General features: G+C 47.7%; 1 protein-coding gene across 2 annotated transcripts; it reads right to left on the bottom strand.

Annotated features, from left to right (window-relative positions):
• Positions 1-29,034: 29,034 nt before the first annotated feature.
• On the bottom strand, positions 29,035-228,529 carry FRMD4B (FERM domain containing 4B). 2 transcript variants are annotated; one of them, XM_081106188.1, is made up of 23 exons: positions 228,374-228,529; positions 144,821-144,886; positions 142,531-142,625; positions 134,939-135,031; positions 125,009-125,093; positions 92,191-92,247; positions 91,175-91,197; positions 70,229-70,312; positions 68,732-68,797; positions 65,453-65,510; positions 64,009-64,095; positions 50,848-50,924; positions 49,397-49,535; positions 48,320-48,461; positions 47,437-47,570; positions 47,228-47,347; positions 45,928-46,156; positions 43,037-43,093; positions 41,752-41,899; positions 39,898-40,017; positions 38,319-39,121; positions 34,594-34,726; positions 29,035-30,592 (listed from the first exon to the last, which is right to left on the bottom strand). In XM_081106188.1, the coding sequence occupies exons 2-23, from the start codon at positions 144,884-144,886 to the stop codon at positions 30,472-30,474; spliced, it is 2,937 nt and encodes a 978-aa protein (XP_080962314.1). In that variant the 5' UTR covers positions 228,374-228,529; the 3' UTR covers positions 29,035-30,471. The 2 variants fall into 2 exon arrangements, with proteins under 2 accessions (XP_080962314.1, XP_080962313.1); XM_081106187.1 differs by lacking the exon at positions 228,374-228,529 and adding an exon at positions 199,608-199,862.
• Positions 228,530-242,635: the final 14,106 nt, after the last annotated feature.

The raw sequence follows: 242,635 nt of genomic DNA, 5'->3' as shown, positions 1-242,635 counted from the left end.
AATCGTCATGTAAATATCTGATATGCAGGATGGTCTTAGGCGACCCCTGTGAAAGGGTCGTTCGACCGCCAAAGGGGTCGCGACCCACAGGTTGAGAACCGCTGAATTGTAAAGGGATCGAAACTGAAGTGTCAAAACCAAAACCAAAAGCCGGAACATGGAAGCGTTTTCCTGACTGCAGAGGATGGCCGTACGTTCCTCAGGGCAGTATGTATCCAAACGGCACAGGGGTGTTTTTGAACTAGCCATTCAAGAATTTTTTATACATGTTTTCATCTTACAGGTAAAGCCCGGCACGGATGAAATGACAGGTGTACAAGGTTATTTAACACAGCACTGAAACACTGTGGGTTGTGTGTGTGATGAAAGATAAAAAGAATACATGTAACTGAACACATTTTATCAACATAACGCATCCTTTGCACAAGACACCAATACCCTTGGATAATTGTGAGGCAGTGGGTTGTCTGGGAAAGGACTTTGTTACTGAATGCCCTTTTATAATTGCCAAAACTGGAACTCTGAATGTCATACTTATTAGAAATATACATCTATTGTACCAAAATGAGGACAACACAAGGAAGCACAAAGAAAATGGAAATTTCCCCCTTTCCCACTACTAAAGGCCATCACTAATAACATTTTTGTTTATCATTGTAGTCCTTTCTGCTAGGCATAAAAACTCAACATCTTTTGTACTTTTTTATTTATTTTTTACTTACAGGGCTTTTCTCTAGGCCAGTGGTTGGCAAACTCATTAGTCAACAGAGGCAAATATCAACAGTACGATTGAAATTTCTTTTGAGAGCCAAATTTTTTAAACTTAAACTATATAGGTAGGTACATTGTTATTAACTTAATTAGGGTACTCCTATGGCTTAGGAAGAGCCACACTCACGGGGCCAAAGAGCCGCATGTGGCTTGTGAGCCACAGTTTGCCAATCACAGCCTAGGCTATTGTATATTTTGCTATTACAATATTATTGCAACCCATCATATATAAATGTATATGTATACAAAATTATTTGCAAAGTATATAAATTTTCCTATTCTAATATCATAATTTATAAATATTTATAGTATATATTATTTAATATAATACATAATAAAATCATATATATATATTTTTTAAATATGTTTTTTATTGATTTTTGAGAGAGAGGGAGAGAGAGAAACATCAGTGAGAGAGATATGTTGATTGTCCGCTTCCTTCCTGCTGGGGATAGAGCCTGTAACCTGGGCTTGTGCCCCAACCAGGAATAGAATCTGTGACCTCTTGGTGCATGGGATGATGCTCAGCCAACTGAACCAGACTGGCCAGGGCTCAAACAATATATTCTTAAATATTATAGTTATAGTAGTAATAAACAATTATAAATAAAATTTATAATTTTGACACGTTTTATACACACACATATCTAGCAAAACATATTTAAAAAAATTCAAAAGTGAGTTTTAAATTGATGTTTTAATATTTTCTTCCTACCCCAGTGGCTGACCTTGAACTTCCCAAGGTTGAGAGGCTTTGCATTTATACAGGTAAAAGATTCCCCAGGGAGTATTACCCATTTACCTGCCTAATCATTTTTAAAGTAAAGAGCACAGGTACCTAATGGCAACTTGCCGTTGCCCACCGGGCGGGCCTTCCTCTGCCCCTGAGAAAGGGGCGTAAAGGCGTGGCCTGGCAGGGAGATTTGTAAACCGCTTTGCCGATCACCGATTTGCAGGTGATTATTTCATAGACTCAGTCTGCAGGCCGGTGGTCTGAAAAGACTCGACCAAGAAGAGTTGTATTCAAGGAGGACCGGGGAATGTTACATTCTGCATTTGACTTTTAGACTCTAAAATTTAGAGATTTGCAAAGTTTATGACCTTTTAGGGCAGGGGTCCTCAAACTACGGCCCACGGGCCACATGCAAATACAAATATTGTATTTGTTCCCGTTTTGTTTTTTTACTTCAAAATAAGATATGTGCAGTGTACATAGGAATTTGTTCATAGTTTTTTTTTTTTAAAACTATAGTCCGGCCCTCCAACGGTCTGAGGGACAGTGAACTGGCCCCCTGTTTAAAAAGTTTGAGGATCCCTGTTTTAGATACTCTTGTTACAGAAGACCAGAGAAAAAACAAGCAATGCTCAGAGAAATGGAGCTACACTTTATTCTTATTATGTGCAGGCCCAGAGAAAAATGTCTTTCAAATTTCTGGGCAAAAACATGGAGTAAGATTTCCCTATTTATACTTTTTCCAGTTCTTTGTCTCCCAAACAAGAGTTTTTCCAGTCCCCTTTGCAAGTTCTTAAAGAGCCCCATGTGCTGTGGCCTTGAGACCACAACTAAAGGCCTGGCCTGGCGCCAGCACTGGTAACTCCGTCTGGGGACAGTTTATGGCCTCTCTAAAATGGGAGTAAACAGGTCTTGCAGGACCAGTCAATTAAAGGGGCAGAGACTAGACCAGCCGTGGGCAAACTACGGCCCGCGGGCCGGATCCGGCCCGTTTGAAATGAATAAAACTAAAAAAATAAAAGACCGTACCCTTTTATGTAATGATGTTTACTTTGAATGTATATTAGTTCACACAAACACTCCATCCATGCTTTTGTTCCGGCCCTCCAGTCCAGTTTAAGAACCCATTGTGGCCCTCGAGTCAGAAAGTTTGCCCACCCCTGGACTAGACTATAGGCTAATGAGAATGTGTATTAGGTTAATGACACAGGTTCAGATTGCTAGACCCCCAAAATGGCTCCATCACTCTGAAAAATCATACAGGAAAGGAACTCATTTGTTTAGCCCAAATTCCCAAACCTTATTTAGTTAATCCACACTTTTTTTCTTCCAAAAATCCCTTAATAATATCTTGTGCAATTCACTTCCCAAAATTCATACTTTGGAAAATACTGACCTAAATATGAGAGAGGAAGGTCTGGAATCAGTCTGAGGGATTCAAGCCCCAGCTCCACCTGAGTGACCTTGGGCGACCTATCCCAGTTTTCTCATCATATAAAAGGGGAGGAGAATAAAACTTAATATAAGCAGCTATTGGGAGAACTAAGTGAGGTTATAGAGAGATATATATGTAAATTAAGTGGGATGGTGCATAACAGAGTAAACCCTCAATAAATGTTAAGTATTACTATTCTCGTATTTCATGGATAACCACAGAAACACCTAAAGAAAAACAAAGTCAATTGTAAAATGTAACACATTTTATAAATCATTTCCACAATTGAAACCCTTATATTAATGACAATAAACAAAAGAACTTAAAAAAAAATCTTGCTTTTACAGAAAGTAACTCTGAGACTTCTAGATGAAATTGTTTATAAAGAAAATAGAAAAACAACTTATGTATAAATATGAAGCTCTCTCCAGAAAATGATCTGAACTGTTGCTAGTGAGCTTTCTGATTCAAATTCTATTCCGATGAATTCCCCTTGATTTGATGCAACCAAATGTTTTGGATGATCAAGCAGATTTTGGAATATCTGTAAGAGACTCGCCTTCAGTGAATGCCCGCCCACCTTCTGACTGCGTTTGTGGAGTGGGCACATTCTCCCAGCTGCTCGCACGGTGCATCCGCCCGCGTGCTGACAGGGAGGGTTTCGTGGTGTAATTAGCCTCACTTGGCACACAGATGATCTAGCTGCGCTTTCTCATAATGAGTTTCTGCAGCTGCCACCTCAGCAGCTTCTCTCATCAGAAGGCTGCTCTGATGTAGACGTAGCTAACTGCGGGGTAATTGACTACATTTAGGGCCCGATGGGCATCACAGGTCAGAGTCCCCAGCAGAGGTTATGAAGTGCACAGACACCCCGGGCCCCACCAGAGACCCCTGAGTCAGAATCCTCAGGTTTGGGTCCAGGAATCTGTAGTTTTCGAAAGCGCTTCAGGTGGGTCTGAGGTGTAAATGGGTGTGAAAGTCACTTATTTTACAGTCCAGCTTAGAGAGCTTAGGAGACTCTGCCCCCAGCATGGCACCTGGCAACTGGATATTCCAGGCCGAGGCATCTGAGAAACAGCAGGTGCAGGAAGGACTCTGACCTCTCCTGTCTCACACCCTCTGTCCTGTCACATTTCCCGTAACTTGCTCTTCGCGTGACCCAGTATAAACACACTGTTTAACCTTCCTGGGCGTCTCGGGTCCCTCACGAAGGCTCCATGTGTGAGACACTTACATGAAGTGAATGTGCACGCTTTCTGCTCACCGATCTGTCTTCAGTGAGTCCACTCTATGGGCCAGCTGGACAAGGGAGGAGAGTAGTATGAACAAGAACAAGCACTTTTCCTTCTCTGCATTGAGCAAGCCAGCCTCTAGCTGCATTACTTCGTATGTAAAGATGGGATAGTAAACGGACCTACTTCATAGGACTTTTGAAAAAATCCAAATGGCATAATCCATGGTAAACTCCTAGTTATTATTATAACAGCACACATAATTTGTGTGACTCTTCTGCCTGGAAAGTGTCTGCTACTAACAAATATTGTTCAAGACTGAGAAAACAAATGGCTTTTCGTTCTTTCCAAAGAGCACGTGGAATCCATGTGAAAGAAGCGTGTGCAGCTCGGATGCATGTGTGAGAAGTCCTGCTGGTGAGAGGAGTGCTGCCTCCATGGTCCGCGGATCCCCCCCAGTCACGGGTGGGCAAGCCCAGCGCTGCCATCTTTCTCCCGCCCGAGCCCAGGCTGGCCCTGGGCTGCGTTTCTATGAATGCTTCCCAAATGCTCCCAAAGAAACCAGTTCTGCGTCCTATTCGCTTAGCCATTCCACTTGGGTCACCAAGACTCTGCTCACTGGCTCCAAGTTTCCAGATGATTTTGTGAGTTTGAAACAAATGCCTGGTGCTCTCCTCCAACCCCCTGGCCCATGGCGGCGTAGCCTCCGGATTTATGAGGCAAGCACTCCCCTGGAGCCCGATAGGATATACCAATTTCTTCACATAGCAACCTTGCAATGCCTCATCACCTTTATTGACCTCCTTTTGCAGATATTAAAGCTGAGATAGGCCTTTGAGCTCAAGGCTGGTGGCCTGAGTGTCGGGCTCTCCCTTGGTGTCCCCGCCCCACCCGCCAGGCCCACAGAGAGCAGCTCCCAGGCCTGCTTGCTGGTGCGAGTGAAACACGGTGAAAAAACTAGCAGGTTGCAAAGGCTGGAATCAGCAACAGCAGTACGATCATCTTCAAACACCTAGTGAGAACAGTAAGACGTTGAGAGAAAGATTCTGGAATCAAAATTTGTCTGGAGAATGCTAGGTTAAAGAAAGTTAGGGAAAGCTCTTAACCCAAGAGCTGTGAACATGCCAATGAGAATTGTGAATGTCTAAATTGAGAAAATATTTTTTCTGAACTGGTGAGCACAGAAAACTTTTTACATTAGTACATACTATAAGATTGATATTCCTCTGAACACATTTTGTGAAATGTTGAGCTAAGCAAGTCAAATAAAATAAAGAAAACAAACTATATATTATATGTTAACATAGAAAAAAAGAATGGAAGAAAATACTCTAAACTGGTACAACTCCAAGTGGAGGGATTACCAATGATTTTTATTTTGTTTCATGATCCAGGGTTTTTTTTTTTTTTGGTTCCAGAAAAACAAGTAAGTGCTGCTTTCTTTTTAAAACAGAGACAATAACTCCGGATGATTTGTAAGTCAGTTTTAGAATAGCTGCTTTAATCTCCTCACGAGCATGGGCTCTGATCCCTAAAACAGGTGAAAGTAAATGCAGGCCTGGTCAGCTTTCAGGACAAGACACGTTACCCTTCAATGTCCAGCATCAACAGCAACCCATTTATCATTTTCCATGACACTTGTAAATGTAACAGGCAAATGCCAAGTCTTTCTTTTTGGATACCTCACAGCGAGGACATTTCCCAGCTACTTTGACAAAAGTCCACGTTCTCAAAGGCAGAGATATGAAAATGCTTAAAAACTATGCCGAAACCGGTTTGGCTCAGTGGATAGAGCGTCGGCCTGCGGACTGAAAGGTCCCAGGTTCGATTCTGGTCAAGGGCATATACCTGGGTTGCAGGCATATCCCCAGTGGGAGATGTGCAGGAGGCAGCTGATCGATGTTTCTCTCTCATCGATGTTTCTAACTCTCTATCCCTCTCCCTTCCTCTCTGTAAAAAATCAATAAAATATATTTTAAAAAAAACAAAAAAAAAACTAACAGCGAGCCTCAGGTTTCTTGAGAGTTGTCAGTGGCGCGTTTTGTCGCAGAGATTCCTTTAATCAACCTGTGAATTCACAATTAAAAGCAAGGGTGGGTGCACAACTGTGTGAATGTACTTAATGCCACCGAGCTGCACATTTAAAATGGTTCATCTGGTAAATTTTATGTTATGTATATTTTACTACATAACAAAAAGCAAGGATAATGAAATAGATTTAGGTGTACATTTTATTTTGAAATTTCCTCACAACTTTAGATATTTAAAAGTGTGTTTATAGCATTGTTTATTACAGAGACCTGGAAACAACCCAAATGTTCAACAATGGGGGATTAATAAAATAAACTATATTCTATTCCTACTATCTAATACCACAAACCTGCTTATTATTAAATAGCACATTTTGTTAAAAAATTTTAAAACATGTGTTTCCTTTGTATATAAGTACAGAAAAAGTCTAATAACATCTATATCAACATGAAACAGATCCTCTTTTCTTCTTTAAGTATTTCCAGGTTATTTGAATATTTCACTAGTATATGTAATTTTATAAGCAGAAGAGCCTGAATCCATATTCTTTTAAAAATATATTTTTATTGGTTTCAGAGAGAGGCAGAGAGAGAAACATCACTGAAGAGAAAATTGATTGACTGCCTCCTACTGCCCCTTACTGGGGGTTGAGCCCACAATCCAGGCATGTGCCCTGACCAAGAATTGAACCGTGACCTCCTGGTTCATGGGTCAATGTTCAACCACTGAGCAACACTGGCTGGGCTGAAACCATATTCTAAGTGTGTGTTAATATATAGGGAATATCCTTGTGCGTACTACTTATACAGCATTATCAGGGGAGGCTAGCATCTCCCTCTGTTTTACTATTATTAAATAAAAGACTAAGAATTAAGACAATATATTTTTTAAAGGAGAAGACAATAAGTAAATAAGTCAGGGAGACAAATTATGTGGGAAAATAATAACCAGCAGAATCAGTATTTTGAATATTTGTTCATCATAGAATAAATTAGCTTATAGATTTTGATAGACTTTAACATAATAATATTTAAAGGTGTTCAGAGAAATTAAAAATAACTTCCCTTTAAGAAGTAATAATATGCTATACACCTGAAACTAATATCGTATCAACGGTAATAAAATTTTTAAAAAGAAATAATTCTAAATCATTAAACAGGAAAATGTAAATTAAAAATGTTGAAAGAAATAATGTAGTTATGGAAATAGTGACGCGCGAGTGGGATGAAGTCTAGCTGGATGCAGTGTGCATTTGCTCTGGACTCGGCACTGAGGCGACCGGCAGGTGGAGGGAGCCAAAGGCTGAGAAAGCCATGGAGGGCGGAGAGCGATTCCAAGGCCCCCAGCTTTGCTGGATAGAAATTCCAGAATAAGGGAGTGGAGAGAATGGTGAAGAAGCAATACTTGAGGAGAAATTATTGCTGATTTTCCAGAACTGAAGAAAGACCCAGGTCCTCAGAACGGAAGTGTTTTCTGACACTGAGCAACGGAAGCTTAATGAATTTAAAACCATTCGTAATACCTGGCACCCTTAGAGGACCTGCAGTAACAGGACGTCAAGCAGCTCCCAGAGCGAGGAAAGGCATTAGAGAGAATGACCAAAGTCAGAGCGGCAGACGTCTCGTCTCCTCTGTAGGAGCAGATGCAAGCAGTCGGTAGCAGAGCATAAAAACACGACGGGAAGCAGAGACCACACGCAGGACAGCGGCTCTCTGGGCAGAGAAAGAGGAGGGAAAGGAGAAGGTGGCCCAGGGCCTCAAAGGTGACTCTGATACTCGGCTCCTTCAGAAAACATTTGAAGCACCGTTGGCGGGAAAGTAAAATGGCACAAGCGACTGTGCAAAACCTGCCGGTTTCTCCAAACATGAAAAATGTACCTGCCGTCAGATGCAGCAATCCCACTTCGGGGTTTACATCCGAAATAATTAAAAGTAGGGTCTCAAAGAAATATGTGTACATCCATGTTCATGGCAGCATTATTCACAGTAGCCAAGAGGTGAAAGCAGCACAAATATCCGTCTTCAAACAAATAGATCAGCACAACATGGTGCACACACCCGGTGGAATCTTACTCAACCTTAAAATAGAAGGCAATTCTGTCACGCGCACAACAGGAACGAAACTGGAGGACGTTCTGTGCGGTAAAGTAAGCCAGTCGCAAAAAGACAAACACTGCGATCCCACTTGTGTGAGGCACCTGCCGTGGTCAGATTCAGCGTCAGGATGCGGAATGGTGGCTGCCAGGGGCGAGGGGCGGGCGGAATGGGGTGTTGTTTGGGGGTGCAGCCTTCCAGCTTTGCAAGGTGAGGAAGTCCTGGAGACCCATGCACAGCAATGTGAATATATTCAACTTTACTGAATTGCACACTTTAAAATGGTCAACGTGATGAATTCTATGTTACATGCTTTTTACCACAATTTAAAAATACTCAAAAAATGTTGAGTAAAAGATATCAGCAGCAAATAATTAGATGACAAAGTTGTTCCCACTAGTATTTACTATACGAGATTCTACTAATTTCTCTGAATTGTCTCACAAAATAAAAAGCCGCTTTTAAAAGAAGCGGATGGTTAAGTCCCTCAGCAGAGGCGGGGTAGAAGAACTGTGGGAGCGGCTCGGAGGGGAGGCTGCTCGGCAGTGGCTGAACCACCGGGAGGCACAGCAGCTGGGCTGAATTTCAAGGACCTTAGGTTGGATGAAAGAAGCCAGACACAAAAGAACACACGAAGCAAGATTCTGTTTAAATGAGGATCGAGAACAGGCACAGAAAACCCCGCAGATAGAAATCAAAGAGCACTTGCTTCTCGGGTGGGGATTGACTGGAAAGTTGGCGCTGGCAGGCTTCTGGGGTGACAGCGGTATCTTGATTGGAGTGTGGGTTACATGGGTGAGTGCCTGTGCACAAGTCATCTGTTGGTTGCCTCAGATGCCGGCCTTTCCCTCAATGCACATTTCGCCTCAATGTATGGACAGATTGAAAACAAAAGGTAAAGCTAGGAGGGAATGTGGGGCTTTCCCGAGTGGCAAAAAGAAGGCCGCGCTGGTGGCACCGCTGCCTGGGATACGAGGCAAAGGGCGCTTCAGCTGATTGAAACGCAAGGAGAAATTTAGATATCACATTCTGTTATTCAAGAAGCATCAGGACATCAGAGACAAGGCCAGAGCTTCAAGAAACGTTAGGAGCAGAACCCGAAACCATGTTTGGTGTCTCAAGAATTTTATCAAATCTCACTAAGGTATGAGCAAGCCTCTTCTTTGGTGCCTTTCCAAAGAAAGGGCTGGAAAATATGGCCACTGGAGATAAGTTAATTCTTTTTTCTCTCTTTAAAATGACTTGATTTTAATTTATATAAATCATAAATGTTTATTATAGAAAAAATAGAAACTATAGCTAAGCAGAAAGAACAAATTGAAATCAGTTAAACTATAACCACTCTTAACATGAGGTGTTTGTTTAAGGCTGTAATTTTTTCTTTTAAGGCTGTTTCTGTCTTTTCTACTATGTAAATGCGATTCTGCAAATCTCCCTTTGCAGAATCCCTGGCTGTCTCCGCTGGGGAGGCTTCCACAGTTAGGTCATGTCATTAATCATATTTGACCCAGACTCATAGGCTGATCTTCAAATGTTTTCCCCAGTTTCTCTTCTTCTAAAGATGAGAGAAATTAAATTTCTCTTTTTTCTTTTTGTGGTGAAGATAAGACCTTTAATACACTTTACAGAGCGGCGTCTGTCTCATTGTACAGGCACCTAAATTTGTCTTTTTGAAAAACATGTTTTTATTGATTTTAGAGAGAGGAAGGAGAGATATATATAGAGAAACATCGATGGGAGAAACACCGATCAGCTGCCTCCGGCACACCCTCTACTGGGGATCCTGGCTGCAACCCAGGCATGTGCCCTGACAGGGAATTGGACCATGACCTCTTGGTTCAGGGGTCGATGCTCAACCACTGAGCCACACAGGCCAGACTTAAATATGTTGTTGTTTTTTTAAATCTTCCCCCGAGGATATTTTTCCATTGATTTTTAGAGAGAGTGGAAGAGAGAGGGAAAGACAGAGAAATATCGGCATGAGGGAAACACATCAACTGGTTGCCTCCTGCAGGTGCCCTGACCAGGGCCCAGGCTGGGGAGGAGCCTGCAACCGAGGTTCGTGCCTTTGTCCGGAACCGAACCTGAGACCCTTCGGTCTGCAGGTGGACACTCTATCCACTGAGCTAAATTTGTCTCTTGAATGTTAGCATTTATGGAATTTGTTCTGTAACTTCAAGGTAGTAATATTTCTCCATGAATGATCTCTTCCTACTAACATAGCAACACTATTACCTAAACCTGTGTAGGAAACATGGCTGCAAATGGCTGTAAACATGACTTTTATAAACGAATACACCGGAGTTTACAAATCCAGTGAGCCTGTTCCCCTCTGTGGTGTCTGGTTCTGCCATTCACGGAAGCACCTCAGTGAGGCCGCTGAGCGGGTTCTGTAGATGCTCTCAGGGGCACTATTCTCCTTTGGAACACGAGCAAAGCACGTCAGAGCCTGTGTGGGTCTGTGTGCTTTGTTATCCCAGCGCCCAGAGGAGATGAAGCGGGGCTGGGGCTGATGTGCGGAATGAACGATAATACATTTTCACGTATTGAGGGTCAGTTGATTGCTGAAATACTTAGTTTCCCAGGATGACTATCTCCTGGCACCCCCCCCCTCCCCTCTCTTTCCAGCGTGGTTGGGGGTTAATGAGTGAGGCTGAGAGTGACAGGAAGTTAGGTCTGAGAGGGAGGCATGGGTCAGATAATGTACAGATGGTAAGGGGCCCATATCTTATTCTAAATTTAAAGGCAATTGGGAGCCACTGCAGAAGAATTGCAAGGGACTAAGATGATTTGTGGCTTTGAAAGATCCCTCTGACTGCACGAGGAGAGCGGATTTGGGGGGTGGGGGGTGGGGACGACAGCGGTGGAAGCGGGGGACTCTTAGGAAGCTGCTGCAAGAAGCGTGGAGAGAGGATGGCAGCGCGAGTGATCAAACGGCAATGGTGACAAGTGGCTGGTTTCTTTTTTCTCGTGTTAAACGCCATTTTTCAATTAGAGTGAAAGTGATTGTTTCTGAATGGATTTGGGTGGTGGAACAGCAGGAGCTAAGGGAGGCGTCCTGTGAGGCCTCAGAGCCAGACACACACCCGCCATTTCAGCCTCCACGTTGCGGTTAAGATTCAGACTCCGGAGAACAGCTGGTCCTCAGCGTGGGTGGCCTGGGCAGGGCGGCACCAGGACCGCCGCCCCACAAACCTCCTGCGGCGGGAAGAGTTGTTGGGCTGCTGCTCTCAGGAAAAGAAGAAATGGTTGCTGCGTTAGTAAAGATACAATACATATCCCCTACCTACATGCCAAGTTTATATCACATCATTGATTTTTGTAGGAAAAAAAATCATAGCGTGTCATTTTATTGAACATGTTAATACTAGTTAATAAAGATTAAATTTACACATAAGTAAAATAGCAGCATAAAAATTTAAGATATTTATCCCTAATATTTTCTCCATACCTAAGCTGCCTCAAAATCAGGTTCAACCTGGCAAAACTTTGCTATATTAATTTATAAAATTTAAGCCGCTTCCATTGCATTTTTCCCCCATTGCGCTTAAAAAATATTTTTATTGATTTCCGAGAGGAAGGGGAGGGAGAGAGAGATTGAAACAGACAGTAGGGTGGTGAAGGTCAGGGGTGGGGGCGGTGGGCTGGAGGGGAGCCAGTGAGGGAAAAGGGGGACAAATGTAACGCTTTCAACCATAAAGATTGAAAAAAAGGAAAAAGCTGAGAGAGAATCATTGATCAGCTGCCTCCTGCACACCCCCTAACTGGGGATCAAGCCCGCAACCCAGGCCTGTGCCCTTGACAGGAATCAAACCCTACTGCACTTCTGATTCTAATACGCTTTCCAGAACTCAGGTGAACACTCCAGGATCAGCACACACTCCCCTTTGCGTAGGAGTCGTGTCCCAGCTCGCTCTCTGCTTGCTGCTCGGCTGTGAGGCAGTGCAGGGCTGAGGCAGGCAGTGCAGGGCTGAGGCAGGCAGTGCAGGGCTGAGGCAGGCAGTGCAGGGCTGTGAGGCAGTGCAGGGCTGAGGCAGGCAGTGCAGGGCTGAGGCAGGCAGTGCAGGGCTGTGAGGCAGTGCAGGGCTGTGAGGCAGTGCAGGGCTGAGGCAGGCAGTGCAGGGCTGAGGCAGGCAGTGCAGGGCACTGTAGTTCCCCCTGAATCGGAGCCCAGGCAGCTGGCAGGAAGGAGAAAACCAGAGCTGGAGTCAGAAGCTGTGGCCGGTCTCATCAGCTCTTTCCTGCGGGCGAATAATTCACCCCTTCTAGTGAGGTTTACAGCCTATGAGACGTTACAAAACATGCACCGGACAGGCTGCTGGGACGACCTGAGGATGCCTGTGAAGGTGCGTAGACAGTCGTGAGGGGTGGTACAAACGCAGGCCGTGTCCTCCTGGGAATCCTGAGCTTGTATTTCCTACCAAGTTCTCTGTCTTGGCCTCCCTTGTTTATACATTTGACTTGGAAGATCACCTGTGCCCTATTTTCCTAGCTGACCTCACCCTAAATTTCCAAAACAGCTTAAATATCACCTCTTCCAACAGCCCTCATCCATTCCGCCCCTGGCCGTGGAGGAGGCTTCCTCTTGGAAAAACACCAGCCCCCATCTCCAGTCACACGGTCATTCTGTGGATGTGAGGTGCCCTCTTACTACCTCTGCCTCCTGGTGCTCCTCCATGGCACAGCCTGGTTGTCTTCCGCTGGTGGTAGATTTTTCATCTGCTTGATGATGATGATGATGATGTGTGTGTATACACACACACACACACACACACACACACACACACACGTGCAGGCACTCACCTTGAATTTGAGATGAATCGTTAGCCTGTCCTGAATGCTAATATCTGCTCCCTGCAGCCAGACTACAGCCTGCTGCTGAACAGGATGTGCCAGTAGCTAGTTCTTCAAATGGAAGTGTTTTCAATTAACATATTTTCCCCTTTCTTCACTGTATAAAAGGGAGAAGACATTCTAACATATAAAAGATAACTGTTACCTAAATGATCTCAAGGTTACTTGGCTATTCCTTGCATTCTTTACAGCAAAAGATTTGCCAATGTCTCAGACATCAGAAAGCTTTACTAGTGTAAGGACAGGGAGTACATCTGTTTCTATGTCTTCATGTGGTTCAGTGCATGAAGTTATCTAGTATTTCGGTTGAATGAATGAATGGTTGGGGAGAAAAGTATCAAAAATACTTGTCAAAAATAATGTGATGAATTTATGAAGTCAATAGGAACACAGAGGAAGCCATAACTCATGTGTGGCCTCCTCTGCCCTGATGTTTAGAACCTGGTCTTCCCATCAGGGTTCCTACTGTGCGAGAGAGCGCCCCTGGCACCTGACCTCCTCCATCAGAGCACAGACAGCGCCACCTTGCAATTGTATGCAGCCTGGAGAGCAGCCAGAGTGTTGGCTCACTTAGTGAGGTGTTGGAGGTTGTGTGACAACTTTTACAGCAACTTGAACCAAAAATAACCAAGAATAGTTCAAAATAGTCAACCATACTGTAGCTGGTCTTCAACTTGCAGTTGGAAGTCACAATCTATTCACCGGGTGAGCTCTTGTTGTTTTAGATAGAAACGTGGTATTAGAGGCGAGAAAGTGCCGTAGACGACCAGAGGTGAGACCGAGTCATTGTCTGAGTGTGCACCCCTTAGTTCATATATTTGAGAGAGAAAGAGGGAGGGAGAGAGAGGGGAGAGGAAGAGAGATTTGTTGCTCCACTTATTGATTCATTCATTGGTTGATTATTACATGTGCCTGACAGGGAATCAAATCTGCAACCTTGGCATATCAGGATGACCTCCTAACCAACTGAGCACCTGGCCAGGACACCACCATTTTTTTAGTCACAGTGAGGTTGTCTCCCTAATCCTGTGACCACCGTCATTCTTTACCCATTTCACATGCCTCATGCGTCCTGTTGTAAAAGTAATGGACGTATCATGTGCTAAACGCTCCAGAACAGACTGCATGTGGGCTCCAAGCTTTCACCCTGATAACTCCCACCAAGTGCTAGACATGCCCTGACTTTGCTCAGCAAATGTTTGCATGTAACACAAACTCACATCACTTTTAAAAATACCTGGAGGTATGATGGAGGCTTCTAAAGTTGAAAAAAATATTTATCTGCCTCTGTCCAACTGAAATCCACTGAAATGCAATCTGGGGATTAGAGAGGGTCAGATGGCGCCTTTAAAATAACAACCTCCCGTAACTGAGGAATGAGTGCAGGGCTCGGAGGCAGAGGCAAGGCCGTGGAGATGTGGGATTGGCATGTCTAACAGTTAGTGTAGGCACTAATTTTAGGGAAGAAATGATTTTGTTTTTACTAAAATAATTATGAGGCTTTTTATATGTCATGGCATGTATAAATCCTATTAACACATCTTCTCCTTTCTTAAATGAAGAGAAATAACATTCCAAAGTTTCATGAAGAAATAAAAATAAGGTGACCACTAGCATATTTTGATTTAAAGCCAATTAATTTTTGCATTCATCCTAATAGATGTTCCATCTTTTTGAGCATTTTGAAAGCTTAACACCTCTTGAGAGTGTAAATATGTGTGTATAATATGTTCGTTAATCAGCCATTTAAATGAAAATACAGTTTTAATCAGTGCAAAATTGGTTCTTGTACATTAGACAAGATAAGTAAACAGCAAAACGACCCAATTGCTACCAAGGCACCTGACCAGCTTGTATGCAGCCTGGAGAGCAACCAGAATGTCAGCTCAGGGCATGACCTAGCAGAGAATTACGACTATTCCCACAGGCTCAGGCTTATGTTAGAGGCCAGGGATGGCCGGTTCATGGCCCTTGTAGTGCCGTTCCCCTGTGTCATGTCCATGGCAGACATTGCTAATTGATCATGGCATTCTCTCTTGTGGGGAAGCACGGGACTTGGTTGGAGTGTCTGTAAGGGAGGATTCTCCGAAAGGTCTGGGGCCTCTGGGGGGACCTTGCCGAAGGCGGCAGCCCCTGCTCTGACTTTTCTAAACAAGTCCGATCCCCCGGGGTGTTTTGCTAGAATCTCAATGTTTAGTCTTTAAAGACCCAACTTGCAGAAGCACATACTTGCTCAAGGATGCTTACCTTGCTGATTGTATCTAGAGGTTAATTTTAGTTCAAGCTGTTATGACGATAAAAGCCAAAGGAGGCAGGCGAACAGGGCTTCTTGGCAGCGATAGCCAGGTAGTGCCTTAGCCTCTCTTTCACAGAGAAGAGTGTTAGAGTCATCACTCATCCGTCGCTCAGGGCCTGCTGGTCCGCCCCCAGCACTCTCTAAGCCCAGGAAGCCTCAGATGTCCCTCACTGGAATCCCCCTCAACAACCATAATTTGGCATCCATCCATGGACAGAAGTCCTGTGGTTGGAGCTTTGGGATTGAGGTCGGAGATTGTGAAGCCCGCAGTTTGAGACTGAGGAGAGCTCGTGGAAAGGCAAGCTCACCCTGAGGTGGCCAACCACGGTCTCAGCTGCAGACCCAGAAATTGCTCAATATCCCTGAGAACTTAGCTACAACCGCTTAGCTATCTTGTTCTGTTGCCGGCACCATATGCTAAGGGACCCATATGTCAGGTGATAGTCATACAGACTTTGATCCCAGCTGTGGACCTTGAAGTAGACCATTAACTGGCTCCACCCTTTCTTGGCTGCAGTCTTTGAGCCTCTGGAAGTGACCCTGACAAACTCTGTGAGACCTCGGGGGTATAGAGAACATTTCATCCCACAGTGCCAGAATACACATGGTTCTCGAGCACACAGGGAGCACTCCTCAGGGCAGAACATATGTGAGGCCGTAAAGCAAATCTTAACACATTTAAGAATACTGAAATCACATCAGAGACCTTTTCTAACCAGAATGGCATGAAAGTAGAAATCAATAACAAAGAGAAAACTGAAAAAAATCACAAATACATGTAAATTAAACAACACACACCTCACCAACAGATGGGTCAAAGAATAAATGAAAAAGGAAATCAGAAAGTATCTTGAGGCAAATGAAAATGAAAATGCAGCATATCAGAACTTATGGGGGGCAGTAAAAACAGTTTTAAGAGGGAAGTTGCTAGTGAAAAAAGCCTACATTAAGAAAAAAGGAAGATCTCAAGTAAACATTCTAACTTTATACCTAAAGGATCTAGAAAAATAAGAACAAACAAAGCCCAGAGTAAGCAAAATTGTACATGAGGACTCAAACAAATAACATGATAAATGAAAGAGGACGGATACATTATGTGATACCACAGAAATACAAACCAGCGTATGAGACTACTATAAATAATTATTCACCAAAAAATTGGGCAACCTAAAAGAAATGGAGGCATACAACCTGCTAAGACAGAATCATAAAGAAATAAAAAACCTGAACAAGCCCTAACTGGTTTGGCTCAGTGGATAGAGCGTCGGCCTGTGGATTCAAAGGTCCCAGGTTCGATTCCGGTCAAGGGCATGTACCTTGGTTGCGGGCACATCCCCAGTAGGGAGTGTGCAGGAGGCAGCTGATCGATGTTTCTAACTCTCTATCCCTCTCCCTTCCTCTCTGTAAAAAATCAATAAAATATATTTAAAAACAAAACAAAACAAAACAAAAAAAAACCTGAACAAATTAACAACTAGCAAGGAGACTGAATAAGTAATCAAAAGCCTCCTAACAAAGAAAGGCCTGGTGAATTCCATTAAACTTTTAAAGAGGAATTAATACCAATCCTTCTTAAACTCTTCCATAAAACTGGAGAAGGAGCTGCTCTCAAATCCATTTCACAAGGCCTGCATTACCCTGATACCCAAGCCAGACTAGGACACTACAGGAAAAGAAAACTATAGATGATCATCCCTGAAGAATAAAAACGTAAAATTCCTCAACAAAATGTTAGAAAACCCAACAAGAGCACATTAAAAGGGTCGTATACCATGATCAAATGGGATTTATCCCTGGGATCCCAGGATGGTTCAACATATACAAATCAATAAGTGTGATATACCACATAGGATAATGGATAAAAGTTTTATGATCCTCTCAATAGATACGGAAACAGCATCTGAAAAAATTCAACACCCTTTTATGATAAAAGCTCTAAACAAATGGGGTACATACCTCAACATAATAAAGTCCATATATGACAAAACCACTTCTAACATCATACTCAGTGGTAAAAAGCTGAAAGTTTTTCCTCCCAAATTAGGAACAAGGCAAGTATGCCCACTCTCACCACTCCTATTCAACATGGAACTGGAAGTTTTAACCAGAGCAATTGGATAAGAAAAAGAAATAAAAGGTATTCAAATTGGGAAGTAAGAAGTAAAGTTGTCTCTGTTTGCAGATGATATATACTTATACATAGAAAATCATAAAAAACTCCACAAAAAACTGTTGCAAAATACAAAATCAACATACAGAAATCAGTTGTGTCTCTATACACTTAAAAAAAATCTTTAAAAAAATCCCATAAAAACAATAAAATTTTTAAGAATAAATCTAACCAAGGTAATAAAAAGTCTATACACTGAAAACTATAAGATACTGACAAAATAAATGGAAAGATATCTCATGTTTGTAGATCAGAAGAATAAATATTGTTAAAATGTTTGTATTATCCGAATCCTTCTATAGACTCAATGCAATCCCTACTAAAATTCCAATGGCACTTCTTACACAAATTGAAAAAACAATCCTAAAATCTGTATAGAACTACAAAAGACCTTGATTAGAAATAGCCATCTTGAGAAAGAAGAACAAAGCTCAAGGTATCATACTGTCTGATTTCAAACTATATGATAAATCTATAGTAATCAAAACAATATGGAACCTATAGTAATCAAAACAATATGGTACTGGCATAAAAATAGACACACAGACCCATGAACAAAATTGAGAGCTCAGAAATAAATATATATATTGTTAACTAATATTTGGCAGGGGCTTCAATAATATGCAATGGGGAATAATGGGTTCAATAATATGCTTCAATACATGGTTCTGGCAAAACTGAATATTCACATACAAAAGAATGAAATTGGAGCCCTATCTGACACCACTCACAAAAAGTCACTCGAAATGTATTCAAGACTTAGTGTATGACCCGAAACTGTAAAACTCCAGGAAGAAAACATAGGGAAGAGCTCCTTGACTTTGGCCTTGGCAACAATTTTTGGGATATGACACCAAAATCACAAGTAATAAACATAAAAAAAATAAACAAGTGGAACTACATCAAACTAAACATGTCATGCACAGGAAAAGAAACAAGCAACAAATAAAGAGGCAACCTATGAAATGGGAAAAGATATTTTCCAAATCTTATATCATAGAAGAAATTAATATTAGACTTCCAGACACGATGGCAGAGTAGGTCAGCGCTGTGCTTGCCTCCGCTCATGATCGGATCAAAGTTACAACTAAACTATGGAACAGCCATCATGGAGAGCCACCTGAGGTCTAGCTGAACAGAATCCTACCACTAAGGGTACAAAGAAGAAGCCACATCCTCGAGACTGGTAGGAGGGGCAGAGACACGGAATGGGCTGGTCCCACACTCACGAGTGTTGGATAGAAATTGGGAGGGATATCCTGGCTGTGGATGTCCCCTCTGAGGAGCAAGGGGTCCCAGCCCCACACCAGGCCCCAGCCCAGCGTTCTTTTCCCACGCTGGGAAAAGAAGTCCCCATAACTTCTGACTGTGAAAACCAGCTGGGATTGTGGCTGAGGGAGATGGAGCTGCTGGGGTCCAGGCCTTCCTGTTGAAGGGCCCGCGCATGGATTTACTCACTGACGGACCCAGCGGCTCTGAGCTCCAGTGCTGGGGCGTTGGTCCACTTGTTAAAAATACTTGTTGATCGGAATCTAGGGGCCCTGAGTTTGGAACTATTTTCTTTCCCCTCCAGGGTTTATCTGATTACCTCGCTAGCCTCAGGGCATAGTAACTCTTGATACTGCCCCAACACAGACACTGGGCTCAAGATGTCTGCATCCCTTGAGATTATTGGTAGATCTCCAGCCCCAACCTTGCTTTGTTGAGACTGTGCCTGGTCTACAGTATATGTCAAGCCAACAGCTTTAGAAGGATAGATTGGACCGTCGTTGCTAGTCTAGCATTATTTATGCATCAAACGTGTACCTCACCACTTGATTATTGAGAGGCTTGTGTTAGCTGAAACCAGAATTTTAAACGTATTAAGACATGAATTCCATGAGGCTTTTCCAAAAGGCCCTGCAGCCAAAAGGTATTGGTTACTTGAATAAGCAAAGGGGATCTTTACAGAGAGAGAGCTCAAATATCTAAAGTGGTCAAACCCCAGGGAGAGGTACTGTTAGGTGCTGTACATGTGTGTTTCCTATCCACATCTCAACAATGAATCAGCGTCCTCATTCCCTTTTGAGGGATGAGGAAAAGGACCTTGGGCATATAACCTAATAAAGCATCAACTTGTTTAACTATAAAATGGGAGTGATGATCCTACCTACTTCATGCGTATGTTGTGAGGGTTCAATTGGATAACATGTGGAACCCAACTACATGACAAGAGCTTAACTCCTGTGAGGTCTTATTGTAATTATTTCTACTAATATGACCACAGTGTACGAAAGTGGCCCTGAAGTCTGTTCTTTCCACATGACCTCCAAATCACAGGAGCCACATTTTTTTCAGTTGTTTACATGTAATCTTAGAGATGGCTCAAAGGGACCTTTTTCTGTCTCAGAACCCCCCCTCCCACCATAACCTCCCCCAAAGAAGGAAAAAAACCCATAGACCAAGCAACTTGTGAGTGCTTTCCCCTCGTCTTAAGGTAGCCTTTCCTTCCATTTGGAGAAAACCATGATTACGTTAGCCTGGTGTGCGTGGATTACAGGAAGATAATGCATCCATTACAGTCAGGATGGTTCTTAGCTACGGTTCCTGGACAGAAACCCATTAGTGGGCTGGTTAATACCACAAATTGCTCCCTGCTGACTCTGCTCTTGGACAGCGACTTCTCAGTATCCTCTGATCCTTGATGGCTACAAAAATAATACATCTCTTCCTCCCTGCCCCCTTCTTCTTCTTTTAGTTTCATAAGATAATAGCAATCTTGAACACGCGCGCGCGCGTGTACACACACACACACACACACACGAGTCAGAGGTCACGTCCTTGACTCCATCCTGCTCCCAGCTAGACTGCCTGCCCTCACCTAGTTCCTTTGGGTCCCTGATCACACCACTTTGCACGATATTACAATTATCTATGAATTTGACTGACTTCGTAATTAGCAAACTTCTAAGGGATGGAGCCCCTGTCTGAGACCATGGTATTCCCATTGCCTAGCATATTATCTATAATAATAAAAGCATAATTTGCAAATCAACCGAACGGTCGAACAGCGGAACAACCATCTGGATGAAGCCGGGGCTGCGATGGCCTACTCTTGCATGAATTTTGTGCATTGGGCCTCTAGTAGGTAATAATTCATAAACAAGTTATTTAATAATAAATGAAGAGCATGTCGAAAACAAGGAACTAGGAATGAATACATATGTGTTTTCACATGCTTGCATGGTGGCATTGGAGAGAATGAGGAAAGAATGGGGAGTCCACTTTGAATAGAGTGGACAATGGTCCTTGGAGATGAACTATACAGTGAGGTGAGCTACAATATGGTAGATCTTAAGTATTCAGACCTGGCTGGTCACCTGAACAGTAGAGAACCATTTCCCCCCACGTTTTTTATTGTAGCAAAAGATGTATTACATACAATTTGCCATAAGGCATTCGTCGAGGTAATTTCCTAAGAATCTGCATTTGTATCTGCAGATATGAAGACGGCTAGGGTGCCTTCTAAGAAGACAGCAGCGTTTTCTCTAACGTGTCTCAAGCAGTAATGTGCCCCTTGTCAAAAACGCATCCTTATTCAGGAGGTGTGGGATAAAGCCTAAGATTGTCTCGTGTAACAAGCTCCCAGGTCACGCTGACGCTGCTGGTCCCCTGACAGCTACGCTGCCATGTGGGCACTGCGGGTCTCTGAAGCGCTCCCTTCCCAATTCCAGAGTCTTCAGAGCCAACGCGATTGCCCTCGCTTGGGTCAGACGCACACTCCTGGGTTCAGCTCTACCTAACGGGTCAGGTCATGAAAGTGCAAAGCCACCCCTGGCGTTTAGCAAATGTTTTCTCCGAGCCTGTCACTGTGCTATGCATTTTAGACACGCATGGCCGCTGACCCGCAAGCCAGCCCTTTGCGGTGAGAGGAGAAAAGGAAGGCTTGGAAGCGCGCAGTGACCTTCCCCAGGCCGCACGGCTCGCAGGTGTCCTAGCCCCGATGTGAGCCCACACGGACAGACGCCAGAGCTTCTGTGTTTCATCAGCTTTGAGATTTGACCGTGGAGACTGGGGCCCTTGTCACTGTGAGGGAGAAGTTTCTAGAAGAGTCGCTGTCACCTGGGCGGCCGTGCCCTGGAAGATTTACCATGCGGCGCTGCATTGGTATTTGTGTGTCAGCATAGAGGTGGTGACCAGTTTGTGTGCTGGAATTTTATCGTTTCTCCAATAAATAATATGCCTCTTTTCACACGTTCAGAAAAGGACACAGATGTCGCATGAAGACCAAGCGCATAGCATGTATAGTGAAAGAGCTGGGTCGGAGGGATGGTTTAGATGCCAGCTCCTTGCTACTTAAAGTGGGAGCCACCGACAAGATCATAGGCAGGCCCTGGGATCTGTTCCACAGGCAGCCCCCCTCCTGAATCAGAACCCCATGTCATCGAGGGCGAAGGCCCCGCACTGCGGGAACTCCTCAGGCAGCTCTGCACGGGCGCAGGGCGCTCTGCATTTTGCTCATAGAAACGACCCCGCTGTTTACCCCAGGCTGGGAGCTGACCTCCCCCCCTCCTGCCCCCCATAGGCTGGTCTCCTGCAAAAGGAGGGGAGGCTCCCTGATAAGGAAGGGGAGAGCGGAGCGGGAAGAGGCCTGGCTGGTTCAGCGGTTCCCACTCCCCGTGCTGAGGACTGAACACAATCAATGGGTCTAGCCGTGATATCCGGCTCTAGTTGGTCCATGAGGCCTGAGGCGTCAGTGTGTCTTAAAACTCCCGGGGTGGACACGGCGGACTCGGGGCTAGCTCAGCTCTCTCTGGGAACATCGGGCGTGGGAATGAGGTGCCTTCTTCACAAGTACTGTCTGTTTCGGGTGAAACAAGGTGTAACAGCAGAGCAGGGCTCCCCCCACTCCTAGGTGCCTAGCAGCAGCTGAGGCTCCGGCACTCAGTGAGTGTTAAATATTATCATTATTACTATTTTACTGTTATCAGTATTGAGTAATGATGTTAAGTACTATTCATAAAAACTCTCTTGTATCCCACATTTTCACTGTCCCATTAGAAACAATAATGACAACAAACATTTAAAGGGCTTACTGTGTCCCATGCATTGTACTAGCTCCTTAAGTGTGTAGTTGAACTTTATGATTCTGTGAGATCGTTATAATTAATATTTCTATTTTATAGAAAAGTGATATTTAAAAAAAATTTAAACAACTTCCCCAAGAAGACACAGATCATCAATCAAGATATCCGGCATTCAAAATTAATTTTTTTTCTTGCGGGTTTGTGAAACTGTACACCAAGCGTGTGAAGCTCACAGCCCGCGGGCTGCGTGTGGCCCACAACAAATATTTTTGCAGTCCAGCCAATATAATGGTATGTAAGAAACGTTTCAATAAAAATTTCATAACTTAATTTTTAAAATATCCTGTTATACACATTTATTAATAATGAACTACAACATTCACTAATGACTGATTACTATAATCGTGTTGCGTTCATTTCCCTACGTGCCTTATGCGCAGGCCCACCATTTCTCTCCACTAATACCAGCTGCGAATATTTTAACAGCCGAATGCATGTCATTAGTCTGGGACTGACTTGTTTGGTGCACGCAACAGGAAATATTTTGCTTTCGGAGAACAAGAAAAATAGGTTTATTTGTGTTACACTTATTAATTTGTGCAGTTATTCAATGTCTGGTAAGTTAATGTTCAAGAAAAAATATTAATTTTTAATAAAATGTTCTGTTATTTTATGTGAACGATGACTCATTTATTTCAGCCCTTTGTATTCAGCATGTCTCTATCGAAATAAACCTACGTTTCTATGAAAATTGGAGCTTTTGTTTTTTTGCAGCCCACAGAAGCCTTTGAGTTTGACATGCCTTTGAGTTTGACATGCCTTTGAGTTTGACATGCCTTTGAGTTTGACATGCCTTTGAGTTTGACATGCCTTTGAGTTGTTAGCCTTTGAGTTTGACATGCTTGCTGTACACAGTGTTTGAACTCAGTATCAGAAACCTCCCTCCTGCAATAACACAACTAGGCCTCTAGGTGACCTCGTTGACCAATTTCGTAAAGACCGGATTCCAGGCCAGAGAAAACCACGTTTTAGGACAGAAAGCTTTGGCAGGCACGCTCTTCCAGCTCTCCTGCACGTCTGCGCGTGCTTACAGCCCAAACGGCCCAACCTACAGGTTCCTGGTCTGAAGGCTCTGGATTGAGCAGGGCCAGTCTCTCCTTGGACGCAGAGGGGTGACCCCGCCCTCCCTAATGCCGTGACTAGACTTGCTCAAGCATCTATATTGTCCCACGCGGCCCTGGACAGAGGTCTAGCAAATAGGATTGCCAGGTGCCCTGCGTCTATAGGACAGGTCTTGAATTCATGGATTGTGTTTGGTGTTCTTCTGATTTTTTTGGGGGGGGTGCCCTAAGTGTTCTGTATTCAGCTTTAAAGAAATTACAAAAATTTAACATTTCAGCTATTTTACAAATGTAATTGGACATCCTGAATTTTAATTTGCTAAATCTGGCCACCTACTGGCTGGCTGGCTTGTATTTTTAGGCACACAAGGCAGATACCAGTCTTTGGGCCATCATCAGGGCCAAGTTCCGGGTGGAGCAAGTGGGGTGCTCACTCTCAGGCTCTGGGGGTGCACCTCGCCCTGAGTTGCAGGAGAGCTCAGGAACACACCTCGCTGGCTTGACTCCTCGGGTTGAACCTCGGTGCAAGGGACCCCAGAGTGGCCAAATTCATACTCTATGGAGCTTCTGCTTTATGCATTTGCGAATTGCACTCCAGACCCGGGTCCCTTCCAGATATGTAACTTGGGCAAACTGCTGCCCCTCCCTGAGCTCTCCTCTGGGAATGACTGCCAAGTTGCTGTAAGGATTAAATAAAAACAAATTCCAAGTGCCCACAACAGGGCCGGAGACATAATCAGCCCTTGACAATGACGAGCTGTTTCAATAGTGTTGCCATTTCAGTGGCTAAACGAAGGCAGTGCCGATCGCAGAAGCCCAGCTTTCTAGGTCTCCATCGCTTTTCAACGTCCCTTACCAGCTTTCCTCCCAGGAAATGGAAAGAAACGATGAAGTACGGGCTGGGCACCAGATGCTGAGCTGAGCTGTGTGTGTGCACTATCTTGTTTGTTGGGTGACGTGCACCGGAGACGACACTGAGACCCAGGAGGTGAGAACGTGGACCGAGTCTATGCCACCAGCCACAGGGCGGCGGCTGGGAGGGATCCCAGCCTGGCAGCCTGTCTCCAGGTGGACCTGACTTCAAAGCCCACACACTAACCACTGCGTTATGAGGCCTGGTGTCCGCCCAGACACCACTTCAGCCCCACAAGGGCTCCTTCCTGGTAATTAAAGGGCGGGAATGCCCTTCCCAGGCTTGGCCTGTCCCTATCCTTAATGAGATCTTTCTCACTCTGGCTTCCCATTCTTTGATCTCCTTTCCTATGGAGCCATTTTCTTCTGAACATGAAGAGAGGACACTGTAAAGAAGGGTTTTCTGGGAAAGCGATGTGTTTGTGGGGGAGGGAGGGGTGAGGAGCTGCCCTGCCCTCTGGGCCTCATCAGCAGCCTTGGAGAGCACGTTCCTCAGATGCCTTTGCTCTTCCTCCGCCCTCTGTGCGGAGGTCACGCCAGCCTGGCCGGCTGCTAACGGCCCTTCATTAGATGTACCTTCAGGCCACGCCCGGGTCAGAAGAGGCTGAAGTGCTCAGCCTGGAACCTCGCCTTTCCCTGGTTGTTTTCACCAGGCCAATCTGGTTTCCCACCCGCCCTCGCCTCTCCCTCTTCCTTCCTCCCCAGGCCAACCCTTTTGTTTGCTTCTTCCCTTTTCATTTTCCCTGGTTTCCAAGAGGTGCTTGGTGAGCAATTGCTTTTTATAATGTCACGGTTAATAAGAAGCCCGAGATTTGGAGTCAGGCGGACATAGGCGTGAGTATTAGCTTTACACCTTACTGCAAGGCCATGTAACTGAGGTCAAGGGGCCTTTGACCCTCTCTCCCTAGATTCTTTTCTGGGACAAGGGCCACCTCTGGCACACAGTTGTGGGGAGGATGAAGTGAAGTGATGGGGGACAGCACATGCTCCCATTGTTGGGATACAGTGAGAGCTCACAGATGACGCCCACCCTTCTTTCTTTTTTAAAAAAATATATTTTATTGATTTTTTTTTACAGAGAGGAAGGGAGAGGGATAGAGAGCTAGAAACATCGATGAGAGAGAAACATCAACCAGCTGCTTCCCGCACACCCCCCACTGGGGATGTGCCCGCAACTAAGGTACATGCCCTTGACCGGAATCGAACCCAGGATCCTTCAGTCCGCAGGCCGACGCTCTATCCTCTGAGCCAAACCAGTCAGAACCCACCCTTCTTTCTTATTCCCTGTGTTTCTTCACTCCTGGCGTCATCAATCCCTTTTTTTTTTTTAGTTTCTGAAACTGGCTAAGTGTCTCCCAGCTTCAGGGCACGGGGAAGAGCCCACGGACTTCCTGTCGCCACACCGCCCTGAGCAATCAGAAACGGGGCTGCACCACAGCCGGTGTCAGTGCTGCAGCCCAATCTTCGGTTCACTCTGGCTGCGCTCGTGGCAGGTATGGTCATTGGTGTGAGACATTTTATTGACGAGAAAATAGTTAAGAAATGGTCTTGGTCCACGGATGAGCTCCCGTAGCAATAAATAATGTGGCCTCATGGGCAGCCACCCGACTCGGCAGTGTCCTAAATAAGGGTTATTGACCTGTGTTTGGACCGAGGCCTTTCTGCCTCTGGTAATGGGAGCAAATAGGTCCATTACCTTTAAAGTAATGAGCAAGGAAAGCTGAACTTGGCATGTATTCGCTCAAATTTTCATTAATATCTTTTAAAAGTACCCTTACTGCAGAAAAATTGTTACGGAGCAGGGTAGTTTAGAATTTGGAGTTAGGACCTATTTCCTGCTTTTCTCCTAATAGCCCTATGATGTTTGGCTAATTACTTGACCTGCCTAATTCTCAGATTCTTTATCTGAAAAATGGAGATAATCCTACATAATAAAAGCTAATATACAAATCAACTGAATGGTGGAATGACCGGTTGCTATGACAGGCAATGACCACCAGGGGGCAGATGCTCAATGCAGGAGCTGCCCGCTGGTGGTCAGTGCGCTCCCACAGGGAGTGTGCCATTCAGCCAGAAGCCAGGCTCACGGCTGACGAGTGCAACGGTGCTAAGGACCCCTCATGGGAAGTCCCCTGGGGAACAGGCCTAAGCTGGCAGGTGGACATCTCCCAAGGGGTCCCAGACTGTGAGGGTACAGGCCGGGCTGAGGGACCCCCCCACCAGTGCACAAATGTTGTGCACTGGGCCTCTAGTAGCACTATATTCCTCATGGCACTGTTGCGGGGATTAAATGAACATAACGTGTGCAGCCCTTCAGCAGTGGCCTGTCCCACACCGGACATAATGCAACAAGTGCTGGCTCACTTCCACAGGGCATGCTCTTCTCTTCTCCTCCGGGTGGCCCAGGGTGGGGTGGGGAGAAGGCGGAGTCCCCGGAAAGGCCATGGGACTCAGGGGCAGGGATGGAGTGACACACATGAGATAGGGACTCACAAACGTGGAGTTGGAAGATGGCAGTTTTGCATTGTTTTCTAAGAGTTTTCTCTTTGGAAATGACTAGCTCCATGCCCTGTGAGATCACAGGGACGACGAGGGACTTGCCTGGTCCCCAACATGGGTAACAGCACCTCCTCCGTTCTAACTCGGGCCAGGGCTGCTCAACTGGCATCGAGCAAGTTCCTTACGGACGTGGGACAAGGTAGGCATAGACACTGCGAGTCAGCGGTTAGGAACTGACTGAAACCTGACTGAGTACTTTTATGTCAAATAAATCTAACAATAAGCAGAAATGCACATTTTTGTATGTTTGTTATTTCCCCTATTTAGCAATGCATTTTTCAAAAAATTAACCTTTGACCTTAGTGACTCACTTGTATTTTGCTTTCAAAAACTACGTACCACATGGTTGAAAATTAAAACAGTGGTCATTCACCTCTGAGCTGAGAACAGCACCGCCTAGAACGACCCAGACTTTTCTCCGGGCGAAGCCATTGTGCTAAGTCTCACAGTCCTTCAAGACAGACATTTGAGGAAAGACTTTAGTTTGAGTCTAAACTACTCATTTGAAAAAATTCTGGAATTATTATTGTGCACAGTATTAAGCTTTTATAAATATAAGGAAGAATTTTGAAGAATTTTCTCACATATAGGGAAAAATTAAACATCAAGAACAGTAAGTTAATTTTTAAATCCACCTTGTGAAACACGGCACAAACCTTTGTGAGGAAGATGGATATATATTGACACAGAGTGAGGCCCATGATGTGTGAGGTGAAAAAGCAGTTGTAAAACTGTACTTGGAAAATGATGCTGTATTTTAAACAAAAAACTATGTGCATGAAAAAAATTTGAATTAAAATACAATAAATAATTGTTATATCTGGTAATGTTTGGCTTATAGGGCACGATTGTTTTTATGTTACATATCTGCTTTGTGTGTGCATTTAACATTTTTACCATGAGTACATTTTGTAGTAGAAAAAGAAGTTTCATGTTGAAAAACTTACCTGCCACTTTTTCACTTTTTGGTTACTAATAAATCTAACAATGAAGTGATTTAGACATGTTTTTCAAAAAAGACGGGGGCAGAGAGAGTCATCAGATAGCGGACCCACTCTAATTCCATTTCCACACCATTTTTTTCCATCTGGGAGCCAAGTTCTACTTGTGCTTGCAAGGTCTGCTGGCAATTCTGAGTATACCATGTCTTGAATAGGAAAAGGTCATTTCCATGAAAGGTACTTGCTTGGAAATATGAAGATCTCCCTGTATTTCATTTTCCACTCCCTCTTCTCATTGTGCAGGATAAAAAATGTCAGGTGAAATGTTTTCTTGAGTTTAAAAGACCTGTTTGCTAGTCAGCAAGACTAGGATGAATTACATGTTAGAAGAAAACGTCCTCAAGATTAGAAAATCCTAAAGATTCCTTTAGTCTGGCATAGTGGCCTTCCCACACTTTTGGTATTAAAATGTGCTGTGACCACACACAAAAAAAGATTAGAAAACCTAAGCATTCACATCAGTGAGGCAGTACACCACTGCATTTCATCAATTCTAAAACTAGTTCTTGTAAGACACAGCGTTATTTTATGCATCACTAAGAAAGAAGACTATCAATTCAGCTAGAACATGCCATCAATCAAGACGCACCTTGCTTTCAGGGATGTGAACATAAAAAACTTGCATCTTGAAATCAATAAAATACGGCAACACTTATGTAACTGAGAATCTTTAATCCTGTCCAAGATGATTACTGGAAGGAGAACACCTTAAACTGCTGTGTGTGATATGAACTTAAATGGAAGAACACGGAAACATTTTCAGTAGCACACTTCAGTTTATTGACCTATGTAAAAATAATAGGTCTTAAAAGGTCAGAACAGTAAAAGAATTTGCAAAAGGTATTTCTGTTTCTAGAAGGCTATACAAGTATGCAAAAGGAATGTTATTTTTTTGCATGTCTTTTTTTGTTCCAATTCCCCTCCTCCCAAACTTCATTTTTAATGGTACAAATGACTAAGGACCAGTTTAACAAACCCACTTTGTGTAAATGCTACGTGCTCTGGAATACAGATAGAAAATGTTCCAAAAAGTTGTTCAGAAACTGCTCTAGTCACAATATGAACAAGAAACCTGTAGAAAAGGGGGAAGGAGCACCTGTTATGGAATTCTGAAGCAGAGTAAAGAAGATCTGGAATATGGAAATATTTGTTTAAAAAAACTCAACCATACCCACAGCTAATTAGTTCTTCCACGGAAAGTATGAGGTAGTTTTAGCCTCATAATTAAATCTACCGCAGCTTGGAGTTTTTGTACTTTTAATGACTAATCTGGTTTGTGTCACTTGGTGACTTAGCACTACCTGTGGAATTCAGACAATAGCTTACTTACTTTTCTAACAAGTCACCATTTTAAGGCACACAATTCATCTAAAATGATGTGCTTTTTTCCCCTTTATTTTGTTTTGGGCTCTTTCCGTATCACCTCAAAATACATTTTCAAAATCTTGATTATACACTTTCCATATCAAGTCTGCCATTTCAAATGACAGCCACGCTGGAGCGTTAACAGCCTGAATAACAGCTCCTCGTGCCACTGGAGCAGGAAGGAGGAGCGCGGGGACGGGGCCTGGATGCCCCCCAGCAGGTGGCCAGCTCCGGGGCCGCTGCGGGCGGCCGCCGGGGGTCATCGCAGGGTGCCAGGCGGCAAGTCTGTCTGGAACCCACTTTCTGGAGCTTATGAAACCATCACTCTTTATAAAACCTAAAAACATTTACACTCGTCAGAACTTCATGAAGACCCAGCTTCTCTTCAAGTAATTCTCCAATACTGTCCCATGTTCCTGTCCGGGGGGAGCAGCGCCCGCCCCTGGCTCACCCACCGCTTCCTGAGGGCGAGCGTGGCCAGCGCTGGCTCCGGGCACCATTCTGACTTGTGCTCTGACATCCCCGCCCTCGTTGCTCTTGGCGATCCGGGCAGCACTTTGCACAGTTTGGGTTTGCCTTCAACAACTTCACTCCCTGACAAAGTGCTCGCTGTTGAGGAAGGCCGAGCCCTCCCTGGGCCATGGTGGGCCTGGTGGCCCCCGCTGCCGGGAGGCAGGTGTCCGCGGGGCTTTGTGCGGCTGAGGGTGGGGTTCACTGCGGGGCAAGGGGAGTCCTCTTTTCATCCTCTGATGCCAAACAGCCTTCTGGGAAGATGAACACATTTCCAAGGCACACGGTGTGAGAACGCAGGGCAGGGGGAGGCCGGCTCCGCTCAGACTAAGGTCCCGGGCTTGGAGTCTTCATGCCAGAGGAGCCCCTGCTCGGCCGCCTCCAGGCCGCCCGCCAGCCGGCCCCCGTCCGCGCTGTCCAGGCCCCCGGGCTCTGCGTACTGTCTAGGAAGGAAACCAGAACAGTCACTACCTGGGCCATTTTTGTTCCCACAGTACAACCACCACCACTCAGAGGAGTTAGTAGAAAGCGCTGTTAAGAAAAGTATCCAAAACTTGGAAATAAGGAAGGATGGCTGTCGTCCTGCATTCCATGCTGGAGTGTTAGTTCTCTAGAGGCATACACGTCTGTCTAACTCACACTGACCATCGACTAAGACCCAGGTTGTTCTAAGTCAGACGGTAACTTAGAGTTATTTGTGTGGAGGAAAGAGAAGTGACCCCTGTCTAGTAGGAGGGATTATGGTAATGGTCGTACCGTCTGTGGGACGCCCACTGGTCTTGTACCTGGTGATTTCTCTGTGTGTGTGGAATACAGTCTCTGATTTCTCCTGGAACCAGCTTTACCGTTACGTTAGTTCTCTCATAATGAGTTAAATAAGTCTGTGACACATGCCCATTTTCCATTTATGTGAGAGTCATATTTTAAACTTTTTAAAAGGTATTTTTGACAGCCACATTTGAAGTGCTCTTGCAATTAAGGAACTACCCCAGATGCTTTCCTCCAGGGTAAAGGAATATATTTGAGGGAGGCAGCAGCATCTTGGGACATATTTTAGATCCCTAGGGTTAATGGGTCAAGTGTAAATTGGAAACATCATCATATATACAAATTATAGGCATGTTTGGATGGTATATCCCAGTGAGAGCATCCTATTACACAAACCATTCCAACAAGCAGAACATCATTCTGTAGTAGGTTAGAAGAGGTTAGGTAGTTAGTAGATTTCCTTTTATCCGAAATCGCAATGCCTTCTAGTAAAGGGAATAAACAGCCTTTGGAGAAAGAGCTTTGGATATAAATACCAAGTGAATCCAGGCATTTAGTGGTTTCATATAATGAAGGAACAGTCGGATTTCCTTAACTCCACACATCAGCCAGAGCAAGCAGGGCGCCTGCGATGCGAGAGGCACACGCAGACGAGGGCTGTACTTACAGCTGGCTACCCCTAGCAAGAGAGAATTGACCACTGCTCTCACTTCTGGAGACACAGCTGCTCTCTGGGACAGAAGCCCTTGGTTTTGCCTAGTGATAGGCAGAGTGAGACAGGGAAGAGGAAGGGAATGGAAAACGGGGAGTGAACGAAAAGTTATTTAAAAACACAATTTGCAGCAGCAGAACCACGCTCTGACTATGCTGTATATCAGGTGTAACAAGAGACTTGAACCTTTCTGACTGTGGAAAGTTTATGCCACTGACAATTCTACCACACCCTGGGGGGAAAGATCATTAAATAACATGCATTTTATTCATATTGATCTAATCACTGATTTATTGCTAAGCATTTCAAATCTTTAACTGAAGAGAAGATCTAAAGTGTTTCATCTTTACCTTGAAACCCAATTTCTCTTGTTTTAAAAATTATCTTTTCATCAATAATAACATGCAATTTTAGGGCAAAATTTCTAAAGCTTTATGAATGGTTGCTATTATACTTGCCTACTGAATTGAGGAAACTATGTGATAATTTAAAAAAAATCCTAAATATACATATGAGTGAAAATAAGCACTCCTATAACTGTGGCTGGGAGGATAAACTGGCAAATTTTTCTGAAAAGCAAGAGCTTTAAAAATATACTTTTCAATTTAACCCTTTATTCCTACTAATTGGAATAAATCCTAGGGAAATAATCTGGAATTTGGACAAATGTTTTGTACAAAGATATCAATAACAGCATTACTTAAAATAAAAAGAAAAGAAAATCCAAAACCATGCAAATTCGAAAAATGGTAATTTTTAAATAAAGTATGATGTATTTATTAGTGGAATATCATATTGGTCACATAAAATAAAGATTAAAGAGCTTTTAAAAATATGGAAATGTATTTATGTTATATTAAGTGAATAATTGGAATGTAGAATTTCATATATGACTAAAGATGTAAAACTGTATATATGGTACTATTACAACCATGTTAAAAATGGATACAGAAAAATGGGGGAAATGTGCCAAAATGTTAAAAGCTGCTATCTCTAGAGGGTGGAGTTATGGGTAAACTATTTTCTACTTATTTATCTCTTTATTATTTTCTTAATTTTCCACCATGAGCTCACATTAAGTGCATATGCACACACACAATAAGGATCTTTAAATAGTTCTAATTTCCTGCCCATTGTGCCCCTTGGACCTCAGACTGCCCTGTCCAGCCACCGAGGCTGGCTGAAGTACATGGCCAACTAGCTAAAAGCAGAGGTTCCCTCAAGACGCAGCACTTCCTGAGTCCAGTGAGAGCTGTGTTAGGGACACTATTACAACTGCTTGTACAGTGAGTGTTTTATATCATTTCTAACTGGGTCAACAAAAGGGGAAAGTAGAAGTATATAGCCCTGGCCAAGTGGCTCAGTGGGTTAGAACATTGTCCCAATAAGCCAAGATTGTGGGTTCGATCCCTGGTCAGGGCACATACAAGAATAAAGCAATGAATGCACAAAGAAGTAGAACAACAAATCGATGTTTCTCTCTCTCTCTCCCTTCCTCTCTCTGTCTAAAAATCAATCAATACAAAAATTTAAAAAGTATATAAACGTGTATTATACAAGATGATCAGAACTGACTTGAAAAAAATCAACACAAATTCTGGGCCAAAATCATCTTAGTTCTTGCTCCTAACTCATTCCCAAGCATTATTTACAGAAATCTAAGCTATGTCATATCCTCTGAAGTATATTTTCATTAAAATTCTATTTTGAGCACAGCCTTTGTTGAGTTGAGACAATTGGACTAATATTTCAAGCCAAGAAAAACTCCTGCTGAATATGAAGGAGAAAAATAAGGCTTTTGGGGATGAATGTGTCCATTTGCTTGTAACACTAAGAGCTTTAATGAGAAACTATCCTCTGGAAGGCAGGGAAAGGTGGGTGGGAAGAGATCAACCAATGCATATATGCATAACCCACGGGGACAGGAACAATGGGGTGTTGAAGGCCTGGGGGGTGGGGGGGTGGTGTAGGGGGGGCGGGGAGCAGTCAGAAGAGGTTAACGGGAGAAAAAGGAGTACCTATGTAATACTTTCAACAATAAAAATTAAAAAAAAGAAATTAACCTATCAAATTCACCAGTATAAAGCCCCTTATAATATTGCCTGTGTAAATCTCCCATGCCTGAAGCATCTGATTAAAAGAAAGCAAAATCGAATTTTCTAAAAATCCCAGAAAATGTTCTACTTCTGGGCACCGTGGGTGTGAATGATACTCTATCAGAAATTGACAGGGAGAAATGACCTCTTCAACCTTGACTTCTCTGTCACACGAATAATTGAAAAATGTGTCATTCAGAATTTGCAATCATTTTAACAATCACATTTTGACAAACCGTTCTTATATATTTCTTTAAATGTTTATAAAGAATTACTTTTTACAAACAGGACAGCTGGCTGTGTCTGTTGCTTCTTAATAAACATAGGGTCAGACACAGAAAGGCAGCAAGTGTTTGGAATGAAGCCGCCAACTGTTCATGAGGAATCCTGGCATGCACAGATTTTTCTGCAGTGGAGGTATTTCTCCTGCAAGGTTCCAGAAGAGTCTAAATCGATAAACCAATTACACAGTTTCAAGTACTGCAACTAAAATCAAAACCTTCAGACACAGAATTTAATGTTCGGAACTCTAAGAACAGGGTCACATTTGAAGGAGATAGATTAGGGTGTCAACAAACTTTTCCTTAAAGGGCCAGGTATTTTGGGCTTTGTTGGCCATACGGTCTGTCACAACTACTCAACTCTACCCTCATAGTGCAAAACCAGCCATCCATAATAGGAAACGAATGAGAATGGCTGTTTTCCAATAAAACTTTATTTATAAAAACAGGTGGCAGCTGGTTTTGACCCAGAGGCTATCCTTTGCCACCCTGGAGCTAGATATTTCAGCCTTCATAAGGTAAGTCAGGGTTCCTGGGTTCCTGTGACCTGGAGCAGCGACTAGAGTGTCTGAGCGTTACTTCCTCACCTGCCTGGAGAGGGCAAAGGACTGTAGAAGTTGCCGTAGCAGCTGGTGTAGGAAGGATGTGCTGGGGCCTCGTACTCAGAAAGCCCTACTGTCATCTGGGTCCTCCAGCTCCCGGAAACGTTTGTAGAAGACACTAGAAATAAAAATGGAAAAATAGACAAAATTACCGGTAATATTTAAAGTGAAAATTGTTTAAGCCATTTACACGTACTTTATCATCAGCTGTGTGCAAAACAGAGCTTAAGAACCAATGTCTGGAAACCACAGAGCTCCTATTCCCGTTTGGCCACTTACTGGCCGCGTGGCTGTGGGCACATAGCTCACCCTCCTTAAGCTCAGGTTCTTCTTCTGAAAAGTGGGGATAATGACACAGACACGTTCTCATACAGGGAGCATCAGGATTAGGTACGGCAACGTATGAAAACACTCAGCACTGTTCCGGGCACGGAGGAGGCCCTCAATAAATGATAACTGTTAATGTTATTAATGGGGATGAGGTAAATGAAAGACATTCTATTTTACAAAAATACCAAACGACGAGCCAGCTCTATTGAGACTCTCCCCGGGCTCTGGTGGCTGGCACGGGGCTTCGTCGGGGTAAGTGGCAGCCGAGTTCCTTTGCCTTTGGAGGAAGCGTTCCCCAGGTGAGCTGGGGCTTGACTGTTCCTCAGCCAAGAGCAGCCAGGTCACTAGGAGGATCCAGGCCTATTTCTTGCCTCTATGAGAAGGTGGACGGGTGGGGAAGGTAACTAGCATAGAAAGGATTTCAGGAAGAATAGGTTTAGTTCTATTGAGGGGCTGGCCTGGAACAAGGCAAGGACATTACTGGGGAGCCAAGCCCAGTGAATGCCTCCCCACTGGGCATTTGCTGTCCTCCCTAAAGCCAGCCCTGCTCCACACCTAGGTGCCCAGGCGACCACAGTGCCAGGCTAGTCACCCAGGACTCAGATACCCAGCACTGCTCAGGGGTCCTTGCAGCTGTCCTTGTTTCCATTCCTGGCAGCCAACTCCTCCTCCTCTCTCTCACCCGCACAGCACTGCGACCCGTGTGAGACCAACATCCCCAAAGCCCGATGCCACAGGTTTTGACCCAAAGATGTCACACTCTTGCCGTGAGCTTCGGGAACGTTTCACCGGTCTCCGTGGTTAGGTCCACGCTGGGATGGAACTCCCACTCGTCACCTACTACCATGGGGCTTGGCAGGGCCATTTGCACTCTTTAAGCCAGATGTACCTCAGCTGTACACCAGGATGATAAAAATAAACACAACAACATCCATGAAATGGGATCATGCACACAGAGTGCTGCTGCATGCACAGGGTAAGATGACAATACACGAGGCTGCCCTTACTACTCAAAGAGTCACCGAGAGCTTTTAGGGGGCTGGAGGGAACTACAAACTCCTGATAAGCTGGCAAAAAATCGGAAACCTATCTGTGCATGAGAGTGATACATGCCTGTTGTAATACATTCCTTTAGCTGTAAAATATAAGCAGGAATGAGGAAAATTCCAAAAGGAGTTCTGGGAGCACTGGTTTCCATCTCTCTCATTGCAGAGAGGTCCTCTCTCTCAGTCCTTAGAAAGTGGCGCCTTTGGCCGGTGGGGCTAATCCAGTCGGTGTCAGCAAGGCGCGCACCGGGTTCAAATCAGGACGGGGTAACGCCATCTCCCTGGCCCCCAACAGAGCCAGCTGCTGGGGGTGTTGCCGGTGCTGAGTCCCACCTGCCGGCCGGCCTCCCCGTCCAGGGGGCACTGCCCAGCCCTGCGCCCACCCGCGCCGCCCGCGCTGCCCACGCCCGCCCACGCCCGCCGTGCTTGTGTTTCCTTGAAGCACTCTGCCCAGGTTTGGTTTCTGAGTTTCTCACCACGCCCTGAACTTTAGGGGAAGAAAGGCGTTTTCTAGATCAGAGCCATAAATAACAAGCAGTTACTACCGGAGCCTTTTCACTTGTTAGATGTGGTGGCAGACGGGAGAGCACTAGCGGAAGTCCAAAGTCTACGCAAATAAAAGAACTCAAACCCCAACAGAAATCTCCATAGCAACGCCTCTTGTCAACAAGCTGAGGAAACCTTTTTTAACCCTCACCCAAGGATATTTTTCCATTGATTTTTAGGGAGAGTGGAAGAGAGAGGGAAAGACAGAGAGAAACACTGAAGTGAGAGAAAACACATCGATTGGCTGCCTCCTGCACCAAGGTACCTGCCCTTAATCAGAATCAAACCCAGGACCCTTTGGTCCGCAGGCTGGCGCTCTATCCACTGGGCCACAGTGGCCAGGGCAACAAGCTGAGGAAACTTTTAAAGGAACAGTCTTCACTGGCTATTACTCCACGGTTGGGATCCCTGTGCACACCTCACTAGTCATGCTTGAAGGAGGGGGCAAGACTCATGCCCTTAGGGGTTCACACTGTTCAAAAATTCATTCATTTCTTAGAAGCTTTAAAATTACTCAATTTTGCCCTGACCAGTTTGGCTCAGTGGATAGAGCGTCGGCCTGCGGACTGAAGGGTCCCAGGTTCGATTCCAGTCAAGGGCATGTACCTTGGTTGCGGGCACATTCCCAGTAGGAGGTTGTGCAGGAAGCAGCTGATCGATGTTTCTCTCGCTCTATCCCTCTCCCTTCGTCTCTGTAAAAAATCAATAAAATATATTTTTTTAAAAATTACTCAATTTTCACATATTCCTCTGGCTGCTAACCGAAGTGTGAGCTCACAGAGGCCAGGAGGTGCTCCGGCCTGGCTCCCCACCTCCGGGATGTGCCTGCGGGTTTGCTGAAGTTAAACCACACAGACACTCCTCGTATCCACCCATTTCTCTACTTAAAGTGTTTGGCTCAGCTGGGGTTGGGCAGTGAGTCCACCACGCGTGTCAGCAGTGTTAGGGGCCCGAGTCAATGCATGAAGGGAACTCCGAACAAAACCTATCTTTGGAAATCCCTTAAATCAACCATGAAGTGGACTATATATGATTACTGAATTGAGTCAAGACATGCGAAGTTCTTCGCACAGTGCCAGGAGCACTGCTTAGTAAATTCCAGCTTCTATCACCATTACGAGAAGCCGTACACAGGCACCAGAGCAGCCAAACAGACGGATCACACTCCTGGTGGAGGACAGGAAAGGAGGCGTAATTGCTTTCTTGCACCTGCAGGCTTTAGCCTGCTCTTTCAACACATCAAACCTCAATGACCCGAACACAGTTAAGAGATGTGACTGTCACTATTAGGCCCAGGAAAGGTACAGTATGTGAGGCCCCTAACGGAGGGCGTTCAATCTACAACTTCCTTCAACAGATCCATGCGGACTGTGTTCGTCGCAAGGCTGGAGGGCACTGCTTTTCTGTTGGCCATTCTTGCCCCGGGCCCGCCCAGGCTGCCACCCTCCTGACCTTGGAGCTGGTCTCCTGATCCTCGCGGGGTGTGGTTTCGGGTGGGCGGGAACAAGGGACAAGTTAAATCCGCATCAAGTGCCTCCTCTATCCTTTGTTCTTATTTAAAAAATATATTTTTATTGATTTCAGAGAGGAATGGAGCAGGAGAGAGAGATGGAAACATCAATGATGAGAGAGAATCACTGATCAGCTGCCTCCTGCAGACCCCACACTGGGGTTCGAGCCCACAACCCGGCATATGTCTGATCGGGAATCGAACTTGACCTCCTGGTTCAGAGGTCAATGCTAACCACGGAGCCCCACTGGCTGGGCACGGGCCTCCTCTGTTCTTACCTGAGGAGTAGGACGACGCGCGGCTGCCCGGAGAGCAGGGCACCTGCAGCGCTGCCCAGCCCAGGCACCGCTGGGAGCCCCTGTCCGAGTCCACGCTGCTCTGCGGGCTGTGGCCCTGCTCCTTCTGCCCCGAGGCCCGCTGGTACCAGCCGCGCAGGTGCTCCGCCACCAGGGCCTTGTGGATGTGCTTGGTGACGCGCTCCGAGCCCGCGGCCCTCCTGGGCAGCCGGAGGGTGGCGTAGGGGTTATGGGGCGCCCGGTCCACCTCGTCCTCATGGAAGGACCTGCTGTAGTCCCGCTGGCGGTCGTATGCATAGTGGGCGGAGGAGCGGTAGGAAGGGTTGACACTGTACTGTCCCTCCGTGTCGTTCTCGTAGACGTAGCCGCCGCCGTAGTAAAGGTCACACTCCGCGAAGGGCGTGCACCCGATGTAGTAGGAGGAGGGCTGCTCGTGGCCCTGGGCGTGGACGCCGTTCCTCAGGCTGTCCCTCGGCGCCAGGTTGGGCATGCTCCCCGAACTCGACGGGGCGGCGCTCTGCTTCCTGGACCTCCTCCGGCCCCGGGCGCGGGCGTCCAGGGTGTGGGCGCCGTGGCGGGGGCCGGCCGCGGGCGCCACGCAGTAGTACTCGGCGCTGGACTGGCTGGTGCAGGAGGAGCCGTCGTCCAGGACTTCGGTGCTGCTGCTCCGCTGGGACTTGCAGAGGGAGAAGAACGGCCGGTCGTGGTCCAGCTCGGACAGCAGGCGCGACTGGGACTCCAGGCTGCCACTCCGCTGGCGGCAGTGCTGAGCGGGGGGCTCGGGCCTGCGAGCGAGAAAGGCAAACTTGTCAAACGAGAGGAGGGCAGGGACCATACCAAGGAAAAGCCACAGGAAGGATTTCAGAGCTACGACTGCGACAGGACTTCCCCGGTTTCCCAAGCCGACCGTGCCCCAGAACCCAGCGCTCATCTCCATTCACGGCCATGGTCACGGTGAGAAAAGAACCAGGTCCTGTCAATTGTGTCATCCACAGCCTTTCCTGAGAAGCAGGAAGATAAACTGATGACACAAACCTGCATCAAAGCCGAAGCCCCAGTCTCTGACAGGCCGGTCTTCCACAGGACGGGACACACAGGCTCCGGGCCTGGCGTCGGGCTCCGCCACCCCCCGGCTGGGCAGCACGGCCGGTAGTCCACCTCTCTGACCCTCACGCCCTCCTCTAAAATGAGGACAGAAGCAGCACCCGGTATCTACCATCAGGCTTGCTGTGGGGACTAAGTAATACGGCGCATATAAAGTAGCGCGGCCTTCAGCGAACACTTCAACATGTCGCTACTGTCATGATCTCCACCCTCACCATTGCAGAGCAAATGGTAGTATCTGGTTGGAAAGATTAAGGGGCAAAACATTACAATATTGACTTGGACATGATACATGTTCTTTGCCGACAAAAGTGAAACTGTGAGTAGAAATGTAGATCCATAAACTAGAGACCTGCTGCCCAAAGTGCCTTAAAATGATTACAAAACACAACAAAGTAAAACAAAACCTGAAGGCAAAGCTTAACAGAGCCCACGAGGCCGAGGGGGCCGCTCTTACTCTAAGTGGCTGCTGCTGTAGGCGTTGCGGGTGAGCACGGGGGTCGTGGGCATGCTCCGCCCTCCGGGGGGCCGCCGCTCCGGGGTTTTGTAAGGGCTGCTGTGTGTTGACAGCATTTCTCTGCGATGGAAACAGAATTCAGGAAATGATGAGTCTCCAACGTCTGGCAAACGTGCCATAAGCTGAAGGAAAGGGCGCCTGAACCTTACTGTATATTCTTCTTCAAAACCTACTTTAAAACACTAAATTATATCTAAAGTTCCATGTTGCTTAATATTTGTTTATAATGTTATTTTAATGACTATGTAAGCTCCACTGCAAGGATTTACTATAATTCATTTAAACAATACATTTGGGCTGCTTTCAATTGGTCACTAATATAAACAATGCTGCAATGAGCATCCGATATTTAATTAGTTCAACAGGAAAATTCCCAGTCAGTGAAATGACTGGGTCAAAGAGCAAACTCATTTTAAGCTACTGGGGATGTGGGCATAATTTGTAAGATAATGACTGTTAGTTATAACTCTTCCTTGTGCTGAAATAGCTTTGTTTCCCGCGATGTGAGAAATGCATATGCCTGTTCAGAGCTCCCGGGACTTTCTTCAGTGAGAGAGATGTGTGTATCTGTGCTGTCCTAGCCTACAACACTAGCCACATGGGGCTGTTGGCACTTGACAGGGCTGGTGTAACCGAGGAACTGAATTTAAAATTTTATTTACTCTAATTATGTTGGCTAGCCGAGCTTTAGGCACTTGGATCTCTACTGTGTAAGGTGGTTTTTAAATGCCAATCCACAAACTGGGACTCATGTGACAAAGGTTTTCACAGAACTTTGACAATTCAGAAACATAACCTCATATTGGTTTTACTTTCATGAGTGAAAAATTATTTAATCCAAATAATCTCTTTATTTGGAGACTCGTTTCCATCTTCCCTGGGATGAGGTATAGCACACTGATTAAAATCACATCACAAGTTTTAGAGCCGGCTGCCTAGGATCAAACCCTCATTCTGACACCTACTAGTTGATGAACCCAACAAGTTATTCATGCTTTCTGTCCTCGGTGTACTCATCTTTAAATGGCAATATAGTAGCAATACTGTCAGAATTGTCATGAGGATTAAATTCATTAACATACAGTAAAGCACTTTGAACAGTGTCTGAACAGCATATAGTAAGTCCTCAATAAATGTTAACTTCATCTCATTACTATTGTAATGATGATGATGAAGATGGATGTATTTTTGATATTTATGTGGTTTTCTTCCCCCATGAAATCACGGTGTTGTCTGTTTGACCATTCTGATTAGGCAACGCAAACAGCTGGCATCCTATCTTGGGTCCCATTTAAAAAATTAGTATTAACCCATGTAGCCAGATTTAGGGAATCCCTGATCTGTCGTCTTTTAAAAATCTGGTGTTATTACCTGATGATTTTTACCTGAGACACTGGAGAAAAATCTGTATTACCTATTTTATAGATTCTAACGAACTGAAGTCCCGTTTTCATCAGAAAGGTCATGTTGGTCTCACTACTTGGTTGGGTGAAATGATATTTCATGACAGTTTCCTGACAGCATGGCTACAAAACTGGACTTTACCCAAATCCAGATTATAATCAATGTCCTTATAATTAAATGTAAACCTTTAAATACAAGAAGTAGCCAAACGTTTCTTAAAAGCACTCTTCTACTTGTGTCGCCACAAATAACTGGGCTAGATTCTATGTTTCGGCCTTACAAAATAGACCTTCTGAAAGGATGGAGAGGACGAGACAAAAGTGGGCTGGCCTATTTGGAGAAAAGACCCGAGGCCACGAGCCTCTGCCCTCCTGCTGGTGTGGCGCTCACCTGGGCTGCCTGGCGTCCACCAGCTGGTCACCGATGGACGGCTTTCTGAAGTGGACTCGCTCGATGCCCAGAGACTTGGGGGGGAGAATTCTTGGAGAATGAGGTACTGAACTCGATCGCTGCCCAGCAAGAGTGAAGGTGTCACTAGCTGTAAGAAGTAAATGAATGAATGAATAAGTAGGTAAGTAAATAAGTGAATAAATACTGGGCAAACACCCCAGGAAAGAAATGAGAAGATCTGGTGAGAAAGTGTTCCTCCAATGATGATGATTTCAGAAGCACATGGCTTTCAGGAGATTTATTCTTATATTTCATACACTGCAGAAAAGAAATGACTGAACACTCTGAGGAGCCTGATCCAACGTCGCCAATTCAATAAATGACTTAGGTGGGAGTTGTTTAACTTTCCTTTTGAAGTTCTTAGGCCTCTTTGGCTGCTGAAGGCTCACCTGTCATTGGAGGTGATGCAACTGATCTACGCTGAGAGCCTGAAGACTGGTCTCCCACTAAGATCTGTATTTTGAAAGAGGAATGGCAAGTCTGACCAAAGCTCAGCTCAAAGGAAGAGTCTGGAATGGTGCCACTTCACACACCATAAACCTGGGGGGAGGTAGAGCAGTGGGGGTCAAGGGCTCCCCCAAATTACTTAAATCCCATCAGATAGAGTGCCACTCCTCGGCTGAAGCACAAGGGATTACAAGGAAACATGGTGTCACCTCACATGAAACCCACTCCGTCATGAAATGTGTTGAACAAACACAACATTGTGCTGTGATACAACCCAACACATAGATACAACTTTGTTTCTATGAAACCGACATAGTGACATGTAACCCAATTTCTAAAATGTGTATTTCTTCCTAAGGAAAGTAATAGATTGCCTGTTATCCATAATACAGTGATAATCGCAGTCTACACTATAATTTCCTGGTTTGATTTTGGACTCCAAATGTATAAAATGTCACCACCGGGAAAATCTGGCTGAAAGTCTGCATATTATTTATGCAGATGTATAGTTACTTCAGGAAGAAGTTAAAAAGTCTACAGAGCCTTACAAATCCTTAGCGAGAGACTCACTCACTCATGCCATTTGCAGCCCTGTGATGTGATGCCAGCCTGTGTAGAAGGTCATTGTAATCCCCCTCCCAACCTCTCTGCACAAATGCAGGTGAGTTCATTCTACTGCTCGCTAAAGAATAATAAGTAGGCTGCAGTTAACTAAAAAAAATTATCTTCTTACTTCAGAATAGCTAATATTTTAAACCACAAAAGGGGAGCTACTTACGATCATCACAGGTGGTAGTGTCGGACAAGGAGCTGCTTTCTGAGGGGATTATGTCTTCTGTGAATAACAATGACTGCCGTTAGTATAACTGCACATTTACACACCGACCGTGAGCTTAATAAAGCAATTCCTGGGGAGTGCATCTTCGTTAGATAAGCATAACAGTACGTTAAGAATAAGTACTATAAGAATGGACCCATTTACTACGGAAGATGTGAGCATCTCACATGCTGTATACATATGACATTGGACTATTTCTTAGAATGAAACAGACCTCAAGGGAGTTTTGTTTTTCAACTAGTTTTCATCTAGCTTCTACAAGGGCGAGAACTTTACCCTACACACTGAATGCTTACAGCCCACACACTGGACAGAAAAATCATGCCGTTCATGTCATAAATGCTAAATGCTATGGAACATACACCTGAACGCTCATCTGAGAACCTGCTGTTCGTGTAACGTGTTTCTAGACCCCTCTCCTGAAGAAAGGGGCCTCTTCTTAATTGAGCTGGACTCTCGGTGGTGCATTCGCTTTTCAAGTAGACCAGGGTCTCTCTGAGTGTGGCTCCGCTGACCTGTGGACTGGGGAATTCTTGTTGGGGGAGTTGTCCTTTGCTTCAGGATCTCCAGTCTCCACCCACTGGACATCCACACACCCCACCCTCCGTGCTGACAATAAAAAAATTGCTTTGGACATGGCCAAATGTTCCCTGGGGGCCAACACTGTCCCTGGTTGAGAATCGCTGAATTAGGCAGACCTGTGTTCAAATCTTGGTAATTAATCTCTCTGAGCATCATTTGCCTCAATTTAAAAATGGGATAAGAACAGCGCCTCATGAACATTGAATGAAGTAATGGATGGAAAGCCTTCAGCCCAGCCCTTGGCACAGGACGAACGCTCACTACCCATTAGCAAACTTACCACTGTTGTTACTTAGAGGCAGGGTCCTGGTGAAAGAACTCTGGTGGCTGGAAAGGCCCTAGTGCCCTCAGTGTTAGTGGTGCCCACCAGTGCTAAGAAATGTATGAGCAAAAAGAGGTACCTCTGAGGAGCTGGTCTGCGTTGGCAAACCATTCCCGCTCAGCGTCAGGCACTGGTAAGATTACAGGCAAATGCGACACCTCGGTGTCAGCCCCAGAGCCTTACGTAGTGGGCCTCCCCATCCAATCTCAAATGTTCATCTCTTTCAGAGCCAGGCGGGCTCTCTCTTAATTGGACACACGGTAGAGCCAGAAGGCAAGGTGCCAGCAGAGTCAGCTGTCAGACACACGTAAAAAAAAATCTACCCAGTGTCAGTGCTCAACCACTGGCATCAGCTGCTGCCCAAGTGTCCGCTGCTGTTGAGAACACTTGAACCCTGCACGATCTGGGAGGAGCAGTCACAGCAAATGCGATGAGAGTCAAGTGCACTGACCAGCCTTCTCTGTGAGCACGGAACACAGCCCCCACCAGGGCCAGCTGGTGTGCGCACAGCCACCCTCAGTTCTCCAGCTGGAGCTGGCTGACACGTGGTGCTGAAGTCTGTGCGCTCACTTTCCAAAACGACTGGCCCTGAGCCCGAGGATCCTTTCAACCCAGTGACCATATTTTGTCAAATCTAAGCTGTATAATTATTTCATATCCCAGTAAAATAAGAAAAAGTTACTACCGATCATAACTGTAGTACTGTCTAGGATAAGAATTATCCCAATTTCACAGATGTTTAAATGTGAAAAATAATTTTTAGAATCAAAGAAATATAATCAGGTTTCAACCAATGGTCAAGACTAAAAACCATGCTAATAAACATGTAGGGCTGACTGGAATTGAAATCTACTTAAATGAGATTTTTCAATTTACTTTTTTTTTCTGAACATGAAAGTTTTAGATACATAATATTGAGAATTTTGAAAGTACAGAAGAGTGCTAAACAGAAAATTAAGTTACTTAAAATTCCACAACTATTAGTACTTTAAAATATTTCACAAGTCTTTCTGTGAACATCTATATATATATAAAAAGCCAGCGACCGGAACACTGTAACAACCAGAACGACTGGTCGCTATGACACCCACTGTGGCCAGCAAACCTGCCTGATGGGGAGTGGGACTGGCTGGCCAACCTCCCAGGACCCCTTCCCTGGCCGCTGACCCCCAATTGGTCCCCCCACCCCAATCGGGGGCAGGGCCCGCCAGACAATTGCCAGCGGCCCCTCACCCCAGCCTGCCAGGCCCTGATTGGGCCCCAACTGGGGTAGACCGGCCAGCCAATCTCCCGCTGTGTCTTCCTCCCGACAGGCCTGGCCCCGATCCACCAATTGGGGCAGGGCCAGCCAGACCCCACCCGTGCATGAATTCGTGCACTGGGCCTCTAGTAATTATATAATGTTGGGAGTATGCTGCAGTGACAATTTTGTAGCTTGCCTTTCTGCATTTCCTGTTATAGTATGAACATTTACCCATATCTTTAAGTAGCCTCCATAATGACAGTAATTGTGAGAACTCTCTCCTACCCACGTAAGTTGGATAAACCCTTAAAAAACTGTACAGTCTGCAGCATTAGAACCTTCAGGAAACTACAGCTCTCTTCTCCTCTGATTTGGCAAATGTGTTTCTTGCAATGACATCAGCTAAAGGTGAATCTATCTTATTGCGAACTAATATCGTAGTGAAAGCTCTTTTATCCCGAAAATTAAAGCAATGTAATAATATAGTATTGTTACAGCAGTGATAATGTCACTGAAAACCAAGTTTACGTACTTGTAAGACTGAAATTCCAAACCATTTTTATCCCAAGAAAGTTACTTTTATTCCTGTTTTTCCTTTTCTCTCACCAAATGAACTGAGTTGGAAATGCTATATACCATCAAGGGTCTTGGCAACGGGACAAAAAAACTTGACTTGTTACTAACCTGGTAAGGGACCTGCCCCTTTCTGGGTTGGCTTCTTCCCACACCGAATTCGGTATTCATTTATTGCATTTTCAATCTCCTGCAGCTTTCTCACTGCATCCGTGAAATCTTGCTTTCGTTTTTTCTTCACGGTTTTACACAGGTCTGGCTCATTGGCAAGTTTCTTTGCAGCTTCCACCAGCTTTTGCTGTATTAGGAAATTGCTCTCCAGCTCTTGCAAAGCAGGGTCCTGCATTTATACAACGATGCTGTTTTAGTTCTGTGGACACTCGTTCACTCTCACACGTACTGGCACTGAGTCAGACTTCTCGTGCATTCTCAAACCAGATGCTCTCTGGGAATAAAATCTCCCGGTTTCACTGCAAAGGTAGCCTCAAAACATTCCTCATCTGTTTACATCGACTCCTCACCCTCTTTCCCTTTCAAAGAAGGGAATGGCCTTTCATTTATTTAGTTGGTGGGTAAAGGTCCTATTTTTCAAGAAGGGATTCTTAAGCCAAGAGTCAGAGATGCAGAATGTTGTTTTCACAGGCATAGCTTTACAGACGTAAATTTGGGGTTGATTCCTTTCTCTGGGGGTTCCTGATTTTATGACCCCAGGCACACTGCTTAATTTTTTAATGATTCAGTTTCTTTTTATTGTAAAATGAAAGTAACATCTACCTCACACAAGTATATGTGCATTCTTAGTGCAGAGCTGGGTATACAGTGAGCACTCAATAAATAGCAAAGCTCACTCTATTATTGATGGAAACTGCTATCATTTTCTAAAGTCAAGATGGGTAAATTTCTATAAGAAACAAGGAAGGCCACATGAAAACATGCAATGAGGAAGCACATTCTATGTGGGCTAACAAATCTGCGGCCTTTGCTCTACCTGCGTGCCGGACATGTATGACCTCACTGAATGCTCCTCGCCTCCCTTGGTGGGAAAACAATCACTGCACCCCCATTTTGTAGATGAGAAAACGGAGACCTGAGAATTAAGACTTCAACGAGGGAAAAGTATTTGCCAAGGGCTGCTGCCTAGTTTGAAGTGGAAGAGTCTAATGCCAGCGTTCTTAATTCTTATGTTTCTCAGTTTATGAACATTTGGGGTTTGATGAGTGCTCTCTGTGTTTGGAAGAGTAATGACAAGTTTAACTGAGCTGTGCATAAAAGAAGGAATTCAGTTTGGTCTCTATTATCACTTTCAACTGGTGAGATAAAAACGCACCAGCTCAAAACCAACGGCCCGAGTGGCCCACACTCAGCAGACAGCTCTGTCTCTGTTCACAGAAACGGCGGCTGGTGCTCATACCTCTTCACTGGGGAGCAGGTTGTCATCTAACTTGAATGCGGTGCCCACACGCCTCCTGACCTGCGGAGGCTTCTCACCGATGCCCAGCGGGTACTCCTTTGGCATTCTGCCTGTGAGCTCCTGCGGAACAGAACAGACAGGATGATGATGGACGCCGGCCGGAGCTGCCAAGTGCCATTTGAAGAGCCCCCCAAAGAGAAGAGACTCACAGCCTCCCGCAAACAGATCTTCTTAAGCTCCTCGACTTTTTTCAGGAGCTTTTCTTGCAACAGCTTTTCCTTCTTCTTCAGTTCCAGGATTTTCTCTCGCTTTTGCTCCTCACTCACTTCCGAGTCTTGAGAACCTGGGGGATTGGAAGTGGGGGCAGGGAAGGTTTACCCACGGGATGTTTCCTTCCTTTCCAAAGGACAAAGGATTTTTAAGCCAAACCTGCTATTAAATAGTTTATTTCTTTTCTCCTTGTTCGTGAACATAATAAAAGGAAACGGGAGAACATTTTCTCATGCTCCTGGGCATCCAGCGGAGCCTGGTAATGAAATGTGCCTTCTGCGCGTTGGCTCAGTCATTTTTGGAGCAGTAATAAAATGCTTAATGTCTTAGACACACTCGAGGACAAAATTAACTTTTCTGAGCAGGTGAGATGTTCCTTGAGACAGCTGCTTAGAATGTTCTTTTAGAAAGCAAGCGAGCAAGGCAAAGGAATATTCTGTGCTTCAGATGCACAAGCTGACAGTGGGATTTTAATGGGAAAATGCATTTTAGCGAATATTTAGTGACAAAAGGTTCCAGGACTTCTTGGGAGGAATAAGAAGCTGATGGAATTTATCAGGAGAAAATGTCCTTTTAAGCTGCCCCCAGGCACTCACTGTCTCTGCATCTGGTGTTACTTATGCAACCTGACTATAACTTAACTTTATACTTTTTGAAACCAGTTTAAAATTTTTATTTAAAACTTCTGCATACTGTAATTTGGATATGCTTACTTATTCCCAAAATAATGGGTTAAAGATGCATTTAGAAGTGGTTTAAACAACAACAATAAAAGTGAAATAAACTAAAGATTGCTGCGCTCTCTCTAACCCCGCCGGTTACCTGAGGAGATCAAGCTGCCATTGCTGGCCATAATGAACTGGCTTTTTGCCTCCAGAGTGACCAGTTTGGAGGTCCTCGGGGTTCCCATCTCCGTCAAATCCATTGCGATGTCGTCTAAACTTCTGGCTGAAGGAATTTTTGCCTAAAAGGTATACAACATTGTGATGGAATTCACTCAATTAAGCCTCTGTCAAATTAATGAGTAAGTTACTATAGAATAAAAATGTCAACATGGAGGACAATTTAGAATTTTTATACATATACTAAAATGACACTCTTCAGAAGAGACAAGACTTAGGCTTTGTAGCTAAACGTATTAATAACGATGCATGATTGTTATGGTGTAGTTCAATCATTAACTTTAAAACATTACCAATCTACATATACACACAATTTTTTTTAATCCTCACCCAAAGATATATCTTTATTGATTTTTAAAAAAATATTTTTATTTATTTCAGAGAGGAAGGAAGAGGGAGAGAGAGAGATAGAAACATCAATGATGAGAGAGAATCAGTGATCGGCTGCCTCCTGCATGCCCCCCATGGGGATCGAGCCCACAAACCCGGGCATGTGCCCTTGACTGGAATTAAACCTGGGACCCTTTATTCCATAGGCTGATGCTCTATCCACTGAGCCAAACCAGCTAGGGCTATTTTTATTGACTTTTAGGAGGGGAAAGGAGAGAGAGAGAGAGAGAGAGAGAGAGAGAGAGAGAGAGAGAGAGAAACATTGATCGGTTGCCTTCCATACAAGGCACAACTGGGGATGGAATCTGCAAACTAGGTATGTGCCCTGCCTGAGAATCAAACCCATGACTTTTTGGTGTATGGGATGATGCTCCAACCAACTGAGCCACCCAACCAGGGGAAATCTGACAACTTTTGAATCAGGTTCTATATTGCTCTTTTTTTAAATATAAGAAAAATTAAAACAGTTGGTAGTAAAGTTTAAAAAAAAAACCCTAAAAGAACAAAAACCGATGTGCTTTCATCTTTTCTGAGAATGCTTATCTTTTAAACAGAAAGGAAATGAGGGCAGGAGCTTATTCCTACAGAACCTCGTCTAGCCGCTTACTTTGCTTTGCTTCCGGTCCAGGTAAAACTGGTGCTGACTGATGGCCATCACCCAGATGGACTTGATGAGCGCGGCGTGTGCATACCAGGTTTGCACAGAGAGGCCGCTTTGCCCGAAGGTCCTTCTCGATACCGAAATCCTGAAGATGAAGAAAAGCACTCAAATCACTGGCTCCTGGCCCAGCACGGCATGAAATGTTCCCAGCGAGTAATGTAGTAACATCTCCTTCCCTGTGTTCCTGCCGCCACCCGCATGCTGACAGAGCTCTGCGCTTCTCCTTTTGTGACAAAGCCCATCACCCTCGGTAATAACTCTCTGTAAAACTAGTGTGTTAAAAAATGCATGCACACACTCAAAGGCAGATAAGGTTAGTCAAATCAGAAGCTTTGCTAAAAACACGTAGCTAAAACCACCACAAGCAGCCGGGAGTGAATGGGATACTATTTGAAAGACAGGCCTGGGGGTCAGCGCCTTCCTCAGGGAAAGAACATCAAGGCTCTAGATCAGCGGTTCTCAACCTGTGGGCTGCGACCCCTCTGGGGGTCGAACGACCCTTTCACAGGGGTCGCCTAAGACCTTGGAAAACACATATATAACTACAAACTGTTTTTGTGATGAATCACTATGCTTTAATTATGTTCAATTTGTAACAATGAAATTGGGGGTCACCACAACATGAGGAGCTGTATTAAAGGGCCGCAGCGTTAGGAAGGTTAAGAACCACGGGTCTAGATGGACTTGTCTGACTCGGGCACCATCAGAGGATGGACATAACGATGTTGCCTGAGAGTACCCAAGTCCAAACCTGGTCCAGAGGCTGCCTGTGCACAAACCAGGTGAATCGGAGGACAGGGTGGAAGAAGGATGGGGGAGGGGAGAGAGGGACCAACGTTCATTTGTAGGAATTCAGGTCATCAATTTGTGAAGGGCTGTTTCCCCCATCCCCGTGTCCTCCGAATAGCCATAAATGTATCAGCTTGGAGAAACGACAGTCCTGACTTTCATTAATGGTGATCACTTGGCAGCTGTTTTTTAAAGTGATCAGGAATACTCAATTTCAAAATGAGCAAGGGATCTGAACTGAGATATGCAAATGGCCAATGAGCACATGAAAAGATGCTCAGCCATCATCAGTCATGAGGAAAATGCCGCTTCCCACCACGAGGATGGCTGTTAAAGAACAACTCAACTAAAAATAACAAGTGTTAGGGAGGATGTGGCGAAAATGAGCCCATATGCACTGCCGGTGCGAATGGAAAACGGTGTCGCCGCCTCGGTAAGCCTCCGCGGTCCCTCCAAAGGTTAAAGAGTCAGCCCTCACTCAGCAGCTCCAGCCCCAGGCACAGGCCCAGGAGAAATGCACACACATCCGCGCCAAAGCTGCACGTGAACGTTCGGAGCATCCCTCAGAGACCCCCGGGACCAGGCAGAGGGAAAGCTGGGACCCTCACCTCCGTGGGTCGTGAACTTCAACAGCAAATTTTTTCTCACGGAAATATAAGTTCTCCAGCTGTTTCCACTGGAACAGCTAATAAATTAAGAAAACACAAAAACACACATGGCTTAAATTTATGTTAAACTTTACTGCATCTAGAAATCAGCTCAATGAAAAAAATAATCAAGAAGGCACACTGACAGTAAGCACGAACATGTGGTGCGGTCTTTTTACAAACCAACGACAACCTGAAACCATTTTATCCCTCCTTCTGACAGTAATTTCCACCAACTCTTCCTTGAACAATAAAACTATGCACCGTGGGGAACATGCATGCTATTTCCCCTGTGACTCAACGCGATGATGAGAGTTGGTAAGGAAATCCTCCTAGGTTCCGGTAAGCACATGCCTCCTGATCAAAGATGCTGATTCACATTTAAATGGAAAGATATTCAAAGGGACTGAAGGGTTCAGTAAGACCACGGATTACATTTCAAAGGAAAGCAAAGCGAAAGTAAGCCAGAACCCCAAGCAGGGGCGATTCTCCACCACCAGTTTCCTTGCCCACGAGTGTTCCCCTAAATGGGGCAGAAACCAGGAATTGGAGGCGGGGGTGGGTGGGGGTGAAGGCGCAGAGCCCTTTGGTGTCAGAGCCGGAGCCTCCGGGGTTTGTAACTTCCACATCCCCACTGCTGACGCTCTAATGCGGCCCCAGAGCTGTTTGCCAGTTGATGGCGAAGAGACCCTCCTAGCAATGTGCTTTTGAAAGCCACACAACTTGTAAAAGGCAGCTCGTCACAGAACTCAGTGCGCCTGCTGCATTTCCCGGCCTGTGACTCATGTCAGACCGTGTGTTAGCCGGAGCCCCGTCTTGTCTCTTGGACTTCATAGAATTCCTCTACTCCGACCCTAGTCTTGATTATTAGGGAAATAATAGCACAGTGGTTTCATTCCATTACTAGACTTTGGCTGGGTTTTTAACATACGTTCAAAGAACCTTCATAGAGCATTTTAATGATCCAAATAACTTCTCTGCAACGCACTATCAGTAGAACCATTTCCTGAAGCACAGGAACCCAGGTATTCACAGACATGTCAGCTCATGCGAGAACAGCATGACCTAAGGGTCCTGCCCACATGCAGCCAAAAGTGTTCAAAAAGGAGATAGAAGTGTTCCAGCGAGACCCGCCATCCCAGCCATGAAGCCAGCCAGCCCCTGGGGCACAGCGGCCAGCTCCAGCCCTCGCCCAGGCGGAAGGACTAGTGAAAGCTGAAGCTACGTACCGGTTTCCTAAAATGTCCATGGACGTGAGGCTTTCATTTCTTTTAATCCAGAAGTTCCAAAAATGGGACAGAAATGTGAGGGAACCCCTCGGGCTCTTTCCACCTCCCTCCCGGACGGCCGCCGGGTGAGTCTGAGCGAGTTTCCTAAGACTTAGGCGTGACTCAGTTTCACACAGTGAGCCTCCCACGGCCGCCTCGCCGGCAGGCAGCAGCCGCTCTTATCTGGGGACACCTCCCCGTCCCCCTCCTTCTTCCCACCGACCGCTGGGAGAGAGCAAAGTTCTCCCCGGCAGGCTTTCCCCGGAGAGAGACTCGGCTTTAAGGGGGTACAGTGTCCATGCAGATGATCTTCCCGGGGAGTAAGTGGCTCTGGGCGCAGGTAGATTTCAGCCGAGCGGCCCGGGAGCCATTTCTACCTGGTTACTCACCCGGGGCACCAACAGGTTCTACAGGAAGAGCCACAGCGCAGCGCACCTGGGTTTCCCTTCGCGTCCATTCCCACACACATGAGAACCAGGCCGGGCTGGAAACCCGATCTGCCAGCACCTCCCCCAGCACTCACCCGCTGAAATCCTAGCGCCTGGCCTCCACTCAGCCCGTCCCTGCATCGGGCCAACAGGCCACTTCCCTACCTGAAACCTTAAAGTTTATGCAAAAAGTGATTTCACGGCTGTGCCTGTGAGAGCGACTTGGGAGGACAAACTCGATTTGTGACAGTGGGTGCCCCTAGAGTGGAGATGGCAGCATGTACAGGGGTAAGTGGTACAGAAAACTACATTACAGTAATATTTCACTTCTTTTATTAATAAAAACAAGATGAAGTGAATATGATAAAATATTAGGAATCGACCATTTAAGTGGTTATGTAGGTGTTGGCATTTTCTTAGCACTGTATTTTTTTTAAAAATTAAAAGAAATGAACATTTCTCAAATTAAAGCAATATGCTTACATAAAACGAACACAGCCAGTATACTTTATGCAAGAGCGCATGTCCACCTCCTTAGCATTCAGAGGCCTCTATTTTAGACACTATTATCATTATGATTATCAATGATGGGGGCGTGAGGAAAATACTTCTGGTTGTAGCCGCCCTAGAGCTAGCTGGCAGCTGGAGACAGGCTAGCTGTTCTTTGGAAATTTCTGAAATCATTCTTCCTTGTGCCTTTATATGACATTTGTGCTCCTGATCTCAGAAAGGCAGATGGAGTGGCAAACAGCAATGGAGCTGAGGCGGAGGGTTCATTTACTGGACGGTCGATCACCCAGTCAGCACTCCCCGGGCAGCGCCGGCACACAGCAGGCAGCTAACTCATTTTCATTCCCTTGCTTTCTGCCACTGTTTCCCTTAAAGGATAAATCAGAGCCCCTCCACAGCCCCTGTCAAAATCATAAGGAGATTTCAGACCAATGGAAGGAAAAGGGGAAACTGGACAAATAAACACCCCCCAGCTGACCTGACGGTGTGGCCGCCCCACTGAGAAACGCTCATGCAGTAGGCAGCACTCTCAATCACCGGGAGTGTGAGGGCCCAAAGAGACTGTCCTGCACTCGAGGAAAGAGGCGAGAGCTCGAAGGCGAAGGAACCGACCTTCTATCATGTGTAACAGTTGGTGCCCATATAGGGTAGGACTATTACCAGGTATAATGTCTTAGGGTAGGACAAGATTATTATATATATTATTTATGCACATGTGTGTATACACACACACACATTCGAAATTTTCATATTAAAATTGAAGACAATATTTAGTCCAAGCCAAAATTACCATTCTCAGAGATCTAAAAGAAAAAAATGAGTTTTGTTTGCCTTGCAACACAAAGGTAAGAGTATGAAACTAGACTGCTTTATAAAGTGATCATTCAACAAGCATAATAACAACCATTTGTTAGTATTTATTATTGTTTCTTTGACACTCTCTAGTAGCTATAAGTTAGAAATTATGCTTTTTTGGGAATCTATGGTGGAAATATTATATGACAGAAATAAAGCTACATGCTAGGTCGTCCAACTTTCTTTCTAACCTACACCCATCTAGAATGATCCACCGTGCCCTTCAGCCTCCAAGGAAGGAAGTAGATGACAACAGAGGAAATAATAGCTGGGATTAACTTTGAGACTGCAAAATAAATAGACAGGAAAGGTAGGAAAAGGAAAAGAGGAGCAATAAGAACAATGACATTAACAAAGAGATCATCAAAAAGCTACAACAGGAAGAGAACACATCCTAAGGTCAGTAAGCATCCTGCCTTACAAAAGAAAGTAACAAAAAATTTAAAAACTGATACAAAACCAAAGCAGAGTCAAACCCTATTTGAGAGCTACATTACCAGTCATATTTTACTTCTTTTATTAAGTATGCAACATGTAATCACAATAATCCTCAGGTGTAAAGGAAGTTGATGGTTCCAGAAAAACTTGCCACCCATTATTACACTTTATTTAATGAAATGCATGGGTTGGATATTTAAGCCATTTTCTTGAAATCTACCCTCAATTACTGTAAACTTAAAGAACCAGAAGAAATCACCTCTTCCCCATTCCCACCCCACGATCTCAGTGGTTCCCTAAACCTGAAATTACTGTCCAGCTGGGAAGAAAGGCTGCAGGAAAGCACGGGGACTTTCAGGAGCCTCAGTGGCGCACGCGATAGTGGCTTGTGGAACCATTTACTCATTCTTCTCGAATCGACCCATGTTTCTGTCTGCCTTCTATGTGAGCGGTTCCGTTCTTGTTGGCGAATCATGGCCAGGTCCCCTCTCTCGTGGGGCTTACCTGAACCAATGGGACCCAGTCAGACTGCCTTGGTTTGCATTCCGGTTCCACCACTCGTGTTTTTTAAAAAAATAAATATATTTTTTGTTGATTTCAGAGAGGAAGGGAGAGGGAGAGCGCGATAGAAACATCAATGATGAGAGAGCACCATTGATTGGCTGCCTCCTACACGTCCCCACACTGGCGATTGAGCTGCAACCGGGGCATAAGCCCTGACGGGGATCGAACTGTGACCTCCTGGTTCATAGGTCAACACTCAACCCCTGAGCCACGCTGGCCGGCCCACCAGTTGTATTTATTTGGCAAGTGCTTAAGTTTCCTGAGTCTCAGTTTCCTTATCTGTAAAGTGGGACCAACAGCGCCTGCCTCAGAGGGTTGCTGGAAGGTCCAGGGAGCTCATGCTTATGAGACACTTAGCCCAGTGCTTGGCTCGGAATAGATGTTTGGTAGGTGACAAAGCTACTTGTACTGTCCGAAGGCCCTCAGCCAGGCCCCGAATTTGATCATGCCCTTCTGCAGATGGAGGCAGCCACTCAGTAGCAGGCAGAGAACGAGAAGCAGCTTCTGGATCCCAAAGCTGCCTTTCCGCTGGTGAGCAACAGCCAAGGTATTTGTTGACACACCTGTGTCACTCAGGCTTCCAATTCTGTGAGTTTCTGTAAAAACTGCGGTATTTCTGTTGATTTTATCAGTGGTTTCTGAACACACCCTCTAGGTAGGAAATGTGTTCACTGATCCCGCACCATGGAGGTCACAGAGGAGGGGGGAGTGGTCAAGGCACGCCTCCGCCCCAGGGGGACGCCACCTCCCTCTGGTCGGGTGCTCGGTCGGGTGCTCAGTGCAGGACGTGCCCCGGCAGGTGCAGCAATGCTGAGTGCACCTGCCGCCGGCCACAGGGACCTCCTGGGTTTTGAAAGACTGAGAAAAAGCCTTTGGACAGAACGGATCAGAGTGTCTTTTTGAACCTTGACAAACTGAAAGTAGACACCACCCAAAGGGTTAACACTAGGCAAGGACAGGAGAGATGTCACTGAGGCCTTTACAAAATACATATACAATGGAACCTCATTTCTCAGAGTTAATTCATTCTAGAAAGCTTTTGCAAAACCAAATTGTTTTTTTCCCATTAGAAATAAAGTAAATTGAATTAATCCGTTCCAGACCCTCAAAAGATTTAACCTTTCTTATATACCGTACATGTCTAATGTACTGTTTAATCTATAAACACTTTAAAAACAAAAAGGACATGAAATTTCAATGAAAATTTAACAAACAGGAAAGGAAATGTACAGTAAAAAATGAAAATTTATCATTGTAAGCAGCAACAAAAGCAAAAAATACCACGAAAATGTTCACAGCACACTCTCCTGAGACTGTAACAGCAGTGAACTGACTGATTCTCGCCTTCTCTCCTTTGTCTGTCACCGAGAGGTGAGTCACTGATCGTACAGGGATCAGCATGGAAGGCTTGTCAGGTTGAGAAGCGGATCGTTGGAGACGGGAGGCGTTCCGAGAACTGAGGTTCCCCTGCAATAGCACTTGTAACACAGGCTAATCGTTTAACTGCCAATCCACCTAGAAGTGACTAGATCTGGGCTGGTTACAGCTGGACTGTGTGACTGACATCAATGACTCACACGGCCACCCTCTGCAGGGACCCGAAGAAACAAATCATGGTATCATTGATTTATTCTTTTTTCATTAAAAAAAAGGTTACATTTGATGAATATGCTGCTCATGAGCCAGCTAGTGGACCTGGCTTGCCTCCTGAAGTACCACAAAAATAGAATTCTGCCAGATTATAGGCGTTGAGAAAACCAAATTGACCTCCCTCTACCCACCCAGCCATCTTTCTGTCCATCAGTGTTTATGTGACTGAGATGGCATCGTCCCAGCAGCTGGACGGGGAGGTACTACTTTTAGTTCCATTTTACAAGAGAAACCTGAGGCTCACACAGGCTTCAGCAAACTGGCCAAGTCACATCCCTAAACAGGGGCAGATCCGGGATTCCCAGCCAGGCAACCAGGCTCCAAACCGCCAGTGCCTCACCACAGCCGCCAGCCGACCTTTCTCACCGGGAAGAGCGCTCTATGGACATTTGTGTGTCAACAAAAAAAGAAAGAAAGAAAAAAGCAGTAACTCCCAGTTCTACCTCACAGGAAGGAAAATGGACTCTGAGTCCCTCGCATTTCACTTAGACCAGCAGTTCTCCACCAATAATGACTTTGCATCCCTCGCCATCCCTCCACCCCAGGACGTCTGGAGTGGTCTGGGACATCTTGGTTATGACGCTGGAGGCAGGTGCCATGAGCATCTTGTGGGGACGCCGGGGGTGCTGTGGAGCATCACCCGCCCGGGACAGAACCCTGGCCCCACATGTCCCAAGAGCAGAGATGAGAAAGCCGCCGCAGAGGGTAAGTTGGTGATGTGCCTGTGCGCTGGTCAGGGGAGTGTATTGCTGAGGGAGATAAGCTTTTTGCTCTAAAAACAACACCTCATCAGACCAGAAGAGGCCCTGCTGGAAGTGCCAGGGATGCCAAACTCGAGTTCCCTAAACACCCAAATGGTACACACTCCAGGGGTGAAAATTACTTCTTCACAGGTGATGTCATTCATTCCTTACACAAAACTTCCCATCTTACATGCAAGGAGTAAAGTTCTGTAATTTTGAAGATGAAGTTCTGGTATCAGGAAATGTATCACATTAAACCCTGACCGTCTAGGAGGATGCTCTCCCCCCCCCCCAGGTTTCCGGTGGCTGAACCTCTCGCCTGGGGCTGAGGTCAGGGCTTCCTGTGCAGAGGCGCCTCGGAGCGCTCCTCATGGGCACCTGATGCAGCCAGAGTGGACCGGCTGCTCCGAGCACCAGCATGGCATCCCCTCTCACGGGTTGGTACCTAGTCTGGTTATTATATTTTCAACTATATCCCTAGTTTTGAACATAATTCTGTCTTTCCAGATAGACTGTCAGGTCCTTGATGACAGGAACTTGGCTTTTTCCTTAAATAAGATAAAGATTATAAAGTACTAGCTTGGGGCCCTTGCAAACAGAATGGCCCCAATAATTTTTTTTTTTGAAAAAAATAAAATTGGTACATTGCACTGTCTTGCTAGAAATTTGTTCCAGAAGGTGGAATGATTTAAAATGAAAGCAATCTTGCCCGGCCGGTGTGGCTCAGTGGTTGGTTGAGCATCGACCTATGGACCAGGAGGTCACGGTTCAATTCCCCATCAGGGCACATGCCCGGGTTGTGGTGCATGCCGATCAATGATTCTCTCTCATCATTGATGTTTCTATCTCTTCATCTCCCTTCCTCTCTGAAATCAATAAAAATATATTTTAAAAAAATGAAACCAATCTTTAGTCATAAGCACACACGGAGAAACCTTACTGTGTGTGCCCCTTCACAGAACAAGTCTTCACAATGCCGTGGGCACTGTTTGGTTTCTCTGCCTTTGGACGAGTCAGCCCTATCAAAGAGCTTTCTCTATGTGCCAACAATTCAGCCATTTGGTAAATGCTGGGAGCTACAAGGGAAAAGACAGAATGAAACCTAACGGCTTTGTCCAGCAGGCGCTGTTCTTCCTCAAACACCCTCTCAGCTCTGAGGGGAACACTTCCCCGCTGAGCTCTGGCTGCACTGGCCTCCCTCCTGCCCCTCCGTGTACACTATTCTCTGACGGGGACACACAAACCCACTCCCCACAAGCCCGGCTCCTCACCCTTCAGGTCTCAATTGGAACGTCACCTTTCTCAGAGCGGCCTTCCCCAACACACCCTGTCCTCCACTCATCTCATTAATTTCCACCAGAAACTACTCAAAATGCATACTTGTCTTTATTTCTTGTTACTTCAAAGGAACCAATACAGTGGGACAAAAACTAGTTATCTCCCTCAGAATTGATTTTTCTGCCTTCTTCTCTAATCCTTACTTGAGAGTATGTCTTTTTAGTTGATGAGAGAAAGAGAAACTCATTTGTAACCCAAGTATAAATCTGACCAGAAATCAAACCCATGACCCTTCTGTGTGTGGGACGACACTCTAACCACTGACCCACACCAGCCAGGATGTTCTTCCTTCCTCCTAGTAACAGAACACCTTGAGTCAGGCCTTGCCATGGTCACCTGGAGCCTGCACTCTCCAGCCCCCTTGCAATTCGACTTGGTGACTTTATGAAAAATATGGCTGCTTGCCTTGGATTCTTCCAATTTGCCTGCTGGTTTTGAAATGGAATGGATACTTGCCAATGTCTGACCCATTCTCTGAGAGTTCCTTGTCTTAGGAGAGCTGCTTAAAATCCTACCTGTGATTAACTGCTGCCCAGTAAAGTTTCTATAGAGCATGTGTGAACGGACAATGTCTGCTGAGTGAAGGAATTCACTGGCTCGCTGGGTCCTCGGAATGATCTTTGGGGTACATGCAGTAGACAGAATGATCTGAACTGGACAGTGGAGAAAATAAAAGCCCAGAAAGGTTGAGTAACAGCTCCAGGTCAGCCAGCCTGTAAGCAGGAGTGCAGGGCTGGCTGGCACTTCAAATCCAAGCTTCAGGATTTGAGTTCTCCACCCACTGAGTCTGCAGAAAGTTGTAACCATCAGATTGACTATTGGTGTGGCTGAAGCTTAATTGCACACTTTACAAACAGGATGGACAGGTCTCCGTGGCCATGTGGTGGCTCGGTTTCCCCTCCGCACTGCACTGGATTTTGTGTTGATGCAGAAAGTGAGCCGGACAGCACGCCTCCCCTCCGATGGGGAGCCTCACCGAGCATTTGAGCAGCGTTAGAAGCGTCTCCTAGCGGAGGCCCCGGTGAGGCGGTAGTTGTAGAAAGTCAAGGGGAGGCTAGAAAGGATCGAGATGGCTCTGCTTAGAAAAACAAGCAAGTCACGCTGAGTTTAAGTGAAACGAACTCTATACTTTTGCGGTAAAGAAACAGAAAGGCATTTGTAACTTAACATAACTGGTCTAGGCATTTGGGAATACCAATGGTTTTTATTTTTATTTTACTTACTTATTTTTTTATATACCAATAGGTGTTTTTTTTGTGGTTTTTTTTTTTTATACCAACAGTTTTTTTAAAAACCAGTTAACTAAAGGCTGAGAACCTTTTCTCTTCACCCTGCGATGCCCGGGGCGATTGTAAGACTTTCTCAACCTGACATAATGCAGAAAGATACTAATCTGAAAAAGCATACTCCTCATCGCTGACTGGTCCCAGGTGGGACTCCTCGCGGGGGTATAAGGCAGTCAAGGCGTGACTTTGATCAGCCACTGACCCCCCGGTCTGCATCTTGTGAAAAACAGACATTTTCCTTGAAGTACTGAATGAACCATAAAAGCCGAGAAGAAATACAAGTCTGCGTGTTTTCTTTTTAAAGTAAAACTTCAGCCGAAACCGGTTTGGCTCAGTGGATAGAGCCTCGGCTTGCGGACTGAAGGGTCCCAGGTTCGATTCCGGTCAAGGGCATGGACCTGGGTTGCTGGCACATCCCCAGTAGGAGATGTGCAGGAGGCAGCTGATCGATGTTTCTCTCTCATCGATGTTTCTAACTCTCTATCTCTCTCCCTTCCTCTCTGTAAAAAATCAATAAAATATATTAAAAAAATAAAAAAAAAACTTCATCATTTTTAAGTTCAAATGTTCTGCGTTTGAAATGCCGTTGAGTTCTGGTGTGCTTCCACATTCCCTAAGAGTTCGCAGTGACACATTTTGTGCCCAAAGGGAGGATTAAAAAGAAAAACTGCTTATGCCCTGGATTTTTAATGCCCTGAATTTTTGTGGTTTGTAGTTTAAAATTTTTAAATTTTCTCTTAATTTGCATCATGCAGTAGGGCATTGTTGCTAATGAACTGGGAGAGGCGGAGTGCTTACCAGGCTCTGAAAACAAAAACTTTGAGGGTGGCCCAGTGGTGGAGCTTAAGGGCTGTGGGTCTGTAGCAATGCTGGGTCATCGTCTATCCAAACAGTGATCCAAGAATGTTCCTCCTTCCTTCTCTGTGTCTCTCTCCCTCGCTAACAACTACTGGTTACTGAGTGATGGCTGAGTAATCTCACCTCATTCTTATAACCACCCTGGGCGTTTGGTGGCATTACCATTGTGCAGATGAGGAAACTGCATTTAAAGAGAGAGTCAGCAACGTGTCCAAGGTTACCCAGCAAATAGACATCAGAGACAGGCTTTGGGCTGCTCCCCAAACTCTTCCCTTCACCAGCCTACTACAGAACTGAAGGCAGCTTGGCCCATGACTGGCAAAGGCCTGACAGTCAAAATACATGAAGGGCACCTGCTGGCGTTCTCGGAGGGAAGACAAACACAGGCCCCCACACTCCGGCTAGAACGGACAGACATTATGTGGAAAGGACACAGGACTCAGCCTGTGGATTTGGACCAACCCTTTTTCAAAACAGCCTTTTGGCATCTCTTGTTATTGGTAAATCTCCCTCCTTCTGGCCTGTTTTCACCCCATATAATTATGGCAGGCATGTGGTTCAAGAGGCTGAGCATGTCCAAGGCCTCCCATTCCAGCCTTTGTTTCATTCGAGTTGGCCAATTTGACCTTCATTCACGCTGGGCCATTGGTAACTGCTGCGCACAGGTCCATGCAAACAGCTGGAGCGCGACCTTTTTTTATGAGTCTGCTCTCACACTCTTTAAGGGATGCATTTTTCATCTGTGCCAACTGGGCCAGGACAGGGACTCGTAAAACAGCCTCCCTTCAATAAGCCCTTAAATTGCTGGGCTGTGGAGAAATAAAGATACGAAAGCCAAGCCCACTGTCAGGTTTAACAGGAAGAAAGGAGGCAAACAATGTCAGAGTGGACATGGTTTAAGTAACCGAGAAGGGGAAGGCAAGACAATGATGAACACAAGATGGCCCGTTTAGGGTGGAGCTCCATGGTTTGTCTTGTAAGTGAAACAGGAAAACTCCGCAAACCGAAAAGAGGAAGTGGCTTCTGACCCCCGTCTAGACTCTGGAATGGATAAGCTCACCTGATTATGATCAGTGTCACACAGTATTGACCCATTTCTATGAAACTGTGAAGGGCAAGAAAGGCCTGTGGCTCATGAGCAGACCAACTGCACTGTTCACTGTGCACATTCCGGTCCCGTTATTGGGGGGAAGGCTGGCTGTGTTCAGGGGAAGCATGTGCAGGTGGTGGGAGGCTCAACTTCATCAGCCACATTAGCTAAGAAATGACTTGGGAGCCAACTGAAGTTATATTTTACATGCAAGTTTTGAAAACCAGCAAGACTCCTGCATGCTATTTCTTTCTTTTTTCTTTTTTTGGATATATTTTTATTGATTTCAGAGAGGGAGGGAGAGGGAGAGAGAGGTAGAAACATCAATGATGAGAGAGAATCATTGATCGGCGGCCTCCTGCACGCCCCCTACTGGGGACCGAGCCCACAAATGAGGCATGTGCCCTTAACTGGAATCGAAACTGCGACCCTTCAGTCCGTAGGCTGATGCTCTATCCACTGAGCCAAGCCGGCTGGGGCCGCATGTTATTTCTTAAAGTAAAATTAAAGGGAGAAATAAGTTAACAAAAAATATATTAGCACAACTGAGGCCTACCTTAAGAAGACATGATTGGTCATCATTTGATCTTACAAAATAGATAAACTAGGGGTTGGTTGTTTCCTTGGCTGGGATTCAGCTCCAGCCCGCCCTCCCGCAATGGGAACACCGTAACAGGCATCGAGAGGGAGTTGGTGAAATACATTTTGCTTCCTCATAATGGAACGCTTGGTGCGGTACAAAGAGGGAAAGAGGCCTGAAGAAACAAGACGGAGCATGTCTGTGCGCAGCCAGCTTTCTTTTCCGCTGCAAAAGCGCAGCACACACACTGAGAAAGTGCACACGGACCATCTACACACGCCTTTGACACTGGCCATCACGGGGGTCCCGGGGACCGAGAAGGACTTCCTGCCCTCACTGGCCTGTTTCTGTAGTGTTTGCTTTTTCTGGTTCTTCTACAATGAATATTTATAACTTTGGGGAAAAATTAAAATATATAAGTGTACATAAAAATGATTTTGAAAAAAGTATATGGCCCCCTCTTTTCTAATTTGGACTTAGAAGCAAACTTTCAAGTAGTCCTTACTTCCCTTGATCTTGGCCACAGGGCTTAAAGAGACAAAGTCCTGTTTGTATGATTACACACATGCCCTCTTACTGCCCCTCCCTCGGACGGATCTCGGGTGTAAAATAATGCCCTAATACTTGTACTGATACTTTTGGATAAGCCTCAATGCCCAACAGGTCTGATCGGCGAGCTGGCCAGGCATGGGAGGGCTGTGGTGGCCCCGCCCACCCTTTTGCATTGTCTGTGTCAGTTTCACCACCATAAAATGGGGAGAAAATAAGTTTTACTTATTCTCTCAACTGCAAGGAAGATTGTGAGCAGGGGTGGAAGCTGAAAGGACACTTGCATAAAGGCACAAGCCTTTGAGTCCTTAGGATACCGACAGGCCGGGCAGCTGACGTTACCCATACACACTCACCAGCTCTCACCCAGGCAAGCACGTACTGTCTGCTTGTGCTTGGGCCGAGAGAAACAGCTTCATCATCCAATTTCAAACTGAAAATAATGTCACTTATTAGCTCTGAAAAACCCACACCAGACAGAATGTGGCCCTTTACGAAACAGCGCATAACTTACTTTTCTTCACAAAAAACATACATGGAAAATTGGGAGACAAAGATGAGCAAAAATAGCAAGAGCATTAAAAAGATCACTCATAACCACATTACTTCGAGGTAATGGCACCAGAAATTTTGGCTTCATATGTCTTTACAATTAATCCGTCTGTTTAGCCACCCAATTAAATATGTATCTGTATCTATGTGCATATATAAATTAATAAAAGAAATGGCATCATCCTGTTCACCCTAACTTCAGACAGAAACCTCCTTGCATGCACTTGTGAACTAGGTTGTGATCAGAGTTCACCTCTGTACACACACTTCACGCGTAACCGGAGCCTTCCCGGAACCCAACGCTTCACTAACCAATGATTTTGCCCAAGACTGTTCTGTGTCCCTTAAAGCCACGCTCCCAGCCCTAGAACAGCTCAAGGTGCTCCGAGGAGTCGGAAGCGATTCACACTTACTTTCCGAGGTTTCACTTTATCTTGTAAGTCATACTGGCCAATTCCTTTATAGCTGATTCCAAGCCACCAAGGAAGTCCTTGTTTATCCTGGAAGATGGGAAAGCATGAGAACCAAGACCTAATTGTTAAGTCGTCTGGCTGTGGCCTAGCGCTCACCAGGCCCATCCTTTAACAAGTATCCGCAAGTCAAAGTCAAGCTGTCTTGGTAAACAAAACAGTACTTAAGAACCTAGCTTGTTATTAAAATGCCTTCTTAGAGTTTCTTCAAATAAGACCTTTAAGTCAAAACAGACCAATATTATTAATACCATCAAACAGACCAAAGCATTACTGCTTGGATTACACATTTGGAGAAGAAATGAAATGTAAGTAATTCAACTAAGAATTAATCCAAAGTACAAACCCAGTTATACATTTAAAAAAGAAAGAAAGAAAGCTCTTTGTTCTCTTGATTAGTAACCAGCTACAAAGGTCAGGGAAGTTTCCAAAGATGTAGAAAGTGGTTCTAAGTCCTGATGTTTGTAATACACTTAATAGTGAACATGGGAATACTGAAAAACAGGATGTTTGAATAATGCCTGTGAGGTATACACATGGGGAGGGGAGGAATTTTTTTTTCATAAATTTATCTTTTAGGTCTTGAAAGCATAGGGTGTATTGACATAAGGAAAGAAAACTTAGGCTGGAACATATATCTATATGAAAACAAACCAGGAATCAGTAGAAATTGAAGTTGCATTAGTACACGTATTTAGTACAGGGTATCCCATTATGCAGGTATTTATTACCCAATTCCCCACCATTTTGAATTGTAAACATTGTTGGAATTTAAAGAGTTACTCAAGATTGATCAATTATAAAATTATTCTGCTTTCATACAACACTCCCTTCTTAACCCACTTTATCTCTTCTCACCTCACCATGCTCCTTAGTCACTCTCTCCTGCTTATAAACATCTGAAAACACTACAGAAACACAAAGCGTACTGATGGAAAATTGCATTGCAAATCCTACAAAAAATGCGAGGATTTTATGAAGCTACTGAAAAGACATTGGAGAGTGCATGGTTCTCACACAAAGGCACTATCTAATGAATTTCTGGTATCATTAGAAAGGTAAACCATTGGAAAAGAGAAAAATTAAGTAGGAATAGCTAATAAAACAGATGTGTCAAGAGAATGATCTGAATATCTTAGGACTAACAGAGGCTTTGGGAAAACATTTGAACACAGCAAGTATTTGACAAAAATATGATTTATAATTTGCTAAAAATTACAAGATATCGAGCTTTTTTTCCTTAAGAAAATCAATTTATTCTCAATGCTCAAATTTCTAGATAATTTACATATATATGCATATGATTTATACAATTTTATAAAGCTGGTGTTCCTAACTCACAGAATGACATGGGCATCACGAAAGCCTTGCATGTAGAAACATTTACCTTTACTGCGTAATAATGGACTCCGTAGGTCGGTAGAGCTTCTACTATTTTCATATACCTGTGGAAAATGAATATATTATAACCTCTTATTAAAATAGAGGGCCCTTCTGGGGAAAGTGATTGAAAGAAATACAATTTATATCTACTTTTCCATTATAAATGTCTTTGACTAAAGTAGAAATAAAATAAAGCATTCCAAGTAGTAATATATTTTACTTCATCCAAATATTAGGAAGTTACTAAGAAAACTTCAATTTCAAAAAGTTATAGGAAATATTATTTTCTGGATATTAAGATTTCTATGGCTTAGAAGCATATTGTACTGTATTATACATTCAAATTGCAAGTATTTCTTACACTAAGCACCTAATAATGCAAAGCAATGAGTGTCAACTTTTGGGTCATTCTCATAAGAAGTAAAAAATAAAGCTATTCCATGTATTATTAATTGTGGTAAACTCTTAGAAATATATACTCAACTCTTAAGTTGAAAATCTCAGAAATATACACTTAAAAAGGACAAAGTTTATTGTATGAAAACCTGATTTTTAAAAATATGCCCACTCCCCCCACCCCAAGTAAAAATTAGAGCAACAGTGCTACCATTGCTGTTTTTAATTCAACAAGTATTTATTGTGTACCTCGAAGGCTTTATGGAGTGGACTAAATTGTGTAAGACTGCCTCTCAGCCTACAAAGAATTGAGGTTCCAGTTTGATGGAACTTGTTAATGGCATTTGAAGATTAATTGCTCTGGACTTTGTAACCAATAATTTGGTGATTTTTAAAAAAATATATTTTATTGATTTTTTACAGAGAGGAAGGGAGAGAGATAGAGAGTTAGAAACATCGATGAGAGAGAAACATCAATCAGCTGCCTCCTGCACACCCCCCACTGGGGATGTGCCTGCAACCAAGGTACATGCCCTTGACTGGAATCGAAACTGGACCCTTCAGTCCGCAGGCCAACGCTCTATCCATTGAGCCAAACTGGTCAGGGCAATTTGGTGATTTTTAAAAGCAAATAGCCGACATGTAAATGAACATAGCGGTTAGGTAAATGTGCCAAGGTCATGCAGCAATTACACTGCACAGCCAGGATTCTAGCAACCAAGCCGAATTTTATAGTCTAGAGCAGGGGTGGGGAACCTTTTTTCTGCCAAGGGCCACTTGCATATTTATAACATCATTCACCAGCCATACAAAATTATCAACTTAGAAATTCGCCTGCTAGCCCTAGCCAGTTTGGCTCAGTAGATAGAGTGTCAGCCCTGGGACTGAGGGGTCCCGGGTTCAATTATGGTCAAGGGCACATACCTTGGTTGCAGGCTCAATCCCCAGCCCCCAACATGTGGGAGGCAACCAATCAATGTGTCTCTCTCACATTGATGTTTCTCTCTCTGTCTCTCCCTCTCCCTTCCACTCGCTCTAAAAAACCAATGGAATAATATCCTTGGGTGAGGATTAACAACAACAACAACAACAAAAAGAAAATTAGCCTGCTAAATCTGGTCAAACAATTAACTCAGCCCTAAGGCCTTGGTGGGGCCAGACCAAATGATTCTGCGGGCCTCACACGGTCCACAGGCCGGACGTTCCCCACCTCTGGTCCAGAGCCTTAAGAACCAAGTTAGACAGTCTCTTATTTGGAGCCACAGTGATAATGACCACGGGAAATAAAATGACTCTGCATTTAAACAAGGAGACTTCATAATATTCTAACCTAAAATCCCTCAGGGACACTTACTCCTGTATTTCTTTCTTTCTTTATTTCATTTCAGAAAATTGGCATAATGACGTAAGATGTCAAGGATTCAACTTCAGAACCACTAACTTCTGACTTTCACCTTGAAGATCACAGAAAGTGTGTTATGATAAAAAGGAGACTAGCATGGCCCTGGCCAGGGAGCTCAGTTGGTTAGTGTCGTCCTGATACACCAACGTTGCTAGTTTAATACCCAGGCAGGGTACATACAAGAATGAACCAATGAAAGCATAAAAACGTGGAACAACAAATTAATGTTTCTCTCTGTCACTCTCAAATCAATTAAAACAAAACAAAACAAAACAACAGAGATTACTGTAAGATATAAGGATACAGGGGAAATTTCAGTTCTCACATGACCTGACCTATATTCAGTAGATTCAGTAGTGCTTTGTTTTTTAAACTTCTATGGCCATAAAAGTTATTGCAATTACTATACCAAAAATGCAACATTAGTTTTTATAATTATAAATTTAGCTTTTATAATTCTAAAATTTTAATGTAGCTTGTGAACGATTTTTTTTTTTGAGAGAGGGAAAAACAATGTTGATTTGTTGTTCCATCTATCTTTACATTCATTGGTTGATTCTTTTTTTTTTTTTAATTAATCCTCACCTGAGGATATTTTTTCTATTGCCTTTTTTAGAGAAAGTGGAAAGGAAGGAGGGAAGGGAGAGAGAGGGAGAGAGGAAGAAAGAGAAACATCAATGTGAAAGAGACACATCCATTGGTTGCCTCCGCCCTGACTGGGGCCAGGGATGGAACCCACACCCAGGAGAGCCTTTGGTCCACAAGCTCTAATCACTGAGCAGCTGGCCAGGGCCACTGGTTGGCTCTTGTACGTGCCCTGACTGGGGATTGAACCTTGCAACCGTGGCCTATCGGGATGACACTCTTACCAACGGAGCTACCCAGCCAGGGCCCCTGGTGAACTATTCTTAATAAATGGATGGTAACTCTAAGAGTGGAAAGTGCAGAAATATATCAACATGGCCTTTCTCAGTAGCATGAAGAAACAGATTATCTAACACCAACGTTGTGTGTTCCACTGGAAGTAGGGTCACAAACCTGGCAACCAAACATGGCCTCCAGACAGGCTCATGTTGCATTAAAATTTTCTTAAAATTACTTTGCAATGTTTAAAATGGGATTTAAAAACCAGAAGCTCCAGCTTTTCTTGGAAAATATCAGCAGACCTGGTAACACTATGCATGAGTTCTGAAGCTGAGTAGCTTTGCCCAGGGCGAAAGCTCCCCGGTTCACAGTCCCCACCGTTCCTGATCGCCCCACACTTGGCCTATATTCCTCAGCTTTGTTACCTGCCTGACACTGATAGCATCTGAACTGATGACACAAATGTGGAACGAGCCAAGACATTTTATAATTCATGGTAAGGTATTTGTAATCAGATGAGGACAATAGACACACAAACTACACAACAGAAATCGTGCCAGAGGCTTCTGTAAACAGAAGACATTCATTGATATCTCAGCCAGAGGAAAGATGGATACTTACTGAACCACAGCTTGACCCCGGGTCAGACCTCTGGTTTTCAAATAATGCTCAATGACCCTGTCCTCACTGCAAAACAAGGAGACGGCGACGTGTGACTATGTGAGACACAGACTCGTTACAAACCCCCCGGGTGGCTGCTTGAGGAACTCCAGAGGGAAGGCCTTCCCGACTGGCTGGGAGAGAAGCTGGGGGGTGTTTCTGTAGACGTAGGTTCCTGGAGGATTCAAACCTCAGGCATTTGACTACCTTGTCACGATTTTTTAAGTTATATTTTATACAATGTATTCATATAATTTAATAACATTAATATTAATATATAATATATTCATATAATTTATTATGTTTTTAAAACTTAATTTATTAGAAAAAGAAACATAATATCAATTTATCAAATGAAAAAACTAATATCTGTTGCTCAATGGGTATTAGGTATTCAAGACAGTTTCCTTACATTATTCAGAGAGATTTACAAAGAATTAAAACTGCTTCTGAGTCCGTGTTCAATCTAAAATGCTCTATTGTCACTACTTGGGGACACAGTGTTTTGGGAGAAAATCCTTCATTATTGTCTTGGATGAAACGTTGGCCTAACTGGGGAGAAACAGGCTGAAGCCCAGCAGCCTTGGACGTCATTCAGCTGCTGTGTCCTACTTTCGGGCAGGTAGCTTCTCAGCCAGACTGCAAGTGGAAGCTAGGAGAGTACATGTTTTCGTCTCTCTACATCTGGTCATCAATAGCCATTGGTCTTTTTTCTTTCTTTCCTAAAAAACTATTACTTAATGATGATTCGTTTAGAAGGTTCCAGACTGAGGGTGCGATGCAGCCTCAGTACTCACGTTCACTGCTTATTTGGGAACTGTGTTCCAGCTTTCCTCCTAACACTATCGGTGGTGAGTATTTATCTTGTAATCAGTTTTTAGTGGAAAAGAAAACCATCTTTAGGATTTGGAGCCTTCAACCAAGAAAAATAAAGTTACAGGTAATGGATGTAAGTAATTCAAAGGGGGGGAAAAAGTACTTTTATAGAAGAAATGTTATGTGAAAAATGGATTCATTAAAATACAACCAAATAAAGTAATTCAAAATATACATCGGTTTCTGGCCACAGAGGAAACTATTTCTGGTTATTAAGAAAACCTCTGTCCAGGGCACCCTGCATTTTATAGCGCTTCCCCTGCACCCGCCAGACGCAGGCCAGGCCGTGTTACCCACCCACCGGCACTGTGCTCACCAACGCTCCCTAAGGCCCTCCTCACTCAGCACGATGGCACGCAGCCGGCGGCTCTTGACAAGTGACTCCCATCTTGGAACAAGGATTTCCAGGGACTGTGCAAAGATCCTTTCACTGAAAGGATCACCGTCTACTTACGGCGACTCTGACACATTGATGGGCAATTTGATATTGTCTTCACTTATATTTCTTTTACTCCCCGGAAGAGCCTGCTGTTCTCGTGGAGCTGTGAGAGGCGGGCCGCCTGCTGCCTTGCTCGGGCTTACCAGTAAGCAAGGGACGGGTGCTCCTGAAGAGTTCTGGTTGGAAAGGCGGAGAGTGTCCTTAAATCTTTCCTGGCATTTTCATCACTAAAAAGAAGAGTAATACAGTAATGTCAGTCATGGCTCCCGACAATATTATCCAAACTAGTCACCAGATGAAACCTGACAAACAGCTACAGCACATTGGGCTCCAGTAAATGTTGTCCACACACACAAGGCGCTGGTCTCCAACCAGAGCTAGCTCTTAACTTGACAACCCCCATCGCATTTGATATTATAAAGTTTAAAAAGATGAAAAAACTTAAATAATCATATTACGTTACCTTGACCCCATCTTCCTTATTCTCCCCATAAACTTGTAGCTGTTTTCACTATATATTTCCTGTATGCATCTCTATTATTACATAATTATTATTATTATACTAGAGGCCTGATGCACGAAATTTGTGCAAGGGGCTCGGCCTTCGAAGCCCCGGCTGCTTCAGCCCTGCCCCGAGGCCCCGCCTCCCGCCCCGAGGCCACGCCCACTGGTCAACTGGAAGGTCATTCTGGAAGGTCGGCCGTTCGGTCTAATTAGCATATTAGCTCCTTATTATATAGGATTGTGCACATTTCATATTCTATTTTTATACAGAATTTTTCCAATTTTGTTAAATACGTTCTCCACCTTTCTATAGTAGCCTCATAATTATCTTTAGTGGATACATAATATTCACCATGTTGGAATACTGGTTATCATAAAACCATTCACATAGTATCGCTCATTTTTCATGTTACCGGTAGATATTGCAATAAAAAGGTTTATGTAGACTTTACATTAGATACCATTGCAATAAAAAGATTTAGGTAGACCTTCTGTTATTTTTTTATAACTCTAAAATTTACCTTCACACCCGCACCTGCACAACGAGGGTAATAATAGCACGTACTGCATGGGAAGAGCTGCGAGGAGAAATCCCTGGAATAGGTGACTTGAACGTGTGTTTCCACGGAAACCCAGGGCATCGCTGACATTGCACCAAGTGAACTGAAAGGCACCCCATGCAAGGTCAGCTGTTATCTAATGATTTAAAATGGCAAAATTCTGCTTATCCAGAGAGAAGGGTGTGGTGTCATGGGATTTCACTGAAGGGAGAGCAGGGAGAGCTGGTTGGGCCTGCACCGTATGAGGGCAAGTGCTCTCTCCTGCCCCAGCCACTCAAGGAGGTAGTCTAGGAGGAGCGGGCATGGCTCTCCAGGGCCTGTCAGAGCCCAGGACAAGTCCCTAAGCAGCTACTCAAAATCCTGAGCAAACTAGTGCTCCCCAGCTGAGGATGAGGAACTCCCTCCTTCCCATCGCGACGTACCTTTGTCCTCTGTGGAGAGTTACAGAGCGGGGCACCATGCGATGCACTCGGGGACGGCGGGGGTGGGGGGGGCGGGAGGGGATGGGGGTGGGGGTGGGGGGGGAGGTTCCTACCTCACATGCATCTCATCACAGCTCTTCCCAAGCTGTAGGGACTATTGTTACCTCGCTGGACAGGTGCGAGTGTGAGCGTCAGAGAGGTAAGCCCCTTGCTCAGTGTCTCACAGCGGCTACGTGCGTGAAGAGGCCAGGAGGCAAAGCCAGCCTGTTTGGCTCTGAAGGCCAAGACCAGAACCAATCTATTCTAATCCCCGATTCCCTGACAGACCCCAGAGCGGGTCCTAGAGCGCCGGCCGCCATAAACATCCTCCCCTCCTGCAAGGCATAGTCACCCTCACTCCTAATTACAAATGAAAACGCAGAACCCATTATCTTTACATTCCATCACTGAGGCATCTACATTAGCTCCACTGGGGTTTGCCCCAACGTGAATCATGATAGTGAAAGAGATGAACCCCCAACTGGAGGAGCACACACTGAACCCCTCTCCGCCCCAAGCACTCCCTGCCCTGGAAGCACTCATTCAACACTCATATACCCACTGCTACAGGGGACAGGAGACGGAAACAAGCGCGGCCTGCGGACAGGCCTGCCTGGCCCACACTGTGCTGAGCTGAAGTAGGAAGTCACGTGGTCACTCTCGTCACGTGGTCAGGTTTGGGGTAAGTGATTCTCCTTCTCTGTCTACAGAAGCTAGTTTTCTGATTCTGGTTTCCAAGCTTCTTGACCCACTGAGCAAACTGTCCCCAGACTCCCCGTCTTTCAGTGGGAACACAGCCGAGTGTCACCTGGCCGGGAGACACCATGCTCTGCACCTGCCAACATTTCCTTTCAAAACCAGGTTCGTGGCCCTTCCTACAGGTGAGAGATCCGGCTTCACAAATTGCTGCAGGAAATGAAGTCCCTTGGCTCCTGTTTTTACAGAAGATCAATCTCTCCATTCACTGAAATCTGAGCAGTATGGCCGACCCACAATGACAATCTTGGGAAACTGGTTTGGGCTTCCTGAAAACCAAAATATATCACAATCCAATGTATTCATATTAAAGGTCACCTGTCAACTCCCAGTAATGATATTTATTTTTCTCAATCATTTCTTTTATGCTCTGTACTTCAAAGAAGTTGGCTTGTCAGTTTTTTATGGGGGGTAAATCCCTGAATATGTTCTAAAATGGTAACGGAAGGACAACTCTTTTCTGTTAATCATCACCACAAGTCACATGTGTGTTTTCATCTGGGTCCGCGGGAACTTTATCAGCCCAGCACTCACTCATTCTTTGTATTTTTAGATACAAAGGTTGTATTAGAAAAAGGTTCCTATTATTCCTCCGAACCTGGCTATTTGTGCTATTACAAGACAGACTTTCCCTATGAATATAAAACATTACTTTCCTATAAGAACCCATTCAGTACCCCATTTCAAACAAGCCCCCACGGATATCGAAGAACTGAGCTGTGGACACAGCTGCACCCTAAAAGGGAGAGCTCCAACAGGATCCAGAGAAGGGTGAAATAAGCAGCCTGCCAGGAAAACCGGTTAGCCCTCCCAACAAGCAGTGTACAGAAGGAAAATCCAAACGGCCGACAGACAGAAGCCGGTCTTCCGCCTCATGAGAACACAGGAAAACGCACACAAACCCTCCGTGGTCACCATTACACACCCGACCATCAAACGTGCAAAGCTCTGCCGATACCCAGTTCACATGAAGATGGGCAAGAGGAACTCGCACCCATTGCTGGTGGGTAGGGCAACGGGTGCGGTCATGTGGGAACCTGCATTCCCTGGGACCAGGGATCCTTCCCTAGGGATAGTCCTCTGAGAAACTTACACAAAAGAGCAAGGTTTATAGCAGCTTTGTCCACCATGAGACACATCAAAGAAACAACCCAAATATCCCCTAACAGTGGGAATGGTAGCATTGCAGTGTGACCGCAACACGGAGGAGCTTCACACAGCAAAGACGCAAGAGCCAAAATACCACAGACACCACAGTGCCATGCACACGAAGTTCCCAAACAAGCAGAAGGGACCTGCAGAGGAGGCATAGGTGACACACGTAGAAAGCAAAACCAGAAATACGTGCCATAGAGTCAGCACCTCTGGGGGAGCGGGGAGGGGAGGGTGCAGTACGCAATGAAGTGAATGGGGTCTTGGCAACGTGGACAAAAAGGGGCCACGGCTCACTTGACAGGCTCAGGGGAGGCCTGTGTAGTGGCTGCACAAACCCAGAGACCTAAAGTAACCTCAAAGGATGGTCGGAAATGAAAACTTTTCAACTAAAAGCAGTTTATGGTGGGTAGTCATGTCCTAGGCAGGCATCTTCCCTGACAAAGGTCAATCTTTAGCTTAACTGAGCCTGTCCATTGTCTTTCTGAATCTACGATAACATGTCTGAAATGTCAAAGTAATTTTCCTTTCCCCCTCCCGACCCTCAAAGCACAGGCACCCCTGTGGAGACCACAAATCCCCTCCTTGCTATTGAGTTAATTGTTGACTGTGAACTATCCTGTACCCACCTGTGTAAAAGAAGTATGTGTCTATCATTTTACTTTTTATCCAATTCCCAGAGGTTACCCCCCTCTGCTTTCTCCCACCTCACTCATCTATCACCAGTGGATTTCACGTAACCCACTTATGCCTCCTTTTTTTTTTTATCCTCACCCGAGGATATTTTTTCCATAGATTTTCAGAGAGAGTGGAAGGGAGGGGGAGAGACAGAGAGAGAGAAATACCGATGTGAGAGAGACACATCAATTAGTTGCCTCCAGCACGTGCCCTAGACTGGGGCTAGGGACTGAGCCTGCAACTGAGGTATGTGCCCTTGACCAGAATCGAACCTGGGACCCTCAGTCCCATACTAACCACTGAGCTAAACCAGCTAGGGCAATGTCTCCTCTTTTGATTGTAATGTATAAAATAAGGCGCAAAACTGCCATTCTCCAGAGCATTATCTCAATCTGTGGAGATTTTGCTTCCTGGCAACTGTCAATGGTTTAGCTCAAATAAACTCATAAAAATTCTTTATAGGTCTGAACGTTTCTGACGTTGACAGCAACGTTCCTCACTGGGTGTACTTATGTGCCCGTGCATTATCCAATTTGTCCCTTACACTCTATATACAAGTTTTATGCATTCTTCTGTGTGACATAATTCACACAGAAACCCTGATCGCATCTGGCTGTGGGTGCAGTGAGGTGCTGGAAACACTGCACATTATTCTAAAGTTAATCCCGGCATTTGCACTGTTTAGGACCAAGCAGGATTCCACATTTGAGTGACAGACAGTAGCTGAGTGTTCATTTGTTCGCCCTGGGAAGAACCTGGCTGGGGAATTTGCCTGGAGCCTGAGGCCACGTGGATCCACTGAGCCCCCAAGGGCAGAAAGGGGGCTGGGCTTCCATGACTCAGATGCATCTGGAACCCAGAGGGAGGGCCTGACAGTGGCCAGGAGGTGAGCAGGCCCTGGTGGGGGAGGTGAGCAGGCCCTGGTGGGGATGTCTCCGCCTTTCCCCAGCAGTAAACGCACTCGCCCTGTCTGAACATTCTTGACTCTAATGGCAGTGGAAGTGCTATTTTAAAGATGCACTTGACCAGAATTGCCAAGAGGGACTGATTGCTCCAGGTCCTCACCAGAGAGAATTAAACACTTGCTCCTGCTCAGTAACCAGACCAGAAACTGCTGTTCATCATTTCAGCAGGAATTCAGCTGTCACACGAAGAATGTGCTTTTATCTGGTTGCATTTTATCTGATTAGGCCCACCCTCTCCTTTAGGTACCCCCGTTCCGGTTGTGACAGCTTCCGGGCAGCAACGGCCCAGGACCCACGTTCAGCCGCTGCACCGACGTTTCCGGCCATGATTCCTTTTGGTGTTCTCAAGCCCCCTTGCATGGCCTGCTGTTTTTCTTTACTGACCTCAAAAAACCCTGGAGGCATGTGCCAACCCCAGTCATTTTTGAGAAAGCCACATGGTTGGCAAAGCCGAGGCCACCCCTGTGTGTGCTGGAACCCTTGGAAGCAGACAGCCACTCCCAGCAAATGCGTGCACCTGTTTGTGGCTATTTGGGAACTGGTTCCCTGTGACGATCAGCCACCTGCCATTCTGAGGCTGGAGAGCAAGGGGCTGGAGGCGAAAGCAAACTGTGGGCGCTAGGCTTCCTGGAGCAAAGGAATCGCCATGTTCCCTGGGGCCCCAGGACGTGGTGGCCGACTCTGTGTGGTGTGGGGCATCCCTAGGCTGTGAAGACGGTTTGAAAAAAGGCCCAAGCCCCCAACTTCCCTTTCCTTGTCAAGCTAAAGCTCTTCCCTACATAAAACCCAGTGCAAAGGTGCCTAAAAAGTATGCATTAAATATAATGACCCAGTGCAAATGCCTGTGGGAACGTGGTGTCTTTCATGGAGAGAAATAAACCGAGACGTTTAAAATGTAACTTGGGACTGCAGTCTTCTTCCATCCACACATACGCATAACTCAAAGTCCGTATTTCATAAAATGCACATGCACACGTAAACACGCTTACTGCCTGTTGGAACACTCGGAATAAAATCTAACCTGCAGCCTAAATATCAGCAGAAATTAAATAAAAGTTTATGAGAAGGGACACCTGAGGACCTGGGCAAGTTGTCACAACTGGAAGCCCTATTTAATGCCGTGCCCCATATAAATGACAGATTTGGGACATTGGGAGTCAGCGATTCGCCAGTCTCGGGTGTGGCCTTGCACAGACCCTGGTGCTAAGCCACGCCTTACCTCTGCTTGCGAGGCACCTGTGCTGCCCGACCAAGTCCTGCCTGATCCCGAAGGCGGGGGACATGGGAGTGATCACAACAGTGAGAGGAGCGTGTCTGCTAAAGCCCCCGAGCTGGGTCCAGAAGGTTCTTGGTTACTGTGTGTGATCACTAATATCCTCTAATCTACTAGCATGACCCACAGCTTGGTCATTAGCAGTTCAGGTATGTTATCAGTTTACTTAGAGGAGTTTTTCACTGGCCAGAACGCCTTCAAATCACCCTTTTTCAATTAAAAAAAAAAAAAAAATCCTGCCCTGACTGATTTGGCTCAGTGGATAGAGCGTCAGCCTGCGGACTGAAGGGTCCCAGGTTCCATTCCGGTCAAGGGCACATGCCTAGGTTGCAGACTCGATCCCCAGTCGAGGGCGTGCAGGAGGCAGCCAATCAATGATTCTCTCTCATCATTGGTGTTTCTCTCTCTCCCTCTCCCTTCCCTCTCTGAAATCAATAAAAATGTATTTTAAAAAACCCCATTTCTCTCAGTTGTCCGGGAATGTGGCCTTCGCTTATTATCTCCTTGACCTAACACCTATGGAGTTCTAACAGTCAATGTCTCTCTACTCATTCCTAGGGGTTCCTGATGCCCAACTTTGTATACTGACAAAGAAATCCACAGTAAGCTCCCAACCAGACCAGTGCCTGTTACAGGGTCCCGGGCCCGGGACGGGGGGTGGGGGGGTGGGGGGGGGTCGCGGAACGAGCTGTCATCCCACTCAGCCCAGCGGGGGCGGAGCGCGGGGGCGCCAATCCACGCCGCGCCGAGAGCCACGACTGACAGTGCCAGCGCCCAGCAGGAACGCCGCCGCCCGGGGCAACCCACGGCCGCCGATGAGGCGCCTCCTCCTTCCCGCCCTCCACGCAGCCCCGCTGCCCAGCGCGCAGCTCGCAGCCGGGGAGACCCCGCCGGGGAGGACTTACCCGAGGCCCCGGCTGGAGGGGAGCGCGGGGCTGGTCCTGGGGCCGCCGGTGGGACGCGCGGGGCGCAGGGGTGGCAGGACGCGGTGGAGGGGCCGGAGCCGGTGGGCGGGGCGGAGCCTGGGCGGGGCCATGGCGGGAGGGGCGGGGCCAGGGGCGGGGCCAGAGCGGGGCGGGCGGCGGGCAGGCCACGCCCCTCGCAGCCCGGAAGGGTCGCGGAGGCGCCTGGGCCAGGTCAGGCTGTGGTCTCTCCCTCGGGGCGCGGACAGGGAGCGCTGAGAGGTGACAGAAGCCACGGCCCCGGCCTCTGCTGGCGGCAGGGGCGCCCCACTCCTTCTGGGGAGGGCCCCCTGGTCTCCACTAGATGCAGCTCCTGCTCGGGTGCAGGTGTGAGCACATTTCCGGGCTGGCCAGGCCACCGCAAAGCTTCCACGGCTTGGAAACAAGCCGGCGGCCGAGCCGGATCAGTCCCACGTCTCCAGGTTCCAGGGAGTTTTGGGGTCTTAGATGCACTAATCTGTGTGAGCCCTGGTTGCCTCGTCATGAAAACAGGGGTAGTGAGCTGTCTTAGGAAGAGGACAGACGGCCAGGAGGCGACCGCCCTGCTGGGGGGCGGGGAGGGGGATGCTCCTTCTCTCACCGCACTGACCCCACAGACTCCTCCAGGCCGGTCGGGGAGGATCATTACCGCTCAGACGAGCTGGGCGATTATCACCACTGAACATTTAGGACATACTTATGCTAAAAAACTATTTGGGGTACCTGAAAAGCACATTTAAGTGGGCATCCTGTAATTTTATTTGCTAAATCTGGCAACCCTAAGGGTTGGTGACGAACCACAAGGGAAAAGAACTTTGAAGGCCACTGCCAAGTCCCAGGAGTAAGCCGTGTTGGGATCCGCCCGAGAGCTCAGTGTTGGGGGCGGCCAGCCTTGAAGCTGGCTCTCCCCACTCCAGGACCAGCCGTGGACGCCGCGGACCCTCCTAACCCAGCGCTCTCCCAAAGGTGCAAGACAGCGGCGGTGTCCTGGGAACCACAGCACCTCGCAGCTGGAATTCCTTCGCCATTACATTGTTGCCTGGGGCCTGACGGCTAACAGAGGACACAGTCCTCTGTCCATCAGCGTGCTGGATAGGGATCAGCTACCAAACTGTATTTTAAGCCTCTAATGATACCTAATGATAATGAAAATGCGATGAGAGATTTTCCTAAGCATCAGCCAGCTCGCCGGGCTTCCGAATGTATCTACTTTGAACTTTCAACTCCTTTAGCAGAAACACAGTCCATAAGAATGACTTATGCTGAAGAGCCGGTTAACATGAAAATCTGTAAATATTTCAAATAGAAATATTTTACAAATTTATGGGGACAGAGAGTAGAATGGTGGATGCCAGGAGCTAAGGGGAAGGGGATGAAGGAGTTGTTTGATGGGCAGAGTTTCAGGTTTTAAGATGAAGAGCTCTGGAGGTTGGTTGCACAATAAGGTGAATATATTTAACACTACTGAACTATACATTCAAAAACGGTTAAGGTGGTAAATTTTATGTTATGTATATTTTACCACAACTAAAAAAAACACCCCTCTCATACTAGAGTTAGAAAGAAGAACACACGGAAGAAAAACAAACAGACAGTGTTTTCCTACAAGAGAATGTAAAGCCAAATAAACCTATTCCTCTCTTGGGAAAGTTCCTACTGGACAAGTGAGAATTATTTATGGTCAACTGACAGCCCCGAAGCTTGATCCCTTCCTCCTGCCTGTGTGACTCAACGTGTCCTTCCTGAACCCAGGGAACCGGATGAACCGCATCGGCCACTGGAGCACCGACAAGAGGCTGAGTCCGTGGCATGTTGTCACTCAGTGCTTCTTGAACCAAACGAAAGGCACTGAGTGTGTCTCAGTGAGGGGATGTAGAAGTCACCCCCAAATGCCCTCCCTTAGCTCGGGGAGACTCTGAATGGTTTGATGCCTTGCTACCTTCTATTCACACCAAATGCCATACATGCGGATGTCTCAGCCAGCCTGTATCTGAAAAGCCCAACTAGACTGAGTTTCGTTTTGATACCAAACGGCAGTGATGGGTGTAATGGCCCAGCTCACTCCTGGAGAGGAAACTGAGAACCCAAATAGGTCCAGAGAGTCACTTCCTGCACAGCACTGGCCCTCACTGTGCTGTCAGTGGCGGTTTAAAGATACCGCAGTTTGGAGTACTTACAGCATATGAGGCACTGAGCTAAGCATGCGACATGGTGACTTTAACAATCCTCTTCACAGGCGAAATCACCACCCCCATTTTACAGGTGGAAGAACTGAGACTTACAGAGGTGATGAGCCGAAACCGGTTTGGCTCAGTGGATAGAGCGTCGGCCTGCGGACTGAGAGGTCCCAGGTTCGATTCCGGTCAAGGGCATGTGCCTGAGTTGCGGGCACATCCCCGGTGGAGGATGTGCAGGGGGCGGCTGATCGATGTTTCTCTCTCGTCGATGTTTCTAACTCTCTGTCTCTCTCTCCTTTCCTCTCTGTGGAAAATCAATAAAATATATTAAAAAAAAAAAGAAAAAAAAGAGGTGATGAGACTTGTGGAAGCCCACACAGCTGCTCAGGGTGGAGTTGGGACTCGAACCCAGCGGGATTCCAGGGTCAGCTGGTGTGGAGGGCATTGCATCACTGCCAGGAACAAGCAGGCAGCAGCGCCTGGCGAGGGCCCAGGGGTCCCCCAGTCCAGCTGCACCTGGATTGTCAGCCCCGCCCAGCAGACACCTATAACATCTTTTGGGTTCACTTGTGAGGAATTATCAAGTGGAAAGGCAGATGGAAATTCAGAGGGGGGCGGAAAGCGAGAGGAGAGAGACACGTCAATTGGCTGCCTTCTGCACGTGCGCGCCCCGACTGGGGCCTGGGATGGAACTTGCAACCCAGGTGCGTGCCCAAGACTGGGAACCAAGGCCATTCTGTATGTGGACGGCGCTCTAACCTCTGAGCCACAGCAGCCGGGCGGTTTGGGACGTGTCTGTCAGGCATCTGAGTATTCCACAGCTTTTACACTCATTTGAAAGAGGATTCAGTGCAGGAGTAAGTCACTATGCTAAGCTCTTGAGTTTAAAAAAACACACAAAATGACAAAACAATTCTGACTAAAGCACTACATTTTCATTGATAAATGAAAACACGTTCACACGCAAAGAAGAAGAAAAGTTGGAGACTTTTCTGTCCCCACCACCCGAGGCAGCTCTTCGTTATGACAACAGCAACAACAGCCCCTTTCCCCGCCCCTGCCAGGAGCCAGGTGTGCAAGCGCCGAATGCTGTGCTGCGTGTGGAAAGGTGAGGACAGACCTGGAATGTCCTCATCACGAGAAACAATGCGGAAGTCACCATGTGCGGCGATGGGGCGCCTGAACTCAGCGTGATGATCGTACTGCCATATACACAAATACTGAATCATTGCGCTGCACACCTGACACTAAATGTTATATGTCTGTCGGACCTCAGTAATAAAAATGCAAAAAGAACTGACACTGTTGATATTTCCAGGAGGAAACAGGCTGAGAGGTGGCAGTGACTAAGCCAGTACAGTGGCCGCGAGGGCAGGCTGAGAGGTGGCAGTGACTTAGCCAGTACAGTGGCCGCGAGGGGGACCTGGGGGCAAGCTCAGCGCTGCCCCCTCAGAACTCCTATTGGTCCTTAGTTTTTCCCCTTCGTTGGAACACGTCACTTGCATTCATTTTGACGTGTTCCCCTTTTGTGGGTTTGCTTTCAGGGAGAAACCCGCACCCAGTTTTATCCTGGTGAGCTGAACTGGACGATGCAAGGGAATGGACCCGGCTGCAGGCAGCAAGGCCGGGCCCCTCGGGCTCTGGCCTGGCGCAGCCTCCCTGGCCGGACAGCTTCCTGCAGGAGAGGCGAGAACCTGTACCCGAGCCACAGGCCAACTGGCTGGAGGGGGAGGAAGATTGGGCCCCGGGCAGCACTGTGCGAACATCGTCTGTGGACATTCTTAAATGTATACGATGTTCGTATAGTTCTACATGTGTCTAACTGTATAAGAAACTAAATAAAAAGTACACATATATTGAGAATAGATATATGGGACTGTGTGAACAAAAGAATCAGCAAACCAGGTTTTAGATCTGTATCCTGTGCCTGAATATATTGGTATGCAGGTGTTGTTTCTTTTTTTTCTTTTTTTAAGAATGGATAATATGTATACTTTTGTTTTCTCCACTTCCTATATCAGCGGTTCTCAACCTGTGGGTCGCGACCCCTTTGGGGGTCGAACGACCCTTTCACAGGGGTCGCCTAAGACCATCGGAAAACACATATATAATTACATATTGTTTTTGTGATTAATCACTATGCTTTAATTATGTTCAATTTGTAACAATGAAAATACATCGTGCATACCAGATATTTACATTCCGATTCATAACAGTAGCAAAATTACAGTTATGAAGTAGCAACGAAAATAATTTTATGGTTGGGGGTCACCACAACATGAGGAACTGTATTAAAGGGTCGCGGCATTAGGAAGGTTGAGAACCACTGTCCTATATGGTTATAATCTTTCCATGTCAATGGTATTTTTAATGTAAGTACTAAATACCTTAAGTACTAATTTTGTTAGGTAAGATCCAATGTTTTAGAATATCCACCTTACGTTCTTTTTTTTTGTTTTGTTTTGTTTTCTTTTTTTTTCTTTTCTTTTTTTAATTAAATCTTTATTGTTCAGATTATTACATTTGTTCCTCTTTTTTCCCCCCATAACTCCCCTCCTCCCAGTTCCCGCCCCACCCTCCGCCCTCACTCCCCACCCACTGTCCTCATCCATAGGTGCACGATTTTTGTCCAGTCTCTTCCCGCATCTCCCACACCCCTCTCCCCCCCAAGAATAGTCAGTCCATTCCCTTTCTATGTCCCTGATTCTATTATAATCACCAGTTCATTCTGTTCATCAGATTATTTATTCGCTTGATTCTTGGATTCACTTGTTGATAGATGCATATTTGTTGTTCATAATTTGTATCTTTACCTTTTTCTTCCTCTTCCTCTTCTTAAAGGATACCTTTCAGCATCTCATATAATCCTGGTTTGGTGGTGATGAACTCCTTTAGCTTTTCCTTATCTGTGAAGCTCTTTATCTGACCTTCAATTCTGAATGATAGCTTTGCTGGATAAAGTAATCTTGGTTGTAGGTTCTTGGTATTCATCACTTTGAATATTTCTTGCCACTCCCTTCTGGCCTGCAAAGTTTCTGTTGAGAAATCAGCTGACAGTCGTATGGGTATTCCCTTGTAGGTAACTGAGTTTCTTTCTCTTGCTGTTTTTAAGATTCTCTCTTTATCTTTTGCTCTTGGCATTTTAATTATGATGTGTCTTGGTGTGGTCCTCTTTGGATTCCTTTTGTTTGGGGTTCTCTGTGCTTCTTGGACCTGTAAGTCCATTTCTTTCACCATGTGGGGGAAGTTTTCTGTCATTATTTCTTCAAATAGGTTTTCAATATCTTGCTCTCTCTCATCTTCTGGCACCCCTATAATTCTGATGTTGGTACGCTTGAAGCTGTCCCAGAGGCTCCTTACACTATCCTCGCAATTTTGGATTCTTTTTTCATTTTGCTTTTCCGGTTGGGTGTTTTTTGCTTCCTCGCATTTCAAATCATTGACTTGATTCTTGCGCTCCTCTGGTCTGCTGTCGGGAGTCTGTATAATATTCGTTATTTCAGTCCGTGTATGCTTAATTTCTAGTTGGTTCCCCATCATAACATCGAGGGTCTCATTAGATTTCTTGAGGATCTCACTACATTTATCGGCGGCTTCTAAACAGTTCTTGAGAGACCTTAAAAGTGTGGTTCTGAACTCTATATCTTCCATTGACAATTTTGTCCTGTTTCTTTGTCTCCGCATTTTGTTATGCTTCCTTGGTGCACCTCCTAGTGGTCTTTGTTCGCCGTCTTATAGTTAAATCTTGATTGTTGTAGCTAATTCCAGGGAGGGTTTGACCTCCAGGCCAAGTGGCTATGAGAATCAGCTGTGTCAGCAGTGAGAGAACTTCTGTCCTCTAGGGAGGTGCTAATCTAGCCTTTGCCTGAGGCTATCTGGCAAATGCCTTTGTGCAGGGCTTGGGCGGGGCCGGTTGCACAGGATCAACAGGATAGGCCTGAGAGAGTAGTTATGGCGGCTCTCAGTCCTGTCCCCAGGGGCTCTGCCTCTCTGAGTCCCAGCAATGGCTGCAAACCTCGGAGAGAAAGCTGCACTCGCTCTGACGGAAGCCAGACAGTCCCGCTTCTCCCGTTTGAGTCTGGGTCCCTAAAGACTTGCCTGTATCTGGAGCTCAGAGTCTGCGACTCCCTCCGGATTGAAAACGCCAACCGCGCCCTCCGCCGCCAGCCCGCTCCGCGCACTCCGCACCTCAGACTTTGACTTCAGCACTGCGCCTCCTCTGAGTGTCCGTATGCGTTTCTCTTTCCTCCTAGTTGTAGGACTTCCACTCAGCCAGCGTTCCTGTGTTCTGGGTGATGTCCCTTCCGTTTTTTGGTTTTCACTTTTTAAGTAGTTGTTCAAGGCAGCAAACTCCGGCATTAACCTATGCCGCCATCTTGGTTCTCTCACCTTACGTTCTTATATCCTTAGCCCACCCCCACCCCAGTGAATGGTGGAATATAATTAATTCATCTGTCTTCCCCCCAAAATTGAATTGGGGTCTCAAAGAGGTACTTGCATAGCCTTGTCATACCAGCATTATTCTTAAAGCCAAAAAGTGGAAGTAGTAGAAGAATACACCCATGAATGGATGGATGAATAAACAAAATGTTGTATATAGATACAACAATAATGGCATATTATTCAACTTTAAAATATGGGGAATTCCACCTGGCCAGTGTGGCTCAATGGTTCAGCATTGATCTATGAACCAGGAGGTCACGGTTCAATTCCTGGTCAGGACACATGCCCGAGTTTCGGCTTGATCCCTGGTAGGGGTATGCGGGAGGCAGCCAATCAATGATTCTCTTTCATCATTGATGTTTCTATCTCTCTCTCCCTCTCCCTTCCTCTCTGAAATCAATATAAATATATTTAATATCTATATCTACATTTATATATGTATATATATTTATATACACATACACTAGTATAGAGAGAGAGAGAGAGAGAGAGAGAGAGAGAGAGAGAGAGAGAGAGAGAGTTCTGACACAGGCTAAAACATGGATTAACCTTGGGGACATTATGCTAAATGAAATAAGCCAAACACAAAAAGATGAGTATGAATGAGTATGAGGTACTAGAAGGCAAATCCGTCCAGACAGAAAGTGGGATGATGGTGGCCAGAGGCGAGGGGAATGAGATGTGTTGCTGTTTAGTGGGCACAGAGTTTCAGTTTTGCAAGATGAAAAGTTGTGGAGGGTGGTAGTGGTGGCTGCACAACAATGCGAATGTACTTAATACCACTGAGCTGTGCACTTAAAAATGACTATGGCGGTAAAAACAAACACCGCATCTCCCCGCGACAGACGGGACTCAGTGGACATGGACGCAAACTCCCAGGTCCGAGTCTCCGCCTGCAAGGCGCTTCCCCTCGGTCAGTTCTCACAGCAAACCTCCTCAAGAAAAGGGACCTGCGGGCCCGACGGCTTGGAACTGGCGCAAGGCCACCCGCAGCAGATGGGAGCTGGTCTCAAACTCCTGGGAATCCAGAGCCGTGCCTTTCCCTGCGGCCCCTCTGAAGGATGAGGAAGGATTGGGCTCAGCCATAAAGGAAGACCGGACACTCCGCCTGCCCCATCGCAGCCCTTGCTGGGCCAGTGCCTCACCCACGGGAGGCATTTAATCTTGGAGAATGAATGGGGCTGAGCAGTGAGAAAAAGGAAGGCATTCCAGGGCACTGCTGAGCGAGAGCTCATGTCCTGCCTTCTCACCCTTAAGCTATCTCCTCCACTGACTAATATTAGATGTGGGGCCACTCCACTGATAACACCACTTAGCACGGTGGCATCCCCTGCCTGCGGACACTCCCGGGGGCAGCAGGAGCCATTGGGCCTCCCTACAGGTGTAAGTTACAAGTCCTTCTGAGAGAGGCCGGGAGACCGGGGGGCTTTAGGTCTGGCCTTGTCTCCCTGAACTGTCATGGATATGTCACTCCTTGTCACGGACACGTCAGCTGGAAAATGAGGGATCGCATGCATGACTTAGGGCAGCCCTCCCTAACATTCTGCCCTTAGAGCCGATGAAAGAGTGCCCATTGTATGATTCCAAACTTGGGGCTACTCAGAAAAGGCAGTTCAGAACTTGATGGATGTTTCCCGGCCGGAGACTTAAGTTAAATTCAAGGGAGCAGTGCGGCTGCCAGGGGGCCGAGGCACGGGCTGCCCCTGACTGCTTATCCCTAAAGGCATTTCAATACTGAGGTTTCAGCAAACAGCCACACGTGAGGGACGCCCACAGAGCACGTCTGGCAAGACGCCCACACGTCAGGACAACGAGTGCGGAAACTCGGCTTCTACATCTTCTGGGAGATTCGCAGCCCACAGGAGACTGGAAACGTACTGAAAAAACCCAGAACTTTTTAATTTTTAATGAGGTATTCCCCAGACTTATTTGTTAATAGTTTCCTATTTGTTATCTATTTTTTAATATAACAACTCTTAACATCTGGCCAGGCAAAGGGTACACATTAGACCATAGCACGTTAATGCACGTACATAACCGCCCTGCAATGTGAGGACACTATGACACCAACGTCATAAGGTGAAGATGACAATTAATAGTTAATATGTATGACACCTATAACACAGCCTAACACCTAGAAGTATTTACAAATCGTTCAAAACAAAATGCCACAAACTGACCGACAAAGCACTTGTCTGTGTCTCTGAGTCAGTTCTTAGCACAGGGTCACTGCACAGGGAGGGAGAAATGCGGCTTCTCAGCACCTTTCTCACAAAAGCCCTGGCCTGAATGCACAGGCGCTCCACCTCACCTCTGGCTTCTCCCTCCTGCCAGCCGGAGGCAGTGACTGTGGCAACAAGAGCCGGAGGTCTGCAGCCCGAGCGCCCCGGCTGGGAGGCCTGCACCGCAAGCCCTTCCCCGACGCGGGCCGGCTGCACGGGTGCACCCCACAGCGCCTGTCCCCATGGTGGCGTGAAGGTTAAACACAGCAATAACAACAACAACAACAACAGCACATAATATTGATTGAGACAACACCTGAGCCCCAGAGAGGTTAGCTCCCCCAGTTCTACAGCAAGTGGGGGCCCTGCACAGAACCAGGCGCTTCCACGCCAGAGCGCCCGCCCACCTTCACGGCCACCCGCTTCCTCACTGAGGACGGTGAGCGCTCGGCACCTGGGCCCTGGGAGTGCCTCTGACTTAAAAGGCCCAGGAAATGGAATAACATCTTAGAGCTTTATTTTATTAATTTATTTTAAAAATATATTTCTATTGATTTCAGAGAGGAAGGAGGAGGGAGATAGATAGAAACATCAATGAGAGAGAATCATTGATCAGCTGCCTCCTGCACGCCTCCAACTGGGGATGGAGCCTGCAACCTGGGCATGTGCCCTTGACCAGAACCGAACCTGGACCCTCAGGCTCTAGACTGACGCTCTACCCACTGAGCCAAATGGGCCAGGGCCATCTTAGCGCTCCAAGGGTCCAGAGGTGCACGGTCTAGGGGAGCAGCCCTTTGAGTCCCCCCCCCCCCCGCCCCCACCGTTAACTACTCTCAGGGCCACTGGAGAGTTCCTGTCCCACGGGAAACAGCTGCCTTTGGTACAGCTATATCTTGTTAATTAACCCTCCACTGACGCTGGTGACATATTCTCTCATTCTGCCCCAGCACTGTATTGTAAATTGTAGTCACTTCCTGTTCTTATGAGCAGAAATGCCCTACCACATGGTTACTTGGTCATATCCACCTTTCAGGGTGTTAAAAAAGAAAGAGAGAGGGGAGGGGAGGGGAGGGCAGGGCAGGGGAGGGGAGGGAAGAGGAAGGGAGGGGAGGGGAAGGGAGGGGAGGAGAAAGGCAGAGCTTGGCTTTCGCAGGCTCATTTGTGGCTGCTCAGAGATAAAGTACTCTCCTTGCAGAGTCAGCTTTCAGGAATTCTCGGTTTGTCTGTGTTGTGTTACCCGAGTAGCTTGTTATCTTTGCAGCTTAAGGGCTGACTTGGAAATTCAGACTGTCAACTATTTAAAGAAAATGGAAGTCCCCACTCCACTATTTTAATTAACTTTCAGAGAGCGAGTTTGCCTACTGGTTATGACACTGTTAACTTAAAATATCCCCAAGGAAGCTCGGCAGGGAGCAGGGCGTCATGTTTAAAGGCCTTCTAGGAAGAGGAGCTGAGCGAAGCCAGGAGGCAAAGCAGGCAGGGCCCGCGGCGGAAAGAGATGAGGCACAGACAGAGCTCAGCAGTTATGGAAATGAAATGGATAATGCAGGTTACGGAGAGCCTTAGCTGCCCGTTAGGGTGCTAGAGAGTGGTCTGTGACAGCAAACATCAAGTTTCCATCTTGGATGGTGCGGCATTAGAGCTGGCCTGGGACTCACCGGCCATGTGACAAAGTCTCCTAGGCCTGCAATTGTCATCTATTCATTTGTTAAATGGCAACATAACATTATAATGGGGATTGAATGCAATCAGGGGTGGATGTTTTAAATAATGTCTTAAAAGCAATCAATATACACACACATGCATTTATGGGAGGAGGAGAATGTCTGAGCAGTCTGGGGGTTGATAAAAAGGGCAAGAGAAGGGAGCTGACAGACGGAGAAAAGGATGGACGGATGGACGGGGCAATCCTTAGAGATGACCCAGAGAGAAGGGTGGTGTTGCTCGAGGGCAGACAGTGGAGGAAGAGGCGGTCTGGGAGCCGGATGCAGTTGAGTGCAACTGGAAACGCTAAGCTTGAGAGAGAGAGGGAGACAGTCGCAAGAAGTGGGGGCCAGAGCAGCCTCGACGTGTTCTGACTGAAAAAGCCATATTGTCCTGCTCTACGAAAGTATTGAGACCTTCTGGTCTATGTTTAAAGCTCAAAGCAAACTCAGTGAAGTTCTAAAAGCCAAAAGCTGCAGCCACGGTGTGAGCAGGATAAGGTGGAATTTAGAGCTGCCCGGGGCCTCCTTGCTGGCGAGCTGCTCCCTGTGAGGGAGGCCCTGCTGCGGTCGGCACCCTCCCAGCCTAGGCCTGGCTGGCTCGGTCCCGGCGTTCCGATGGCACTGGAACGAGCTATGGATTTTGTAGGACTTTAATTGAGTGGTATCGAGGATGAATACATTTCATTTCAGCACCTTGCCTCCTTTAAGGAATTCCCCATTGCTTGCTCCTATCTGAGAAACATCCCTTAAGAAAATAATCGCAGATAAGCACAGTCCCAACTACACACAGTTGCTCACCACGGCATTATTAATGTCAGCAAAAACACGAGAAACAGTTCATATTGGAAACAACAGGGAAGTGGCAAAGTGTGCCCATCAAATTGATGGAACATGGCAATTGCAGGAACTGTTCTAAGCACTTTGTAAATTTTAATTCATTTAATCTTCATAGTAATCTCATGGGGAGTATACTGTTAACACGTCCCATTTTACAGATGAGGAAACTGAGCCTTGGAGAGTTTAAATAACTTGCTCAAGATTACAGAGGTAAAAAAATAAAAAAGATTCAAAAAGCCCTAGCCGGTTGCTCAATGGTTAGAGCACGGGCAGCCTGGCCTGTGTTGCTCAGTGGTTGAGTGTCAACCCATGAACCAAGAGGTCACCAGTTTGATTCCCAGTCAGGAAACATGCCTGGGTTTGGGGGCTCGGTCCCCAGTAGAGGGCATGCGGGAGGCAGCTGATCAATGTTTCTTTCTCATGGATGTTTTTATCTCACTATCCCTTTCCCTTCCTCTCTTTCTAAAAATCAATAAATTATATTAAAAAAGAATTTTAAGAACCACCCTGCAGAGCTGCTAGTTCATTAATCCGAATCTACAGATGAGGAAACCGAGCCCAGAAGGGACAAATGGCTCCCTCCAGGGCATGTTGCTAATTTCTTGACTCCCAGTCCCATGCTCCTGCTGTTCAGCATGATTTAGACAATTTCAGGCCGGCGTCCCCATTTCTTCAGCCTGGTAATCACTCGGGGACCCACCAGGACCACGCAGAAGTGCGGAAAGGGGCTGGTTTGGCCCAGAGGTCTGGAGGACCACGGCAATGCTCCTCTGCGCCTTAGCCTGCCGCAGGCAAGGGCTCTTCTCTGAGGACAGTGTGTGGAGCCCACCTTCCTCCCTGTTCTTTCCCCTCACACCTCAGTGTGGCTTCTCCAGACCCTCCTTCGTCCCAGAGCCTCTTCGGAGAGTTGGATAGGATGATGATAATGACGAGGGCAATAATGGTCCTATAATAATCTATAATAATAGAAGCGTAATATGCTAATTAGGCCAGATGAAGCCATGGCTGCGAGGGAAGCCCCGTCCCGGGTGCCAGAGGGAAGCTGGTGCCAGCAGCCGGGGGAAGGAAGTCCTGCTCTTGCATGAATTTCGTGCATCGGGCCTCTAGTTAATAATAATAGCGAGAGTGTATAGAGAGCTTGCTGCATGCAGAGGCCGCCCTGGCAATGTTTGCAGACATCGAAGCCACAGTCCTCGGCTGGGTGCCGGTTTGCGGAGGGAATGAGGCTCAGAGAGGGTGAGCCGGTGCCTCCTGGGAGGAGGGGGGAGGCAGGGCCAGCCGTCCCCACCCCAGAGTGCGCTTGAGGCCCTGAGCCTCCTTGTAAATCACTTCAGACTCAGCCCTACGCGCGTTCCTCTCATATCTGATCTTCCTGGGAACCGGCTCCCCCAGGACACAGAGCAGGGAGGACCCAGCACTCCCGATGTTAACGACCCAGAAACCAATCCATCCTCATTTTATCTCCTGACATTTCCTTTTAATTACGAAAATGCTGTTTACTGGTTTTTATAATTCCTTCAAACATATTTCCTAACCTGAAACAACTTTAAAACATGATGTAGCACAAATGGAGCTGGTAGGAGAGGTGAGCGGGTTTGGACCCTCAGTCATCCTACCGAACCCCAGGGGCAGGCAGACGGGTGGGGTGTGGGGGTTGGGGGGCGGGCGGTGAAGAGCTACCGCGGCTGGAGGGTTTCACACTTGGAAGGCATTAACTCGCATCAGTCCCTTAAGGAGCACACGGCTCCAAGGCTTGGCTGGGAGCAGGTAGAGCTGATCTGTAAATAATCTACGGGAAGTTTACGGGTCGAACATTAACACGCAGAGGCGAGGCTTCCAGCGGGTGACTGGCCCGTGAGCCTCTGACAGGAGCTTTGCCACTGTTTCTACTTACAGGTAGAGGCTAAATTCGAACACAAACACCGTGATGCAGCCAGTTACGCAGCCAGACCCGAGTCTCGGTGGCAACGCTACAACTGTCGGGTCAAGTGTGTGCAGGGTGAGGCCCCGCAAGGGCAGCTGCAGAAAGAGCCCCATTAATCCCTTAACTAAGCAGCTGACGGGTTTACTCTTTTTGTGTTTATGGTATAGCTTTTCAAACACAGGATTATAATAAGTTTGAAAAAATCAGCACAGGCTACCAAGGCTTTTTATAGATTTCTTTGTCGTGTTAACAGACGACAGAAACGAGAACTTGGAGGGCCTCTGCTTACAATTCACTGTCACTCTGGATTGAAAAATTGTAAGAAAGCTTCGCTGCCGGATTTATTAACAGAAAGAATAGGTCTCTATGCGAAGAGGGCAGCGAGCTCAGCCTCATGCCTGGGAATCTACTTGCTTTTGATTTTGCATCCATTGTTATTTAAAGTAGCAAAAAAAGACTCACAGTAATATCAGGAAAGAAACCACTTTACCTGGTGTAATCCCCTCTGGCTTCCTGGAATAAAACAAAGACAGATATCAATTTGTATGTATGTGAAGTAAGCCAGAGACATTTCACTTGGCCATTTACCCTCTGAAAGTCCCCGAGCTCTGCTTTATCTTGAAGAATGTACACAAAGAACACTTTCTGTGACCGCCGGCAAGAATGTGGCATGGATTAGGAACCGCTGGTAGCCATGAAATGGTTCTTATCCTTAACAGAAGAGACAACTATCTCTTTAAAAGCACAGACCAGCCCTAACCGGTTTGACTCAGTGGATAGAGCATCGGTCTGCGGACTCAAGGGTCCCAGGTTCGATTCCGCTCAAGGGCATGTACCTTGGTTGCGGGCACTTCCCCAGTGGGGAGTGTGCAGGAGGCAGCTGATCGATGTTTCTCTCTCATTGATGTTTCTAACTCTCTATCCCTCTCCCTTCCTTTCTGTAAAGAAATCAATAGAATATATTTTTAAAAGCACAAACCATTGTTTCTCCTTTTATGTTTCTAAGAGCAGGTGATTAATGCTTGCCTATTGGAGCGGCACCCCTTTTAAACCATGACACAGGTCCATCAAACATGCTGTTTACTCTTTTTAAGCCAGCATGGAGCACACTTGGTGTTTTTTTGTTTTGTTTTAATCTACAAGTGCCTTTAAGAATTAAAGGGCTCTTTAACCCAACCTCAAAGAAATGTCTACAATAGTTACCAAACTTAAATGTAAATTACAGCCCTCCCAACAACGCTGCCTCCTGAACTCCAGGCACCGGGAGCGCCTTTCCCACTCTTCCTCCGAGCCCAGTCTAAATTTCCTTTTCCTTTGAGACACACAATCTCTCACTGCAGCTCACGCAAACTGTTCTAAAACAGAAAAAAACGGTGGCTCACATTTTTCATTGGCAAACAACCAGCTGGCTTAGAAAGCCACCGGCCACCGGCCCGTGCAAAAGTTTCAGAGTTGCCCGCAGTTCACAAAACCAATAAACAGAAAGGAGCAGTGGCCAGTTCTTACCTGCAAAGCCAGCGCCGCTAACCTGAAGACGGTTTCGCTGTCTACTTCGATTTGCCCCTGTGGGGGGGAAAGAGAGCATCGGTGAACAGCCTGTAGCAAGTGAGTGGAGCTGGGGAAGCTGTCACCGCTTGGCACCTCAGTCTGCGATCAGATGCAGATCATACCATTGTGTGAAAGGGAGGGGGCGAGCAGAGGCGACTCCAGGGTTAAGAGGAAGCCACATTGTGTGTGTGTGTGTGTGTGTGTGTGTGTGTGTGTGTGTGTGAGATAATTAGCCGTGAGAGTTTGCTTAGAAAGCACTTCTGGAAGGAACATGAATGACTTTGAGGATGAAAATTCAGACAACTTCTAAAAGAATAATTGTTGATTTCTACAGCTTCATTTTTAAACTCTAAAGATTTTCTTAGATTTCTGTGTTTTCCTCAGAATATTTTTTCTCTGTGCCATAGCATGCTTATTTTGGTATATACACAATGTAAATATTTTTAAAACTATATAAATTCATGAGGTATCACCTCACACCTATCAAAATGGCAACCATCAATAAATCGACAAATGGCAAGTTCCTGATGAGGATATGGAGAAAAGGGAACCCTAGTGCACTGCTGTGGGAATGCAACTGGTGCAGCCATAATGGAAAACAGTATGGAGTTTTCTCAAAAAACTAAAAATGGAACTGCCATTTGACCCAGTGATCCCACTCTGCGAATATATCCTAAGAATCCTGAAACACCAATCAGAAAGGATATAAAGAACCCCAATGTTCATAGCAGTGTAATTTACATTAGCCATGATCTGGAAACAGCCCAAGTGCCCATCAGCAGATGAGTGGGTAAAAAAAGCTTTACACCATGGAGTACTATGCAGCTGGAAAAAAGCAGAATCTCTCACCCTCTGAGACAGCATGGAGAGGCCTGGAGAGTATTACGCTAAGTGAAATAAGCCAGTCAGAGAAAGACAATATCACATGATCTCACTCATATGTGGAATCTAATGAACACAATAAGCAGATAAATAAAATAGATCCAGAGAATGGACACATGGCACAGACTGACGATTCTCAGAGAGAAGAGGCGGGGCCGAGGGGGGGCGGCGCTGGAGGAGAGTAACCAAAGAACATGCATGCATATATGTATAACCCATGGACACAGACAACAGTGTGGTGAAGGCCTGGGGAGGTGGGATGGGAGCAGAATGGAGGGTGTCAATGGGTGAAAAAAGGGACATCTGTAATACTTTCAACAATAAAGATAAGAAAATAAAAAGATAAATTTACTACTGTGACAATGATAATTTATTGAATTAATATTTGTACCATTATAGATAAAATGTAAAGCCTTAAAAAGCAGTTATATCAGCCCTGGCCGGTATGGCTCAGTTGGTTGGAGCGTTGTCCCCATGCATGGAAAGGTTGAGAGTTTGATTCCGGTCAGGGCACATATCTGGGTTTTGGGTTCGGTCCCTGGTTGGGGCAGGTATGGGAGGTAACCGACTGTGTTTCTCTCTCCCTTCCTCTCTCTAAAATCAATAAACATATCCTCGAGTGAGGATTTTAAATAAAAGCAGTTACAGCAAATTCTTCAAAGACTAAAATTCTGTTGCTTTATATTGAAGTTTGATGAGATCTAATTTACCATTTTTCCATTATTTTATTTTTTCATCCTTCAAGCTCTGAAATTAAAATAGTACTTCTGGCCCTGACCGGTTTGGGTCAGTGGATAGAGCGTCGGCCTGAGGACTGAAGGGTCCCAGGTTCGATTCTGGTCCAGGGCATGTACCTTGGTTGCAGGCACATCCCCAGTGGGGGGCGTGCAGGAGGCAGCTTATTGATGTTTCTCTCTCATTGATGTTTCTGACTCTCTATCCCTCTCCCTTCCTCTCTGTAGAAAATCAATAAAGTATATTTAAAAAAATAGTACTTCTGGGCCTCATTAGCAGAACTACTGCTTCAATAGCCTGGCTGGGATGCATAAGTGTGTGCGGAAGGGCGATTGCTTCTGTTAATAATACTCAAATGCGCCTTCATTTATTTTATTAAATACAGTGATATATGTAAATACCATTACTGCATTACGTTATATATTGCAACAATATGTGGTTTAGAAGGATCTCTGTTTAAAATTTTGTGTGTGCATGATATTCTAGCTTGTAAGCGAGCGCGTGTGCATGCGCGTGCGCGCACAAACACACACACACACACACACACACACACGTAAAAATAATTCTATGTCACCCGCCCCTGGCCCAGTCCCTGTTCAAATAGCATCTGAAGGTGCAGTGTTCAACGACATGGAACTCCCGGCCTGGACATGGCCCTGCACTCTCCTCCCTTCTCCCCGAGACCCAGGCTGCAGGGTTCCCACTGCACCCAGCGTGCCAGGTGAGGGACGAGCAATTTGGAGTAAATGCAGTCAGTGGGCTTACAGAAGCAGTTAGCCCGTGAGGACGTCTGGGAGGGCTGTGCATTTCTCTCAGGTTTCTGAGTGATTTCACTGGCGTTCTCAAAAAACAAAACAAAACGAAAGCCACAAAATGAAACCAAACACCCAGGACACTACAATGTCAGCAGTGGTCAAGTCCATGTTCCTCTTATGTTACAAAATGAACACAATTCACTTCATTCACCAGCATCTAGGTGTCCCTTCTGAACCCGAGGCAGCGGACCTGCTTCAAGGTTTTCTGCTTCACACACCAAGGGCCCAGGCCGTGAGCTCGAAGCTCGCCTGTGACCTCTCAAACCTGATCACGCAATCAAAGGGAAGCCAGGCCCATGGGCGGATCGACGGCCTTCTGTCTTTCAGGCAAGAGACAGAAAGATGATGGAGCAGTAAACCCGACAGGTGAGCTGGGTGCTCATCAACATTACCTTTCAGAAAGGTGGAATTCCTTACTTTCACAGTAAAGGAAACTCATGTAGAGTGAGGGGGTGGGGAGAGGAGGGGAGATTCTAAAACATCTTTGAATTTGCAATGAGGCTGAAACTCAAAGTTAAAGTCAAATTTGTCTTAAAATCTTAGCGAAGAAAAAAAGTGAATTATTTGGGGTATGAAAATGACTAAAGCTGAATAAAACATACTGAAAATATTTGCCAACTCCTCTATACCCCATGACCCGCTCTGCCTCATCAGAACCTTGGGTGAGTTATCCACACAATATTTTAGACACCAACTTTTCAATTTAGTAAATGGAAGTTCAGCAGATAAAAGACCTCAAACAGATACTCTTAAGGATGCTGCCAAATGAGTCTCCACTGTAGAAGGTCATTAAGTATTAAAAACGCTGGAATGTGGAGCTGGAGCCTGCGCGTACCAGGCTGGGACAGCCCGAGGAGTGGGGGCACAGCGCCCCTGTGCACGCCTCACCCGCGCCACGCCCACCCCAGTTCTGGGGGAGGAGGGATGAGGGGTGGAGGGACAGGCCCTATCAGGATCCGGGAGAGAGAAGAAGCGCATTTGGCAGAGCCTCACGTTCTTTCACACACCTCAGCCCCCATCTCGCCCTCCAGTTAACCTCTGTTCTGGAAATTCAAGGCAACCTATAATTTTTTTTGGCGTGGAATTCACCAAACCATGGAGCAATCGGGAATAATACTATTTGCCTGGTTCTCAGCAATGTCACACGGTGAAAGTTAATGAAGACTTAGACTGAACTGTACAATTTCGTGCCTGAAATGTGCAAGTTCTTTAGAAGCTGCGGTCTGTCCTGGGACAGAACATTCCTCTTACTTACAACCATGGCAACGGCGGTAACCCTAGAGGGACCAGCAAGCTAACACTTGAGACGATGAGCTCCTCAAAGAGCGAGGTAATGGGATCCCGCGTGGGTTTACATGGCTGGCGAGGACAGACAGGAGCGGACGAGCCAGGCAGATGATGTGGCCGAAGGCCCCGGGTCACAGGGAACAGGACCCGGCCCTGGGGCTGCTCCCTCGGCTAGTGTAACCGGACTACGGATTCAATCGCTGGGTCACTGGGATCGGGCTCCACATGGGACACCTTGTTTACGTCCTTGGCTTGTTGGCTCAGTTGATCAAAACATCATGCTAATGAGACGAACTCTAGGTTTTTGCTTCCCAAGTAGGAGAACAGAATAAAAAACAGTTTTAGAATTTGGGAGTGAAGTTTGTGCAACTCTGACTCCTGTGGTTTTGCAGATGCTGGCTCTCCCCGGGGACATGACCCTCCGTGTCCTTCCCACTCCCACAGCCGTGTGCACGCTGGCCCCCGACCCGGGCTCTGCCCACTCCGCCGGGCACTAGTTGACTTGCTACGACTCCAGTGCAAATATCGCACCGGGACTCTCCAAGAGACATGCTTCGGTAAACACCGGAACCAGGGAGGTCAGGAAAATGACTACCAATGCCCCCTCCACTGTTGGTGGGACCATGTGTCGTCATCGAGCACCCACACTCGTAGTCGAAAGGGAAACTACTTCTGAACACTCGTCCTGCCTTTTCTGTATCGATGAAGTTCTCCGTGGGAACTCATTCTGCACTAAACCAAAGAGAATCCTCAACGCCCACGATTGAGAGAAAGGGGCTTCTTGACATTGGTCGCCAGTTGTGTCCACTGTGGAGCTGCCCCGGTCTTCAGGGTCTGGTTAAAAAGCCACCACCTGGCAAGAATGATGCCTCAGACATTGCTTAGCTGCCCTCACTGTGGCTTAGCCACTAGGCCTGCAAACAGTGCAAAGCGCAGATGTGATAAGGACATGAGTGAGTCAGCGGGTGCAGCTCCCTGGAGCCTCTCTCATTTCTTCTGTGGAGGAGGACCCAGCCGGGCTCGGGAGCCCAGATCTGTGAGCTGACTCGTTTTTGGACAATTAGGCTAGCAGAGGGGCCACGGCAACACTTCATACCTACCTACTGTCTAACAAGGCAATTTTTAAAGCATGTATTTGTATTGATTTCAGAGAGGAAGGGAGAGGGAGAGAGAGAGAGAGAGAAACATCAATGATGAGAGAGAATCGTTGATTGGCTGCCTCCTGCACGCCCCCCACCGGGGATGAAGCCTGCAACCCAGGCATGTGCCTTGTCTGGGAATCACACCGAGACCTCCTGGTTCATAGGTCAATGCTCAACTACTGAGCCGCACCAGCCAGGCCAGGCAATTCTTATCATGCCCCTGAAGGCCAGCCCACAGCTACCACATGTACCCCCGTCCTCCCCATGTGCAAATGGACCAAACCTTTCTCCGTGCTGTCCAAGCTAGTTGTGAGAGGTAATGCTTATGGAGGATGGAGTCAGTGACCTATTGCTCGCTCTTCTCTAAATCAGGGTTTTGCAGCCGTGGCACAAGTGGCATTGCGAGCTGGGTCCTTCTTTGTTGAGGGCTCTTGTGCTTTGCAGGGTCGTAGGCAGCAGCTCAGGCCTCTGCTCACCAGATCCTAGGAGCAGCCTCGCCGGAGCCCTGACGACCGTGTCTGCAGCATTTCCAAAGGGCCCTGGGGCCAAAGGGACCCACTCCATTCGCTAAATTTTCTTTTCAGACTAAGCTAGAATCACCAGAGACCTACAGAATTGAACCACAAGGTTTGCTGCAAACTGCGTGTTTGGTACTGTGTTTTGGCATTCCTCCACTGGCTTCTGTTGAGAATCAGTATAAGAAACAACCCTTAGAGCCCTGGCTGGGGTTGCTCAGCTGGTTGCATCATTTTCCTGTGCACCGAAGGGTCTCAGGTTCGATTCCCGGGCAGGGCATGTTCCTAGGTTGTGGTTTTGATCCCGGGTGGTTGGGGCGCATGGGAGAGGCAGCGGATCGATATTTCTCTCTCACATTTCTGTCTCTCCCTTCCTCTTTCTAAAGTCAATAAATATATCCTCAGGTGAGGATTAAAAAGAAATTTAAAGGAAGGAAAGAAACAGCCCTTAGAAATTCCTAATGTGTTAAGGACATAGTTCATTTCATCATCACATGTCCCTTTACGTGGGGCTGGGCGGAGCTTCTCATTATATTTTCTGAAACTCAGTTCCTCATCTGCAAAATGGGAATGATAACGTTGGCTTTACTGAGTTGTTAGGGCATTAAAGCAAGTACAATGCATTTATCATAAAAGTCTAGCACTCAAAGACTCTCTCAATGTTATTCTTTCTGTGCTAATGTTTGCCATGTTGCTTCTTCCATTCTTATATATCATTATATCTATGGTTACCTACTTTGTTCTGGGCACTGTTCAATTATTGTGTAGTTCCGTAACATGTAATCACTGTTTCATTATAATATATTTCAATATTTGATGGAACGCTTTAATTTTATATAATTCTTGATAGTCTCTTTCACTTATTTTTTAAAATAAATTTTAAAATAATCTTGTCAAGTTTTAAAAATGATACAATAATTTGTCTTCTTTAGGGATAATATGTTTCTATTGAATTTGCTTTATTATGATCATAAAGTTTTATGATATACACCATAAATATCACATAATCCGGTGTTAGGGTTAATACTTAGTATTTTATATTTTCCTATGTAAATGGGATACTTTTTCATTCTACTGTTTATCTGGTTATCATTATGTAGGATTATTAGTTTTAATGTATTTAACTTACATTCAACTTCTTCACCAAAGCCAATAATGCCAATAAGTTTTAGTTCATTTGTTTCCATTTTGTAGACACATAGTGGAATTGTCTCCCAACAATATTTTGGTGCAGTTCTTTGAAGGAAGTTTCTTATTTCTTTTTTGATCTCATTGTCAACCCATTCACTATTTAATAACATGCTATTTATCCTACATGTGTTTGAATGTTTTTGAGTGTTTTTACTATAGTTGATGTCTAATTCCATTCCACTGTGATCTTAGAAGATGCTTGATATGACTTCAATCTTCTTGAATTTGTAGAGACTTATTCTGTGTCCTGACATGTGGTGGTCTTTCTTTGAGAATGACCCATGCACACTTGAGAAAAATGTATATTCTGTAGCTTTGGGGTGAAATGTTCTATAAATGTCAATTAAAAATTCATCTGATCCAGTGTGTCCTTTAGAGTCACTGTTTCCTTGTTAATTTTTAGTCTGGAAGATCTATCCAGTGAAGTTAGGGGGAGGTGTTAAAGTCCCCTACTATGACTGTGTTGTTGATCTCTCCGTTAAAATCCTCTAGAAGTTTTTTTTATATATTTAGGTGCTCCAAATTGAGTGCATATATGTTTACCAGGGTTATATCCTCTTGTTGAATCGATCCCTTTAGAATTATGTAGTGACCTTTATTGTCTGTTCTCATGGCCTTCATTTTGAAGTCTATTTCGTCAGATATGTGTATCGCCACCCCAGCTTTTTTTTCGTTTCCATTTCCACGGAAAAATTTTTTCCATCCCTTCACTCTCATCTTGTGTGAGTCTTTTGTTCTGGGGGTGGGTCTCTTATAGACAGCATATATTTGGGTCATGTTTTTGTATCCATTCAGCTACCCTACACCTTTTGATTGGAGCATTTAATCCATTTACATTTAAGGTTATTGATAGGTACTTATTTATTGCCATTTTAATTCTTTATGCCTATGTTGCTCTCTCTAATTCTTCTTCTCATTACGGCAATCCCTTTAGTATTTCGTACAGTGATAATTTGGTGGCAACAAACTCCTTTACCCTTTTTTTCTGGTCTGGAAAGCTCTTTATTTCACCATCTATTTTGAATGATAGCCTTGGATATAGTAATCTTGGTTTCAGATCCTTGCTTTTCATTACTTTGAATACATCATGCCATTTCCTTGTGGCCTGTAAAGTTTATGATGAAAAATTAGCTGACAGCCTAATAGGAGCTCCTTCATAGGTAACAAATTGCTTTTCTTTGACTGCCTTTAAGATTCTCTCTTTGGCTTTAATTTTTGGCATTTTTATTATGATGTGTCTGGGTGTGGGCCTGTTTGGGTTCTTCTTCCTTGGGACTCTACAGGCCTTCTGGACTTGTGCGACTTTTTCCTTCCACAGGTTAGGGAGGTTTTCTGCTCTTATTTCTTCAAACACGTTCTTATCCCTTGTTCACTTGCTTCCCCTTCTGGTACTCCTATAATGCAAATATTGTTACGTTTCACATTGTCCCACAGCTCCCTTAAGCTGTCCTCCTGATTTTTAATTGATTTTTTTCTTTTTGGTTCTCTGATTGAGTGATTTTTTTTCTACTCTGTCTTCTCATTCATTGATCTAATCCCTGAATTCCCTTTATCTGCTGTCTATTCCTTGCACTGTGTTCTTTATTAGTGCTATGTCATTCTTCATAGTTACTATATCTTTTCTCATGCTGTTGAGAATCTTTGCTACCATTATTCTGAACTCTATGTCTGATAATTTTCTTATCTCCATTTCATTTAGCTCTTCTTCTGGAGAATTCTTTTGTTCTTTCATTTGGGGTTTGTTTTTTTTGTCTCCCCATTTTGGCTGCCTGTTTGGGTTTGTGTCTATGTATTAGGTAGATCTACTACACCTCCCAATCTCTAGTGCAGGACAGTCTAGATGCTGTTTCTGACTGGCCCTGAATACCCTGTTTGGAGCTATTAGCAAATCACAGCCTGTGGCTCCCTCTGATGGGGCTGGGTGCCTTTGGAAAAGACCAAAATGTGCACCAAGGTCCCTTTGTCCTAGTCCTGGGCCCAAATTAGATCAGGCAAAGACTCAAAGCCTCCAGAGACTTGCCTCTGCCTGCAGTCTGATTGTATTCAGAGTTGATTAACCTCAGGCTATCAGCCACAGGGGGAGAGGTTTTCCAACAAGATGAGGCAAGTGCTTCTGCCTGCAGGCTGATTGTTATTCTCAGACTCTTGATGGACCTCAAAAATTCCACAGGGTGGGGCAAGGGGTTTTCAAATAGGATGTGTCAACTGCCTTCCCCCCAGGCAAAAACCACCTGGATAGCAAAGTTCTGCAGGAGAAAGATGTCCCCCACAGCTAAGATATTCCTCTGGAACTTCAGCTGCTGTCTGTGGGAGCCTGGTCAGCTCTTTTGTGCCTCTGCACTTTCTATCAGTCTCCATGTGGCCTCTACTTGCCATCCTGGTTATCAGGGTTCTCTTCAGCTAGTCTTCAGTTGTTTATTCAGGATGGTTTTTCTGTATTTTTGTTGTAATTCCAATTTGGTTTTGGTAGCATGTCAGTGTAGCTTCCACTTACTCCACTGCCATTTTGGAATCTCTTATATGTCTTTTCGTTTTCTTTCTTTTTTTTTTTTTTTAAGGAATGCTTCTTGTATTTCTTGATTTACTATACAGTTTATTTGACTTGGTTTTCAACTCAGTACAGAATCCTGGCTCTCTGAACCATGAAAATCTAGCTCAGGCTTCCCCAGCGACAGCAATAGGACCTGGAAGCATAGTACCTGGGTTGGCAGGAGTAGATACTTAACTCAAAATGCTAAACACAATGAGGTGCTAGATGTCAAAGAGTCTTTTACTTTCCTGGCTTCACTTTCAAAAAACATAAAAGGAAAATAATAATATCTGTCTCGCAACTTCATGGAGTTTGGAGGACAAAAAAACAACAACCCCCGATATAAAGATGCTTTGAAAAAAGTAAAAAAAAAAAAGCATTACAAGAAAAACAAACAAGTACAGGTTTTTTTGTGGGTGTGTATCACAGTTTCAAAGACATGAGCAATATGACCACAGTATCTGGGCAGACTGCTTCTCAGAAACTTGATCACAGTGAAGATAGGAGCAAAGAGAAAGAGAGAAAGTTAGCAGCATGTGGACACGTGTTTGATCGTGGGAGGATAATACAAATAAACACACGGACATGGAAATGAGGAATGAGGGAACACCAACCAGACCGCGCTTTCCCAGGATCAGCCGGTATGATTTGTAAAGTGCATTTTATTTGTAGGTGGACAGGTGACATATGTTTTTGTTCTTTGGATGAAGTTCCAACTAATTTAATAGAAACCACATCTTGGCTTCTAGCTTTTCCACTAAAAAGAAAAAAAGAAAAAGAAAAAAATAATGGAAGCATTTTGAGCATCTAAATGAGTGACAGAATGGATTATAATACATTGGATACAAAGGAGTCCATGAGTCCATGATGACTTAAAAAAATCTTTTTCAAAGGTCAAGACGGAGAAGAAGGGAAAATGATTCTTTACAGATGAACGCTAAGGAATGTTGAAGGTGGAAGAATCAGAGACTCACCTTTTACAATCATCACAGTGCTGACTTAGCAAGTCCCCACTGGAGGCCAAGAGCATTGGGTCAAAGACTTGGGAAGCTGCAGAGCCAAGCAGCTTCCAAGTGTCAGTTCCAGACAAGTGGCTAATCACTCAGGGGAGGAGGTGAAGAGAAAACTGGCAGATACCACCTTAACCAACACCAAGGCGTGCGGCAGTGAAGCCTCCTGGTGAGACCCACTGGGAAGGGCTCCACATTGCTTATGCATGTTCCTGCCACAAGGAGATTAGGTTAGACTAGAGCAGTGGTTCTCAACCTATAGGTCGCGACCCCTTTGGCGGTTGAACGACCCTTTTACAGGGGTCACCTAAGACCAGCCTGCATATCAGATATTTACATTACAATTCACAACAGTAGCAACGTTACAGTTATGAAGTAGCAACGAAAATAATTTTATGGTTGGGTCACAACATGAGGATCTGTATTTAAAGGGCCAGAAGGGTGAGAACCGCTGGACTAGCGGCTCTCAGGCTGGTGTGAGCAGAGTAACCCCGAGAGCTCCTAGAGAGCACGGGAGGCCCCGCCCACTGAAGCAGGTAGGACGAAACCAGTGTGGCTCTGTATTCTCACCAAGTTCCCAGGGGACTCTGATACATGCCCAGCATGGTACATGTTTGGAATCGCTGACTTTGACACATCCATATTTCACAAATTGAATTGAGAGGTGATCTGCAAGGCAATGGGCTTATACTCTCAAAACTAGCAGTGCAAAAAAGGCCAAAGAAAGACTGGGCACCCGTCTCCAGTTCTGGAGACTACAGTGTCCTGAGGACTTAATGTAGTGTGTGATCCTGGACTGGGTCCTGGATCAGAAAAGGAGGAAAGGCTATAGAGAACATTATTGAGACAATTAGAAAATTTCCAATAATAACTACACATCCAACAATACTAGTAAATACAGAGTAGATATACACAATTTGTGAAATATGGGATAGATCTCATAAAATGCTAAACTGCACAACAGGCAGACATCTGTTCAGCTCCTCACTGCACAGCCTGTAGCACCTGTACAGTGCCCGGCACAGAGTAGACATAATAAACATGTCAACAAATTCATCTATACTTAAAAAATGAAGCCTTTTGATGACAATGCTCTACCAAAGGAGGTTGGAAAAAATCATCAGGACTGAGTCTCCTTCTCCCCAGTTCTTACTTTTACTTTCCTCCAATTTTGAGGTCTTGAGGTTCCACTTTATTCCTTTTAAGCCCAGGAAGAATGAGATTGTCACATGGTCAATATCAGAAGACAGGCTCCACCAACCTTTTATATTTTTACTGATTTCAGAGAGGAAGGGAGTGGGAGAGAGAGATAGAAACATGAATGATGAGAGAGAATCATTGATCGGCTGCCTCCTGCATGCCCCACACTGGGGATCAAACCCGAAACCTGGGCATGTGCCATTGACCGGAATCAAACCTGGGACCCTTCAGTCCGCAGGCCGACACTCTATCTACTGAGCCAAACCGGCTAGGGCTCCACCAATCCTTTTTATAAACTCCTCTACCAACATATTTTCAAAGCAAGGAAGTGAATGTTTAAGACACTGCCCTGAAATTAAAGGTGTGGTGATCTAAGGCCCAATTGTTATGCCACACAAGAAAGGCAGGGAGCCTAACTAGGTCAGGCTCTGCTAATGAGTGTGGAAGTTCAAGGCACCCACATCTGATAAATATGCAGGAGACAATGGGTGAACAGATGAATCATCATCATGAACAAACCCTCAGAACCCAGCTCTCAGCTGCTGCGCTCGCCCTTGCGGAACAGACTTGAACCACAGCGTTCTACTTGCTCCGATGCACACGGGCACCCACTTGCAATTACAATTTGAATTTGTAGTCGTGGAGTGTTCTGATGGAAACTAGTCATATATATTTTTTGTAAGTACAAGGTGCTTGTAAGTACAAGGTAATCAAGGATGATTAGAGGGAGAAAAGGATGAATCAGGAGCAAGAAAGTTCTGGTCATGATGTTAAAACTGAGCCTTTGAATGAAGAAGCCCTGCTAACGTTAGCAACTTCTCTGGACGGTTTGCACGAGTAGACCCGCGACGATACTTTTACTTTCAGGACTGTTGTGCATTCATCTGATTGGGCCTCCCATTTGTAATTTTCCCCCCAATAGGACATATCTCATGAAAATATTTTCACCAGCGTTCTCCCTTTGTGCCATAATTGCGGTTGCTTATGCTCAAATAATTCTTATAACTGAGAACATTTTAGAGCAGTCCTCTGGGGAGTTTTAGAATAATAGTGCCAAGAACAACAACAAAAACAAGAAACACTTAGATGCTAATCATCTGTTCCAAGAGGTTGACACAGGTGGTTCACTGAATTCCCAGGGCAGCCCTGTGAGGGGTAACGGTGTTGCCTCACTCCACAGGTGAGGGGACTGCCGCTCAGGAAGGTACAGACGCTCACGGCCAGCCGGCCTGCAAGTGGCAGAGCCAGGATTGGAAGCTAGACAGTTGTGACCTGCTCCGTGCAGCCCTCACCCCTGTCCATGGCGTGCAGCAAACCACACTTAGAAGGTCTCTCCAGGGAGTAACAAAGTTGGATAGTTTGAAATACTTACTGACTTCACTTTAGCTGAGATAAACTATACTCATAAGATTTAAAATGGTAACTATCTGTGCCCAATTCAACAGGTTGGCCTGAAATAGATATCTCACTCTATTACGCAATGAATCCATATTGCAAAGCATTAAATATTAGGCCAACTTAATTATGAAATGGAAGTCTTCTATCCAAAATCTCTTTTGTGAAAAATATAAAGACAGCCTTTCAAACCTCCTCCATACCCAGAAAGGCAGGTTACATCTGCTTCTAGATGGCTTACAAATGTAACAGATACATGGTAAGTGGACAGGTAAATGGATGGATAGAAAGAAATAGTTGGTATGGGTAAATTTGTTTTTGGAAGTTTCTTTGCCATATTCCTTTCGAATTACATGATCTGTGTCTTCAAGGATGTCAACCTAAGCATTTTCAAAAGATAGAAATGTACAATGAAATTTGATTTATAAAATAAATTGAGAAAATGTCTTACAGGGTATTTTCATCCATCGTTAGAGTTTAAAAATTTTGTATTTTCAGCTGATTGAAGCTTCTACCTCCTACTACCTTTCAAGTATTTATCATAATATTTTTATGATTTTTTTGAGTCACAATTTAGCTGTAATGATACTCTGATAGCCCATTTCTGAGGCGATGGTTTATCAAAAGTATGAATATTGGGTTTAAATGTTTTAAGATAATTCATGTTAAGTGCTGCCACTGTGAAATGCAGGGCTTCCAATTGGGTTGTCGGTGGCTCCTTTCAATGAATTCAATAAATATTTGAGAGGCTACTTGTGCTGGCAACCCATCAGTGAACAAAGACTCCATTCTGTGTAAACCCTCTCTCCCCTAGCGGTGCCCACTGCAGGGTGTTTGCTTGTCCCCCACTCCATGACCACGGCCTTTTACCTCCGTGGGCCCAAGGTTTTTCATGGAGGACCCGACATCTTCCCCTTTACCATCCTCAGGGGAGTCCCTGAGGATTAAAATTGGCAGGTGTTATAAGCTATCACTATGGCAACTTTGATTCTCACCAATGCACAAGGCAGCGTATATCTAATAGTACATGGCTTGGGACACATCATCTCCACGTTAGGAAAACAGAGGGAGAGCCACATGCAACGGGCAAGGTGCAGTGCTTGTTATAAGCTGTCAATAGCCCTTTAACCGCGGCCCAGAGTGCTTCGCTCCTTCCGCACGCGCTCCTTTCAAGCCAACTCTGATGTTTAGTTTAGTGACTTCACTTGGTAAATACCAATGAGAAGGCAGGCTCACCTTTCCATGGACAGAATTTACAGCCTGCAAAATTCAATTCCTAATCCCTTAAATCATTTCAGCATATTGGAATGAGTTTGAGGATTAACACACACACACACACACACACACACACACACACACACACTGACGTATGCAAACAGCCGCAAACCCCAAATGCTAACACTCTGTCAGGTTGGCAGATATGCCAGATATATTTTAGTTCTTCCTAACGACTCACATTGTCGGTTGTTGAACTAGATGGAGTAATCCCAGGGTGAGAGCCGGGAGTGTGGTGCTGACAGAGCGGATTGGTTACAGAGGAATCGCTTCAAGCTCTGTGAGGTTACACTGAGCTGTGGCGATTCCTGTCACTGAAGGCATTATCAACAGGGGCAGTGAGAGGCCTTCATGAATGTGCACTTTAAAAAACCCTCTGACAAGAGCAAGCAGCTGGAGCAGCACTAGATTCTCAAACATCATCCTAGGTTTCCGGAGAATGTTTCTTAAAACACAGTCCCATTTGATTGTGCAGGTGCTCATGGTTGGCTGTTGGGTTGGTGCATTTCTCCAACTGTCCTTCCATCCGGCTCTGCCTGCATCACACCGCCCGCTCCCCCTGCATCACACCGCCCGCTCCCCCTGCATCACACCGCCCGCTCCGCCCGCATCACACCGCCCGCTCCGCCCGCATCACACCGCCCGCTCCGCCCGCATCACACCGCCCGCACCCCCTGCATCACACCGCCCGCTCCCCCTGCATCACACCGCCCACTCCGCCTGCATCACACCGCCCGCTCCCCCTGCATCATACCGCCCGCTCCCCCTGCATCACACCGCCCGCTCCGCCTGCATCACACCGCCCGCTCCGCCTGCATCACACCGCCCGCTCCCCCTGCATCACACCGCCCGCTCCGCCTGCATCACACCGCCCGCTCCCCCTGCATCACACCGCCCGCTCCCCCTGCATCACACCGCCCGCCCCGCCTGCATCACACCGCCCGCTCCCCCTGCATCACACCGCCCGCTCCCCCTGCATCACACCGCCCGCTCTGCCTGCATCACACCGCCCGCTCTGCCTGCATCACACCGCCCACCCCCCCTGTATCACACCGCCCGCTATGCCTGCATGATACTGCCTGCTCTGTCTACATGATACTGCCAGGTCTGCTAGGACAGAAACAGGAGAGTCCCTGGTGGTCTGGCTGAACAGTGGGGGTGGGAGGATCTTTTGGAAGACTTGCTTCAAATATTTTAGGATGAGTTGGACTCCCTCTGTATATACTCACTGTCTTCAAGGCAATCAAAAGTGGATGACTTATTTTCTTGGAATTCCAAGAAAAGATGCTTGAAGCTAAGAGCAGAGCTGCCTATCTTTGTAGCTGATTTTACAATGATTCTCTAAATATCTCCAAAGGCAGCTACAGCGACTACTGCAGCAAAGGTGAATGCGTGTGCTTGAAATCTGACCAGGGAGGCCAAATGGTGCTCCTGTTGGCGCAGCATATGAAGTTCAAGGGCACAAGTATCACACCAACTCTGGAAAATGGAGTTCAGGGGCAGAAGCTCAATCGTGGGTAGTGAAAACAAAATAAAATTGAAAGCTGAAAAAGTCCTATTTTATGATTATTATTCAAAACTGATTTCCAGTTTAACTTGATCTTTTCACAAGTCCATTTTGAAAAATCTGATCAGTTAGTTACTAGTGTAAACTACGACATGTATTTTGCTCACTTGACAAATGTTCACTGGGGCGTCTGGCGGCTGCCAGCGCTGTGCCAGCAGAGGAACATGAAGATGAGCAGCAGCTGACCCCGGGCCCAAGGAGTCTGTCAGGTTCTGGAGTGGCAGACACGCAAGCAAACAGTTCAACACGGCGAGCAGAGAGTGAGCAGAGAGGCTGTCCTGGAGGCTAGAACTCAGTCCCGCAGGAAGTGGGGGCGATGGTGCACACGAGGCCAGGAGAGCAGTGATTAGGGGCAGGGCCTCTGGGCTGAGCCTGAAGCAGGATGGAAACTTGCCGGAGGGAATTGAAGGGAGAGTGAGAGGCATTCAGCACAGGAACAAGAGCAGAAAACAGAGAAAGACCTTCAGCAGAGGCGCAAGCAGATCAAGAAGACAGGGAGCTTGAGAAAGACAGTGTTTATCAGGAATGAGAAGTCATTTCAGGGTGACCACAGGGTGAGTGTGGAAAGAGGCTGGAGTGATAGGCTAGGGCTGTGCATCCTGTTAAGGAGCTTGATATGTAACAGCAGTGGTAACAATAGCAAAAATATTAATAGCATAACAGTCTGTGTGCAGATACTATTCTACATACCAGGTATATATTAACATATCCACTGAGGTAGGAACTATTATTACCCCCACTTTACAGTTGGTAAAACTGAGGCTTAAAAATGTAAGTAACATGCCCAGGTTAGAGCCAAGGCCAGGCCTTTGAACTCAGGCATCCTGGCTTCTGTCTAAACTTAACACCAATGCATTATACAGCTTCTTTAGGGAGCAGGGCAGGCTAAGATGTGAAGTGTGGGAGGTACTAAGTCTTATTGATTTTATGTTCTAAAATGCCTCAATCTTGCCATGTTTGCGTATTTATCCATTCAATAACCTTTTACCTAACATCCGGGCAAACACCGGAGATTGCAACATAAAGAAAATCTGGTCCTTACCCTCAGTGTGCAAGTTTATATTTAATGAAACACACGTGAATTTTCAAAGTTTCTCTGCATCTTTCCCTGTGTTGCACACTGATCTTATAGTCCAAGACCATAGCGAATATAGGAAGAAAAGTGGGCAAGATGAGGTCAAAGTAGCCAAATATATAAAAAGTGAAAAGTCTAACAAAATGTAAAATGTCCGGCCCGAACCAATATGCTCAATTAATATTTGACAAAGGAGGCAAGAACATACAATGGAGCCAAGATAGTCTCTTCAATAAATGGTGTTGGGAAAATTGGACAGATATATGCAAGAAAATGAAACTAGACCACCAACTTACACCATACACAAAAATAAACTCAAAATGGATAAAGGACTTAAATGTACGACAGGAAACCATAAAAATTCTAGAAGAATCCAAAGGCAACAAAATCTCAGACATATGCCGAAGCAATTTCTTCACTGATACAGCTCCTAGGGCACTTGAAACTAAAGAGAAAATGAACAAATGGGACTACATCAAAATAAAAAGCTTCTGCACAGCAAAAGAAACCATCAACAAAACAACGAGAAAACCCACTGTGTGGGAAAACATATTTGCCAATGTCATATCTGATAAGGGCCTAATCTCCAAAGTTTATAGGGAACTCATACAACTTAACAAAAGGAAGATAAACAATCCAATCAAAAAATGGGCAAAGGATCTAAATAGACACCTTTCAAAAGAGGACATTCAGAAAGCCAAGAGACATATGAAAACATAATCAAAGTCACTAATCATCCGAGAGATGCAAATCAAAACAACAATGAGGTACCATCTCACACCTGTCAGACTGGCTATCATCAACAAATCAACAAACGACAAGTGCTGGAGAGGATGTGGAGAAAAAGGAACACTTGTGCACTGCTGGTGGGAATGCAGACTGGTGCAGCCACTATGGAAGACAGTATGGAGTTTCCTTAAAAAACTGAAAATGGAACTCCCATTTGACCCTGTGATCCCACTTCTAGGAATATATCCCAAGAAACCAAAAACACCAATCAGAAAGGATATATGCACCCCTATGTTCATAGCAGCACAATTCACCATAGCTAAGATCTGGAAACAGCCTAAGTGCCCATGAATGGATTAGAAAACTGTGGTACATCTACACGATGGAATACTATGCTGCTCTGAAAAGGAAGGAACTCTTACCATTTGCAACGTCATGGATGGAACTGGAGAGCATTATGCTAAGTGAAATAAGCCAGTCAATGAAGGAAAAATACCACATGATCTCACTCATTCATGGATAATAGAGACTATTATAAACTTTTGAACAATAATAGATACAGAGGCAGAGCTGCCTCAAACAGATTGTCAAACTGCAGCGGGAAGGCCGGGGAGGGTTGGGGGGCAGGAGGTAGGGGGGTAAGAGATCAACTAAAGGACTTGTATGCATGCATATAAGCATAACCAATGGACATAAGACACTGGGGGATAGGGGAGGCTAGGGGACTGTCTAGGGCGGGGGGATAAAATGGACACATATGTAATACCCTTTGTAATACTTTAAGCAATAAATTAAAAAAAAACCGTAAAAAAAACAAATGTAAAATGTCAGCAGTAACTGATCTTAACCAAGAAAAATATACACTCAAAAGAAAGAAACAGGTCAACATAATGCACTTAATGCTCTAGTATTGGGATTATGTGTTAATTCTTTTTTTTAATTGATTGTAGTTTTCGGAATTCTCTAAATTTTCTTCAACCAGAAAAACCGATTCTGTCAGTTGTCTTTGAGCTGACCTTCCCTTTGCTTTCCTAGATAGACTTCCATTCTGCTTTGTCGAGTGAGAAAGATGACAGTTTTTCTAGTGGAGAGAAAGTGATCAACAAATGTCTTTATTCTCTTCCTACAGCTGCAAAGAGGCAAAGTTTAATGAATACAATGACTACCTTTGTCTTTGCTTTTCTGATTGGAAACTAGTTTGAGCTTCTAGTGAAAGAATCTCACTTACCGTTCCTAGAGGGAAGAGCTCTCTCATGAACCCTCACTCCCAGAAGTAATCACTCCTTACACGCCACTACAGACTTTCCTAGTTTCCCTGCGAGTACATTGTCTACACATAAAAGCAAATAGCAACGTTAAGGCAATCACCCAGGGTTTGCTATTCTGTCACTTGGTCCTTTGTAAACGTCGCGGTGCGGCCTGGCGAGTTTCAGGTTGGTCGGGGAGGGGTATTCTGCCCTTGTTAATGGCTGCACGGGATCCTAGCATAGGGATGGCTTGTGATTTATTTAATCTCCGTTAAGTGCATTTAGGCAGTCTACGTTTCCCACTATTAGAAATACTAATCTAAGATATTTACCTTTTCATAGTTCAGTAAAGTCTTGCAGGGATTTTTCCTGAAGTTGGTGGAGTGTGGGGTGGAAAGACACACTCTCATTTTCATGGTCGTGGGGCCAAAGTGCCCTCAGCCATGTGGGCCTTTAGGAGAACTTCGGAGCCTCCACACTCCCAGACGCCAGTGCCATTGAGGTCCGAGGACACCCCGCATCAGGCTGCAGCTCCGAGTGTGGGAAGGGCGTGTTTGCCCGCAGTGAGTCGCACCAAGTCTGCTAACGACAGGGCATTCCTAGCAAGGTCTTGGTCAAGAAAGGGGCAAGAGGGAGGGCAAAAATAAACGGATGGCTAGCCTTGCAATCACTACTTTGGGTAGCATTACTATGTTTGGCTCATGTGTACTCTACATTTATTCAAAGTGCAAAGAGATGAGCGCTAATGAGGAAAGAAAGGGAGCATGATGAAATCGAGTAAGGCATAGGGATTCCTCTTCTCTTCCATCTCGATATGATGTGTTCTGCTCAGCCTGGAGAGGAGGCCCTAGGTCAACATCAGTAACCAGGTCAACATCTCGACTGACTCCTGAAAGTTTTAGTTAAAGAATCAGAATAGAACTAGATTTTACCTTGTGGCCAGCTCTAACATAGGGCAACACCCAGGAGACTTATAGTTACATATTTTTGCTTTATTGTTTAACATGACAGAATATACTTAGGACTCTATTTTTAAAAGTGTGATCAGCAGTCGATTAATAAGTATTGTTTGAAAGAAGAATTTCATGTGCAAGAACGTTTGGAAAATATTGGGTTAAAATATCACATGTTTATATGTTGAAGAGCTTCTTGAAGCATTTAATATGTCAAAGCATGTGGTAAAATCCAAGAAAGTGGTCTAATAATCAGCATTTATTAAAGTCTTTTTGGTATGAAAATAGCTTATGATCATGTGATAGATTCTTGAGCTGTAGATTTAAAGCACAGTGTGTGTGTGTGTGTGTGTGTGTGTGTGTGTGTGTGTGTGATTACAAATCTTGATTCTGTTGGTGAGATGTCCTATACTGCAGAGCTAAGGAAGTATCCCAAACTGCTTTTCATATTATTGTAGGAAGGAGTAACACATAACATTAGGGATTCTGGGTATGCTCATATTACAAGTTCCCAGCTCTTCCACAAATATATCATAGAAAGAAACACCAGACATATTGCCTTTAAATGAACACAATACACGCCTACACACACATGTACAAATGGGAGAATCTTCAGGACCAGCCACGGGAAGGTACTGGTGTTAATATTACACTACTGAAAATGAGCTCTCATCAGAAATCCTAGCCCTTTGTAGGAGCACAACAAGTTTTTATTGGATGAAGACATGAGGATAAATACTATTATTTCCGGTGCCAAACTGTCTAGTGATTCCTCCACTGTAGTGAGCCGTTTCACCCGGGGCCAGATTACTTACCTTGTTTATGCTCCTGTTGCCTAACATGTTAAAGTAACAATACATAACAGCGTGCGCGTGAGGATTAAATGAGTTAGTACATGAGAAAGCCGTGCCTGCTCCGGGGCACGCTGCCCTCCTCCCACCCGTGCAGTTCTCCACCACAGAGCACCCCTCAAACCCCTCTTGCTTCTCCACGCTTTCTGCCTTCTCATTATTGTGACAGCTGCATGCACACCCAGAGAGACAAGGTGGTCAATACTGTTTTAATTTTCCAAGCGTGTCTGCAAGTCACTGGTTTTAAAGAAAGGGATGGTTGTGACAAATGTGGGTTGGTTACTGAAATCACAGATAGGTCAAGGCGTCTGCAAAGGCAATAGCTGGGACAAACCTAAGGCCATTTCAGGCGTTAGGCTTTTCCCCGTTGGCAACAGGCTGCCCGGTGGCCCGCAGCCCACGCGCTGAGTGCTGCCACGTTCCCGGGCAGTTTCGGCATCTCCCCGTCATCGCCACCTGCACAGGTGCTTGTTTGTGAAGGCGAGGTGTGCCCTCTGCATTCTCACCAAGGAAGCCAAACAGGTTCAAGGGCCCTCCCTTGCATGACACCTCAGACAACAGCTCTCCCGGAACACCCGATCGCGTGGCAGCCCTACCTGGAGGCTCTGCGCCACAGGAGGCAATGCCCTTCTGAGACACCCCAGGGCTGCTCTGTCCCCCGCCAGGCTGTGCAAGTCAACTAACACCTACAGGCACCTTATCACAACCGTGGCTGGGAGTATCAGCATGTACAGCAAGGTTTGGAGTAAGAGAAAGGCGAGGGGGCCATGGACATGTCCATCCCCCTACGGGCAGTGGGCAGACAGCCCTCACCCACCGAGAGGCAGCAGATGCAGGGGTTAAACTCACGGGCTCTGGCTGGCGTCATGCTGTCTGGGATGAATCCCAGCTCCTCCACTTATTAGCTCTGTGACCTTGTGTGTGTTACATAAGCTCTGTAGCTCAGTGTTCTCATCTGTAAAATGGGAGATAATAATGGCACTTATCTAGTAGGTGAGTTACCGAACTTACCTAATAGGATTGGAGTGAGAACAAATGAATGAGTGTACACAGTAAGTGCTCAGTAAATTACATGTTAGTTGCGATGACCGTCCTGCTCTGTAACAACAGCCCCTGACTTCTAAGCCATGAGCACCTTTACTTCCCCAGAGCCATGACTAAAAGGAAGCTGAGGTAAACAGGAGGTGCTTCTAAGGACCAGAGTCTCCTGACTGTGCCACTTGCCAAGGACACTTTGCCCACCGACGAGCTCTGTGACCTTACATGAACTACTCAGCCCCTCTGCACCGCCATTCTTCTATTTGTACAACGGGATTGTAAGTTTCCTTCTTCGTGGGCTGTGGTGGGATCACGTGGAGTAAATGTGCACCGCCTGGCACAGGGCTGGCACACAGGACTGCCCAGGAAGCTATGCCCTTCCCTCCCATCAGTCTAGAGCTGGGATGAATGTCATACTTTGCTCTGCTCTCTGTTCTTAAGGTGAAGCACCCTTTCTTTCCCAAATGCCAGTAAGAGGAGGAGAAATGAAAAGGTATCTTTCTAGTGTCTTGTCTCTGGACCTTGACCCATATTTCTCAAAGTGAAGTTGAGCATGAATTGAAGCACGGCTCTGTTTAACATGCAGCAAACCCCCAGGTTCCCCAACTACGGCGTTCGGGAGAATCCCCCTGGGAGCCTGCTGCAAAGGCTGGCGGCCAGTCCCTCCTCAGTGCTGCCTCTGTGGCCTGGAGAGAGGCAGCGAGGCCAGAGTTTGCTCACTAGAAATGAGCACTTGCTATAAATCCGATAAAAGCAGTCAAAAGTCAGACAGTGAGAAATGGGGAAAATGGGTCAGGGTGGGGAACCTCTCCCAAGCTCACACAGCGGTGGGGCCAAGAGGTGCCCTGGCCCCGAGCCTTTCCTTAGCATTGCATTCCCTTCTCAAGATCAAAACACAGCATGACTTTTAACATAGTTTCCTAGCCTGAGATGATTGTAGGTCGTGGTGGACAGAAAACAGAAGCACCTGGTCACCGGAAGTGCCTGATAAGGACAGGCATGCACTGCACCAGGTCTTGTCACAGCTGCTGTGAGCTAGGCTTTTGCCTTGTGGTGGTCACCTTGTAGGTTGTCCAGGTGTCCAGCCACTGTCTTTCACACCGGAAACTACTAGTAATATGATGTTGTATGTCAACTATACTTTAACAAAAATGTTGTGGTTTCTAACATTTATCCATATTGTGCATTTTTTATGCTATCTAATACTCCAAAGAGTAAACAAACCACCGTTATTTCTTAAAAAAAAAAAAAAAAAAAAAGAACCAGAAGAAACATTAAGAAATCCTCGAAGCATCTCCAGTCCTAAACAGCCTCAACAGTGCTGGCAGGTAGCAGATAGCCAATAAGTAATGCTTCAGGAAGTATCCTGCATGCACTTAGCTCTGGCCATGGCTGAATCTGGCCCACACACCACAGCTTCATAATCAAAGTGGACCAGAACTAGTTCCCAATAATTACCATTGACCATTAATTGATATCTACAAAGATTAGAGAAAAAAATCCAATGGGCTTTTGACTTTTTAAAATATTAGAGTGGATGTAAACTTTTCTTCTTTCTGGAATCACTCTTTGATAAAAACTGTAATTAGAGTTACTGCAGCATTACTATATGTTGTTTTTAAAATTTTGGATGTTCAATCTCTCAGTAAATATAGATATATTTCAATACTCCCAACTAGTCAAATTATACATCAGATAAGCAGTGTTTGCTTGTTGCTTATCTTATTGGGAAGCAAGGGTTGGCCATCAACAACATCCATTCCTTTATTGAGCTAGTCAACAAAAATTCATGGAATGCCCAATTTGTACCAGACTGTACATATGAGAGCTTGTTTTGGAGTAAACAAAAGTGAAAAATTTCATCCCCTTTTCAGACTATCTGGGATACTCAAACTCAGAAAAGAGGCACAATATTTCTTTCAAGGTATTCATGTGCCACCACATACATACACTATGCAGTATGGGCAGTGATATTTACAAAACCAGTGAGAGCCACCCAGCGTTTTAAATAACATACTCATGGGGCTGGATTCTGTGACTATACAGCCATGTTTGCATAGCTACGCAGAGCTTCAGTAACTGTAGAAATCACATTTTAAAAAATACATATTTTTATTGATTTCAGAGAGGAAGTGAGAGGGAAAGAGAGGTAGAAACATCAATCATGAGAGAGAATCATTGATCGACTGCCTCCTGCAGGCCCCTGCTGGGGATCAAGTCCGAAACCCGGGCATGTGCTCTGACGGGGAGTCGAACCGTAAAACAGCGCAAATCACATTTCTTGCTAACCAGGCATGTAAGAAGACATTGTGGCTTTATCAATAGTTGCGAATAAGAGCGCTCTCCTCCTGCCTGTTTCTCTCGGTGGAAGGCAGGCCTGGCGGCGGAGAAAGCTGCCTGCAGGGAGCATGGCGAGACAGGCGGTGATGCAGGTGCCGGAGGCCTCGCTGGTGGGAACAGTCCTGTGCGCAGGGTGCAAAGGAGCCCCTCACGCTCAGATTCAGCGCTGAGCTCTGAATGAGCAGCTGCCAGCATTGGCACCTGACTCCCACCGGCCAGTCCCCCACCTACATGCGTTCTGCATCTAAGGCTGCGTTCTCACACTGCTCACTCTCTCCTGGGCCGCGATTTGGAGGGCATTCCTTCTGGGGAAATGCTCTTCAATGAGCACACATCTTCAGAAACGGCCTGAAAGCCGCCTCACCAAACAGCTGCCGGGTTTTGTTGCCTTGTCATCGACTGGGTCCTGCGATGTGCCTGGCGTTATTGTCTCTAGTCATCTGCATATTACTTAGATGGAAAATATTCAGCTCTAAATTCCTACAATTGAACTAAAAAATGATCCCAGTAACAGTCATAGGTCACAGTGCCTTACGACATTATGTTGCGTAAAAGTTCTACTAAATGCTTTTGCAAGTCCCACTTGGAAAGCAGCTCCCAGGGCCTGACATTCATAAGATAAAGTAGAATGTAAAGGAACCTTGCTTTTCATTTCTTCCTCCAGACAACAGAACTTAACACAAAGAACACTACACGTGAAACATCACAGGTTAACTTTGCATCCTATCTTTTTTACATCAGCAACAGAGCAAACAATTCATCAAGCAGACGATTTCGCTGGACCGTGTCCGGGGAGGGAGTGAAATGATCGGGGATAACTGGATTCCTCCCACAGAAGATGATGACCAGCTGCGGTTTTCCTGACTCAGCAGGTGCTGCATTTGCTCTCTGCGTGTTTACTTATCAGTCAACCGCTGGAGCGCGTAGGAAGCTCGGCGCAGGAAAGAGAGGCTGTAAGAAAGCCTTTGGTGCCGGCACATTTTATTTCTCCAGAGAGTTAGCCAAAAACTCTGCTTTGAATATTTCTGCTTCTGGCCAAGATCGAATAACAGGAATTGAATTTGCCCTCTCACCGAAAAAAATAAAAAACCACCCTAAAAACTAGGCAATAAATAATGCAACAACATAAAAAAGAAGGAAATCTTACCTTTTACAGCAGCATGGATGGATATGGAGATTTTTATGCTAAGTGAAATAAGCAGTCAGAGAAAGACAAATACCATATGATCTCACTTATACGTGGAATCCAGTGAACAAAATAAACTGATGAGGAAGATAGAAACAGAGGCCTGGGTACACGGGGTTTGTGCGACTGGATGAAAGAAGGTGAAGGGATTAGCCAAAATACATACATACATAACACACAGACACAGACAACTGTGTGGGGCGAACCAGAGGGACAGGGGGCTGGGAGGTAGGTGAAGGGGGGATGGAAAGAGACTTTGCTTGGGGCGATGGACACACTATACAGTGTGCAGATGACGTTTTATTGAGTTGTACACTTGAAATCTTATGGTTTTGCAAAAAATGTCGCCCAAATAAATTCAATTTAAAAAAATAAATAAATGAAATGAACTTCATACTTTGTGTCATATATAAAAATAACTCAAAATGGATCACAGACTTAAATGTAAAACTGAAAACTCTAAAACTTCTAGAAGAAAACATGGGAAAAGATCCTTGTGACCTTTTGTCAGGCAAGGCTTACTGAGATACAATATTAAAAGCACAATCCATAAAATGGGCTTCATCCAAACAAAAGCCTTCTAGTCTTTGAATGACATTAAGAGGATGGAACGCAAGCCACAATTGGGAGAAAATATTTGCAATCCATATAACCAATGAAGTACTTGTATCCAAAACACATACACTCTGAGAACTCAATACAAGGACACAAATAACCCAAAGAGATTGAGCAAAAGGCCAAACCTAAAGAAGATACACTGGTGGTAAGTTAGCACATGAGAGATGCTCAACCTCATACCTTATCAGGAAAATGCAAATTAAAGCCACAATGAGATACCACTGAACACTTACTGGAATGGCTAAATGAAAAAGACTGATTATGCCAAGTGTGGAAAAGGATGCGAAGGAGCTAGGACTCTCATAGACCGCTGGTGGGAATTTTGGAAAACAGTTCGGCATTACCTTAAAAAGTTACACATATATCTACCATATGATCTAGCCATCCCACTCCTAGGTATTTACCCATGACAAAAGAAAGCATGCATATGCTTACAAAGATTTATACACAAGTGTTCATAGTGGTTTTATCTGTAATAGTCCCCAAACTAGTACAATCTAAATGTCCATCAAGGAAACTAAGATGGCGGCATAGGTAAACACCGGAGATTGCTGCCTCGCACAACCACTTCAAAAATACAACTAAAAGACGGAACGGACATCATCCAGAACCACAGGAAGGCTGGCCGAGTGGAAATTCTACAACTAGAAGCAAAGAGAAAAGCATACCGAGACTCAGAGGAGTTGCGGTGCAGAAGTAAAATACAAAGGTGCGGAGGTGCATGCGGAGAGGGTTGGCAGCTGAGGACATGGTTGTCTTTTTCAATCAGGAGGGAGTCTCAGGCTCTGAGCTCCAGTTCCGGGTGAGTCTCTGAGGACCCAGACTCATACAGGAGAAGCGGGACTGTCTGGCATTGGTTGGAACTCGAGGGCAGCTTTCTCTCGGAGGCACTCGCAGTGATTGCCAGGACCTCTGAAGACAGGACTGAGAGCAGCCATACTGCTCGCTCTGCCCGCCCTGTTGATCCCCTGGGACCCCGCCCCGCCCAAGCTGTGCACGGAGGCTTTTGCGTATGAAAGGCCCAGCCCTTTGTAATCTGAAAATTACTTAAACTGCAGCTGCCCCAAGGTCCCAGGGCAACTTGCATCGCTTTACAGCTGGCTTCTGCTGGGTAGCCTCAGGCAGAGGCTATATTAGCACCTCCTTAGGTCTAAGAACCAGTGTACCCAGTGGTTAGAGTGGGACCATCCAATTACAACTCCTCAGATCCATAAGGGACACACTCAGGGGGCAGACTCAGTGAGCACCAAAGCCCCATTGAAGCAAGTCTTGCCCCAGAAGGGTGTCTTCAGCACAGAAGTTCTCCCACTGTAGACACAGCTGATTCTCACAGCCAATTGGCCTGGAGGTCAAATCCTCCCAGTGTTACCTACAACAATCAAGGCTTAACTACAACAATACTGTGCACAAAGCCCACAAGGGGGTGCACCAAGAGTGTCTACCTCCTTGGGGAGGCTGAGCCACTGGGCCCTAGAGGACACTTAGCACAGAAAGCCACTCTATCGACACAGCGAAGCATAAAAAATGCCGAGACAAAGAAACAGGACACAATGACAGAAATGGAGGAAAGCAAATTACTGGATATAGAGTTCAAAACCACACTTTTAAGGTTTTTCAAGAATTTTCTAGAAACCGCCGATAAACTTAATGAGACCCTCAAGAAATCTAGTGAGACCCTCGATGTTGTGATAAAGGACCAACTAGAAATTAAGCATACACTGACTGAAATAAAGAATATTATACAGAGTTCCAACAGCAGACCAGAGGATCGCAAGAATCAAGTCAACGATTTGAAGTACGAAGAAGCAAAAAACACCTAACCGGAAAAGCAAAATGAAAAAAGAATCCCAAAATATGAAGATAGTGTAAGGAGCCTCTGGGACAGCTTCAAGCGTACCAACATAAGAATTATAGGGGTGCCAGAAGAAGAGAGAGAGCAATATATTGAAAACCTATTTGAAGAAATAATGACAGAAAACTTCCTCTACCTGGTGAAAGAAATAGACTTACAAGTCCAGGAAGCGCAGAGAACCCCAAACAAAAGGAATCCAAAGAGGACCACACCAAGACACATCATAATTAAAATGCCAAGAGCAAAAGACAAAGAGAGAATCCTAAAAGCAGCAAGAGAAAGAAACTCAGTTACCTACAAGGGAGTACCCATACGACTGTCAGCTGATTTCTCAACAGAAACTTTGCAGGCCAGAAGGGAGTGGCAAGAAATATTCAAAGTGATGAATGCCAAGAACCTACAACCAAGATTACTTTACCCAGCAAAGCTATCATTCAGAATTGAAGGTCAGATAAAGACCTTCACAGATAAGAAAAAGCTAAAGGAGTTCATCACCACCAAACCAGTATTATATGAAATGCTGAAAGGTATCCTTTAAGAAGAGGAAGAAGAAGAAAAAGGTAAAGATACAAATTATGAACAACAAATACACATCTATCAACAAGTGAATCTAAAAATCAAGAGAATAAATAATCTGATGAACAGAATGAACTGGTGATTAAAATAGAATCAGGGACATAGAAAGGGAATGGACTGACTATTCTTGGGGGGGAAAGGGGTGTGGGGGGTGCGGGAAGAGATTGGACAATAATCGTGCACCTATGGATGAGGACAGTGGGTGGGGAGTGAGGGCGGAGGGTGGGGTGGGAACTGGGTGGAGGGGAGTTATGGTGGGAAAAAAGAGGAACCAATGTAATAATCTGAACAATAAAGATTTAATTAAAAAAAATGTCCATCAATAGGTGAATGGATTATTTCATGATATGTAAATCTATCAAATCATCACATCATATACCTTAAGCTTACAATGTTATATGTCAATCATCTATATACTAGTATATAAAACTCTAATATGCAAATAGAACGAATGGCATAACTTTAAAGATCATATAATTAAATATGTAAAGTCAATTATATCTCAATAAAGCTGTTAACAAACAAACAAAACTCTGCTCTTGCTGAGTCTCACACAATTAAAGCTGTATGCGTTCAGTGGACCACCCTTAATATTTTGGGAGCCTAAAGGAAGAGTAAAAATGTAGGTGCCCTAACCATAGCCTTCCCCCCTTTCCTCTCCAGGTCAGGCACCACCCAGCTTCCCTGGCCACCCTCAGATGTAGAGCTATATATATGGGCAGAAGAGGTCCTCCCAGCCCTGGAAGTAGGGGAGAGGGTCTGAGGTCCTGAGCACTGAGACCATAACCTGGGAGGCAGAGCTGGAGTTGGAGGCCTTTAAAGCTGTAAGGAGATAAGAACCGGGCATATTTAAAACTTATAGCAATGTGACATGGATGCAACATCCAAGCATGGGGTCATTTTTCTAGCAATTCATGTTTATTGAATTTTATGAAAGCAATCTTTCTTCAATGGATTGGATGCATTAAAAAAAAAAAAAAGATACTTGAGATACAAGATGGCAGCAGATTAGGTTGAAGCTACACTCACCTCTTCCCAGGACCAAACTGAAATTAAAACTAAATTATAGAAAAACCATTCTGAATCAGCAGAAAACTAGCTGGAGAGAAGCCTTGTCTACAGAAGAAGCCACACCAAGTCTGGCAGGAAGTGCAGAGGCACAAGAGGGTTGGCCGGGCTCCCACGGATGGCGGCTGAAATTTTGGAGGGATATCTCAGCTGCAGGAGGTTCCCCTTGAGAAGTGTGGTATCTAAACCCCAAGATGGGCTCCGCAGCCTAGAGCACCAGAACTGGAAAAGGTGCCCAATAGCATCTGTCTATGAAAAGCAATTGGGTTTCTGTCCACCAGGGAGAGATGGTTAGAGATGCAGGCACCTCTTAAAGGGCCAATGCACAAAATTTTGTTCCCAGCCACTCATCCTGGGCTCTGACAGAGGGAGGGCAGAGCAGATTAGAGCCACGTGCGGAAAGCATGGAGTTGGTGGCTCTGAGGAGCGAGCTGTAGGGTCAGCCACCAGGATCCCTGTGCTGAGTTATTCTCCCATACTGCAGAAGCCATCTTTCTCAGGCAGAGCATTCCCCTCCATGCAGCATCAGCCTGGGGGGGAAGCAATAGCCCCACCCACTGAAATGCCTCTCACCCCACCCTGTGGAGCTTTAGCCCTGCTGAGGAATACAGTTGAAGGTTCTTTCAGTGATTAAGCCTAACAGGAGCCTGCATGTGGAGGCAGATCTCTGGGTGCCTTGCGGCTTTTTCTGACTTGCCCTCAGGCCCAGTGCTGATAAAAGCCAGCCTTGGTGCATAGCTTGTCCTTTCCACATGCACCCAGGCCCACCCAGCAGAGGGAGCCACAAGCTGTGGATCGATCGCTGATAGCTCCAAACAGGTTGCCCAGGGCCAGTCACAGGCAGCATCTGACATAGGTGTTCACCAGAGTTCCTCTGCAAAAGCTCAAAACCATTACACCCAGTGGTCAGCTTTAACTGTATATGGCTTAAATGCTCCAATCAAAAGACATAGGGTAGCTGATAAGAAAACAAGACCCATATATATGCTGTCTTCAAGAGACCCACCTTAGAATGAAAGATACACACAGACTATAAGTAAAGAGATGGAAAAAGGCAATTCATGCAAATGAAAAGAAAAGCTGGTATAGCAATACCTATATCTGACAAAATAGACTTTAAAACCAAGGCTATAGTAAGATACAAAGGACAATACATAATGATAAAGGGAGAAATACAACAAGAGCATACAACCCTTATAAACATTTATGTACCCAACATAGGAGCACCTAAATATGAAAGCAAATCTTGATGGACATAAAGGGAGAGACTGAAAGTAATTCAGTTATTGGAGGTGACTTTAACACTCAGTTGACATCAATGGATTGACCTTCCAGACAGGAAATCAACAAGGAGAAGGCAGCCTTAAATGACACACTAGATCAAGTGGATTTAATTGGTATCTTCAGACCACATTTTAGAAAACAAAGCAAGTCTCAATAAATTTAAGAAGAGTGAATTCATATCAAGCATCTTCTCTGACCGTAATGCTATGAAACTAGAAATCAATCACACACACACACACAAAAACAAAATTGAAAAACACACAAAGATATGGAGGGTAAATAACATGTTACTAAACAATGAATGGATTAACAATGAGATCAAGGGAAAAAAATCAAATGATACCTTGAAATGAATGAAAATTAGAACACAACAACCCAACCTCTGTGGGTCAAAAGGCAAGCAGTCCTAAGAAGGACATTCATGGCATTACAGGCCTATCTCAAGAAACAAGAAAAAGCTCAAGTCACCAATCAAACTTGACACTTAAAGGAACTTGAAAAAGAACAACAAACAAAATGACTAAAAGGAAATGATAAAGATCAGCGCAGAAATTAACTAAATAGTGTTTTAAAAAAACAATACAAAGATCAATGAAACCAAGAGCTGGTTCTTTGAAAGGATAAACAAAATTGACAAACCTTTAACCAGACTTGTCAACAGAAAAAGAAAGAGGATTTAAATAAATAAAATGAGATATGAAAGAAGTAACAACCTGACACCAAACAAATACAAGGGCTTGTAAGAAATTATTATAAACAACTACATTCCAACAAATTGGACAATCTGGATGAAATGGATAAAGTCCTAGAAATATACAACCTTCCAAAACGGAATTAGGAAGAATCAGAGAATCTGAATAGACAGATCACAACTAGTGAAATTGAAACAGTAATCACAGAACTCCCCAAAACAAAAGCCCTGGACTAGATGGCTTCACATGTGAATTTTACCAAACATTTAGAGAAGAACTAACATCTACCCTTTTCAAACTCTTCCAAAAAATTCAAGATGAGGGAAGACTCCCAAGCTCATTTTATGAGGCTAGATTATCCTAATTCCAAAACCAGATAAAGACACTACAAAGAAAGAAAATTATAGACCAACTAGAGGCCTGGTGCACAAAATTTGTGCACTGGAGGGGGGGGGGTCCCTCAGCTCAGCCTGTGCCCTCTCACAGTCTGGGAGCCCTCGGGGGATGTCCGACTGCTGGCTTAGGTGGGGAGCAGGCCTAAGCCGGCAGTCAGACATCCTTAGTGCTGCCGCGGAGGTGGGAGAGGCTCCCACCACCACCGCTGCGCTCGCCAGCCGTGAGCCCCGCTTCTGGCTGAGCAGCACTCCCCGTGGGAATGCACTGACCACCAGGGCACACATCCTGCATTGAGCATCTGCCCCCTGGTGGTCAGTGCATGTCATAGCAACCGGTTGTTCCGCTGTTCCATTTGTATATATTAGCCTTTTATTATATAGGATATCCCTGATGAACATAGATGTTAAAATCCTCAACAAAACATTAGCAATTGATCCAGCAATAATTAAAAAGATCATGCACCATGATCGAGTCGAATTTCTTCTGGGGATGCAAGGTTGGTACAATATCCACAAATTGATAAACATGATACACCACATAAACAAAATGAAATATAAAAACCACATGATGCTATCAATAGATGCAGAAAAAGCATTTGATAAAATACAGCATTAAATAGATGCTGTATTTAAAGTGATAAAAACTCTCAGCCAAGTGGGCGTAGAAGGAATATACCTCAACATAACAAAGGCTATATATGACAAACCCAGGTCAACATCATACACAACGGGCAAAACTAAAAGTGTTTCCAATAAGATTGGGAACAAGACAGGGATGTCTGCTTTCACCACCCTTATTCAACATAGCACTGGAATTCCTAGCCACTAGAGACAAGAAATAGACAGAAAAGGTAGCCAGCTTTGTTGAATAAGAGTGGGGAAAGCAGACATCTCTGTCCCAAGGGAAACATTTTCCTCCTTTTTATGGCCGAGTAGTTTCCCACAGCCTGAGCCGCTGCCTCACCGTGCCTAACTCTGAGCAGAGGCTCTGAACAACCTGGGTGGGATTATGCTAAATGTGGGGACACTATGTTAGAAGGGCTTTCTGGCCTGACTCTGGGAGGCTGCAGGCGCCATCTGATGGCACCTCTGTCCTTCCCCTGGCGCAGCAGGTGCACGGAGGGCAGCTGACTGTGTGTGAACGTCCTCAGCACGCGGCTGGCTTCCCCGCTCAGAATTTCAGAAGAGCTGCCATTTGGGGGTGGGGGCGAGGCAGGAAGAGCCACAGAGAGATTATGGCCTTGTTCCATTTGGACAGGAAAGCAGAGGCAGCCCACGCCCCTCTCGCCCGCAGTCTGCCTGGAGCCGCCCGGGGAAGCGGGCCTTACCTTGTGCACACAGGACTTGGCGTTCAGGAAGAACAGCTCCACGGTGGTCCTGTCCTTTAAGAACGATATGCTCTCGATGTAAAATCTGAAAGACAGCAACAAGTTTGTTTCTTCAGATTCCTCCCCTTCTCCCAGCACGGCTTCATGTCCTCATTCATTTCCCCGAAGCACAGAGAGAATTTTGAGAAACCAAGGGTGCTCATGCTCCCCCCACTTGCCAAAGCCTGCAATCTGCTGCCTGTGGGTGAACGTGTGCACACATGCGGATCCCCTCGCTCAGGTGCTTTGCTGTCGGAGGATGAGTTACAGGGAACCCGCTGGGCCTGCGCTGTTTTTCGACACTCATTTGGGAGCTCGGGATACCCCGGGCAGCCTCAATCAGGCCGGTGAGGGCTGCGGGCTGAAGGCAGAGCGGGCTGAGTGAGCCAGTGTAGCTGAACCTTGAGGCCTGTGGCTCTCAGACCCGGAGGTGGGGGGGCCCACACCTGCCCAGACTGCCTACCCCCCAAGCAGGAGTTTCAGCAACACCCTCCTCCCCCATCTTCCCGTCTCCCTGCCGGGCTGGGCTTTCCCTTGGCTGGAGCCACACTCTCAGTAGTACTTGACCTTGGTCTTTTCTCCTGCCAATCGGAGCTTTGGGCCCCACTGCCCCTCCCCCCGCCCTGCTTCCTGGGCCTTTGCTGGTCAGTCTGGGTGGCCGCAGGTCCCCGGTAGGAGGGCTGAGAGCCCCTGGGGAGGGGAGGGGAGGGGACTCCTTCACAACTTCTGTGGTCAGAATCCAGACAGTGGGCTGGCGGGCTCTGGGGCGGGAGGGGCCGCGAGGCTCAGAGGTTGGGGCCCGCTGAGCAGTGCAGGGACACGCCCGCCCCAGGACCTTCCGGCAGTGCTGAGAGAGACCTTGCTCTCAGGCAGGGAGGGTCGGGATGAAGTCGCTGCCTGGCGAGCATGGCCTCAGCTCTGCAGGATCACGCAGGCCTCGGCCATCCCCCACCCCCCTCCCCACTCTTCAACAACAGCAAAACGTTTAAGAAAGAAATGCAAAGGCCATGGGAGACTTTATCACGGAGATGTAAAATCACCTGAAACATTCCACCTCTAAGGTAGAATCATCAGGAGAAGTTCCAGAAAGCCTGCTCTCCAGCGGAGGCCCTGGTGGGAGGCGGGACACACCAACCTACGACCCACGGAACCGCCTCTCAGCTGGGTCAGAGACGGAGGGTCAGAGGGTGGAGGGTCAGAGGGTGGAGGGTCAGAGGGCGGAGGGGAGGCCAAGGCTCCCAGCTGCAGCCAGAGGCGGGTCAGAGCAGGAGTCACGGTGGGGACCCAGCAGGAGGCCAATGCCCGGCCCCTCAGCTCCCTGCAGCCCAGGACCGGCCAGGTGGCGAGGTGCGTGGAGGCTTCTGGCTCCCTCGGCCTCTGAGTGCGCTGCCATCCCTCCCGCTGAGGAACCCGCAGCCCCGCAGCGGCGGCCAGGTGCCCGGCCAGGTGCCCGGAGCCTCCACCGGTGGCAGGTGCCTGGCGGTGCCCCCACCTCACAGATGCAGAAACAGTTTTAGAGCCGCGCCTACTGGCAGGGCAGGCCTCGCTTTGGGGCCCTGGGACGCCACAGACCCTCCTCCTGGCGGCCCTCGGCCACCCCCAGCCGCTGGGCTCCCTCCTTAGAGAGGCCAGAAGCCCAGCGCCCACGCCCACAGTGGCTCTCGCTGCGCAGAGCAGACCCAGGACCGGGGCGGACATCAGGTGAGAGACCTGGAAGTCGCCCACGAAAGGCCGGTCCTAGCGCCACGGGAGGTCTCAGTGGAAGGCCGCCCAGACCCAGCCATCCCTGCCCCCGTCTCAGGTCAGACGCAGAACGCGCCTCACTCTCCCTAATTCGTTTTTCCTTCCACTTCTAACCACTTCACTATATACTCTAGCAAAGAAGGCTGGTATTAAGAGCATAACCTCAAAGAATTTTCATACTAACAAAGTTCATAATATGTTCTTAATATTTAAAACCCAGTCATTCAATTTTTTTCCTTGTTTCCAACACTTTTTTGGTGAATTTGCGATTTATGTTTTAAATAAATAACGCCGGTTACAGCAAGAGTCACGTGCACAAGGCTAGATCCTGCCAGATTCCTATCTTCTCTGCGGCCTGGCTGGCTCGGTTTTCCTTCAATTCTCTTAGGTAGCCACATGGGTTCCTGTTCCCGGCAACCAAAGACTCCAAGTTCATAGAGGCCGTCCTGTGTGCCAGGGACAGCACACAGGACTCTGCATACAGCATTTCCTTCAGTGCTCAGGACAACCAGGTGCTGCAGTAGCACATTGCAAACCCATTTTACAGATGAGAAAACTGACATATTGAGCACCTTCTCCAAGCCATGTAGGTGGGGCCATGATTCCAGCTAAGGCCTGCAGACTTCCAGTCCATATTCCCAACAAGTATGACGCATGCTTTCCAAGCAGCAGTGCAATGCACAGAACACGGACACAGTGAAGGGGGGCCCAGGGCGGGATGCGATGAGCTCAGCTGTGGCTCGGGAGGGAGAAGCTGCCAAACTGAAATGCAGAGGAGTAAGTGTCGTGGGACAGTTGAGCCGAGCCTTAAAGAATGCATGAGCTCACCAGGTAGCAGGGAGGAAGGCCCCAGGGGAGGGCACGTTAGCCAGACCGTCCTTGCTGGTCTGTGAGAATTTAAGGAACCAGAGCAGGGAGCTGGGCGGCTGAGCCCAAATCAACTGTGGCTTATCCCGCTCTGAATGGACATCTTTGTGCTAGAAGCTGGGCTCACCTTGCCCCCGAGGCCCAGGCCCTGGGCTGCCGGGTTCCAGCGAGCAGGCCCCCACCCCGTTCCCCCTGCTTTCTGCCGCATCCGGTTACCTGCCCCCTGAATGCTCAGTCCCCTCTCTCCCTCAAGGGGACCATGGTCATGACCTCGCATTTCTGGACGGTCCTCTGGGAGACCAGCTCCCAAGGGCACCCATCAACACCCACCAGGGGTGGAAACGAGCTCTGGGGCCTCTTCGCCAAGGGAAACGGACTCTCCCAGACCAGCACATAAAGCCTTTGTTTCGGCGTTTCTGGCAGAAGGATTCTGTTTCCGCCCCGCGCTGTGGCCTCCCCCCGGGGCTCTGTGCTGGGGAAGCCCAGGTGACGTGTCAGACTCAGAACAAGCCCAGGCTTTCTGGCCAGGGTAGGACTATGTTTTGGAGACGAATCTCACGCAGCGTAACGAGTGTCATTTCTTGAGAAGAGCCTTTGCGTGGGGAGGTTGTGTCTCCACTTGTCATGCTCCTCCATTGGCATGCTCCCCCTTTCCTGACGGGACAGGTGCTCACCTCATCCCTCCTCAGTGATAGCAGCACCCACCTCTATGACGTGCAGAGATGGCTTGGCGGGGGCAGACCTGTCAGCCAGATGACCGCACCTGCGTGTCACAGGCCGAACACTGCTCGCTGGGCACGGGCTGCCCACTAGCAGCCTCTTACACGTGGGTGGCCGGTATTTCCATCGGCGGCATGTGCTCATCGTGGTCAAAGTCGGCACCGTGGATTTGAGGGGATGCTGATTTGAACCCCAGCCCCAACACTGATGGGCCGGGGGGGCCGGGGGCCAGCTGCTTGGCTCTCCCACAGGAGGAGGGAGCCGCTGTTCTGTGTCCACAGCGATGCCGCTGCGCCCGCCGGCGAGTGCTGGCGATTCGTGCTGTGCTGTGTTATCTCTCCCGAGGGACTGTGACAGAAGGTGTGGGCTTAGCTGGGAATTCCTTTAAAACCTTATAAAAACAAGAACGGAAATTCCAGGTATCTTTCCTAAGTTCTCTTTCAAGGAAGCAAAATGCCACGGAAGCGCCCATTTAACACAGACCAGGAAAGCAGTGCTAACAAAGCTGCTCTGACCAGCTGCGGCTTTCCTTCCCCACGGAGCGTGGGTTCTTTGTGTGCCAGGCTTTGCTGTGTGCGAGTGGCCTCTCAGACAGGAGTGGACGCCTTCTAACCATGTTCAGTTTGCGACCGGCGTCCAGGGAGGGCAAACTTAAAGGCCTCATTCCAGGTGTCACTCAGCCCCTGTGGGTGATCGTGGCCACCCCTGCGGCCGCCTGCGTAGGTGGCCTTCGGTGAGATCCTGACCCACGCTCTGCGCGGGAGGCCTGCCCATTGCTGCGAAGGCCCTGCAGCCGGAGCCTCCCTGTGATGCCGCAGAGAGCGGTGTAATTGGAGCGGGTGCCGCTCCCTGCAGGCTGCTGAGCTGCGAGTCCCGTCCGTTCCCTTTCATCCCTGGGAGAGCACAGTCTCGGGAATCCCCTGCCAGAAACTTCCCCAAGTCCGTCTGTCCGCCCGCCCATCTGCATTTCTGGGCACAGCAGGAGAAGGGGCCCTCGGGGAGCCTGCAGGAACCTGCCTGCTCGCTCCAGGAAGGGCTGCCGGCCCAGGGAGGCACCTCGCTGTGACCTGCCCCAGAGGAGGGGCCAGGGTGAGGGGTCAGGGTCACAGGTGATTCCAAGTGCTTGCTTCTTCCCTTCAAAAAGGCAAACCAGCCTGCTCCTCGGTGCAGAGGAAAGCAGGGAGGGCGCCCAGAAGGAGGTAGGGAGGGGCAGGAGGGAGAGTAGGCTGGATGGGGAGGTAAGGGCAGGCCTGGGGAATGAGGATGAACAATGCGATCCCCACCCCCAGTGCAAAGTGAACGGGTCAGCCCCCAGCCAGACAGTCCGACACCCCAAGTGGATCCCATGACGAATGTTTCACCCACTGACCGTGTGGGTGGAGGCGGTCTCGGTTATTTACACCCTAAACATAGTTAGCGTTTACCAAGGGCTACCTTACAGGCTAACCCTAACCTCTGACACCCGTCCCCCAGGAGACAGGCCACGGGGGCAGGGTGGGGGGGGGAAACATTCAGTCCAGCTGCTGTCACTCTTCTATGTAGGCATCTCCTTAAAAAGCAAGTCACAGAGTAACAGCAGCTAATTAAAAATATGAAAGCTAATATAAAACCAACATCGGCCACCCATGTGTAAGAAACTGCTAGTGGGCAGCCCATGCAGGACTGAAAGCCGTTCCCACCATCCTTCTAGCCCAGCCGTGGGCAAACTACGGCCCGCGGGCCGAATCCGGCCCGTTTGAAATGAATAAACCTAAAAATAAAAAAGACCGTACCCTTTAATGTAATGATGTTTACTTTGAATTTATATTAGTTCACACAAACACTCCATCCATGCTTTTGTTCCAGCCCTCCGGTCCAGTTTAAGAACCCATTGTGGCCCTCGAGTCAAAAAGTTTGCCCACCCCTGTCTAGCCGGATGAGCACTGCGGACATCGTGCCCTTTCTTTCCGTCCGGCTCCGTGATGCAGTCATGGCGCATCCTGCTGGTCTCTGCTCCGCTTCCCGGGGGCACTGCCAGCGCCTTCCATATTCTCCAGGGTCTTCACCTGTCGGGCTGTATTCCATGTATTTGTTCTCTTAAAAAATCAGGCTCCCCTAGCCGGGTTTGCTCAGTGGATAGAGCGTCTGTCCGCAGGCTGAAGGGTTCTGGGTTCCATTCCAGTCAAGAGCACGTACCTCAGTTGCAGGCTCCATCCCCAGCCCTGGTCGGGGCATGTTCAGGAGGCAACCAATCGATGTGTCTCTCTCACATCGGTGTTTCTCTCTCTCTGTCTCTCCCCCTCCCTTCCACTCTCTAAAAATCAATGGGAAAATACCCTTGGGTGAGGCTTGACAAAAGAAATATTCAGCCCAATGATGGTCATGATGCTTCCTTGAGTTAAACTCTTTCTTTCAGCCCAATGTTCCAGAACCAGGCAGGGGGCGCTGGAAAGGCTCCCAACCATCTTTCAAGGATGCTGTGTGCAGCTCCTCCAAAAGCAAGGTGGCCCCCCACTTCCTACCAGAACTCCCACTCACGTGGGGCATCTCAGGCCGGAGGGCCACAGTTGCCTATGCTTAGGGGCACCTCTTACAGCCCCAGGGCAGAGAAAGGCGACTGGGAAAGAGAAGGGGAAGGGGGAGGAGAGAGGAAAGACCAGAGAGAGGAAAAAACAGCAGGAAGTACTCAGAAGAATGGGGTGGAGGATGCCCTGCTTTTGGCTTTGTGTGCGGCTGGGTGGTACCAACGCGAGCTACCTCCGCTTGCCCTCCCCGGGTTGGGGGCAGGGGTGGGGGAGGGGGAAGGTTTCCCCGTGAGGTCACGCCAAGTCCCCAGTCTCCTATTTAAATGCTTGCTCACTCAGTGCCAAGCTCTTCAAATGCTCACATCTGGGCTGCATTACAAAGAGGCCCATGTGTTTGGGAAGTTAATTTACAGCAGCAGATAACGAGGCCGGCCTGGAGAAGTCCCCCAGCACCCGGGGGGTGGGGACTCGGGCTACAGGAATGATGGGGCGCTGTGCGCTGTCTCCTGCAGGACTTAGCACACGCCCCTGAGATGGTGTAACTGACGGAGAGACGTGGTTCGGTGGAGGGAGAGCCAGGTGCCCTCATCCTGACTGTTCTCTCCTCCACGCAGAAGCAGCCTGTTTCTGAGCTGCTCCCCGCATCCCGGGCTGGCGGCCAGATCAGACCTCCCGCGTCTGCAGGACCCAGTGCTGAGCGCGGGAATCCCTGAGACAACAGTTAGCCCAGGGCCTGGTCCCGGATTAATGCTACGTTTCAATAGAAAGTTCTGGAGAGCAAGTCTGTAGGGTGGTTGCCTTTTTCACAGATGCTACAGTGAAAGATGTGCTATTTTATTATGTTTGCATAATACTTTGCAAAAGCATTTTGTTGGTATCTCCTGATCTCTCTTTACTTCTCACACCCGACCTGCCCCAGCCCACGTCCACCACTGGCAGGCACTGCGCCAGAATCCGGGCCAGGCCGTGGTGGGCCGGGACCTGGGGTGGAGGGTGTGGCTGAGTCTGGGAAAGCTTCCAGGATTCCTGTGCCCCGCCCTTGCAGGAGTTCTGAAATGCCAGGTACTTTCTCATCTAAACTCTTACTAACGTGAGCAATTATTCACACTGAAAATGCCAGAGCTTGCGGACCCCTCCTCCCTGTTGGCATTGGATGTTTCCAGTCTCCATGCACATCAGCCCCGCGGTGGCCCAGGCCCAGTGCGCGCAGCGGGGCTTGCTGACGGGAGAGGCCGTGGCCTTGCTATCCGGAGGGCCTCGCATTTCCAGAGGCTCCGACAGAACCAAACCCTGTTGCGGGTCGGTCCTTCGGTGAATGTTTGGTAAACACAGGCAACCTAGAGGGTCGGTGCTGTTCCCACCGGGGTGAGCGTATCCCCATCAGTTACTCTCCAAAGAGGAGGCCGAGGCCGAGGCCGAAGGCAGCGACGTCACTGGGTGCGGGCCACCGAACGGGTAGGGCCTCCGGGAGCTACGCTCCCCTCACTGACCTGGGTCCGCTCTGGAATTGTTTGGCGTGTTTCGCTTGATCGTGTCTTTAATTAAATTGGAGTAGCAATAAGTACTTAATTGGAATAATAACAAAGACTATTCTGACCTCACTGTGCTGTTGGGAGGAGAATTAGGTGGGTAATTGAAGCCTGGATAAGGGCGTTCAGCATGAAGTAGTTGGGAAAGTCTGGCCCCGCGACGGTGGGCGCTGGAGATAACACTAAGGAAGCGCTGAGCTGGGGACCGCAGGAGCCTGCTCCCCGCAGACAGGGCGGCTGTCCTGGTGTGAATGACGCTCACGGGAAGACGGTTTCCTCCCTGGTGTTTTGAGACCAAAAATAGACCAGGTATTAGCTGTCAAAGAACCAGACCACAAGCCTGGTGCCAGATGTGTGGCACTTGCTGCGTTCTCTGAAGATGAAGGCAGAGCACCTCCGTGAGCTGAGCCGGGGGGGGGGGGGGGGGGGGCGGGGGGGGGTGCGGGGGGGGGCAGGGGGGGGCCTGCAGCTGAGCTGGTGGGGGGGGCCCTGAGCTGAGCCGGGGGGCCTGAGCTGAGTCAGGGGGCCTGCAGCTGAGTTGGGGGGCCTGAGCTGAGCAGGGGGGCCTGCAGTTGCAGTGCCCACTAGGCTAGGAGCTCAGTTATGGACGCTCAGCAGTAGTTTATACCCAATGAAAGATCCCCAAGTGAAAATGAAGTCACCAAGCAGCTGTCACCCCTACTTTTCCCTAAGAAGAGGAAAGAATTGGGGGTTGGGGTAGAGGAAGAAGCCTGGGGGAGAGTAATTTTTACTTTTCACTCGGTGCTTTCATTTAGTTTGAAATGTTTACCGGGATAATGTAATTCTTTGTAAAAAACCTGACATACGTACGCTGAGCCATTTTCCCTACATAATGCACCATTAAAATGTCCTTCTTCTCTGACCCCTGCTTAACTGCTAATATGCATCCCCCCCCCCCCCCCCCACCCGCGATTGCTGGCTTGTTTGTCTCTTTCTCCATTTCCACGGACACAAGCACTCGCGTCACACTCCTTCCAAGAAGATCCCATGCTTTCCTTTAGAATCCCTGTGTACTTCTCCATTCCAGCTACGCTCCTGGACAAATCTCCGGTATGCTACCCCTCCCGGGGGCTAAAAGGTAATTTCTGGTGGCAAGAGAGCAATTCTAAAATAGACTTCAGAGTGGAGGGCAAGAACCAGATTGGGAGTTGTCAACACTGCGTTTACTGACTACAGAGTAGATACCATCTACAATCACCATCAATTCATACATGAAAAGATCCTCAAAAAAATGGAGGACATATCATTACCACACTTTTGGATTTCATGGAATACACTGAAGTTGAAGAAAAAAGTGTGGAAATCAACATAATTTTGCCAGGTAATCATAGCATAAACCCCCCACAAGAAAACCCCCCCACAAGGAGCTTCCACTATCATATCATAAAACAAAACATATTTCAATATCCAAAAAAGAACATAAGCTCAGAATAAAGAACATATTTCAGGTTGGTATAGATTTATGAAAACACATTTAGATTTATGGTAAATCTACTATCTTAGCTTGTTTTATCATGTTTGGTTTCAGACCAGAAAAATAAAATTTATCATCAAATTCAGGACAGTGGGGAGAGGGGCTTTCAGCAAAATTAATAATATTTTATGTCTTAAGCTAGGTGCAGAACATGGGTGCGACTGTTCACAACATTTGATTCATCTTAGAGTGTGAATAATTAAAATATATTTATTGATTTTTTTATAGAGAGTGGAGGTCGGGGGGAGAGAGAGAGAGAGAGAAGAACATCGACTTGTTCCATTGATTTATGCCTTCTTTGGTCGATTCTTGTATGTGCCCTGACCGGGGATCAAACCCAAAACCTTGGCGTATCGGGGCGACACTCTAGCCAACTGAGCTACCCAGCCAGGGTGAGTGTGAATAACTAATGTGAAAAGATATTGCATCCTGGGCTGGTTTTAGGAAATCACTGACTTAGCGAATGCATCCACTTCAGGAAGAAATAACGGCGCCCCACCCGGGACTGCGCGACTTGCCCACGCAGGGCGGCCAGGCCAGGGCTCGGCGTCCTGGGCAGCCGCTGGCCTGCAGCTGCGTCCAGGCTTCCACGCTGTGCAGACCATTCTCTCAGCGAGCATTGGTTTGCATTTTATCTTCTGTTCAAGTTAAAGGCGTGGGATTATATACATTCAATTATTTCCACAGTCTCTAGAAAACACGTCTACAGAAAATGTAATAGTAAATGTTTGTCATATTTCAAATACAAGAAGTCCTAACGCATGTTAAATCAGAAGCAGGTTTAGGTATCAAAATGCACTACCTATGTTTTTCCAGCTTTAAATTGACCCAAGGGGCTTTGAGTAGTACAGGGAGGTGATTCTATCCTTCATTTTCAAAGAAAACCGTCCTACCCAGTACTTACGGTAACACGGCCCCCAGACGAGTCATGTTTCGGTAGATGGCTTCTTTTTTAATTCTCGATCTCTGGCTACCAGCATTCTTTCTTTTTTGAAGGGAGGTGGGGGTGCTAGGTGTGTCTGGGGATACATACCTCACAGCAAAGTGCAAAATGGCTGGGCCTGGTTTCTTGGGCAAATCATGGTCCAGAACCCGGTGATCTAACTGCAGCCAGTTCTGCTGACCTCTGTGAGAGCAAGGCGAAGACAAAGGATTAAACAGGAGTCAGAGGAAGGCTCCGGCATCCACGGCGTCGGCAAAGCTGTGGAGAAGCCGCTACTCCAGGCACTGGCGGCAGGTGTCTCCCCTGGCGCACTGAGTAACGAGGGCATTTTAGCAATTTCTACCAAAGGAGCGCAGCACCTGCCCCAAGTCAGCATCTCCACTCCCAGGAGCTTGGGAAGATGAGCTTGCACATGTGGGACATGGTCTGCATGCAGTCACTCCCTGTAGCATCGTTTGTAACAGTGACAAGTGGAACATGGTCTGCATGCACAGTCACTCCCTGTAGTGTTGTTTGTAACAGTGACAAGTGGAACATGGTCTGCATGCACAGTCACTCCCTGTAGCGTCGTTTGTAACAGTGACAGGGCTCGAAACAACCAGAATGCCTAACAGGATATTGTTTCACAAATGAACTTAACCTGAGCGATAAAATACAATGTAGCCATACAAAAGATTGATACCATCTTTACAAACTCATTTTGAACAATATCCAAGATACGATGTTAAATGAAAAGGCAGGATGCATACAGTTGAGCACAGTAAATCACCATTTTTAAAATTAAAACCCAGATATACATATAGGTGTGCATGTATATATATATATATCTCTGAGAAGATAAACAAGAAATAACACCAGGTGACATTAAGTATATTAATCTTTAAATTTTTATTAAATATAAAATCTAAAATATTTTAGATAGTCATGAAGAGGAAAACTTGATCATTTAATGAAACCAGACAGACAACCATACTATAGCCTTTCTTCAAAAATTTTTTAAAATTGATTTTTAGAGAGAGAGAGGAAGGGAGAGGGTGAGAGGAAACATCGATGTGAGAGGGAAACATCGATTGGCTGCCTCCTACACGTGCCCCAACCAGGATCGAGCCTACACCCTGGGCATGTGCCCAGACGGGGAACTGACACAGCAGCCTTTTGGTGCATGGGGATGGCGCCCAACCAACTGAGCCACACCAGCCGGGGCTACTGTAGCTTTTAAATCTACAGGGTGACTACTCTCCGGGTGCTGCTTCTGCATGTAAGTATAACATGAACTTTCCAATATTTAAGCATATATAGGGTGGGCAAAGGGTCTACAGTTGTCCACATGGAAATAATACAATAAATATTAAATAATAATACAAGAACAAACTCTGTGTTTCGCGTACTCACAGTTGTAAACCTACTTTCCCCCCACCCTCAAGTAAATATTTGTTTACTTAAGGGCCTCACCAAGTTTATGGGTATAAATAGCTCTTCCCGACCTTTGACCTCCGAGCAAGGCAAGGACGGCCACACTGGCTCAGGAATGCTTCCGTGACGGTCTCAGGGCTGCCTGACTAGGCGATCGTTTCGGGCTGTAAATTCCAAGAGGGCACAGACCCTGTTTTGCAGCTGACACAAAACTTAAGAACATGCTGATAGTGATGGGTGTCAAATGAGAACACAATCAAATCTATAATGGCCCAGAAGACGTTTTCCAACCTATTCCGGTATTGAGTAAACAATTTTTTAAAAATCAGAAACTCTAAGCTGTGCTTATTATAAATAGAGAGGGAAAGTGGGCATAAATAATATTAATATTAATAATTACAGCTACTCTTCATTGAGCAGCTGCTCTGAGCCAGCCAGGCAGGAACTTTTTGTGCATGGATGTTCTAATTAGCAGTAACTCGGCAAGGAAAGCAGCGGAGCTGGGATTCCAACCCAGGACTTTCCATACAGGGAAAATGAGTCAGCTTTTATAATAACTTTTGGCTTGATGTCTGTCACTTATAGTTTTAACAATGAAAAAAAATATTTTTGTTTCTGTAATTATAAAATAAGGCTTCTGGTAACTGTTCCTAGATTTCCTTGGAGGGATATTATGAAAATAAATAAACTGATATAAGTGATCTAGGAAAGGTTTTTAGAAGTACTGGTGTTGTATGTAAAGATAATATAAAGATAGAGAACTGGAAGTTAAGGGTTTCTTACACTGTATTTTATCAAGTTTAGGATGGCACTAAATTAAAGTTATATCCCAGTTTCAGAGGGGTTCAAATGTGTCGTAAAGTACATAAAGTATTGTGCAGTATCAGATCTCAAAAGTTTTCTTGTGAACATGAGACTCCCTTTGAATTGTCTTTTTTGCTTTTACATAGGAAAGATGTGGCATCATTAAAAAGCATAATGTAGTCCTGGCTGGTTCACTCAGTGGTTACAGCATCAGCCCTCATGCCAAAGGGTCGCAGGATTGATTCCCAATCAAGAGCATGTAGCTGGGTTTCAGGTTTGATCCCTGGTCCAATGGGGCGTGTGTGGGAGGCAACCAGTCAATATGTTTCACATCAATGTTTCTCTCTCTCTCTCGCCGTTCCTTCCACTCTCTAAAAATATCAATGGAAAAAATATCCTCCAGTGAGGATTAACAACAACAAAAAAGCATAATGTATATTTATATGAACTTGCATGGAATGATGTCCAAGAATGAATAAATCAATTATATTAACCACAGAAGCACACTCAAACACTATTATATATGGATGAAACTTCTTGGATATAGTTCTGGAAAGATATAAAACACATTGCTACAATCAAAAGAGAACGGCTTCAACTATGATATTAAATGTTTTTGTAAGAAGATATTCACGTAAATTTAATATAAGATAATTTTCTAAAGGATAAATTAGAAATTAGATTTAAAAAATCCATCCATAATCTCACCAACAGGATAAACACAGAATAAGAAGTGAACTTTAGCCCTGGCTGGTTTTGCTTAGTGGATAGAGCGTCAGCCTGCGGACTGAAGGGTCCGGGGTTCGATTCAAGTCAAGGGTACATGCCTGGGTTGCGGGCTTGATCCCCAGTAGGGGGCGAGCAGGAGGCAGCCGATTGATGATTCTCTCTCATCCCTGATGTTTCTATCTCTCTCTCTCTCCCTCTCCCTTCCTCTCTGAAATCAATAAAAATATATTTAAAAAAGTGAACTTTACACATCACCCTTTCGCTGAGATACGCAAAGCTAACAAGCTATTCCATAGTCTTCGAGGCTAACATGAGATCCAAAAGCTTATAACCTGCTTCTCTCAAGTTCTTCTGCCGGCGAACGGCAAATGCGGCAGATGTAACCACCACCTCGGAGGGACACCTGCGCCTACACACTCCCTCTGCCGCCCTGCGCGGCCCCCAGGGCCGGCTTCCTGTGGGGCTCGAACTGTACGGGCCAAAGGCCTATCGGATGGGACGATGATCAAGGCCAAGCTGAGCTGCGCTGTCTGCACGGAGGAAGCTCATTCCGAAAATCCTTCCCAAACAAGGGAAGGAAATGCATGCACCGCGTTAGGGGAGTCAGAGCCCTGAGAACCCAGGGCCGCGGTCAGGAAGGCCGCGGCTGCCCTCTGGCGGCACACGCTCGCCCTGCACCTGACCCCGCAGGGCCTGACTTGGGGCGGGGGGTGTCTCCGGAGCCCCACGCGCCCTCCCAGGGGGCAGGGCTGGGTTTTGTTGGTCCCGTCACTGCTGTCATCCTGGGGCTGCGCGGTTCCAGGCCCCCTTCCCTTCTCGCCTGGAGGAGGCCATGGGCATCAGCGAGTTTCACGGCAAGCGCCCCTCTGCGTGGCCCCGCTGGAGCCTGGCCCCCTCTGGCGCTGCGCTGGGCTTCCCGCAGGAGAGGGCAGGGCAGACCCGCCCGGAGGGTCCGCCTGCGGCTGACGGTGGGCGGGAGGGGGTGCGGAAAAACACTTTCCTAAAATACCTACCAGACAAAAAGGCTTGTGACCAGGACATTCCAGGGAGACACCCTCAGACAGAAGCTCTCCAGGCCTGTCCGCACTAGGGGGGCGGCCAGCTCCCCCAGCACAGAGAGCCGCTCCTGCTTCTCCCGAAAATACACAGCAGGAGGGCGCCTCCCCAACTGGTCATCGTTCAAAAATAGCCGCTGAGAGCCAGGCTCTGGGGAGGCTGTCACCCGGCCCACGGCCGCCGGACGGCTGCTGGCAGCAGAGGGGCAGGCAGCACTCCCAGGCCGGAGAGGGCAGGGCCGCTCCCTGAGGGAGTCATCCATCCATCCCTTTGCTTTCGGAAGGAAAGGCCTCCCAGCCTGGGCACCTGACGCAGGCGCTATCTGCTCAGGCCTCCTGAGCTCGGAGCCTTCCCAGAAGGTCCCGCGTGGCCAGTGCCTGCTTTTCCAGCCACCGTGGGCCGTGGAGCCTGGGATGCGTGTGACCCCACGGTCCAAATCACGTCCCTCCTCTACAGAGCACCCTTCCGTGGCCGAGGGGTCCCTCCCCACCACGTGCCTCATGGTCGCTGGCCTCCCTGTGTCCTGTCTCCCCTGGGGAAAGGCACCATGCTCAACACCATGTCCGGGCACTGGCCCATGTGATGACTGCCCTGGGCTGCCCTCTCCTGTCCCCTCTGAAGCCACCTGCCCTGCCAGGGCTGACTTCCGCTGTCCGGCCACGGAGACCCCACCCAGTCTCCTCCGGCCTCCTCTGAACACCTGCCTGCTCCCACGGCTCCCTTTCGTGGGCCTGTGCATCGCCACGGACTTAACAGGACGTAAGACTAGTGCCCTCGTGTATGTGCCGCACAGTCCTCATTGTATGGGCACTATTGTGACACTCACTGTTACACTCATTGTGCAGATGAGGAAACCGGCGTGTCAGACATGTGAAGTCACTGGTCCAAGACCACACAGCTACCCAGGTTCTATGTCCACCCCTTGCCTCCCTGCCCCCCCACCCCCCATATAATACCTTGGCCCACTTTGCCTCTTACTCTCTGTAGTGCAGCCAGGCTGGCTCTTTTCTTTTCCTTTCTCAACAACAACAGAAGTCAGGCCTGCGCACCTGCTGCGCTGGCGGTTCCTGGAACACCTCTAAGTCCACAGAACTGATTCTTGCTTTTCATTCTTGCCTCCTCCCCAAGCCACCCAAGCTCGCCCTGCCTAGAACGGCGCCCAGCTTTTCTGGATCAGGGCCTCCTATTTTATGTTCTTCAAACCACTATCATTCTGGGTGTTTCCATGTACGGATTGTCTGTTTGTGCTGCTAGCCTATGTCACTGCAGTATAAGCTCCACGAAAGCCAGACCCTGTCTGTGTTGTCCGCAGCTGGCTTCCCAGGGCTTAGAGCAGTGATGGCGAACCTTTTGAGCTCGGCGTGTCAGCATTTTGAAAAACCCTAACTTAACCCTGGTACCATGACACATATAGAAATTTTTTGATATTTGCAACCATAGTAAAACAAAGATTTATATTTTTGATATTTATTTTATATATTTAAATGCAATTTAACACAGAAAAATCAACCAAAAAAATGAGTTCGTGTGTCACCTCTGACACGTGTGTCATAGGTTCGCCATCAATGCCTTAGAATAATGCCTGGCTCTTAGTGGGCACTCAAGAAATATATATATATATATATATATATATATATATATATATATATTTGACTGTTAAAACTGATGTCTATTTTTTTATTGATTAAGTTATTACATATGTGTCCTTATCCCCACGTTACCCCCTAAACCTCCCCCCACTCATGCCCTCACCCCCCTGTTGTCCGTGTCCATTGGTTAGGCCTATAGGCTTGCATACAAGTCCTTTGGTTGATCTCTTCCCCTTACCCCCACCCTCCCTTACCTTCCCTCTGAGTCTGATGGTCTGTTCAATGCTCCTATGTCTCTGGATCTGTTTTTGTTCATCAGGTTATGTTGTTCATTATATTCCACAAATGAGTGAGATCATGTGGTATTTATCTTTCTCTGACTGGCTTATTTCAAAGAAATATTTTTCAAATGAAAAAAATACTCCAATATTTATTGAGCTTTTAGCTTCTACTCTATGTGACCTCTAAATTATAGTGCTTATGGCACGAAAAGATTGCACTACATAACAGCCATTAAGTATTTATAGTTTTATGTCTTGTGCTGTTAGCTATTATTTCATTCACATTGAGCTTCAACGTGTGTGGGCGCGTGCGTGCATGCATGTGTGTGCATGTGTGTGTGTGTGTGTGTGTGTGTGTGTGTGTGTGTGTGATCACTGATCCACAGGAACTAGCCCTGCCTCTCCGGCTGCAGTATGGGTCAGTGGACGTCTGCACTTCCCAGCTCACCCAGCAGAGAATGCTGAGTCAGAGGAGGGAGGCGATGGGGATGCACCTTTTTCTGCTTTGCTGAGCCCTCCTCAGAAAATATCCCGAGTCCAGAATCAAGGCTTCCAGGTTTTCCCATGCCTCCTGGCAGCTCAGCCGGGGGGTTTCTCCAGCCCAAGGCCCGAGCCCAGGGGCACTTCAGGAGGTCCCAGGCTCGCGGCCCTCCCGGCAGGACATAACCGGAAGTCAGTGTGACAGCAAATGACCCCTCTGGGGACCCCCCTGCCTGGTTACGCTGGAGCGCTGAGAGCACGTGCACTGGGAGATTTGCGGGCAGAAGGCTGTGTGGCAACATAGTTTGGAACACATTTCCTTGAATTTTAATATTTGAAGAGATCTTTGGAAACTATCCCCAGAAAGGGGGAGAATTCCTCTGATACGGTCGCAGGCTGCATATAACATTAGGCGAACTGGAATACAGGCCAATTGGGCTGCCAAAAAGCAGACAGATACGTACTCACACAGGATAATGTCGATAAGTCAAAAACACATTTGCTTACATGAAGTTTTAAATTATCATGAATTTATTGTTATACGCCTGCCTCATTTCAGAGAAAATTTATATTGTTGAAAAATACATACAATATCCAAGTTAGCATAAAAAATGGAAGTAAAAGAAAAGAAAAGATGGTAAGGATGTAACATAAAATGGACCTCGGTGGACATTTAAAAGTCCACTCCATATTAAATTATATACATGTTTTATGGTTGGGCCATAAATTGCCTTCAAACTTTCTTGCCACCAACACCAAAACATTATTCAGTTTCAAGATGTGACTGAATGATCATCTAGCATTTCTCTCTCTGATACATGAGCCCATCAAGCAAGCACAGTGCATTCGGAGAAGAATAACACACTCATTAAACAAATTTCTAAAACAGTACAATATTTTGAGTTCTTAAGGTCACTATTCCTTTTCTTCTCCTTCTACAATAGTCCTAGGAGAAAAATCTTGCATTAAAAAATCGTGAAGTAGCCCTAGCAGGTTTGGCTCAGTGGATAGAGCGTTGGCCTGCACGGACTGAAGGGTCCCGGGTTTGATTTCGGTCAAGGGCACATGCCCGGGTTGCAGGCTCGATCCCCAGTAGGGGGTGTGCAGGAGGCAGCCGATCAATGATTCTCTCTCATCATTGATGTTTCTATCTCGCTCTCCTTCTCCCTTCCTCTCTACAATCAATAAAAATATATTTTTTAAAAAATCTTTAAGTAGGACATATTTTAATTATTGGAGCATCCCCCCTTTTTTTGTTAATTATGAATGACAGTAGGTAGGTGGTCCAGACAAAAGGTGAAGAAATAAAAATGACAGGAAAAGCACTTACATGTCATCTGTAAACGTGATTCCAAAGTACTCCTTCTCTTTCAGGTTGAAATGCGAAGCCACCAGGTCCAGCAGCTCTCGTGCTAGCAGCTTGGGCTGTCAATACAAAGATCTGATTAGAAACACTTTGCTTGTCTCTCTCTTATTGCTACCACTTTCCGCTTCCCCAATAGTTTAGAACAGCTTTTGTTCATTCTTAAATATCTGCCTTCTCCCCAGCCGGGGGCGTGCACAGGTCTGTCTACTGCAGACCATCCTCTAAGAGGCTGGGAAGGAGAGGAAGTGGGAAGAGGAACCTCAGTGAGACCATCATTCTCATATATTTCAATCCTTACTTCTTCCCTCTGAGGCAGGGGTGGGGAACCTTTTTTTTCTTTCTGCCAAGTCCATTTGGTCATTCATAACATCATTCGCGGGCCATACACAATTATCAACTTAGAAAATAGCCTGCTCTATTTAAACATTTAATTAACTCACCACTAATGCCTTGGCAGGGCCAGACCGAATGAGTTCCTGGGCCTTAGACGTCGCTGCTCTAAGGTAAACCTGTGTTTACTAAAGCCTCGGTGTTTTTGGAAAACACTCTTTGACATGCAGTACGGTGCTAGTGGCCAGGACAAGGAGTATTAAAGCCCTCGCTGTCTGCATGTAGGGGTAACTTGGCTTGGTGGACTAGGTGAAAAGATCAAGACCCAGGCTGTGGGGGCATCAGAGATCGAGTTAAAAAGAACAATAACAATCATTCAGTGTGCCACACTCCGTACATCTATGATGACATTCCGTCCTTGCGAGGAGCCGGTGAGGCTTGGGTCCTTCTTTTCCACTTTCTGGGTGGGTCAGCCAAGACAGGAGAACTCGGTGTTCCGGTCAGGAAGCGCGGGGACCTGAACCCAGTTCGCTGCTTACAGAGCCCTGGCTTTCCCTCTCTCTCCAGGGATCATCGTGCCCCTCGTAAGTGGGCATCGCTGGTGCTTACTGAGCCCCTGGTGAGAGGAAGGAGCGAACCCGTGAGCTTTGGAAGCGCTGGACTGGGGGGAAGGGGCATGGTTTGGAATTAGCCAGAGTGGCTGAGTGACTGTGGCGGCCGGATTTGCAGAGTTGGAGCGGAAAAGGGGATTTCAGGAGGGCCTGCTAGGTGGTATCTGCCTCGACTTTGAGCCAAACAGTTTAGGGTTCGTTATGATGGTTTGAGGGTTGAATGTTTGCTGTTGGGAATAAAGAATAGTTATGATTAGAGAGGAAGCAAGGAAGGAAGGAAGGAAGGAAAGAATGAAGAAAGAAAAAAAAGAAAGAAGAAAAGTAAAGAAAAGGAGAGAAACCCCAGCTGGTTTGGCTCAGTGGATAGAGCGTTGGCCTGCAGACTGAAAGGCCCCAGCTTGATTCCAGTCAAGAGCACATGCCCGGGGTTGTGCTCTGGATCCCCAGTAGGGGGCATGCAGGAGACAGCCAATCAATGATTCTCTCTCATCATTGATGTTTCTATCTCTCTTTCCCTTGTCCTTCCTCCTTGAAATCAATAAAAAATATTTTTTTTTAAAAAAAAAGAAAGAAAAGAAGAGAAAAGCAGGCAGAAATCTAGATTAAAATGTCTACTCTGGTGAAACTATTGTTGGCTGTACTATTTTCATTCTAATTGAGGCCTATGCATAGCGGGCTAAGGACAAGCCCCAGACGGGAGAAAAACGTAGGCTTGGTCAAAAGGAAGAATTCTAGCCAGAGCTGTAGGTGTGGCTGTCAGCAGGGACTGCCAATGTTTTTAAGACTCTTGGTCCGAAGTGTTGGGTAGATGAAGAGAGAAGCATCAACAATTAATATATCATCACTCACAAAAGCTCACTAATTTTACAAAGGGATTTCATTCTCATATAGAATTTAGGTTGATTTTAACCTTAATTCTGTGAGGAAGCCTAGGCCATCTTAAGGCCAGTTCACAGTTTATGAAACTGGGTATTTAAATTGGACAAGGTCATGTGACAGGACAGTGGTAGAATGCATAACCCTTTTCAGGGAAGCATTATGTTACCCAATTTACCAACCAGAGATTCAAAGAAGTCAAGTCGCTTGCCCGGGGCCCACAGCTACTGAGCGTCAAGGCCGCGACTGGAGCCCACGTATCTGAATATATGTCACCAAGTTCCAGTCACATACAAACCAGGTCTTCTGACTTCAGAGCTCCTTTCCTCTGCAATCAACCCTGCGTCACGGGCTTCGAGCACAGATGAGCAGCCAGCCTGGCACAGGCCACGCGCTCACGGGGCCCGGACGTGCTGTCCCGTGCGGGTAACACCTACCTGCACCAGCAGCTCCAGCCGCCTGTCGTCCAGGAGGTGCACCTGGCAGTGCCTGCCCTCTGTCATCTGTGGGGAGATACAGCACGAGTGGGGTCAGGCGGGGCGGGCAGGAAAGCCCCGGAGTGTGAGTGGCCACTTATTTCACATGTGACGCCTCAGCCTGAAAATGGCTTCACTCGAGGAAACCAACAGGCGTCAGACACAGACTTATTACATGGCATCAGCACCTGGGTTTTTAAAAATTTAAATGTTTTTCACTCTTTGATTTAAAAGAAGAATGAAAAACAGAGATGACTCAATATACTGGAAAAATAATGCCTAAATATGCACACAAGATTTTATTATGAGAAGTAGGTTTCCTTCCCAGAGGAAACGACTGTATTTTTATTTAAATCAATATTTTATTTTCCAAATGAAAATGGCTTTATTCATTGGTGTGCTTTAATACATATAATACATGCATAATTATAAGAAGAACTACATGATTCTAAAGTTCAAAAGGAAACCTTCCATTTTTGAAACTTCTGCCCCCTTCACAAGTCTATGGCTGCTATAATTAAGAACAGGTAAGATACACAGTTAAGAACTGTTGTATAAATTTCCAATTATATTTAATTTTTATCACTCATGATTGTAATTCGGGGAAACCCTCTTTGTGAACTAGTTACCGATGCACAGAATGCAAAGATTCCCCTGGCCTAGCGCCTGCTTCCCACCACCGGACCTGCCAACCCGAGGAGAATCCTCGCAGACCGACTGTATACGGACTTTCAGACATGCCCAGGTACATATTTTTAAAAAATTCATATGAAGTGTTTTTCTTTAATATTACATATGACATATTATTCTGAAAATAAAGCAAATACTCATAGTATTTGTGTTTGTATGTGTGTGGGTCTGTGGTGTGTGTGCGTGTATTTCCCCATTTTCAATTCAAATGCTATTTCTTGCAGATCTTTCCAACGTCAACACATATAGGCCAAGCTCATTCTTTTTAAAGGTTCTATAGTGTCAGCTATCGTGCGCGCACAGTAATTCCTGCTGAGAAACACGTTGTTCCCGCATTTCCTTATGACAAGGACGTCACAGTGAACTCTGCACATGCAGCTTTGCCCACACGTGTGTGCTGGCTGGGCCATTTTGGAAGAGCGTGGGCAGCATTTGGTACACATCCCTGAGGTACACATAACCTGGTTTAAGAGAAACCAGCTCCATCCCGGGGCGCCAGCTGTGTCCATAGCTTCCTGGCCTTTCGCGTCCCCTCTGAGCTGCAAGCAGCGATCCCGGCCGGGATTGGTGCTGTTTATCCCACTTCACACATGAGGAAACGGGGTTCGGAGTGGGGCCAGCAGCCTGTCTGCAGTGTGAACACCACCAATGACTGCTCCTGCGTTTCTGACTGAGCTCTGCTCTGCGTGGGAACGTAGCCCGCTGCAGACCGTGGCATTATGGAGATGTGGTATTATGGAGATGTGGTATTATGGAGATGTGGTATTATGGAGATGTGGTATTATGGAGATGAGGCCCGCAGCGGTGATTGGAGGTGTGCGAGGAGGTGACTGGGCCGGCCCTGACTCCGATCTGAACTCTACAAAGCCAAGGCCAAACACACACGTTTGGTGGCAAGAGGAAAGGGAACACATCTTTGTCCCAGGCACTAAGCTGTGCACTGCATACACATCACCTCACAAAGCTCCACAAGTCTGTGCTATGGCAATGTCCCATTTTACGGATAAGGAAACCGAGTTCAAGGTAATTTATTCAAAGTTACCTGGTCAAGAAAAGAGCCAAGCCAAGATTTAAATTAAAGTCATCTTCTTTTCTACTTTAGCATGGGAGGAAATAAATAAATGTGCCAGTCATTTTATTTCTTTTATAAAACCCACATAAGGAAACCAACTTCATGGCCTATAGAAGGATGTAATGAAATAAAACTCAAAAGATCAACTCACACAGTATAAATCCATTAAGGAATATGTCAAAATATTTCACACTGCTCTGCTGTTGCATAGTCCAAATGAATTTCTGCCCTAATTTTACAAAGACACCTTTTTCCTTTCCATTTTGCTTTGGACCTCCCTCAGACTGGCCACTGCCTTTTTGTCAAGACATAAACTTACCCTACAGAACTGGATGGCAAATGCTTTGGCATGTCTGCCCATCTGAGGACAAACATGGGCAGTGGCGGCCGCATCTGTACAACTTGGTCCTGCCCTTTGACCTCAGTTGATTGGAGCAGGGATGCACACCTGACCCAAGCTGGACCAATCAGAACCTCAGTCCAGGGAATCTGGAATGAAGTCCGAGGAGGTGACAACGTGGCTGCCGTGTGTGGAGGACAAGCAGCTCATCAGTGGCAGGAGAAGCACAGCTGGAGAGGCCAGCGGGCGAGAACTGCCGACTGCATCCCTAACCCTTGCCCGCACTTCCGGTCCCTTCCACTGGCCTGGGGGGAATGTTGTCCCTGGGCTCCATGAAACATCCCTGTATTCCCTCAACCAGCCCACTTTTCCTCTCTCTCTTAAGCTGGCTTGAGTTGGATTCTGCTTCTTGCAACTGAAAGCCTCTTTATAAGATACCACAGGTGTCTACACCTAAACCAGGGCAAAGGTTTCCGAAGGATGGACTCCCCGATGATGTCATTAACAAGGTAAAGTTGTCAGTTCATAATGGCTGACGCTCCCACCAATGACAATACAATGGCCAGGAGAAAGGCTGGCATTTCGGGGGGAGAGGTTCTGAACAAACATCTCGTTGTGCGACGTGGTAAGACACACACGCTGGAGAAGGCAGTGCAGGTGACGGGGAGAAAGAGTGCTAGTCTGACCCCCCACCACACGTCTGTCTGCACATCTGAGCGCAGTGTTCCCAGGCCCTTCCTCTCGGGGAGGGAGGTCAGAGGGCAGTGTGGTCATGGCCAGCAACAGGAAGGCCTGCTCTCGTCACTAACCTGAAGGTGGAAAGGTGGTGGATGTACTTTGTTCATCAAGACATGGTTATGAATAACTTATAGTTGACAATCCTGGAAATCAGGAGACACCACTTAATAAAGGTCCAGATGGCAAGCTCTGGAGAGACGGCTGGATTTCCTCCCTGGCAACATCTGGCCCGGGAGGGGCAGAGTGGCTCCCTCTCTAGATGAGTCTGTGGCTCGGGCTCACCCAACCTACTGCCTGCAGGTTCCCGGGAGCCCCAACCCGTGAACAAGCACATCTGGTTCAAGTTCATGTGGCACCAGGGGAGAGTCACAGCCAGCGGCAAAGAGGGTGCGTGCCCGGAGGAGTGCTTGGCACTTGGCCCTCATCCCTGTGTAGCATTTCACTAGCTCCTGCTAGTGACGAGGAAACCGAGGCCTGAGAAATCATGCAACTTGCATAGGAGCTCTAAGCCAGACTGGACTCAAAATCGTATTTCATCCCTTAGTAGCTGTGGTACCTTGAGAAGCCTGTCTGAGCCTCAGAAGCAGGCTCCTGATCGCTTTCTGTCGGACGCCCTGAGAATGCGATGAGCTACTTCTCAGGGCCATATTATAAGCTGGGAAACTCACAAACAGCTAACCCTTCCTGGAATCTATCTATTCTCCCACTAAGAAGAGCTTTTTAAAGGGAAGGCTGTTACTAGCCCATTTTAAAGAAGATAAATAACCAGTCAGTTAGCAAGTGTGAGGCAGAACCATTTCCCAGAGCCCAGGGGGCAGAAATAAAGACAGAGGGGGTGCTGGCTCCCGTGTGCCTCTGTGCTTGGCCCCACCAGGCATTTTAGTGGCGACAGCCCCAATAGCAGGGACAGGCACGCTCTCTGTTCCAGCAGCAGCACATCCAGTCCTCGTGCTGCTCGCATGAGGCAGGCAGTCTTAGCGCCAGTGCTACAGGTAAAGAGCTGAGAGAGATCACACATAATGAGGTTCACAAACGGCAGAGCTAGACCCAAGCCCAGAGCCCCAGCTCTCCACACTCGCTGTACACACGGCGCACAGCACCCTGCTATGTGTGTGTGTGTGTGTGTGTGCGCGCACGCACAGGGGGGTGGGGGGGACGGGCAGCCCCACACAACCCTTCCTTGATGGGTTAGATAAGTGGGTAGACAAGGGAAACGAAGTGCCATAAACATGCATAAAAAGTCATTTCAGTTCCAGAGAAAAATGCTCCAACGAGAAGTGTAGAATTCATAATAGAAAGAGCCTTGAAGGCATCTCATAACTGCCGCTCACTAGAGACCCGGGAAAGTAAGGGGTGGACCTGCCCAGCCACACAGCTCGTTAACAGGGGCCTGGGATTAACACTCAGGACTCTGACCTGGAGGCAGCGCGCGGGGGCTGTGCCCAGGCTACCATCGAATGAATAATACATCTCCTTCAAATGCACTTCTCCCCAACAGGTTGACTTTTTAAAGCAAAACAACAGCAACAAAAACTCCCTGCACCTCCAAAAGAGAAAACACCCAACTGATGTTTCATCTCCAATTTCAACAGCAGAAGTTACATCTGTGAAGCTATTCATGGGCCACAGAATCACTTTAAAACACGACAAAAACAGCAACTAATTTCATTGAGCTTACTCAATAAACTTCAGACGTAGTGGCTCATTTAATGCTACGAGGGAAATACATCCATCACTTCCATTTTACAGTTGGAGAAACGGAGGCACAGAGGGGCCACGCACCTCGCTGGAGGCCGCACAGCTAAGAGCAGAGCCGGGACTTAGCCTGCAGACCAGCTCCTGAGCCCCGGGTGTTAATCCCGTTTTCCAGTGTGATTATCACCCGGAAGAAATGAAATATATTGCCTTTCACAGTCTCCTGATTGACCTGGCAATCGGCTTTCTCCACAAAAGAGCAGTTTGATAGCTCCACTGAGGAGAGGAAGTCAGCCAGCCCTTCAATGAGCAGCGGCCGCTCTGAGACGAAGGGCCCGCGGCGCTCTGTCTGCGCACCCGAGACCCGAGCCAGGCCGCTGGCGTCTGCCCGGCCTTTTCTCCGTCCGGAGGCTGTGCCCAGGCGCCACTGTCCCCCCCAGGCACCGTCGCGAGCTTCAGATCTGACCCGACCCCAGTGGCAGTGCCAGGAGTGGGATCACATTGAAAAGGGGTCTCTTTGGAGGTTTCCGCGCCCCCACCTGCCCCGCAGCCTCCCGCCGCCCCTGCACCTGCCCGGGAGCAGAGCCCAGGTGGTGGGTGAGCAGCCACCTCGGCCACGGGCCTCAGCACGCACCTGGGCAGCGGAGGGCCCTCATCTGTCAGCCGCAAATGAGGAAGGAAGGGAGGAGGGAAGTGAGACCCGGCCCCAGGCCAGACCTCGGCTTCCTGGAGCGCCCGACGTGCACGAGCCACCTGGGGTCCAGCCTGCCTCCAGCCGCCGGCTCCCTGACGCAGGGAGGAGAGGGGACAAGCTGAGGCCGCAGCACCGGGTGCAGGGGGTGGGGGTGTCTCCCGGGTCGGTCCCCCCCCCTCCCCCCGGCCACGGTACCAGTCCCTCAGCAGCAGCGGGAAGTCCCGGGAACGACCAGCGGCCCCCCCCCCCCCCCCCAGGCTCTGCTCTGGTGGTTCCTCGGGACACAGAATCCGCTGAGGAAGCAGCAACTCCCCGCCCTTCCCTTCTGACCTTTACTGAAAACTTAGCATTTTGTGAGGGCCCGCCTCAAAAAAATGGTTCCTCAGGGTTTTCTGTGGGTTTCCTCACCCAGAGCCTCACCCACCCTCATCCCGTGCCTTTAGGTGCGCGCTCAGCACTCCCCGCCCCACGCGCTCAGCCCGGCCAGGCCCTGCGTGACCTGTAAACGCATTGCCAGCCCCGCACTTACGTCCCACTCCCCGGGCCTCGCAGGCCACACCGAGGAGCATCTCCCCTCCCGCCTACATATGCGCCCCCCTGTCCCCCTCTCCTGCACCCCCTCTAATCTCATTGCCAACCCCTCTGCCTCACCGCACCCAGCCTCCTCCAAAGCCTGCTCCCACGTGAGACCTTGGGCACGCTGTTCCCCGCGCTGCATGCCGTTCCCCGGGCCATCGGGTGACTGGTGCGTTGGCCGCTCTCGGGCCTTAAATCAATGTCACCATCTCCACAGAGGCCTTCCCGCCTCACGCACTACAAAGTGGAGCCGGCTGCTCTGCCTGCCCTGCTGCTCTCGTGTCTCGTGTCTCGATGGCTAGTACTTCCCTCTGCTTTCTGTTTATCCTTCGCTGCCTTCACCAGCAGCAGTGAATCCATGGGGGAGACCTTGATTCCTTTGCTGTGTCCCCAGGATCTAGGCCAGGGGTGGGCAAACTTTTTGACTCGAGGGCCACAATGGGTTCTTAAACTGGACCGGAGGGCCGGAACAAAAGCATGGATGGAGTGTTTGTGTGAACTAATATAAATTCAAAGTAAACATCATTACATAAAAGGGTACGGTCTTTTTTTTTCAATAGTTTTATTCATTTCAAACGGGCCGGATCCGGCCCGTGGGCCATAGTTTGCCCACGGCTGACCTAGACCATGCCCGGCAGATGGGGAGCATGGTTAATACATGTCTGCTGAGTGGAGGAACCCTGACGATTCAGAGGCTACACACAATGAAATTTATAGGCATCGTGTCAAGGGAGGACGTGCCACAGCACCGGCCCAGGCTGGCGCAGGCCAACTTACACGTGCAAAGCGGCTCGTCCTCCCCCCCCCCCCCCCCCCCCCCCCCGGACAAGGTGTCCTGTGTCAGGTGAGCTGCTCCGGGAAGGCGTGTATCTAGGACGGTCAGACTGACTTTGGGATCTATTGAGCAGACGGAGTTTTATATTTCCCCCAAATGATGTCAACCCCAGCCAAACAAGGCCCCTTTATGGCACCTCTGGGTGTTGACTGAATATGAGCCGCTGACACCCAGCTGAGAGAATGGCCTGGACTGAACTGTCTCTAAGCCCAGTTGGCTGCGATGTCCCCTCGGCTTCAAGGGCACCTCCCTGGAAGGTGCAGCTGTGGGAGCAGCTTTCTCAGTGTCATGAGCCTCCTCCTGCTCCTACTGTGCACGTGCTGATGCCCCCACACTAAGCCCTTCCCAGCACAGCATCCTCCTTCATGCCGCTAAGCTGGGAGGTAGGCGGTCACAGATTTTATAGATGGCTAGCTGATGGCTAACAGGTCCCGTGGCCATGACCCATGGGATCTCCGAACTCTGACACAATCTCAAATGTGCCTTGGGAGTGGAGGAGGAAAGAGAGACCAGAGAGAGGAAGAAAGGGAAGGGGCAGAAGGAAGGGAGGAAGGAAGGAAGGAAGGAAGGAGTCCTGGGAGTGGTAAAGAAGGGAGCCCTGGCCGGCGTGGTCAGGCGGTTGGGCCTTGTCCCAGGCACAGGAAGGTGCAGGTTTGATTCCTAATCAGGGCATATGCCCAGGTTGCAGGTTCAATCCCTGGTCAGTGTCCATGCGGGTGGCAACCGTTCAATGTTTCTCTCTCTCTCACTCTCTCTCCCTCACCTTTTATCTAAAAAAAAAAAATCAATAAAATTTTTTTTAAAAAAATCTTATTTATAAAAAAAATAAGGGGAGAGTTCAGTTTAGCAAAAACAAAATTAACTACCTGCCAGAGGAAGAATGTGAATGAGAAATGGCAGCTGGCCACTTAAATTCATTCATAACAACCCTGTGAAGTAGATTCCAATGCTCGCTTCCTTGTGTGGATGAGGAAACCGAGGCTCAGAGAAGGTTCGTGACTGACCCCACCCAAGGTCACAGCGAGGAAGGTGCGGATCAGGATGCAGCGAGCACAAGGCCCACGCTGCTCCCCGCTGCTCTCCACTCCTCCTCACTGCGCTGCCTCCCCCCCCCCCCCACTGCCCCCCTGGGATGGGCTCTGCGCACTCAGTCCCAGGGCTGAGGGGCTTCATGTATTTGACTGCCAAGGTCAGCGCTGCTCTAGAAAAGTTGGGTCTGGATTCCCCAAACCACAGTCGCCTGGCACTGGAAGCAAGACCAGAGGGGAAGCACGGCCTCCGTGGGGCCATGCCGGCCACCGCCGGGCCCGCCCCGATGAGATGCGGCACCTCCAGAAGTGGCGTCTGCCGCTGTGGGTTTTCGTTGAGCATTGGCCCCACCTGTGGGCTGCGGGCCGGGTCACGCTGAGTGAACACTTCCGGCTCAGGACGATGCTGACCAGGTATGTGGCCGCGGGGCCTGACTCCACAGCGTCGGGGCTTAGGGCGTCCTCCGGCCACAGCAGGTGACTCTGCGTGGAAAGCCTGCGCCACGTGCGCATCCATTCACTCAGCCAGCACTCACTGAGCACTCCCAAGGGCAAGCTCCCTTCTGGGTACCAGTAGGTAACCGCACAGGGGAGCAGAGGCCACTCCCTGGGGCTTGCCCGGGTGCAGGTTCAGCTGTGGCAGCCCTGGCACTGTGGCTGGAGAGTGGCCTCCCTGCGCAGGGCAGGCAGTGGGGCAGCACCCCTGGCCCCAGCCAGCAGACGCCAGGAGCCCGCCCCTGCTGCCTCCTGCGACAACCAAGCATGCCTCCAGCCAAGGATCTCCTGGGGAGCAAGGCCCTCGCTGGTTGAGAACAACTGCTCCAGAGGCAGAAGGAAGAAAAGAAACTATTAACAATGAAATATTTTCAATTAACCGTGAGGGCTTGAAATAGCTCGAGTAGCAATGGACTCAATTTCTTTTTTTTTAATCCTCACTTGAGGACATACATGTCCATTGATTTTTTTTTTGAGAGAGGGGACGAGAGACAGAGAGAAGGATATATAGTGAGAGAAACATTGATGTGAGAGAGAAACATCTACCAGTTGTCTCCTGTATGTGGCCCAACAGCGGACTGAAACCACAACCTAGGCATATACCCTGACTGAGAATCGAACCCACAACTTTTTTTTAAAATATATTTTTATTGATTTCAGAGAGGAAGGGAGAGGGAGAGAGAGATAGAAACACCAGTGATGAGAGAGAATCATTGATCGGCTGCCTCCTGCAGGCCCCCCACTGGGGATCAAGCCCACAACCTGGGCATATGCCCTTGACTGGAGTAGAACCTGGGACCCTTCAGTCCCCAGGCCAATGCTCAGTTCACCAAGCCAGGGCGAACCCACAACTTTTTTTAAAAAAAATATTTTTATTGATTTCAGAGAAGAAGGGAAAGGGGGGGGGGGAGAGAAACATCAATGATGAGAGAGAATCATTGATGGACTGCCTCCTGCACCCCCTCCTGGGAATGGAGCCTGCAACCCCGGCATGTGTGCTGACCTGGAATTGAACTGGGACGCTGTGGTTCATGGGTTGACGCTCAAGCACTGAGCACACCAGCCCAAGTGGAACTAACTTCTTAGCGTGTGCAAACCTTATTTCAAAATTCACTGCTCACCCAGGAAACGTGAGAAATGAGTAAGTCGATGGAGAGGACTTCCGCGGAGCCACTGCTCTTGACAAGCGGCTCCAGTAGAGACAGGAGCATGGTCCTGCGTCTGCGCAGTAGCTCTCACTACGGCTCCTTCCTGCCGCGGAGGCTGGGCGCGCTTCTGCCAGCTGCTGCGGCTCCCGCCACACCTGGAAGCAGTCGGCCAGCTGTGGTAGCAACTCCCTGGGGAGGGCATTCTCACAAAAGACAACCTGCTCAGTGTCAGCCTGATCTCCTAAGCCTGGCGCCAAGAAAGACTGGGGTTCAAAGAAAGAAAGAAACAAAACAACTCTGTCCGCCTGGAGTTGAAGGCCATCCGGAGGTGTCCCCGAGGAGCGCGCAGGATTTAGAACCGGGGCTTGGATTATGCCCAGCTCTGCCACTGAACTCAGTTTCTGCCTCTGCGAAGTGGGAAGGAGAAGAATCCACCTCGTTTAGCTTTGTTTGTCTCTTACACTAATGAGGGTTGAACCTAAAATCCGCCCGAAGGCCCAGGTGCTACTCCGTCTCCAGCAGGTACACTACGTACGTGCAGGTGCCGGGCAGCGTCTGGGCTGTGCTGGGGCCTGACGGGCACCATCGCTCTCCCTGGGCAGAGTCCTCTTGTTCCTGGGGGGACTGGTGAGCTGTTGACTGCTATTCTGGTAACTACCAGCAGTTATTTTGAGTTGGATGAATGGTTATTTTTCTAGGAAAAAGTTCTCCTGGATGAATAAGAGGTCAACCTGTCAAATTCAAAGTCAATCCACCAGTTAAGAGCAAGGGTGAGAGCACAGCTGCGTGAATGTACTCAATGCCGCCGAACTGTACATTTAAAGTGGTCAACCTGGTAAGGTCTATGCTATGTACATTTTAATACCTAACAAAAAGCAGGGGTAATGAAATATACTTAGGTGCATATTTAATTTTGAAAGATCCTCACAACTTTAGATATTTAAAAGTGTGTTTATGGTCTGGCTGGTGTGGCTCAGTGATTAAGCATCGACCCATGAACCGGGAGTTAATTCCATTTTAATCTCTCAGTGATAAATCAACAGGCTCACTCAAACCCCCCGCCCCCTCTCCCCTTTCAGCTGCCATATGCCCAGAGCCGGGGACTCCTGCAAACTCATTCCTTGTCTGTGCCACCAACAGGACCTGGCATGGCGTGTGCCGCCTGCCCGTGTGCCCTGTGCTCTGAGATGCATTTTATCCGGTGAATTCTCACAACCCCCGAAGGAAATGGTTTGCCCTTCATTTTACACAGAAGCAGCTGAGACCCCACGAGGCTGAGAATAACTTGCCGGAGGCTCCTAGTTAGTAAGGGGCTGAGCCAAGTTCAGCAAGGAGTTCGCCCAATGCCAAGGGGACATGGGCGCCCGGTCTTCATGGAGGAGCTGGGGCAGACGGGCCTCTCTACCGACAGCCTGCACTTTCCCGCGAGAACCCTGGGCCTGGAGCCGAGGGAGGCTGCCCTGCGTCTATTTCCAGAGAATCACGGGGACGTTCCTGCTGTCCCTTCCCGGGAGGAGCACCCTCTTCCCCGGCCCCAGTGGTCAGGCTGTATTTTTAGACGTCATGGTGCAGTATCAGTGAGTCACAAAGGAAGAGAACACGGCAGGCCTGGTACTGTAAACAGGAAAAGTCACAGAGTGGCACCGAGAAAAGCCAGGCGCACGGCCGCCGGCTGTGGGGTTGGCGCCGTGTGCAGTTCAGGTTGACCAGAAATGAAGTTTTCTGGGCAGTTTGCAAAAGATGGAAATTTTGGCTTCGGCGATTATGCAAGTAGCAGACACCCTGTGGTTTGGAAACGTTCCGCTATGCCAACTGTCAGTTTTCTCTTTCCCGGGAAAAACAGCCAGTAGGAAGGAGCAGAAGCAGTGCGTTTTTCAAAAGTTAGAAGTAAAACAAGCCCAGCGAGGGCGAAGGGGTTTAAAAATAAACCCCGAGCTTGTGAGTGGCTGATCTCCTCGGGACTGTTTATCCACCTGGAGTTCTGGGCTGAATATACGCCGCCACAGGCACACAAGTCACAGCCATTACCCTGGAAACCTCAACACGAACAAAAACTAATTCGAAAACCTGAACGAACTTTACAGGAATTTCCGAGTACACACTCGGTGTCAGAGTTTTCATGTTTCGCGTTTACGTCGGCCCTGAGAGTGTCCTGACTCCTTCCAAAGTCACTTTGTTCTCTGTGGTCCTTACCCAAATGGAGGCGGAAATAAGTCCTAAGAGAGTTTATAACTAATACACACTGATCGACGGGGTCCGGAGCCCTAGCATTTGGTGGGTGGAACTGTCATATTTGAGCAGGGGATTTAGAACAACATGACCACACTTTGAAAACAGAAAAGTCAAACTTATTTGGGACAATATAGGAAAAGTCTTAATCATTCCCTCTCACTCCCCTCAACACAGACACGTCTAATGCCTGTTTCCAGAGAATCACGAGCCGTTTCTACTGTCCCTTCCGGGGAAGCATCCTCTGCACGGAACCCCAGTGGTTACGCTGCATGTTTAGATGCCACAGCACAGTACCAGTGAGTCCCAAAAGAAGAGAACAGGGCAGGCCCCGGTAGTACACAGGAAAAGTCACAGAGTGGCACCGAGAAACGCCAAGAGCAACTTAGGGAAGAAAAATTGTCACCTAGTGCATGTTGTGTTTTCAAATGAGATTCAGTCTTTTTTTGAAGCTAACACAGTATTCAAGGATTAAAACAAAGCTGAAAGGTCACAGGTCAGGGAGACAAAAGAAGCCTGGAAACATTTCTGGGGGAGCCTCAGAGAACACAGGGAGGGACAAAGAATCCCTCCACAGAGAATGGTGATGTGGAGCCTTCTCACCGCTCCATTGTCAAGCACAAGCAACACTGAAAATTAAAGTATATGAACTTACAATGAAATAAATTACATTAAAGGCAAAGGTCATAGATGCTCACAACGCGTCTGTTTTTTACATTTCACTGTTTCGTGTCTATGGACTCTTTATGGCAGCCATGGTGTGCTCATCTCTGTCCACCTCAGTGATGGGAGCTGGTAACATGAAATCGGTCAAGGTGAGAGTATTTACACCACGGAATTGGCAAATGCTGTTCCCCAGAGATCTGGCTGTGAAACCCGGAGCAGGCCGCACTGGAGAAGTTCAAAGGCAGAAGAGGCCTGGGGAGAGAGCCTGCCCAAAGCATGTCAGGGTGTGGAGGCCGCTGGGAGACGTGGCACAGAGGAAGGAACGAGGCTGCGATTTCAGACAGAGCTGTGTCCAGAGCCCAGCACACCTAACTTCCCCAGGACTTCCTTTGTACATCTCTAACATGGGACTAATGGTATCTCTCAAGGGAGTGGCTGTGCTCATGATGCCTGGCCAGAGCGTGGCAAACAGAGGCTGGCATAAAAGGCGACTGGCAGGCACACACTTGATGCTTCAACAGCTCCAGGGTTGGGGCACCTATCTCCTGCCCAGCCAGAGACTCATGCATGACTATGAACATCATTATGCTGCTTCAAAACGATTCCCAGATGCAAGCTCACCACGGAGGGTCCCTGACCTGGGATTGCGCTCTCCCACTCAGGGTCAGTTGCCTCTCCTGTTTTTGCCACCGGAACGTAAGTTGCACTCACTGCTGCTTTCCTGTCTCCCGAGAAAGCGCCTGCCCAGTGTAGGCTTCATGGATTTGTGTGGATGAGTGACTCTCCGGCTCCCCCTCTGAGTTGTCTGCCCATTTCTACTGTTGAGGTCCCATCAGAAGCCAGTGGCTTCTTTGTCTCTTGACCAAAGCCCAGCCAGCTGTGTGGCTGCTGTCCTGGCGTCTGCCACACCCCGGGGGGCGGGGGGGGGGGATGCTTCCCCTGCCACGGAGCCGCTGCCACCCCCAGGCCTCAGTGGAGGCTGCTTCCAGCTGCTCCATTCACAAGCAGCGCTGAGCAGCGTCCTTGCTCTGCTGGCAGGTCTCTCCCCTCCGGTTCCCCTGGGCGCTACTCCAGCTGCACTCTGCCTCATCAGAAGGCTTGAGTCTTGTGACAGGAAGTCTCACCCAATGCTCACAGCTGTATCCAGGGAACCAAATATTTACCCCCTGGGGCCCCGCTCGCGTGGCTGCTGAACTTGCTGTTCTGAAGGGCATTTCTGAAGGGTGTGCCGGCTGGGTCCCGTAAGCAGCGTGGGTGCTGCTGGCAGGAGCGGCCGGACGGTGCACTATGCAAACTCATCAAGTCCGTAACTCCTAGTGCTTCCCCATCACACAATGCAGGGTGAGCTGCCCATGGAGCCACGCGGTGGGGGCAGGGTGGGGAGCTCCTCGGCAGTCAGATGGTATAGCATCTGACCCCAGCTCTGCCTCCAAGTCTCTGCTGGAGACCCGGGCAAGCCACTCGCCTCGGGGCAGCCGCTGTGCATGGGCATCGTGTGCGCAGTGCACGGGACGCAGCCCATAAGAAGTAGCTGTTACTAGTGTTTAAGGTGCACGTCGTGCATTAGGTAAGAATGTGAGGGAAGAGCTCTGAGTCAGACAGACTTAGGCCCGTGCGGCCTTGTGCAGGCACCTCACTTCTCCTGAGCCTCGGCTTCCTCAGCGGAAGAGGGGGATAATGATAGAAGCCCCTCCCAGGGCTGCGAGGCTCACATGAGAGCACGTGCAACTTTAAGTAATGTTTTCATGCTTTTCGCTAATGAAAGCCAAGCAACTGCTGCAGACCCCGGCAGGGCGGGTGCCTCAGGGGCCAGGCACAGGCACTGAGCAGGGGAGCAGGCCCCACTCTGCCCGAGTCCACGAAGAGCAAGAGCGAGCAGCTCTGGCCGTGAGGAAGCTTGGTCTGGATGTTCCCACCAGCGGTAACATCACCCTGCTTGTCTGAGTGCTTTAAACTGCCAGAGTGCCCTCACCTCTCTTTCTTCTTTTAAACTTCACAATTGCAATGAGCCAGAAGTGTCATAGCCCCATTTTACAGATGAGGCCACTGAGACCCAGAGGAAGGATGTGAGCTCTGTGGCCACACGGCTGGCCAGGTTCAAGGCCCCAGAGGCGGAGCCCCGCTTCCTACTGCCCCAAATAAGCTCCGGTCCTTCCAAAGTTTTCCCCCAAAGTAAAGTTTAACAAACCCCTGAACCACAAGCCAGCTCCGCAAGCAAGGCGTCCTCCTGTGCATTTCCTGGGGGAGGCTTCCCGCCATCACACTGCAGCTAACCAGAGGAGCCTTCCTCGCCCGAGGCCTGGGGCATCTACAGGCCTTGAGGGCGTCCCTTGCCTATCCCCGAAGCCTCAGGTTCTACTGAGGGCAATGGAAAGAAGAGCACATTTAAGAAGTTGGAGAATTCACAACAGCCCTAGAAATAGAAGACCTGGTTTTTACGCCTTGGGAACAACTGTAACTACTGTCACCTTTTTAGAATCCTGGAGATTCTTAAGGCACTGACACAGGGAAGAGCTTTACAAAGAGAAGTGATTTAAACAAGAAAAGTGGTGCTGGCAAGGACTGAGGTGGGGGGCGAAGGTGTAGACCTGCCAGAGCCGGATGAGCCCGCCACCCCCAGATTTCCATGAATATTGCGCCAGAGAATTGGAAATATTTGCAGAATCTCCTGCTTGGTTCCACGGTAGTGCCGCTCTCTCTGTGCTGCAGCCAGATGGAGTTCTGCTTAGTCCTGCAGAAATCCACGTCGTCTCCTTCCTCCACAGACACAAGGGGAAGTTACTGATGAAAATTGCATTGAAAACAACCAGAACTATTTTTTTTTCTGTGATTGGATGTTATTGTATTTTATAATTTCTTCCTTCTTTCCACAGAATAGCCAGTTTCTACACGACTGTGAACATTGTCCGTTTTGTTGGCTTCATTCATTGTTTTTGCTTTCCAGTGAATAAATGGTTTTGAGCACTTACGCTGCCAGGCTCTCGGATAAAATGGGGACTGCACATTTTGTTTGGTGGTAGGGGAATTAGACCTCAATCTTATGCCAGTGGAAGTGACCAGAATTATTGTTTGATATATAGATAATGCCTATCTCACTTGAAGTGACCTTCCCATTTTCCCAATCAAGACAGGGCAGAGGCTAAAGGATCAATCTTTTGCATCAATGTCCAGTCGGACTCTCTGTGATCACAGAAGTTTTTTAGAGAGTTGGCTCTTGGGTACGGCTGACACACAAGATAACGGAGCTGTGGCCGGTGTCAGCTTCAAAGACACGTATCAGAGGAAGACAAGGAAATAGGTTGGCTCCGCAGCTTCTTTAATTGCCGGCTGTGTGCCGAGGGCACCTGATCCAGCCTTCGGAGGCCCAGTTTTCTCATTCGGGAGGGTGTTCCTTAGCATGACCGCCTCACCTGAAACCGTGGAGGTTTCCTTCCCCCTTTCTCCTGGTTGCGGCAATCACAGGAGAAAATAAAGGGGTGGGACTGGGATTCAACAACCAGGAAAAAGACTCTAGAAAAACTCGGCGCCTTCCCCCTGTCTGTTGGAGGACTCAGGTTGACAGGTGTCGGTAGGGCCAGTAACTGAGACAGCACCACTCCTACAGGTGCTGTCACTCAACCACCTGCTTTCATTAGTGGGTAAACAGGGTCTGAAATCGCGGCGCGACCACGTTATCAAATGTGTGAGGACCACCCATTCACATCTTCACAGTCACTCCTGAGCTCTGATGTGTGTCAGACTCTATAATAGGCCCCGGCCAATATAATGGATTCTAGCCGAAGTGTACCTCTCTTTCAGACCTGCTGGTGACGGTGACACACAAACCAGCCGATACACAGGGGTTTCTGGTCATGCTAAGCACAGGCAGTCCCAGAACTACAATGGTTCCACTTTCGATAGCTCTGATGTTCGGTAGGTGAGTGTATACATGCATTTCTGACTTACGATATTTTCAGCCGACGAAGGGTTAGCGGGAAGTAATGCCGCTGTAAGTCAAGGAACATCTGCTCCATGAAAACCAGGAAGCAGAAGAGCGTGACGCGCCAAGTTGTGCGGAAGTGCGGAAAGGGCTGCCTGAGGGAGCTACCGCTCTCTAAGACAGCAGTTCTCAACCTGTAGGTCGCGACCCCTTTGGGGGTCAAACGACCGTCTCATAGGGGTCGCCTAAGACCATCGGAAAACACACATATAATTACATATTGTTTTTGTGATTCATCACTATGCTTTAATTATGTTCAATTTGTAACAACGAAATTGTAACAACATGAGGAACTGTATTAAAGGGTCGCGGCATTAGGAAGGTTGAGAACCACTGCAAGATAAGGGTGATGGGAGTCAGTCTTGAGAAGATTTGGGAAAGGGCCTTTCAGGCAGAGGGCCAGCAAGTGCAAAAGCCCGTGCCTGGCTAGAGTAAGACACTGCTGCACAAGTTTTTCCATCAGCGTACTCTCAGGGCCTCTCTAGGCACCCCCGCCCCGAATACTGTCGTCATGACATTGAATACCATAGATACACTGCATATCTGTTGGGTAAAGCTGAGCTTTGGAGGGCCGCACACTCTCATACGATCTAAGGTTCTTTGCCCTCAAGAACCAATTTTCTCTCCCCTTGGGAGTGAAGTCTCAGCACCGAGAATGCAGTTTAAGAAAAAAGTGGCAGCAATTTGATTGCCAAAAGGACGAGTACAGGAGACAAAGTCTGAGAGTAAATGAGGGGTTCATCAATGGTTCTCAAAGTGTGGTCCCGGGCCCAGCGGCAGCAGCGTTGGAACTTGTTAGACACGCGGAGTGGCGCCCAGCCCTCTGTGTTTTACGAGCCCTCGGGTCACTCGGATGCGCGCTGGAGTCGCAAAACCACTGGGCTGTGCCAGGGACTGAGTTGCGGGCTGTTCCGAAGCAGCAGGAGGCCCTGGAGGCTTCCAGGTGTGGGAGACACGACCTGAGGACATTTGTAGAGGAAAACTCCTGCTCCTGCGAGGAGATGACACTGGGGGAAGGAGGGAACAATGCTGGAAGGAGGGGAAACGGTCTGGAAGACTGGCATTGCTGCTCATCTATGGAGGTAGGAATATGACCAACTTGGCCAGGCTGTGAGGGTTAAATGAGTGAGCACACAGAACTTAGCACATAAATATTAAACCACTAAATATTAAACTATAAGCACATTTATTAAACCAATAAATATTAAACTATTCTGTTTTATTCTTGATTCTCTCTACCAAACTCCTACTGGTTAATACCCAAATACAGACTCCCACTCCCTTTAGATCTCTCTGTTTTTGCCAATTCCACCAGTTCAACATGTTTACAAGGCTGCTTAAGTCATGGTGTTCTATTCAATTTCCTTTCTTTTTCCTTTTCCCTCGGAGATCTAACTGTTGGCCTAGAAAAGGAATTTCAGTGTAAAACCTGAATCCTAGAATCGTTCTGTCATCAGCTTTCCCACGCCTCAGACAGCAGGTGGCCCAGCCGGGAGGCAGCAGCCGTCGGGCTCAGCATGGACGGGCATCACGCAGCCCTGGATGCAGGTCCCGACTCTGACACCAGCCAGTGGGACCTTGGGCAAGTCACCTGTTGATCGGTTTATCTGAAAAAAGCAAGATGGAGTTGAGGCTTAACCACAAGAATGCATGGAAAGCACTCAACGCAGTGCCTGCCACAGTGTCAGCCACCGGGATGATGACGATCTCGGAGCCCGCCAAGGGCAGTGTGGCTGCACGGACCGTTAGGGACAATGTATTCCTGCAGGTCTCAGAAAAAACAGAGAACACTTTGGTTTGGCAGAGACACCAAGGGACAGTTGGTTTCCGGATGAAGCATCCTCAAGCAGGCTGCTCTCAGATACAGCAGGAAGGTGGCCTGAACGCATCAAGCCGGGTCAGGAGAATGCCGCTCCGCGCTTCCATATCACAGGCATGGAGGCCCTGAGAGTCTCCCTGACCGAGGGGTTAGCTCCACAGATGACTGAATTCAGTTGGAAGAAGGCTCCCACCCCCAGGCAGAACCCCACGCCCTGCTCCACCTGCTTCCCGCCCACCTCGCCATCTTGTCCCACCCTCTCCCTGCTCCCAGGGTTCCAGCCACACCGGTCCTCTTCTAGTTCCTTCTCTGTGTGATCTCCTTCCCACCTCAAAGCATGAGGGGGTGTGGAAAGTCCCAATTTATCAAACAGATGAAAAGTCACTTTTTCTTGGAAGCCATGTGTAGTGGTGATCTGTGAAGACTCTGGAGTCAGACTGCCCAGGATCAAATCCTGGCTCTGACATTTTGCTAGTGGTAGGACCATGGGCAATGGCTGCATCTCTTGGTTACTGGAGTTTCTGATCTGCATAGTGGAGATGATACTGGAGCCTTGCTCTGAGGGGTAAGTGAGTGGATGCGGAGTGACTGGGAGAGCTCTGGGCTCCAGAACTCTTATCCGGAGTGCTGTTTGTTCTTGCAGCTCCCCGTACTTCTCTTTTGGAGCACTCTTCACAGTTGTAATGAAATATGAGGTACTTTTTCTAAAATATCTATCTCTAGGGGTTATCTGTCCTGCTACTCAGCCTGCACCAGGTGCCCTGCAAGGGCAGCTGCTCAATGAACACTGTTGAATGGAAAAACGGAGAGCTCACTCATTTCATAAAAACCGGGAAAGCGATGTAATCTTTTTTCATATACAATATTGCAAAGTAGCACTAGCCAATGAATAATCTGTTTAAAAGAAGGCAAAAAGGATAAATTAAGATCTGTGGTGTGTTGGACCTAGAACTTATTCTAATAAAGAGGGGTGCTTGTCCCTTTATGTGGGCACTTGGGGCTGTGCGTAGTTACCAAGAGCAACCTCCTATTGTTCCACCTCAAATATAGTGGTTGCTGTGAAATCGCTTTGGATGAATCCCTAAAGTCAGATGGTGAACGGAGCAATTACTTCCAGGTCCCGCTAGTGACCTTATTCTCAACTCAACACATGGCCAGGTTCCAAGGGAAAACCTGCCCCTCGCACCCTGGTTGTTGCTAAAGGCCTGACTCCAGCTCCCCGAGAGCAGCATGCATAGAGCTCCAGAGGACTTGCTCTTCAAATCAAACCTCTTCCATGGAGCCCTGGTCTGGTCCATCTGGGACACCACACTTCTAGCAGGCTAAAACAGGGTGAGATGCTGAAGAGTTTCAGAAAAACTCCTACCCTGGGATCGCACACCGAGGCCAGCTACTTTCTCACCAATTCTCCGAAAGACACACTCACACACACACACACACACACACACACACACAGTTTATTCCAATGGAATACACACACCTGTACAGGTCTGTCTAGTCAGGAGGTCAGCAGGGCTTACAACCCGCCCCTCTCCCTCCAAGGTGTTGGTGTGCAAAGGGAGCCTTTGCACATTTTCATCAGATGTATTAGCCCTGTGTCCTTAAAACAGTCTAGAGCAGCGGTTCTCAACCTGTGGGTCGTGACCCCTTTGGGGGTCAAAAGACCCTTCCACAGGGGTCGCCTAAGACCATCGGAAAACACATATATAATTACATATTGTTTTTGTGATCAATCACTATGGTTTAATTATGTTCATTTTGTAACAATGAAAATACATCCTGCATATCAGATATTTACATTATGATTCATAACAGTAGCAACATTACAGTTATGAAGTAGCAACAAAAATAATTTTATGGTTGGGGGTTCACCACAACATGAGGAACCTGTATTAAAGGGTCTCGACATTAGGAAGGTTGAAAACCACTGGGCTAGAACCAGGTCCTGAAACAGATGAGCACTTGACTTCAAGCCCATGACACCAAACCACAGCCACTTCTTTGAGAATTTGTGTCTCAGTGAAATCCAGACAAGTGTCTGCAGTCAAGTGATCTCAGGTGTCCAAAACCACGGGAAGCTGATGGATGTCCTGACAATGCAGGATGCAGAGATGCCCCTCAGCGGGCGCTAATAACTGGCTCCTCTGCTATAGACGCAGAGATGCCCCAACACGGCTTCTGATAACTGGCTCCTCTGCTATAGACGCAGAGATGCCCCAACACGGCTTCTGATAACTGGTTCCTCTGCTATAGACGCAGAGATGACCCAATGTGGGTTCTGATAACTGGTTCCTCTGCTATAGACGCAGAGATGACCCAATGCGGGTTCTGATAACTGGTTCCTCTGCTATAGACACAGAGATGACTCAATGCGGGTTCTGATAACTGGCTCCTCTGCTATAGAAGCAGAGATGCCCCAATGCGGACGCTGATAACTGGTTCCTCTGCTATAGACACAGAGATGCCCCTACGCGGAGGCTGATAACTGGTTCCTCTGCTGTAGACGCAGAGATGACCCAATGCGGGTTCTGATAACTGGTTCTTCTGCTATAGACGCAGAGATGCCCCAATGCGGGTTCTGATAACTGGTTCCTCTGCTATAGACGCAGAGATGACCCAATGCGGGTTCTGATAACTGGTTCCTCTGCTATAGACACAGAGATGACTCAATGCGGGTTCTGATAACTGGCTCCTCTGCTATAGAAGCAGAGATGCCCCAATGCGGACGCTGATAACTGGTTCCTCTGCTATAGACGCAGAGATGCCCCTACGCGGAGGCTGATAACTGGTTCCTCTGCTATAGACGCAGAGATGACCCAACGCGGGTTCTGATAACTGGTTCCTCTGCTATAGAAGCAGAGATGACCCAATGCGGGTTCTGATAACTGGTTCCTCTGCTCTCCTGGTCACGGGGACCCTGAACAATGAGCCGGTCATGGCTTCACACACTGAGTCTTCGGGTGGTGTCTACATATTTTTCACGACACCATTATCTTTATTTGCTGCCCTTGAGATAGAGGTATGATAACATTACTATTGAATAATATTAACAGACATTTATTAGGTATGTCTTCAGTGCCAGAGACAAACTCTGATCCCCCAGTAACTTCCTGAGGGGATTTTAATCACCCCCATCAGAGGGCTGGTGAGTCCTCAGTTCGTAAGTGGCAAAGCAGGTTTACCTGCTGACTCAGAGCACCGCCTCACCATCCCGCCCTCACTGTGCTTCGTTTAGACAAAGCCCACCCAAAACAAACCTTGGCCAGTGGGCCCCTGAATGCTCTGGGTGTCACTGTTTGTTGTAGTTGACATTGCTCGATTTCTACTTAAATGTACTTCTGTTAGTCCAACCCTGTGACTTCAAAATCGTATCAATTCAATTCTACTCACGACAACCACTGCATGTCAGCAGCGCTCGCCCGCCCCCGTGTGATGGAGCTGGGGGTCTGGCCTGTACGGCTGCAGGCTCTGGGCTCCCCGTGTCCTCGGCCGGCGTCCTAGGGCAGTGGCTGCACCTCACCCACCTCTGCAAGCCCGCGCCTGGCGCACTGCTGTGAAGCATTTGGAATCCAGAGGGCAGGATCACATTTCAGAACAGGAGTTGCATCTATTACCCACAAGCCCTCATTTCTTCCTAGACGGCGCCTGAGTGTCTGATTCCAGTTACGGATTCGGGAATTTCTCCTTCTTCAAATTGGCTTTACTCAGTCTCCTCCCACCAGACACTGCCTTCGGCACCATGGCTATCTGGTCATGGAGTCCTCGCCCTGAGTTCTTGTCTAGAGAAAAGGGAATATCAGTGGAGAGAGACAAGGGAGAGAAGAAGGAAGGAGGGAGGGAAAAATGGAACCGAGGTGGAGATGGAGGTAAGCAGAGAGGGGTAGGGCTGCAGCTTATCTGGATGGCAGGGAAGTAACGACAAAGATTGGGATCGGCATTTTGAAGCTGAACAAGTGCCTCAGCGTTAGTCCAACCTCCTCACCCACACATGTGGGTCCCGAGGCCTGGACAGGGACAGTGAGCGGCTCGAGGCAGAGTCAGACCTGGTCAGCTCCCTCTGCCCGCGTGCTTTTCAGCTCCGCACACGCCATCAGCCAGAGTCTCCATCACTGTGGAAGCTCAGCTTCTCACTGACCCCGCACATTGGGTAGGGGGTGGTGCAAAGCGAAGTCTTGAAAGAACACGCTACACTCTGCCAGCTTGTTTTCACTTACAGGGACAGAGAAAAGAAAACCAAGAGAAAATAAACCGACTCCAGGGGACAGAGGTGAACACACCTCTCCAACGCCCCTGGCGAAGGTGTTTTTTTTTGTTGTTTGTTTGTTTTTTTTTAAAGCATCTGACATAAACAGAGATTGCTTTCATTGGAATGATATGCTGTTTCCCTAACCTTGCCTGGTTACATTAACCTACGTAATGTATATTTTACTACACTAAGATTGATCTTTCTAGCTTATCAAGTCTTTCATTTGAACGATTTTGTAGCTTTCCCAGAGTAAGCAAGAAAAAGTCTTCATTGGAGCTTCCTGGATTCCATCTCAGAGAGAAGCAAACATCTCCTTCTTGGATTAGGATCGTGGCCTGGCCTCCGCTAAGAGCTCAGATCCCTATGATGTTTACAGGACGAGGAGCAAGTGTCCCAGTGCATGTTGCCGGCACTGCAGCCTGTGGTGACTAGCAGCATGCCCGCTGCTTCTTTTTCGTGGGCTCTCTCTGCACCGGCCTCGGGTCTCCGCCGCAGCTGGGAGAGCTCAGGCCTCACTGGATGCAGCTCCCGCGGTTCCAGTCCAGGAGAACCCGCAGAGAGGAAACAAGCGCACCGACTGACCGACCACCAACCAACTACAGAGGGTGCAGGGAAGCAAAGTCTGACAGAGTGAGCGGACATGGACCAGCGCAACGGGGACGGAGCACAGTATCAGGACTCGGGGAAGGACACGAGGCTGTGCCCTGGCCCTAAGGGATATGAGCGCCTAGGCAAGTTCCTTCATTTCTCTGCGTTTTAATCTCCTCAGCAATAGAACCAGGGGATTGGACAAGGTTGCTTCCAGCTCAAACATTGCACAGCACAAATATGTTTAACTAGAGGCCCAGTGCACAAAATTCATATGCAGGAGGGGTCCCTCAGCCTGGCCTGCACCCTCTCCAATCCAGGACCCCTCAGGGGATGTCCTCTTGACGATTTTGGGCCTAAACCGGCAGATGGGCATCCCTCTCACAATCCGGGACCACTGGCTCCTAACCGTTCACCTGCCTGCCTGCCTGATTGCCCCTAACCACTCTGCATGCCTGCCTGATCACCTCCTAACCGCCTCTGCCTGATTGCCCCTAACCCCTCTGCATGCTGGCCTGATCACCCCTCACTGCTCTCCTGCCAGCCTGATTGCCCCTAATGGCCTCTGCCTTGGCCCCTGCTACCGTGGCTTGGTCTGGAAGGAGGACTGGACAACCGGAAGATGTCGGTCTAATTAGCATTTACCCTTTTATTAGTATAGATAGTTCTACTCAACCAGCGGTAATTGCCCCCCCCCCCTTCCCCCGCCTTGCCACGTTACTGAGTGCTTCCCTGGACAGTGGTCCCCCATCCACACACAGTTTCATTCACCCTCAGACCACTGGGGTCCAAAGTACTACATGAAAAATTCCAGAAATAAAGAATTCATAAGTTTTGTCACCGCACAGTGTGAGGAAACCCCAGGCTGTCCCCTGCATCCAGCCTGGGACAGGGACCACCCTGCTGACCTGCTCCAGCCCATCTGAGCTTCCTGCTGGCCGTCACGCAGCCACTGTCTCGGTTAGCAGATGGACTGCTGCGGTCTCTCAGTGCTTGTGCTCAAGAGACAGCTTCATTCACTTAAGAAGGTTGCATTTACATAACTTTTACTAGGAGGGTATTACTATAACTTTATTTTATTATTATTATTCATCTCTGACTGCACCTAATTTACAAATTAAACATTATCACAGGTGTACGTGTATAGGAAAAACATGGTATATACAGGGCTCAGCACTACCTGTGGTTTCGGGCATCCACTGGGGTCTTGGAACCTGTCCCCTGTGGATAAGGGGGGTACTGTATACCCCAAATGAGGAGCAGGCCGTGTGCACTGAGCACAGACTACGCCTGGGAGGGGGGTTTGGCACACCTGGGAATATGTATTTTTCTCTGCTTCAAGGTATTTAGTACAGGCAGCAACAGCAACTAGTCAGACAGCGTTGCCTTCTACTGAGAATCCGTTGCTGAGGAATCCAGAGGATAAAGTACCTAGTGGATAACGGTTGTCACCTTTCCTAACACGTCCCCCTCCTTTTGGAACCTGTACGGAGGCCTGGCTACCTTCCAGGCAGAGGAGCCGGGTTGCTCTATCCACCTGCTGTGAGCAAGCCACTTGGTGTCCATCAGCCCCTCGGCATGGGAGCGAGGGTGACAGGGACGGCATCACGCAGGGCCAGGGGTATTTTAGACCCTCCGTGAAGAGGTGGAGCTTCTGGTTCCTGAAAGGGCTGCTGGACAAGACGAGTCTTGTAGCCCGAGTCTTAAGACCAGGATCGTCTAATAGTGCCGCGGGAACCCGGCCCAGGGCTGCGTGTGATCAGTTACATGCCTTTCCCCTCTCTGGATCAGTCAGAACCTTCAGACAGGACTGCCAGGTCATTGCCAAGGCTGCACTGCTGTGCTGTATTGGGGTAGGAGCACTGGCCCAGTCCCTCCTGCGATACAGTTATTTCCTGAGGCTTCTCTCCTCTCCCGCTCCTCCCACTTCCTCACAGACTTCCTTTCACACCGAGAGCTCCAGTCTCCTGGCTGAGACCATTTCCTCTGCTTCTTGAGTCTACGCAGATATTCCTCCCCCCTCCCAAACATCTACCTACCGGGAGCAGAGAACGGACAGACCAGAGCAGTACGTAATGAGTTTACCACAACCACATTGCAAAGGAGGAAAGAGAAAAGCTTCCCTTTAATTTGATGTAGGACTTCCTCTGACAAATCATAAAAGCTTTATTAATTAATGGACAGCAACCCCCCAAATGGCGCTCCCAAGATCTCTACCGTGAGCTGCTGAATGGAGCCCGGTCCGTCATAAACTAGAATGGGGACAGGACTCAACGTTCCTGCGTCTTTCTTGAGGCAAAACAGGAATGAACATTAAAAGGAATTTTCAGAAAAGTTACTAATGTTTTAGGCCCCACGGGATCTTTGAGAGGCTGTCGACACACAGCGCAGAGACCATCAACACGGCAACCTAAACGCAGCGCTGCTCCCTGACCCACCGCTGCTCCCTGACCCACCGCTGCTCCCTGACCCGCTCCGCCCCTCACTCTCCTTCCACATCTGTAAAGAGCTCTCATCTTCAAAATGGTTTAAATTAAAAAGAACAAAAGAAAAGATAAAGGATAGTAGTGGGTGGGGGGTGCAGTGAGATAGAATTATAGACTCGACAATAATTACCCAAGTTCCCAGGGAAAGCAAGAAACCAGCCCCCAGGGCCTCTGAGGAGCAGAGAGAGCATCTAAACAAGGACAACACCTCGGAGACACCAGCACATCTGCACTCAGCATCGAACTGGAGCAATGCAACTCCCCTTTGCAGAGTGATAGCATTTCCTTAGTTTCCTTTCTGAAAGTTGGGTTCCGGAGTACTAGTTCTTAGTCCACCTGAGATAATATTAAAATCTGCCCAGGATTCTGTTAGGAAACATCAGTACGAGCGGCACTACACTGCCTGCAGTCAGAAGATTACAAAAGAAATAGTTCTTACCTCCCCATGATCTCGGCTCACTTAAAGGGACCGGCGAGAAGGTGCAGGACAAAGGACACGTGTGAGCACTTGTGGGATGTGTGTGTTTTCTCCAAATACGAGCTGGTGGAAGTAGGGACCTGAAACCCACGGCGCCTTCCGTTGCCACATAATCGCAAGGAAATGACCTTACCGTTTGTTGCTTTGATTAGAACAAAAGCCTTTCAACATGAGTCAGGAGGGCAATGGCGGGGGTGGGGCGGCCCAACAACAAGCAAACACTTCTGCTGTCGCTCTGGCCGCTGTTCGCTGTGTGTTTGAAACACACAATGAAATGTTTACTGTTTTCCAAACTGCATTGATAACACTTGATCCGGGTTGAATCAGAGACGGCCACGCCATCTAATAATCCAAGCTCCCACTTCTTTAATCTCTGCAGATGCTGCGTGAGGCAGGGGATTTGATGAATACAGACAGAAATAACACTTAACTCAGCGCTGCTATGCACAGCCCTTCATATCAACAGCTCTGTCACTTGGAAAGAAACTCGGAGTCCCCTGGGACAGCCTGGGCGGCACCGGCCGGCATCAGGAGGCTAAGCCACAAACCAAACCCTGGCAGCACAGCGTGGTCTCCAAAAAACATTTATTTCGTTATTTACATTCAACAAAGTCATTACTATTGAAATTACTCAACACGTCGGAAATAAATAAAAATACACTATACTTGAAGGAGAAGCATAGAGAAAGGTATACACAATGTAGGAAAAATAGTAAATCCATTTTTAGAATGGTTCAGTCAGAGCCTGTGACAAGCCTGTCTGTAAAAAGAACAGTCTGGAATGTTGTGCAAGTGTGTGGTATGGCTAAGAATACGAGTTCTAGAGTCAGACAAACCTGGCATTTTTGTAGCTGCCTGTCCTTGGGACAGTTACTTGACCGCTCAGAGAATTCATTTCCTCCTTAGAAAATGGGATAAAAATCCTTCTCTGAGAAGGAGTGTTGGAAGAATTAAGTGAGATAATACACACACAGCACAAAACGTTTGCCTGGCATATAAGCACATACCACACGTATTTAAATAAAGGGTAAGGTGCCCTCCCCCGACCACACCCCCTAAAGACATTTTCCCTCAGATATGAGGCAGTAGCTTTATCTTCAAGTCCCTCTAACACTCTAACTCCCTTGAACTATAATGTCCTGTCTGGGGAAGACACACCAGCCCGTTACAACCTTAACGAAGGCCAAGTCTGCCTGCCTTTACAAGCCATTTGATAAACACAGATTTATAATCATTGTGGGCCTGTGGCCTCACAGTTGGAGGCGCTGGATGTTAGAATAAACAAGCCACTTAAACATCACTTTAGAAGACCATGCAGTAGTGTGTACACACCTTCGGGGTGAATGGAAAAGGAAGAAAAAGTCATGCAATAATTCCCAGTGAAATATCACACAGGAATTCAAAAACTGCGGCAGCTCAAAGGACTCAGGCGGAAGCAAAGCCGCTGTGTTTGGAAAGCTACGAGGAGGCTCAGGGAAGGGCTTTGTTTTGGGGCCCACGCTCGCATCCAGAGGAGGAGGCTGGAAAAGGAGAGTGAAAGACAGCAATCATCCAGCGACTAATCCACAGACCGACCTTAAATATTACATCTATTCCCCTGCTTCGTTCATATTCCTAAATTGTCATATATTCAATATATCTCATACATACGTTTTAAGCCTTGTCGTTGGGAATTACTTTATAGTTGGAGCAACCTTCCATATTTAAAACGCAGTGAACGGTGACTTTTCTCACTGGGGCGGAGAGACCACGGAAAGGCCTCGTGGGCCGTTTCTGATGGCGTGGTGAAGCCTTGCTCACGGCTGCAGGCCGGTTACAGTTTGATAACCAGTGTCAGAATCCAGCAACAGAAGGGCTGCCACCACCAGGCGGCCAGCTTGAAGGGCCTGGCGAGGCTGCCAGCTCCTACACAGAGGGGGGTGGGGGGAGGCCAGCTGTGGCTGTGCAAGCACAGGAGAGGACTGAAACTAGGAGACGATCAGAATGCCGGTTGCTTTTGCCGGTCCGGGTCTGTTCCACCGTTTTCTAATCACAGTCCCTGCTGTCCAATCAGGGCACCATCCAGATGAGTAGGATAAGGCTCGCCTATGCCTTCCCATCATGGGAGGAACAAGTGATCCAAGAATAACCAGTAACATCTATCCTGACCCTGGCTAGTTACAGAGATCTGGGAAGGGGGAGGGTTTGTTCTCCTCTGTTCTGGAGTCAAAAGCTTCAAGGATGGGGGCCTGGGCTCCCAGGCACCTCCCACTGGGCGGAAAAGTTGGGGAGAAACCTGAATCATTATAATTTCCACTTCTGATTAAGCCAGTTTTCATTTCAATTTTATGGAATGTTAATAAATTTTAAATTTATTTTCCAATTACAGTTGATATTCAATATTATAGTAGTTTCAGGTGTACAACTCAGTGATTAGACATGTATATACCTCATGAAGTGATCAGCACCCCGATAAATCTAGTGCCCACATACATAGTCATTACAATATTGACTGTATTCCCTATGCTGTCCTTTACAGCCCTGTGACTATTTTCACCACTACCAATTTGTATTTTTTAATCCCTTCACTTTTTCACCCATCTCCCCAACATCCATCCCATCTGGCAACAGTAAATTTATTCTCTGTATCTATGAGTTTATTTCTGCTTAGTTTATTTATTTACTTTGTTTTTTAGATTTCATATATAAGTAAAATCATATGGTATTTGTCTTTGACTTATTTCACTTAACTTAATACCTTCTGGTGCACTCATGCTGTCACAAATGATAAAATTTTATTTTTTATGGATAAGTAATATTCCATTGTATATTATATGTACCACCTCTTCTTTATCCATTTGTCTATTCATGGGCATTTGGGTGGCTTTCATATCTTGGTTATTGAAAATAATGCTGCAAAGAGCATAGAGGTGCATATCTCTTTCCTAATTAGTGTATTTATTTCTTTGGATAAATACCCAGAAGTGAACTTGCTCATTCATAAGCTAGCTCTATTTTTATTTTTTTGAGGAACCTCCATACTGTTTTCCATAGTGGCTGCCCCAATTTACAATCAGTGCACAAGGGTTCCCTTTCCTCCACATCTTCAACTTGTTTGTTGATTTCTTGATGATAACCATTCTGATAAATGATATCTTCGTTTTTAAAGTTTGCATTTCCCTGATGATTAGTGATGTTGAGCATCTTTTTATGTCTACTAGAGGCCTGGTGCACAAAATTCATGCACGGGGGAGTGGGGGAGGTCCCTCAGCCCGGCCTGTGCCCTCTTGCAATCTGGGACCCCTCGCTCCTTACTGCCTGCCTGCTTGCTGCTCCTTACAGCTCAGCTCGCTGCTCCTTAGCTCTGCCATAGGGGTGGGAGAGGCTCCTGCCAGTGCTGCTATGCTCACCAGCGGTGAGCCCGGCTTCGGCTGAGCAGTGCTCCTCCTGTGGGAATGCACTGACCACCAGAGGGCAGCTCCTGCATTGAGCGTCTGCCCCCTGGTGGTCAGTGCGCATCATAGTGACTGGTCGTTCTGCCATAGCGGTTGCTTAGGCTTTTATTATATAGATTGGCCATCTGTATGTCCTCTTTGGAGAATGTTTATTCAGGTCCTCTGACTATTTTCTGATCTATTTTTTGTTTGTTTTAAGTTGTATAAGTTCTTTGTAAAAGTTGGATATTAACTCCTTATCAGATGTATAATTGGTGAATATCTTCTTTCAATTGGCAGGTTGTCTTTTCGTTTTGTTGATGATTTCCTTTATTGTGCAAAACCTGTTTAGGTTGATGTAGTCCCATTTGTTTATTTTTTTCTTTTGTTTTCCTAGCCTGAGGAGACATATAAAAAATTATTGCTAAGAGCCATGTCAAGGAGTTTACTGCCTATGCTTTCTTCTAGGAGTTTAATGGTTTCAAGTCTTACATTTAAGTCTTTAATCCATTTTGAGTTATTTCTCCACATGGTGTAAGAAAGTGGTCTAGTTTCATTTTTTTTTAATGTATTTGTCTAATTTTCCCAACACCATTTATTGAAGAGACTGTCTTTACCTCATGGTATATTTTTGCCTCCTTTGTCATATATTAATTGGCCCTGTGGGTGTGGGTTTATTTCTGGTCTCTCTATTCTGTTCCATTGGTCTATGTCTATTTTTATGCCAGTACCATGCTGTTTTGATTACTAGGGCCTTGTAGTATAGTTTGATATCAGGGAGCATGATACCTCTAACTTTGTTCTTTTTTACCAAGATTGCTTTGGTTATTAGGGGTCTTTTGTGGTTCCATACATATTTTAGAATTATTTGTACTAGTTCTGTGAAAAATGCGATTGGTATTTTGATAGCATTGAAGCTATAGATTGTTTTGGGTAGTATGGACATTTTAACAATGTTAATTCTTCCTATCCATGAGCACACTATATCTTTCCATTTATTTGTCTCTTCTTCAGTGTCTTATACTTTTCTGAGAACAGGCCTTTTACCTCCTTGGTGAAATTTATCTCTAGAAATTTTATTCTTCCTGATGCAATTATAAATGAGATTGTTTTCTTAACTTCTGTTTCTGATGGTTTGCTATTGGTGTATACAAATGCAACTGATGCCCTGGCCAGTGTGGCTCAGTTGGTTCAGCATCATCCTGTGCACCAAAAGGTTGCCAGTTTGATTCTCAGGGCACAGGCTCAGGTTGCAGGATTGATCCCTGCTGTGGCATCAGGAAGCAGCCCATAGATGTTTGTCTCTCACATCGATGTTTCTCTCTCCTGCCTTATTCTCTCTAAAAATCAATAAATTATTCTTTTTTTAAAAATGCAATTGATTTCTGAATATTAATTTTGTATCCTGCTACTTTACTAAAGTCATTTACTAGTTCTAATATTTTTTGGTAGAATCTTTAAGGTTTTCTCTATAAAATACCATGTCATATGCAAATAATGACAGTTCTACTCCTTCCTTTCCAATCTGGATGCCGTTTATTTTTTTTTCTTGTCTGATTTCTTTGGCTGAAACTAAAAATAATTTGTTGAATAGAAGTGGTGAAAGTGGACACCTGGTCTTGTTCCTGATTTTAAGAAAAACACTTTCTCTTTCCCCCTTGAATTTGGTATTAGCTATTGGTTTGTAATAAATGGTTTTTATTTTATTGGGTATGTTCCCCCTATTCCAATTTTGCTGAGAGGTTTTTTTTTTTGTTTGTTTGTTTTTATCATAAATGGATGCTGGATTTTGTCAAATGCTTTTTCTGCCTCATCTTATGTTTCACCTCACAGTCTATGCTTTTTTTTTTATTCTTTATTTTGTTTATGTGGTGTATCACATTAATTGTTTTGTGGATATTGAAGCAACCTTGCATCCCAAGAATAAATCCCATTTGTTCATGGTGTACGATGCCCCTAATGTATTGCTGAATTTGGTTTGCTAGTGTTTTGCTGAGGATTTTTGCATCTATGTTCATCAGGAATATTGGCTTACAAGTTTTTTTTCATACAGTATTTTTCTGGTTTTGGTATCAAGATAATGCTGGCCTCATAAAACGAGTTTGGGAATCTTCCATCATCTCCCAATTTTTTGGAATAGTTTGAGAAGGATGGTATTAATTCTTCTTTGAAAGCTTGAAGCCATCCAATCCAGGACTTTTGTTTGTTAGTATTTACCAGCTTATTCAGATTTTCTGTTTTTTCTTGATTCAGTCTTGGAAGACTGTACATTTCTAGGAATTTATTTATTTCTTCCAGGTTGTCTAAGTTGTTGGCATGTAATACTTTGTAGAATTTTCTTATAATTCTTTGTATTTCTGTGGTGCCAGTCGTCACTTCTCTTTCATTTCTGATTTTATTTATTTTGGCCCTCTATCAATTTTTCTTATTTTTTAACAAACAAGCTCTTGGTTTCATTGATCTTTTCTATTGTTTACCAGTTGCAACATGGCACTTGTTCATATCCTTAGTTATAGGAATTCCGTTCAGCTAGTCTTCAAGTGGTTCTCAAAACGGTTGTTCCAAAATTTAGTTGTAATTTTTATGCAGTCATGAGAGGAGGTGAGCAGAGTTTAACTTCTCCGCCACCTTGACTGGAAGTCCTAACACGCCTTTCTTTAACTAGTTTTAATTTTTTAAAAGATTCATTTGCAAACAAAAAGGGAGAAAAGAGAACTGGCCTCAGCTGCCCTTTACCAGCTGACGAACAGTGTTCACCAACACGGGTGCCACTGACACAGAGCTGGGGGCCGGGGGGAGCCCAGCTGAGACTGGTAGGCCGCGGTGCCGGGGGTCAGTCTTGGGGGTGGAAAGTTCCTGCAGTGCCAGGGTCTCCGGTGGGAGTTCTGTGGCCAGTGAGCCGGTAGAAAGTGGTTCCAGAGAACTGGCTCCCTAAGGCCCAGACAGGAACGGAGGCCAAGCTCCCCTCATGCGCCCTGAAACCCGTGCTCGCCCAAGTGGCCCTGCCAGGGAGTCAGGCACAGCTCAGGGGTCCAGGAATGTGGACTTTGAGACACTTGTCAGGGAATTCCATTGAAAATGGAGTTATGCTCTGGTAGGTTCAAATGAAATAAGAGCATACTGGAAATTACTCCTGTCTCATTCCAATCGTGACATAATCACATGATCGCCCAAATGGTGGACAGGTGTGGGGTGACTTCCTGGGTGCTTTCACCAGGCCTGGAAGCGGAACAAGGGAAATATGTCCACCAGTTTAGGAAAAATATGTGGAGGTATAGTCCCAGTTCTTAAAGGAATATAGCCTTAGGAATCTTTATCGGAGGCTTTGCATTTATCACAATACTATCACTTTCATCGCGGACACTCATGTACTGAATGAATGCCAGATACACAGGCAAAACACACGATTTCCAGAACTCGGACGGCGGAGCCTAACTCTGAACCACGGTCATAAACGTAGAGGACAAACCTTGAGACCAGCTCATCTCCTCAGGTTTGTGAGGTTTGCACTGAAGAAAGGAATGTTTCTGCCCAAACCCCTCATCCTTCTCTCGCGCTGCCTCTAGAAGCAGTCCAGTCAGTTCAAATGCTGGCTGCGCACCACATGCGTGCAAGGCCCTGGAGAGAAGTGGGAGGAAGCGCTCGGAGTTCGGGCCAGGCCGCCTTCCCTCGGGGAGCAGAGTGGTCCTCTTGTCTGTCCCTCCCAGTCAGCCCGTGGCTGGACTGTGCGACCTTCCACATACTCTTCATCTCTTACCATTCCTATCAAGGAGTGTGTCAGAGCTCCTCTAGCACCTGATGTGCTTTCTTAGGTCTGCATTCATTACACCAACTACTTCGGGGTGTTTGTTAAGGGCTGGGTGCTGGGCTGGGTGCTGGGAGCCAGTGGTGGGAAGGGGAGACATCTAGAAGGGGGTGCGCAAGACAAATAAGTTCATTAGTAAGTAGGTGACCTCAGCTGAGGGTAAGATCTCCGCATAAAACAAAACAGAAAGTGACAAAGGAGCAGAGAGCACAGTCCCAGCTTCCAGGCTCCGGCTGGAGGCGGAGAAGGAGCCGGCCCCTGGGTGGCTGGGGGCTGAGTGCAGGCCCATTTCTGCCTGGTTCTGCTACAACGTGTGGCACGGGCAGGTCTCTCACCTGATACTCTGAAAGAACAGAACTTCTGTTTAAAAAGGAAGGGCACCAGGTACAGAGAATGAATTCATAACTTATTAGAAACGAGGACAGCGTCTCTGACCGGTGAGCGGCATTTGATGTTTACTTAGCTCTTTCAGGATCACATGTTGGAGCAGTTGGAGGGGCTACACCCCGTCCAGGAAAAACCACCGCGATGGAAAAGTCCATTACTCATGGTCTCCTCCGGCAGAAAAGGAGGGAAGCTTCCTGTTCCAGGCTGGTTCTCTTGCCCTTTTAACCATAAATGGAAAAACAGAGGTGAAAAGAGTGAGAAAGGCAGGCGCTGTGGGGTTCCTGTCTGCCTGTTCTAACGGGACGAGTGCCCTGACGTTGGATTTGGTTTCCCCACAGGCAAGCGCGGTCTTTCAGGCAATGGGCTTAAGTTCTGTAAAAGCTAATAGCATCCATGTTTGACAAAATGACGGAAAAAGACCTTTGAAATTCAGAAGCTATTAACAATGCTCCAACATTTACTGAAAAGAGCATACATTCACCTTCACTTACTTTCTAATGTTAAGTGCTACATGCAGTAAAATAGCAGTCAGCAGCCCACACTGACTGAGTGCTGACTGGTACTCGGTGTAAGCCCTGTGCTTTCCACAGATTATCTTCTTTTTTTCTGGCAACAACCCAACGGAGTGGTACTAGTTCATTTCCATTTTACAAACAAGAAATCGAGTCTTGTAACAATTTCTTGTAAGAGAATCTGGTAACAAAAGTGTCCCCAGTTGGGTGTAGAGAACAGGATTTGAACCCATGGCCCATCCTACATTATTTTTTAAAAATTAATTATTATTTTTTAAATTGATTTCAGAGAGGAAGGGAGAGGGAATGAGAGAAACATCAATGATGAGAGAGAAACATTGATCAGCTGCCTCCTGCATGTCCCACACTGGGGATCAAGCCACCATCTGGGCATCAAGCCACCATCTGGGCATGTACCCTGACTGTGAATTGAACCATGACCTCCTGGTTCATAGGTCAACACTCAACCACTGAGCCACGCTGGCCGGGCCACCCCACATTCTAAAACAGGCCATTGCACTCGGCTGCTGCAGTCAATGAGAAATGCATGCCGGGTTAACACTGCGGCTGCTGTCAGACTTCCTGTATTTCAGCGGAATCTGTTTGTTTTGTTTTGTTTTTCCCTTTCTTTTCCTTGGCATTCCTTTAAAAACAAAACAAAACACAACATTTTATGGTGGAAAGTTTTAAGCACTCACAGAAAGCGACAGACAGGCTGGTGTAACGAACCCTGCTGTATCCATCCCCAAGTTTCAACAGTTATCAATGCCTCGCTAATCTGGTTTCACCAACATGTTCGCCTATTTTCTGTCCTTCTGTATGTACTAATCTGAAGTGATCCAAGACTTAAAATAATTTCATCTGTAAACATTTCAATATAAAAGATGAGGACTCTTTAAAAACATAACCCCATTACCTAAAGAAGGTAATAATAGTTTCTTGATGTCATCAGATATTCAGTTAGTGTTAAGATTTCCAAATGTCTTATTAATGTAAATTTTTTTTTTCAAATTTGAATCCCTTCCTTAGTCACGGGGATTAAAAGTACAGCACAGGAAATATAGTCAATAATATTGTAATGACTACGTATAGTGCTAGGTGGGCACTGAAAATATGGGGGGGCACTTTGTAAAATATATAATTATCTAACCACTATGCTGTACATCTGAAACTAATACAAAATAGTATTGAATGTGAAATGTAATTGAAAAATAAAATAAAGAATTCCTTCCCTTCTCTAATGTTTTTCTGAGATGCTGGCAAATGTTTCTAGTCAAAACTACCACCGTATTAATAAAAACAACACCAGCACTTGTACTCTTTAATGTAAAGGCATTGTTTTTCTTTTAGAATTTCCTTTTACTTCTACCCACTTATTCTGAACTTAAACATGTTCCTTTTATCGGCACACCCCCAGTTCCTTTTCCTTTCTTTCCTCAAAGGCATTTTACTTTGAGCTTTTTTTTTTTGTTGTTGCACAACTCTTCCATAAGCTCTGATCTTCAAGTACTGAGCATATAATAAAGCAGAATGCTTTTTTTCCCCAGTTACAGACAAAACGTGAGAATCCTATATAATAAAGAGATAATATGCTAATTAGACCGAACAGCAGATTGCCTATCCGGACAACCTTCTGGACAAAGCCGGGCTGCAAGGGCCAAGGCAGCCAAGGCTGTGAGGACCGAGCTCCTTGCACACATTTTGTGCATCGGGCCTCTAGTCTATACATATAATAGCCTAAGCAACTGTCCGGCCGTTTGCCATTCGCCTGGTAGCTATGATGCACAATGACCACCAGGGGGCAGATGCTCTGACCAGTGGAGGAGGGAGCCTGATTCCTCCCAGAATTGGTCGTGGGTTAGGTTGCTGCTGGGGCACTGTTGGCCCCAAATCTGCTTCACCCACACCCCTGACCCAGAGATTGGTTTCAGCCCGATCCCCACAGGCCAGGTCAAGGGCCTCTATAACTTAATAACATGGATCTGTTATTTCAGAGCCTCAAGGTAGGGCAGCTCCAAGGTTGGTGCGGTCCGCAGGTTAGCAGAGCCAGCGAAGTACAGGTTCCTCCCAGGTTTCCACTCCGCATGTTCTCCTCAAGCTACCATTCCATGTGGGGACAATATAGCTGCCACTCTTCCAAAGAGGACCCTCTCTTTCTCTTATCTCTTTAGAGAGCTTTTTAAGAAGTGCATCAGCAAGCCACCTCCACTGGCCAGAGCTGGGTCATATGTTTACCCTAAACCAGTCCCTGCAAGAGGAATAGGCCATTATGCCTGGCTGGGAGCACAGCTTCTCATCAGTGTGTGGACACAATGGGAAATAGTTATCCCGAGGTTATGGTCCTTAGCCCTCAGGCATCCTGAGTCCCTCCAATGGGCACCTCAAGCCCCAGCAGCCTCATGTACATCTGCCCTGGGTACATCATAGACGTCACCATTTTGTATGCACTCTGTGACATGAAAAATGCTGGGAAGCACTGTCTTAAAGACCAATCAGGATATCCCCAAGTTACAGAGGGGTGCTATCTACGCCTGAACCAGATCGAGCCTCTCAGGATGGAAGGAGGCTTAGAAAACAAACAGGAATGAGAGAGCCGTAGGGAGCAATCGCAGCCAGTATCGTGCTGTACAACCGTCCTGTCTGCGAACCGCCCAGCTGCTGCCCTGATGCTCTGACTTCCAAGCTCTCCCTCCTGGAGCTCAGCACCCGAGGGCAGGAGCGTGTGGCATCTGCTGGGAGGCTGAGGCGCTGGGCCTGCCCCCGGGGAATGGGGGCAGATAGGGGGTCTGGCCCCTGCAGCCACGGCAGAAAGCTGCACTGGGACCTGCCCTTTGGACAGTAGCCTGCGGGCACTGTTAGAAGGGAGCAGCTAACAGGATGCAGGCCAGCTATTAAGGGGACAGAGCCCTCTTCCAGGGCTTTCTGTGGGAATTCCAACTGACCTCTAGTTAGGCTGGCCCTGGGGCAAGTCTGCATCCAAACATACCTGCAGGCCAACCCATCCTTTCGGAACAAGCGTGGCACTTAGGGGACCAGCAGCGCCAGTCATCTCCCTCTAATCAGCCTGGTGTCCTCCACAGTGAGGTCACGTGCTGCTATGAAATCTCATCGAGACAACTGAACTCTCGTTAAGTTATGTTGACGCTAATAAATGTGGGTTTAGAGGGGCAAATAAGCTTCAAGGCCTCGGGCACCTAAGAATGAAAAATTAATATTCTGTTTTTCTCCTGCAAGCTCTATCCCTTGTATAAACAGATGATAAATAAATGCCTTGATCACTTTCCAGTGTTCTAAACGAAGTGCAAAGCATTCACAGAAGAGGTAAAATTGCTGAAATCCACTAAATAGTAAATGGGGAAGCCATACAGCTACCCCCCATAGAGGCCTGAAACCACAGATGGCACCAAACCCTGTATGTGTATTCTATGTTTTTTCCTATCCATACATACCTGTGATCAAGTCTACTTTATAAATGAGGCCCTGTAAGAGGTTAACAATAACTAATAACAAAATAGAACAGCAATAACAATGTTCTGTAATGAAAGTTATGTAAATGTGGCATTGCTAAGGAGAAATGGGTGACTTTGCCCTGGCCCGTGTGTCTAAGTGTTTAGAGCACCATCCGTGCACTGAAGGCTCATGGGTTCGATTCCCAGTCAAAGGCACATATCTAGGTTGTAGGTTTGATTCCTGGCCCTGGTTGGCGGGGGTGTGAGAGGCAACCAATCAATGTGTCTCTCTCACATTGATATTTCTCCCTGTCTTCCACTCTCTCTTAAAAAAAAGTCAATGGAAAAATATCCTAGGGTGAGGATTTAAAACACAAAAGGGGGTGACTTGAACACAGCACTGAGATCCGTGGACTGCCAATCTGAGAACGGAGACAGCGGCTCAGTATGCGGCCTGGAGACGCTGGGCAAAGGGATGATTCATTTCCCAGGAGGGACCAAGCAGGATGGTGTGAGATTGCATCATCTTACTGAGAATGGCATGCAATTGAAAACTTAAGACTTTTTTTAATTCCAGAATTTTCTGTCTAATATTTTGGACTGCAGCTGAGCACGGGTAACTGAAACTGCAGAAGGTTTCAGTTACAGGGAACTAATCAGTACAGTGAATGTGACAGGAAAGAATTATTCGCAGCTCTTTCTAAACCCTGTCGTTGGTGCGTGACGGAGGGCTATGTGAGACTGTACCTGAGACACTTGGATTTTAACCAGCCACGCTCTGCATAAACTCACTTTATCTACACAAGGAGGTTCCATGACACTTTGCTATGACAAACATTTTCTAAGAAACTAAAATTTTCTCTCAAGTCTGGGTTGAAAGCGTGCAGAACAATTCACAGAGCGATGAAGGTCGAACGCTTGCCCTATTGTCAGATGAGAACAATTCCTCTTAAACAAGTTATGAAGACCGGACAGCTCCCCTAATAAAGAAAATAAAATAATGTAACTTTTGGCCTAGTACAGTGGTTCTCAACCTTCCTAATGCCAGGACCCTTTAATACAGTTCCTCATGTTGTGGTGACCCCCAACCATAAAATTATTTTCGTTGCTACTTCATAACTGTAATTTTGCTACTGTTATGAATTGTAATGTAAGTATCTGATATGCAGGATGGATTTTCATTGTTACAAATTGAACATACTTAAAGCATAGTGATTAATCACAAAAACAATATGTAATTATATATGTGTTTTCCGATGGTCTTAGGCGACACCTGTGAAAGGGTCGTTCGACCACCAAAGGGGTCGCGACCCACAGGTTGAGAACTGCTGGGCTAGTAGGTGGTATAAATAAAAAAAAGTTGCTGGCTAGAGTATGGAAATGGGGATTCTTGCTCATTCATGGAAGCATAAATTGTACAACCTTTTTCAAAATCCAAATTCCTTCCAAACAAGGTGTTTTTCTTATAGAAATCCTCCCACAAATGTTTCACCATAGGGACGTGCATTGGAGCACTGTCGTAGCACAAACTGGATACCACCTAACTGTCCATTCATAGGGGCCAGGGGAAGGTGAGTGTGGTACAATCATACAATTGAACACATAAGTTGTGAAAAATAATGAGGTAGGTCAGTATCTAAGACATTTAGTAAGTAAATACATTTCAAAATAAAATGCATATGATGACTTCACCTCTGTAAAATTTATATTGGTGTAATACGTATGTCTCTATGTGTTTAGAACATATCTGATGAGTGTGTGCCCCTGACAAAGTGCTCTCACTTTTAAGCCATGCATTTCTATAACAATTCAATTAATGGACTAATCTTATTTTAATGACTTAGAAATCTATGATTATCAGATGAGCACAGATATTACTTTTTATTTAATAGCAATCACATCAATAATAAGTGATGACTGTGCTTAAATGGACCCACTAAACACTGGCAGAGACTTGCTGGGTGCTGTGCTTCAAGGTGATGTGGGACCGATCCCTGCTTCCCAGAAACAGCCTGGGTCAAAGGTTTTGAATGGAGTTTTACAAAATTACACACATCCTTGCTATAAACGTTTAATTCAGAATTACGAAATAAAGTAAGTAGAAACTACTCTCCCTTCATCAACTTACATTGCCCAGGGGTAAAGTTTATTAGTGGATGCCCTGGCCATGTGGATGCCCCAGCCAGGTGGCTCAGTCGGTTGGAGCATCATCACAAACACAAAGGTTGTGGGTTCAATGGCCAGTCAAGGCACATACCTGGGCTGTGGGTTCTATCCCTGGTCGGGGCATGTTCAGGAGGGACGATGTTTCTCTCTCTCTTTCTCTTGAATCAATAAAACATATTTTCAGGTGAGGATTAAAACAATTTATTAATGGTTTGGTGTATATATTTCCAATCCTAGTCTCCCATGTTCAGGAACAGACATGCATTTTTACATGTATCTTATCTATTTATCTCTATATGTATATTCACACATCTTGTGTATTGTTCTGTCCTTTGTTAATGTTTTTACCCAAAAACATGTCACTGACAATGCTTTGGGCTGTGACGCAGACAGCGCTCTGTTCATTCTTCCTGCTCATCTCAGAATTAGTCACCTGTGAACAACGCGGGGCTCAGGGGCGCTGACCTAGCCCCTTAATCCCCGCGAAGTCAAAGTCCACATATAACTTTGGGCTCCCCGCAAACTTAACTACTAATAGCCTATGTTGAACAGAAACCTAACCAATAACAGAAACAGCCAATTAGCACATTTTGCATGACATGTGTATTGTCACTGTGTTCTTACAACCAAGTAAACTAGAGAAAATGTTAGTAAGAAAATCATAAGGAAGAGAAATGCACTACAGTATTTATTGAGCAAATCCGCATGTACGTGGGCCTGTGCAGTTCCAACCTGTGCTGTTCAAGGGCCAGCTGGGAGCATCACTTAATTAATCACTCTCCAGTTCATGCCTCCACTGGCTCGCTATTTTAAATAACGGTGCAGTCAGCATCCTTGCACATATACCAGTATGTGAGGGTGTCTTTTTAAGATGATGTCCTGGTATGGAAGTGCTTGGTCAAAAAGAGCACATATCTTACATATTGATTGGATACAACTGCTTTACAAGAAGGTTGTAACAATTTACCAAGTCAATGCTAATTTAATTTTCCTGCTTCAAAATTAACTTCATCTGCATGAGAAAGAGAGCATCCCCTTTCTAGGGTGCCTTTCTTTTTCTTTTTTTCCCATTTTGTAGTCAGAGCTTTTTTCTTAAACTGCAATTGATTGAGTTCTTGTCATGTCCTGGACACCGGACTAAGTAGTCACAGGCATTCTCCCATTTACACCTGACATCAATGCCTGGCCGGTGTGGCTCAGTGGTTACAGGCATTTTCCCATCTAAACCTGACAACAATGCCTGGCCGGTGTGGCTCAGTGGTTGAGCCTTGACTCAGGAACCAAGAAGGATGCTGGTGCGATTCCCATTCAGGGCACATGCCCGGGTTGCGAGTCGGACACCAGTGGGGGGCGTGCAGGAGGCACGATCAATGATGTTCCTCTCTTATCCATGTTTCCCTCTCTCTAAAAATCAATTAAAAAAACATTTTAACCTGACAACAATATTATGAGATATTATGTTCCCATTTTACAGATAAGAAAATTGAGACTCAAAGGGCTTAGGCACCCAGCCAGTGAGGCACAGGATTGGAACTCACTTAGATCTAACTCCAACATCATACAGTAACATGCATGTTACATTAATATAAATTTTACAGATAAAATCACCCTATACATTTTGTTTTGAAATGTATGTACTTATTAACATACCTTAGATACTGACCTATCTCATTATTTTTCATAATTTGTGTGTTCAAAGGGTATGTGCAAGTCACTCAAATGAAACAGATAAGACTGTTCATCTCATTACAACATCTGTTAAAACAGACTGATGCCATTAAACAGCTGTAAACAATGCACAAAACTGCTTTGGCCAAGGAAGGCACCGTTGTTTCCCAGGCTCTGCCTTTCTCCTCACAGGTCCTCACACCGGTAGCCACCCCCTGGTCCTCCTCCCGGACAGGGCTGCTGGGGAAGGAGGGTGGCAGGGCTGAATCTGAGCGACTGCCGCGCTACTTCCTCCTCGCAGCCCGCGGGGTGGCAGCCGGGCCTGGCCCTGCTTCCGGACCCGGGAGCTGGGCGAGCCGGGAGGCGACACGGGAGCTTTACCACACGACCAGGTCTCTGGCTTCCCATTTTCTTCTTTTTAAATCAAGGGGAACAGATGAAGTTTTTCACTGAATTTTCATTTGCTGAACTTCATCAACATGGATAGCAACTTCCTAAAGAATACCACCTACTATGGCAGTGGTCGGCAAACTCATTATTCAACAGAGCCAAATAACAGTACAACGATTGAAATCTCTTTTGAGAGCCAAATTTTTTAAACTTAAACTATATAGGTGGGTCCATTGTTATTAACTTAATTAGGGTGCTCCTAAGCTGGCCTTTGCTAAAAACGTCCTCAATCTGATTGAGGTACGTTCGTTGAGGTTGACCCCTTCCAACTCTCCCATCCACACTCGTCTTGTAGACTTGTTTCATCTATCTTTTGTCACCTGCACGTGATTTGCAGACTCGACTAGCACTAACCACTGCACATGAGACTGCTGACCGACTGGCTCACTCAACTCGTGCATGAATCACACGCTGCGTATCCTGCGGCCCGACCGACTGACACCCCCCACTTCTTCTAACGCCACTTCTTCAAAATAGACTCGCTGAGGCCGAAAACCGACTTCTGCGCATGGGCCACGAAGTTTCAATCGCACTGGACATGCGCCCGCACGTGGTATTTTGTGGAAGAGCCACACTCAAGGGGCCAAAGAGCCGCGGTTTGCTGACCACTGTACTACAGAACCTACTAGTAACACTATTACTGGTACTGACTACTTACTCAGGGTCGTAACACAGCTTTAGATGGGATATGGAGCCTGGGAACATACGCCATGTGGGGTGAATATGTTGGCTCATGGCTGTACTTTCTGGAAAAACTTCAGATACAATCACCTATGTACACACACACACACACACACACATATATATACACACGTATTTGCACATCTTTAGTATATATGTACATATACAAATTTTATTTATTTAGCTCAGAGAAAATACACCAAAAGAAACAAAACAAAACCAAAAAAAAGAGAAAAAAGAAAAAGAAAGAGCATAAGTAAATTTGATACTTAAAACACACAATATACAGCATACAGAAGTGGCAAGTTTTTGCTGTATTTGTAAACTAATGTAGTGTGTGAGCCTGAAAAAAATTAAACTGATGCAGCTTATAGTGAACAAAGGGCACTGTTCAAACTCTGGCACTAACATCTCAAAATATTTTTTTGAAAATCCAAGTTGAGTTGGCTTCTTTAATAAACTCAGACATCTATTAACGGAAAAAAACATTCACTAAAAACACCTCATTTCCAAAAAGAAATGAGAGCAGACGGGTGAGCGGGGCTGGAACTGCGTCTGCTCGGCTGGCAGGGACCTGGCGCCGACACCTGGAGCGGCTGCCACCAAACCTCCAGGAAGAGCGAGTCCCATGAACCCAAGTAAGAGCTGAGAGTTAAGTTTATACCCTGAGCAAATTGTTTCAAACGCGGACGTACATGTTGTCTAAAGGTTGGCATTAGATCACTTATTAGTGTGAGTGTCTGTCTTCAGGAACCATTCGGCGATGCTCAGTCGTACTTTTTGTCCCAGAGATTACGATTCTGCCATTATTTGAGGTTGATAATTAGACACAATAACCAGCTCTTGTAACCCAAAGGGTCAAACTCTATAATATCGCCTGTGCTTGCAGAATTTTAAAAAGCTTGGATGCAGCCAAAGACTTGGGGAAAGAGTTTTTAATTAAACACTAATGAGGACCAGAAAAAACACTTGGTTCTTTTCTCTCCCAAGAACCCAGGCACATCCAGAGGACCCTTCCATCTTCCATCCCTAACCCCAGGGGATGGGAAGGGGCTGAGAGGCCAGAATGAAAAGCGACACCCACAGAGCGCCCCAAGGGAAGCACAGGTTCTGAAGCTCAGGCAGCAGAGGTCAGGGAACGGGCCTCTCAGAGCTTGCCCAGGGCTGGGCACAGGGACGCCATCACTGGAGTCTGGAGGCAAGAGATGGTAGGAATGCCAACTCCCCCACCCTGGCCCATGAGGGGGCCTGCAGCTGGCTGGGCACAAAAGCTGGGTCCTCGGGGAGCCTGGTTCAGGGGGGGGAGGTAACCTGTAACCTGTTCTGCCCTCTAAAAACCTGCTCCCTAATCACATGGCCACCAGAGAACCCAAACTCTCCCCAGTCAGCCACAGCAGTTGGGACTATCTCCACAACAAAAAAGAACATACACACACGCACAGATACATTTCCACTCGCGGCTTTCTTCCCGGATGAGGGTTCCAGAACTTCCTAGAATACAAACAGTCTCTTTGGACAGAGTCCCCAGATGCTGCTTCCTCCCCCTCCAAAGTCTCAGCATCTTCCTACCTGCTGCCCGCCCCCACCCCCTGCCTCCACGCTGCCCAGGCCCCCTAACTGCCCCCACCCCAGCCATTCCCCAGAGCGGGAGAGCCAGCTTATTAAAATGTGGCGCCCATTCCTTAGTCCACTTAACCCACAAGTGTCTCTGAGGGACACGCCAGGTTCCAGGCACGAGGACACTGTGGTGACCAAGGAGCAGGCCGGGCTGGCCTTCAGCTAACGTTCTGCCCCGGAGACACCAGCACATAAACAGAGGAGTCCCAACAGAGCAGGAGAAGCAGGGAAGAGAGTGGGGTGGCCTCTGGGGTTGGGAGGCCCTGAAGGAAGCCAGCCTGTGGGAAGTCCGAGGGCACAGGCTCCAGGTGGAATGCCTGGGGCCTGAGGACAGCAGGGAGGCCAGTGCTGCTGGAAGAGTGGGAAGGGGGAGGGAGAAGAGTGCTGGATCCCACAGAGCCCAGCCGGGTGCTTTGAGGGAGTGCTCTGAGGTCGGAGGGGTGAGGCAGCGCTGGTCCCAGGGATTTGTTGGTAGAGTAAGGCTGGCTTTTTCTCGCAGTTGGGAAGTCATTGGAAGGTTTGGAATAAGGGAATGATACCATCGGACTTACTTTTGGCAAAGCCTGGAGGAACTGGGGGTTGGGGGGCGTTACAGGCGAAGGAGCCCCCCCCCCCCCCCCCCCCCCGCAGCCCCGAAGGACTGTGAGGGCAAGTGTAGGAAAGGAAGAGGCTGGTGGATTGCAGACTAAGTCCATTCTGCTCAAGGCTGAGTGAATGGACTCGGATTTAGCCAGATCTTTGCTCTTGGACAAGTTCAGTAATAGCTCTAAACAATGTCCACATGTGCCAAACGGGTTGCATAAAGCCTATTTCATGTCGTTGTTGGGAGAATTACATGAAACAGTGAATATAAAGTGCTCAGCACTACATCTAACACATAGGTATGGTCATTAAGTCGAAGTAACCAGAGCTAACACTTTGTAAATGCCTACCGTGAAACAGACCTTCACTCATGTGACTGCTGTCATCGCCACCTCACACACAAGAAAAGGAGACGCCGATTAAATGTGGGTGTTTGGGCCTGAGCCCTGGACAGCGTTTGCATTCATAACTACTAGCATGGTCACTTTTGGCTTAGGATCAAGTTTGTACAAGGAGACCAAACTTTTGCATTTGAAAAACGACTCCTTCTCAATCAATGCTCTTAAAACCCTTATACCAAACTTCAAATGTACATCTTATTTAATCTTTTGTAGAGGGAAAGAAACAGGCTCAGAGCAATTAAGTAGCTTGGCTCGAGGTCACACAGCTGGTGAACGATGAAGCTTTGGTTTTAAGCCAAGTCCAGCTGATTATTTTATTTCTCTATTTTATCAAGGTTTCTTTCTCTCTTAGGTAATAAGCCTCTAATCACATTTTAAAGAGACAAAAGAATTCCCGTGAAAATATTTGCTGGCTACATTACCCAAGGGTAGAATGATGCCTGTAGTAACTGGGTCTCCTAGCAGTTGCAAATCTAAGGCTCCTATGGGAAGCGAGCTTCCACAGACAAGAAAGCAGCCAGTGGAGCCCCATGGCCTCATGTGTGACTATCTGGGACTCTTAGTTCTACGGAATATGGTTCAGGGGTGAGAGGAAGAAATTTTAATAGTTCTGTTGGAGAGAAAGAATTAAACTAAATAGTTGTAAGCATCTTTGCTTTCAGAAAATAAACCCAAGAAGACAGCAGCATTAACGTGTCAGAGTCTCTCTATGAAAAGCTGAAGCATGAACACATGTGGGCACAGTGTCTCTCTGCAGTGGTCATGGGCCCCTTTCCTGGTTGCTACCCTAGACTATAATTCTTAATCTGGGGTGAGGGAGGAGAAAAGAGGAGTTAAGGATTCTGCAGATTTTAGAAGTTCTAAAGGTCATTCATGTGCATAAGAAATTGACAGCACAGCATATATGAAGATTATTTGCCAGGCATCCACCCATCCAACCATCAATCCAACCAACCGTCCATCCATCCATCCATCCACCCATTCATCCATCTCTTAATCCACAGGTCCATCCATCCACATATACATCTAACATGTTTTTAGTGCTTTTTAATCCATTTAATTTTTATAACAATCCCAGGGGAATAACTCTTTGAGGTTGATACGCTATTAAATAGCATCAAAGTTGAGTTAGGATTTGAACTTAGGCAATCTAACTTGATAGACTTAATTTTTAAGTATGAGGCTATGTTTCCACGCAATGTTTGTTGAGTGAACAAATTAGTGAATAAATAATACAATTCTACCTTTATGTGTTATTTACCTTTTAATAAACAAAGCAGCAAGTCAGTGGCAAGAAGCCAAGCACTTGAATCAGCTAGAAGTCTGTTAAATTCCAGCACCATGACTTACTAGCTGATCTATAATAATAAAAGTGTAATGTGCTGATTAGACCAGATAGTCGAATGATCTTCCAGATGAAGCCGGGGCTGTGAGGGCAAAGCCCCTTGCACAAATTTCATGCATCGGGCCTCTAGTAAGTATATAAGAGCACTGAGGTGGGATTCATGGGATCATCTGGAAGAGTTGCTATATGGCACGACATCTAAGAATGCTGACAATCTAGCCACTGTCCTTGTGAGTGCACACCCCAGAGAAGCGTGTACTCGTGCACAAGGAGACAAACACAAACATTTCCTCTGCACTGTTTTGGCACACTCACTCCATCAAGAAGAGACTTATACACTCATGCAATTGGTCACAGGGGTTAGCATGATTTTAGAGGTGAATTCCAAAAGCTCGCTGAGAGGAAAGTACGGTAGAAGAATGATACATTCATATATAAATTTTACAAACAAAAAATATATATTGTTTATACAAAACAGAAACAGAAGACAGATACAGAACAAGCTGATGGTTGCCAAAGGGGAGGAGGTTGGGGATATATATATATATAATATATTTACACATATATACACACACTAGTATGTATGTATATATGTATATGTATGTACATTTATAGATACAAGCATATGTGGCAAAGTTATAAAAATATGTCTGGGGATGAAAAACAGCAACTTCAGGTAGATTATTTATAGGGAGAGATAGGAAGTACAAAGGTGGTTTCAACTTATTCTATAAAATTTTACTACATTATGAAAAAGTATCTGAAACAAACATAGCACAATACTAAGATGCCTTAAAACTGAGTAGAAGGTGCTTAAGTTTATCTATATTATCTTTTTTATTTTTGCATATTGAAATAATCCCCAAAAGGTGTGTTTTCATTGATTTTTTTTAGAGAGTCAGGTGTGTGTGTGTGTGTGTGTGTGTGTGTGTGAGAGAGAGAGAGAGAGAGAGAGAGAGAGAGAGAGAGAGAGAGAGAAACTTCAATGGTGGGTTGCAAAGTGCCAAGCACAAGGCCTTAATAATTAGTAGCTATTAGTTGAATCAAGACAGTCAAACTATAAAAGCACTGGTTAAGGAGAAAATAATAATAGTTTAATCGACAAGCTTTGCCCAAACGTAACATTTAAATTGGACTGAGGCGGGGCCAGCTGGAAGGAAGGAGAGTGAGGCTGCATTGGCGGGAAGGAAATAGAAGAATCTAGCTTTAAAAGATGGCCTAGCTATCGGGGTGGCCTCCTGACTGGAATTAAAAATGATTAGGCCCTGGCCGGTGGCTGGCTCTCTCTCTCTCTCTCTCTCTCTCTCTCTCTCTCTCTCTCTCTGTCTCTCTCTCTCTCTTCCTTTCTTTCTTTTTTATCCTCACCCAAAAACATATCCTTGGGTGAGGATAAAAAAAAGATTAGGACATTAGAGGAACTGGCACTATTTCACTTGCCGTATTTGCCAGCCTCTTTTATGGCAAAGGTTAATTCCAAGGATGCCAGAGTGTATATGTCCTGTCTGTGTTTGTGCACAGGAATATGATTACACACGGAGGCTGAGTTTTGGCCTCTCTTCCATGCTGTAAGTCACATGGCTTTGTTTGTAAAAGTCAGGCCTACACACCGATTCCCCATTCGAATTACACTTTTTCACAACAACCCAATTGGACATCACACGCAGAATGTTCAGAATAGAGTACACAGGGGACTGCCGCTCCACTGAGGAAGGACAGACTGAGAAACACAGACAGCAATGTGAAAAGCAGAAGCATCTGTTCTTAACTTGACGTTTTTCAAGCTGTGCAACGAAGGCTCAAAAGCGCGTTTCAGCCATCTGGACACTGCTCTTGTTGGTCTTAAAAATGACATCTTAGTTCCCTGACACAAAATTGCAGTCTTTGGTTAAACCCAGAAAAGGTGGAAGATGCTTTTTCTCGTTAGTAAGGGGACTCATATTTCATTTATCAGCCGAGTTTTCTTTCCTTCCTGTAGGTGTAACTACTAGTAGCTGACTCCACGGCTACCCATCCCTTCAACAGAGGGTAGAATCCACAGGAAGGCCGTCCTGCCAGCCAGGCCATCTTTCAAAGCCAGAGCCTTCTACTTCCCTCCTGCCCAGGCACCCCTCTCCTTCCTCTGCCTGGCCCCCGCCAGTCCAGGCTTCCTTCCGTTCCAGCATGTGGGAAGGGCGGTAGAGGGAGGGGGAGGGGGAGAGGGGGGGAGGGGGGCAGGCTCTTCTGGATGGTGCTGTGTCTCAACTCCCTCTGGGAATTGCCCTGCCTGCGAGAGAGCTGCTAGTCCAAGGTCACATGGTCTTCTCAAGGGCAGCCCACCTCCAATGATGGGTTGACTCAGAAGAGGGGAAGGCCCAGCCCTTTTGTCCAACTGGGACAACTCGCAATCTCAGAGCTACCCGTGAGGTCAGCAGAGGCCTTTGCTGAGCTGAGCTGCAGCCCGGCTTCTCCTCTGCTCAGCCCTCCCCGTCCCTGTTCCCTCTACAGGCCTCGATCCTGGGAGTAAACGCCCTCCTGCTAACCTCAGGTCAGCGTCAGCTTCCTGAGGAACCCAAGCTGCATCAGCATTCGTGCAGCTCGCAGGAGTGCTTTTCCTGGCCGCTCTGGGTGAGGGGGCTACACTCTGACCAATGGCTCACGAAAAGTGACATGAGCCACTTAGAGGCTGAGCTCTTAGTAGCCATGGCAAAGACCCAAAGGGCTCTTCACTCTCTTCATGGCAACTGGCAATGTTCAGGAATGTTCTGTGAGCCTGAGCGACAGTGAGCAGCAGAGCTTACACCAGCCTGTGATGGACAGGTAGTATAACCGAAATAACCCTTATTGTTTTAAGCCTCTAGGATCCTGAGGGCTGGTAGTTGCCATAGCAAAGCCTAGCCTATCCCGATGAATAACCTTCCTCACTGCGCAGCCTCCCCGCCCGCCCCTTCCCACCCGCACTGTGCCACCCCCTCCCGAGTCTATCCCTGACACCTTACTGCCGTCAATGCCATTCTCAACCCACCTCCTCTGCCTCCCAAAGTTCTAAAGAAAAACATCAAAATCCTAATCTTAAAATACAGGATCAATCAAGTTCAGATATCATTCACAAACAACATTTCTTAGTCTGCCTGACTGGCTCTCCCCCGCCCACCCCCCCTCCTCCAGCAGCCTTAAAAATCTCTATAATCCCTCAAAGCCCCGTCTCCCCAGGCTGGAACACTTCTGCCTTCCTACATCTGCCCACCCCTCCTGTCCTTTAAACCTCAGCCAGGGTTCCTGCCCGACGTAGACCCCTCCACAGGCACCTGAAGCGTCCTGGGGCCAGCTTTTCCACAGAGCCTGGTCTCCTTACCTGCCCCCCGCCCCCCACTTGGCAATACATTTCTTGAGAAGGGCAAGAGAAATGTCCATTTTAGTACAGTTAGTACGGTGTGCCACGAGGAAATTTCCAGTACACACAAACCGGGCACTCGACATTTGTTTGCTAATTTCCTAGTGACTAAGTTTTTCATGAGAAAAATCCTCCATATTCCTTCACGTTCTGTGTTTCTATGACTGAATTCTGGACTTTTCATCCTCTAGCATTCTCTGACCAACACATTGCTTTTTCCCCCTAGTCCAGGGATTGGCAAGCTCTTTCTGTAAAGGGCCTGATAGTCAATATTTTTGATTTTGTGACCAATACAGTCTTTGCCTCAGCCACTCAGCTCTGTCGCCATAGTGAGGAAGCATCCATAAACAATGTGTAAAGGAATGAGCAGGACTGTGTGCTAATAAAACTTTATTTACCAACACAGAAGGCAGGTCAGTTTTTTCTGGGGGTCATAGTTTGTCGGCCCCCATCTAGTCTATGTAAGTCAGAGGACGCTGGAGAGTGAAGGTTGGGGCAAGCAAAGTGCACATGGTTGGAAATGCACACAGGCCCCTGAGTGCTCCGTGGGAGACTGTCCTTGGGGAACTTGGTCTTTCCCATCCAGTGTGGTGGGATGCAAAGCTCAGGTGTTAGCAGTTTATGAATCATCAGAGTCTTGCACATAAAGAGGGTATCTCGTTACTGTATGCTCTCTGTGGCCTCCTAGGTTTTATGTATGGGCTTAAAGAAAACTGATGAACAAAACAGATCCAGAGACATGGAAGCTTGGGATAGACTGACAAATCTCAGAGGGAAGCAGGGAACAGAGGAGATTCACCAAAGATCTTATATGCTTATATGTATAACCCATGGACACAGACAATAGGCTGGTGAAGACCTGGGGAGGAGCAGGGAAGTGGGGGGAGGGGGTCAATGGGGGGAAAAGGAGGGCATCTGTAATAATTTCAACAATAAAGATACATTAAAAACAGAAAAAGAAAGAAAATGTGGGCCTACTGTGCAGAACACAAGTCCAAATGCCCAAGGCCCGCACTATGTACACTGCTGTGAAATTCCAGTCTCTCTTACTAAACACCATCTCATGCAAAGATGGGAATTCAGTGTCCAGAGAACGACTCTCACTTACGAAAACAGTGGCAACACCCATAGCTGCCCCTTGTCACGTGCCTTCCACGGGTCTGCTGTTAAGTCATTTACGTAACCAAGACCTAACATTTATTGAGCACCTGCTTGTACCAGGCAGGGCGCTTGGTGTTATGTGTTATCTCATGGATTTCCCACCACCCACAGTGCAGGTACTACGGCTCTCCCCGCTAACCCAGGAGAAGTGGGGCGCAGGAAGGGAGAGCAACTTGCTCAAGGCTGAGTCCACAGCCTCTGCCACATTCTGCACCGCACTCTCTGTCAGCGGCCGGCCTCAGGGGAGCTGACCCAGCCTCTTGCTGTCACTTGAATGTCCCGGATTCTGTCCAGGTTGCCTCCTGCGGGAGGCGATGACTCCACTCCGGGTTTGTAGGAAATGCTACCTTTGAGACCTTGGGGAGGAAAAGAAAACTGAATCCCAAGTCACACACTGAGGGCTTTGTTAGAACACGCCACCCTTACACAAAGCAGAGTATGACTATTTTTAAACAATATTCTCCCAACATTTCCCACCTTAATTGCTGGTTAAACCTAACTAACAGCTATAATGCAACCCATCCAGGCAAGATATAAACAGGACAGATATATGGTAGACAAGCCAGCTTTTCAAATTTAGCCCGAAATTGAAGATGACTATCCCATTTCTGCAACTTTAACCTAATTCAAAGCTTCACTCACAAGGTAAGTCTTTGCTTAAGGGAGCTCCGTGCAGCTTCAGCCTGCTTTTCATTTAGTCGCATTCCTACAGGAATGCCTTATAGCTAATATTCTAATTATTCATGGATATTGGCAAATTAAGGCACTTGCTTCTCTAATATCCAGAAAAGGAGGAAGTGTTCAATTCCAAAGAAATCATGCCTTCCTGGGGCAGCCAGCCAGGCAGTGATGTCGCTGCCAAACCCTTATGAATAGGCGAGGGATCTTATTTCACTTATAGTATATGAATAAACAGAACCGCGGGGACGGCAAGTATTTCATGGAATGGATATCTCCCGCCCCACCCCTGTTTCTCTCTAGAGTCACTGAGGTCTGGATTTTCTCACAAACAAAACGATTCAGATGAGAAGCAAGAAAAATGACACCTTTTTATTATCAAGATGATAAAAACCTGGCTCGGTAAAATATGTAACTCGGTGTTTCCCGTTCTGGTTTGTGTTTCCAGTTCATCTGCCAGAAAGTGTGCGGCACAATGGACTCCCTCCCGGACTGAGAATTCATAATGATGGGGCAGCAACACGGGCTTCATAGGAGAGGCTTCTACCTCCTTAACTCAAATGACTTACAGCTGTATTTGTGCATGGATCTTTGTACTATCTTGAAAAATAACTAGTCATTTTATTTAAAGAGCTCTGGATCTGAGAGGCGACGACTGCAGGCGCAGCGACACTGCCGACTGCATCTCAACTAAGCACTGACCCTCCCTCCGTTTGGCAGCTATGTGGTCTGGGGGCCAACCTCACTCCCAGCTGCAAACATGGGGCTGCTCCTCCACCGGCCTAAACCAATCAATATAACTCTGTGTTTCTCAACGTTTTTATTCATTATCATCCTCTTAAGAAGCCTGTTTAAACTTTTTGTTAGCTAGTCCCCTCACTCCATGTTCTAATGCCTCAGATATACTGTACATCTGTGCATGTGTAGCTGTGCTGTTGGTATAAAAAGAGCACTGTTTTTGCTCCCTTCTAGTCTCAAGCAACTATTTTGCCGTTGGGGGCCCGTATCACTCTCATTGAGAATGCATTCATTATAACTCCATTCCCTGTGCCAATCGGTGCATGGCACTGGGGGTGGGCACAGACCCTCAGTTGACTCATCAGAGCACAAAGTGGAAATTTTTGTGTGGTTGGTGAATATGAGGAATTCTCTCTCTCTCTGGGAGGCTTGCTATGTGAAACTGCGGTGGCTCTCCTCTCTGCTGAGGAGAGACATCAGTTGGGGGTGAAGCCAGCACACACACAGGACAGGCTGAAAGAGGCTGGGGGAGCGAGCACGGGGTCCTGGTCAGAGCATGCCTGCCGCTCCTTCCACTGCCAGGCTGTTCAGCTGCGCCCAAAGTCCCGTCTTCTCATCCTGTAGGCTAGTTGCCTTGGGTTTCCTATTGTACTTCGTGAACTCTAACTCACTGAACAGTTCTTGTTGAACGCTCTGAACTCTAGGCACCGTGCTCAATGCCTTCCATATTCTTTCTCGTAATAATGTCTCCATTTTATAAAGATGAACCCCAAGCACAGAGAGGTGAAGTAACTTTCCCACAGTCATGTGGGCAGAGCTAGGGTTACTCCTATACCTGTAATACCTGGAGCTGAAGGTATTAACCACTTTATTTACTTCTTTTCGGTCCCATCCAATTAAAGTCACTACTTTCTTGCTCGGCATTTCAAAGGCATTAGAGAAAATGATATTTTGTTGCTAACAATGAACTTTGTTGTACAATGAAGAAATCTATGCTTCTCCCAACATTTTAAAATATGTAAAAAATCTTATTTCTCCAAAGACAACTTTAAACCTAGGGATCATTTTCTACTGGTGAGTAATATCATGGGCTTCATTAGTTTAGATGGTCTTTCTTGTCATTATGAGAGGGTACTAGCTCAGTCACCATCCATTTTACAGAAGGGAAAATTTACAGTTCAGTAGGTTAGTCCTTCAAGTTGCTGTTCTGTATTGAAGATTATTGATCAGCCTTATAAAGAGCCCTGGGGGCTCAGGTTTCTGGAACCCTCACTTCTGAGTTGGTCACTAATAGTATAAGAGATAACCCATAAGTCCCTGACGCTTGGAGACAGGCATGAGGGCTGTATGCTTGGCGACAAGACTATGTTCTCCTTTTGAAAGTTTATCCAACGTTAAAAAGCAAACCCAAAACTATACTGGGGTGACCTGTCCTATAGACCAAACTGAACCATGATTTCCCCAAAGAGAAAAAGGTGGAGAGGTAGACATACCTCTGGGTCCAGAGCCAGGTGCTGTGAGCCGTGTGGCCAGAGGGACACAGCCACAGCTCCAGGACACTCTCAACCCCACCAGCGGCCCCAGCTCTCAACCTGGCTTCTGGGTTCTTTCCAAATGCAAGGCATTGCCGACATGTTAGCCAAAGCAGGAGTCGTGGAAGCACGAAGGAAAGGCTCCTCACACCTGAGCAAGGACAACACCGATGCCAAGGCCGAGGAGGGGCGCCCACAGTGTGGTTGCCCCCAGTTTAACTGCCGGTGCGAGATGTAGATTATGGCCACCCTGGGCACTGGGGGTTCGGGAACTGCTACAGAGCTATTCCCATCCCGGGAAAGAAAGAGGCGCTCTGTTCCTGGAATAAACACCAGGTAGAGTCTCCTTACATGCAAGGCAGGTTTTTTTAAACCTCAAAGATATTAACAACCAGAGCACAGGACTTTGAAATCCACAAACGGCTGTTTTGAAAAACCCAGGGAAGCTGTGGTCCCACAGAGGATGTGCATCTCCTAGTTGATGAAAGTTGCTGCATTTCTGCCTGCAGGAGGGGGTGGGGGGTGGGGGTGGGGGTGGGGGTGCAGCAGAGAAATACAGTGGCTGTGCTGTGTGCCGGGGAGTAAATCCAAACGGAAGCATTTCCACTGCAGCCCGCCCCCCGCCCCCCAGCCCTCGCCTCCCGCAGAGCCCCAGAGGCTGCAGGCACAGAACCAGCCTTCCCGGCTCTGTGCGGCTGCCCCAGGGAAAACCGAAATGAAAGCGAAGGGAAGATTGCAAGCCCACTAACGCCCCACTAACGCCCCACTAACGCCCCACTAACGCCAACTACACGGCGCGACGGCGCTGCCCCTGAAGCAGAAAGGAGGAACCACCTGCAGGTCCAGGTTCAGACCACAGCGTCTCCCCCGCCAGCCAGCGCCCCCGCGCATCCCCAGGGCCAGGCAGCAGGCACCCGCGAGCCGCAGCCCTGGAGTTGCAGAGTGGGGGGAGAGGGGAACCCACAGGTGCGGCGCCCCGGCGCGGCCTCACCTGGTACACGGCCCGCAGCCCGCACCACGTCCGCAGCGCCTGGTGGCAAGCCCGCAGCCGCTCCGCGTACCATCTCCGCAGCGCGGACACCGTCAGGTTCCACACGAAGCGGCTGCCGCTGAACAGCAGGTCCTCCACGCCGCACGTGAACCCCGTGGCCATGCCCGCCGCCCCCGTCCTGCCGGCTCCGCGGCTGCCGCCCCAGCGCTGGGCTCCGCCGGTGCTGCCGGCAGCGGGTCAGCCCGTCACCAAACTGGCCTCTCCCCGCGCGCGCTGGCCGGGCGCCGGGGGCATGCCCGGGGTGGGGCGCGCCAGGACGGCCGCGGCTGGCACACAGGGCCCAGTGTCCCCCCCACCCCCACCCCCGCCCCCGCGGCTGGCAGCCCGAGCTCGCTCCGCCTGGGCGAGCTCCCGCGCTCCCGGGGGTCGGGCAGCCCAGCCAGCAAGGACTCCCCCTGGCGCTCCCCAGGGCGCTGGGCAGGGGGGAGAGGAGCAACTCTTCGCAGAGGCAGAGAGCTGCATGTCAGAGCCCTGGGCTTGCACGTCCTACACACACACACACACACAGACACACACACACACACAGACACACACACAGGCGCACACACACACACACAGACACACACACAGGCACACACACACAGGCACACACACACAGGCACAACACACCAGCCTGACTCCTACTGGGCTTTGGGGAGCACCTTACTTTTCCCTACAGGGTCTTTGCTTGGCATCAGGTTATGTTCACACTGATATATATCCCTGGGCAACCACAAATGCAGAAGGAGGGGGGGGGGGAGGGAGAGAGAAAGAGAGAGATATCTCCCGCACATCCCTTTGGACCCCACTCCTGGGGGAACAGCCCTGAGCTTTCCTGGGTTAGGCTGAGCGAGATGAAAATTCCTGGCTCCAAGCAGCAGAGTGCCGGCTCCAGAACCTGCCTTTGCTCCTAACTTGAGGGTCTCCCCAAAATCTACTTGCCTGTTGTTGCAGGGGTGGGGGGAGGTGAGGGGATGGGGGCGGGGTCAGGGCCCTGCACCCCAGGCACTGTGCCAATTCAATGCAGCAGTCGGTTATGAGAAAACAAGAGGGTTCTTGGCTTCTGGCAGGTGGCTTCCAGTTACTATTTGCTGGGAAACAGAAGCTCACAAGAGAATCTGTGGCTTGATTCTGGAAAACCCAGCCAGACAGCCCAGCAGCAGCTGCCAGCACAAACCCGCACAGGCAGTTTATTCTGGACTCAAAGCCGGAGGAACTGTTCCACCCCAAGTCACCAGACAGTTAAGTTTGCTTTTAAGAACCCCCAGGATTGATATCGCCGCAGGCTTGTGGAAAGGGGCCGCGAACACCCCCACACCACCAGTCCTATCTTCCCGAGAACCTGTGCGGGTTTCAGTCCCTGGAACGAAACTGCTCTCCTAGCAAAGCCATCGCAGCCCAGGGAGGCCCAGGGGTGCCTGAAGCCGCCTGTAAGACGATGGTCTGTATTTTCCTGGCAGCCCCACTCGTGGCTGTATCGTTGCTGTGAAGTGGCGGGAAGGTAAGGACGGTGCCAAAGCCTTTCTCCTGCACCAGCTCAGAAGCTCCCGACAGGTTATCGACAAGCAAGCGCCTTGATCTCAGGTTTCACATGTGCGGCTGGGATCCTACTTCAGGTGAAACTCAGTCCAAAGAACACACAAACCTGTCCTCAACCTGCATGCTGTTCTCAGAGTGACTACTACCAAGAAACTTTGAAATGAGAGTTCTTCATTCACTACCTTTTTCTTCTTTTTATTGCTAATAAAATCGCCCAGGAGTGTTTGTTGGATTTGTTGATCGGACCCAAGCTCTGCGAATCTCTCTTCAGAGGGGGCCTGCCCTCGGGGCTCTGGGGTTTGCATTCTGAAGGTACCCTCCATCGGCCCGTGCTCCCAGAACCAGAACACACCAGGTCTCACTGCATCGAAGAGAATCAAGTGAGGAGCCTTTGAAAAGAAGGGTCGTAATTGTAATGAGAAGCTACTGAACTTCAGGAGTGGCCTAACTGTCCCAGTGCGTTTCTGCTGTGACGATGCAGTGCGACTGTGTTCTCGGAAGTGCCGAGCGGCCCAGGGGCCCCAGGAGAAGCCTGCAACAGGCGGTGCCCTGTCTCCAGGCCCCGTCCGCTCTCCACCCGCCTCTCCCTCAGGAGGGACGCCCTGGAAACCCGTGGCTGCTACCTGCCATGCCAGGTCTAATGTCAGTGCTCAACTCCAACCTCAGTCATTCCACGCAGGGTTTCCAAAGTCAGTGCTGACTCTCTTTTCTAGAAAACAGGATTGGTAAACTAGGGGTTCTCAAAGTGCAGTCCTGGAGCCAGCAGCATCGGCAACGTCCCCTGGGAACTTGCTTGAGATGCTAGTCCTCAGGCTGCTCCAGAATCAGAAACTAGGCATGCGGTCAGGGCCTGTCTTCTCATGCAGCCTCGGGGGGTTCCTGCTTGTGCGAGAGTTTGAGAACCGCTGTTGTAGGCATGGCATTTAGGAGCTGAGTCTCCTAACAGAGATGCATCTGACGCCACCCGCGCTCTGGAAGCCCTGTGGGCCTTGAGCAAGCTCTTCAACCCACCAGGCCTCCATACCCTCGTCTACAGGTGGGGGTGACATCAGGACTCACTCCACAGGATTGGAAGATGATTAAATAAACGATTCTGAGTAAAATGTTTAGTGTAGTGGAGGCAAAGGGTAAACTGCCACCGCCAACACCATCAGGGACTTTTCATTTCTCGGTGATCAGATACAGCGGTTTAAGTACAATGTGTTTTGTTTTGTTTTTGAATTTCAACTAATTGCCAATATCTGCTTTCCTCCCCCTTTCTGGGTATTGGGTGTTAAAGCTGTTGACTTGTTTGGAGGAGGAGTTCTGCCACGCTTGTTCCAGTTCCCAAAGCCATTTGAAGCTCAATTGTTCCCACCATGCCAACCTCTCCCTGGACTCCCAGCCATGTGCTCAAAGCTGGTGCAAGGCGGAAACACACACCTTGTCCCGCCCCCATCAACACTGACACTGGTCAGCCAAGCAGCTGTCCTCCCTGCAGGAACTGCTGAAGCTCTAGGATGGGGGTGTTAGAGGGATGGGGGTGTTAGAGGCATGGGGGTGTTAGAGGGACAGGGGGTGTTAGAGGGACGGGGGGTGTTAGAGGGATGGGGGGGTGTTAGAGGGACGGGGGGTGTTAGAGGGATGGGGATGTTAGAGGGATGGGGGTGTTAGAGGGATGGGGATGTTAGAGGGATGGGGGTGTTAGAGGGACAGGGGGTGTTAGAGGGACAGGGGGGTGTTAGAGGGATGGGGATGTTAGAGGGACAGGGGGGTGTTAGAGGGATGGGGATGTTAGAGGGACAGGGGGTGTTAGAGGGATGGGGATGTTAGAGGGATGGGGGTGTTAGAGGGATGGGGGTGTTAGAGGGATGGGGATGTTAGAGGGATGGGGGTGTTAGAGGGATGGGGGTGTTAGAGGGACAGGGGGGTGTTAGAGGGATGGGGGTGTTAGAGGGACAGGGGGTGTTAGAGGGACAGGGGGGTGTTAGAGGGACAGGGGGTGTTAGAGGGATGGGGATGTTAGAGGGACAGGGGGTGTTAGAGGGATGGGGGTGTTAGAGGGATGGGGGTGTTAGAGGGACAGGGGGGTGTTAGAGGGATGGGGGTGTTAGAGGGACAGGGGGGTGTTAGAGGGATGCGGTGTTAGAGGGATGGGATGTTAGAGGGACGGGGGATGTTAGAGGGATGCGGTGTTAGAGGGATGGGGGTGTTAGAGGGATGGGGGTGTTAGAGGGACAGGGGGGTGTTAGAGGGACAGGGGGGTGTTAGAGGGACAGGGGGGTGTTAGAGGGATGGGGGTGTTAGAGGGACAGGGGGTGTTAGAAGGATGGGGATGTTAGAGGGGTGGGGAGGGTGTTAGAGGCACTGAGTGCGGGGCGGTGGAACCAGGTGTGTAGTGTGGAGAAAAGGACGACCAATGTGGCATCGTTCCTGAAATGGACTCGCCACGTGGAAATACTGATCCCAGACACACCCTTGACATTGGTCTGGGTCAGTGGCTCTCACCAGGGCCCGGTCTGCATCGCCCCCCACCCCCCTCACTTGCAATGTCCGCAGATATTTTTGGGGGCTTGGAGGGGCTAGTGGCGTCTAGTGAACAGAGGCCTGGGGCGCTGCCTGACACCCTACAACGCCCAGGACAGTCCCCAGGACAGAGCGACAGAGCGACTCTCCCCCAGGAGGCCGTCCGGCCGTCAGCACCGCACTCCGCGCTTCCTCTCCAGCTTCTGTGGGAAACGCGCTTCCCTCTGGCTGCTCCTCCCCAAAGGCAGGCTGTGGCCCAATGCCCTCCCGCTGGCAGAACTGAGACTCCACTTCCTCACCCTCTGGAATATTTACCATAGCAACGAGGACTGTAACTTGCAACAGAAGCTACTCAATAGTTTGTGGCTTCAACTTCCAGATTAATTATTTCTTTTGCATTAGAGGCTCCTGGGTGGGGGTGCAGCTCCCCGTGCCCTGAAAGAAGACCCCGTGGCGGTGCGATGCTGGGCGCCGGGCTGCGGGGAGGCTCTCCTGGCGCCCGCCCGCAGGCCCCGCTCAGCCACTCTCCCCGCTGCCTGCGCGGTGGCGGCCACGGCGGTGCAGGGGGAGCGGATGGCCTCCCTGTGCGCAGGGCCCTCGCCTTGGAAGGTGAGGAGGGGGACCCGCCCACTGCATGCGGCGCTGCCCAGCCACCGTGACAGCAGCAAGGGCTCGGTTCTGAGGGCCCCACGTGTGGCAGCCGCCCCCACGCAGAGGCTGCAGGGAGAGGGAGTGGGTCTTATTCATATTTGTTTCTTCGGTGACTGGCACAGAGCAGGCGATCAATACATGCTTATTGCACTGAACATGAATGACTCCTTGTCTCAAGAGAGAATACAGAAAGAAGCCCCTCCATCCCCAAATACACAGTCCCAGTCCCTGAAAATGGTGGCCGGCGTCCGCCCTCCACCCAGGAGAGCGAGTCTGTGGGATGCGCGTGCGAAACAGCAAGGCGGCTGCCTGCGTGGCGGGTGGGCGGCCTCGGAGCAGGGACCCAAGGAGCCGCCCTGCGCTGGGGCTGTGGCCGGACCCAGGGCCTGGGAGTGAGATGCCTCCCGGGTGACGGGTGACGGGCGCGGAGAGGAGGCTGAGCAGGGGGCTGGCAGTACAGACTGGGCTTCAGGGCAAGGCGGGTGGGATTCCTGACGCTTGAGAGGGAAGCGCAGGAGGGATGTTGGGAGGCACCAGGGCTAGAAGCCCAGCTGGGAGCTCCAGGCCGGAGAAGGGCTTACGGTGGATCATGGAAAAGTCTCCACTACTAAGCTGAAGGGGTCAACATATGTCTGCACCCCTGGCACCATGGGCTGAGAGTTTGGTGGGCAGAGGTGCCCCCTTCATAGCAAGCACCTCTGAGGCCTCTGGTCGAGCTGCCCAGTGGGCAGAGGCGCCTGCATGGCCTGCCCCTTCCACCCCCGGCCCAGGGAGGCAGGAGGGCTTGTGGGGAGACTCCTCCCATTTCAATTCCACTTGACCAGAGGCTGGCTGGTCTGGCTCCTCCCCCGGCACCTGCTCTCTCCCCTCTTTCCCTTTGGCGGCCAGCAAGGTGCATCCTTGGTCCTGGCCTCCAGCAGGAGTTGGGAGGGAGCGGGGAGCAGTGGGTCCTGGAGGGAGGGAGCCAGCGGGCATCGGAGGCCAGGGCCAGAGGGAGGCGTGAGCTCAGCAGCTGCCTTCACGACTCTGAACAGCTCTCTGGCATCATCAAGGGCTAAAAGCACTACAGCTAAACAATATCCGAGCACTAAGGCAGCTACCCAACTTCTCTTCGTTGGCACGCTCCTGGAAGAAAAAACAAAAAGGAAACAACAAAACCTTCCCATCTTCGAAAACCTCCTGTGTCATTTTATTGAATCGAATTCTCCTTGCTCAGGGGAAAAAGGACGGGTGCTGCCTTTATTGTATAGAGAAGTGCAACACGGCAACACGGTAGGCTCTGCATTGCACCCATGTTTACTAGTTAATCCACTGAGCAGATACGCACATTCTAGCCAGAACTCCCCGGGAGGCATGAAGATATGGGAATTCTAGCCAGAACTCCCCGGGAGGCATGAAGGCGCTGGGATGCTGGCTCCCAGGAAGCCTGCCTAGACCAGAGGGAAAGGGCTGACTCTCTTCTTTAAAGGAAGTTTCAATCTTTTCACTTGCCTCCCACTCCCGTATTTGTCACCTAAGTTACATGCACATCAACAATGACAGAAACAGTTCTGCACTGGTCTACAGAGCACCCTTTATTTCTACATTAAAAGGGCAGCTTCCCATACGGCGGGCGTCATTGGTCCCTATGTCTCCTCCCAAGGTGCAGTGGAGAAAGTTACCACTGGATTCATTTCATGACAAAGAAACTGAGGCGCTGAGAAGCTGGGCAGTTTGCTGAAGAGCAGTGAAAATCACTTAAAAGCATTTTAAGAGGTGTAGCTGTTAATTTTTCAGTCCTACTTTTATTGAGAGACAAAAGGACAATTTCCTTTATAAATTACTGTTCACTTCGGCTTCATATAAAAATATATAAGATAGAGATGGACTTACTTATTACTCCATTAACTGAAGGTGACAAAATATCCACCCTTTAGGTTTACCCAATTTAAATAAGAATAAAACAACAATGAGAAGAAAGAGAAAAATCTATGACAAAGTAACAATTGTTTTTAATGGGAGATGAGAGAGTAGTTACTTGACACCCAATGAATCTTCACTGCTATACAAGTAATGATAGAAGAAAAATGAAAAGCTATATGAAAAAGTTTGACTCTTCAATGAGCCACCATTCCACTGATGTGCAGATAACCGCAGTAAAATGAAAAACTAAAATCAGCCAAGATCAATGCCTTGCAAAGCGGCAAATACTCTCAAGGCCAATTATACTCTGGCCGTCAAGCAGACATGGGCAATAAGTTATAAAAATAGATCATTTTCCCATTACTACTGAAAAATACAGAACGTTTGGAAGGCCTGTTGCTAGGAATTTCAACTATTTGGGCCTTAGCAGCAAGAGTGAAATAAAAGCAAAGCAGCATTCAAAAAGAAAATGGCGGGGGGGGGGGGGGGCGGAGACATAAAAGTATTTCTTATATTTTGTTATCCAAAAATTAACTTAAAGTTGACAGTAATACTGTATTGTTCTCAACTACTAAATGAATGTCTATGAGAAGATAAAGAAGACAAAATCAGCATGCTACAGGCCTCAAGGCCTATGGCCATTTTATAAAGTTGAGAACACGGTCGTGTATTCTTCAGACCAAGAGTTCAGGCAGCTCCTAGCAGTGTTTGAAAGGAATGAACAAAAGAGCTATGATCTTGTCTTGACTCCATAACAGAAAAAGAAAACAGGGATTTTACTTCAGACAGAGTCTGCACCAAAGAAATGTATGGTAGACCTTCTCACCCTGAAAACTTTCCATCATTGCCTGGCTGGTGTGGCTCAATGATTGAGCACTGACCTATGAACCAGGAGGTCATGGTTCAATTCCTGGTCAGGGCACATGCCTGGTTGTGGACTTGATCCCCAGTGAGGGGTGTGCAGGAGGCAGCCAATCAATGGTTATCTATTATCATTGATGTCTCTCTCTCTCTTTCGCTCTCTCTCTCTCTCTCCTCCCTTCTCTCTCTGAAATCAATAAAAGTATATTTTTTAAAAAGTTTCCATTATTCTCTCACTTTGGTGGCCTTACAGATAATCTTGGCTTCTTCTTTGAATGTTTATATATTTTGGTAGAGAGTGTTGGCTGCCTATCCATCAGCATTCCCCGCCTTGTTAGAGACTGATTTTGTGGGTGGCCATTTTCCATGCCCCCAGGATCAACTGTGATTGGTCTGAGGGAAGGCCTGACACCTCATTCTGGCAATAAGATAGAAAAAGAAGCATTCTAAAGAGTTTTGAAAAAGATTTCCTTCTTTGAAGGGATGAACAACATGAGAATTTTGTGAACATATTCCTTGATTCCTGCTTGAGATGGTGACAACATAGATGAAGTACTGACTTATGTGACAACATAGATGAATCCTGAAAACATTATTCTAAGTAAAAGAAGTCAGGCCCAAAGGCCATATTTCCAGAGACAGAAAGTAGATTACTGGGGGCCACGGGGTAGGGTGGGGGGTTGGGAGATGAGTGGTGACTGCTAACAGGCATGAGGTTTCTCTCTGGGGAAATGGAAATGGTCTGGGGTCGACAGTGATGGCAGCTGCACCACCTTGTGAATATGCGAAAAACCACCGAGTAGCACACTTACAGAGGAGGAATTTTGTGGCATGAGAGTAGAATAAATAAGGAATAATTATCAATGAAGCAGTCAATAAAAAATAAATTTTATAAAAGGGAATGAAATACTGATACATGCTACAACATGGACGAATCTCAACACCACTAAGCGAAGTGAAAGAAGCCAGTCATATAATGTCAGAAGAGACACACATGGTGGGATTCCTCTGGTGTAAAAGTCCAGCTTGGGCAAATCCGTAGAGATAGGAAGCAGGATAGGTTGCTTGGAGCCAAGGGAGCTGGAGAGGGTAGGGGAAGCGGGAACTGACTGCCCATGGGCACCGTTAATTTTCAGACAATGAAAATCTTCCAGTTATTAGTGATGAATGCACAACTCTGAATATACTGGAAGCCATTAGTTGCACACTTTAAGCAGGTGAACTTTAAGATATCAGAACATACCCCAGTAAACCTGTTACCACAACAGGGCAAAACCCACAGAACACATCTCAACCCTCTACCTACATTGTTAAATATTCTACGATGAGCACACAATTCCCATATTTTTAAAATGGTGTTCAAATTCCTGTTATTTTTTTAAAAAAGTCTATTATACAAAACAAAGTGCAAATAGTAGCAGGGAAAAAGCATTGCCCAGGAGCTCCACTGTGAGCCTGCAGGCGTGCGAAACCGGAGGGAAAGACTTCGGGTCCCTGACAGGCGATCAGGAGCTGGGATCACGGGATGACTGTTGCCTGCTTGGGAGGGGGACTCGCTTCTCCTGGGTTTCTGTAGCAGCACACATGCCTTTTAATTTCTGACTTTGGAATGCATGTGAAATCATACAAGAGGCTTTTTGGTGAACGAAATGTGGCCTCTGCCGGCCTGTAAGGTTGTCCTAGCTGTTTGCTGCCAGGACACCGGCCCAGGCAGGGTATGGGCTCCAATCCAGCCTGGCTCCGCCTGGGGAGCACTAGCTCCATGGAGAGTCCTTGCGTAGAAGCCGCAGCAAAGGCTCTGAGAGTGAACCGCAGCCCTGCGCCGCCCCTTCCCAAAGGCCAGCACGATGCCGGGAGTGTCCTGTACAGCCCCCCAGGCACCCTCTGTCCTCCCGACGTACACATCATGCTGTTTGTGTGAAAAGGTTGTTTAAAAAGCACGAAGAAATAGCAGGGAAAACTGATGCAATGAAATCAGAACTCAAGCGCTTCTAGAGAAGTCACCCAAGGTATACAGTAAAGTTGGATTTAAAGGAAGAAAAAAAATTGGAACAAAGGAGCCTTCATGGAAGAGCCCTAATCCAGTGACCCCTGATTGCTCCCACCGGACAGCCCCCATGTCCCACACATCGCTAAGCAGCAAGCGACATTGCTTGTCATCCGTTGCCACGGGGGTGCGTATTTGGTATGTCCCTCACCACACGCCCCACAGTTTGGAAGACCGGTGGCGTGTGGCCCAGCTTCCGTGGGAGTGTGTGTGGCGCAGAGCTTCAGGTTTTAATCTGCTGAGAAACCTGGGCGAGTCCCCATGAGGCCCGGCACTTCAACTCCATCCGCTCCAGTGCCCTTCAAGTCAAGGAAACGGCGAAACAGGAATCCCAGCAGCCTCATCTCTATCTATATTCACTCAACCTGGCTGAAGTTTCAACTTGTTTAGGGTAATGATGGTTATATCAGTAAATAATCCAAATTATGAGATCCAAATTGCAGGATTACTCTGTCACTCTGACTAACCCGTGAGGTTTTTGTCTGTGTTTCTCTTCCATGTTTTGCCTCATTACAGAAGGCAATGCTGGCCTTCTGGGTCTAACTCTTAGCCTCAGGCTCTTCACATGTGCTGTTCCTTCAGTCCTGAACACTCTTCCACCCCCTGATCTCACCCAGTGAACTCCCACTTATCTTTTCAGCCTTAGGTTGGACGCTGATCTCCCGGAGCAGGTTAGCACTCCCTCCCAGCAACTCAGTCTTTCCCTCTGAACACGCATCACATTGGAAATTGCCTGCTTAAGGCCTGATTTTGCCACCAGACCATAACCTCCATGAGTGCAGGGACCACTATCTTGTCACCAGTATATCTCCATGGCTTAGCAGGGCAAAGGCTCACAGTGGGCACCCACTAAGCCTGCTAAGTGAGTTTACATTTACATGGAAAAGTTAAACTACCCACGGCCCTACAAATGGAGGGACTTTACTCATTAAAAAAAAAAGATGCAATTTGAAAGAGAGCTTGAAATTTATTGGGAGCCCAGAACAATAAAGCTTAGAACCGACTCTGGTCTAGAACAGTGGTTCCCAACGTGGGGCACACGGCCCACAGGAAGGCAATTTGAATTTTAAGGGGGGCAATTTGAGAATGAGTTATTAACAGTGACTTTTTGCATTTCTTATGGCTTTGAGGGACTCATATATAGTATGTAAATATATATTGTGACATATTTATGCATTTCAGCTCTCTATTATATGTTTTGAAACTTTATCTGCTATTTTTTCATATCACTTCATGTTATTATTTTTTAAATAATTTCTTAGTGATTTCCTCCTCAGTACTTCAAGTGTCCTTCCATTCTTTTATTTTTCTCTTTCATGGATGCCATGTTCTTTGGAAGCTTGTTTAGACCAAGTGAATGGCCTTTTAGGCATCCTCCACGTGAATAGGAGTTCACTTTTTGAATAATAAGAATGATATGTCACGGGGGGGGGGGGGACATCAGGATTTTAGAGATGCTTAGGGGGGGCGTGGCCAAAAAGGTTGGGAACCACTGGTCTGGAAGCATTTTCCAAAAAGAAGGGAGTAGAGAAATGCGACTGGTATTGGATTAGAGCCAATCACCGGACGAAAACCAACCACTCTGGGGTAACAAGCTTGAGGCCAGGAAGACCTCCAGATGGCTTACGTGTGAGGTATTTCTAAGCGTTGGGGCGCTGCGGGCTAAGGAGGAAGGCGATGGGTAAGGTCTCTGGAGCAGCACTGACTTAATTTTAATGTGACCTGATTGAAGTCGGTGGACAGGGGCAGCAGGGATGATCTGAGCCATATTTGTCCTCCTAAGTGGCTTAGTCCCCCAAAGCCCTCTCCAAGCGCTTTAGGACACTCCGAAACCAGCTGTGCCTGTCCGACGTCAGGGCATGCTGGGAGCAGGAGGAGATGCACTCGTTTGCCTTGAGGATTTGTTCTCTGTTTCTCTTTCTAAAACAGAACAGTTGCGTCTGTTAACTGGTGAACTGCGAGATGAGGCTGCAACAGTCACTGGCGTTCTTTACTCCCAGGTGGGGTGCCGTTTCCCATACACGCTACTAGACAGGCTCAGAGAGGACGAAGAATTAAAATAACCAACTTCAGATATTTGCATGGAAATACATAAAATGCAAGCATTATATTTACATGATAAGGTACAACTACCATAAACATCAGGTTCTGTTCAAGCTGGAGAAGGATTTTCAAAAACCCACGATCACTGAAATGCACTTCTGGGGGAAGGAGAGCATCCAGATTAATTTAACTTCCACCCAGAACAGCGAACACGTATGGAGACGGCCCCCTTCAACTATTCCACCCAAGTAAACGCCATGCCTCACCGGGGCCAGGGGCAGGTCCCAGAGCAACTGTAGCAACCAGAAACTGAATTCACCTGTTTCATCTCATAGAGTCCATGGATTTTATATTCTTTTTCGGAATACGGATTTGCTTTTCTTTCTAAAAACTCACACCGTGTTTATTGTTGTTTCCCATAATCTCCTAGGGCACCTCCCAGTACCCTGGGGAGGAGAGAGCGTTACCCAGAGGAAGAGCACAGAGCCACTCACTAGAATCCACACATCAGAAAAGCTCCCGCTGAGCAAAGGGAAGTTCCCCATCAGTACAGGATGGGGCCTGGGAGGCCATGGGTAGCCATCTTCCGGAGGCTCACAGACACCCGCAGAGCACGGGCTGTATACACTGCAGCAAATGTCCCATTTCTCACGTCTGTCTGACCGCTGTGGTCAGGGGCAATTGCCAGGATCCGTTCTACCCACGATTAGCCTAAGCCACTCACAGTAATCCCAGTGCCCTCCCCACCTGCATGTGTAGGAAAGGGCACTCCAGTCCTGGTGATTCGGCCCAAGGGGGAGGGGCTTCTGGGAAACCTGGTTGCCTCGCTGCCTGCCCGAGGAGGAAGCCAGTGCAGATTGGGCTCAAGCAGGACATTCCCCAGAGGGCACCGGGAGCCTGCGGCCCTCCCTGGGCGCCCGAGTCCCTGAGGCCTGTTCCTTGGGAAGCCGGGGAGTTGGTGCCTTCTCCGCTTCTTAGATCGTTAACAATCCCCTCCCATGAGCCTGGGGGTTTGCCAAGGTGGGGTGTATGACCTGTGTCCCGGAGGCCCTCCCATGAGCCTGGAGGTTTGCCAAGGTGGGGTGTATGACCTGTGTCCCGGAGGCTCGCACAACATCCTACACAGAGGAAGGGCCCAATTCATAGACGCACCAATAAATTGAATTATCAAACTTAAGACGTACAACGTGAATGTCCCTATCAGCTCCAGGCCTCCTAGACATCTAATATGCAAATGAACAACCCAGATGATACATCCCATGGCATGAAGGTAGGGAGGGTGTTAGCTTCAGCAGCTAGGACCACCGCCGACCTCACTGTAATATTAATTCTGTGCATGACAAGCAGCAGCGAAAGGAAGGAGGAGCCCGTGAGATGCATGCGGGGAGGGCTGGCTTTGTTCACGGGGTACAGCACTGGAGCTCTGGACTCTGGTCCTGCCACTCAAGCACAGGATGCCAGGGAGCACAGCACCCGGGCCTCAGGGGACGCCCAGGGACACGCAGGAGCAGCCTGACGTGCGGACTCTCCTGATGACCCCGTGCGTGTCTCCCGTGAAGCCCAGGGGCCAGGGAAGGTCTGCTCACTGTGTGAGCATGAACCGCTCGCCCCCGAGGTCTCCGCGGTGTAGCCTGGACGGGCCTCCCTGGCACACAGACACTGGGCGCTCCCGAACGAGGACGCTGTGTCAGCCCTGAGTGGGGGTGCTCCCCACCTGTCATCCCGTCCCAATGTCCCCATTTCAAAGCTGGCCGAGCGGGCGGTTACGTCCACTCAGCAAGTAATTCATTTCATGGTAAATAAACAGATGCCACGGGGCCCAGCGTCCTGCAGGGTCCCGTCCTGGCAAGGCGAAGGGCAAGGCGAAGGGCCCAGCGACAGGGAATTTCAAGCAGAGAGGGAGCCTTCCTCCCCAGTAAGCGGAGAGGCAGCCCCTCCCTGCCACCCCTGCTTGGCCCGGAGACTATCAGGTATCGCTCTATTCAAGTAGCTCACAGGGCTCTGCACAGGGAGGAGGAACAGGCCGGACAGGTTTCCGTGTGTAGGAACCTTAAATGTGCACCTAACGCAGTCGGGCCCGAAAAGAAAAGGCTTACGGACATGGTGAGACTTCACAAGTTTACATGTAGCCCATTTATTAAATTCAGTACAGCATTCTCTGTCTTCCACACATGAACACACACACACACACACACACACACACACACACGTCTCTGCACCTTTTAATTCTACCTAGAATCACAGACAAGTCTATTCCTAGGAATGTTTTCTTCTGAATTCTTTTTTAAAAAGTCAAATAGGAAATACACTGCAAATACATTTTCCCCCATGAGATTTCTGTACAATAGAACCCTGAACAATTTAAAAAATGTGTAAGCTTTATAATCTAGAAGAGCCTTTAAATATCATTTTCTTAATACTAAGGATAAAAATGTGACTGTAGCCCGGCTGGGTGGCTCAGTTGGTTGGAGTGTGGTCCTGTAAACGAAAAGGTTGCGGGTTCGATCCCTGGTTGGGGCATGTACGGGAGGCAACGGATTGATGTTTCTCTATCACATCGATGTCTCTCTCTCTCTCCCCCTCTCCTTCTCTCTCTAAACATCAATAAACATCCTTGGGTGAGGATGTTAAAAATGTGATTGTGCATTTAAATCTGTTTATTAGAATTAAAAGTATCAGACAATAACTGCAGCTATTCTATATTGACTTCCTGCTATGAAGCGCCCAGTTAGCATTTAATCCTCAGCATGCCCTGTGAAATAGGTGTTATTATTATTACCTCTATTTTACAGATGGGGAAACTGAGGCATAGAGCGGTTAAGAGAGTGACTGGTTAGATTCAGAGCCTGGAGAGAGGCAGACACTGGGCTGCCCAGAGGCCAAGAATGAAGGCAGAGCAGTGAGGTTAGCACTTGGTATTGGGTGGCGTTGGGCACAAACAAAATAGGTCAAGAAAGACAAAAAGCCAAGTTCATGTGAATGGCTGGGAACAAGGACACCAACAAAGGAGGGCGAGGCACAGGGAAAGGTGATTCTGGGGTTCCGAACCCCAAACTCCAGGGGGATGGAAAGAAGTGTGAGAGGTCTTATGACACCCGCGAGTCCCCTGGGGCAGGACCAGGGCCGCCTTCCTCACAGCTGTGCCCAGGGGCACCTCCGGGCACTGGAGAGCGTGCGGAAGCAGGCAGGAACGGGAGGCACGCGGCGAGGCCAGCAGCCTGAGGAACTGGGGACTGCCAGGCGCACAGAGGCCGGGTGTGCTTTTTATGTTGTTTGCTTGCTTTTTAATTTTTCAATTAAAGTTCACATTCAATATTATTGGTACTAGTTTCAGGTGGACAGCTCAGTGGTTCGACAATCACATACTTCACAAAGTGCTCCTCCCGATACGTCCTGGCACCACACACAGCTATTACATGACTGACTCCCCACGCTGCGCCTTCCGTCCCCGTGAAGATCCTGTGACCGCCAATCTGAACTTCTCAATCCCTTCCCCTTCACACTCAGCCACATCTCTCCCCTCCGGCAGCCATCAGTCTGTTCTCTGTGTCTGTGAGTCTGTTTCTGTTTTGTTTGTTTATTTATATATATATTCTATATTCCACATGTAAGTAAAATCACATGGTGTCTTTCTTTCTCTGTCTGACTTATTTCACTTAGCATAACACCCTCTAGGACCATCCATGCCGTCCAAATGGTATGAGATCATTCTTTTTATTGCAAAGTAATATTCCACGGTGTAAAGTACCACAGCTTTTTGATCCGCTCATCTACTGAGGGCACTCCAGTTGCTTCCATAGCTTGGCAACTGTAAGTAGCGCTGCGATGAACATGGGGTGCGTACATTCTTTCAAATGGCTGGTGGTTTCTTTGGACGTATTCCCAGAAGTGGAACTGCTGGATCGAAGGCAGCTCCAGCTTTCATTTCTTGAGGAGAGGCTGTGTCTTTGTCAAAGCTCTTTGCTTGCAAATGGCAGAAACACGATTCTAATGTCAACAACACGGACTGTATTGGTGTCTAGGAGCAGCATGGGGCCTGGCAGGGGCTGAGGGGCCTGAGGACACCAGGCTTCCCTCACATGGCACTCATCTCCTGGGGCGTGCTCTCTCCCAGCTGTGCTCTCACAGGGCAGAGCCACACCAAACGTGCCCTCGGTGCCTGTCCCGACAGCTTGCTCGTCAGAGAACAGAGCCCTCAGCCCGCCAGCTCAGCATGTTAACTCGTGGCCGGGAGCGCTCGGCAACCATGTCAGCACGTGGCCAGGGCGAGGGCTGGTGTGTGCTGGTCGGCCGGGTCCGCAGCAGGAGCCACCCCAGGGCCCAGAGGGTGGGACCGTGATGGGCAGCCCAGTCGAATAGCCTGAAGGACTCAGGCCGGTCGGGCACAATGCCGGGCCCGTTTAGCCGTGTAGCCAGGGCCCAGCGGGAGGCGAGCGGCCGAGAGCACCCGAGGCTGCTTTCCGGAGCCGGGACGGCGGGAGGCTGGTTTCCTTTCCAGCACCAGGCACTGGATTAGTTGCTGCCCAGGCTACAGGGCTTCCACTCCTGGCCGTGTGGGGAGACAGTGAGGGCCAGGGGAGGAGATTCAGGGTCCTGGAGGATGTCTGGAGCTCAGTGACCTAAGGGGCTGACAGTAACACACCAGGCTTCGTGGCCACGTGCTCTTGGCTGTGAGGACGCAGCTCCGCCAGGGGGTGGGAGGGCAGGCAGAGACAACAGTCATGACGGCGAGGCTGAGTGCCCATAAGACCCGATTACCCCAACGGGCCCACGCCTGCTGACCCCCATCAAGCTTACAAGGCAAACCGGAAAAGTGCCCCTTGAGGGGGCGAACCTGCATTTCTGGGGGAAGAGTCAGTTATGCAAACAGGGCGCCCCCTGCAGGCAAAGACCACAGCCCTCCCAGCGAGGGGCCAGGGCCCCCGCACCCACAGGCACCGCTCGCTGAGTCCCGCCTCTGGACACGCTCTCGAGGTCCTTGCTGAAAAGTAAACAACCCACAGCTTCGGGGACCATCTGAGCCAACAGACAGCAGGGCAGTGATGGAGGGCGGCACAGGACAAGGACGTTTTGAATGGAAAATGCAGAAAGTGGGGAAAGGGAATCGGAAAGGAGTCGGGGCTGCCGCCCTGGCTGGAAGGTGGGCCGCGTGGGCCGGTGGACAGGACCAGCTGGCCTGGCGAGGTCCCAGCACCTGGACACACGGCGTGGGCGTGGCAGAGGCCAGGCCACCCTGGAGCAGGGATGGCGATGAAGCCTGGAGAGCTGCTTCCAAGTCACGCCCCCCCCCCCCCCCCCCGGCTCCCACCCCCTCTCCAGGACCAAGGCTCAGAGTGCAGCCATGCTGACTGAGGCAGGAGGGTAGCTCAGGTCTGCGGCGGGAATAGCAACCTGGGGAAAACTCCAGCGCCGCCCCTCCTGTGGCCCCGGAGAAACACTGCGACTCTCCAAGGCCCTGGTTTGTTGTCTGTCAGGCAGAGAGAAAGCCACCTCCTTCCTTAGCTGGGATGGGGTGGTGCCACCAGCAGCCATCCTCCTCCTCAGTGTGAAGATCTCTAGTTTAAACATCACCCACCCCTACTCAGCCACGTGTGGACCCAGCCCCCATGCCAGGGGAATGCACGGCATGAACAGGGAGCACACAAGCGAACCAGGGACGTCCGTCGCTGCAGCCTCAGGATATGCTGGATTCTGGGTTAACTTACCTCTGTGCACACGGAAGGCACCGGCATGAGGACGACACTGCGTGCTGCTGTGAAGGAAGAAGACATGACAAAAAGCCACATGCGGGAGCACAGACAGAGCCTGGAGAGCTGTGTGAGCCCCTGATCGAACCGCACCTGCGATGAGACTGACCTTCTCAGCCACAGAGCCCTGAACACCCTCCTGCTTCAGCCAGCTACCCGGGCTTCCATTGCTCACATGGGGCCTCCTACCTCAGGCCCCTCGACCCCAGCAATGCCAACAACAGCGCCACCCCTTCCTCAGATGGATCAGATTTCCTGACAACAAACGCCATTCCTCTTGGGGAGCAGACGCAGGATCACACTGACCCAGGGATCATGAGGATCATACTGGCCCAGGCAATCATGAGGATCACACTGGCCCAGGCCACCACGAAGACCAGGTACAGCACAGGCCCTGGAGCTGACCAGCGGACGGCGTGAGGCCCTGAACCCGCTCCTGGCACCTGTGCCCCACTGTCTCCCTCATCTCGGCTCTCCATCCTCACTGTTGAGGTCACTCTTCTTCCCAATGGAGCCACAGGGCCACTAGCAGGTCCACGCTCAAGTGCAGCTAGTTGAGCAGGCCCTGTGAAGAGGAATTCTCTCCCCCAATAATCCCAGCAAGAGGCCTTCTGTGGCCTTCACAGGCTCGGTCTGGCCAGACCCGAGTCCCAGGTCCCCCGGGGACAGCACATGAGGCTGGGGGAGCGGCCGCACCTCAGCCCGAGGGCAGCGGGGGACTGGATGTTGGCAGGCCAGGACCACGGTGCCTGTTCCCAGCACACACCTGGCAGCAGTACCCGGTGCCACCCACACGTGGGAAGGGGAGGAAAGAGGCCCTTTAAGTCAAGAATGAAGTGGTGAGTGGGGTTTCCATGCAGAGCACACAGAGCAGAGCCTGCAGGTGCAGATGCAGGAAGAGAGGTTGGGGTTAAAGTGGGCCAAGGAGCTTGTCCTGCAGGAACTCCTGAACAGGGGAAGCCCAGGGAAGGCTTCAGAAGGGGTGTGGGCCCACGGGTGCCAGGGGCATGGCCAAGCGAACCTGCCCCCTCTCCACCTGAGAAGCCTCACGGATGCCTGCTTTCTCCCTTCCGCCCATGGCCAGGTGCCTTCCTCGCCCACAGCCCTCGGGAGCAGGCACTTCAACACGCGAGGAAACTCCGGCTCAGGAGGTTCAGAAATGGTCCCTGAGGTCGCTGACCTGACATCTGGTAGACAAAGGACTCAAATCCAGGTGAGTACGTCCCAGGTCTAAGCTTCCTCTTTCTGAACTAGCCTCACCTGAACGGGAAAGGACCATGGACAAATGCCGAATAAAGCTGCTCTCGCACTGAGAGACCCTGTCAAAGCCCGCTCGGTGCGTGTGGGTGAGTGTTGTGGCCCCAGGTTTACCTGACCGGACTCTGGAGAAAGTCAAGGCCTTTGGAAAAAGACAGGCGGGCCGGCCGGGCCAAGGAGCTGCAGGAGCAGACACGGGGATAAGCAGGGGCCAGGGGTTTCCCAATGCAGGGCCCTGAGGACACAGCGATGCCAGAGTCACCAGTGCGGAGGGAGGGGGAGGGAATGGCGGGGGCGGTGGGCTGCTCTCCCTCCCCGCCCTCACTGCCCACTGGAGCTCTCCCGGAGTCAGCCAGGGGGGAGTGGACCTCACCCGCCAGGGTCCAACCTGCCAGGGGCCTGGAAACAGGGAGGAAGCGTGTGTGAGCGCAGCCCAGACACACCAGGGGCCACCTGGACCTCGCCTCTCCCCCACCCCACCCCGAGGCTCCAGTCAGGGCCCAGAGGAGAGAGCATGGGCAGGAGGGCCTGTGACCTTGGGTTGCGTCAGGATTTCAGGTTCCCACACTCCTGGTTTTGGGCTCTCCAGATACACAGGCTGTGTCCCGGTCTATGACCTAGAAAGCCATGTTCAGGAAACGCTTTACTCATGTGCTGCCCACGGATGGGCTCCCGCCTGTGAAACGCCGGCCCTGGCACCCGTGCCGGCCTGGGGCTGCGGAACATTCGGCCACACTGAGTGCTCAGCACAGGCTGTGACTGCCCGAGTGGCACTGAATGCCAATCATAACACAACCGAGGCCCGAGTGTCCTGCGTGAGTAGCAGGGTTAGTTCTACAGCAGACCTGGCCCTGCATTATGCCTTGGGGGCGGGGGGGGGGGGAGGGGGGGAGGGGGGGTTCACTGGCAGCGTCGCATGAAGCGCACCGGGTTTGTCCTGGGGAAACACACCCTGTGAGGTCTTCCAGCAGGGAAGTTCTTTGGAAACGGAAAAGGATGCTGGCTGCTGATACACGGAGAGCTGAGATTCACGCAGAGCCAAAAGCTAAAAAACAAACAAGTGTTTCAAATGCATTTAGGAGAATAGTAACAAGTATGTCGGTGTATCACACCACACTGGCTGTCAATATCGCAAAACAGTTTCTACTCCCGACTGCCTTGAAGTGATGGTGCACTAGATCTTGTTACTGATTGCATTCATAAATAAGCACTGTTGTTATTATCGCACAGATATTAGTATCACAAATGTCTTAAAAACCGTATTTAAATATGATTCAGTCTAACTTCCACTTCACGTTTTTTTCTGAGAAGATATGCAACTTCCGGAAGGCTCCCCTGCGCCAGAGCACGGTGCTCAGAGAAACCATACGTGGGCAAAGCGAATCGCGCGCCACTTATTTCCCCACCAGCCCAGCCTACATTGGTCACTTATTTCCCCACCAGCCCAGCCTACATTGGCCAAAGTGCAGGACACCGAGGCGAGGAGCTATGTCTGCAGGTCCTTCTCCTAAAGCTGCCCCCCAGCTGAGCTGCACCCCTAAACCCGAGCTGGGTCTGCGAGGACGGCTGTGCGACAGCGCCACCTGCCGGCCTCCGGGATCCGCCCGGACCGCGAGGACCCCTCTCCCCTGCCAGGGGCTGACCAGACCTGGCGCCCTGGGGACCAGCCAGCAGGGAGCGCGAGGCTGGGGCCCAGCTGCGTCCAGACAACGCCAGCCACCACGCAGCCATGGCAGGAGCGGACAGTGAGTCTGAGTGTGTGGAGTCCTTGGTGGCTGGGGCTGCGGTATTAATTGAAGATATTGCTTGTACTTTGGTCTGTCACCTCTGAATCAACTTTTAATTTATTAATGTAATGAACAAATACATAGAAAAAGAAGGATGGGAATAGGTAATTGTCATAAGGAATACATATGGCCAATAAATATAAGAAAAAATTCTTGACTTCATTGATAATAAAAAATATTAAACAAGTATACAGTTTTCTTATCAAATTGTCAGATGCTGAGTTGTTTTTATGTCAGAAGAGTTGATGTAAGACATATATTGACTACCTCAAATTCCAACAATTCATAGTTGAAAGAAAAACAACTTTTTTGAAATGAAGGATGAATTTAAAATGTACTTAGATGAAAACTAATTTCTGAAGCTAATTTCAGGAGGCAAGGCCAAAGAATGAAGTAAGATTCTAAATCACAAATTAGGTAGCAGCAAAATAACATCACATTCTGTTGCTATTCCCGTGACGTTTTGGTCATAGGACGTGGAGTACGTTGGCCTGTACCTCTGAGTGCGGCGGGCCTCCGCCTTTGCCCCCCTTTCCCCACCCCCTTGTCTGTCACTGCGACGGGTGCCAGGCCGACGGGCAGGGGGGATCCTTCTGCTTCAGAAGATGCCCTGGCCCTTCAGTTCTGCACAGCGGTGACTTCGGTAGTTAGTCTCTCGCTGACAGCGTGTCCATAGTGCTCCTGCCTTCACTCCAACCGTCCGACCGTCCGACCGTCCGACCGTCCGCCTCCTCTCCCCGATGAAGCCCTCGGCGCCTTTTCACTTCTGCGGCGCTGGGCGGGAGGACATTGAAGAACGGGCCTCAAGTGCCTGCCCCCGGGCGTGGATGGACTTGGGCGGAACAGGGGACAGAGTCCGAGCAGCGGTACAGTGAACCTGCTCATCATGTAGATCACCCCTCCCCGGGCGGAGGAACTCCCCACCCCCGCCCCCTCCCGAGCAGAGCCCCCCACCCCCCTTCCCGAGCGGAGCGGCTCAGGGAGCAGCCTTCTCCTCACTCAGCACAGCGCCCAGGCCACTCGCGAAGGCAGCCTCCAGGCCGCTGAACACCGATGCGGCCTCTGCCGGCGGCCTCCTAGCCTCCCCTCCGTGGGCGCGCGTGGCCTTGTCGGTCCCACTTGCACACAGCTTCGGCGGAAACAGCAGTACTTAACACAGGAGGAGCCCGGCGGGGGCGCGGCGGGTGGAGCGTGGACCCCAAACACCGAAAGGTCTCGGGTCTGAGCCCAGTCGGGGTGCATATGAGGCAACCAATCAATGTTTCTCTCCCTCCCTCCCTCCCCACTCCCTCTATCCCTCCTTCCCTCCTGTCCTCTTTCTCTAAAATCAATAAACATATCCTTGGGTGAGGATTTTTAAAAAGGAGCCATGTTATTAGTATCATTTCAGTGCCAGGCGAACCCAACGCCTGGCTCGCGCCGACCTCACAGGGACGCACAGTCCATCTGCGCTGCGAGTGCCGCACAGGAGGGGGGACTGCTGTCCCCTTATGTTCAGAGTCGGGGGGTTACCGAGCCGCGCTGCAAAGGAAGGAAGTGGAGGCGCAGAGTGCAACCCGTCTAACTCCAGAGTCACACTGAATAACCATACTCCACTGCCCTGATAGTCAATTAATTGTTAAGTTTATATATTAATATAAATGAAATATAATTAACCTAAACACTATGCTAATTATTTTAATAAACTTTCAGCATGAAAGGAAAAACACACCTGCTGGAAGGTAGTTCCGCAGCCGTCCACACAGCGCCTGCTCAGACCGCCCCAGCCTCGGCTGAAGGGGGGCGGGCACGGGCTGAGCCTGGGTGCCTCGCAAAGGCAACGCCAGGACGCGCTTATTCACCCGGCCCAGCCGCAGGGGGCAACGCCGCCACTAGTGAACCAGGGACGGGCCCCGTTGGAGCCGCAGCCCACATGGGACAGAACGACACCCTCCTTCCAACGCGGGCAGCACCTGCTCGGTGTGGCATAGGGGAGGCGAGACTGAGGGCTAGAAGGGAGACCTTCATTACTGCGGATCTAAATCACTTTTTAATGTGGAGAGAGAGAGAGAGAGAGAGAGAGAGAGTGTGTTTTGGGTACAGGATTAGGAGAGTCACCACAGAAGGCTGCAGAGGTGGTGGGCTGCACATCCAGGCCTGGGTGAGAGAATTTCCAGTGGCATTAGCCACAGTCGCTGGGAATGCTGCCTGGGGCCAGGGTCCGGAAGGCCGGCCATGCTGGCTCTGCGTCCCACACAGAAGTGTGCTGCATGGTTGGTGTCTGCCCTGGCACAGGAGGCGACCTTCAGGGGAGGGCCATACCTGCTCCTCGCCACGGGACACCTCGGGCTGCCAACCAGGCCTGAGAGGAAAGGCCACAGTGCAGACCCGGCACGTTTAAATCAGGGGTTTGGAGCCGTGGAAGCACAAGGGACTGGATTTACCGACAGCTGTGATCAGATGAGCCCATAGGTCAGCTCGTGGGGGTCGAGATGACGGGGAGGCCATGTGTCTGGGAACCAGTATTGCAGACTGGCCCAGGGTGGGGGGCGTGGCAGATTGGCTAATTCTTAGGCTCAGCCTTGTATTTTGGAAATGTGACTATTTGTAGGGCTTCTTATTTTTATTATTTATTTCCTTCATCCATCGAAAGTTTTTTACCAAAGTCTGCTTGAAAATGCCAGCCTCACACACGTGTGCTGAAGGAAAATAAACTTTCAATAGTTCAGTCAGAACATAAAAGTGTGTGGGGGCTGCCCCCTGGTGGCAGACTTGGAAAATCCGTAGAACAAGGTAAGATTCTCAGGTGTGTGCAGGAAGCACTAACTAAGTCCTGGTGAGTTCGAAAGGACTCTGTGGTAAACAACCCCAGGAACAAAGGCATATTACATACCCTTAGGCACTATTTCATGTGTTACGCATGGCACAGCACCTCCCGATGCTTGGTGATGGTGAGCATTTAACATTTTTATGGTTTTCAAGCCAACATCCGACATCCTTAGGAAGAGCACTTATTTGGATGCCAGCACTCATGTGACATTTAGATTCTTCTGAATTCATATGCACCTTTGATGATTGTAAAGTAACTCCTTGCTTTGCAGAAGATAAACGGACACATATCTTTTGTGTTTGCATACAATGTTTAAGAGCTAACTTTAACATCACAAAGTACTTTTATTTGAATATTTTTACAAAATGCAGACATTAAATTTGAAATAAAAAAGCAATTTAAAAATAAGAAAATATTTAAAATAATAGTCATAATTTGGGGCGGCTCAGAGCCAGAAGAGAGTCTATTTGTTATAATCAAACTCTGGCAGGAAATCCAGGTGCCAGCAGAGCCACTCCAGCTCCTCAGCGATCAGTGCCCAGATGCCAGTCAGACGCCATGAGCCTGTTTCATATCCTTTACTCAGACTCTAGTAAGTGCTTGGGGAGCTGTTTAAACAACTTGTTTTATTTTTAGTTTATTTATTATTATATTTTCCCTGAAATGTACTTTAACCACACTATTTTATCCAAGGTCTAGAAACTACACATTTTCCAGGGACTTAAAAAAAATTGTTCTAGCACTAAAAAACACGAGAAAGTACTTGCTTCTAAATATGAGAAGAAAACTACCCAATCTCAGGTGATGAATATTTAATTTAATACCTATAAAGGTTAACATATTGTCAACTTCATTAGTTGGTAAGTCCTTGTAGTCATTAAATTGCATTGTTTTAAAATAATTTTTATGTTAGATTTTTTTTATTTGGCATGAATTATCAAGGATGCATGATGCTATATAATAAAAGCATAGTATGCAAATCGACCAAACCACAGAATGACTGGCCGCTACGATGCGCACTGACCACCAGAGGGCAGAACTCAACACAGGAGCTGCCCCCTGGTGGTCAGTGCGCTTGCACAGGAGGAGCACTGCTCAGCTAGAAGCAGGGCTATGGCTGGCGAGCACAGCAGGTGGTGGCGGGAGCCTCTCCTGCCTCTGCTGCAGGCGGGCGGGTGGTAAGGAGTGAGAGGTCTGAGAGCCCCGGACTGCGAGAGGGATGTCTGACTGCTGGCCATCCCCCTAGGGGTCCTGGACTGAAGAGGGCACAGGCCGGGCTGAGGGACCCTCCCCCCCAACAGTGCACAAATCTTGTGCACTGGGCCTCTAGTAGGCAATAATAAACTAAATGAGTTTATTGCCACAAACAATTTTAAAAGCAAAAATTTAGGGTCTTTAAGAATATAGAAAGAGTAAGAAATAATTTTAACGAGGGAAACGTACATTTTAATATGCTTGATACCATGTGAGTGGGTGTCTAAATGTACAAATTCCTATGCCTGACAAAATCTTTAAATGCCCCTCACTGCAATAATTCAAATGAAAACAAATTAAACATCAAAAACTTCTGCTCTCCCAAAGATACTGTTAAGGAAAAGGAAAAACAAGCTAGAGGCTGGGAGAAAGTATTTGCAAAGCATACACCCGACAAAGGACTTGTACCCAGAATAAAGAATGCTCAAAGCGCAGTAAGAAAACGAACAACACCCCAAAGTGTGCAAAAGATCGAATCAGACAATTCACTGAGAAGACATACAGATGGCAAGGAAGAACAGGAAAAGATGCGCAGCTTTGTAACCACAACGAATCCCTCCACGTCCCACTGGGATGGGCAGAAAGGAAAGGGCTGACGGAGCCAAGGATCGCCAGAGCGTGGGGAAGCGGGAGCTCTCACTCGGAGCAGGTGGGGATGGAACTGGTGCGACCGCTTTAGAAAACAGTGTGCAGCTTCGTTCAAGTTCAGCACGCAGCTAGCACGTGACCCAGCCATCCCTCCCGAGAAAGGATGGCGAGGTCCACACACACCTGGGCACGACTGTCCGCAGTCGCCTTCTCATAACAGTGAAAAGTTGGGAACAACTCCCCCTTCCTTCCTCAGCCCCGCTCCTGGTCATGTGTAATCCTGCCGGCCTGATGGCGACGAGATGAGATGCTTGTCTCCAGCAGGTGTGAGGGAGGCTGTGCAGGTGTGAAGTGAGAGCAGGGGGGGCAGGGGTGACGTTTGAGGGTGTCAGGTCCTGCAGCCCAGGTGGAGAACAGGCTCCAGGAAAACTGGCCCACGGGGCTTCCGACTAGTACTATAATGGGGCTGATACCCAATAGAGACGCACACAGAATGACAGTCCCTCCACCCTGGAGCCCATACCTGCATCTCACCCCCCGTCCCCATGGTCCAGCAACTGAGGGGGACACACTGCCCAACAGCGTGGCCGACGCCTGTTCAAATTGATTCTTGTTTGTACTGACCAGCTGTTAATATTCAGAATATTGCTCCTGGCTTCAGGAGTCTAAGTTGTTTTTTGTTTAAATATATTTTTATTGATTTCAGAGAGGAAGAGGGAGAAAAAGAAACACCAATGATGAGAGAGACTCATTGATCGGCTACCTCCTCCATGCCACCTACTGGGAATTGAACCCACAACCCGAGCATGTACCCTGACCGGGAATCAAACCTCGACCTCCTGGTTCATAGGTCAACAGTCAAGCACTGAGCCAAACTGGCTGGGCAGGATTCTAAGTTGAGTGACCTCTTCTTGCTCTATTTCTGAACCTCTAGGGGGCACTGTGAAGGGATTGCCTACCTCAGTTACGATGTCTGTGCTCCCGAGGGCACATGTGTGTGTCTCTATGATGCCTGTGCTCCCGAGGGCACATGTGTGTGTCTCTATGATGCCTGTGATCCCGAGGGCACATGTGTGTGTCTCTATGATGCCTGTGCTCCTGAGGGCAGGTGCCTGTGTGTCTCTATGATGCCTGTGCCCCTGAGGGCAGGTGCCTGTGTGTCTCTATGATGCCTGTGCTCCCGAGGGCACATGTGTGTGTCTCTATGATGCCTGTGCTCCCGAGGGCACATGTGTGTGTCTCTATGATGCCTGTGCTCCCGAGGGCACATGTGTGTGTCTCTATGATGCCTGTGCTCCCGAGGGCACATGTGTGTGTCTCTATGATGCCTGTGCTCCTGAGGGCAGGTGCCTGTGTGTCTCTATGATGCCTGTGCTCCTGAGGGCAGGTGCCTGTGTGTCTCTATGATGCTTGTGCCCCTGAGGGCAGGTGCCTGTGTGTCTCTATGATGCCTGTGCTCCTGAGGGCAGGTGCCTGTGTGTCAATATGATGCTTGTGCCCCTGAGGGCAGGTGCCTGTGTGTCTCTATGATGCCTGTGCTCCTGAGGGCAGGTGCCTGTGTGTCTCTATGATGCCTGTGCACCTGAGGGCACATGTGTGTGTCTCTATGATGCCTGTGCCCCTGAAGGCAGGTGCCTGTGTGTCTCTATGATGCCTGTGCCCCTGAGGGCAGGTGCCTGTGTGTCTCTATGATGCCTGTGCTCCTGAGGGCACGTGCCTGTGTGTCTCTATGATGCCTGTGCACCTGAGGGCACATGTGTGTGTCTCTATGATGCCTGTGCCCCTGAGGGCAGGTGCCTGTGTGTCTCTATGATGCCTGTGCCCCTGAGGGCAGGTGCCTGTGTGTCTCTATGATGCCTGTGCACCTGAGGGCAGGTGCCTGTGTGTCTCTATGATGCCTGTGCCCCTGAGGGCAGGTGCCTGTGTGTCTCTGTGATGCCTGTGCCCCTGAGGGCAGGTGCCTGTGTGTCTCTATGATGCCTGTGCTCCTGAGGGCACGTGCCTGTCTGTTTCATTCGTTCTTTCACTCCCAGAGTGTTTCCCAGGACGTCATATACAACAGTTGCCGGGCCAGGGTCCCAGAGTATCCCTGGGAAAAGGCAAACACCAGCCCGGCCTCAGGAAGCTTTCAGAACCGTCGGAAGCAGGTGAGAAGAACTGAAGAGCCAGTAAGAAGTAGCTCCCAGGAGTAAAGCCTGCCATGAAGGAAGAGGCTCTGGGACGGGCTCCTGAGTGGCTAACCTCGGCCCTCAGGCGCTCTGTCCTCCCTGACACTCGCCTTGAGTAACCAAGCCGTCAGCCTGACGCAGGTGAAAAATTCCGAATACTGCCTGCTGCGGACACACCGGCTGTTCCAGGCACGCTGATGAGAATGCCGGCAGAGGCGATATTGTGGGTGATAACCTCACAGAGGCCCTTTCTGACAGGGAGCCAAGGAAGCCCAGCCTGAGGTTCAGGCTATGGCAGAGGTTGAGGTGCAAGGCAGAGAGAGCGCCCAGGCTGCATTGGGTCGTGTGCATGAAGCTGCAAGAGGGAAGGGCTGGGGTGGGGGGTGCGGAGGGTCTGGAAGGAGGAGATAGTGAGCTGGGGCTGAGTGAGGCTAGAGAGCATGGCCAGGGCCAGGGCTCACAGATAACAGTCAGGTGATCGGATTTGCACCCGCCGTCCTCAATAGGCTCTTGGAAACTGACTTTACAGGAAATGGTGGTAAAGAAACCAGTTTCCCGCAGGCGAATTGATAAAAGCAAGAGTTTAGTTCCTATGGAATATTTTTGGACACAGAAATATCACCAAACTTCTAAATAAAGACCCAAACACTTCTAATACTACACACTGAAGTAAGTGTGAGCTACGCCTACATTTCAGAAAGACGACTAAAAGCAAGAGAATTCTTTTCCAACCCACTTTTTCCGGGTCAGAATCATGGGTGGCCGGAGCCTGTCCCAGCAGCTCAGGGCACCAGGTGGGACCCCCATGGACAGGACGCCCCTTCAGTGCAGCCCTCACTCACCCACACTCACTCAGACTGGGACAAGAAGACACCCCAGCTAACGCCATGTGCACAGCTCTAGGGCATGGGAGGAACCGGAGTCCCCACAGAAAACACACGCAGATGTGGGGAGAGCGTGCACGCTCCACACAGCCCTGCCCGGACTCGACTTCGTTTCTTACCAAGGTTATAATGAAATGGCATTGAATGAAAGGACATTATTCGAGGATCTGCTGTAATTTAAGAAGATCCTACATTCCTTAAGTGTAAATTCCCCAGTGCTTCTCAAAGTACCTAAATCAGTAAGAGTTTGAACAAAACACAGAGCCAAGCAACCATTGGCTTTGCTCAATTGTCCACTGGACTTGAGCTGGTCAAGTGTTCAACTGCGAATCAAAAGAAAATAATGTACAAACGTGTATATAAAACATTGGAAATATAGTAAGCGAGTCCATGCACAGGATAGTTAGTACATTGTTTTGTTAATTTGTTTGTTTTGCTCCTTGGGAAGAAAAGTCCTTTATAAAATGTAAGTCTGTATTATTCAACTTTGGGGCATTTAGCTTTTATTCGATAGGAGGGACTAAGTGTATTTACTAATTTTCTTCCTCATTGCTAGTAACACAAACACTTTGACGGTAGACCCTACCCCACTTGATAAGTCAATGCACACTGACACTTGCACATGACAAGCCCCTTTCCCCTTCTGACGCATCCAAGTTCAGTGTTTCCAGAGACGTCCACTTACCTTGGACTTGTTAGTGTTCTCGTGCCTTCTTCTGCTTCCACAGTAATAATCTTCAGATTTTGTTTGCCATGGCTGGTGTCATCTTTTCCTTTCACACATCCTTTCTCCTGGATTGCTCATCCATGCCTGTGACACAGGGGACAGAGCGCCTTCATTCTGTGCACACAGAGGAGAGAAGGAGGAAGCTCAGGTCAGAGACACTTCTGATTTATTCTATGTTCCCCTGGCTGCCTACAGTTTAATCACAGTTTTAGGACTTCACCTAATTAGAGGAAATTTAGGATAGAGCTACCGCAGGATGCAGGCGAAATGGAGGCTATTTTCCTTAACAACTAAAGACCTGATACCACCTTGGCTTCTCACATATGCATTTCATCGAACACACGGTGCTCGACTTCTCTCTGCAGGAGGAGACTCTGAAGCCTAAAAGTTATCTACGGTCAGTAAAACCAGGGCCGGCAAAGTGGGAGAAATCAATGAAACATCCGGTCAGAATCCCATTTCAGAATGACTCAAACCAGGGTCGCACTCCCGAATCCCATTCTGAAAGATGTCAGTGGCAGAGGGAATGAAAGGCAAGCTATGAATACTGATGAAATTGAGTGTGTTGCCCCCTAAGGAACTCATTTATATGTATTTGTGATTCTCCCTACAAAGGCAGAGGAAACGGCTTTCCCCCAGGAGTCTTCTAAGTCTGGAAGAGCATTTACTTCCCCCTTGTCAACTGTGTGTCAGCACTGGGTGAGAGGAGGCAGGAGTGTGCACCTGCTCCCACTGGACAAAAGGGAGCAGAGCAGGTGTGTGCAGCTGCTCCCACTGGACAAGAAGGGGCAGAACAGGTGTGTGCACCTGCTCCCACTGGACAAGAAGGGGCAGAACAGGTGTGTGCTCCTGTTCCCACAGGACAAGAAGGGGCAGAACAGGTGTGTGCACCTGCTCCCACTGGACAAAAGGGAGCAGAACAGGTGTGTGCACCTGCTCCCACTGGACAAAAAGGGGCAGAATAGGTGTGTGCAACTGCTCCCATTGGACAAGAAGGGGCAGAACAGGTGTGTGCATCTGCTCCCACTGGACAAAAGGGAGCAGAACAGGTGTGTGCACCTGCTCCCACTGGACAAGAAGGGGCAGAGCAGCAGACATGTGTGCACCTGCTCCCTGCCCCATCCCATTTGGCCCTTAGCTCTCCCTAGATGAGGCTGTGGACATGAGGCGAAAGATGGTGGAGGAGACACAAAGAACTCAGGACGACTGGGGCACAGCCCGTTGCCCGCTCTCTCCTTACTGGTGCCACAGGACAAGCCCATTTTAAACAGAAACAAGTGTTCAACGAGCTCAGCTACAGTGAGAGCTGGTGCAGGTAAGGGGTTTTACTGTCAGGTAGCAGGCAATATTTTTCAGTATCCTTTTAGGAGGAAAGTAACTCTTAAAGCTACTAAGAGGCTAATTTTACATTAGGTATTTTAAATTAAACATTAAAATGTTAACAAAATTAAATTTAACTACTGAAATCTAACGTTAATGAAGTGTAGTCATGGGGTGGGCAATGGTTGGGTAGTGCTAAATCAGAATGAAGACCTCTCACACCCAGTCATCCCTTTTATTCCCACGACTTGTAGATAAAGTGCTGGGCTTAGAAGGAATATAGTGAAGGCATGTTGTAGTCCAAGCCTCCGCTTTACAGGTAAGATAAAGAGGGAGGGAGGGAGGGAGGGAGGGGGAGAGAGAGAGAGAGAGAGAGAGAGAGAGAGAGAGAGAGAGAGAGACTCTTATAGAAGGTTGCAGAGGGAACATGGGCCCTGCAATGACTCAGCAGGTTTTCTGCTTCTTTGACCCACCTCTCCACAACTGCCGTCTGGTTCCTGGAGGGGTTAAGCCTTGTACGACACACCGCGTCCACATCACGTGTAAACAACTAGCTAAGTCCTTTGCTTCCTTAGCTGTGTTAACCAACACTGCACAGCTGATGTCAGCTGAGACCACGCGGGAGAAACACAAGCAAACATAGCTCCTGGCTGCCCAGGAAAGCTACCAGGTACTGGGCGCCCAGCCTGAGCCAGTGTCTGAGCACAGCACTACAGAGCCGCTGGCGCTCCTGCAAACCCAAAGCATGTAGGTATCGCCACATCCCGAAGATGAGGAAACTGAGTCAGGGAAAGACGATGCCTTACGGAAGGTTACACACAGCTAGTGAGTTATCCGATTCCACCACCCATGCACACTGACTCCCTGCGGTGAGGAGCAGCCAACAACACAGGGAGTGTGAGTCTCTTTGAAAACCCAGAGCCCAGGACCAGAAACAGAACGGAGAGTACTTGGGAGGAGACTAAAGAAAGGAAGAGAGCATTATGGGAACATGTTCTACAATGATTCTGATATGTCTCAAGATCTCTGAAAATGCTAAATATGCAAATGCCATTAGAGCAGATCATATAACTTCACCCATAAAATGCTGGGGAAGATCCTTGTGATATTAGGTGCCTGAGGATGAGCAACGAGCTCAAGGTCTCAGAGTTAGGGTGGATGCGTTATGATCACCCACTGTATCGGTTTGGTCGGCTGCCATATAACTTACCACAGATTCAGTGGCTTAAAAGACACTGATTTTCTCACAGTCTGGAGGCTGGGAGTTTAAGATAAAGTGCTGGTGGGTTCATTTCCCTTGAGCCTCTCTCCTGGGCTTGCAGATGGCTGCCCTCCTGCTGCCCCTTCACAGAGTTTTTTCTCTGAGCGTGCAGATCCCTGGACTCTTTTTGTGTCCAAATGTGCTCTTCTGATCCGGACACCAGTCAGCTTGGACCAGGGCCCACACTGATAACCTCCTTTCAACTTCATCACCTTTTCAAAGACCCTATCTCTCTACTGTCACATCTGAGGTACTGGAGGCTAGGACTTCAACACAGGAATGCTGGGAGAACATAATTCTGCCCAGAACACCCACAACGCAACTGGTTTTGGTGCCACAGGAAATCCCAGCGCATGCCACCACCTTCAGTGCCCAGGAAGGTGGAAGCCCTTACTGCCTGAATGCAGGAAACCAGGGCTCTATGACAGGGTTTAGGTTTTTTTTAAAAAAAGGAGGGAAGGGCCATAATTAAATAAACTTTTTCTTTTTTTTATTATTGTTACATTTTATTTATGGTTCTAATTCAGAACACTATTCATTCTTCAAGGAACTCAGATTTCTTTTTGGAAATGTCTCTTCAAAAAACTTTGAAACTTGTGAAAGTTCACTCTTGAACATCCCTGGACATAATTCACTGGCTGGTTGAGGGAAGGGCTGAATTTATAACTTTAGAGGATGGTTGTGGTTTGGCAATGAGAAGCTGGGAAAACTGGCTTCAGGAAGAGGAAGAACTTCACCTTTCTTTAATGGAGGGAGTCAGTAAACTTATCCAATTTGTCTCCATTTTAAGAGAAAGTGTCCTTTGCCTGGACCTCTTTCTTCTGAGTGCCTAGGTGGTGGGCCATGGCACCTTGCCTATGGGGTGGTGGGTCACAGGGTCTATGGTCATGAAAACTATTATCATTAGGATGCCAGCCTTGGGGATGGTGTACATCGGGATGGTGTCCCATGGGGATGATGTCTATGGAGATGGTGTCCATGAGGATGATGCTCATGAGGACGGTGTCCATGGGAATGGTGCTCACTGGAACTATGATTATGAGGGGGGGCATGTGTGCCATTGGTGCCAAAATGGAGGTGATGACATCTTCAAGGGGGCAATCGTGAAGGAGCTTCTGCTTGAAGTGGTGGTCTGTCTGAATGATTTTTGTTGTCTAGAGGAGGTGGGCATCCAGAATCATATGACTTGGGGGATGGAGGTTATCTCTGGATCTACTGTGTGTAAATGGAGGCTTGTGAGCAAAGGAAAGCCCATGGCCTCCAGAGTGGAGAGGATGGTTCAAATGGGGTTGAACATCGCTTATGTTTCCATATTCCTGGTGAAGGACACAGAAAAGTGAATATCATCATGTAAAGAAGAAATTAGATGTTTAACTTGATTTAATTGAACTAAATCCATACTTTTGGATTGCGGAAATCAATTTTAAAAGTAGGATATCAAAAAAGTGTTCTCAAATTTTTATCTAGGGAAGATGACATTTAAAATGCAAACAAAAACTATAATCAACCACCATCATTTCACAATAGCAATAATCCTATATAACAGAAGGCCAGGACCATAAGTGTAATGATGGGAATGACTGCTCAACCAGTTGCCATTAGGTGCATTGACCACCTCTCAGTGTCTCTGCTCCCCTCCGCCCTGCTCCACCCCCCTGCGCCCTCCTGGTCCCCCCTGTGCCCCCCTGCCCCAGTCCTACAGGTTCAGATCGCAGCATGGGAACGGGGAACCACAGTGAATGGAGGGTGCTGGCAGAGTGGGACTGGGGACTGGTGAGCGGTGGCTGGCAGCAGTTAGCATCATGGGTCAGTGTCGGTGAGTGTTGCAGAGCATTGTGGGTCGTCGAGTGCTGGGGTCCAACCCCAGCAGGTCCAGGGGTCCCCAAAGGTGTGGACAGTGTCGGCGAAGAAGGAATGACACGGAGACAGCGTTCAGTTGATCAGCAGCCTAGCCAGGATCTCCAGCCAAGTTCTGGTCAGGATCTCCAGCGAAGCTCTGGTTAGGATCTCCAGCCAGGTACTGTGTCCATGTTCTCTTGCTAGGTTCTCCAGCCAGGTTCTGTAGCCATGTTCCCTCGCTAGGTTCTCCAGCCAGGTTCTGTAGCCATGTTCCCTTGCTAGGTTCTGTAGCCATGTTCCCTTGCTAGGTTCTCCAGCCAGGTTCTGTCCAGGTTCTCCAGCCAGGTTCAGTCACCAGGTTCTAGTCAGGTTCTCTTGCCATGTTCTATCCAGGTTCTGTAGCCAGGTTCTGTCTCTAGGTTCTTCAGCCAGGTTCTCTCACTAGGTTCTGTCTCTAGGTTCTGTGGCCAGTTTCTGTCCAGGATCTTTTGCCATGTTCTCTCCAGCGAAGTTCTTCTGTCTCTAGGTTCTGTGTAGGTTCTGTGTCTAGGTTCTATGTCTAAATAAACTTTTTCACAATAGTGTAAACCAGGGGTCAGTAAACTGCCTGTAAGTCAAATACAGCCTGCTGCTTGTTTTTGAAAGTAACGTCTTATTGGTACAGGACGAGCGTCCATTCATTTATGGAATGTCTATGGTTGCTATGGAGCTGCAGCTGCACAGTTGATTGTTGTGACAGAGACACAGGCTCAAAAGTATTTATTATCAAGCCCTTCACAGAGATAGTTTTCCAACTTCTGATTTAAACTGTCAATCAGGGTTCATTTATTGTAGGATTTCTTAGGGCCTTGAAAATATACATTTTCAAACTTCAAGGGGAAGACATATAGTAAACTTGCATCTTACATAGGAAGGAGTTTCTAAAGTCAGCTCAAACGGAAACTGTGTGTGGTCAGAATTAACACTGATATCCCCTAAGGCAGTGGTCGGCAAACTGCGGCATGTGAGCCACATGCGGCTCTTTGGCCCCTTGAGTGTGGCTCTTCCACAAAATACCACGTGCTGGCGTGCACATACAGTGCGATTGAAACTTCGTGGCCTATGCACAGAAGTCAGTATTTTGTGGAAGAGCCACACTCAAGGGGCCAAAGAGCTGCATGTGGCTTGCGAGCCGCAGTTTGCCGACCACTGCCCTAGGGAAAGTGCCCGGTGCAGCCCACCACCCCAGCATCATCCACGGCCAGTTTTCCCTCCACAGTTACAACGTAACGTTTTCCTTGAGCAATTCTATGAAACAACTGACCTTATGAGCCACGTGCATAAAAAGACGCGTATGTTAAAATAACAGAATCACTCTGGACATGGTAAGATGCTTGAAGAAATTGAGATAAAGCAGGGAATGGGAGACTCAGGGAAGCATCACACACTCACTTCTTGAATTCACTGAAGTTAAATTTGCTCTTGAGAACATGGTGGCCAATAGGACCAGGATGAAGGTGAGAATGTGAGTGAGGGGATGAGTGTGGATGTGCATGCGTGCATGTGTATCTGCATGTGTGTGGGTGGGTGTGTCAGATCATGCACCGGAGTCTCAGAGGCAGGGGGTGTGGGCTCTCGTGACCCGGGCGCCGCAGCTACTCCCCACACAGCTCCAGCTTGGAGACCCACCATCTTGAAAGTCTTACAAGGTCCTAGGGAGAGACTGCAGGAGCGGCAGCAGCTAGGTGCCCGGCCTCACCACCACCTGGACTCGTGCTGCTGGGCCCAAACTCACGTGCACCCTGGCCTAGATCCTGCATGGGCCCAGGACACATCCCAGACCCCGTGAACCCTCCGAGGACACCGCCCTCCAAGGGCACCTGGCCCAGACACACGTGACTGCCACGGACACAGCAGGACTCTCGCCCCTGCTGTGGACTCACCCACCACCACCGCCACTGAGCTGCCACCGCTGCCCCAGAGCCCAGCTGCTCGACTCCATGCCAAGCTCAGGGCAGGACCTGCACTGAAGGCTGGGAGGTGGGTAGCCTCCCCTGCCCTGGACCTACTAGAACCCAGGACCTGAGACGACTGAAGAGGCTGCGGATCTGTGGGAACTCCTGCTGGTGAGCAGAAAATGGACTGGGCAGTAGGACCAGGGAAGAGGATCAGCTCTGCCCACCTGAACACAGGGGAGGTGCCCTCTTTCTTGGCAAAACAGCTGCTTCTAACTCAACCAGCGGTGACTGAGGTAAGGGAGACAGCCCAGGGCAAGAAATCTGTGTCCCTGCAGGTGACAGAGAGGAGGTGCCAATAAGCCAGGCGGGGCTGAGGCACTGGGAGGAGAGGAAGTGCCCAGCCGCCCCTCCTACAAGCTACTTACAACACTAGTCTGATCAAACCATCCCAGCCAAGACCAGGATACCCCTGCAGAGCCCAGCTCTGTGGGGGAAAGGAGAACAGCTCAGAACAGAAATTCAAGGTGTGAGACTCAAAGCAGGCCCTGCCCGATGGAATACTAGGGGCTTCAACTATCGGGCATTAATCAGGCTGCCCAGGGCCAGAAAGGGATAATGACTCACACTGACCTGCACCAGAGAAGCTCCAGGGAGGCCCAGGATAGACACATAAAGGGACCAGCACATCAGAGCAAAATCCAACAAGCTTCACAAATACCAGACCCAAAGGCTATATCCTAACATGTTCACTGTTGCTATATTTTAAATTCATTATTATTATTTCATTTATTTTCTGTTTCCTTTTCTTTTTCATTTCCATACTAGTTCTTTTAGCTTCCTTCTTATTCCCATATTGCCATTTTTCTCCCTCTTTTTCTTTCTCCATCTTTCTTTATATTACCTCTAAGTCTTTGGTGTCATGTCTTTTAGTATTCTTTTAATTTTTTCCTTTGATTTGCTTTCTCTTCTTTTTCCTTCTTAGTCTTTCCTGTGTTGCCTTGTATAGCTTGATTTTTGTAGTGATTTTGGTTTGGTACTATTATGTCTTGTTCAGTTCTGTCAATAGCTGGCATGAAGAGGTTGGGGTTAAGCATCACTGTCAGCAAGTCAGAGGGGAGATCCCTCGCATGAAAAGGACATCAATAGTCAAGTCACAGTTACAACAGGAGAGCCCAAATAACGCACACAAGGGGCATTCCTAGAGCATCCAGCTCAGGAGATCAAAGAGACTGCACCACTAAACCCCCAAGACACCTTCTACATAAGGCCATCCCACAAAGACTGGGAGACATAACAATTCTATTACATGAAATCAAATACAAAGAGATAGCTAAAATGGGGAGACAAAGAAACAACCCCCATGAAAGAAAAGGAGGAGTCTCCAGAAAAAGAACTAAATGAAGTGGAGGCAAGCAACCTATCAGACATAGAATTCTTAGGAATGGTTATAAATATGATTAAGGAACTTAATGCAAATTAGAACAGTACGAGAAAGGCAATAGAAACCATGAACAAGAACCAGGCTGAAATGAAGAATATCTGACATCAAGAACATACTGGAAGGAATTAAAAGTAGATTGGACGAAGCAGAGGATCGAATCAGTGATTTGGAAGACAAGATAGAAATAAAACCCAGTTAGAGTAACAAATAGAAAAAATAATTAAAAAGAAGGATGTAGTTTAAGGGAGCTCTGGGATAACACTAAAAGTAACAGCATCCACATCATAGGAATACAAGAAGGGGAAGAATGGGAGTAAGGAACAGAGAACTTGTTTGAAGAAATAATGACAAAAAACTTCTCCAAGGAAAGGGTCACACAAGTTCAGGAGGCACAGAAAGTAACAATCAAGATGAACTCAAAGGACCCACACCTAGACACATCATAATTAAAATGGCAAACATTAAAGACAAAGGAAGAATCTTTTTTTTTATTAGTTCTTTTATTCAGGTACTTTTTAAAATTAAATCTTTATTGTTCAGATTATTACAGTTGTTCCTCTTTTTTCCCCCCATAGCTCCCCTCAACCCGGTTCCCACCCCACCCTCTGCCCCTATCCCCCTCCACACTGTCCTCATCCATAGGTGTACGATTTTTGTCCAGTCTCTTCCCGCACCCCCCACACCACTTTCCCCTCCAAGAAGTCAGTCCACTCCCTTTCTATGTCCCTGATTCTATTATATTCACCAGTTTATTCTGTTCATCAGATTATTTATTCATTTGATTTTTAGATTCACTTGTTGATAGATGTGTATTTGTTGTTCATAATTTGTATCTTTACCTTTTTCTTCTTCTTCCTCTTCTTAAAGGATACCTTTCAGCATTTCATATAATACTGGTTTGGTGGTGATGAACTCCTTTAGCTTTTTCTTATCTGTGAAGCTCTTTATCTGACCTTCAATTCTAAATGATAGCTTTTTGCTGGCTAAAGTAATCTTAGTTGTAGGTCCTTGCTTTTCATCACTTTAAATATTTCTTGCCACTCCCTTCTGGCCTGCAAAGTTTCTGTTGAGAAATCAGCTGACAGTCATATGGGTATTCCCTTGTAGGTAACTGACTGTTTTTCTCTTGCTGCTTTTAAGATTCTTTGTCTTTTGCTCTTGGCATTTTAATGATGATGTGTCTTGGTGTGGTCCTCTTTGGATTCCTTTTGTTTGAGGTTCTCTTCACTTCCTGGACTTGTAAGTCTATTTCTTTCACCAGGTAGGGGAAGTTTTCTGTCATTATTTCTTCAAATAGGTTTGCAATATCTTGCTCTCTCTCTTCTTCTGGCACCCCCATAATTCAGATGTTGGTATGCTGGAAGTTATCCCAGAGGCTCCTTACACTATCTTCGTATTTTTGGATTCTTTTTTCTTTTTGTTTTTCTGGTCGGGTGTTTTTTGCTTCTTCGTATTTCAAATCTTTGACTTGATTCTTGCGATCCTCTAGTCTGCTGTTGGAACTCTGTATAATATTTTTTATTTCAGTCAGTGTATGCTTAATTTCTAGTTGGTCCTTGTTCATAACCTCGAGGGTCTCACTAGATTTCTTGAGGGTCTCACTAAATTTATCGGCGGTTTCTAGAAAATTCTTGAAAAACCTTATAAGTGTGGTTTTGAACTCTATATCCAGTAGTTTGCTTTCCTCCATTTCTGTCATTTGTGACCTGTTTCTTTGTCTCCGCATTTTTTATGCTTCCCTGTGTTGACAGAGTGGCTCTCTGTGCTAGGTGTCCTATAGGGCCCAGTGGCTCAGCCTCCCCAGTTACCTGAGGTGGACACTCTTGCTGCACCCTTTGTGGGCATTGTGCACAGTCTTGTTGTAGTTAAGCCTTGATTCTTGTAGGTAACACTGGGAGGAATTGACCTCCAGGCCAATTGGCTGTGAAAATCAGCTGTGTTTGCACTTTGGAGAACTTCTGTGCTGGAGACACCCTTCTGGGGCAAGACTTGCTTCAGTGGGGCTTTGATGCTCACTGAGTCTGCCCCCTGAGTGTGTCCCTTATGGATCTGAGGAGTTGTAATCTGGATGGTCCCACTCTGACCACTGGGGGCAGTATTACAGATGTCTCTCATTCCCCCCTCCTTTACTAGCTTTTGCCCAATCCCTACTACCCACAACCCCAGATCTTCACCACCCTATTGTCAGTGTCCATGGGCTATGCATATCTCTATATATAAAAACCTAAGCGACTGTACAACCGATCGACTGGAACAACCGGTCGACCAGTCACTATGACGCGCACTGACTACCAGGGGGCAGAAACTCAAAGCAGAAGCTGCCCCCTGGTGGTCAGAGCACTCCCACAGCCAACCTCCCACTGCCAGCCAACCTCCTGCAGCCCCTCCCCCTGATCCTCTGGCCTCCCTGATCAGCCCCAACGGGGTGTAGTCGGCCAACATCCCGGGGTCCCTACCCCTGGCTGGCTGGCCCCCTGATAGGCCTCAATCACTGGCCAGGCCAAGGGACCCCACCCATGCACAAATTCATGCACTGGGCCTCTAGTAAGTATATATAAAAGGCTAAGTGTCCAACCATTTGACTGTCTGACTGTCCAGTACCTATGATGCACACTGACCACCGGGGGGCAGACGCTCAACGCAGGAGCTGCTGAGCTGCAGTGACTTGGCAGTGGCAGTTCTCGGGTGACACACCCGGAACCAGAGAGGAGGGAGCCCGATTCCTCATGGGGCCACGTGACTCCACCTTTGGCCGTGGGTAATGTTGTTGCTGGGGCACTGTCACCTCGAATCTGGTTTACTGCACACTTGCATTTGTGTTCCACACCCTGTACAACAGCAACTTTGCAGAGTGCCCTCTCTGGGACCCGTCAGGAGATGTCAGAGAGCCGGTTTCAGCCTGATCCCCACAGGCCAGGCCAAGGGACCCCACCTGCCGGAGGGACCCCACTCACTCCTCAGACACCCTTCAAGCCGTGGCGCTGCCCCAGGTATGGCCAGCCCAGGAGTGACCGTGGGAGGTTGGTTTCAGGGTGTGTACACCGGTCTCGCCCAGTCCCGCCCCGCCAGCCACCATCCGGGGCCACCTGCATGAGTCGCTGCACCAGAGACAGCGCCTTGAGCTAGAAGACCCAGGCTCCACCCCAGGAATTCTAATTACTTTCCTTTCAATGTGCACGAATCCGGGCACTGGGCCACTAGTAAGTATATAAGTGCTTTGGTTTCTCTCTCCTCGTCCAACTTAAATTGTTTAGTCAGTTGATAATGTCTCATTCTGCTAAAAGACTGAGCGGCTGACAAATTCCTGGCCGGCTTAGTGAGTTTCATAACTTGGGAGACACGGGGAGCAGCAAGGGGAACGGTGGTTCCGGGAAGAACCTGGCAATGGAGAAATGAGGCAAAAAGTGGTCCCAGCCTCCTGAGTTAAAGCAGCACCGGCAGGGATGCCGGGTCCTCACACCAGCCGCCTGCCCGGGCTCAGCCCTGTTCACTCACCTCCGTCCACCCTGTACATGGCAGCAACAAACAAAGGATAATGTGACCCCCTCCGTTCATGTGCCCATCACTCAAAATGAACAAACATTGTTTTCGTGTTTATCTCACATTCTGCCTTTACTCTTTAAAGAGTAAAGGCAGAATGTGTGTGTGTGTACAAAACCATGGGCCCTATAGTCCATGGTTCTTACACGTTGTATGCAGTGCATCGTCTGTGTATTACATTGGCCTCAGCATGGTCTATGCAATCGGCTCCACTCGGATCTAGATCGCTGTCCAGTGCTCTACACATGACCCCCTCACAGTGTAACTGTCTGCTTCGGGGCTGATGGCTGTGTGGGTGGTGTCCAATGTGGGTCCAACAGAGGGCGCTCCAGTGCACACCTTCACATGCTCTCCTGGCCCAGGTCTCTGCAGCCAGCTGTGGAGGTTGTCCGGGCAGGGCCTGTGCACTGTGAGGCAGCAGTGCACGTGTGGATGTGCAGGACCCTCCTGGGGGGTCGCTCCTGGCAGTCCAGCTCACTAGGGGGCATTTGGAAATGGATAATGTGTTTTGGGGAGTTGGGGTGGGGTGAGGCAGAAAGGCAAAGTTTTCCACAGTGCAAGCAAGTCCTGAATGAAAAAGCTGCCCTGCCTCCCCCCCCCCAACATAGCAAAAGTCCCTCCTTTGGGGATCAGTGCCTGCGACAAAACCTCCGTGTCCTACAACGCGTGTGCTCAAGTCTCACGAGGCATGGCCACCTGCTGCAAAGGGCCTGCGGACCTGGCTCCCTCGCCGAGCCTCCCGTCAGCCTCTTGAATTTCTGCTACTCAGACAGGCACAGAGCGCTACCTGTGGTTTTCACCTCGCAGTTCCTGATTTATTAGTGATGGGGAAGCATTTCCGTATTGATTGTTACTGCTCACTCACGTCTCCCTCTCAGGAAAGTGCCTGGTCACGGCTGCCGTTTTCCACTGGGTAGTTTGGCGTTTCCTTTGATGAGTAGGAGGTCACTAGCGATCTAGAAATGCAGCTCTTGTTAGTCACTGGGCTACAAATACTTCCTATTAGCTTGTCGCTTGCCTTTTAAATGTTATGGTGCTGTTTGGCGTAGAAGTTACACATTCTGGTACAGTAAAGTCACCCACCTTGTCGCTCCCGAGTGTTATTGTTGAGTCTTTGGATTATAAAACCTCCTCCATCCTCAGAGCACAAAGATACCCTCTTTTGTTCCCCCCTCGAGTTTCACAGCTTTTGCATTTTAAAACGTACTCTAAGTTTCTGCATAATTTTGGGTGCTGGGCTGAGATACCAGCCCCTCCTGAGCAGCTCCCTGCAGCCTGTCGCCCTGAGAGGCACTCAGACTCCTCACTGTGAATGAGACGGCAGGTGGCCACCCGTCTTCCTCCGGAACCTTGTCTGGCATCTTCTGTTAATCATGGGGCGTCAGCCCCACCGGCTTTCCATGTGAACCACAAACACATCAAGCAAATCCCACCTCGGAACTCCTGTCTGTGTTGCTTCCTCTGCTGGAAGCTTGCTCCCCAGATACGCGCACATGGCTGGCTCCTTCCTGCCATGAGGGCCCAGAGCACGTGCGGTCTCTCAGAGAGGCCCCCCACCCAGCAGAGAGGAGCCCCCCAATCACTCACAATGACATGCCTCCTGATTTCCTCACAGCACTTGTCGCCATTCACACTTATCTTGTTTCCCTCCCCGTTGGCATTTCCCCATAATGCACCACCCCCTTCAAGCCCAGGGACCCCGCTGGTTTGTTCTCTCGGCCCTCAGCACCTCCAACAGGTCCCGCACACACTAGGTGTGCAATGAATATTTTCTGAATAAATGAGTGAGCGAATCAATGAATGAACGTGGATCTCCCTGAACCCCTGGCTGTTCTTTCTGTCCTCTTAGATCAACAAAGGAGTCCCCCCCCCGCCCACCCCCCGCCCCCAACACACACACATAGCGAATAAATAATGCTAGGCAGACCTTTCCCATATCTCCAAGAAACCCCGCAGGAATACACAAAAGAATTCTGAACACGCCTTCTGCAGAGCCAGGGTTCTAGTCACTCAGAATCCCCCTCTTCACCCAGTGTCTGCTCCCAAAGGATGGCCATTACTCTTCTTTGCATGGAGCCAGAAACTTTTAATCCACTTATATCTGCTCTCTCTCTCTCTCTCTCTCTCTCTCTCTCTCTCTCATCTATTTATCATCTATCTATCTATCTATCTATCTATCTATCTATCTATCTATCATCTATCACACATAAGACAATTTGAATGATTCAATAGAAGAAGTTTTATTCTCATTGGCAGAGTATTTTTCCGATGGGTCAGAGGGTGCTAAGAAGGCAGATCCCCACTCCCACCTCTAGAAGCTCTGATTCCAGAAGCCCGAGCCCGCCCAGGCAGCTTCGTTTCCAGCGCGCACTAGTCCTAGGTGGTTTGATGCAGGTGGTGCCAAAGCCATCCTTTGAGAAGTCCCCACCTGGGTAAAAGCCATTTAAGGCCACCCTCAGTGAGACCACGCAGCCCCTGTAACACCAGGGGCAGGTGGAGCCACCTGTGCGCATGGTGACAAGCTAAGTCGCGTCCCTTTGAAAAGGGTGTAGCAGATCTTTGCCTTCAGTGGGACCCCAAGAATCTGACACGCTTACGAAGCCACATAAACAATTAGGGAAAGAGCTCAAAACCGGTGGTGAGGAGGCCTGGGGTCCAGACTCCGCACTGCCCGCACCTCAGGGGCTGCGTGTGCAAGTGGGACGTGGACAGGTGACTCGCAAGCCCCTCCCTCCTCTAGCATCTCACCGGGAACCTCGGACTCAGGGTCTCTTTGTGACTGAGCTATGGCTGCTTTTCATCCGGGCCAGGTAAATGTCCTAGGGTGAGCTTGTATTATGTTTATAACGGAAACGAAATGAATCCAAGACATCTTAAAATAC

This window comes from Myotis nattereri (assembly GCF_964212035.1).
Source record: "Myotis nattereri genome assembly, chromosome: 14".
Classification (NCBI taxonomy): Eukaryota; Metazoa; Chordata; class Mammalia; order Chiroptera; family Vespertilionidae; genus Myotis; species Myotis nattereri.
Note: the sequence above shows the minus strand (reverse complement) of the source record. Positions and strands in the feature narration are given on the sequence as shown.

What these genes read in the sequence shown, in the direction of transcription:
- FRMD4B (XM_081106187.1), bottom strand. Translation starts at nt 199,769, where the DNA reads ATGGCCACGGGGTTCACGTGCGGCGTGGAGGACCTGCTGTTCAGCGGC. An exon ending in GGCTGCGGGCCGTGTACCAG is followed by an intron (nt 144,887 to 199,607) that starts GTGAGGCCGCGC and finishes ATCTCCCCACAG; the next exon opens with ATGACAGAGGGCAGGCACTG. An exon ending in ATTTTGCACTTTGCTGTGAG is followed by an intron (nt 125,094 to 134,938) that starts GTATGTATCCCC and finishes GCTGTCTTTCAG; the next exon opens with ATTTTACATCGAGAGCATAT.